This window comes from Lissotriton vulgaris, chromosome 11, assembly GCF_964263255.1.
Source record: "Lissotriton vulgaris chromosome 11, aLisVul1.2, whole genome shotgun sequence".
In the NCBI taxonomy this organism is placed as follows: Eukaryota; Metazoa; Chordata; class Amphibia; order Caudata; family Salamandridae; genus Lissotriton; species Lissotriton vulgaris.
In genome coordinates this window covers 914,766,493-915,054,850 of record NC_141699.1, presented here as the reverse complement: position 1 = coordinate 915,054,850, position 288,358 = coordinate 914,766,493, and the positions used below count along the sequence as shown (strand labels likewise).

At 45.6% G+C, this 288,358-nt stretch overlaps 1 protein-coding gene across 2 annotated transcripts; it reads right to left on the bottom strand.

Annotated features, from left to right (window-relative positions):
- Positions 1-73,243: 73,243 nt before the first annotated feature.
- On the bottom strand, positions 73,244-197,163 carry LOC147683683 (uncharacterized). Of its 2 annotated transcripts, XM_086944071.1 has the most exons (10): positions 197,019-197,163; positions 179,792-179,918; positions 161,490-161,609; positions 149,026-149,142; positions 139,172-139,246; positions 135,372-135,446; positions 81,572-81,667; positions 79,297-79,893; positions 78,312-78,355; positions 73,244-73,371 (listed from the first exon to the last, which is right to left on the bottom strand). In XM_086944071.1, exons 1-9 carry the CDS (start codon positions 197,040-197,042, stop codon positions 78,351-78,353), a joined length of 1,236 nt encoding a protein of 411 aa, XP_086800197.1. In that variant the 5' UTR covers positions 197,043-197,163; the 3' UTR covers positions 73,244-73,371; positions 78,312-78,350. The 2 variants fall into 2 exon arrangements, with proteins under 2 accessions (XP_086800197.1, XP_086800196.1); XM_086944070.1 differs by lacking the exon at positions 73,244-73,371 and having other exon boundaries at positions 78,224-78,355.
- Positions 197,164-288,358: the final 91,195 nt, after the last annotated feature.

Below are 288,358 nucleotides of genomic sequence, written 5' to 3'. Positions count from 1 at the left end.
CCTTGGCCCGGTCCCGGCGCGGGTGGGCGCAGACAGGCTTGCCTTTGGCGTGCCTTTCGCGAGACGGAAGGCATAGGCTTATATGCAGGGGGAGGCTAATAACTAGAGAGCTGACCTTCGTGGCAACCGGAAGTTCCCTCCACTCAAACTGAACCTTCAGCGGTGGAACGAGGAACACGCCAGGGCACAGGGCAATGGTAAGTGCAACACAAAATTAACAATAGTGACAGTTTCAATGATTAAAAAATGATTTTTTTTTTAAATTACGATGTAGGTATCAGTGCGCTAAAATCAGCTAGGAGGCTCTCATCAGTATTGCCGTCGGCGATAGAAGCGTAACACTGACTACCTAATGTTAAAGTAGGAACCTGGCTCGATCTCAGGAGGGTAAGTGTTGCGAGCACAGCACGCTCGGTTGTCTAAAATCAATCCAACTGTCTCGTTCCACATTCAGGGTTTATATGCAGGGGGAGGCTAGCAACTAGAGAGCTGACCTTTGTGGCAACCGGAAGTGGTAGGGGGGACACTTCTGCCTGTAGCGCAAGTTCCCTCCACTCAAACTGAACCTTCAGCGGTGGAACAGGGGACACGCCAGGGCACAGGGCAATGGTAAGTGCAACACAAAATTAACAATAGTGACAGTTTCAATGATTAAAAAATGAATGTTTAAAAAAACTACGATGTAGTTATCAGTGCGCTAAAATCAGCTAGGAGGCTCTCATCAGCACTGCCGTCGGTGATAGAAGCGTAACAAAGACTACCTAATGTTAAAGTAGGAACCTGACTCGATCTCAGGAGGGTAAGTGTTGTGAGCACAGCACGCTCGGTTGTCTAAAATCAATCAATCAATCAATGTAAATTACTTAAAGACTTTGAACAAGCAGCATCAAACTAGCACACCTTTGATTTCTGTCTAGAGGAATGCATGTGCACCAAATTGGTTTTGACTTCACCCAGTATCTCATCAAATGCTAACAACTTCCAGTCTAAGTGTGGATTAAACTAAACAGATAAGGATCTCTGTCTGTTTTTGGGTAACGATGAGTGGGAAAAACTTCTCCTTATTCACCTTGTCCCACGCTACAACAAATCTGACCACTGATAGTGTCAGAGGCCACAATTAAATCAATTTTTGATCAACAGATTAGGCTGCCAAATGTCTTTGTCAGTGTTCCTGAATAGAGATCTATCTTGTTCATTGTTGCAAAATTTATAGTTATTAACATCCTGTTTAGCACACTTCTGTGCTCATTATGGGTAAAATCGGGAATAACATTGCCTTCCCCATAGGTTAACCCACATTGGCTTTGACAACTTCTCACAGCTGTGAGCGTTGAAATCGCCCATCCATAGTATAGAAAAGGGCTTGGGGTGTACAGTAGAAATCTGTTCAATTTCTTTTTCAAGTGATCTGCCGCACCAAAGCCATGTTACCTGCACAATTCTAGCTATAATATTAACTATGAGCCAATTCCAATCTGCAAGATCTTTGCATAACAGAATGTGATAATATGGTGAGTCATTCCAGAACAGTAGAAATGTTATTCTTACAGTGTTTGCTATCAGGTTTAGCATTCCGTCTTTAGCTTTACCAGCCTTGGAGGAAATTGCTGGTGTTTGATATGAGCGGTAATCATAATTAAGATGGGGGTCTATTTCCCAAGTTTCTTGGAAACAAAGAATGTCGTGGCCCACCACTAGCCTTAACAAATCTGTGTTACCCCATTTCTGCTTTAAGCCTGCTGCATTCCAGAAAATCAATTTCAACGTGGATGTACCCCCTTCAGTCATCTCAACCTCATTCTGCAGCTGATTAACTTAATGCTTATTCCAATGAGCCGAAAAAAGTTAGTTTGTCAGTCAATCACAAGAGTCCAAGCCCTCCAACGGGGTGAACCGATTATTTACCCCTACTCCAAACCTTGTAGACTCTGCATTTGTCTGAGAACAAGGATGTCAGATAATGGCACTGGCCCATCTAGACTCTGTAGCTTCAGGCCTAATGGGTTTATAGAAAAATCCCAAGGGTAGGATGAAGATCTGTGAATCACATGAGGGAAAATTGGGAAGCTTTCTTGGTCAATGCTCTACAACTCTGTGGTCATTAACATCAGCGACTATACAGTCACTCCCTATTGTTTTCAAGGCTGTCCTCACCAATGCCACTCTCCTCGCCATAATAATGTGTGAGCTAGGTGTATAATCAACCCTTCCAAAACGGGTCAACCAGTGAATAGCCTTCGTCATGAGCTGCTCTGTAGATTGTGTCTGTGATCTAGTCAACTCAGGTTTTTTTCTCCAGGATAAGAACATAGGGGTATGTAGCTGGGAGAGTGCTAATTTATATAGCCTATTTGCCTCTTGTTGGCTCATCCTCTCCCAAGGATGAGCCAACCTGCTGTCAGGATTGAAACTCTCAGGGGGTCTTGGACCCACTATCCCCTGGGCTATAGACCTAGTTAATTACCCTGGCGTTGAACTCGATTTTGAGGATGAGATGATCTTATCGCTAGTCTCTGAGCCACCTCTTGGAAGGATTGTGTTTTAGCACTCTCCACCTAATAGCCTGTGGGTGATGGGTAGGAGCGTGTCTTATTTCCCCTGATCTCATCCCTATGCTCGGAGACTGCACACTGCGATTGGGGAGACAAAGTTGAGAATGTAATTCCCTCTGCCTGACCCTCACCCTATCCCTGTATGCCCCTTGTTTTCCATTTGACCCCAGAATGAATGCCACCTGTTTCATCATTGATAAGGTATAATAAGCTCCCGTCTATATTGGCCAGTCTGCTCAATACCAGTTGTATTGGTATTGTCAGTCGAATTGCTTTATTTCGATAACAAGTATCATAAAAGCATCAAACAATCCTTTGTAAAAATAGACTCTGTACAGAATTACATAACAAATACATAACATTTGGGCAATCGGGACGTGATAAAATACCATTCCACCATGATAAAAAATTTTGATATTTGATAAGAACCATAGTTAAAAATTACATTAAGAGAATCAAACCCAATGTGCCTTATATAAGTGACAGTGCATAGGTATTTGCTCAAGCAATGTTTGATTGTTTGTCTTGTGCTCTAGTGTTTTCTCCATGGAGTTTATGATACAAAATTATATCGCACTTCATAAAGCTTTATGTCTGACTGTCCAGGCGCAGCTTAGGAACTTTGCCACTCTGCACACAAAGAGGGTTCTTGCATCGGATTTTAGGATATGTAGAGCAGTGTGATGATCAAGAATACCTAGTTGCAGATTGGTGTTAACCATCTTGATATTGCAATTTCATATGCTGGCCAAGCAAACACTCTCCTTCGGTGCCTTGCAACAAGGACAGTCTTCTATTGTCTGATTTGGGGGGGGCGCTATTTGGCAGTCAGTTCGTGGACCAGGAGTGATCCAAATCTGAATTGGGTATAAGGAGCCCGGTCTCAGGATTGTCTCCAAATATGGTTCCAGGCTTCTACGTTGTTTGTTCTGGAAAAATTCTTCCGTTAGCCTTCCCACATTTGGATCGCTAAGATCCCGGGTATCAATCCAGTCCCAGTACATACGTATAAGATCTACCTTGCTCGGGGTTGTTGATTGTCCCAGGAATCCTTAAGGTCAAGAGTTGTTAATAATTGCTAGACATTAGATATCCACTTAACCCCATAGTTAACATTTGGACCCATTACTTCTGTAAGTGTATTAGTATAGTTCGTGAGCTCAGTGGTCTCCCTAAGGCGATCCCAGAAAAGCAGCAGGCGTAATTTGGCAATATCACTGAATGCACGCCTACCCTTATCGTACATCAAGGGGGTTAGTGGAACATTCTGAGGTAGCATGACCAGATCTCTTAAAAACCTATTCACTGACCCACCAATCTCATCAACGTTATCAAAACCCCATAACTCGTCGCCATAAAGTGCTAAACTAACTGCGTTTGCATCATAAACCGTGAGTGCCGGGGCAACTGGCCTACTTTGTGAATAGCGATGTTCATTGCTTAGTGCCCTGACCGCATGTTTATGGTTCAAAAGCATTTTATCAACATGGGGCCTCTATTGCATTTTTTCTGAGAGGTGAATACTGAGGTAGTCAATTGTGTTGAGTCTCTCCAAATGTGTCCCGTCTAATGTGAGATTATTTCTGAAGAATTTATGGGGGTTAAAAGTCATAAACTTGTTTTTAGAGGTGTTTATGATCAGCCCCCGGGATTTGAAGAAGGATTGGAACCTGTTCAGTAATTTCTGCAAACCGGCTGGGGTTTTAGAGATCAGCAGTGTGTCATCCGCAAACAGGAGAGTAGGTACCTTGTCACCCGTCAGGGACGGGACTTCAGCTGGAATTTCCTGTGGGAAGCTAACCACCCCGTTCAAATTAAGAAAGAACAGGGTGGGTGCCATCAAGCAGCCCTGGCATACTCCCCTGTTTACAGGTATCCTTTCCGTCAGTTGACCTTCGGACCACTATCTCACCTGTGCATAGTTGCCCTCATTTTTTTTTTTAAATATATTTTTATTCATTTTGCAAACATAACAATCAGAGGCCATTTACAAAAATGAGTACTTGAGTAATCATCAGGGAGTAGCAAATCAATCACTGGTAGTAGAACTAGACTCCAAGCTCATTTCTGATGTTGTCAGTAACAATGCAAGGGCTTGCCAAGCCCGGGCAGATTCTAGCGCTGTTTTGCTCTGCGCGCGGCTTGCTGCTTGTAATAGCGCCCTGCCCTCAATTTCAGCCCATTTGGTTAAGACCACCCTCCATCTCTGATAGCTTGGGCCCCTCTTACCCTTCCAATGTGCTGTTATCTCCTTTTTAGCCAACAGGAGTCCCAAATCCAGAAATGTACTGGTGACTTTCGTTTTGGAAGTGTGAGGAAACCAATAGTGCATAATTGCCCTCATGGAGCCTGATGAGTAGATTAAAAATTAGTGGAAGGATACCCAATTCTCCTAATATGTGCCACAACCTTTTCCTAGGGACCTGGTCAAAGGCAGTCATTAAATCAATAAAAGCAAGGTAAAGACTGCCTCTGCCAGTCACAATGACTTTCCAATAAATCGTAAGAGGCCTAAAGACCTGATCCAACGTGCTCCATTTGTCCCTAAATCCCCCTTGATATTGGAGAGGATATCTTCATCCTGAACCCAAGTTTTGATCCTTTGCAGCAGGACCCTGCCAACTACCTTCTGGATAGCATCAATCAGACTAACTGGTCTTTATTTGGCAGGGTCCTTTCTGGCTCCCTTCTTGAAGATAGGGAACACCTCCGCCCCCTTCCATGATTCTGGTACTGGGCAACCATTAGATATGGAATTAGTTAAGAGTAGAATGTAAGTGCCCAGTTTCGTGGATCTGCAAGAAACAAGTCTCCAGGTAGGCCATCTGGGCCCGGAGCTTTGTCGGGGACAATCTTACCTATGGCAGTTTCTACCTCAGCCAGCGAAAAAGGTTCGGTGTTGCTACCATCAGAGGGACTGAGGGGATAATAACATTGCCATTCCAGGCAAGCATGAAAGAATTTTGGGTAACCCAATAAACCCTTGTAAGCTTGGGCAGTGGAATGGGCGCTGGTGGTGTTACTCATCGAGGCTGCCTAGTTATATGCAACAATTCAAAAATGGATGTTTTAACTTCAAGTTTATTTAGTGATAATTTGCTTATCAATGTGATATATACATTTTAGATTGTTAAAGAACACCAATTTGGTGTTATGCACATGGTTATCCTTATTAAAATATCTATATGTTTATGATGTCATTATGCTTAGTTGGTACATCAATTGGTAATATTATCATATAGTATCCATATAGGGGGCTTCCTCTGCATTATACAATTGTCCCGATGATGGTCTTATAGACAACTGCAACAAAGACAGAAACGTCGACCTCGTCATCATCTCCAAAGCAATTTATGTTCTTAAGAGTAACTCTTGTACATTGATGGACTTAGTTATTCATTTTTGACTTATAGGAGCTGTTGTCTTGTTATGAACTGATTTGCTGATTTATCTACACATCTGTTCGTGAAATTTTTTGCCTACAATTAATCATTTGTTGTATCCCCTCGAATTGATTTCTGACATATAAAATACAATATATTTTCATATCAAAAAGGTTTTTTCGTGTGCTTCTTCTATCTTTATTGTTGTGATTTATATCAATATTTATTATCGTTAACCTATGGATACATTGGAGTTAGATTGTTGACAACGAACTCTAAAGATTCACGCTAGTAAACTAACTGAATTAGTGTACAAACAAAATCCCTAGTAGTCAATCCCTACCCTATACAATTTCATGCAAGCATCAACAAGCCCGGAATAAAGTTTCCCAAAGTGGTCAAGTCAATCATGGGATGAGAGATGGTTGGGGATTTGATCTGGATCCCTCTTGTCTGCCCGTCTAACTAGATTCCAGAAAAGGTTTGTATCCCTTGATTTGCTAGCATCCTTCAATTCCTGGCAGCAGTTCTCATCCTAGTTCAGCTTAGCCAGAAGCAAAGCCACTCTATAGTCTTTCCTTGCATTTTTAATCGCAGGGCAATTCTTTCTTCTGATTGCTGTAGCTAATGCCGGCCTCTTAAGTCTGCAATCTTTAGTGTAGCTTGTCTGCCTGGTCTTTGTTTGCGCACCAGGTTTATTATGCTTGTTAGGTATTTGGAAGTATGCACCAATCTGATTTATTGTGCTTGGGTGGATAATAGGGACATTTGCAAGCCTGTTTGTACTTGTCGTTGGCTCCTGTAGCTCTACGATATTCTTACTCAATAATTCCCTAATGCCATCTATTTTTTTATCTTGTGCGGCAACCTTGTGCCATTTGAGGAACCTTCTGCAGTTTGAGGGGACCAGCTCTTAAGTTGAAAATAACATGTGGGTACTCAGTGGAGGGCAGGGGAGGCCCCATGGAGTCTTCATGGTCGCACAAAGGGGGTTATGTTCACTGTCCATTGTATTACCCACTACCATATATATTACATTTCCCCATAGTCTTACGTCTAGTAAGATGTAGTCAATGTGGGAGGGACAGCTCGCTCTTTTATAAGTGTAGGCCCCCCTGGGTGTCTGAAATGGATCTACCATTTGCTGCCTTTAGGCCAAATTCCAGGGTAAGGGCATTAAACGGAATTGCTATCTTCGACCATCTGTTGACAAGAGGTAGACTCAGTGGGGGGACCAACCATTTTTTTTCATCTTCCTCGACTCCCCTTATGTCCTCTACACTTAGGGGCTCAAAGGTACAGTTAAAATCTCCTGCAACCACAGCTCTAGTGTGACAAGCAACTAGATAAACCTTGCTCCAATAACATAACAATAGGTGAAGGTTTGCCCCCTGGAGTCCCCCTTATGTAAACATTAAATAAATCAAGCGTTACACCCCGCCCTTGGGCCCTTGATGGAGAGCCTCATGATGTCGGGACTCGCTTTGTTGTACAGTGACTCTACAACCCAAGGCGATATTCACCCAGATGATCAACCCACCCGAGGGGTGCCCTGTAACTATGGTGATGGTTGGTGAGTGAAAACAGCTATAACTCGATTTGCGTAATGGAACCAATCTCCAACCTGAGGGAGCTAACAAGCTGGAAAATGTTATGGGAGAGTGAATTTTCCTCTTCCCTACTCTCAATTGGGGTTGTAGACTGTGACTGCAGCATCTCCACCCCAGAGGCGTAGGGCGTTTCTGCCAATGCTTGAATCCAGTTTGAGCAGATAATAGCGAGGCCAGTTTGGCTCTCACCGATGCTAATGGGGAGGTTTGTTGGTTGTGAAGAGGGGACATGGGAAGGAGAAGCATTTGCCTGTTCTACTCTATCTTCCTGTAGTGCATCTTTACTGTGTGCTGGTGTTCTTTTCCGAGTGGGCTTCCGGAACATTATGGGGATGGTGGTTGTGCGTGGAGGGCTTACGCTTTTGGGTGGCGATTGGGAGTGAGTGTGGGGGGCTATTAGTTCTGCTTCTGGAATGCCTTGGCAATCGTGGATAAGCGTTTCTATTCAGTCCATCACGCAATTACTAGCGGCATGTTTATGGGTTTTCTTTGCCTTTTTCCCCTTTCCTGCCCCCCAGTTAGGGCCATTTCCCACCCCGCTCCCGCCATCGATTTCCTTTTACCCATCTTTTATCCCCCAATAAATTAGTATGACAAAGTGCTTGCAGCATCCCCCAAAATGTTTGTACCCGCAGTACCCCAAGTCACAACTTGTTTCGAAGAGCTTGTATGCTTAGTCCAAAGCCCTGCACAAAAATTTATAATAGTAGGCTCCCCACTTGTATCCTTTAACCGCAAACAGTCCCTGATGCAACAGTTAGTACAGTACCTTGTCGAGTTGCATCACAGTTCAGGAGTTAGATGAAAGGGAGGTGGCCCTGCCCTGCCTCTTCCTGGCAATGACGGGTAAGGACAGGCCCGCTCTGGCCAGGGTACCGCCCGCACGCGTCCGCGAGCCATGGGGTACGAGGCAGCACTTTAAGCGTGTTGGTGGCACCCCCGCCCCCCTTTGAGAGCGGCGGGACGACCAGTTGCACCCTGGGACTTGGAGTCCCACCAGGGTGGAGTGCCGAATGCCAGGAATGCGGGCAGCAGAGTGGAGGTGCTCCCTGGAAATGCAGTCCCACCAGGGAAAAAGTCAAGAAAGAGAAAGATGCCCCCAGTGCTGGTCTGACGAGGGTCCCAGCAAAATAAATCACCAGCAGCACCCGCACCGCGGGGTGCGGGCCAGCGCTTTAAGCATGTTTGTGGCAACTTCCCCTTGTGAGCAGCAGGAATGGAGACCAGTTGCACCCTGGGACTTGGAGTCCCACCAGGGTGGAGTGCGGAATGCCAGGAATGCGGGCAGCAGAGTGGAGGTGCTCCCTAGGACTGCGGTCCCACCAGGGAAAAAGTCAAGATGGAGAATGATGCCCCCAGTGCTGGTATGACGAGGGTCCCAGCAAAACAAATCGCCAGCAGCAGCATCCCGCGGGGTGCGAGGCAGCGCTTTAAGCTCATTGGTGGCACCTCCCCCTTGTGAGCGGTGGGAAGGAGACCAGTTGCACTCTCGGACTTGGAGTCCCACCAAGGTGGAGTGTGGAATGTGGGCAGCAGAGTGGAGGTGCTCCCTTGGACTGGGGTCCCACCAGGGAAAAAGTCAAAATGGAGAAAGATGACCCCAATGCTGATCTGAAGAGGGTCCCAGCAAAACAAATAACCAACAGCAGCGTCCCTCGCCGCAGGGTGCGAAGCAGTGCTTTAAGCGCGTTGGTGGCACCTCCCACTTATGAGTGGCGGCAGGAAGGAGACCAGTTGCACCCTGGGACTCGGAGTCCCACCACGGTGGAGTGCAGAATGCCGGCAGCAGAGTGGAGATGCTCCCTGGGACTGCGGTCCCACCAGGGAAAAAGTCAAGATGGAGAAAGATGCCCCCAGTGCTGGTATGACGAGGGTCACAGCAAAACAAATCGCCAGCGTTTCAGTCTTTGGCACAAATCATCGATATAGCTAGATTCACTATCCTTAGAAGTAGCTTCTGAGCTCCCAATCTTATTTCCTTTAGTGGTTTTATTGTTCTTTGCTCAGCCCCTTTTCCTCATGCCAGCAGGATCTATAGGGAGAATTGAAGTGGTGCTGCAGGTACTCAAATGAAGACTGCTCAATTTGACGGGGGACCCCCCACCTAGACTTTCCGACATCTATTTGGGTAGCAACATTTACTTCCCACCAATTCTTACCTCCTCTAAAGACAGGTGTCGTTCAGTTAATTACATTTCTTTAGTTAGCACATTGGCAGCTCTCATCAGGAATGAGTCAAGGGTGTTTCGTATTTCAACCCTGTTCCAGCTGTTTCACCTTTCTTTTGCCCATAATCTTAACGACATTTAGCCAAACGAGTAAATAACCTTCAGCTTAGAGGGGGGGGGGTGCAGTCTCTTCCAGTATCCGACAGGCATGGACGGGCCTGCCCTTTCCCCAGGCATCTGCAGTGGGGGCACGTCATGCTTATGTGTGTGTGCTAGGTGGTGTGTTGGTGCAGGGACTGATGGGGCATCCAGTACCCAGGTGGTGCTGCTGTCTGCATGGCTTCCCTCTTGTTCAACACGCACAAACAGGCAGGATCCAACTGCTGCTACAACCATGACATTTTATCTACATATGGAGAACTTGGAGACCCATGACGGTGAGAATATTGAAACACATTCATGGTATTAAGAATGCTGCAATAAATGATTCAGTACCAATGCAATTTTTTGAAAAACGTGAGGACGACCCTTGTTACTTGACGTTTGCTGCGATATATATATATCTTGAATCAAGAGATGATACAGAGCTTTTTCAAAGAAGGGTTGAGGTACCGGGTTTTTAGGAACCCGTGGTGCCAGGGGAAAACACCCGAAGACCTTTTGAGTTCTTCCTGTTCTGGACCACAGAAACACGGAGTCTTCTAGGTGATGTCAAAGATCGAGTTTTATTGGCTGCAACCAAGTAACAAGCGTCCTAGAAGTACAACAGCACGGGTCGTATATTCTCAGGAGACTGTTCGTTTTTAAAGAACCAGCCTTGTCCTTTTATACAAAAATATTAGCTGCGGGCAAGAATTCTTTACTTTATGGTGTGGTCATATACATATTTCCAAAACAATGAAAAAGCGAAGTCATGATGGCAAACCCACATTTCTTATGTCCAGTTCGTGATGGATCACCCAGCCAGGCCCAGAACTCCCATCAGATATCGATGAAACCCCAATAAAATCGGGCACCTCCTCATTGTAAAACTAGTCATAAACAAGGAATAGGGACAGGTGTGTGTATGATAGAGCATGGTTTGTATGCAGTGAATGGTTTATGACATGTTGTGCCTTGATGCTATCTTACTCGGCCACTGGGCGAGGAGCCGCCCAAACAGGTTTGGCTGGAGGCAGTGGAGGCAGCTCGGCCAGGTCACGGGGAAGTCAGCCGAGGAGGACGTGTCCTTTCAGATCAAATTCGGCCTGGATCAATTGACTATGTAAGGGCAATCCACAAGATGGATGCCGCTAACAAAATGGAACCCGAGGGTTCAACACAGGAAGTGCGATTTAGGGGTGTTCGCGTCACTCAATCGTGACGCAAATGCACAGGCATAATGACCTGATCATTACCGGTCTGCCGATACCAAATTCGTCATGGTATGATGATATTTTCCGACACTGGTGTTGGACCTCGATACCATATAATAGCAGGGCCCATAATTTTCAGAACCACAGACCCTCCTTTTGCCCTTATATAGGCAATAACTCACGCTAATCTGAGTCCAAATCTGTATTCATGAAGTCATTGAGATGCTGCTGTAGCATCATCCTGTTGCTCAGTTCGACCCTGGACACAGGCTTCCTTACACATGATGTAGCACAGAGGCCACATATTACAGGAGCGCACTGTACACACAGGCAGAACAAAAACAGAATGGCTAAGATCACCCCAATGAATATCAGAATTTTCCATCCCCAGGCAGATATCAGTTCCCAGAACCACCCCGGCAAGGACCAGTCCCCTTTATCCACGTGAATAGACTCAGAGATCTTGTGCAGTTTGGAGATGGCCTGGTACACTGTCGGAGCATTTTCAGGGATGAAAATACAGCAACTGGATTGGATCACTCTACATACCCCACCACGGTCTGCAAGTATGACATCCAGGGCAACCCTATTTTGAAGAGTCATAAGGCGGTCCGACTGGAGCTCTGCAGTCAAGTTTCTAAGGGCACCAGCCGTTTCAATCACGGCGGATTCAACTACCCTCGTCAGTTGGCGAATGTTCCTGCTGTTCATCATAGGCCCCCAAAACGGCAGAAAATCTTTTGCGAAATCTCCAAACTCCTGTTCCGCGGTGTCGTCTTTACTCACAACACCCCTAACTGTCCTTGTCCGGTGGTAATCTGCCTCGGCCGTGTAGGTGGGTGGCAGCAGAAACGAGATAAAACATGTGCCCGAGAAGTCAGGGGGCAACCATGTATACGCTCTATTGTGGCAGACGAAGTAGGTGCCTTTAGCTGCTAGGAAAGAGGGGGAGGTCTGAGACGAGAAAACATAAGTCTCAGTGCAGACACTCTTCCCCAACTGAGCTCCAGAATTTTTGCCATTTCCCTGCAGACACAGGTGACCCTGATGGGGTACTATCCAGATGGGGGAGGATTTCTTCGATTTCCGACTCTCAGCCAAGGAAATTCCATATTGGGTTACATTCCATCTGCTGTAAGGCGTCAATTCATCTCTGGGAATCGTTTTATAGGTGTCGACATCCCTACTCATATTTCTAATTCCCGCCACTAGCGCCTTGTTACTTGATTTTTTTCCTGGGACATATGGTTCGAGGGCAAACAGGAACATCGCTCGAAATGCCCACATGGAACCATGGTAGCCAAATGGCAGGACAAAATACGGTATACCCTTGTCTGTCGTGTGTGGCATGAGGCCACATACCCAGCAATTTGTGGTGTTCATTACAGACTGGTGCTGGTGTAAGAGCTGGACGAATGAGTTATTTACGAATTCTAATCTTCTGGCAGACTCGTGTTCAGGCAGAGGGTGAAAGGAGTGTGGGGAAATAGTAGGAGGAGGTGTGGGCTGCGCAGTGTATGCAAATGTGACTCGAAAGGTGAACAGAACATAGCCCACCAAAAACATCATTATGCTACACAACATAAAAATGCATATTACTAAAAATTGCTTTCTTGCCATCACAGTGCATATTGTCTTTTCAAAATTCGTAGATCTAGCAGGTCTCTCCATCTTTGGAAACTCCATCCTCTATGTTGCTGCCCGCGGTGGGAGATTGATTCTGCTAAAGAGTGCTTCTGTTCAGTCCAGGGTAATTCCCTTAGACCACCCAGAACTGTTGACCTAACCGTCTCCAGCTGCACTCCCTAGACTGTGGCAACCGCGACCCTAGTAGCAGAACCGGATGGCGGTTCGAAAATCAAAAATGAGCAAGTTTCCTGGATGAGAGAGCTGCACAATCAAAAAGGAAAAAACGTTTTTATTTGTCCTTAGTTATAGGTCTTGGCCTCAAGTTATAGCGGTTTCGGCCAGGTGCTGTGTTGTCTTGAAACAGGAGTTCAGGCTCAGTAGTGTCCAATTGCACTGACGGTGGCACGGATCCTTGCAGAAGGTTATCGCTCTCCTTGTCTGTAGCAGTTCCTTTCAAACGTGCATCACTGAAAGGTAAGAAGCAAGGGACAGTCTCGGTCTCTGAGTCAGCAATTCCCTCCTGGACCCACCGGTCATAAGGGAGGGGTAACGGGACCCTTTTACAATGGGTGCCGTGCACCCAGTTCTTCTTGCCGTGGACACGTACTGCAGAGCGGGTAGCCAGCAACACCTGAAAGGGTCCGGACCAGCGAGGCTGCTCGTTCTTTGTTCACTGGAAATTCCGCACCAGGACCCAGGTGCCGGGCTCGATTGCGTGGCCCGGATCATCAGACGCTGGCGGAGAGGGACTGTGGACCTGTTGGTGTAAAACACGCAATTTAGTTGTCAATTCGTGCAAATAGTCAAGCAGTACAGGGTGCTCTATCTCACTGAGCTTCTTGGGCCTTGGCACACCCCATATGTTGGCCGGGCGGCCAAACACGATTTCGTGTGGGCTAAGTCCCAGTCTGGAATGGACAGTCATTCTGGTAGATAGGAGTGCCAAAAACAGGGCGTCTGGCCATTTAAGACCTGTGCTGGCTTGAATCTTGGCTAATTTTAACTTCAACGTGCCGTTGTAGCACTCTACTAGTCCAGCTGATTAGGGGTGATTTGCAGCGTGGAACTTTTGGTGGATGCCTAGACTCTCACACACTCTCTTCATCACTCGTCCCACGAATTCACTCCCATTATCACTCCAGACCATTCTAGGCATACCAAACCTGGGGAAGAATTCCTTGACAAGGGCTTTAGCTGTGGACAAGGCAGTATTGTCCTTAAGGGGGTATGCTTCCACCCACCTGGAGAAGGCACAAACAACAACAAGTACGTATTTCAGATTGTTGCCCCTTTCCATGTGGATGAAATCTAGCTGCAAAACCTCGAACATATACGTTGGAGGCGCAAAATGACCAGCTGGAGTTGGGGTTCCCCTACCAGGATTGTATTTCAGACACACCATACAGTTTTTGACTACATTCTCTGCACATTTTGGGATGCCACTATTCTGCCATACTGGAGGCAACAACTTACAAATCCCTTTCACGCTGATATGAGCCATTCCATGAGCCATTGTCACCACTGCAAGCACGTATGCATCGGGTAGCAACCATCTCTGATGCTCTGACAATTCGACCCAACAACCATTCGCATCCAATGTTCCCTTGCTTTCTCTCCATTCATTCACCTCTTTCTAAGTGGCCTCGGATTGTATAGACTTCACACTCTCAATTGTGTCCTCACACATTTTCACATCACCAATCCACCTTGCAGGACCTGCAACATACATTCAGCTCATCACGTTCCTTGCAGTCTCTTTCGCAACTTCGTCTGCAAATGCATTCCCACGACCAACATCATCTTGAATCTTTCTGTGTGCACTGCACTTCACAATCGCAACTTGTAGTGGCAATGTCAGTGACTCGAGAAGCTCATTCACTAGCTGACCATGTTGTATCTTCGTACCATGCGAAGTCAGGAACCCACGTTCACGCCACAATCGCCCAAAACTGTGAGCCACGCCAAAGGCGTATTGGCTGTCCGTGTACACATTCACTCGTTTTCCTTTTGCCAACACACATGCTCTTGTAAGTGCAATTAACTCTGCTGCTTGCACAGAATTGTGTGGTATACGTGCAGTTTCAACAATCGTGTGCAAAGTCGTCACAGCATATGCTGCAGTGGTATCACCATTCGGCAACTTGAAACATGAACCATCAACCCATAAAGCATCATTACATTCAGGAAGAGGAGTGTCCTATAAGTCTACTCTCCCTTTTGTCTCTTCTTCTGTCCTAAAACAGCAATCATGTCGTTCAACCTCATCTGTCTCTGCTGGAATGGGCAATAACGTGGCTGGGTTGAGGGTATCACACCTCTTTATGTGTACTTGACTCGCTAACAGTGTCAGCTCATAGCTTGACAGTCGAGCACTAGTTAAGTGCTGTGTCCTTGTTCTATTTAACAAAATGTCTACTGCATGTGGGACCATAACAACTAGTGTATTGTTCATTACTATCCCAGCAGACTGTCGAATACAGACAGCTGCTGCTGCAGTGGCCCTCAAGCAACTTGGCAATGCCTTAGCTACGGGATCTAGAGTCGTAGAAAAGTACGCGCATGGACGCTGTTTGTCCCCAAAGGATTGTGTCAGGACTGATAATGCGCAACTTTCCATCTCATGCACATATAATGTGAAAGGCTTACTGTAGTCAGGGGTGCCCAACACGGGAGCCGAACACAACGCATCACGCAACTCGTGAAAGCTTTTCTGACAATCTTCAGACCATGGAATAAGTTTCGGTGTATCCTTGCAAGTTAATGCCACCAAAGGTTTTGCCAACAATGAGAAATTTGGTATCCATTGCCTGCAATATGATGTAATGCCCAAAAACGCATGCACTTCTCTCTGTGTCCTTGGGATACCCAATTTTGCAATTGCCTGTATTCTCTCTGGGGTCAATCTCCTTCCCTCCTTCGATAAGATGTGACCTAAGTAGGTCACTTCTTGTCGACAAAATTGCAATTTTGAAAGAGAGACTTTGTGCTTCATGTCAATCAATCAATCAATCAATCAAAGACATTTATAGAGCGCACTACTTACCCGTAGGGTCTCAAGGCGCTTGGGGGGGGGGGGGGGTGCCATTACTGCTCGAACAGCCAGGTCTTGAGCTTCTTCCTGAAGGAGAGGTGGTCCTGGGTCAAGCGCAGGTCGGTCGGGAGGGAGTTCCAGGTCTTGGCGGCCAGGTAGGAGAAGGACCTTCCTCCTGTTGTCGCTCTTCGGATGCGGGGGACGGCGGCGAGAGCGTGGCTGGCTGATCGGAGGTGGCGTTTGGGAGCGTAGAAGTTGATACGGTTGTTGAGATAGCTCGGGCCTTGATCGTGTAGGGCTTTGTGTGCGTGGGTGAGGAGACGGAAGGCGATTCTTTTGTTGACGGGGAGCCACTGCAGGTCTCTCAGATGTCCGGAGATGTGGCTGTTTCGTGGGATGTCGAGGATGAGTCTGGCTGAGGATTTCTGGATCCGCTGGAGTCTCTTCTGGAGCTTGGCGGTGGTTCCGGCGTGGAGGGCGTTGCCGTAGTCCAGTCGGCTGGTTACGAGGGCCTGGGTGACAGTCTTCCTGGTCTCCGTGGGGATCCACCAGAAGATCTTCCGTAGCATGCGTAGGATGTTGAAGCACGACGAGGAGACGGCGTTGACTTGTCTGGTCATGGAGAGGGAAGAGTCCAGGATGAAGCCCAGGTTGCGTGCGTGGTCCGTCGGTTTGGGTGCGGTGCCCAGGGCGGGGGGCCACCAGGAGTCGTCCCAGGCGGAGGGCGAGGAGCCCAGGATGAGGACCTCCGTCTTGTCTAAGCTCAGTTTCAGGCGGCTGGTCATCATCCACTCGGCTACATCTTTCATCCCTTCGTGCAGGTTGGCTCTGGCGGCGGCGGGGTCGTTGGTCAGGGAGAGGATCAGCTGGGTGTCGTCGGCGTAGGAGATTATGTTGAGGTTGTGTTGGCGTGCGATGGCCGCGAGGGGGCTCATGTAGACGTTGAAGAGGGTGGGGCTCAGCGAGGATCCTTGAGGGAGGCCGCAGATGACTTCGGTGCCCTCTGACTTGTACGGTGGTAGGCGGACTCTCTGTGTTCTCCCGTCGAGGAAGGAGACGATCCATTCCAGTGCCTTCTCCTGGATTCCGACGTTGCTGAGGCGCTGCACTAGGGTGCGGTGGCAGACAGTGTCGAATGCCGCGGAGAGGTCTAGGCAGATGAGGGCCGCTGTTTCTCCGTTGTCCATCAGGGCTCGGATGTCGTCAGTGGCGGCGATGAGGGCGGTCTCGGTGCTATGGTTGGCTCGGAAGCCAGACTGTGAGGGGTCGAGGGATCCGTTTGTCTCGAGGAAGGCGGCCAGCTGTTTGTTGACGGTCTTCTCGATGACTTTGGCTGGAAACGGGAGGAGCGAGATGGGGCGGTAATTCTTGAGTTCGGTGGGGTCCGCTGTAGGTTTCTTGAGTAGAGCCCTGAGTTCGGCGTGCTTCCAGCTCTCAGGGAAGGTGGCGGTGTCGAAGGAGGTGTTGATAATGTCCCGCAGGTGGGGTGCGATGACAGCGTCGGCCTTGTTGAAGACGTGGTGAGGGCAGGGGTTGGTCGGAGATCCGGAGTGGACGGAGTTCATCATGCGGACGGTGTCTTCGGTGCTTATCGGAGTCCAGGCGTGGAGGGTGGTGGTGGGCGGCATTGCTGTGGTCATGGCGTGCGTCGGTTGAATGCTGAAGCTGTTGTGTATGTCCGCGATCTTGTTGTGGAAGTAGGAGGCGAGGGAGTTGCAGAGATCTTGCGATGGGGTGATTCACAGTAGGCCTGAGGAGCGCGTTTGAAGCGGAAACTTCGTCCTCCTAAATTGAACCCAAAAATATCTCTGCACTCCTCGGCAATAGGGATGCTGAAGAAAGCATTCTTCAGGTCAATCACCGAGAACCAAGTGGCTGAAGCTGGGACCATTGTTAATAGCGCAGTGATATCGGGAACAACTGGAAACTGTGGCACAACGACCTTGTTCACTTCTCTAAGATCAATCACGAATCTATAGACAGGTGGCTGTGAAGGGTCAGTACGCTTTAAGACAGGCAAAACAGGACTGTTACAAACGTTGCCTGTTGTCTCTTCAATGACATCCTTCTCAATCAGGTCATAAATGATAGCTAACAACGCTTTTTCACCTTCGCTAGAGATCTTGTATTGGGGAATACGTGGCAACCTAACATTGGCTTTCAATGTTATTACATATGGCGCTATCTCCAAAAGACCCACATCATTAGAACCAGTAGCCCAAAGTATATCTGGAAGAGATGACAATTCTGTTGGAATATTCTCTCTCGACAAATACATTGGAGAAACCACCTTCTTAACTAGGGTAAGTTGTACTCCCGAAGGAGAACAGTACAAAGTCGCATATAATCTCTTTAACAGATCCAATCCCAACAAATTTTCACCACAACCTGTTGTAAGAATGAGGGGTGCTTCCAATTCACATGGCCCAACAGAAAGTGACATAGGACTAGAAATCGGGTTCCTAACCGGGGTGCCAGAAAAACCTACTGAAACATTCATTTCGCCAGACAAAGGTGCGCCAGGAAGTTTCGAGTGCATAATAGAACTTTTTGTAGCACCAGTATCCAGCAGAAAAGGTTCTGACACACCTGATGTAATCACCTCAACATAAGGTCCATTCTGATCTACTGGAACTGAAACAACTCCCTCTCTTTGTCAATGGCTGTCCTAGCAATTATTACCCTCATTCTCGTTCTCTGCATAGTAGTCATCAGCATAGTACTGAGCTGTCCTAGAAGACGCATTATTCTGTTGATCAAAGCTGTTCATGGAATTTTGAGGCGGAAAAAAAGTAGCATTCTGGGGGAAATTTCCACGACCCCTGCCTCTAGGAGCCTGTTGAACACCTCGACCTCTTGCTCCAGAAACACCATTCAAACGTCGCAATAAAGCTGGACAACTATTCTTGAAATGACCCTCTTCTTTGCAATACGCACACTGATTCGGACCATACGGTAAACGCTGCTGAGAAGACTAATTTCTTTGCGAGCTTCTCGAAAACTGCTGTGGTTGCTGATAATCTTGCTGATTGTTATTACGAGGTGGATAAGCTTGCTGGAGAAGGACCTTAGTTTTCAAATCTTTAGTCTTTTTATCTGCCTTATCTAGCTCATCTTTGCGTCTATTTTCATAGTACTGGGCTGTTGCTATAATCTGTGCTGACGTGGAAACAGCCCAAGCACTCTCTGAATCTTTCAATTTATTACACAGTTCGGGAAGCAGATTATGTACGAATTTTTCTACAAACAATCTTTGGCCACCCTCGGTAGCCATATCCTGACCACTATGATCGACGAAAGTCTCTTCAAACCTCGTGAAGAAGTCAGACACATTCTCATCTTTCTTCTGCTCGCACGCAGACAACGTGTCTCAATTCACACATAATTCAGGCATTAAAGTCTTCATATATGTGATAACCCTACCAGGAAGTTCAGCTACTAAAGGCTCAGGCTTAGAGCCACCAACTTGTCTAGCATCAGTAGCAGTGATATGAGCCCATGTGTCACCTAATTCTTGGTCATGATCTGTATGACGAATCTTACTCCATAAAGGCTGTCCAGTTTTAGGGGTCGTCTTAGGCGACCCAAAGAAAGGTGAGAAAATACCAGTGACAGTGTTTGTCACTCTCTGTCGAACAGAAGGGGAAGCAGGGGGAAAGGCAGAAACGTCAGAAAAGCCAGGCTGATGGAAAGCAGAAGTCGAGGCAATAGTAGAAGAAGTATCAGGAGAAATTGTTGGAGCAGTAGGCAAAGTCGTAGGAAAAGCAAAAGGAGTATGTAGCGAAGGCGGCGGCCCTTGAGAGGGCTGCGCCGGAGGAGTAGAAACCAGCTGAAGAGGAGCCGGTTCTTGTGTAAGAACTGGTGTTCGTGCGCCGGGGCGCGGTATATTAAAACGCCGCGGGGGTGCAGTAGCATCCTGTGCATAGGGGGGTGGTGAACTCAACAAGTGGGACATTAGGGGATCGCTATCAATTTTCTCCGTTGATCCTTGTCCTCTACGTGGCAACATTGGGTAGCATTATCTACTGCTAACTTCTTGCTTCTAAGCATTTGTACACTCTCTTGCTCTTCCTCATTATCCCTGTATGCAACGGCAGCTTGTACCATTGACATACCTCTTTTATTTTTCTTTGCTAATTTCATTTCTTTCTGTTTGGCTTCTTTGCGCCATAAGCGAAAAGAGTCAAACATCGCCGGCCGGGCTTTCTTCTTGAACAATTTGACCTCGAGATTATCTAAGATTTCTGTGTCAAAGCGACCATATTGGGGCCATTTAAAAACACCATCTTTTCTGGTGTATTTTATCCACACGTCATTGTATGTGATGGGGCCTACCCCGTGCTTGATATAGAGCTCATATGTTGGAGTTCCAATCGGAGGAACCGGACACGAATCCTCTAATCGGGAGTCCTTACTACAACCAAGACAAAACAAGTTTCCAAGTCTGCTAAGACAGGCATCTTCGCTCACTAGTCTAGCTTCAAACTTCAAAGGATTATCGAATACGATATTCTCGTGAATACACGAGTCCCTCGGCTTTGGCGCTTGCAAGTTCCAAATCAAAGCGTATCACAAGGATACCAAAACTAAGAACAAAACTAAGGACTGGGAGACGCTCCACTTATACTTAACTGAAGTATTGATGATCGATGACGTCACTAGAAGACTCGTCTATCGTTTCACTCTACCAAGTATCGATGGGTCCAAAACAGGGCGATAGTCAGGGCAGCAGTCCTTCGTAGCCGTCGGGACGCGGGGAACCTCGCAGCAAAGGCCTTCGGAACCACGTCGACATACAGGGGTCGCTGAAGTGGCTGGCCGTCCTCTGGAATTTTCACACGAAGCTCCTCACGAACATCTGGCTTGGACCGACACCGCTTGATACCGCCGACGTTGGGCGCCAAACTGAGGTACCGGGTTTTTAGGAACCCGGTGGTGCCAGGGGAAAACACCCGAAGACCTCTTGAGTTCTTCCTGTTCTGGACCACAGAAACACGGAGTCTTATAGGTGATGTCAAAGATCGAGTTTTATTGGCTACAACCAAGTAACAAGCGTCCTAGATGTACAGCAGCACGGGTCGTATATTCTCAGGAGACTGTTCGTTTTTACAGAACCAGCCTTGTCCTTTTATACAAAAATATTAGCTGCGGGCAAGAATACTTTACTTTATGGTGTGGTCATATACATATTTCCAAAACAATGAAAAAGCGAAGTCATGATGGCAAACCCACATTTCGTATGTCCAGTTCGTGATGGATCACCCAGCCAGGCCCAGAACTCCCATCAGATATCGATGAAACCCCAATAAAATCGGGTACCTCCTCATTGTAAAACTATTCATAAACAAGGAATAGGGACAGGTGTGTGTATGATAGAGCATGGTTTGTATGCAGTAAATAGTTTATGACATGTTGTGCCTTGATGCTATCTTACTCGGCCACTGGGCGAGGAGCCGCCCGAACAGGCTGGAGGCAGTGGAGGCAGCTCGGCCAGGTCATGGGGAAGTCAGCCGAGGAGGACGTGTCCTTTCAGATCAAATTCGGCCTGGATCAATTGACTATGTAAGGGCAATCCACAAGATGGATGCCGCTCACAAAATGGAACCCAAGGGTTCAACACAGGAAGTGCGATTTAGGGGTGTTCGCGTCACTCAATCGTAACGCAAATGCACAGGCATAATGACCTGATCATTACCGGTCTGCCGATACCAAATTTGTCATGGTATGAAGATATTTTCTGACACGGTGTTGGACCTCGATACCATATTATAGCAGGGCCCATAATTTTCAGAACCACAGGGTGGATACCAGAAACATATTGCACCTGCAAAACAAGCACCCAGGTGGTTTGAATACAGAGAATGCATATGAAATTTATTTTTCTATTTACAAGTCTGAAACATCACTTACATAACAGAGGGAGATGAGCTTTAAGAAGTTGGTTAAACTCCTTTTTCAAGGCCTTACATTACCCATTCCTATTGCTTTAATCCCAAATCTTAACTCCAAGTTCAGGTCATCCAAGACATGAATAACTCTCACTGCTCCAAGCAGCCTATATCAAAACCTGGACCTAGAAATCAATATCCCAAAGGGACCTAGGACCTCGTAAACCCAGGAATCCATTACCTGGTTCCCCAGAAAACACTAGCAATGGTACCTTTGGGGGACCAAGAACTTGGTACCCAAGGAGGCCTAGCAGCTAATACCCCTAGAACACCTAAAAAACATTACTCCAGGGACCATGGACCCAGGAGCCCTGGGAGACCAAGCACAGTATCCTTAATGGATATGGAGCCCATTAACTGTTGGGGGCCGAAGTATTGATATACCTAGTGGACCTAGGACCTGATACCCTGATAGACCTACAGACCAGTACCCCTGGAGGATGCAGAGCCTGGTATCTGTGGGGACCTAAGGCAAATTACCTCTAGGGGAGCCAGAACCCAGTACCCTTTAAGGCCAATAACCCAGTATCCCAGGAGACAGAGGAACAAGTTCCACCGGGGGCTGAAGAGCCAGTACTTCAAGGAAACACACAACTGAGTATCTAGCAGTACAAAACTGGGTCATTAGTCAAGGGGGGGGGACTATATACCTTTTATTAATAATCTCAGTGCTTGTCAAAGTGAACCCTAAAATTCACTAAACGAGCCTGAGCTCAACACCCAGGTAGCAATGGCCCAGAGGAGGCTGGCCTAACTTAGGCAGAATGTAATGTTTTATGCAGCACCAATACAGTAATAAGGCCGAAACTCAACACAATAATAGTCCTAAACTGAATTAGAAACACAGAGTATATTATAATAAATACAATGACACCAAAACTACAAAAATCCATTAAAGGGAACCAGAAATATAAAATGTTAAAGTTTTAAGTAAAAATAGCTCCAAAATGTGTTACCCGCCAGCTTGTTGCTTTATAACGGGACCTAGGCACAATTTGAACTTGTATGCAGCTGACGACAGAGGAAATTCTTTATGATGTTATGGAATGCCTACTACTATTAGCTGTGGACAGAGTTGCTGCTCAGATGTGGCTGCTTCTCTTCTGTTAACCAAAATAAATTACTTGGACATTCATACCCCCAAATGGACATTCTTTACAAGTGACACGATGATGGGCCAAGCTGATTTTCTCAGGGAAGCAGCAGTTTTTATATAAATAGGAGGTGTCCTAGCTGACTCTAGTGGCAGTGATATACAAAGAAGTGACAGAAGAAACATTTCTACTTTCTGCATTTATCTATATACACTCTAACACATCAGACATATGTGGTAAATTGTCAGTTCATCATTCACTATTTGAACTCACCTCTGGATTCCATTTGGTTGATGAGAGTCGTATGCGAACGTTGGAGCACAGTATGAGGAAATGTTGTTTGCTAACTTCGCTCAAGCATTTCCCTCGGAACCCTGCATGTCACCTCAACCAACGCACAAGTCTATCAGTCATTTGTGGCCTACATAGAGATTACGTTATGGGACCATAAGTGGTGGCCATTTTGGTTTTTGGAAAAAATATGCTAACATTATTCATTGTTAATTCCTCCGTTTCCTGTCCCACAGACAACACATTTTGGCATTGCAAGTCTCTTAAGTACTCCTTCAGCCTCGTGCTTTAATCAGAGGAACTGCCTCATGTTCTTTACAAATTTCAACCTATTAATAACACCTTTGAAGCAATTTTACATTTTGGATTTAAGACGCTGACTTTGTTTACTCTCATATGAAAGTTTTTTTATGTCGGGATAACAATTCCAGGTTAAAAAATATTTAATATTTGGCTTTGTTTGCCTTTGGGCTGATTATTTATTGAAGTTGTGGTGAAGTGACAACAGTGAACTAGTCAAGCACCCTGCTGAAGAGTGGACACTACACAATTCCGCATTTGTGTAAACATGAGATGAGTCAACAAAGTTTTTCCCTCAGTTCTGAAGCTTTCTGATCTTGTGGTACACAATATTCCATGCGCAGGAATGAACAGAAGGTATGTTTTTTTAATTACATATCCACAAAAGATGAGCAGGCCAATATGTCAACTGAATAAAAGAAAATAATCTTATTAAATTCTTTTTTTTAAAACCTTTATTAGTTGCGGTCAACAGAGATTCATGACAGTAACAGCATCGACAATCCAATAAAGCAATACTCATGGTACATTCAGTGGAGAAGCATCAATTTTACAAGGGCTAGTACATTGCATTTAGGCTGGCCAAAAAAAACATATCCCTCAATTTCCTGCAGTGGAAGGACATCCAATAGGGAACACTCCCCCTACACAGTCAGGGGCGCAAGGAGTGGGGAGACCAACATACCCTCGCATACAGGTGTAGTGCCAAGCGAGGAGGAAAGGTATCTCAGAACCCCCCGATTCACGACTGTCTCAGTCCCTACCAGTCATTCAGCAGCGTCACCATGTGCAGTAGTGTGCCATATGTGTGTCAAAAAGAGAGCAGGGCACCGCTCGTCACCTCAGCGAATGTTCAGTGTAAGGGCAATCGGAAGGCAGTGCAGCATAAAGCGGTGCACAGTGCTCAACAATGCAAATGCCATCTCTACCGACGTGCAATCGCAGGATCTAGTGTATATGTCTGCCCCCACCGGCCTATTGTGTTAGAATATCGGGAGGGTCAGAAAGACCTGTCCCGTAAGTAGTATCACATGACCTACAAGTATCCCAGACTCCCCAACACCACTCCTTCAATAAGCCTACTACCCCACCCAACTAAGGCGGGCTAAGGTCCCACCCATCGTGTGAAATGTAATATGGCGAGTGTGGTGTAAAGCACCTATACGCTCACGGGCCTGGCAACGGCTCGTCATCTCCAGAGGAGTCACTGTGAGTCGCCTGAGACATCCCGTATACCTGTAAGGGGGACCAAAAGTCACTGGGTTTACAGCGGGCGGGTAGCAGTTCCGCATATACGCCATGCTGGTCCTGGCAGTACGTGAGGTCATCCAGCCATTCCTTAAATTTTGGTGCCCTACCCCTCCCCCATCTGCAAGCAATCCTCCTCTTAGCGAGCAGCAACGCGATATCGACAAATCTACGGTCTGACTTGGGTACATCCCTGGTATATCCCAGCAGCATCACCACCGGTTCCAGAGGAAGAGGGCCAGCAATCATGACCTGGAGCGCAGCATGTACCTGCTCCCAGTATGCCTGTATCGCTCCACACTCCCAGGCCAAATGTAGGAAACCCGCGCCTTCCGCACGGCATCGTGCGCATGGATCGTCCTCTGAGAGGTGAAAGCGCAGCTTCCTGACTGGAGTGTAATAATATCTCTGTACGAACTTGTAGTGAATGATTTTCAATCGACAGCTGGAGGAGACGTTAGCCGTGACCGAGCAGCAATACTTCCACTGCTCATCAGTGAGTTCAGCATTTAGTTCAGAGCTCCAAGCAACTCGCGCCCTAGACAGAACCGGTGGGCGTTGCTCACGAACGGCAACATACAGCTTTGACACCAAGTGCCTGCCATCCGACACGAGCAAGACATGCAATGGCAGTACTGTCCCCGGTTCCTCCGGGAACCTAGGGAGTATGTCCCGCATACCCTGACGGAGTCTAATATAATAAAACACCTCCATCGGTGTCGGGGGAGCAGTCCGAAATATCTGATCTTTGGTACGGAACATCCCATCCTGAAACAAGTCACCCATGTATTAAGGTGTACGCGTTTGCACATAGATCGAAATCCATTTTCCAATAAAAGTGATAGTTTCGGGTGGTACGCAAGGGGCATTGCCGATGAATAAAGCATGGGGGCTCCTAGCAGTTTAGTCACTCTCCTCCAAGAGTCAATAGTACAGGTAACAGTGGTAGCAGACGTCTCGACATCACCAACCAGTCCAATTAGCATGCCCCTGAGTGGGAGTGGATGCACTATCCAATCCTCAGCAGCAACCTGCGGCATAAAGGGAGCGGGCTAACCCAGTGATAGGCGTGCTGTGCCTGAGCACTGAGGTAATACACTTCCAGATCGGGTACATCAAATCCACCCCTGTCATATGGCTGCGTCAAAACAGTCCAGCTAAGGCGCGGTTGCTTACCGCCCCAAAAAAGGCGAAGCAACTCAGTTCGAAGTCTCTTAAAAAAGTAGGCACCCGGGTAGTAGGGTATGTTTTGGAATAGGTATAGGAAACGTGGGAGGATGACCATTTTTATCAGGGAGGCTCTGCCTGCCATCGAAAGTGGGAGGGCCAACCAGCGGGTCACGTTGTCAGTCAATCGTGAGATAGCCACCCCATAATTCAGCCGGATAGTGTCGTCCTTATTGAGCGATACTTCAATGCCCAAGTACCTCAAGTCAGAGCTGCACCATTCTAAGGGGTATTCTAGCGGAAAATGGGCAACTGAGGCCGTGAGGGGGAAGAATTGCGACTTCTTCCAATTGATGTGCACTCCGGATATGACACCAAACACTATAAATTCTCTCAGAAGCGGGTTGAGGTGTTCTTGTGGGTGCCGCACATACAGTGTAACGTCGTCCGCATGAAGGGAAATCCCAATCTGCCTTTGATTACAGTTAAAGGAGCTGGCCTTATGCAATTGCCGGATCCTGCAAGCCAGTGGTTCAATTGCCAGGGCAAAAAGCAGGGGCGACAGGGGGCATCCCTGCCTAGTCCCTCTCGTGATCGGCATCTGTGCCGAGAGCACACCATTAACGATGACCCTAGCGACTGGGGAAGTGTAGAGCAGTGTCACCCAAGCAATGAATATCCGGGGGAACCCCATTCTGCTCAGGATAGCCATCAGATAACCCCACTCCACCGAATCGAACGCTTTGGTGGCGTCCAGAAACACAGCAGCGACCGGCAGGTCAGGCGCAATGGTAGGTATAAGGGAGAACAGCGTGCGGAGGTTATGGGATGTGGCTCTCCCTGGGACAAAGCCAGATTGATCCGGCAGCACCAGGGTATTCATAAGCAGGGACAGCCTAGTCGCAAGCACTTTAGCAAGAATCTTCGCATCGCAATTTAGCAGCGAGAGGGGTCTATAGGCATCGGTATACACCGGGTTTTTCCCCGGTTTCAGAAGTGAAGTGATCGCCACCTCCCTCATGAAGCCCGGCAGTATCCCCACCTCTAGCGATTCTTCAAAGACCTCCTTCAGCACCGGTGCCATGATGTCGATGTAGCACGTATAGAATTCGGCTGGCAGGCCGTCCAACCCCGCAGCTTTGCTATTGCTGAGGGACATGATTGCTTCCCTAATCTCATCCAGCTCGAAAGGGCATCCCAGGAACGCCCTGTCGCCGTCACTCAGCCAGCATAGTGCTATGTCATCTAGGAAGTTCCCGAACTCCACCTCGCCTTCCTGCTGTGTGGATAATAACCGTTTGTAGTGCTGCAGGAAGGTGTCCTGAATTCTTTTAGTATCATGGTAGGTCGCGCCTTCGCCATCAGAGATTTCTAAGACATGGGTGGCGAAGCGCTGGTGCCTCGTGAGCGCCGCGAGCACCTTTCCCGGCCGATCCCCCTCACAATAGCCCCTAGCCATCCAGTATTTGCCCCGGAATTTCAGCTCTCTGGCAGCTTCCTCCTCATAAGACGATAGCTTGGCCCTGAATTCCACCGCTAGTCAGGGGAAGGATTTCTGACCATCTCTGCCTCCAGCGCTTTAAGCTCCGATTCTAGTTTAGTCAACGTGCGCACTATTTCCCTGAGTATACCACAGCTCTTAGAAATCGTGACCCCCCTCACAGTCACTTTAAAAGCTTCCCAAATCGTTTCCACCTTATCGACTGACCCCTTGTTCCCAGGGAAGAAGGCTTCTATCTCCTCACCGAGTTCATGTTTAAAGATAGGGTCAAGCAGGGCAGAGGGGAAGAGCCGCCATGGCGGACGCACTCTAGCATATCCAGGCATCTCCAGCACGGTCAGTACGGGGCAGTGGTCCGAGTAAGTACGAGGTAGATGTTTTACCTGAACGACACCTCCAGGTAGGCCCCGCGAGATAAAGCAGTAGTCAATCCTCGCCCATGAGCGCGCGTGTGCCGTGAAATGTGTGCCTTCCCTAGCTGCCGGGTGCGAGTGCCTCCAGCTATCCAATAGGCCTGCCTCCGTCAGTATACCCTGAAGTGTGTCCCGAGCTCTCGTGTTGTATTGTCCACTACCATCTGATCTATCCGCCCCAGGATGTAGCGATAGGTTGAAGTCCCCCCCCCAGATTATGTGCGTGGCGTCGGTCTCCAATACATGACCCCACAACGTTAAGAAAAAACCGGGTGTGTCAATATTAGGTGCATAACAATTTACAAGCATGATCACATCAGTGCCCAGCCTGCCCCAAAGGATCACATACCTCCCCTCACTGTCCGCCCTCACTCCCAACTTTTGGAACGGCAGCACTTTATTGATCAAAATAACCGTCCCCCTCGAGTAAGTGGAATAGGAGGAAAACTCTCTCACATTTGCCCATCTGCTTGCAAACTTAGGAACATTACGTGGGCTCAGGTGGGTTTCCTGAAGCATCGCTATCTGCACATGATGCCTATCTAAATATGCAAGTACATTTCTGCATTCCCGGGGGTCATTAAGGCCTCGAACATTCCAGGACATTATGGAGACGTTAGTTAAAGCGTTATCACCCATGCTTATCACCATATGCCTGAAATAAGCCCATGGCCAATGCTCCAGCCCTCAGTCGGAACGTACCAAGTACCAATCTCTCTGCTGTCCGGAACAGTCGCTTCACCCGACCAGCCATGCTTACACACACACTAACTCCAGCTCCCCTGCATACATGCCATGAACGTCTTCCGCAAGAATACCTCCAGTTTCAACAACGCATACTCCAACAGTCAAACACCCCCCCTCCCTCCGCGCACAGCAACCCAACCCCCACACAACAGGTCCTCCCCCCACCCACTGAAGCAACCCAAACTTGCCAGTACCATGACCCCACCCCCCGCCCCAGACCCCATACTCAAGAACCATAGAAAAACCATGTGGGGAATCCCCTCCTGGGGGCATCAGAGATACGCACCAATACACCCCAACACTCCTCTCCCGCCCCGCATATACCATACGGGGTTAGACAGAGAAGGAGGGGTGGTGCCTGGCATACATTACCCCTGCAGGCTTAAGCCCGTACACCAAACCAGCGTCTCTCGCTGCCGCCCCCCCCATTCGGAGAAGCTGCCAATTAATTCAAGTGAACCGTCCATGTATCAGCTGCTACCCACTCTCTCGTGTTGCCATCAGCCCGCTCATTCCAATAACAATCCCATCACTGGGGCACAGCGATCGAATCCATACGCCCCTCCATAGCAAGTCCACAAAGCGATGAAGCAGCCATCCATGTCCCCAAAGGCAGGGCAGGGCTGCCACGGCGGAGGTAGGCCATAGAATCCGAACCCAGCATCAGTACAACAACAGGGAGTCAGCAAACAATTGTTCAAAAGGGCACATTCAGGACTCATCATGCTCGGCTGGGTCCCCGCCTGCCTCGCCATCCTCCTCGTTTCGCCTGCCCCTTCTAGCAGTGCGGAGCTTCTTAACATAGTCCTCAGCTTGCTGTGGGTTTGTAAAAAAATTTTGTTTGCCCTGATGGGTCACCCTGAGTCGTGCCGGGTACAGAAGTGCGTAGTCCACCTGCATGTCCCTCAGCTTCCTCTTGACATCCAAGAATTACCTCCGCTGGTCCTGCACCATGGGCGTAAAATCCGGGTATAAGGAAAACTGTACTCCATCACAAGCCAGGTTCCGATTCGTCCGTGCTGCACTCAGCGGCGCGTCACGGTCACGGTAGTTGAGCAACCGGGCGATGATAGGCCGCGGTTGCGCCCCCGGCTTGGGAACCAGACCCAGAGAGCGGTGTGCCCTTTCGACAATAAATTAACTAGAGAAGGCCTCCTTACCCACTGCAGTGATTAGTATGCGCTCTACATAGTCCTCCATACGGCCAGTGTTGGTGGACTCCGGAACACCCGTGACGCGAATGTTATTGCGCCTGCTCCTCGCCTCCAACTCCTCATTCTTCGCCGCTATTACTCTCAGGATATTGTCCATTCTGGTTAGGCGCGCTTCGTGGGTTGTTGACGTGTCCTCCGAGGTAGAGATGCGTTGCTCCGCTTTCGTCAAGCGTTCCTCGTGGACCTCCAGTTTCTGCGCGACACCATCCATCCTGGAGGACAAGCGATCCACCTTATCCACTATCGTGGCGAAGCCCTGCCGCATCTCCTCCATCAGCACTCGCAACTCTGGAGCCATGGGTGTAGAGGGGGGCTCAGTGCCCGATGGTCCTTGGGCACCGCCGGCCCCGGTCGCTTTACGCAACTGTTTCTTAGTTGCCGCAGGTTGAAAAGAGAGCTTGGGATGTTTGTTATCGTTCTTGCCCATCGTGCTACGCCTGTGAACACCCAATTCCACATGCATCAGTAGCCCCCCACACAGCGGTCACGCCTGAGGCGGCGTCGTCCACGCGAGGAATAGGCCAGTAGCGTCCAAGTGATCCCCACGCCCGCCGCGTTCCGGCTCCAGTGACTGAGGCCAGCCGGCAACGTCCGCGATGGGTGGCGGGCGGCGGCGCGCTGGAGTGGAGCAAGGGGGGTCTGGGCCCGAGGTGCACCGGGGGGTGGCGGGCGGCGGGGTGAGGGGAGGCCCAACGCGCCACCAGCAGGCAGCGATACCTGCAGCACGGACACTGCCGACGTCCTCCAGCGGCCTCTTGTCGCTCCTCAGCCCCCTGCACCCAGATGTAGCAGGCTCACGGAAGGATCGGGGGTAACGGCGGCAATGCGAGGATCAAGGCCGGGGAGAAGTCCAACCCCTCGCTAGGCCCAGGCGGATGCCACCGGTCTCGTCCGCACCTCCATCAGATCCCAGGATCACCGTACAGTACCCCCACACGTCGCAGCAGCCATAGTAGGGGAGAGACTCACCACTGCCGCCGTCCGTTGAGCCTCCAGCAGACCACTCGCTCAGCAGGCCTACCTCCGCAACTCTGAGGCCTATCTGCCTCGTGTCGAGCCTCGGCCTCGCGTGACACGGCGCCCAGGTCGCCGCAGCAACTCTCCGCAGCAGTGCACCCCGGGCAAAGCTCTCAGTCGGCCAAGTCAGGCATCGGGCGTCGGATCGTCCCCAAAATCGGACAGGTGCTGCAGGACAGGGAGGTCCACCAACGCTGTAAGTTTCAGGCGTCCACCCACAGGCTGAAAGGATAAATTCAGGATGTTTCTGGCCAGGCAGCCAGAGCCTCACTAAAGTGCGGCCATTAGCTTGTGCGCCCTCTAGCGCCCCCCGAATCTTATTAAATTCTTTAGGACTATACAAAATAGAGGGAGTAGTGTTTCCTAAGAGGGAACAGAACCGCACAATCAAACCAACAAAGTCTTCCCGGTCAACAATCTTATAGATGAATCAGTATATATCAAGCAACACAATTTTTCCTGGGTGCTGCTTCGCTGTAATGCACCTACTACCTGGAGGTGCAGTAAACACAACAGTGACCTGGTGTGTAATCAAATCAATTGGAAAAAGAGCATTCATCCAGCACTCCTTTCAATGTCCCCATGTCCCACAATCAGTTTCTATTATGAGAACCAACCTGGCTACAAACCATACATAAGGTCTGTCCCTTAAACCATGATCAATTTCTGTTATTAGACCCTGGCTTTAAACTATACAAAGAGATCTGTACCGTACACCATTATACCACTGATTGACAATCAAAAGTTCCATGTTAAAACAAGATAAACAGGATCCACCATGTGTGATTTCTTTAAATCAATGTCATTTTATTTCCTTGTTGTTGAAACATCCATCATACATGATTGCCACTGTGCCAACACGTTTTTCATCTCCATTGAGACTTCATCAAGGTGATTGGCAAGACGCTCTTTGTCCTACTGTTCATTCAAGACCAAACTGCCTCATAGTCCTGGTAGTAAAAAATCCACAACTAAACTTCTATAGTGACGGCTTTCCAAATGCTTATGCTCACCACACAGACGCAGTCAAAAATAGTTCAAGACACCCCCTTTGAAGTCCTACGGTGGTGCCAGGATGGGACCAATATCTATTGAATTCAAAATTAGTTTGCTACTTCAGTAGTCCGTCATTGATCGGGACAAAGAGCGTCTTCATAATCGCCTTGATAAAGTCTCCATGGAGACGAAACACGTGTAAACAGGTGAGAAATAGAATTGACTAGGTCAAATGTGAAAGCACCGATGCCCTTATTCATTTATTCATTCATTCATAAATCTTTATTTCGGTAATTTATCACCATAAAAGATATAAAAGAAGCATTTCATAAAACTGTTAAGACATTAAAACATTAAAACATTCCAAGGTTCATCGGAGTCCATAGAAATATTTCATTAGTAGAAGGTGTCACATTTTTACTGCTAAAGTTCAGTGACCGGCCTTAAGGCACTGTCTTCTCAGGGACCACATTGCACCTAGATATTTAGCCACTGCAAAGACAATGTGATCCGACAAGTCTGTTTTCAGCACTCTAAACGCAGCCAGGCACTCTGCAAACCCCAAATTCCTGCATACAGGGACAATCCATTTCTTACGGGTCACATTATAAGCAGGGCAGAAGAAGATTATGTGTAGCTCAGATTCCTTGGCCGCTCTGCAGGCCGGACATACGCTGACTGCTGGTTCGCTCCACTTACTAGTAAGGGCTCGAAGTGGAAGAGTTCCATGCCTCCATTGCAAGCAGAGTTTCCTGAGTACGGCAGGATATATTTTATCCAAGGCTGGTTCAAAACTGTAGATATCCTTGATGCGTAAAAATGACTCCGTATATGTCCCAAGGTTTTGTTGACGACAGAGTGCCGCTAGTTTACTGTCATAGTAAATCTTTGCCAGTCTCTTTTTGGGAATTAATGGGCAGGTGGATAAAGGGTCAGACCAGAGAGTCGAAAGGCCTAGACCCTCCAACTCAGTTTTAATAAATTTAAGCCATTTAATTTTCCCCGCATTAGGCATAGCAAGCACCTCCTGGAGCCCCTGCCTATAACTAATCAATTCTGGAACTGCCCACAACCTACACCAATAAGCCAAGGGACGCAATGCCAGTTCTTCATCGAGGGATCGCATCCCCAGATCTAGCCTTAGTGGGACAAGAGGCGTGCTGGGGGGAAGTGCTACAACCCGCCTGATGAACTTGTTCTCCTCTTTCACCAGATCTGGAGAAACTGCATGACCCCAGAGCTCACAACCATACATGGCAGCCCCCTTGCATGTGCCCTATAAATCTGGAGAGGTGGACCAACAGTTTGGATGGATGACCAGTTTTTTCCCACGAGCTTCATAATCCCACCCGAGTACTGGACCAACTTGAGTAGTGCTTTCTCTTGATGTGTACACCAGGACATTTTCTCATTTAACACAACTCCAAGGTACTCAAAGGTTCGCACCCTTTCAAGTTTGCATTGACCGATGTTGGGGCTAGAGTGGAATTTTGGTGAGGGATTGAAGACCATAAATTTGGTATTTTGGGTGTTAATTTCTAAACCATATTCCCCACAGAAATCCACAAAGCCGTCAAGAACGCGCTGAATGCCCATCGCAGACTTTGAGAGCAGCAGGGTGTCATCAGCGAACATAATCGCCGGCACCCTGCAGCCTGCCAACTTAGGAGCGTCGGAATTAACAACCCCATTCAGGTGGGAGATAACCCCGTTGACGTAGAGGCAGAACAGGGTTGGTGCAAGCACACAACCCTGCCTTACCCCCCTGTCAACGGGGAACCTGTTCGACAGTGCCCCCTCCTTGCCACATCTCACCTGTGCAAAATTGGCTGTATGGAGCCAAATAATCATCTCCAACAGGCCCTTAGGGACCCCCAGTTTGGCCAACACCTCCCAGAGTTTTCTGCGGGGAACCAGGTCAAAGGCCGCCCTAAGGTCCACGAATACAGTGTAGAGGCTGCCACCCTCCAACTGTACCGTTTTCCAAAAGATGAGGGCGAGTCGGGAGACCTGGTCTATGGTGGAAACCTTCCTTCTGAACCCCGCTTGGAATGGACTCAGAATATCATATTCCGTCATCCATTCCGACAGACGATCCAGGAGTAGCCTAGTAAAAAGCTTCTGAGAAACGTCTATCAGGCTTATTGGCCTGTAGTTGGCTGGGAGCAGAGGCGAGCCCTTCTTAAATATGGGGACTATCTCTGCCCCCAGCCAAGTTGGGGGGATTGCCATGCCATTCAAGATCGCATTGAACAGCACCCTAAGGTACGCGGCCCAGATCTTAACTTTGTGCCTATAGAGATCACCTGGGAGCTTGTCCAGACCTGGCGCCTTTTCGGCAGCGAGGCCCATAATCGCCGTAGTGAGTTCCTCCATAGTAAATCCATCCATGGAGGATACACTTTCAGCGGATTTGGCCATTGCTAGTTCGGGTGGGTTCCCCAATTGGTCCAAACCAGGCGCGCTATACAAGGTTTTAAAGTGGTCCTCCCACACAACAGATGCAATATTTGCTTATATTGCCGCTATGGGTTCAGCTGAACCATACTTGACGATTTGCCAGAATTTGCGGGCATCTCGAAGTGCAAGGGCATCCGCCATTTCAGACCAGTTATCCCGGTCCCATTCCATTTTTGCATTGCGGAGAGTGGATTTGTAGGCCAGCCGCTTTTCCCTAATCTTACTTGGGGTTTCCCGAATTTTAAGGGACTCCAAAAGATCAGCCTTTGCTCTCCTGCAAGAAGCATTGAACCATGTGACTCTTTTCCCCTTGGCCTTTTCCGACCTGGCCACAGGGTTCAGAACTTCTGCTAGGTTAGAACAGAGCTCCGAATGAATGTCCCCGAGCACAATAAGCTCAGTAGGGGTGGGTGACTGAGAGATGAAATCCACAACTTTTTCAAGGGCAGGGACCACAGTCGCATATAGCTTCTGAATATTATTGGGGTGCTCCAGGAGTTTTGGCCACCTAATTCTTCGTCTGTTGCTAGCTGCAACTAAGCCAGCCGGTATTGCTAGATTTTAATCTACAATGCTAGTGGGTAAACCTTGGACCGCGAACCTCAATGTTAATACTTTATGGTCACTATCAGTCCTTGTGACTATCCCAAAATCCCTCACTTTAGCCCAATCCTTCGTTGAAACCAGGATATAATCTATCCGTGACTCATGCCCTGATCTATTAAAGGTGTATTTAGGTGGAATATCTCTCTTATGCCGCCCATTACAAGCCCTCAGTGAGTGGGAAAGAGTAAAAGATGTTATTTGGGTGGCTAGAGGTGACCATGACTTTACAGGGGGGCCCAACAAAGTGGGTATCTCCCAAAGGTCATCCTCTTCACTAATTACGCCTTCCAGATGGTCCGGGAGGGGCTCATACTGGATATTGAAGTCCCCCGAACTATAAGTGAAGGGCAGAGGGTTGCCGAATCGAGAAACAGAGCTTAATTCTCAATTGTCCCCGAGGTATCTGTTATCCCAACCGCTCTTGAATATACATTTATCAGTGCTACACTCACACCAGATGCCCACTCCAGAACAACGCACTGAAAGTCCGCTGAGTTGGTTTCAAGGTTTCTCGCCCTGCATCCAAGGTGGGAACCTACCCAAATCAACAGACCACTAGACGGTCGTCCCTTCCCGCCCCATTTTGACGCAATCTCAAAGGATGCATACCCTGAGCGGGACTGTTTTTCCCTGGCCCACGTTTCCTGGAACAAGCATATGTCATGTTCCTCAATTAATTCCGCCAACTCTGGGGAATCTAGTTTATTGGCCAACCCAGCAACATTCCAAGAAAGTATGGAAACTACGCCGGGAGCCCCCGCCTTGTCAATAGCATTAGATACCAAGGTGAACCTACTTGACCTGGAGTGACTGTGCTTGTGGCAGAACAATCCCTCTGTTGCCACCGAGCATATTACATACAGCGCCTCAGGGAGGGGGTTAACCTTACTGTTTTGACCACATGTATCTGAGTGAATATTTTTATCATTTAAGGGCTCAATTAATGTGGCGCCCGCACAGTGTTCAGAAACGTCCCCCTCTGTGTGCCTAGTCTCATCTGTGATTTGATTACGATGTCCTGGGAGATATTGTAATGATGGGGAAGCAGAGCGCCGTGAAGAGTAAGACAAAGAACAGTGTGGGTGTGACATAGACGGTGCATCAGTGACCCTCTGGGAAAGTCAGTCTACGTCCTCAAAGCACCCAAATCTGTTGTAAGTGGGCGCCCCATTCCACCCACGATGTGTATCTTGCCAGTACTTGGATAACCCTCCCTGTACACCGTTTCTCACCGGAATCCAATTCCAATTTCCCCCCGTATTGGAGTGTGAGCGCGGGGGATAAAAGTAGGTTAGGGGTCTTGATGCTGTAGGCGAATTTACACCATAGTTGCTCCATGAATGAATATGGTGTGCAGTGTTGGGGTCTTCAAAAGAAACAATGACACAGTCACCTGTGATCGACTTGTGCGAGGTGCCTATCCAAGGGACCCGTCGCACCATAAGAATTTTACTTCTCAGGTGGTTGGGTAATGGCCTGTTTACATTGAGCCAGTGGATTACCTTGTTTTTTAATGATCCAAAGTCTTCCTGCTGTTGGTATGGGATTTCCGGCACCCCCGTTAGCACAACTACATACGGTCTTACATTTGGGGGAAGATCAACATAGCCCCTATAGTGATTTTTAATAGGTTTTGTTCTCTGTGGAGTGGAGTGGTGGGTGTTGTGTACTTTGTCCCTCGGGATTGCCACAGATTTCGGGGCTGGTACAGATTGAGCCGGCAGCTGATTAATACCCTCCGCTACCCTGTTAACAGAAGTACTTGTAATGACCTTATGCCGCGGTTTCGGAATGGGTTTAACCACCGGAGCTACTCGTGGAATAGCAGCAAGCACTGACGGAGTAGTAGTTATAACTGGTGGGCTAGTTGGTTTATTGTCAGGTATGCTCAAGGTCGCTAGATTTAGGATGCCTTTTTCTGTCTCGAGCAACTGGGTTTCTATTCGAGAAAGTCTAACTTCCAAGGGAATTAAAAGTTTTTTTAACGTTTCCCAGACGATCGTTAAAAATTCCACATCCTTTCCTTCTATCGTGCAGAGTGGTACCCCACCATTTCCACTTTCTATTACGAAATTATCATCATCATATTACCCCACCAATTTTGCAGGACTAGATTCTAGCGCTGGGGGACAAGTATTTCCCATGGGAGGGGGTGCGTGGGATACATGGGGTGGTGCGTGAGAGGGTAACTGAGCCTTCACAACCTTAGCCTTTTTCCTGGAATAGGCAGAAGTGTTATTGCGCTTTCGTTTGTGGGTGGCACCCTTTTGGGGGGTAAGGGGGACCCTCCCGCTCGTTACCTTACGCTTAGTGATCGGTACCATCTCCAAAGGGGCCCCCTCAACCCTGGCCTCAACCCCAGCCGCCCCACCCAATGATGGACTAAGGATGGGGAGGGATGAATGTGGAGACCCCACCTTCGATGCTTGAAGGGATATGACTGTTGGCTGGTGGATGACTGCCTGCGTCAAAATAGGACCTGAACCCATTGGACGGTCAGGTGTTTTGGCAAAGGCAAAATGCCCTAAAGAGGATTTTTTGGCCATGGCGAGCTCCTGGGCTAACCTTCTAGCTGCATCAAGTTCAATTGAAACCCTATGCTGCATTTTATTGATCTCCTTGTCTATAGCGGAATTAGTCCTGGTGATGAAATCATCAAGTGTCCCATTTTGCAACTTCCCTTTGGCTGCCCTAGTTCTGTACTCACGCGTAGACATAGCACTTTAGCTCCCACGATGCGCCTCTTTCAGGTGGAGTTACAATAACAAAGTTGAGGCCAAGGGGAATAGCCCAGTCCAGTCTCTTCCGGTCTCGAACGGCCTCAAATGGCCCGCTCTTTGCCCGGTCTTCGCCCGCACTTCCGTCCGCGCGCGTCCCGCGTTCGCGTCAGGGGGCTGGGCTAAGTAGGAGGAGGGGGCGGGAAGAGGCACCAGGTGCGCGCGATGACCTGGTGCAAGCACCTCTGGTCCTCGCAGTCCCGCTCCCGGTAGGCGTTGTATCTCCAGGCAGTAGGACCCAGCAGGGAGTGTAACCGAGCACACGGGCTCCCAGGTTACTGGCCAAAGTTCAGATTGGTGGTGGCAGAAGCGAGCAGGGAAAACTCTTCAGCGTGTCAGATTCCCACGACTGCGAGCGGCTCCCGCGAAGCGGGGGCTGCGAGTCGTAATGAAGCCTGCGAGGAGGAGGGGCGGGAAGAGGCACCAGGTGTGCGCGATGACCTGGCGCAAGCACCTCTGGTCCTCGCAGTCCCGCTCCCGGTAGGCGTTTTATCTCCAGGCAGTAGGACCCAGCAGGGAGAGTAACCGAGCACACGGGCTCCCAGGTTACTGGCCAAAGTTCAGATTGGTGGTGGCAGAAGCGAGCAGGAAAAACTCTTCAGCGTGTCATATTCCCACGACTGCGAGCGGCTCCCGCGAAGCGGGGGCCGCGAGTCGTAATGAAGCCTGTGAGGAGGAGGGGGCGGGAAGAGGCACCAGGTGCGCGCGATGACCTGGCGCAAGCATCTCTGGTCCTCGCAGTCCCGCTCCCGGTAGGCGTGTATCTCCAGGCAGTAGGACCCAGCAGGGAGTGTAACCGAGCACACGGGCTCCCAGGTTACTGGCCAAAGTTCAGATTGGTGGTGGCAGAAGCGATCAGGGAAAACTCTTCAGCGTGTCAGATTCCCACGACTGCGAGCGGCTGCCGCGAAGCGGCGGCCGCGAGTCGTAATGAAGCCTGCGAGGAGGAGGGGGCGGGAAGAGGCACCAGGTGCGCGCGATGACCTGGCGCAAGCTCCTCTGGTCCTCGCAGTCCCGCTCCCGGTAGGCGTTGTATCTCCAGGCAGTAGGACCCAGCAGGGAGTGTAACCGAGCACACGGCTCCCAGGTTACTGGCCAAAGTTCAGATTGGTGGTGGCAGAAGCGAGCAGGGAAAACTCTTCAGCGTGTCAGATTCCCACGACTGCGAGCGGCACTTATTAGTGACAATGAGGAGATTGAGCAAGCCTTTCATAAGTATTACAGCAGGGTGTATGAAGAAGATTGTAAACCCACTGAAGACGATGTCGGAGCTTGGTTAGGTCAGGGCTCAAGTAAGACCCTACAGCTCAAAAAAACAGGAGTTTGGATCGGGAGACTAAAGCAGAGAAAATTGAACGTGCATTAAGACATGGAAAGAAAGGAAAAGCCCCAGGCCCCAATTGCTTGCCCCTTGAAGTTTATAAAGCTTTGGCAAATACATTAACACCATTTTTTTTAGAAATTTTCAATGAATTCTTTATTATTGGGGCTGAAATGCCAACCTCATGACTGAGGCAAATATCTCCCTAATTTTGAAGCCTGGCTAATGCCCAACTAACTGTGATTCGTATCAGCCAATATTGCTACTAAACTGTGATTACAAGATCTTCGAAAAGATACTGGCCGATAGGTTGAACGGATCCATAGCAGAGTTGATCCATTCGCATCAAAAAGGTTTTATACGCGGACGGTCCCTAAAGGAGCTAACTTTTTCTCTGATAGGTTCGATAGATCTGGCATCCAGTTATGAGCTTCCACTTGCGGTAATAGCTTTAGATGTCACTAAAGCTTTTGACCGAGTTAATTGGGTCTTTTTACAGTCCTTGGCAAAATCAGTGAATCTTGGCGAAATTTCTGTAGAGCATAGGAAGGCATATATAGGTCGCCAAAAGCTAGGCTACTGATTAATGGCTCCCTGATGGATCCGGTTTTTATTAGTAGAGGCACAAGGCAGGGGTCCCCTCTATCACCACTCCAGTTCAATTTACACATAGAGCCTCTGGCCAGAAAATCAGGGAAGACCCGGAGATTACACCTTTCCAATTTGAGGGTTTGAGTAGGAAATTGGGTCTTTATGCAGACGATATTCCTATTTATATAACCAACCTCCAAAACACCTTAAGTCGTTTAACGGTATTAACAACAGATTTTGGGAAAGTATTGGGATACGACATAAATAGAAGCAAGACCGAAATTATGTCCTGGAATTTAGAAGCAAGGGAAGTTGCTAAAAAGGAAGTAATGAGATACCTGGGGGTTATGATCTCACAAGATATTTCCAAACTAACAAAAATCAATTTTGAAAAGGCAAAAAAAAGAGATTAGTGGGCTCTTCTTCACCTTACTTTGTTAGGCCGATTTAATCTAATAAAAATTATGATTCTTCCCAAACTAACCTTTTTGACACCATCCCCCTCCCCTTTGAAAGTAAAACACTCAAAAAGCTGCAAGGCCAAATTAGTAGTTTTATTTGGTCGAGCAGAGGTTCAAGAATAGCCTGGAAGAAATTAAGAAGGAGGGTGGAGAAAGGGGGCCTGGCATTGGGCGACCTGCTTTTTTATTCTTGGGCTTTTTTTATTAAAAAACAGGAAAATGCTACTAAAAACATTCACATCATTGGAAATCGGGAGATTGCTGGGAGTTATGTCAAGACAGGAACTAGGAGGCAGCCAAGCTTTTATTTTCAAATACGCAGACCCTAAGTACTTCAAGAAAGTCAGACTGAAGATCTTGAGAGCTCTTGCAGAGACCTCGTATAGGGTCAGAAAAGCTCTAAAGATACCATTTTATAAGTCTATGGCTCCCATCTGGGACTCACCAGGCTGGACAATAGATGCCTTGGCTAGACCATTGAGAGAGGCAGGTCTAACAAGATGGAACCACATTGTAATGGAAACGCAATTAATAAGCTGGGAAATGTGCAATCACCTTTTGAATCAACAAATATCTAGATTTAAATATATACAAATACAGAGCTAGTTTCAAGATTCAAGCTTGGAGATAGGTAATACGAACAAACTGGAGGACAGGCTTATGGATGGGACAACTCGTAAAAAAGAGCTTGCGATGATCTACTGGCTGCTGGTTGAGCTGGAGGACGGAGTTTTTACATTGCCTACGGAATTATGGGGAAGATGCTTGCCGGAGTCTTCGCTGGAAAATAAGTGGCAAGTATCAATGTCTACGCTTTTTAAGACTGTAAAACCTGTGCACCTAAGGAGAAATCCCCATTTCTCCATCCACAGAGCCTATTGGACGCAACAGAGGTTGTCAAAGTTCGGGAGAGGAGGTGGTGTGGCCTGCCTTAAGTGCGGTAGCCTGAAAGAAGATGATGTGCATATGTTTGTGGACTGCCCTGAGAACCGGCCTTTCTGATCCGACGTGAGTAAGGCTTTGTACACTATGCTGGGCATTGACATCAAGGTAAGCGTTTTGTCGATTATTTTTGGCTGTGAAGACTCAGGAACCACAGAGAACAAGGCAAGACTGTTTTTTACTCTATGCTACTAGCACACAGAGAAATCTGTAAGCAGTGGATATCTACATCCCCTACTAGGTTTCTTGATTGGGTATCCTCTACTATATATGTGGCCAGTCTGTACATGAAGGTTTTTAAAAAGCACAATTTTTGGTCTCCCGTTTTTGAGTGGTGTGAGCAACAAACGAATGTTGATATCCAATTATTACGCCCTATCTGCCTGGTATGGCTGGTCTGGTTTTCTCTCCTTTCTTGCTTCCCAATCTGTGCTCCGGCTCATGGGGAAATACAGGGGAGTGATAGCGAGGAAGACGCGATTGGAAAACGGCGCTTCCTGTTAAACCAGGGCGGTAAAGATCTGAAGCAGGTGTCTCCTCTCTCCCTGCTTCCAGCACAAATGTACAGAAGGACAGGGTACTTTCCATTTTACTGGTGTAAGTGGAATGGTGCTTTTTTTTCAAGAGGCAAATGAGGATTATTAAACAACAAAAATAATTGAGAGTTAGTCTAAACTATCCTTCTGCCTATTTAGCAGTTGGACTATGTAATTTCTGTGGCTATTGCTGATTTGAACACCTGCTTAAATGCTTGCCACTGTTATTAAAGCTATTATATTTCTAACGAAGCTTCTTAAGCAATTGCTGATTATGATGACTTTAGCATCTTGAATACAATAATTTTTGTCTGAACCTATTAATGAGTCATGGGACGCTGTTTGTGGCTGCTGTGTGCTGGGGTTTCTTGTATCGCTGCAAAAGAACTCTGGTGGACTGTCGTCCTAGAGATGGGGACATCCCAGCTGTTGCCTGCCCGTAACCCTGCGCATTGTGCCTGCAACAACACCCATGAAAGGACCACAAGTCCCAGGGTGCATCGCATCATTTCCCCGCCACTGCTAACGAGGGGAGGAGTCACCAACCGCAAATAAAGCGCTACCTCTCCTCATGCGGCACAGGACGCGCCCGGGCCAAGGGCGGGCCCGTCATCGCCCGCAAGAGGCTGGTCTGGGCCAACCCCTAACTATTACTGCCCATGTATTTTGATTAGAAGTTTTGAGTTACATTCCGTTTTCATTTTCTTGTTTTTTCACTTTATTATCTGTGTTGGCCCCCGCTGACTTAGTACTTTGCACCCTTAAACTTTGGGAAATTGTTGTTTTATTGGCATTTTATTGCCTGTCTATTTGTGCAGTTACCATTCTCTATTACGCCACTGTTCTGCTCTCCATGGTGCTGCTCTGAGGTGTTGTCTATAATGTCAAAACGCAAGAAAGTGGTAGGCACGCTGGATGCTTTCATCGTTAGGGCGGAATCTATGCTCACCCATGAGATTGAACTAATGGAGAGGCGCCTATTGTTAGATCTCGCTTCTTTGCGCCTATCTCTGGGTTCTTCCGCTATGGGTGATGCTATTTTAATCCACTCACTCCCTATGGCCAATAGTCAGATGCAGCCTCCGCTGGAATCTGGTATATCTGCCACGGATTTGCCACTAGGATCAACGATAGCAACAAGGTCAAGGACCATTACGCCTATCAATAAGGATTCTGTGGCAATTGAGGATAAGCTGTGAGAACTCGCAAGGAAGTGAAAGAGAGGGCCGAGTATTCTAAAATCTAAACAGAAGCAGACTAGCCGTAATAACTCTGAAGCGCCACAAACTTGCTCTATTAGTACACAAACTGATGTTGCTTCTCTTGCATGTACCATTCCTGGGCATTCTGCGCTGGGTCCTGTGGGGGGGGGGGGGGGGGGGGTACTTTGGATCCTGCTTGCTCACAATTGAAAGATCTAATTGACAATTGTCTTGCTCCTTTTAGGGGTCGCCTAGACCAACTAGACTCTACTTTAAGTAAAATGACTAGTTCAAATGGGTTTTTACAGCCTGCTGGGGAAAGCTTGGGCCCTGCAGCTCCTCATACACAAGCCATAGTCCCCCTAGAACAAGTACTGGCAAGGATTACGACCATTAAAGACCTGCTAAAAAACAGATATGGAGCATGTGCCACTGGCCCTTTGCCTACTCCCTAACGAATGGGGGTACAGCAGTCTCAGTTTCTCAGATTAAGCCCCCTCTTGCATTAGATAGTGTCTATAAGACCTAAGAGCTCTATTGGTTTAACACATAATCTTGCCCCCGCTGATGCTGAGTGATGCGCAACTGGTCTGACATCTACCTTGTCTATAGCAATTAGGGACAGGGAGGAGGAGAGGCTAAGTTTGCCTCCTGAAGTCACAGACTTTGAGAAACAAGGTTCTCTGCTGGCTGGGGACTAAAACCGGACTAATAGAGGCCTTGTTTGGTGAGTTTAAAATGGATGAGAAGGGTGAGCTGGGTAGGGAGAAGGGAAAAAATACTTCCTGGGGACTGTATTGTTCTTACTTTTAAATCTTCAACCTTGGTTTACGAGATCTTACACAGACTAGGTTTCGACCAGGTATTACAAAGAGGAATAAACGTTTTGCCTTTAGTTTTTTTTTATCCCCCCCAGGAACCAACCCCACCCGGCTTTACAGCAGAGGTCTTTTGCTACTAGTATCCAACATCAGTTCAGTCTACCCTTATATAACCGATATGATGCCCTCCCATCCTTGGAAGACATAGATTGACTCATCTTTAAAGAGGGTCCTGTGGCACAAAGCAGGATAATAGAAACCAATGAGCCTAGTTTAAAATGGGCACTTATGGATTCAAAAGAGCCCACCAATATTGTTAAAAGCAGCACTGAAGTTCTAGGGGAGACTTCTATTCTTCAACATACGAGGTCACTTGGTGCACAGACAGGATCTGTAATCAATTTGTAATTGGCCCCTGTATACAACCCGACGACACCCTCCGCATTATGTCATGGAACGTGGCAGGGATTAAAGACAAAATTAGTGACGAGGAATGGATAAAAACGATAGAGGGGTGTGCTCCAAATTTAATACAGGAAACCTGGCTTACAGATCCTTTTTTATATAAATGGCTATCAAATTGTATGTACTAATGTGAGTACTTCCAGAATGGGTAGGACCAAAGGAGGTGTAGCTGCCTTAATCTCGGTTTCCTCACCGCTAATACTAAGGAAGGCTAACACTGTCAGTTTGATCAACTTTTACATTTCTCTTCAGAAGGGAAACTGTCTATTGTATTTAATTTTTATACCATTTTTGATAGTACAAGAGGTAGGGTCATTAAGTCATTAGAAGAGGACCTGGATCACTTCTTGGGGGGTTTATGTATTGTTTTAGGCAGGCGATTTTAATTGCAATAAATGTAATATCGAAGCAGGAGAACCCTGTGGATATTGACTTTTTTGGTGACCATATCCCTCACTTTTCTCATGACCCCTACGGGGAAGCGATTAATTATGCAGTCCATAAATACAATTGAGTACTTATTGATCCTACTACACCTGCTGGGGTAACTACTCCACATACGTACGAGGGGGCTAGGTCATCTTCAAATATTGATCACTTTATAGTCTTGGCAAATTGTAGAGATCTGGTGGAAAACTTTTAATCCGCAAGAGTCTTCTTAGTGATCATCACCCGTTAATTATATCCTTGAGGCCTAGCCTGATACCCAAACTAAGAGGGAAGGTAGCAGCTATAAACATTGGGACTCAGGGTAACAATGGACTTTCCATAAGATGGTCAGGGGTCGATCCCACCTCTTTTATGGAACATCTTAGGGGGAAAACAAAGAGAATTAGATATATGTTCAGTTAGCTCCTCTTCAAATTCAGCCATTGTTACTGCTTTTTAGGTTGAGGACTGCGTCGCACTACGTAGCAGTGTGGACGGAGCTCTGAGATTTTATGTTTCTTAGTTAGGGGGCTTGAACCCAACGCTCTTCTCCATTGGCTGGCTTCCTAAATGGAGGCCAGCCATTGGAGGAGAGGGGCTTCACTCGGTTCAAGCCCCGTCTTTTTTGGATTCGGGGGCGTTTTTTTAAGCTTCTTTCTTGTTTTCTTTCTCTCCTCTTCCCATTGGCTGGAATTTTACCTTCCAGCCAATGGGAAGAGGAGAGAACGAAAACCACGCCCTCGGATCTGAAAAATACTATGCTTTCTCCGAGGCATTTCTGCTTCGCCTCGGAGAAAGATGCTAGTGTCATGGCGTCTGTTCCCTCGTTGTAAGTCTGTTCCCTCCCAGGCACTGGAGTTCGTGGTTACAGACACATATTCATCTCTAAATGTTCATTTATTGTGCACATATGGATCTCCATAAAAATAAATAAATACGTTCTTTCGGACTATAGCGCATTTGGGGCCTTTTTGATCGATCTTTTGGTTATCAGTCGGCCGTAAATTGCTGCGGCTTACATCGGACCATTCTAATATTTATTTGGTCTAAGTCTGTTTTTTTGCTTTTGTATGATTAGGCTGCTTCCGAATTTTTCAACATGGCGCCGTAGGATATCTTAGCGCAGTCCTCTCTCTAACATCACGTTTTAGTCCTTGTATTAGGTGTGGTTATTTAGAGTCCGTCTTGCGCACCAACCGTTGGCCCGGGACAATTCCAAGCCACACAATGGTCTGCGACGCTAGATAAGTCCCACTTGAACGCAGCGCCGCATCCCTCACGCTCACTTGTGTCCCCCCAGGCTGTTTAGCAAGCAGCCGCTGCTCTGTCCCACGCTATCCCGAACTCACGGAGCCCCAGCTTGATCAAGCCTCCACCCTCACTGCTGTGCGAGCGCCTCGGGCAAAGGGAAAGGAAACAGGGAAGACAGGCTGCCTCCTGGCAGGGCCCTGTGCAGGGAGAGTGCTGTTACTGGGGGGAGGAGGAGCGCAGGGAGGGACACCGGGGGACACAAGTCCGCCTAGCACAATAGTCAAACAGGGGCAGAGGGATTGCTCTGAGGTTTTCATGTGTGAGTTTTCCAGGAAAGTAGGGATAGGCAAATCACTTTTGCTGTTGCTGTTTAGTCCCATAACTTTCAAAGTTGTAAACATGAACCTTTAGTAACACAGACAATTAGGCAGAGTAAAGGGAAAACGTAAATCGGTTGGATTCGCCCTTTGGCAAGAATATAACGATAAACTTTTCGGCATCTTTTAAATAGTCCTTTGTTGGGTCACGGCAGTGATAGCGCGACCTGGTCTCCTAAATATTTATCTCAGTCAATGTTCAATCACTAGTTTACCATCATCTACAGGGTTAAGCACTGGATGCTTTTAGGCTGTGGTGTGCGCGTGTTGATGCTTGGGGGCTGTGGTGTGTGCATGTGGATGCTTGGAGGCTGTTGTGTGTGCGTGTGGATGCTTGGAGGCTGTTGTCTCTGGCAATACTTTCCTCAAAGGTAAAAATATTACAGTAACTTCCTAATTTCTCACCATATCTACTTCAGGTAAGACTATCATATCCAATGCTGCATGTTCATGTGCTAGTATTTAAGTGGTAGTACTGTCATTCTGAGGCGGAAACCAAAACTACGAGAACACAAATGTAAAAAAAAAAAAAAGAAGCATGGGCAAAGTCAATGGCCTGGCATTGACGTCCATTCTTTTGGTGCAGCCATTTCTTGTTTTATTTTATCATGATCTTTTTAAAATGTTATTTGTGATCTGTGGCTGGGCCCTAACCAATATAAGAATTGGTAAAAAGCAGAAATATTGTTCTGGCCTTGTAAAGCACCCTTTCCTATTGTGGTTCCTGGTACTCAGGGGAACCCAATTTGTGTGGATGTGTTCCTTGTGGAGCGGCTGAAGGTCGCTACTCAGCCAAAGGCTGAAGTAGGCTGACCAACTGCCTAATGCTGTAGTGGGAGGAAGAACATGCAAATGCCACAACAATAGATCAAAGGATGAAGAAAACTGTATGAACTCCCCAATAAGTATATTATACAGATATAACTGTAGTAAAGCTAGACGGCACGATAGGCTAATACTAGACCTAAAAATAAGGATTTGTCAATCAATTCACATATGAAATGAGACAGCTTAAGATATGCGGGGAGAGTTTTAAACAGTAATTTAAAAATAAAGGCACTTTGATCAAAGATGTATTACTCCTAGGGTTGCCGCGCTGGGTTTGGCTCCCGCCTGTTTCCCTATCATTCTCTTTATTTTCCTTTCATTTATCTCTTTCGGGGGGCGTGCCCTCTGCGGCCGGGCTTTCATTTGCCGGCGCTAATTCTCGCCTGCCTGTTTTTCGTCCTCTCCATCACCCACGCTGAGAGCAATCTCTGTGACCACTGCGCCTCCCGGCCTGGTCACCCACACGCTCCTGGGCCTCCCGCCACCCCAGCCACCGAGGGCCGCCGAGCCCCCTGCCTCTTGCCACCCCAGCCACCGAGGGCCACCGAGCCCCCTGCCTCTCACCACCCCAGCCACCGAGGGCCGCAGAGCACCCTGCCTCTCGCCACCCCAGCCACCGACGGCCGCCGAGCCCCTGCCTCTCGCCACCCCAGCCACCGAGCCCCCTGCCTCCTGCCACCCCAGCAGCCCGAGGACCGTGCCAGATTTTCCCGCCGCCCCAGCCTGAGGCCCCGCCACCCCGCCAGCCGATTGGCTCCCGCTCCTGCCCCCCCCCCGCAGACCCTCCCTCCCGGCTCCCTTCTTATGACGTCCCTAGAGCGACCGCGCAGCGGACGCGCGCAGCGGGAGCACCGATTGAGCGGCGAAGGTGCGCCAAAGGTAAGCCCGTCTGCGCCCGTCCGCACCTGGACCGCGCCCAGCGCCAGGACCCCTGGCCCCCGCAGACCCCAGCCTACCCGCCGGACGTACGCCGCCGCAACCCTCAACACACTCAACGCCGGCCGAGTCCCGGGCTGCTACCGAGCCACCCCGAGACGCACCCACGGACCCTTCTGCTGCAACTCCTGCAAGTTCACCTGCATCCGGACCTGCACTACAACTACACCAACCAAGACGAGCAACAGCAGCAGCCACCTGAAATGCATCCTGCTCAACACCCGCTCCATCCACAGGCACGCCATCGAGGTCTGGAACCTGCTCGACACCACAGCCCCAGACGTCGCCTTCTTCACGGAAACCTGGATGAACGCCTCCTCAGCGCCTGACATCGCCATCGCCATCCCAGACGGCTACAAGATCATCCGAAGGGACCACATCAACCACACCGGAGGAGGCATCGCCATCGTCCACAGGAACACCATCCGCATCACGACCAACACCGATGACACCCTAGCAACCGCCGAGCACCTGCACTTCCAAGTCCACATCAACCCAAGACCACCCTCAGAGGCACCCTCATCTACAGACCCCCTGGACAACGCACACAATTCAGCGAAGACATCGCCGACTTCATCAGCCCACTCGCCCTCTGCTCCGCTGACTACATCCTTCTAGGGGACCTCAACTTCCACCTGGAGAACAACAACGACCGCAACACCACCACCCTGCTGGACAACCTCGCCAACCTGGGACTCAAGCAACTGGTGACCACCCCCACCCACTACGCCGGACACACACTCGACCCCGTCTTCTCATCCAGCAAGGAAATCGCCTTCAGCCACGCCACCGGACTCCACTGGACGGACCACAGCTGCGTCCACTTCAGCTTCGCAAGGACCACGATCCACCACCACCAGCAACAGGCTGCACGCAGGAACTGGAACAAGATCACAGCCGACCAGCTCGCGTCCTCCCTGAGCATGAACCCTCCCACCAGCACAACGAACCTTAGCCAGGCGGCCACCAACCTCACGAAGTGGATCAGCGACTGCGCAGACGAGCTCGCCCCCCTGAGGACCCCGCCCAGCAGACCCGGCAGCAAAAAAGCCCCATGGTTCACCGACGAACTCAAGAGCTCCACGAAAAACTGCCGAGCCCTCGAGAGAACCTGGCGCAGAGACCCAACACCGGACAACATGACTGCCCTCAAGCTCACCACCCGAAAACACCACCAACTCATCCGCGCCACCAAGAAAACTGCATTTAAGGAACGACTGGACAACAACGCACACAACAGCAAAGAACTCTTCAACATCGTCAAAGAGCTCTCCAACCCCAACGCCGGAAACAACGACATCACCCCTTCGCAAGACCTCTGCAACTCCCTCACCTCCTACTTCCACAACAAGATCGCGGACATACACAACAGCTTCAGCACTCAACCGACGAACACCACGACCGAACCACCGCCCCCCACCACCACCCTCCGCGCCTGGACTCCGATCAGCACCGAAGACACCGTCCGCACGATGAACTCCATCCACTCCGGATCTCCGACCGACCCTTGCCCTCACCACGTCTTCAACAAGGCCGACGCTATCATTGCACCCCACCTGTGGGACATCATCAACACCTCCTTCGACACCGCTACCTTCCCGGAGAGCTGGAAGCACGCCAAACTCAGCGCTCTACTCAAGAAGCCATCGGCTGACCCCACCGACCTCAAAAACTACCGCCCCATCTCGCTGCTCCTGTTTCCTGCAAAAGTCATTGAGAAGACCGTCAACAAGCAGCTGGCCGCCTTCCTCGAGACGAACGAATCCCTCGACCCCTCGCAGTCTGGCTTCCGGGCCAACCACAGCAACGAGACCGCCCTGATCGCAGTCACCGATGACATCCGAGCGCTGCTCAACAACGGAGAAACAGCGGCCCTCATCCTCCTCGACCTCTCCGTGGCCTTCGACACTGCCTGCCATCGTACCCTAGTACAACGCCTCAGCAACGTCGGAGTCCAGGAGAAGGCACTGGAGTGGATCATCTCCTTCCTCGCCGGAAGGACACAGAGAGTCCGCCTCCCTCCGTTCAGATCTGAAGCCACCGAAGTCATCTGCGGCGTCCCTCAAGGCTCCTCGCTCAGTCCAACCCTCTTCAACATCTACATGAGCCCCCTCGCAGACATCGCACGCCAGCACAACCTCAACATCATCTCCTACGCCGACGACACCCAGCTGATCCTCTCCTTTACCAACGACCCCGCCACCGCCAGAGCTAACCTTCACGAAGGGATGAAAGAGGTAGCCGAATGGATGAAGAACAGCTGCCTGAAACTGAACTCAGATAAGACGGAAGTCCTCATCCTGGGTTCCTCACCCGCCGCTTGGGACGACTCCTGGTGGCCCCCCGCCCTAGGCAGCGCACCCAAATCAACAGACCACGCACGCAACCTGGGCTTCATCCTGGACTCCTCCCTCTCCATGACCAGACAAGTCAACGCCGTCTCCTCGTCGTGCTTCAACATCCTGCGCATGCTACGTAAGATCTTCCGGTGGATCCCCAACGAGACCAGGAAGACGGTCACCCAGGCCCTCGTCACCAGCCGTCTGGACTACGGCAACACCCTCTACGCCGGAACCACCGCCAAACTCCAGAAGAGACTCCAGCGGATCCAGAACGCCTCAGCACGACTCATCCTGGACATCCCCCGTCGCAGCCACATCTCCGGACACCTGAGAGATCTGCATTGGCTCCCGGTCAACAAAAGAGTCACTTTCCGTCTCCTCACCCACGCACACAAAGCCCTACACCCAAGGCCCAGGATACCTCAACAGCCGTCTCAACTTCTACGCTCCCAAACGCCAGCTTCGATCGACCAGCCACGCCCTCGCCGCCGTCCCCCGCATCCGTAGAGCCACCACAGGGGGACGGTCCTTCTCCTACCTCGCCGCCAAGACATGGAACTCCCTCCCCACCCACCTCCGCCTGACCCAGGACCACCTCGCCTTCAGGAAGAAACTCAAGACCTGGTTGTTCGAGCAGTAGCAGATCCCCCCCCCCCCAGCGCCTTGAGACCCTTTGGGTAAGTAGTGCGCTATATAAATGCAATGATTGATTGATTGATTGTGCAACAATTTTGAGTCATGTTGTTGTCTCTGTACATAGAACTTTGTCTTGCATTTTTCTGGTCTGATTTGTCGTAGGATTGTCTTTTCAAGAATATGACCTTTGCACAACATCTCGAAGCTTGTCCAAGGTACCCCATTTTAAGATGGCCGCTCCGCTTCTGTTTTGTACTCCCGTCGACCCTTATCAGCCCAGGAGCGTATTGAAGTTCCTTTGTCTCATTAATATATTGCTTGGTCTAAATACCCCTTTACAAGCTGGCCGCCACGATTTTCATCTGAATTTTGAGTCTTGGCTAGATACCCCTTTACGAGATGGCCGCCACGATTTTAATCTGAATTTTGAGGGGCTGTCAAATATGTCTGACCACCTGGTAAATTGTTCTGGCGACTTATCTCTTGCGTTATAAAGCATTTTCTTCGTATTATACTTATACTTACTTAATTTATGTTTAGATAGTAAATCATGTAGGGGCTATATACAAACACATAGTAAATTATTTTATGCCAGTCAATTCCTTCGGGTGTCTTTATTGAACTAGATATGCCCTGGGAATTCTGGATTTGACTATTGTATGAGACTCCGTTTTTCATCAATTGTTCGCTATAGGATGACATTGCTATTACAAAATGGCCACCATGAAGTGCAGCCAAGTTAGAATGTCGAACGGAGACATTTTGTGTTGGCACACTGAGGTTCTGTAAATTACGAATTCGTTCGTGCTAAGCCTCAATTTTGTTATCGCTGCCATTTTACGTTGCCCTCACTCAGGCAGCTCGGCGAACACGATGTTTTTGTCGTTTCTGCCTTTCCGTGTCAGGTGGCTTCTTTGCTTATGTTTAGTAACGAGTGTCAGGGTCTGGCCGAGTACACTATTCCCTGTCTGAGCTGATTAATCCCCGTCCGGGCTACATGTTGGCAGTGTATGTGACTCATGCTTAGTGACAAAGGAAATATGCCTAAATGGAATTAAACATAAGATAAATACCCTGAATAACTGCAGAAGCAAAAACTTGATATACCTGATCCTATGCCCCTGTGGCCAAGGATATATAGGCGAAACAGGAAGAGAACTTAGGGTGCGAATAGGAAAGCACAAATCAGCCATCAGACTGAATAAAGATAATGCTCCTCTGGTAAACCACTGGAAAGACAAGAAGCATAATGAGACAGATATAAAATGGATAATACTGGAAAAAATTAAAGAATAAACAAGAATGGGCAACAGCTTGAAAAGACGTAAACAACAAGAACAGTGGTACATAATAAAATTCGATACCATTAAAAAAGGCTTGACCACCAGAGAGGACTGGGACTCCTTGATCTAAGAAACAAGCATGCGTATAATATTACTGTACATGGAATTGCCCATAGCAATACAAACCCTGCTTCTAAAAACAGCCGGTTTTCATTTAACACCTTATCCAGCAAGGGGGAGGCATTCCTAGGACCTTTTATACACACATGGTGTATATCCTTACACTGTGCTTAAAACCTTGAATATGAGGGACTATACCAGGATAGGAGAAAGTGAAAAAATATATATAAATAGTTATTATGTTATGGAACAAGATTACAATAAAAATTAGGAACCAACATGTAATCTAAATTATAAAAATATAAATAAAGGTAGGACATCCAGACCAATGAAATCAAGGTGCAACCGGTGGATATATTTCTATGCTCAACATCCGGAGGTGCTCAAAATAATCCCTAATAAATGTCTGCTATATTTACGAACGATAATACCTCACTTTAACAATGCCCAAGCAAGATAATTTATGGAAATAAAAACCAGTGTTGCTGGATATGATCAGAAGGGTGGGTCTTAAGAGGAATATGTATTTTTTAAATTACTTTCCTACGGTATTAGCCCTTATAAGAATGATTCGCGTTTTGCAAAATGCACCACTAAAAAATGGCGCCTACACTAATGGGAGAAGAACATCTACACGCATGCACGGCTAATGTCTGTCACTGTATCAGCAGGTAAAAACATGAAAACTAAAATTAATCAGCAGAGAGAATACGAGACCGGACGTACCCGTGGCTGCACCTGTTTTCAAGATAAAAAAGGTAAGCGGGAGGGAATAGAAGCCCCGTCTAAGCTAAGGTTTATTTTAATATTATACCCCGCCAAGCTAAGGTTTAAGTTTAATATTACACAGAGACTTTGGAACGAACATAACAATATAGACGTACGGAGTGGGAGGCCATAGGTGCCTTAGTATTCCAACTTCGCAGGAATAAGAGCATGTAGTAGTGGCCCAAATGCCCAAGTAGTTTAAAGAGAGGCAAAAGTAAAACGTGGGACAGAATAAATTGGTTGAAGAGACAGAGAAAGCGATCAATACAATATGCATATAGTAGATTTATAATTAAAGTGCACAATAGCAGTGAGGTAAGCAAATGTGAAAGGAAATGACACTTGGCCAACATTAAGAAAAGATAAAATCAGCCATATAATAAATAGAAAATAGGGAGAAGAAAGGGTCGCGATGCTAAATAACCTAAAAAAAAAGTATATATAACAACAAAGTTGTCCCCCAGGATAGACATATAGAATAGGGCTGAACTACTTAGTATCATAATGAGAAATCCCGTAAATCAAGGCATTACAAAACAGTTGATTGATGACTCCGATATAGGGTAAAACAAACATACGGAGAGGGCAAAAAATATGTAACTTACTTTCCCCACAGATCTATTAGAGTACCTACAACCCACTACCCGTTATCAAGAGGCGAGTGGAAGCTAAGTAAAAGAAGGAAAACCACGGGGAAGGGAACACCCTATGTATCTGAAGGTATGTACACGACTGACCCAACAGTTAGGGCACATAGAAACCTGAAACATCGAATATTTCTTTAACGATGTCTATCCATATTATTCCCTATAGGGGTTCCACGAATGTAACTGAACGAGGATACAACCAGAAGTCCCATATCCGGAAGGCATTTTCCGATATTTAAGGGCGAACGAACACCCCTATCGGTAATATAAAATTGCTGTAACTTTGAATAGATACACATGTATGAAAATTAAGAAACACGAGGTCTGTGATCTAGTGATACATATTTCTGTATACTTTATCACCAGATCTATTACAGTATTTTCCGACAGACCGAGCCCATGGTCTAGCTGTGTGAGGAAATTGTCCAAATCCCAATACAAGAGATTCAGAACCCCATCTTAAGGTCAGTAAACTTGAGCGAGTGGTATGACTGAGTAAATAGATCTAGTCATCAACTACGTTATAACGGAGGGAGCGGTAATCTGGCCAAAGACTAAGTCATGGGGGGAAATCACTGGAATAAGTTGTGCAATATCATGAATACAATGTTTTTCTGAATGCTGATATGCCCTCAACAAATGGTTATAAACTTGTGTTTGGATTAACATTAGCTCAAGTGAGAAAATGACATTGAATCACAAAAGTTACCATACTCTCATTGATCCTTTTCTAATACACAGGAAGGATACTTGTTATAACCCCAAACGATTCTGAACTGTCCTGATGAAGGTGTGACCATATCCAAGGGCCGATACACCGAAACGCGTCAACGCTTTTTTCTCATAGAATTCAAGCCTAGGAGATGCTCGATATTTTGCACATTGCAATACGGGAAACCTGTTTAAAGTAATGTATAGGCTGGTGAATCTTACAATCCGTAGCAAGAAGAGGTGTTTGTTTTAGAGTGAAGGTTTCATTTCATTTCATCTTAGAAAGAATTGTCTTTTTTTGTCTTCCTTAATAATGTTTTCTATAATCAATGATAGGATTATGTTGACAATTTAGAATCTGTATTCTCTTTTCCTGCTTGATACACTATAAAAATTAATATGTTTTAACATTCTTTTTAACTTATTGTACAATATGAAATGTTTTTACTTTACATGTTTTCAGTATTATTGAATTGATTTTGCACTGAATTTTTAATCTATATGTTTTTTAATAAATGTAAATGTAAATGTAAATGTACATGTATTTATATAGCGCAAATCGCCCACATCGCAGGCATCTATGCGCTTGCTTAGGGAACCCGTCCTGGTATTCCCCTGTGAGATACCCCGGCAGGGTATCCACAAGGTGAAAGCCAGGCATCCCGCCGTGAGGGGCCGTTGTGGAGATTAAGCAAGCTATTGCCCAGAGTAGCAGAGTGTGAACCCGTGAGTCGAGTAGGCACCGGAGCGAGAATTATCGAGTCCGTGGAATAAAAAGACTGTGAACGGTATAAACTAGTTTGTGACCAGTGACTTAAATATCATCTGTAGTACTTAGTGTGAGTGAGTGAGATAACTTCCCGTAAAACTATCTTTTCCAGGGATAGTCCTTTGACTTTTCATTACATGTTGGTTCACACCATTGTTTCCTTTTAGTTATCTTATCTGCTGTCCTTCGCTACACGTCTCGTGCATTCTCCTGTTTCACGACTGTCCTTTTACAACACGCAGCTGTGTTTTCTCTACTTGTAAAATTGAATTGTGTGGATTCATTTGTGATTTACTTAAGGGGTCGAGTGACAAACAGAACCGGGAACTTGAGTTGCTTTGGTCTTAAAACATTGTCTATAACGTTTGCCTATAGCTCATGCTTTTGTGTGATTGCATTTTGTATTGTATTGTATAGTATATAAACCTGTGCGTCACGGAGTTAAGTGGCAGTCTCTTTTGAACCTCGTTGTACTGACGACTTCTAAGACCACTGTACTAGCTGCAGCTAATAAATACCATCTTCTACGCCAGACGAAGAGTCTGTGTCTCTGTTTTCGACAAGGCAGGTGAATCTCGGGAATTTCAGGCGTACCCTGCGCCGCCGGGCCTTAAGGCTGCGGTTCTCCAACTGGCGCCCAATGTGGGGCGACTTCAGCGGTAGCGGTTGAGCCCGAGGGTCGTGAGCAGCCCCGTAAGAAAATTCCGGAGGAAGCCCACCACGTGATCTACCCCTGTATGTCGGAAGTGGACCGAAGGTCTTTGACAGCGCGGCTAGTCCACTCCAACGGCTGCTGACGACTGCTTCCCTGACTGTCGCCCTGCCTTGGACCCTTCTGATGACGTTTGGTAAAGCGAGACGATAGACGGACCTTCGCTGGTGTAGAACGATCCTTAGTTAAGTATTTGGTGGGTCGCTCCCACAGACCTTTGTTTTGTCTTATTTTGGGGTTTTTATTCAGGTATTGCAATAGCTGAAGCCAAGGGGTAAGTACGATTGTACTGTTTCACTGATCTATACCACTTGTTGTTTGTGATCAGTCTAGAGAAGTGACGATGCCTGGGGTGAATAAGTTTAAAAGATTTTGTTGTTTGGGTTGTACAAGGGATTCCCAGTTGGAGGAATCATGCCTGATCCCTCCAGTTGGAACTCCCACTTATGAGTTCTATTCGAAACACAGTATTGGTCCCATTACCTTTAACGAGACATGGGTCCGATATACGAAAATAGTGGAGTTTTGAGATGGCCACAGAATGGTAGCTTTGACCCCGCTATACTGGATAATTTGGAATCAATTCTGTTTAGGAGAAAAGCCCGGCCGGCTATGTTTGACTCCTTTCGCCTTTGGCATAAAGAAGCCAAACAGAAAGAAATCAAACAAGCAAAAAAGGATAAGAAAGCACAAGACATGTCGATTTTACAGGCTGCCCAACAGTTTAAAGACAACGAAGTAGATGGTACGAAGGAGGTATTAGAGAGACAACATTGTATACCGGTAGATAGATGCTATCCGATGTTGCCTACTTCCTCTTCAGATAAAAATAAGGAATTAGAAGACTCCCTAATGTCTTGTTTATTGAATTCACCTCCGCCCTATGTCCTGAATGCTAATGCACCTCCGTTACCCCCTCCCGATGGCCAACAAGTGGTTGCTCAAGTGCCGATTGTCCAACAACCGGCTCGGCCTCTTAGTGCTGCTTTGCCTGCTTCTGCTCCATCCTCACAGTCTGTAATTCAGCCCCCACCTTCTCCCGCTCCTACTCTTCAGTCTGCTACGTTTCAGTCTTCGTTGCCTTCTACATCTGAAATGCTTCCTATCCTCGTGAGGGATTCTCCTACTTCACAGAGGAGGATAGCAGACGCTGTTTCAAGTTTCTTTTCTCCTTTTGTTAGGTCTTTAAATCTGTCCCCAGCTTTTCTAAACGACAATCTCGGTGTCACTTTCCCCTTACGGACGAGAAAGTAGTTTTGGGTTCTCTCGCTCGTAAATGGATTGAGCATGGACTGCAATATAGTGAAGATATCATGAGTCGCTTCTATCAATGGGGAGAGCCCACGCAGAGATATGTTTTCAATGTTATGTGTCAAACCCTTATTAGAGGTTGGGAAGATATGGAGTCAGATACAGTTCCTTCGGAACTACTGAAATTACAAGCTGTTTTTTATAAAGGTTTTATTGTAGGACATCGAGTTGAAGAGGCAGTGAATAGACTCATTGCGTTTCGAACAATGTTTTTGTCCCTGTCCTTTTCTGAGGTTGATCCTGTTAATAAACAAGGTAGTAAGAATTATCCAATGCGTTAAGTTCCTCCTGTATGGAGAGAAGAGGTGATTGGTCCACCTCAAGTCCCTGCTCATTTCCAGCGTATATGGGTCCACGAACCCTGGAAACTCTTCCAGACCCTCGTAAAAATCCTGCTGGATATTACAAAGAATTGTCCCAAACAGTTGACGCCTGTATTATGAATTTGGCCGACATTGATATGCTATTTGGTAATGTTGTTCCGCAAGGTATATGGGCACGGATTTGTAGGGAAAATCATGTGGCTGAATTGGGCGGTGATTGGGCTGCTATCAGTGCTACGGATGCGAATCAGGTGGGTGGTGCGAAACCCGAGGATTTGATTACGCCTCTTACAGGTAGAATAATTGAATTGATGAAGACAATGATGCCTGCGGTGCGAGTAAATTGGGATAAGCAGGCCGCATGTAAGCAGAAGAAAGATGAAAGTGTCTCTGATTTCTTCACCCGCTTTAAAGAGACGTTTATTGACCACAGCGGTCAGGATTTGAGTGTATAGGGGGGTCAGCGATTGTTTGTGGACAAGTTCGTATATAATTTGCTTCCAGAGTTATCGAACAAATTAAAGAGTTCCGAAAGTGCATGGGCTGCCTCTTCTCCTGCTAAAATATTGGCTGCTGCACAGTATTATGAGAATAGGGATAAGGAGGAGAAGGAGAAACAGGAAAAGAAAAACAGAGATTTGAAAACAAAGGTTATTTTACAGCAGGCGTATCCGCCTCGCTCAAACCAGCACCAGCAAAATTCCCAGACTCCAGTTTCAGAGATTGTTGCAGAAGCCAGAGTATTTTACGCTGCGACCTTTGTTAGGTCCTAATCAATGTGCATATTGTAGGGAAGAAGGACATTTCAAGAATAATTGCCCGATTTTATTAGAGCGTAATAATGGGATGTCCGCTCCCCGAGGTCGTGGTAATTTTCGGACAGGATCTAGAGGTAGAGGACGAGGTGCGTCCTCTCAGGAGCAGCGTTCTTTTCCTCCCTCTACCTCGAATTACTTTGACCAACAGACAGCTCCGTCTACACAATATTACAATGATGATTATCATGTTGAAGATAGGGCTGACGATTTTCAGATTGAATAGGACAGCCATGGACAAAGTAAGGGAGTTGTGTTGATTCCAGTAGTTCAAAAAGGGCCATATGTTATCGTCAATACTATGGGTGTTTCAGAACCGTCTCTTTTGGATACTGGTACAATGAGAAGTTCTATCATACATTCGAAACTCCCTGGGGCACCTTTGTCTGGCTTAATGAATTTCTCTGGAATTTTCTGGCGCTCCTGTCCGTAATCCGGTTTCTTGCCCTTTACCTGTCTCGATTGGTCCCTGTGATTTGGAAGCTCCACTTATTCTGACAACCGGTTGTGGTGAGAATTTGCTGGGTTTGGATCTGTTGAAAAGGCTGCATGCAACATTGTATTGTTCCCCTTCTGGTGTGCATCTTACGTTGGGAAAGGGATTGATGTCCCCTATGTATTTGTCCCGGGACCAGTTTCCACCGAGTTGCTTTCTCTCCCAGAAAGGCTTAGGGCCACGGGCCCGAATGACGTGGGTCGTCTTGCCAGCCCACCGTATGTTGTCACAGTTAAAGATAACGTTAGAAAGCCACGCATTCCCCAATATCGTATTCCAAGTGATGGAGAAAGAGCACTACTGGGTATTGTTGATGATTTTATTCAGAAAGATGTGGTCGAAGAGACCAGAGGCTATATCTGTAACAGCCCTGTTATTCCGATCCTTAAGAGGACGGATTCTTCACAGCCTCCTGTCTATCGATTTGTTATTGACCTGAGGGAAGTCAATAAAATAGTGGTACCACAGTTACCTGTTGTTCCGGATATTACAGCTTTATTGACAATGATTCCTGCTTCGGCAGCTTGGTTTTCGGTGATAGACCTCAAGAACGCTTTTTTTAGTATTCCTATTGCTGAAGAAAGTAGGGATATCTTTGGTTTCTCTCTGGGTGGCCGGAGTTTTCGATTTAAAAGAGCTCCTCAAGGCTAGTGTTTACAAAATCGATTTTGGAAAAGAGGGTATACTCAGACGTGAGTCCCTTGCTCATTGCACCATCAGGATTCAAGCAAGCCGGGCCGACGAAGGCTGAAATGCCAGAAACTGGTCCCCGGAAGCTTGTTTCCTTCCCAGTATAAGAATTGGCTTGGTAGTTTGGTTTGCCCTGTTCCCATCATGCACTGGGACAGGAACAGACTAATTTGCATGTAGCCAGGTTCTGAGCTGGGATGGTGCAGTGAGCAAAAAAACGGTGAAGGATCAAGCCCTGATCTATTGACTGGGTAAGAGTATTCTGCATCATTCAGAAACTCTGTCCATCACCACCCCCTTTTCCAAAATCAATTTTGTCCACACTAAGTGTGGGAGGGTATACTCAGACGTGAGTCCCTTGCTCATTGCACCATCAGGATTCAAGCAAGCCGGGCCGACGACGGCTGAAATGCCAGAAACTGGTCCCCGGAAGCTTGTTTCCTTCCCAGTATAAGAATTGGCTTGGTAGTTTGGTTTGCCCTGTTCCCATCATGCACTGGGACAGGAACAGACTAATTTGCATGTAGCCAGGTTCTGAGCTGGGATGGTGCAGTGAGCTAAAAAACGGTGATGGATCAAGCCCCGATCTATTGACTGGGTAAGAGTATTCTGCATCATTCAGAAACTCTGTCCATCACCACCCCCTTTTCTAAAATCCACATTAAAAGATGTAACACGTTAAATCCAGCTACACTGTTGCCGCTCCCAGATGAGAAAGACGATCAGGAAAAGCATGATTGTTTTCTCCGAACAGAAGAAACGAAGGGTAGGATTGATTTAAAGGACACTCCGCTCAAGGACCCGGACCGGATCCTATGGGTGGAGGGTTCTTGTTTTAAGCTTCCAAATGGAGAAACTTCTTCTGCCTATGCCGTTACCACCTTATGCACAATTGTTGAGACGGCACGTATTGGACATAATTCAGCCCAAGCGGCTGAGTTGATAGCCTTGACTAGAGCATGTGTGCTGTCAAAGGGAAAGAGAGTGAATGTGTATACAGATAGCCAGTACGCTTTCGTGGTTGCGCATAGTTTTGGAAAGTTGTGGAGGGAGAGAGGATTCTTTACCTCCCACGGGACAAAGATTCAGCATGGTCAGTTAGTGACTGATCTTCTTGAGTCACTTACCTCATCTGCACATATAGCGATCATAAAGTGCAGCGCACACAAGAAAGTTATAGATGATGTGGGTCGTGGAAATGCGTTTACAGACGAGGTAGCGAAAACTACAGCTAGAAACACCACTAGTCGAATGTATGTGGCAGGTCCTGCAAACTGGGTGAGGGAAATTGGAATGTGTGAAGACATGATTGAGAGTGTGAAAACGATTCAGGGAGAGGCTACTGAGAAGGAATTGGGTACGTGGAAAGAAAGTACGGGAAGGTTAGATTCAATGGGTTGTTGGACAGAGTTGTCGGAACATCAGCGATGGGTGTTACCGGACGCTTATGTGTTGCCGGTCATAACTATGGCTCATGGTCCAGCTCACATTAGTGCAAAAGGCATATGCAAGCTCTTGGCTCCGATATGGAATCCCGAAATGTGCAGAGAATGTGGTTAAGCATTGTATTGTTTGTCTAATGCATAACCCAGGAAAGGGTACCCCAACTCCGTCAGGTCATTTTGCTCCCCCGTAATACCCTTTTGAAGTGCTGCAGATTGATTACATTCACATGGATCGCTGCAACAACCTCAAGTATGTTCTGGTGGTGGTATGGGCCTTTTCTCGTTGGATAGAGGCCTACCCCTTGAAGGATAACACTGCTTTGTCGACTGCAAAAGTGTTGATTAATGAGTTTTTCCCCAGATTTGGTTTGCCGCGCATTGTCTGGAGTGACAATGGAAGTGAATTTGTGGGCCAGATTATGCAGAAAGTATGTTCTGGTCTTGGTATTAGACAAAAATTCCATGCGGCAATCCATCCACAGTCAGCGGGTTTGGTTGAGTGCTACAATGGTACACTCAAGCTTAAGCTAGCCAAGATTCAAGCCAGTACAGGTCTTGCTTGGCCTGATGCGTTGCCCCTAGCTCTTTTGTCAACCAGAACTACTGTGCACTCTTGTATGGGACTTAGCCCATATGAAGTGATATTTGGACGCCCAGCTAATGTTTGGGGCGTCCCCCACCCCAAAAGTTACTCAGACATACCATATCCTTTGTTAATTGATTATTTGCATGATTTGACTACTAAATTAAGTGTTATTCGCCAACAGGTACAAAGTGTTTTGCCGGAGGCCTCCACAGACCCAGGTCACACCATCCTGCCTGGTGACTGGGTCTCTGTGAAGAACTTTCAACGGACTAAGAATTTGGAGCCTCGCTGGTCTACGCCTACGCAGGTTTTGCTCGTTACCCGCACGGCGGTGAAAGTGGTCGGCAAGCGTAACTGGGTACATGGAGTGCACTGTAAAAAGGTGCCACTACCATTACCCTTCGACCAGTGGATTCGCAGTGGTGTAAGGGAATCGGACACTGCAGCGGTTCCTTGTTTTGTTCCTTTCAGTGATGCTCAAATTTATGGGACTCAGTCTGAAAAAGCAGATGATGATATTCTTCAAGCCGCTGTGCCTGTGCATCGTCGAATAGACCCTACCAATCCAGAAATATTGTTCAAGGATCAGACTGTGCCGTACAAAACTTAAGACCAAGAGCCAACAAAGAGAACTGAATATTTTTTCCTGAACACTTCTTTTTATTATTTAAAGACATTCCTTTTTGCTTTTTCTTTTTGGTGTAATATTAGTATTAGATGTGCCATCTGTCTCCGTCGCAGGGTCACGGTAGGAGACTCAGACTGTAACCTGATTTTGTTCTTTCAGTAAGTGGCTAGTGCCTCAGGATTTACAGAAGTGGCTAGCTGAGTGATTAAGGAAGAGTGCTGAGAGCGACTTTTTTTGAGATAAAGATGGTTGGTACAGCAATCGTAGGTAGGGAAAATAGGAAGCAGGAAATGAGATCAAAATATTGTGAATTATTGCGTAGTCGATTTGGCGTAACTTTGTGTGTTCTTCTGTTTTTGTGTATTTTATTAGCTTGCACAGGATGGATTATACATGTGTTGTAATCAAGAAATGTTGCTAATTCTACGACTTCTTCGCCTTTTCGTCTTTCTGTCCTTTCACACAAAATGCATACTCTACCCCCTCATGAACAGATAGGGAGAGCCGAGTATATGAATACTACGTTTATTCAGTTGTTGCATCAACATCAGTTGGCCAATAATATGACTGATTGTTGGGTGTGCGGACTCATGCCACACAATACACAAAAGCGAATGCCATATTTGGTTCTCCCTTTCTCATACGAAGGTTCAGCTTGGGCCTATTTGACAATGTTTTCAGCCGCATACCACAAAAGACTTAGAAACCCTGTGAGAACTTCTGGGAATGGACTAGATTTTAGTCACAGCTCCTTGATTAAAGGTATAGTGGTAATGGCCAAGATTATAGAAAAGAGTAAGATTCCATTAGATGAAAAGAGAGCTTATGATGGATGGAATGTTACCCACTATGTCTCTATTCTTGGTGACAAAGTTAGAAAGGGTGAGTCTTCTTCAGTGTGGATTGTGCCCCATCAAGGTAATTTTCGTCTCCAAGTCAACAGCAAGAAAGTTGACGTCAATCAGAAATGTTCGTACACATATATTTTTTCGTCCCTTGATTTCCCTCCTTTAGTTCCGTTTCAAGGAACATATTTAGTCTGTAACGACCGAGCTTATACTTGGCTACCTTCCAACTTTTCTGGAACCTGTTACATAGCTTTCCTCCTTCCCCCTACATATACGGCTCCGTCAGACCATCACAGAGTTAGAAATAGCAGAGGTGTATTTGATGCCAAAGACACAGCAGAACAAGAGGGAGGAGATTGCCTTAAAGGATTCCTTCCCTTTTGGGGCCCAATGGTCAACAGCAGACACATCAGGCAACTTGTTCGAGTGGTTGAGACCACTATTAATGTTACTGCAAGTGCGATAGGTAACATTACAGCAGAGCTTCAGGCTGACCGTCTTATGACGTTACAAAATAGAATTGCGTTAGATGTGATCTTAACAGACCGAGGAGGTGTCTGTAGATTGATCGGATCTAGTTGCTGCATTTATATTCCAGATGACGCCCCGGCAGTATACCAAGCCATTTCCAAATTGCACACGATCTCCGAGTCGATCCATCAGGACGAAGGAGATTGGTCTTTTATGGGATAGTTTTGGGGAATATTTTCAACTTGGGGATAGAAGATCTTAACGTTCTTTGGAGCAATTTTGGCCATCATATTCTCCTGTTGCCTATGCGTCCAATGTGGTCCTGCAGTCTGTGACCTATTGGCTACTTTATGTGTTCCAAAATCCGGTACTCAGAAGACAGAGAATATTAGAATGATGGTGCAGCAACAGCTTGAGGATCTTATGAACATCAGTGTTGATTCTGACTCAGATAAACATGAGTTGGTTTGTTTTTGCCTGAGAAATGGCAAAAGGAGGGTCTGAGGTTCTGTAAATTACGAATTTGTTCGTGCTCAGCCTCCATTTTGTGATCGCCGCCATTTTATGTTGCCCTCACTCAGGCAGCTCGGCGAACACAATATTTTTGTCGTTTCTACCTTTCCAGGTCAGGTGGCTTCTTTGCTTATGTTTACTAACAAGTGTCAGGGTCTGGCCGAGTACACCAATTCCTGTCTGAGCTGAATAATCCCCGTCCGGGCTACATGTTGGTTCACACCATTGTTTCCTTTTAGTTATCTTATCTGCTGTCCTTCGCTACACGTCTCGTGCATTCTCCTGTTTCACGACTGTCCGTTTACAACACGCAGCTGTGTTTTCTCTACTTGTAAAATTGAATTGTGTGTATTCATTTGTGATTTACTTAAGGGGTCGAGTGTCAAACAAACCTGGGAACTTAAGTTGCTTTGGTCTTAAAACATTGTCTATAACGTTTGCCTATAGCTCATGCTCTTGTGTGATTGCATTTTGTATTGTATTGTATCGTATATTAACCTGTGCGCCACGGAGTTAAGTGGCAGTCTCTTTTGAACCTCGTTGTACTGACGACTTCTAAGACCACTGTACTAGCTGCAGCTAATAAATGCCATCTTCCACGCCAGACAAAGAGTCTGTGTCTCTGTTTTTGACAAAGCAGGTGAATCCCGGGGATTTCAGGCGTACCCTGCGCCGCCGGGCCTTAAGGCTACGGTTATCCAACACAACTACTCGCATTTTCATTTCATCAGCCGGGAGTATTTAAACTGGCCCGGTGAAGCTATTCGTCCCCCATCCTTCCTGCCGTGACGTCTTGGCTCTTGCAGACCTGCTGACAGTCTTATACCGGTAAGTCTACTTAGGGAACATGTTGCTTTGTTTTGCTTGATGCCTGGATTTTCTAGTCTTTGATGAATTGTGTCGGGTATAATGTCTTTTGCCTGAACGGCTACCATGTGTATGTATTTCCAAGGGGGAGATGGGCTATACTTTAACTCAGGAACACTGCCTTGATTTCATACTTGAGGGGTGAGACTCGAGGCTTAATGAGGAGTGCCTAGCCATATGGTCATTACATCAGTGATGGCATTATGCCTTTAGTTAGCAGAAGCTTTGATCATAAGTGGCTCTGTGTGTGTGAGTGTGGCTCTGTGTGTGTGTGTGGCTTTGTGTGTGTGTGGCTCTGTGTGTGTCTGTGTGGCTCTGTGTGTGGCTCTGTGTGGATAGCTTTTTTTGTAGGTTGCTCTGTGTGGGTGGCTCTGTCTGTGTGAGCGTGGCTCTGTGTAGGTGGCTCTATGTGCATGACTGTGTGTAGGTGGCTCTGTATGTGTGTGTGGGTGGCTTTGTGTGTGTGGCTCTGTGTGGGTGTAAATGCAATAAGTCATGCATTTGCAAGCGACAATGCCATTTATTTAACGATTAAGCTATTGGCAATGCAAATGACAATGCCATTTATTTAAGATTTAAAAAAAAAAAAAATGTCATGAGCAATGCCAATAGCTCTACCTTTAATAATGCAGAGGCCATAGCATTTTAAATGCTTGTTTTAATATAACTACTGAAATAGCAGGTGAATTAACTACTAAGAAGAGAAAGAATGTTTGTGATTTTAACCCTAAAATAGTTTAATCAGGTGTGCTCAAGGCTAAATAGGGACCTAAAAAAGGCTCTGAAAGAAAGACCTAGGGATAGCGGAAGGATTACCTTCTTGCGGAAATCCTATGAAAATGCTTTGAAAGAAAGGAAAATGGTGATCCGTGAGGAGGCCTCAAAGAAATTAACTCAGGCTGCTGAAACACATGACGCGGTCCTCTTCTGGAAAACAATTAATTATCCACTTTTTAATGACACTTTTTAATGAGAATCCTGCAGTAAAAATCAATACCGTTGTCCCCCCAGAGGACTGGATATTGCATTTTGAGAGTATCTTTAATCCGGATACTGTGAAAGCAAATAAGCATATTAATGGCAGTATTATTTTAGTGGAGCCTTTAGAATCGTCCCCAATAACCCCAGAGGAAATTACATCCGCCTTTCAAAGTAGCGCTAATTGAAACGCTTCTGGCCCAGATGGGTTCTCAATTGATGTTTTTAAACAGAATATGGATTTTTTGATCCCAATTTCTTTTTTTTTCCAAAATATTTTTATTGAAAAGTTGCATGACAGACAAAACAGTCATTTTGACACAAAACACTTACAAGTTACATTTAGCACCGCACTTAGGAGCAAGGCTGAAATAACACATGTATTAAACATTTGGTTCCCTGTCTCTTCGTCTTCGTATTTCCAATTCCACCACAGGTGATACACATATCTCCCACCTATAGGAATTCCACCGGGGCCATTTCCTATCCCACTTCTTCGGGCACCCCCTATCTATAAACACTTCTTTCTCAGCCACTATACATCTGTCAAGCTCTTTCTGCCATACCGCCACTGCCGGCGGTTTGGATCCCAAGTTTATTAAAAGCTTTCACTGCTACATTAGGGGGAATATTGCCTGCATCCTGGGTGGAATGTGTTATTGTACCAATTTTTAAAAAAAGGTGATGAGGGGAAGGCCAATTGCTACCGCCCCATATCCCTTCTGGATTCCACTTCCAAACTAATGGGGAGAATAATGTTGTGGAGGTTAGAAAAATGGGCCAACGAAAATTACATCTTAACTGAGGACCAATATGGATTCAGAAGGGGTATTGGGACAGTGGAACAATGTGTGAACCTGGAGCTACTGATAGGTAAATATACCTTAGCTAAGGAAGGGCTCGTACATCTCTGTTTTGTCAACCTTACCAGCGCCTTCGATCTTGTTAATCACGCCAAATTATGGCAGACCTGGAGGGCGCTAGGGGATATAATGGTTTACCTATCCTAGATGTATACCTTCTTAACTTCCAGAGTACGATTTGGTCCATCTGGGGAATGCACCCCAGATTTTAATTTAATGCGCCAAATCTAACAAGGATGCGTATTACCACCTCTTTTAATTTCTTTAAATATTAATAATGTAGATGCCTTTTTACAAATCCAAATTGCAGACGCACCAAAGGTCGGGGCGCATTTGACCCCTGTACTCTTATATGCAAACAACGCTTGTCCTGATATCAAGGACAGCGAATGGTCTGCAAAACCTACTTGACAATTTTGCACTGCATATGTCTGAAAAAGACTTACAGAAAATTAAAAAAAACACCTTTGTTATGACTAGATAGAGAATTAGGTCTAAGAACAGATAACATCATGTGGGAGGGGTAGTTATAAATAGAGTTGCAACTTTTTCTTACCTGGGTCTGCTATTTAATGGGAGTGGTACCTGGAACACCAATATAGAACTGTGTAACCTGAAATTTTAAAAGATCTAATGAAGAGATTTTTAGATTTGCTACAAAAATAGGTAATAAACCTATAGGGAAATCCTAGCTTTATATCAAAGTAAGTGTGTTAGAGGAGTTTGTTATGGAGCCGCAGTATGGGGTAGAGCTAACATTGCCTCGCTTCAAATACAAGAAAATAAATTATGAAAAGATTGTTGGCAGTGTCTAGTTCTACCACGAATTACTTAGTACATAGAGAATTATCTGTACCTTCCCTTAGTGACCTAATAAATAGGTCAGCTCTCACCTTCTGGCAAGGTATATGGAGCAAAGACGAGCCCAAATTTAAGAAGGATTTAATTTTGGACTGTCAGGCTCTTGATTATAGTAGACAAATCCCCTGGTTGGAGCATATTTATACTCTTTTGAAATGTTGTAAGATAGATATTGGTAGAAAAAACCCTGCAGCTATCCGTGATTTTAGTAAAAGAGACCTAAAGTTAAGATACATGAACACTAGGGAATGTGTAAGGGATGTTGAAGTTAGCCAAATGCATAGTTTTATTTCTTACTGTGAAACTACACCTTCAAGGGGTACAGAAATGTATTTAATACAGGTCAGAAATATTCAACATAGATTCTATCAAACACGACTTAGGTTTGGCATACTCCACTATTTAACAGCTTTCCCCAAAAGGGAAAAGTGGTGCCATAAACTCCTGAATTGCCCATGTGATGGTAAGACACCTCAATCCACGTTGCATTTTCTTCTTTTTAGTAGTTTCTTATAAGTACATACGAAAATACATTTTAAAACCTCTGTTTTTATCTAATATGCTTTTCCACTATAAACATGCTTTTAACTTTATATGTAGCTTGGGCAATGAAAAAGGTATTAATGCCGTTATCTTGTTTGTACAATTGGCAATAAGGAGAAGAAAGGCTTATGCACACCTGGATGCTCTGTTATATGAAAATCCTGATGATTAAACGTAGTTTGTTATATACTTTGTTTTTGTATGTTTAATAGCACTATGCACTTTATTTATCTGTATGAAACAGGTTATTTCATTTTTATCCTGTCAGGATTCTGCACTTTAACATTTATCTGATATATTTGCGTTTTGCATTTTATGCATTCACTGGTCATGTTGTTTATGCATTATATAAAAGTGTACTGTGTAGTGTTATATTGAATGGTCATGAAATGTGTTTTTTAGTTTTTTTATCGTTTAATTTTGATAATTAACTGCAATTTTTAACTGTTTCCCTCTGATTAGGATGCTTTTATGGTGATACATTCTCACCGAATAAAGCTGTTTTTGACTTTGAGTCATGGTGATTCACTATTTGTTCATGATTAATAGTTTAAATGTGTTGTAGAAAGAATCATCAGGACAGAACATCAGGTGTTCCTTCTCTCATTTTGTGTGGTAACAGCGGAGTTGTTGGTTTGTATAATCCTTACTCGTCTTAACTTCTTTAAGAGGTTGGGACTACCAGTTGCTAGTCTTTATATTTACAGTATAGTCTTGAGAGTACTACATCTGAATTTGGTTTCTAACTAGTGAGTTGGCTGTCATTTAATGATCCTCATTGGAGAGCTAACAGAGAAATGTAGTCTTCCTAATTTTCACCCCTACTAACGGTGGAGAAAGATTAACCAGAGGACCATTGCCTTTGCGGTGAATTAAATTGAATTGATTTGTCTAAAAATAAACGTCCTAGGCCGATTTAAGGAGAAATACAAGTGTAGATTACGTAAACATACAAAATATGAAATACAATTTTAGTAAGTACACATCCATGTAATTAACATATCCTGGGTTTGCAGAAGCTGAATGGCAAGTATCACATTGTGCAGGATTTGCGCAAGGTAAATGTCATTGTTGTTCCATGTTGTCCTGTGGTACAAGTCCAGCTGGGATTTTATTTCATATTCCATGCAGGGCTGAATGTTTTTTAGTCATTAATTTGGGTCAGGCCTTCTTTTCAATTCCATTGCATGAAGATAGTCAATGTTTATTTTTTGGCATGGTGCCAAGTTCTATAAGGGTATACGGAAAACCCCTCAATATTTAACCAGATACCTGAAACTCTCAGCATGCCTAATCATTCCATGGTAGTTTAGCATATTGTCAACCTACTACAAGAGAGGAATGCAAGACCAATACTACGGCTTTATTGAATCATTTGGCAGAGAATGGACATAAAGTATTTCCGACTAAGATAAAGTTTTGCAAAACTGAAATTCAGTACAAAGACATCATATTGGGAAGGGAGTTAGGAAAGTTTTGCAGGAAAGAATATCAGCAATTCTTAACATGAATCTACCAACTACCCGAAAAAAAGTACACATGTTCTTAGGAATAGTAGGCTATTGCAACAGTAGATTCTGAGTTTTTCTTTGACTACAACGTCTCTTAAGAGGTTGATACACAAAGACAAGTCAGATCATGTACCCGGGGATGACAATTGCATGACTGCCTTCACAGAACTGTGAAAAAGCCTTTGCAGGGCACCAGATTTGGGAATGCCAGATTACATTAAATAGTTTGTGCTATTTTGCAATGAAAGGAAAAGTTGCACTCTTTCAGTGTTGACACAAATGCATGGACGTAATTGCAGGCCTTGCCTACACTTCAGAAACTTTTGATTCTGTTGCAGCTGCTTTGCCTGGATGCCTGATAGCAATTGCTTCTACATGTGTGTCTTGAACAGGTTTAAAGTATTGTGAAGGTTCAACCACTAACATTATTTGTGACCATTTCCGTGGTTATACTGTTGATGTGCACACAGCATTAGACCAACAGCTGTCTGACAAAGTTTGAACAAGTTTTATAGGGTACAGAGATTGTGATCATGAAAAGATGTACGGGGCTAAATCCATCTACCTTAATGCCTTTGCCTGGAAATGAGAATGTGATGGATGATGCTGAACATGATTTTTCAGACGTGACCGAGTTTCACACGAAACCCTACCTGGATATTTCTGATGAACCACTGCCTTAATCTGATCAGAAAATGTTCATTGACGGTTCCTGTTTGAGAGACAATGAAGGACATCTGACAGCTGTGAATGCTGTGTGTACAGTTAGAGTTGTGGTGGAAGCATCATGGATGCAATGAGTGTTTTTTGCACAAGCTGTAGGGCTTATAGCTTTGTCATGTGCATGCACCCTTTCAGAACAGCACCGAGTTCCAATTTACACTAATAGTCGGTACGGCTTTAGAGGCTTACATGACTTTCGGCAACTGTGGTCACAGTGTGGGTTCATGACATCTTCTGGTTCGTCTATTAGGAATGGAGAGTGCGTGAGGAACCTTTTGCAGTCACTACAATTGCCTACCCAGATTGTTGTAGTGAAGTGTGCTGCTAATCGTCAAGGTACTGACTATGTTACAGTTGGTAACTGGTATGCAGATGAGATGGCAAGATATTGTGCGTTCAATGCACACACATAAAATGAAGAGATTCTGAAAAATACACCTGATGTTACCAATTGTACCTTGATGTTAACAGAGTAAGACACATGGGAGGAGGTTAGAAAGCTGCAGGATGAGGTGACAGAAGCAGAACGACAAGGTTGGGAGCGAGCAGGTTGTACCAAAAGAGAGGATGATGCTTGGATTTCCATAGATAAAGCAAAACTAAAGGGGATGATGAACAGAGTGTTGAACAATGCAAGCACTCACCACCAGTCAACTGATCTGGGTTTAATCAGTCATCATTCTTTAACTCACTCCACCACCCCAGTTCAGACATGGCCATATGCAAATCAGTCTGACCCTTGCCTCATGGGAATAGTCCAGCCCGAACTGCCAAGCCATGTCTTCCCTGGACTGGAAACAAGCATCCTGGGACCGGTTTCGGCTAATCATCCGGCATCAGCCAGGCTAGATTAAATCCAGTGGCAAAGTGAGCAAAGGACCCACGTCTGGACATACCCTGCCAACTTAGGGCGAACAAAGCAAAACCAAAGATGATGATGGACGGAGTGTTGAACAATGCAAGCACTCACCCCCAGTCAACTGATCTGGGTTTAATCCATCATCATTCTTTAGCTCACTCCGCCACCCCAGTTCAGACATGAAAATGTCCAGCCTGACCTGCCAAGCAATGACTTCCCTGGACCGGAAACAAGCATCCTGGGACCGGTTTCTGGCTAATCAACTGTCATCAGCCAGGCTAGCATGAATTCAGTGGCAAAGTGAGCAAGGGACCCACGTCTGGGCATACCCTGCCAACTTAGGGCAAACTTAGCAAAAACCAAAGGGGATAGACGGCAGACCAGTACTACCTGACAGTTTATGATCACGTTTCGGGAGTGAGGCTATGATACACCTCTTTCAACAGGTGTGGTACAAGCCCAGATTTAGAGCAACTGTAGGGACCTTGTGTCACCAATGTGTAATATATATAAATATGAAGTGGCCAATTCCCCTAGGCAACCTGGACAGAACATGCACAACTATTTGATATATGTCATGTTAAACAAAATATTCAAATTTAGTGCGCTCTTTCAAAGAAATTTACTTTCATCTCTCAATAATTTTATCATAGCACAAGTTTGCATTTTTTTCAAACCAAAATTCAAATTACAAACAGTAATGTACAATTATCACAAATACATTTTTGTGAAACAAACAATAATGCCCAATGCATAAGGTAAAATTATTTAGAGTGCGATAACTAGAAGATGCTATGTGTGATGGAGGTCTGTTGGCACTAACTCTACAACTGGAGCATGGGAATTTTAAAAAAGTCGGGCACAATAGAAGTTTGCTGGTACTAGCTGTGGTGTGGAGAAAAGCTAGTAAACTGTGAGGTGCATGGAAGTCTGCTGGAATGAGTTCTGACATTAGTGTATGGGAGATTTAGAGGATATTAGGTGTGACTGAGCTTTGATGGCACTAATTTATACGCTGCTGAATGATAACGCTAAATGATACTAGAGGTGTATTCAATCTACTGGAACTAGATGTGATAGTGATATGCAAGGTAAGCAGAATGTGTTAGGTGTTATGAAGTCTGCTGGTGCCAACTCTAGTGTTAGTATGAGGAAGATCTAGAAGATGTTATGTGCAAATGGGGCCCACTGGCACTAGCTTTGGTGCCGGTGTGTGGGGGAACTAGAAGATAGGTATAACAGAGGCCCACTGGTATCAGCTCTGGTACTGGTGTGTGGGAAAGCTGCAAAAATGCCAGATAAAGCTTGCTGACACTAGCTTTGATGACGGTTTTTGGGAAGGCAGAGGATCTATAGGAGGCCCAAACCCTGCTAATGATGCCAGTGTTGGTGAAGGTTGCAGACCTTGCCAATGTTAGTGAAGCTTTAGACTGAATGTCGAGTAAATGTGAAAGAGCCAGAGACTTAAAGATGAGTTAGTGGTATTGTCAATGGCACTACTTATTTCAATGGTGATGACTTTGAAGAGACTAGGACAGATCATGCATGGGCGGTCCCTAGTGTATACACTGAGGCCTTGTGCAAGAAAGTCAGGGATGAGAAGAAGGGAAGGAAGCCAAGTAAACAAAGGAGTCACTATAAATGATTTGGTAGCGTGAGCTAGTGGTAAATAACTGTTCTGCACAGCAAGAACAGGTGCTAGTATTGCTAGCAAGATGTCCCTGAGCAAAGGTCTCAACTATGGGTAAACTCCAAATGTAGATAAGTATTCAAAAGCAGTGAGAAGACATGTAAATAAATAAATATATCAAGGCTAATTAACAACCGGACTTGTTTGTCAAATATCACCATTATGGGGTCCATTATATTTACATTACTTGGTTTGAATTTGAGAAATAAATACTTACAAACACAGAGTAGAAAAGATATGCATGAAAAAGTTTAACAAATATACATTGCAAATTCCCTATACAGTCTAATACGTAAAAGGGGAATTCTGATAACCTTAAATTAAAATACAAAATCAAACCCCTGTCCAACAGTGTACAATGGTGCTACGCTTTATAACTTAACCTTTATAATTCCATTTTAAGAATAACTGCCTGGTTGAAAACAATTCTGTCTCAAAACTAGCACCAAGGTAAATGACTGACTGGAGAAAGAACCGAAGGGAAGATGACACTGCGTAAAATACAACAATATCAAGCACATTAAAATATATTCTTCCTCAATTGAGTAGCAACAGAAGCGCAATGCAAGTGGTCTCCAACAAAATAAAGTTACAGGTTTTCCAAGGGTATAACATTCCATTTGGAGGTATGGCCAGCATGGGAGAGTGCCTCATCTGAGCCTGCACAAGCAACACATATTTCTCTGTAGTCTCTGAAATATTAAAAAAGAGGAATAAGCACTCTCTAAATTCACTAGGTGTGGAAGCACAGTTCATACCCACCTGGGCCTTGCTTGTGGATGCCGAGGTGGGACCACCCTCAGGACTATAAATATATCACTGAATTCCCATGCATAAATCTTGAATGGATAAATATAACTTAGTTGGGTAGGAAAGGCACGTTTGGAACTCACCAACATTGAGATTTAAATGGAAACAAAATGTGGTGACTGGTTTTAATTTGTAATGTAATAAAATGAGTAATCAATCAATCAATCAAAGACATTTATAGAGCGCACTACATACCCGTAGGGTCTCAAGGCGCTGGGGGTGGGGGGGTGCCGCTACTGCTCGAACAGCCAGGTCTTCAGCTTCTTCCTGAAGGAGAGGTGGTCTTGGGTCAGGCGCAGGTCGGTTGGGAGGGAGTTCCAGGTCTTGGCGGCCAGGTAGGAGAAGGACCTTCCTCCTGTAGTCGCTCTTCGGATGCGGGGGACGGCGGCGAGGGCGTGGTTGGCTGATCGGAGGGTTGCGTTTGGGAGCGTAGAAGTTGATTCGGCTGTTGAGGTAGCTCGGGCCTTGGTCGTGTAGGGCTTTGTGTGCGTGGGTGAGGAGGCGGAAGGTGATTCTTTTGTTGACGGGGAGCCAGTGTAGGTCTCTCAGATGTCCGGAGATGTGGCTAGTTCGTGGGATGTCGAGGATGAGTCTGGCTGAGGCGTTCTGGATCCGCTGGAGTCTCTTCTGGAGCTTGGCGGTGGTACCGGCGTAGAGGGCGTTGCCGTAGTCCAGTCGGCTAGTGACGAGGGCCTGGGTGACGGTCTTCCTGGTCTCGGTGGGGATCCACCAGAAGATCTTCCGTAGCATGCGTAGGATGTTGAAGCACGCCGAGGAGACGTTGTTGACTTGCCTGGTCATGGAGAGGGAGGAGTCCAGGATGAAGCCCAGGTTGCGTGCATGGTCTGTCGGTTTGGGTGCGGTGCCCAGGGCGGGAGGCCACCAGGAGTCGTCCCAGGCGGAGGGTGAAGAGCCCAGGATGAGGACCTCCGTCTTGTCTGAGTTCAGTTTCAGGCGGCTGGTCGTCATCCACTCGGCTACCTCTTTCATCCCTTCGTGCAGGTTGGCTCTGGCGGCGGCCGGGTCGTTGGTCAGGGAGAGAATCAGCTGGGTGTCGTCGGCGTAGGAGATTATGCTGAGGTTGTGTTGGCGTGCGATGGCCGCAAGGGGGCTCATGTAGACGTTGAAGAGGGTGGGGCTCAGTGAGGATCCTTGAGGGACGCCGCAGATGACTTCGGTGGCCTCTGACTTGTATGGTGGTAGGCGGACTCTCTGTGTTCTTCCGTCGAGGAAGGAGATGATCCATTCCAGAGCCTTGTCCTGGATTCCGACGTTGCTGAGGCGCTGTACTAGGGTGCGGTGGCAGACAGTGTCGAATGCCGCGGAGAGGTCTAGGAGGATGAGAGCCGCTGTTTCTCCGTTGTCCATCAGGGCTCGGATGTCATCGGTGGCGGCGATGAGGGCGGTCTCGGTGCTGTGGTTGGCTCGGAAGCCAGACTGTGAGGGGTCGAGGGATCCATTCGTCTCGAGGAAGGCGGCCAGCTGCTTGTTGACGGTCTTCTCGATGACTTTGGCTGGAAACGGGAGGAGCGAGATGGGGCGGTAATTCTTGAGTTCGGTGGGGTCCGCTGTGGGTTTCTTGAGTAGAGCGCTGAGTTCGGCGTGCTTCCAGCTCTCAGGGAAGGTGGCGGTGTCGAAGGATGTGTTGATGATGTCTCGCAGGTGGGGTGCGATGACAGCATCGGCCTTGTTGAAGACGTGGTGAGGGCAGGGGTCGGTCAGCGATCCGGAGTGGATGGAGTTCATCGTGCGGATGGTGTCCTCGGTGCTGATCGGGGTCTAGGCGTGGAGGGTGGTGGTGGGGGGTAGTTGTTCGGTCGTGGTGTGCGTTGGTTGGTTGTTGAAGCTGTTGTGTATGTCCACGATCTTGTTGTGGAAGTATGAGGCGAGGGAGTTGCAGAGGTCTTGCGATGGGGTGATGTTGTTTCCTGCGCTGGGGTTGGATAGCTCTTTCACGATGTTGAAGAGTTCCTTGCAGTTGTGTGCGTTGTTGTCCAGCCGGTCCTTGAATGCAGTTTTCTTGGCGGCGCGGATCAGCTGGTGGTGTTTCCGAGTGGCCAGCTTGAAGGTGGTCCTGTTGTCTGGTGTAGGTTCCCTTCTCCAGACTTTCTCGAGGGCTCGGCAGTTCTTCTTGGAGCTCTTGAGTTCGTCGGTGAACCATGGGGCTTTCTTGCTGCCGGGTCTGCTGGGCGGGGTCCTCAGCGGGGCGAGCTCGTCCGCGCAGTTGCTGATCCACTTCGTGAGGTTGTCGGCGGCCTGGCTGGGGTTCGCTGAGCTGGCAGGAGGGTGCTGGCTCAGGGAGGTGGCGAGTTGGTCTGCTGTGATCTTGTTCCAGCTTCTGCGGGCAGCCTGTTGCTGGTGGTGGTGGGTCGTCGTTCTTTTGAAGGTGAAGTGGACGCAGCTGTGGTCCGTCCATTGAAGCTCTGTGGCGTGGCTGAAGTCGATGTCTGTGCTGGATGAGAAGACTGCGTCGAGTGTGTTTCCGGCGAGGTGGGTGGGGGTGGACACCAGCTGCTTGAGTCCAAGATTGGCGATGTTGTCGAGCAGGGTGCTGGTGTTGCGGTCGTTGTTGTTCTCCAGGTGGAAGTTGAGGTCCCCCAGGAGGATGTAGTCAGCGGAGGGGAGGGCATGCGGGCTGACGAAGTCGGCGATGTCCTCGCTGAATTGGGTGCGTGGTCCCGGAGGTCGGTAGATCAGGGTGCCTCTGAGGGTGGTCTTCGGGTCGGTGTGGATCTGGAAATGCAGGTGTTCGGCGGTGGTCAGGGTGTTGTCGGTGCTGGTCGTGAGACGGATGGTGTTCCTGTGGATGATGGCGATGCCTCCTCCCATCTGGTTGGCGGTGCGATCCCTCCGGGTGATCTTGTAGCCCTCTGGGATGGCGATGGCGATGTCGGGAGCTGAGGATGCGTTCATCCAGGTCTCCGTGAGGAAGGCAACGTCAGGGGCTGTGGCGTCTAGGAGGTTCCAGAGTTCGATGGCGTGTCTGTGGACGGAGCGGGTGTTGAGCAGGATGCACTTGAGGTGGGTGCTGCTGGTGTTCGACTTGGCGGGTGCTGGTGCGAGGCAGGTCCGGATGCAGGTGAACTTGCAGGCGTTGCAGCTGAAGGGTCCGTGGGTGCGTCGTGGTGTGGCTTGGTAGCATCCAGGGAATCGGCCGGTGTTGAGTGCGATGAGGGTGGCGGCGGTGTACGTCAGGCGGGTCGGTCGGGGTCTTCGTGGGCCAGGGGTCATGGCGCTGGGCGCGATCCGGTCGCGGACGGGCGCAGACGGGCTTACCTTTGGCGCGCCTTCGGCGCACAATCGGCGCGCCCGCTGCGCGTTCGCACGGTCGCCATATATGGCGAAGTGCGCGGGTGGGCGGAGCAGCTGGGAGGCGGGAGCGGGGAGGGAAAGAAGGCAAAAGGGGCGGGGTCAACGGGGTGGCGGGAAGCGGGGAGCGGGGAGGGCGGCAACAGGCGGAAAAATACAATCAATACGGCGGAAAAGCACAAATGAGCACAAATACGGTACAACAGGCAATACGGCGGAAATACTAACAATAAGCACAAGTAGACACAAATGCAAGACTACACAGTGAACCAGGGGCACAGGGAGAGGAGCGCTGATCACGGACCACGCCGCTCGAAGGAGGGGGCGTGGTCACGAGCCGGCAGTCGGACAGCGAGGCACAAGGAAGGGGGAGCACACGCAGCAGCTGGTGGCCGTGCGGCGCGGGGGTGTCCTAAAAACTAGGTCACACTCACCTGCGTCGCACGGTCGCCATATATGGCCAAGTGCGCGGGTGGGCGGAGCAGCTGGGAGGCGGGAGCGGAGAGGGAACAGAAGGCAAAAGGGGCGGGGTCAACGGGGTGGCGGGAAGCGGGGAGCGGGGAGGGCGGCAACAGGCGGGAAAATACAATCAATACGGCGGAAAAGCACAAATGAGCACAAATACGGTACAACAGGCAATACGGCGAGTAAAATTAATTTTATGAAGACCTGCTTGGTCATCTTTGGAGCTACTACACATGAAAAGAGAAAATAATGAACTATTCATTTATGAAAAACGAGGTTGTTCCAATATATGACTTGAATAGATGTAAAATTCCATGAGATGCAACATTACATGTTTAAATGCAAACCAGAAACTGTGCATTGTGGCAGCTAGTGCAATGCAAAGTTGGTGGGTGCTCCTCTAAGGATGGATATGGTTATAAACATATGTAAGTTCCAGGATACAGCCAATATCCACAATACTTTAAAATTATCCAGAATATATGCTGCTCTATGTTCGCCAACAGCAACACAACTGGCATAGTTTCATAGATGGTTCCCAGCAAGCTGCCACAGCAAGCAACTGGGCCTTTCGTAGGCTCTTCAAGTCTTTTATGAGCCATAGACCTACCTGTCTTTGGTTTGCCCCATGCCTGTGCTTTCCCTTAATGCTTACCAATCTCATGCAGATCAGCAAAGGGGGGTAAAAAGGGTGCTGGGCCAAATATGGTAATATCAGAACAAGCAGGATAAAAGCAGTCAACCACAAAAAACGAGCTGCAGACTGATACGATCTGTAGCAATATGGCGGGATGTTAAAAATGATATACTTAGCCATTTTGGGATGGGCAGAGAAATAAGACACAGGGCATAAAAAGAGCTGCCTGCCACAAGCTACTGTTCAGAATAATAAAACGGTATGTTACATGTATACAACATATATTCTCAATCCTAAAGACATGGACATCTGCGGTTGTTTAAAAATCCCCAACTACCATGAGTTTATTGGCTACAGCTGTAGTTTTGTTCAGTTCCATATTGATGGGTAGGTCACGCCAAACCTTCATACCATGGCCAATTTCTTATGGCGAAGCAGATGGACTCAATCCTAACCTGCAAAACAAAATGTTCTAAAAATGTCAATGGCAATGTCATGTTTTACAGATTAATACACGATTAAAAGCAATGCCACCAAGGGAAATATTTCAGATAGAGATACATGTTTCAGCTGCAATTCTAGAGACTAACAAAGCCTTGTATTTTTACAAGAACTTATAACTTTGTCCCTAAAAACAAACTCTCAAAGTTTTAGAGCCATGAGGATTGGTAAGATCCCATACTGTTCCTGTTACTTAACACAGATTGAGTGTAATCACTGAAACAAAGGAGAACATAGGCTGAGATAACAAACATACATACATCTGGAACAATCACACTTACTTTATGAAGAATACTCATCATGCAGTGTGACACACAATGCATACTTCATGGAACCTCACATTGCAAAGCTTGAATCATGCCAAGAGATATTTAATCTAGAGCGAGTCATTCAAAGTTGTGTAACTAATTACACCTCAAGAGACACACCAGTGCAAGGCCTATAATGAATGCTTACTAACGAGTAGATTGAAGGGGAAAATATCTGTAGTTCAACTTCCACTCTTATTTGTTTATTTTTTTTAAAAATAGGACGTTTTTACAACAGTGTAAGCTTGTATACAAATGTTGGGTATAAGAACTATGAAGTAAACTAAACAAATAGTGATATTTAATTAAAAGGAGGCACTAAAATGGCTTTGAACCTATGTGCATTATCTGGTGATGTTTTAAAGTTATGAATTAGTTAAAAATCTTCTCACACTGATTGCAAGTAAAGATCTTCTCTCCTTTGTGGATGTTCTGGTGATATTGAAGAGCTGCCTTTTGTGTAAAGCACTTCCCACACTTGGTGGAGGGAAAGGATTTCTCACCGGTGTGCCTTCTCTAGTGACGTGAAAAATCTGATTTAAATGCAAAGCTCTTCTCACATACAGTGCACTGAATGGGTTTCTCACCTGTGTGCATCCTCTGGTGATGTAGAAAATCTGACTTTTGCAAAAAGCTCTCCTTGCACTCAGTACAGGAAAAAGATTTCTCATCATTGTGGATTCTTTGGTGACGATGAAGAGTTGACATGAGAGTAAAGCTCTTCTCACATACAGTGCACTTATACATTTTCTCCGGCTTGTGGATCCTCTGGTGACGTTCAAAATCTGACCTATACACAAAGCTCTTTTCACATTCAGTGCAGGGAAAAGGTTTCTCACCACTGTGGAATCTCTGGTGACGTTTAAGTCCTGGCTGCTGAGTAAACCTCTTCTCACACTGATTGCAGGAATATGGCTTTTCACCTGTGTGAATTCTCATATGACGATGAAGATCTGACTTCTGAGCAAAGCTCTTCCAACAATCACTGCAAGTAAAGGTCTTCTTTCTTGAACAATATCTCTGGTTGCGTAGATATTTTTTTTCTCTTTTAAATGTATTTTTACCATAAGTGAGCTTCTCAATTTGGACTACTTGGCACTGGTCTATGATCGATGGACAAACAGAGTTCTTCGGGCTTTCATAACATGTAGAGGACTCTTTCATAAACATACTTCGAGAGTCTTCTAGACAAGAAAAAGAATGAATAAAATTAAATACATTAGGAAGAACTGTACTTGGTTTGTTCGACAAAATACAACTGTACATTTCCATTTATAAAAGGCTGCCAGTCAAGCTACAGTCATGCTAGGATTTATAATCAGTTATTAGATATCAGTCTTCCGTTTGATGGGCAAGTGCTACAATGTGCACTGAATGAGAAATGTTTATCAGCTCTATTGTTCACAAGAGTAAAGCAGTTCACCTAAAGGCAAATGTTAGATATCTTAAGTGATAGGTACATACTGATCAGTCCAGCAAGTGAGAAGAGCTCAGTGGTTTATTAATTGGCAAAAATGTAGGAAACGTAGAGACACAAACAAGCCTGTTTATTGTAACTAATAGAAGTACTTCGGTCATTCAGATGCTTCCAAATGAATAACAGTCTTCATAGTTATTATGGAAAAGTAACTAAGTTGTAGATTTCTGTTAGGTGTTTTGCTGCACATTATGCTATTACATGCATTTTCTAACAACATGCACCACTATGCTGATTCACAGGTGTACAGAAACTATGTTACTTGCACACATACTTAAATCGTTATCAATTATTTTTACAAACCGCAAGTAAAAAAAAAGTAACAATAGACAGTTGCCTGTACAAGTTACCATTGGCACTTTTTGAAGCTGGCATAACTAAGCAAAAAAATGCAGATTTGGTTAAGTCAGCTTTTACCATAGCCTGTTTTTTAATTTTTTTAAAGGCCTTCTCACATTCTTCCCACAAGAAGATATCTAGGCACCTTCTTGTTAGTGTATATCTGGAATTTCTGTTTGATCATATGATATGTTCACCGCTTATTGCATTGGGTACAAGTATATAAAAGTATTGGAAAAATGTATCATATTTAGCATTATGTGCTCGAGAAGATTAGATGGTGAAGCACTCGTCGTTGAAATGGCAAATTATACTTAGAATATTTTTGATGCATACCAGCTATTTTGACATAAAACGTGTTAGATTTCAATGAGCTTTCCCAAGTGTCTGAATTCTTTTACAACAGTCATGCTTTTGATATTGCAAGAGTGCAAGTTTTCAAATGTATGTATCAAACGTCCCAAGTAAAAAGGTGGTGTGGGCATGTACACATTTGAGGGACCAATATATTGCAAATTTCTGTAGAGTATTCTCATTATCATACAGTTACAGTCAGTTTGATTTTGCAGGGACTACGAAAGAGGTCTTGTCAAGAACATGAACAGCACCTGGGAACTCCATGTAATCACACACATCTCTGTAGAGTACCACTTACATTTTCTTGCTGGGTAAAGAAACTCATTAGATTTCCTGATCAATGTTCAATCCTTACTCATAGAAGTGCCTGTTCAAATAGAGTGTGGGTTTAATTTGCATTTTTTTGAGGGACAGATCGAGCATGGGAGACATAGTTAAGTCTTATCAGCCATATTGTTTAATTTATGTAGGACTTTCATTCAGCACCACACCAGTCTGAAGTCCCATAGAATAGTTAAGTCCTGCTCCGAAAAGCTTTCATATGAATTCTGCCTTGACAGTGAAATTCACCTCTTTCGCCAGCAGGTCAGAAATGCTCCTAAGTTCACACAAAAATGTATAGAGAATCAATATTAGTGAGAGACTGTGAGAAAATCCACCATCTTGTAATTAAACCATTTTGTGCTGACCTGAAGTTCCTTTTACAGCTTCTGTCTTCTCTTGAGCACAAGTTTCCTCCTCTGGATTGGTGCTTAGTGAAAACACAGCAGTAATAAGTGGAATCCCTGAAAAAAGGGGACAGATTATGTATTACGCTCCATGTATTACAGCATGTTTGAGGGAGAAATCCATGCTTTATAACAAATTACCAAATATCCGCAGGAAGGTCTTCCAATGTCAATTGCAGAGTAGAATACACTGGTGGACGAGACACACCAATGTGTGAGTGTGGAGCAGAGAAATCCAACACTCACAATCATACAGACAGCATCCCAATCGCTTGAGTCCTCATGACAGCAACATCACCTATACATGTTTCTCATGAAATCCACTATGTTTTCCAAAAAGGTATAAAATAAATAACTAAACTAAATTTAATTTACACTAAGTGAGGTATCAATAAAATTGTATTATACTGTCTCTGAATATATGAATCCAATTATCGGAGGCAAAGTTATTAGCAATGCAAATGTTCAATCTAGGGTGTGGAAAGCAGAACAGATGTTTGGACAACCAAATGAAGGAGGACGTATTGTTTAAAAAGTCAATTAGGAATGATTTAAATATTTTATGCATCACTTTCAGTTACCTGCGGACTCCAGGGCCCACAAACAAATAAGGCATACATTTCCTGTTTGTACCATGGCACATCTTTGAGCATGTCAAGAGGCGCAAACGGGGAAACTACGCTAAGTTTTTTTAAGTAAGTAAGTAATGTTTATTGATTGATTATTTAAAATCTTTACCAAAAGAGAATGCACAATATAACATTTCATTTATAGAATACAGTAAAAGGGCGATAATTTTAAAAATAAGCGATAATTTCATAATGTTAAAAATTCAGAAATATAAACAGTATAATAATTAATATTTTAAAAATTCCAGTTTTCTCCATGCACTTGTTAGGAATTTTGAGAGAGCAGAGTTAATATGTATATCTTCCAAGCAAAGACACTGGATTAGTGCTTGTCTACATGTCCTTATTGATCTTTTGTTAAAGTGCCTTTTTAATAGTGTTAATCTTTCATTTTTTAGTTCTGGGCAGAGGCATAATAGATGTATGATATTTTCTTCTCCTGTATTACACAGCCGACATGATATATTGTTTTCAAGCTTTTTCCATGGCAGTGCATGAGATTCTCCAGGCAGGATTCCGAACCGGGCTTTCATGAATATATTTTTATATTTCCAGGTCCAAGCTGTATTCAAATATTGTTGCGGAATCTTTTTTTTATAGCTATTTATTATAGACCAAGCATGTTTCCTTTTGACCAGGGACTCTTTGTCACTTATTATAGATAGAATATCAATTGTCTTATTTACAATTTTTTTAAAAGATTCCTGAGGAATAGTGGTCATCCAAATTTCCTTCAGCCCAAATTCATCCAAAGCCTTCTCAAGATACTTCCAAACAGATAGTTTATTATTGCCCTCTACTTCTTTCCATAAAAGCTCTGAGATTAAATTGTCCTTGTCATTTTTTACCCTATACCATACTTTAATTGTGTTACCCATCCGAGCATGTAGTTGGTTATTCAAGCCAAATTCTAGTCTAATTTGGGACTGTGAGGCATTTTTTGGTAAACAGAAAAGAGATCGAAATGTTTTCGAGATTTCTTTGTTTAATGTTATTGCGTCCTTTCCGTTCAATGCTTCACTGCCGTAGGTTAGAGAAGGTAACAATTTTGCAGATATGACCTTGAGTAGCGGCTGGTAGGTTAAGTTACTGGTGGATTTTTTTATCATACCAAATGCACCTGTTAGGGAGTTCGCCTTCCGGGTAATGTCCAATATCTGGGGTTTGAAGCTACCATTGTCATCAAAAACCAGTCCTAGGTATCTATAGATTTTTGTTTGCTCCAATTTTTCTTTACCTAAGAACCATTTCATATTGTATTTCCTTCTTAGATTTTTTGAGACAACCATAACTTTAGATTTGGATTCGTTTATTACCATTTTATTTTTTATTGCGTACTCCTGTATACGTGTAATTAACCTTTGCAAGCCTACCTTCGTTCTACTTAAAAGAATAACATCATCTGCATATAGCAAGTTTGATATGTGCTTATCTGCAAGTTTAGGTGGATGGGCATTTATCTTATTCAGTGTTTCAGTTAAATCAGTTAAAAACAAATTAAATAATAACGGTGCCAATACGCAGCCTTGCTTCACGCCGCCAAGAGTTGGTATTTCCTTAGTTAATGATCTGCCGTTCCCAATACGAACTTTGGCCCAAGTTTTTGTATACAAGAGACTGATCAAATATATTAAAGGCTGAGGAATCCCATGTGCTTGTAACTTTTTCCATAAAAGATCTCGGTCGACACAGTCAAAAGCTGATTTAAAATCAACAAAACATAGAAACAGTGATTCGCCCTTTAAGATTGCCTTTTCCATTAAAATAGATAGTGCCAGGATATTGGAGGTAGTACCAAGTCCTTTAATGAAGCCGGTTTGATTTGGCGGGAGGATGTTGTTCTTTTTCACCAAGTCAGATAAGATTGTTAGCAGATAGGCTGCAAAAAGTTTTGCATCAGTGTCCTGTAGCGTTATTAAACGGTAGTTTTCAGGAAGCGCCCAGTCTCCTTTTTTATAAATTGGGGATATTAAGGAGCCTCTCCAGCTTTCAGGTATCTCCCCTTTACTAATTATTTCTTTAAAGACCTTTACAAGTACTTCGGCCCATGTTTCCGGATCATCTTTGTATATAGAAAAGGGTATCCCGTTCGGTCCTGGTGCTCCATTTTTCTGCTTCTTTATTATTTTAACAATCTGCTCCTGTGTTATCTCCATGACTTGTTCTTGATTTGTTATTGCGGTTTCATTCCATGGGCTATGGTCTTCAATTGCCTGTACTGCTGGATGGGGATTTAGATGATGGCTTAGAAAGTGTACCCATTCTGTTTCAGTCAATACTGATGAGACTATTGCTTTATCCGGCCTATTTAGGGTATTAACCATCTTCCAGAACTCCCTCGAATTTCCTAGGTTACTAGCATAAAATATACGAGTCCAAAGAGCGTTATTGGCTTCAGTTTTTTCATTCCATATTATCTTCTTTAAATTTTTGTTTGCCACTTTCAGGGCAGTTCTAGCTTCTTCTTTATCTGGGAATTTAGTCAGCTCTTTCCTTAATCTATTTCTGGTTCGTTTCATTTTCTGCACTGCGCGTGTGAGATTAATATTGGTTACCCTCTTTATTACCTGAGTCATTTGGCCATCTCTAATGATATTGGAATTACCTTTACTAGTAGGCAGTCTGGCAGTGAAACTGGCCCATTGTTCGATTACTGATGCAAATGATAGCTCTTCGCTGCATTCTCGTAGCCGTTTTAGTGCCAGATCACTTGTCAGTAGGTTGTTTCGAGATTCTGTTTCCCAAGTTAACTTTTTATAATTAGTGGTTCCAATTTGACCTTCAGTTGTTAGATAGATTTGGTGATTTTTATTTTTGAATGTTGTAGTAATGATTTGCTGACAATGATCACTCTCCAAGACTTGCTTTAAATGGTATGATGTACAGTTGCCAAAGATATTTAGTGATACCATAGTATAATCTATGCGTGATTTAGTACTTTGGGTGTAGTAGGACCATGCTGATGGTGAGTCTGTTAAAAATCTTCCATTGAGTGTTCGTAGCCCCAAGGCTTCCATATCCTTTATAAAATTTATACCCAATTGTTGAGGACCTTGTTTGTTCAAAGGGTCTGTTACCTGAACCGGGATTGACCATTGCTGGTCTTGCGATTGCGTTACTTCGTCCCTTGTAAATGGTATTAAAAGATTGAGATTGAAGTCTCCTGAAATAATAAAATCCATAAAGGGATCCTCAATCCTTTGCTCAAGGAGGTACGTGGACAGTGCTGCACACATGGTTTTCCTAGAGATGAGTGTAGGAGGGATATATATGTTAACCAGCTTAGTTGTGATGAATGCGCTGCACTTAGGACAGCTCCGAACTTGCGTTGCCCTGGAGGTAGTGCATTCAATGGAATACAGAGCAACTGTTTCGAAGTCACTCCTTGTTTCTTGGTGCAGGCAGCAACCCACCTGCACTTTGAAGGGGGAGATAAATCCCCGAGCAGGCGGGTGCAATGAGTGATACATCTGACTGTAGATGGATCCATGAGACTCTCTCCCCCCCTACAGAGTGCTGTGTCAGAAGCAGGTGCGAACAGCACATGTAACAGCAGTGTGGCAGGGCAGGGCAGGAGGAAGTCGACAGATGATGGGATAGGGAAAGTAAAAATATATATTTTTTAAACTTCTTACCCCGCCCCACAGCTATTACCTGTGCTGGCGGCGCCTGGTCAGAAGGCTACACTCCAATGCAAATGAAGAATGCCCTCTCATGATAGTGCGGTGCACAAGCGTCTGCAGCAGCTTCTGTTATATCACTGAGTCATGGAGGTGCACAAAGCAGGCACACACGCATGCGGTGCCCCCTGGGCACAATTTATATTATGGCCCCAACCAGGTATATCTTATTAGTGGAACATACTTAGGCGTGCAGACTCCATCAGGGATGCATCAATTTGACATTAACAGACTGGTCCCGTTCTACCACACATTCATTTACCAGCTGACCCTTGGCTTAAGGACAGCTCCCAAGACTTTGCTGACCTCAGCAGATCACCCATTGGCTCTCTAGGACCACAGTTGCTGTCTGAGGCCCCCTTCTCTGCACCTACAACCTGTGAGGATCATCTACATTAAAGATTCTTCACTATATAAATTTACTTTCAGTAATTGTTTGCATAAGCTACTATCAAATGAAAGGTTGGCATTTCAGAACCAATAAGAACTCCAGCACGAAATTATAGATGAACAACCCAATATATGCTAATAAACTTGGCTTACCCAAACTAGTAGTACGGCTTTCACTGACTTTATAATCCCTCAACTCCCCCAGGCATCAGATACTCCAAAAGGAACACGCTAAAAATTACAAGGATAACAGACTTTCAATTGGTCTATGTAAACTTCCGCCTCTCTGTACAGTGTACTAAAATGAACTACATTGTGTACAGAGTGGGTGAAATCTCCAGAGGAAGACAGAGGCAACAAGTACATAATACTCTTTTTGTGGTAGTGTGGGTGAGAAGTTAGGCTTATCAGAGGACAGTGTTAAGCCTTTGTTGTTCCCACAGAGGCAATAAATGAGATACACACTCAAGAATAAATCTGAAACCAATGTTGTATAAAAATACCAATTATCTGTATAAATATTTTGAGAAGCAAGACTTCAAATTGGCAAAATACTTTATACAGTTCGAAACTTGAATAAATACTTTGTAGAGTTTTAATTACGGAGAGAAAATGCAGTAGAATTCAAAGTATGCAGTACTTTCAGTATCCAGGCCCTCTGCGGTCGATACTATCAGATATTTACCATTGCAGTCATTGGAGAAAGCAATGGAAGCGTATGGCTTGAATGGAGATCAGTAGACCACCAACACAGTTACTGCAGCGGTCGACAACAACAGGACATTGTAAGTCAATGGACGCAGAACACCACCAACCCGGTGGTTGTGGTTGCTGGACGGCTGGTGTAGATTTGGATATCCAATTACCGCCGATCCAGATACTCTTGCGGTCAATGGAAGGATGACTCCGCCAAGGAGTTTCGAAGTTCATAGGCAGTGGACAGTCCACAGGTGTTATGCAGAGCAGATAGTCACTGAGTAGGCGGTCATGCCCACGTTGCTGCAGTACGCCGTTGAAGTCACCGGCAAGAGGGTATGGGCTTTCAGAGACAGGGTTGTTTACAGTAGTTGTCATTATGCTGAGAGGATCCCTCAAGGTGATGGAGGCGTGCAGCAGTCGAATCCACTGGACTGGTGAACCAAAAGGCCTGGGAAGCTGCAACGTTTCTTTTCAGTTGTGAGTCGCTTTGACACGAAGTGTGCTGGTCCTCAACCTTGGCGCTTTCTTTACCGGATGACACTGGTGACAAGAGCATATAGTCTAAAGGGAGTTTCTGTGGGGGCTCTGAGGTTTCTTGGAGACCTTGCAGGGTTCAGGAAGGACATCAGGTCCCATTTGTCTAATCTGGTTGCAGTTGGCAGGGTTTGCGCCGGTTTCTTCTACAGCAGGATTCAGTTCCTGGTCTGCCAGTGGTCTTCTTCCATCATCTTCTTTAGGTCCTTCGAATCTGAAGACAGGTTCTCTGGAAGCCACGCCACATAAACACTGAATTTAGGTGTGCTTTTTAGGGGTAACCAGGCAGTAGCCAATGGGCTGTCTACCTGTAGGGTGTCTACTCCCTTTTTATGCTCACCCCAAGTGGGGGGTAAGCCATCCATGACTTCTAATTGGCTACCATCCCCATCCTCAAGATGGCAGATAGTGAAAAGTTGGGTCTGCCTCATCTGCCCCACCTGAGGGGTGGTACAGGGGGAGATAGACCCATCTCCTACTTCACTTAATTTTCTCGAAAGTACTCCTGCCAAAAGTGCAGAAGGACAGGGGGTCGCCATTTGCTTTTAACAGCATAGGCTGGGCTCAGGGTTCAAAGGCAGCACGTCCTTTGAAGTTCCCACTTTTGCCGAGACAGATCCTGCAGGGGGAAGGTGTGACCACCTCTGCTCAGAGCAGGGATTGTTTATGGATCCAGAGAGCTCTGGCTCTCTACCCAGGCCTCTGGAAACATGCCTGGTGATGGCAGGGTGGCTCAAACTAGACAGGGACCACACCAGTGGTTGTAAGGTTTCAGGGATCCTCTAAAATGTCTCCTGTGTGAATTTATTAATAAATCTTTACTGATATCAGCAAAGGATTTATTAAGACAAGACGTTTGGTACCAAACATCTTAGAAATCAGTGAAGCCATAATGGAGCTAGGACACTCGTGTTGATGAGTATCCAGCCCATGTATTTGTTATGGCGTCCCTTTTCCACTTACAGCACACAGAATGGACTGGATATCTTAAGGACCCATCTGCTCATGCTGATAGGTCCTCACATAGGATATAGTGCACCCTGCCTTAGGGCTAATGGTCTGCAGTAGGGGTGGCTTACCTGTATCTTTTGCAGTGTGGGGTTGACATGGCTGTGTGCCATATCAACTCTTCGGTTTGTTCTACAACTTGATATGCGGCCTTAGGCCTAAGGGACCTCCTTCTAGCCCCATGCCCTGGGAACCAGTGATACCATTTACTGGGGTTTACAGGGGCTACAGAAGTGCCAATCATGGTACAGTTTTAGGGAAAGGAGATCTGGCACTGGGAACCTAGTTAGCAGGGACTCAGTACACTTACAGTACAAAATCACATCAGACATCAGGCACAAAGTAGGGGGCTAACCATGTCATAAAGCGGCACTTTCCTACATGATGCCCAAACGAACAAGAATGAGATTACCCTTCCCCTAGTGAGTCTTCATCATCTGAGTGGAAGCCTTGGAAAGTCCATCTGCATTGGCATGGGCAGTTCTAGGTCGGTGTTCCACTTCAAAGTCCATTCCTTGTAGGGATATGGACCACCTGAGTAGTTTGGGGTTCTCGCCTTTCATTGGCATTAAAAATCTGAGAGGCCTGTGGTAGGTTTGACCAATGAAGTGAGAGCCAAACAGGTATGGACTCAGCTTCTTCAGGGACCAGACCACAGCAGGCTTCCCTCTCAATGGCACGCCAACGCAGTTACCTGGGGCATATACTTCTACTGATGAAAGTCAGAGGCTAGTCTTGACCTCCTTCATTTATTTGGCAAAGGACAGCTCCTATCCTAAGTTAGGGGCATCACTCTACACGATAAATTGATTGCCATGATCTGGAGCTTTCAGAACAGGTGCAAAGCACATTACTTCCTTCAGAGCATAAAAACCCTTTTGACAGGTCACTGTCCGGTACAGCCTTTTTGGGCATTCGTTTGGAGGTCAGTTCTGTGAGTGGTGCCACAATGGTACCCTAATCCTTCACAAGCCTCCGATAGTACCCAGTCAAGCCAAGTAAGGCCCTGACTTGATTCTGGGTTGTTGAAGCCACCCAATCCAGGATAGTTTGGATCTTGGGTTGCAAGGGTTGAACCTGGTCTCCTCCCACAAAGTGGCCCAGGTATACAAGCCTTCACTGCCCTACCTGGCATTTGCTTACCTTGATAGTGAGCCCTGCTTTGCACAGAGCTTCTAATACTTTCACAAGGTGGGTAAGGTGATCTGTCCCAGTGGTGCTAAAGACAGCAATATTGTCAAGATAAGCTGCACCATAGGACTGCCAGCCAAGACTTTATTCATCAACCTCCGGATAGAGGCAGATGTATTATTCAAACCAAAAGACACTACAGTAAACTGATATTGTGCGTCTGGTGTTGAAAATGAAGATTTCTCGTTGGCTCCTGGAGTCAGACCCATTTGTCAGTATCCTGATGTAAGATCAAAAGTATGCAGATATAAGGCTGCTCCTAACATTTCAATCAATTTGTCTGCCCTAGGAATTGGGTGTGCATTAGTCTTGGTCATGGTATTGAGGTCCTATAGTCCACACAGAACCTCATTTCTTTCTTACCACCCTGGGAATGAGGTTAGTGGACTAAGACGACTGGGCTGGCCCATGGGCTCTGAGATAATTCTATGACTCCCAATTCCAGCAACTTGCTTACTTCAGCTTCAATGCTCTCCTTCACGTGATCAGACTGCCTGTAAATTTCGTTTTTGACAGGAAGGCTTACACCAGTGTCCAAGTCATAGGTACACCTGCTAGTCTGACCAGGGTCTGACCAGGGTTCAAAGAGAAGGACTTGCCTGCAATCAGTCTGCTGTTGAGTGGTGTGGGTGTCTGAAAAGGCCACTCCTTGAACTGATCCATCCATGGATTATTTGACAGGAGGTGAGGGAGAGGTTATTATATACTTCATATTCAGTCCACGGGGAGGAAGCTTGGGCACTGTAGTCCCGTTGCTATGCTGACAATATTTGTATTATGCATTATTAGGCTAGTAGTGGCATGTATACTGCATTTTAGAGCACGTTAGTTGAAATAAATATTTTAAACTAATTCAGCGACTGTCAGATCTTATTGTGAACGGGTACGAGAGAAGTGAGTGAAAGGGGTTTCTTGTTACAGCGATTCCTGAGAGATCCGGGATTGTTGTGTTCTGGGTTATCTAATCATTTGTTTCTCCATTTGTGAGTGGGAGAGCGAGTGAGACACAATAGCTAGTCGGTCCTAGGCTCATGGGTACTAAGGAGGTAGGAAAGCATAGGCCCTATACACTGAGGTTCCATAATCCTGTGCACAGTTCTGTGTATATGTAGAATCCCTACAACATGGCACCACCAATGTTTGGTCTGGTACTTATTCATGAGACCCCTGAGTAGCGCTTGTGCTTCTCCACAATACACTCCCACCAGTATCGGAGACGTCCATGGAGCAAGGGACAAACCTCCTGTATTTGAGATTTATAGGTTTTTCAAGCTTGAATTTTAAAAGGTTCTAAATACAACCTAGCGTTGTGCTACCGTTTGGCTTATGGTATTAGTCTAATGTGTTATGATTGAAAGAAAGATATTTAGTCCAGAGGTATAGTTCAGGATCATAGCTTTATTCTTCAGATCAGATCCATATTACAGGCCCCACCAGGAGCAGCCACATTGCTGCTCAGCCCTTCACACCATCTGATTCCTTCTTATAATCAAACCCTCTCAACATTCCCATGACATCATGTAGACCAAGCAGTAGAGCAGGGGGCATCCATAGAGAGGGTGCAAAAACACATGCTAGATTACAACATATTACAGCACCGAACCGCGCAGCTGTTACAGCACATTTGACCCAAAACAGAGTGCACGTTGCAGGGGCGGACTTTATTTTTGTCGTAGAGGCAAATGCTGCCGATCGCTTCGAGGATTTTTACACCTGGGTTAAAGTTCCAGTTGTGGACGGTAATGATCAATTCTTTCATGAGTATGAGCTAGGTGTAGTCCCGGCGAGATACCGTCCCTACAATTTGCTTGAAGTTCTGTTGTCGGCTTGGCAACACACTATCTGGTTTAATGGTGCCCTGCCTCACCCGTTACGTCGGTCTGTCTCGGCCCAATGTCGGAAGCAGTACTCCACATCCTAATAATTGGAATCTTATCATAGCAGAGCTGAGAGTATTACATACAAATTGGATTCATATTCACCAAAGTCACACCCACTGGGTCAAGGAGGCGTAATAATTAGTCCTCTCATGGTTAATTCTGTGATGGGGAAGAGCCCTCAGAATAGAGATGAATTTCTGTTTTGGTTAGCTAAAATATTTGAACAACTCCATGCTGTTTTTACACACACGTCTCCTGTAGATAAACACAGGATATTGACAATGAGTATGCTGAAAGGCTTAGTTCCCAATGGGCTCAATGTAACGCCTGGTGAGGAGTGTTAGCTGCGGTGTATTCCCTGTGTTTTGGTAGCCCCTCCATGACGGTGTTTCTGATGGTTATAAAGAAAGTTCAGGATGAACAAGGTGCGGAAGCAGTGCTGGAGTTGGGTATGAGACTGGTGGGGGCATTCCCTGTCATTTCTGATATGATCCTAGCGAATCTAAATGGGGAAGTAGTGAGCTTACAGGTGAGTCAGCGCTTAGAGGCGGTTCCTGACGTGGATAAACCATGGGAATTGCCGAAAAATATAGCTAAGGCATATATAAAGCCTTGGGCCATAATAATTTGGGAGTTAAAGTTTTCACTCAAGCTCAACAACCAACTAAGCTCCAACCTGAAAAGGAGGGGGCAACAATTCTTTCCTAAAAAGAATTGGAGTAAGAATAAGTGCCAGCAACAACAAGCAGGATTCGAGTGCTGGTTCATGGACTGCTGACACTATTGACCGTAAATATGTTTTGCGTGACCGCACTAAACTAAGGACCCCGGAACGATTTCAATTTCCTGATCCTAGTTCTCCTGATTCCTTTCAGGACTCATAAGACTGGCAGTTCGGTAGAGGGGAGCATCAGGATTGAAGACAAGGCGAGTCCAGTCAACCAAGATAGGATCAGCCGAGATAATTTGAAGTTAAACCAAGGACGGAGGGACAACATCCTAGTCGTGCTCCATTTCAGAAAAAGAAAGTTGCAGCTTTGACAGAGAAATATGCCTCAGATGGTGAGAACCCTACTCCTGGATTGGAGATGGGCTGTGACTCTCCTAGACAGCGCAGTGGTAGTTTCCATAGTGTGGGAGGCACGGCATCCTTGTCTGGAGGTGACAGACACTGATACTTTGTTAACGATAGAAACAGCAGATACACAAGTTGCACCACCTGATAGATTATGTGAAGTCACCCTCCAAATTGATGTTGATATCAGGAGGAAAGTTAAGGCAAACTTTTGGGAACACCTAACTTACTAATATGACATTTTGCTTGCAGAGGCAGATTGTCCTCCCCGTTCGTGTTAGCATCTTCACGGGGGAGGACGTAATATTACCAAGCTTTTCCTGTCACGTCTTGAGAATGGGCGCTTGCTTTGGCGCCGGCTGTGTATTCTAATCAGGTGGGCTGGGACAAATTTTCTCTGCCACATGAGATACCTTTACGTTCTATGCCTCAGCCACAAACTCAATATCCCATCAAACGCGTGGCCAAAGCTGCTGTTAACAAAATATACAACAATTGGAATATCAGGGTGTGATTAAACCCTGTTTCAACAATGAATAATCCTCTTTTCCCAATAGTGAAACCGGATGGCTCTTATCGTATAGTTTTGGATTACAGAAATTTGAATGGTCATGTGCGCACATTTGCAGTACAAAACGCACATAGTTCTGCTTTGGTCAATAACATATTACGCAAAAGATATAAGACGACCCTAGATATTTCCAATGGTTTTTACAGTCACAATCTGGCTCCAGAGAGCCGTGACTTGATCGGATTCACTGGAATCGGCAGCCCAAAAAGATTTTCAAGCTTGCCTATGGTGTATAAGAACAGTCAATGGGCTTTTGCAGGGTCTGTGGCCTCACTGTTACACAATATAGATCTAGATGCTTTCTCTTACGTAGATGACATATATTTACCAGATGATGAGGTGATTCCACATCTGGTCCGTGTTAACATAACATAACATGTGTATTTGTAAAGCGCACGTTCACCTCTACGGGTATCTTGGTGCTGAATAACAGGTGATTGTTGTTACCCAAATCAATGGTACTCATTTCATCGACCTTAGATGGATGAAAGGCTGAGTGGACCCGCCGGGATTTGAACCTTTGACCATGAGGTCAAACACAGGGCCCTGCAGTAGACACATTAGTCCACTGAGCCACCAGACCTGGCTCATTTGATCGCTTCATGTCTTTTGCCGACCTAGGGTACAAATTACATTTTTTATAAAACGCGCATTGCCTGTTTGAAAGTCATCTTTTTGGGTTATCAACTCAACAATGAAGGTAAGGGCTTGGCCCCTCATTTCTTGAAGAAATGTGCTCAATTGCAGCCTCCACCTTCTCTGAAAAAGTTACAATCTTTGTTGGGGTTCTCTAATTACGGTAATACTTATATACCTGATTATGCCCAGCGTATCAAACCAATCTATGCTTTGATACAACCAACCTTTTATTCTGCCAGCTGGCTTCTGGAACATACAGTGATTCTTCGATCTTTGCAAGCAGATATGCTTGCGGCAAAATTTCTGTTGACTCATGACATTACAACAAATTTAGTCACACGAAACGTTCCAGATACAGTCAGTTACAAGTACTTGACATTCAAAGAAGGGGATACAATCACCATTGCATACAAATCACACTTGTACTCGTTAGCCGAGATGCAAATTTCTCCAACTGAATAATCCTTACCGCAGTACAGATGGCGATTCTAAAAGAACGCTCTCTTGCACAAGGTAAATGTATTCTTATGGTTTCGCCTATGCCAACTCTAGAAGCGGTGACCAAGGCAAGTTTTCCAAATTCTAAGGTTTTACACTCTTGTTGGATTCAATTGGCAAGTTCATTGACATTGGCTGATGTCACCTTTATCTTTGACCTATCTTTGCAGACACAAGAGTTTTTGCAATAGAAAGAGGTTCATGAACCTCCGTCAATGCTTTCTATTGAAAGGTACGAGTGTATAACTTACACCAATGGGCTTGTTCATCCAGCCGTAGGCTCAAAGCATGCCTATTCGGCTGCCTGCCCGGTAGTCGCAGGTACAATTGTTGACAGTGAGTTCCAATCTTCTGTGGTACAAACACAGTCTTGAGGAGACTATACAGCTAAATTCGCTGAGCTGCGTGCTTTGGTGTTGGCTCTAGAATTTGCGGATCCAACAATCCGCACTCTTATAGTGTGCGATTCCTTATATTGAGTGCAATCATACAATGACAATTTTGATCTTCTGGTCACAGAATGATTTACGCGAAAGGTAGCACAATTAAACATAAAACGCTTTGGGTTCAAGTGGCGACTCTCCAGGAAAGCCTGCCACTCACACATGTTATACATACTCTAGGCCATCAGCGTGTGGGAGCACATGCTGTGGGCAATTCCTTGGCTGATGAAGCAGCCAAATCTGCAGTTACCACGTGTTCAGTAGCAGCAATTACAAGGTCCATGACAAAAACTGATAATGCCATTCTTGCCAACATAGTGGCTACTAGGGATGGGATGAAGTTCCCTCAAGGGTTCCCGTCCAAATATTCTTATTATTTGTCCCCGGAACAAGTTCCAATAGCTACAATACCATCTGTTGGGATCGGCTGATTCCTAACGAGGACCGCAGAATTCCTTTGATAACAGCAGGGCATGAGGGCATGGCTTTAGCACATGCTAGAGTTTCTGCTATAGTGTCTCTCTTGCAGCAGCGTTTCTGGTGGCGTGGCTTGTACGGACAGACCCACAATTACGCTCAGTTCTGTGACATTTGTCAACAAATAAAACCATTGACTGTCACATGCCCGCTGCATACGCAGCTATACATATCGAACCATCTGGTTGGTTGTATATATCTTGATCACTGCGGCCCTTTTTCGTCAGACACTGCTTATAAATACATCTTTGTTGCAGTGGATTCGTGCACGAGATTCCTTTGGGTTTGGCCACTACATAGTGCTGACGCTCTAAATGTCATGACAAACTTGCGTGTCTTTGTCGGAACATTTTCATGTGGCACTTTCCATTCGGATCAAGGGCCTGCGTTTGCCTCTAAGGCTTACAAGGACACAATGATGTTGTTGGGGGTACTGCTGCAATTTTTGTCTCCATACAGGCCTCAGGCAATTCCGTAGTGGAGCAAATAAACCGTGACTTAAAGCAGTCTTTGGCAGCTAGAGTTTTAGGTACTGGTCGGGGTTGGCTGCATCGCTAGTATGATGTCCAACATGCACTAAATAATCTCCCAAGAAGATCTCTGGGTGGGCGGACCCCATATGAAATGCTCTTTGGCATTAAACAGTTTGTGCCAGACCTTGATGATCTAGACATTGCGGCGGCTGCCACGATGTTTGACGTAGAAAATCATTGTACTATGTTGCAGGCTCTACCAAAGACACAAGATACTCTTGCAACAGCTCAGTTGCCCTCATTCACCGACACTAGAGTGCTGATTCTTGTCACAGGTTGGTTTCTGAAAGTGGGTGATATGGTCCGGGAGAAGATAGAGAACATAAAAAAAATGTTATCCCTCCTACCGTGCACCAGTTCCAGTCCTTGGATTGAAGGGTACTCATGTAGTGATTTTGCCTCCGTTGCCTGGCACAAGGCGAACCTATACATTTCTATTGAACATGCCAAACTACACCAGTTGGCCAATTCTGAATAATGTGCCTAGGAACACTCCAGAAAGAGATGTTTCCCTTACTAGAATGCATTGCCCACCCGGATTATGTCTTGCCAACACTGGAGCCCTCAGAGTCCGTTCCTGGTGCTGCACAACAGTCATCCTTCAATCCTGATCAACCCCGATGTTTCACCTAGGTTTGAGAGGTTATTATAGGGACAGAGATGTATTTTCCTGATCTTCTTCTTCAGATTTCCACGGTGAAAGATCCCCCAAGCAGAATGTGCATTTTCTTTTCTTGGTTTCGAAAAGTGTACCTGGTGCCTCCTTGGACTTACGATGGCACTTACAATGATTTTTCTCCTTATGTGGATTGGCTTTGGACTGTCTTTTTTCTTTCGCTAAATGGCCATTATTTACCTGAACGCTCTGCGGTCCATTTGGTAGATGGAGTTCTTGCCCTCACACTTCATCGCAGATGTAACACATGTTAATATTTCTGCTTTTCCCATTGTTGATGGCATTGTTTGGGACAAGGTAGCTTACGAGATTTATGGTCCGACTGAGACCACCAGGGTGCCAAACATCTTTTGGGTGTCTCTAGGTGACATCATCACACCCGGATGCATTCCATGGGATTATTTAAATACAACTGCCCTGTTTTTGCCTTTCAACTTCACAGATAAACAGAAACTAATGTGCATGAATGATTCCACATACACTATGTTGCACACTGAGAAATTAGAACAATTGTCGTTTTTTATAGCGATAACGGATTCCTCTGTATGGCTCATATACAGGGTTATTTATTTGCTTATATCTCTCTTTCAATTCAGTGCATGCATGAAACATTACACAATCATTAGATTTGAACCCCTCTGTAGAAATGTCATTCACCAATTGTGGTCTTTACCTTTCAATCACCGCTGTTTATGTGAGGATAAGGAGGTTTTCCTTACTGAGGAGGACTGTGATTCTTCAGTGGGACATGCTTTAGTTTGCCATCAAGTTAAATTCCATGGCTCTTGTAACTTTTCAGCACCTAATTTGCCCTGTTTTCTAAAAGAACAACAGTCCCTTCTATAATTCCCACATTCACGCTGCTTTCTAACGGACGTTATCTCATCCTTAATACCCACAACTACTGTGGCTTCTGGGCAGGCATACCATACATAGTGACCGTTTCCGAATGAGTTACTTGTTGCAGCAATGTTATTTTTCCGCCCGCACATGGGGTTGTAGATAAGCCACTGTGGCCTTCATTTCTACTTTGAAAACAGATTTCAATAAACTACGCAGACTCAAAGCGCTATTATTCCAACAAGAAGTGACTCACTTCGGCTCAAGAGACCTTTGATTTGCACGTGGCCAGGACTTCTAGTAAAATCCAGTCACTGTTAAACATGAATCTCCCACTACATTTTGGAGAACTGATTCATCATATAGTTAATACTTCTGATACTGAAGGCCTTGCACATTTTTTTTTAACTGGTGGGCTCTGACCTTGTTTCATCTTTTCTGACAATATTTGGTGTAATACCCGCGTTCATATATTCTATTTTCCAGCGCATTTGGTGGTCTACCTTCAATCCTATTGCTTACTGGTGCAGTCCTGGTGCTTCTACTACTACTTCGCAATGGCTGCCTGTCATTTGGTGCTCGACCATCCGGTCTAGTTACAGCTGTACCATAGACGGATGCAGGACATTTTTGGGTGCTTGCTTCTGGCTGTAATAAGTGCTGCTTAAGGACTCGCCTTTCATTACGCCTACTTTCTTGCATCCAACCTGTATTCTGGTGCAGAAAGTGCTCATTCACATGGGTTGTGGATCTATGCCTTTCCAACACAGTGTGGCCTGATCCGGATTATGAACTGTTAAGGGGTCCTTTGTTGGCTCATGGCCAGGCCTGTTCCAATGAGGACCGCATGCTGATTGCTGCCGTAAATGGAGTGCTGGCATGCTGGAATACATGTGAATCCACCAGGTGCTGGTGTAGAAGCTGGTTTTGACAATTACTAAGGATCTGCTCCCTCATAATCAAATTATACAATCCTGTAAAGTCCTGTACTTTGCTGCCCATTAACCAGCCCTCCAGAGCCTTAGCAGCACAATCTACAAAATCAGTCCAGTCCTGAGTCTGTGTCTTCTGGGTATCCCTGAACAACAACCTATATTGCTCAGTGGTTAAGCCAAGTCCATCAATCAGAGCACTCTTCAGGGCGGAGTAGTTTTTAGCATCCTCATCACTAACTGTGAGGAGCTTACCTCTACCTTTTTCTGAAAAGGAGAGCTACAAGATTGCGCCCAGTGACTTTGGGGTACCTGCTGTACTTTGCAAGCCCTCTCCAAAGCAGTTATCCATTTGTGGATGTCATTCCCATCTTTGTAGGGGGCACAATCTTACTTAGGTTTCTATCTTTATCCTTAGGGATATTGCTGCCACCAGTGGACTCCAGTCCACTTAACTTTTGCTCTCTTGCAAGAGTAAGTCTCTCTTAAGCGAGGGCAAGTTCCTCTCTCTCAATCCTGAGATTGACTTCCCTCATCCTAACAAGGTGCTCTCTTCTCTGAGGAGAAGTCATTCCCCTCTGAGCAGAGTTCTGAGAACCCCTTGAAGCATTAGAGTGGATAGATTCCCTAGAGTGGGATCTTTCCCTCCTATACCTCTGGTTAAGTCTACTTATAGGTCTGTATGGGGCTTGCCCAACTCCAGCCCCATCTAGGCTTAGGTTAGCCTGTATAAGTCTTCTGACTGGGACCTGGCTGTCTACCTCTTCCCCAGAATCATCCTCCTCTACCTCTTCCTCATCTTTTATGACAGTAGGGTCAGGGGCATCATCTGTTGAGGGTAGGCCCTCCTCTGTAGTACCTGGGGGGCCTGAGTCAGAGGCCTTCTGAACATCATATCCTTCTAGGAGTTCTATCAGGTGCTGGAGGGTAGGGCTAGAACCCTGTTTCAACTTCCTTGTGGTACACAAGTGTCTCAGCTCATGGAAGTTGAGTGCTTCATATCTAGAGGGTGCCTTTGGAGGGTCGCCTCCCACAGGAAGAGACACACTAGGCTCTGCTGTGGTAGACATGATCTAGTGAGGTGTGGTGTGTGCACCTACCTACACTAAGTGTTTCGTACTAGAACCTCTCTAGGAGTTGTAGTCAGGGTGTGCTAGGCCCTTTAATCTACAACAACTAAGTTCAGTAGAACTTAAGTATTATAAGTCTTGTTATATGTACCTATAGGTACCTAATGTGATCTTTCAAATGATATCTAAGATTACAATTGGTAAAACAACAGCAAGCTCTTATCCCAACCGCTGCACACCAATGTGAGAAGTTGACCTGATATGTGATGTCCACTATTGTAGTGGGCACCCTGTATCAGTCCAAACAACCGTCATGGTGATGGTTGTAAAGTCAACCTTATAGACCAGCTATCCTAGTGGTAGCATGGACAAAGCAGTCTTAGGCTAAAACTTCAGAGAGCATGTGAAGCCAGCTGTTTTACCATATGTAACCCCTTGAATACCAAATGAAAGGACTCCACACAGGTTATATATAAAATATATATGTATTTATTACTAACACAGCCCCTCTGAACTCTTTATGAGGTCAGAGGCACAAGCACATAACAAGATACTTAATTATAATACAATAAGTTGCACAAAATACAGTCGGAACCTAGGTGCACGCAAAACCATATACTAAAATAGTGGTATAAGAACCACGTCACGAACAAAGAATAGGCCTAGAGCCTAGGGGATCGCTGGGGCTACGCTGTACTACCAAAGGTTAGGAAGCTGGAGCCCCACGGGATGCGTGTGCAGTGTCTAAATACACACGCGAGTTACCATAGGGATACAATGGGAACGAAAGAAATGGAAACTAGTTCTTTTAGGACACTTCCGGATGGACTAGGAGAAAGCTACTGAAAACAAGCACACTCTGATAGGCAATACCCATTGGAGTACTCCCGTTACCTCCCCCACAGGAGCCGGGCGCATAGGTGTCAAAGTCTGTTGGGTTTCGTCGCTGAATCCTATGGAGACCTGTGAAAAGATGCTGCAGGCGACCAGGAAAGAGGTGTCCGGTTGGATCCAAGTGCGGATCGAGGATGAAGAGTACCTGAAAGCAGAGGGGACAGAGTCTGGGACCAGGAAGGAACCAGGCGATGTCGTGAAGCAATCAGGTGATGTCGTGAAGCTTGTCTCTGCAGCCACTTGGACCAGGAGGTGTTGACGACGACCAGGAGCTGGATACGGACTGTCCCACAAAGGCTCTCGCTGTCAGCGATGTCGGCACCCGGATTGGAGTCAACAAGCCATGGCAAAGGCCACCCACGCAGGAATCGAAGATGGCTTCTGTCGCAGACCAGGACGGTCTGGGGGGCTTCTCCTTTTCAGGGAAGCAATGGCCAGTCTGGAGCAACCAGGCCAGCGGTGTAGATTCAAAGGTTCGTCGTCACGGTGGCCACTAGCTAACGGGCAAGTGACCGGACAGACGCATAGAGCACAAAAATACTAGCAGGCCCCACGCGGCACTCGTGGAGTGTGGAGGGCTGTGCTTCGGTGTAGAAGGTGCTCAGGCTGGGGCTTCTCAATCCCCAATGCACAACTTCGAGGGTGCCTCGGAAGCTGCATAAGTAGCAAGTTGCAGGTTTTTCAAGAAGGCCGGTCCCACGTCTCTCGTTGCCTCCACGGGTCTCAGCTTTGCTGGGACTGTGGATCGGGCTCAGGGAAGTCTGGTTTTTGTCAGGCTCTGTGCTCTGGCTCCGGCAGGAGCGTCGACAAAGGAAACCGCCGATCGCTGGATGTTGCCTGTTTGCACAGGGTGGTCACTCCTTGACCACAAGGGAGATTCTTCAGCCTTCTAGTTGCAGTAGAATGTCGAAGGTCCAGAGTTTCGTTTCAAGTTTCAGTTCGGGATTCATCTAAAGTCTCTAGACTCAGCTCCTAGCTTTATACGAATTGAAGGGGCTGGATTACCTGCTAGGTCCCTCCTATGGGTGGAACCAGGGAAGGGGGTGGTTACACTCCTTTCCCTTTGTCCAGTTTCGCGCCAGAGCTGGGGCTGGAGTGTCCCAGCAACTGGTTTCAACCTGACTATGCATGGAGCACCTTGTGTGCCCCAGGCAGTGTCTCATTTCATTCAGCCCTCCCTGCCCCAATACACTATGGCCTGTCTGGGGTGGTGCTAGCACCTCCCAAGACAGGAAACCTATTGTCCAAGCCTCCCTCGCTGGAAGGACTCCCAGCAGCAGGAGGTCAGACTTGTGTCCGTGGCAGCAGCATCCATTTTGTGATGCTGAGGCTCTGGTTAATTTTAACCGGGTTTAACAGGAACAACATTTCTTCTCCCTGTAGAAGGGTGGAATGCTACCCCCATCGCCAGAATTGGTGAGGGGGTAGTATTCCAAAGCGTATGACACCTTACACAACATGTTTTGATAAAGCCAAACCAAACCGCGAGGATTATAATGCACTTAAGAGTATATGGTATGGCTATATCATAGAACAGCTCTAAGGACATGGTTCCGAAAGCTGCAGATAGGCTCAGCTCATGCTAAAGCACCATCTCACATAAAACCAAGCACTCTGCCTCCAGGATTGTTAAGGCCTGCCGTAGGAGTGACTTATAGGTATATATGTGTATATATGTAATGGTAGGTATAGGGATACTATACCTAAGGAAGGGGTGATTACACGACCTTGCCCCAGCTGAGTGATCAGCCAGTTGTGTCAATGTGGATGGCCAGCCAGGGGTGGCATAATACATGCTGCAGCCCCTGGCAGGCCATGGAAGCACCTATGCCCTGGGTACCTATGGTACACTGTACAGGGGCTCATAAGGTGACCCAATACCCAATTGGATATGTACCTAAAGTACATGGAGTCCATTTTACAGTGAGAGCAGATAGCCTGGAGCCCCGATTAGCAGAATCCCAGGCCAACTAAGTCGAAAACCAGCTAAACACCAGGAAAAAAATCTGGGGTAACCATAGTCAGGTATCCATCTTCCTACAGCGCCTCTTGCAAAAAAGTTAAATAGGAAGCAAGTTGCCCGGATATGCCCTTGGATGCTACAGATTATGACAAGCACTTCAGCTCCTTGGATCTGCTCAACTGGATGTCGTCGTCTAGTGAATTGGTACAATATTCAGACGCATCTTAAACATGGTTTTATATATATATATATATATATATATATATATATATATATATATATATATATATATATATATATCACAGAAAAAACCATAGGTTTTACACACGTTATAGTTAGGAAGTAGCATTTAAAAAACCTATGAAATTCACTGAAAAAACCATAGGTTTGACACATGTTATAGTTATCTGGAAATTTTACTGATATAAAACCAATGAAATTCCACGTTATAGTTAGTTGGACTCACTATAACTTGCGCGTGCAATGCACTGCTGATGACGTCACATATTACATCACTCATGACATGGTCAGTGACATCACTCATGACATCACTGATAACACCATCCAGTGAATATGTGTCTTTCTGAAAAATAAATATTAGTGAGTAATGTTTAAATATTTAAATATATATATTAGTGTTTCACTTTGTGTATAAGTGGCTACATGTGTTGGTAAGTAGCTACATGCGTATGTATATGGGTTATTAGATGTTTCTCTTAGTATCAGTATGAGTGTCTATATGGTTTGGTGGGGGTATTACTTAGCACATAGATGCATGAGTGACTGACTCTCTGTTTGTATGTGTTTTGAAGACAGCATATGTGCAGGACTGTATGGGTGGATGAGTGTGTATATGTGTTTGTTAGTGAGTGAATGACTGTCTCACTAGTGTCTTTATCAGTAACTACATATGTTTTAATCTAGTATATGTGAATATTGATGTATATAAGTGAGTATATGTGAGAGTAAGAGATTGTAAGAGTTCCTGTTTAAATAAGTATGTGTTTCTATAAGTGATTGTTTAAGAGAATAAATATGTGTAATTTTCAATAGAAGTAAGGTGGAAGTGTGTGTATAACTCTATATTCAAATAAATGGATGTTCAATAGTTTATTTGCACGTGCGAGTATGTGTGTGAGTAACTTTTGGATGACTGTCGGTGTGTAACAGGATGTATAGGTGTATCACTTCATATGATGAGTGAGTATATGTATGAGTGACTATATAGAACTGTTGGTGAATGAGTGGATGTGTATATAGATGGTGGAATTACTGAATTGCTTGTTGTAACTGATATGGGTATCTCCATTTTTTTTTAAATTTCAGTTTCCATTTTTGAATATGTGTTTCAAGGGTTACATTACAGTGAAAGGAGGTCTGTCACTATGTCACAAGGATGGTGTCATCAGTGATGTCATGAGTGATGTCACTGACCATGTCATGAGTGATGTAATATGTGACGTCATCAGCAGTGCATTGCACGCGCAAGTTATAGTGAGTCCAACTAACTATAACGTGGAATTTCATTGGTTTTATATCAGTAAAATTTCCAGATAACTATAACATGTGTCAAACCTATGGTTTTTTCAGTGAATTTCATAGGTTTTTTAAATGCTACTTCCTAACTATAACGTGTGTAAAACCTATGGTTTTTTTCTGTGAATTTCATTGGTTTTTAAAATGCTAATTCAGAAATATGTCGTGTATGCAACCTATACTTTTGTCAATAAAGTTCTGGCAATATTTTTTTCGAAAACAAGCCGTTTTCTTCACTGTTCAAGTTGCATAGAGACTCCTTGTAAAGCGATACAGAATTCGAAAGTCTGTACCTTGCCTTTTTTTAAACACATTAAAATTTGTCTGTAAATAAAAATAGCCTTACTAAACTTTCGTGCGCGACCCGGTGTGCGCACTCTCGGCAACAGTTGTCAATAAAATGGATATCGCATTTCCAGGCTTCCGTGCGCGACCGAATGCGCGCACCTGCCTATATATTTCGTGAAAACTTTGCAATTTGAACTTATTGAATTTCTTCATACACCCCTCAAAGAACTTATAGTACGTCAAAGAGACTGTACCTAGACTTCTTTTTTATTCTTATGAAACTTTTCAGTATATGGAGCCGAATGTCTTTTTAAACTTTCGTGCGTTACCGGATGTACACACCTTGGTATTTTTTTTAGAAATATAAAACGTTTCATACTTTAACAATTGTGTGCTTAAATCCAGCTCAGAAGATATACAAAATCAGGATGGTAGTTGGTTCAACCCGGACCGTTTATTAGAGGTAGATCGTCTGACTCCACCGGAGGACACCCCTAATAAAAAGGACATATATATAAAATGCGGACTAGCCGCTGTATCGTGCTAGCAAACTATAACATATAAATCGTTAGAAAAAACAAAAGGAATCGAGCAAAATCAGTAGGCCACTGATGGGATCTCTTTTTGACCTCGCTAAAATAGAAAAATTAGGAACAACCCCTCATGAGAAATATGAAACTAGTGAGAGGAACCGAGCTCGACGCCATGATGGCTGCAAGACAGCTCGGCTCCGCCGCCCACCCCACCCAAAATAACGACAAATATTATAAAGATATACAACACACCAGCAAAGTAACAGGGTAAAACGTTTTATTAAATAACTATTTACATGGCAGCCTGCTGTAACATGAAAACAACACTTTCAATTGGTTCTTAATAGTTTCAATTCTGGAATTTACACGCAGCACTCCACCCACTTCCCTCACTATCTTTTCTACTCTCAAGAGAGAACAACGTCCTACATCTTTCGGAAGACTTTAGTGAAATGGCTACCGTATCTCATTCATCTTCCGAATCTGACCAAAATGATCGACTACCTTTAATAAGAAAAAATAAATCTTTCATCTGGCAATTTTTCACTTATCCTGAAGATCAAAAGAAAGTGAATGCACCAAAAGTAACCTGCACGATATGTGACTTGGTTCTCTCAAGAAGAAATCCAGCAAAAAAATATTCCTTTTCCATACATACCATGGTGCGGCATGTCAAACAAGTGCACCCTGTGCAATTTGCAGAGGCAACGACAAGAGCCCTGGCCACGCTATTACCATTAGAGGTGGCCAGCACATCTTCTGATCGACGACCTGTATCTCCATCGAGTGCAGAGATGGACTTCAGATATTTAACTATATATGGTCTATAACCTATGGTTTTTTCAGTGATTTTCTTTGGTTTTTTAATAGCAAATATCAAAAGCTTTTTTGTGGAAAATGACTAAAATTAGGTATACATAAGCGGCGTTCATTTATGTTCACCACAGCCACTGTTAAAAGTAAAGTGAAAGTCGCGAAAGAGTGGCCACGCCATCTAGTCCCTTTTAGGCCCCATCATGCACGTAAGTAACAGCCATTTTCTGTGTCATGGCCTCTCTGCCCACTGCCAATAGCCTATGATTGTTCAAAATTGGTTCTCTTTGGGTCATTCTCTGTTCACAAATAAGCACAGAGTCGCAATACTCTGTTTAGTTTTTGCAGATAGTGAAGGATAGGTAGTGCACACTTTTGTCCCCTTTGTAACCCGTCATGCCTATCTCTGCCCCGTTTGTTGGTAGTTGGTTCAACCCGGACCGTTTATTAGAGGTAGATCGTCCAACTCCACCGGAGGACCCCCCTAATAAAAAGGACATATATATAAAATGCGGACTATCCGCTGTATCGTGCTAGCAAACTATAACATATAAATCGTTAGAAAAAACATGAAACTAGTGAGAGGAACCGAGCTCGAAGCCATGATGGCTGCAAGACAGCTCGGCTCCGCCGCCCACCCCGCCCAAAATAACGACAAACACTATGCAAATATTATAAATATATACAACACACCAGCAAAGTAACAGGGTAAAACATTTCATTAAATAACTATTTACATGGCAGCCTGCTGCAACATGAAAACAACACTTCTAATTGCTTCTTAGTAGTTTCAATTCTGAAATTGAACACCCAGTACATCCAGAGGTGATGTCCGACAAGTTGTGTGGGGGGATGCCTTGCTAATGCCGCCACCCCCACCACCTTCTGTAGGAAGGACTCTGGATATGCTTGGTCCCTGAGAGGCTTCGATGTCCCTGCCTTGCACAAATGTCATAAGTTCTGGATGTTGAGTGCCATACTTCAGGGTCAAAGAAACGGGGACTCGGAGGGGGCGCTTGGCTCCTGCCCCCTCCCCAAGTCTTGTTCCCCTGGTATGGCCTGAGATCGCCCCCGACATAGGCGGCCGGCTCCCGGGGTCAGGCGGAACTTGTTGCCTTTTGATGCCTCTTCCATTCTGGACCTTGTCCCACAATCCGTTTGACCTGAAGACACGTCCTGCGGTGCCCTGGTCCGACCATCACATATACCTGCGCCAGGAGACGGCGTGGGGTGCACTGGAAGGGAGAGGCGGCGCGAACGAGCCTCTCCCACCTCACCAGGTGGAGGTTTCTTAGCTACACCCCAGCGCTTCACTCGGCCAGCTGAGTTGCGCCTGCTCCTGCGGCACAGTGCCTCGCTCGGCCAGCTGAATTACGCCTGCTCTTGCTATTACAGCGTCTCACCCGCCATCCGGCTGAATTGCACCCACTCTTCCGATACAGCAACAGGCGGCTGCCACGGAGCTCAGGAAATGGCGGTCGGCTCCACAGACTTGGGCCTGGCCTGCAAGGATGGCTCTGGGCAACCCTGGAACTCAGACGCTTGACTGCTAGGGCATGAGCCCCATTCCCAAAAGCGTCCCCTCAGCCTTGAAGATTCTACAAGAGTCACCGAGGCCCCCGACTCCTGCAGACTTCCGGTGGGGAGCGACTGCCATGATTGCTCGCGGAATGGCCACGACGTAGCCACGGGGTGCTCTCATGCTGACGCCAGCTTCAGTCTGAAACATCCAGAAACACTGTAGACTACCAATTCGATCAGTTCCGGTGGAGCCCCAACGACGTATCGCGTTGTTGCGTAATCCGTCATATGACGCGCCGCGTTAGCGCACCCGGAAGTGCTCCGGTGCGCGAGGCGCGAAGCGCAGCTTCCCGGAAGCAATCCAGGGCGCGGCGCGGAGCGCGTAACGTAAGCATTTACATTTCAGTTGGTTCTCCCTCACAATATTTTCAATGTCACATAAAAGTCACCCATCACCCACTGCCATCTCTGGCTGTTTCCACGGTAACACCTCATTCTGCACCTGGCTGAAGGCACAGGTCAAAAGTTCATATCTCAACGTTCTACAGCAAAGTAACAACACTGTTTTCCCTCCAGAAATACCTGCCTATCCACATCTCTGTTACATGTCATTTTTTTCACACCCAATAGTACTTTTAGTTTTACATAACATTAACATGCAACATAGTCTTCAATCTTCACGTATTAGAATCAACCAATCATTTTTTGTTTTTCAACCACACCAAGCCTCATCCATTTTTTTATCCTGACTTTCAGCTTCTAACTACCATTCCACTTCCAGAACCCATCGGAGTACGAGTGCATCTGCCTTGAAAATGAAGGTTTGGCTTTTAGGACACAGCTATATTCACTGGACTGGAAAATATGCAGCAAGCAGACGAATTTCCAACCTTCATTTACCAAATGTGCAAATAACGTGGATTGGCCAAAGAGGATTGAGATGTCACCAATTAATCCCATTGGTGAAAACTTTTAAGCATCTCCCAGAACCACACCTTATAATTGTGCACTGTGGTGGGAACGATCTAGGCACATTGACTGAGGTAGGTCTGGAAATGCTTCTAAAAGTCACCTTTCAACAATTGATGACACTTTTTCCTCGAACTGCCTTGGTATATTCCAATATATGCTAAAGACAGAAATGGAATTGGTCCTATCAACATTGTGCACAAATTGAGAAAGCAAGGAGACATGTAAATAAATCTGTTTCTGCATTCCTCAGAGATTATAGCATGGGTTCTATTTACCACAACGACTTGCGTTACCACATGCAAGACATCTATAGGAGAGATGGTGTTCATTTCACGGATGAGGGAAACAGAATCTTCCTCTGCAACATCAGGCTCTGCATCGGTACTTACTTATAAATGCAGAAAAAACTCAATTAACACAAGGGCTCTTTTCAGAGCCACCTTATATCAAAGCACTCAAACTTCTGATTTATCTCCATTTTCACACTCTTGTAAATAGGTGTGCGCGACCAAGTGCGCGCACCACGCAACTTAAAAAAAAAAATATATATACATATATTTTCGCCTTTAAGGGCCTTACTGCACACCCTGAGAAAACCTACGCAGCAAAACAATCTCTACCTTCTCCCCTTTCCATGTTCCAACGCTTTGAAATCAACAATATATTTACTCGCAATGACAAAATGGCGGTCAACACTTCCTGATTTCCTTCGAATCGAACGTTAACAGACGTCACGCAGCAAAATTCCGCTCGCGCGCGCAGCCGCTTGAGTGCGCGCACCCGTCCGCGCGTATAGATATATAATTGACTTTAACTTTAATTTCCTCAGCAACTACTGAACGGATTTACACCATTCCAAAAAAAGCGTAATATGCGAGCCGGACTGTACAGTTTTGCCAAATTTCTTATAAATCCATTCAGCCGTTCGACCTGTAGCCGAGTCTAAAGGTCCTATGGAAAATAACATGGAGAAAACACGTTTTGGGACCCCCCTTTTATCTCAGCCCCCACTTGACCAATCCCCCCCAAACTTTTAGGAAAGGAGCGCAGCGGACCGAGCCATCTTCTTTGAGAAATTCGCTAAGATTCTTCAACCAGGGCCAAAGTTATTCCAAATAGAATGTTGAGGATTTCCTATGGAAACTAGGTCCGAACTATAACTACCTACTGGCGACCGCCAGTAGGTAATATATATATATATATATATATATATATATATATATATATATATATATATATATATATATATATATATATATATATATATATATATATATATATATATATATATATATATATATATATATATATATATATATATATATATATATATATATATATATATATATATATATATATATATATATATATATATATATATATATATATATATATATATATATATATATATATATTACCTACTGGCGGACGCCAGTAGGTAGTTATAGTTAGGATTGTTTTCTATAGGAAATCCGCAACATTCTATTGGGAATAACTTTGGCGCCGGTTGAGGAATCTGCCTGTAATTTTCCTTAAATTTGCCTCGCTGCGCTCCGCTCCTTCCCTGAAAGTTTGGGGGAGATTCGTCAAGCGGGGGCCGAGATAAAAGGGGGGTCCCAAAACGTGTTTTCCCCATGTTAATTTCCATAGGGCGGTTGGACTCACTTTTTGCCCGAACGTCTGAATGGATTATTTCCACAAAACTTGGCAAAATTGTAGGGACTGGGAGCCCGATGTGCCTTTGCTATGTCTCAAGATATGTGCTCCAGTGGATTTTGAGTAATTTAGGTTAAAAAAAATATATATATCTGGGCGGAGCCTAACCACACATCTGATCTGATTGGCTGTCAGCACATCATCCAAGAAGTGTTGGCAGCCATCTTGGGACCAATATACATGATAGCACCTCATTAAAAAGCATTGTAGTTAATAGAGGGTTTTAGGACTTTAGTTACATTATAAATCATTTGTTGATGGTACCATACTCATTTTAGGAATTGTGGTGTGTTCTAGGGTGATTTTACCATGTGAAAAAGCCTTCTGCTGTGATATCATGAATCTTGTTTGAAAGAAAATTAATATCTCATGATTTTCCCCACAGTGGTTTGGAAGGGGATCTATAAGCTAAACTGAAAGCATATTTTCTGTAAATTCACATTATCTTTCTCAGTCATGTGAGAATGAAGTCTGACATTCTCAGTAAAACATGTACATCCAACAAGGACAGAGACTGTCAGTTGATTCCTTTGTGTTCTACTGCAGCCTCCTAGAGTGTTCTAAAGAACAACTAGAGTGCTAACAGTCCTACTTATTACAAAGGTATAGCACACCTGAAGCCATTATGATGGGAATAAAGTGGTAACTCTTAAAACATTTAATTTAAAAGGAGGGAGTATATTATGCCATAGAAAGTATTATTACTGGTGCAAAAAGAAAAATTAGGGCACATTTTGAGTGACTTCTCAAATCCTCTTCTATTTCATTAAAAAATTCTGACATGCAGTCTCCCAAGATCGCCACCAGAGACAAAAGAGCCCAAATGAAGCCCAAATATCACCCAGATGTAGCCCATGTATAGCCCAATGACAGAATGTCCCAGAGTGTTCTAAAGAACAACTAGAGTGCTGACAGTCCTGCTTATTACAAAGGTATGGCACACCTGAAGCCATCTTGATTGGAATAAAGTGGTAACTCTTAAAACATTTAATTTAAAAAGGAACAAAATGAAGGGGTATATTTTGCCATAGAAAGTATGATTAGTGCTGCAGAAAGAAAAATTAGGGCACATTTTGAGTGACTTCTCAAATCTTCTTCAATTTCATTAAAACATTCTGACATACAGTCTCCCAAGATGGCCACCAGAGACAAAAGAGTCTAAATATAGCCCAAATATCACCCAGATGTAGCCCAAGTATAGCCCAATGACAGAATGTCCCAGAGTGTTCTAAAGAACAACTAGAGCGCTAACAGTCTTACTCATGACAAAAGTATGGCACACCAGAAGCCATCTTGATTGGAATGAAGTGGTAAGTCTGAAAACATTTAATTTAAAAAGGAACAAAATGAGGGGGTTCATTTTGCCATAGAAAGTATGATTAGTGCTTCAGTAAGAAAAATTAGGGCACATTTTGAGTGACTTCTCAAATCCTCTTCTATTTCATTAAAAAAATTCTGACATGCAGACTGAAACATGCACTTTGAATACCATCAGCAGACTTCTCTGGTGAGCAGTAGCTTTACTACAGTGATCTAATGAGCAACTAGAGTGCTAACATTCAGAATTTATGGCAAATGTGTGACACATCTGAATGCCTTCTTGATGGAACCAAAGTAAACAAGCATTGAAAATGCAATAGATATCGACCTCGTTTAAGTTAAAGCCATTCTGTTTGTAATGAGGTGGCTTTTTAGCTTTGCTTTTATTAGTGTTTTTTAAACTTTCATGTAAATAACATGCATCTGTATGCATATATGTATATGTATGAATGCATTTATATTTGTATTTATATAGATATACCGATTATATATGTTTATATATGTATGTATATATATATATATATATATATATATATATATATATATATATATATATATATATATATATATATATTGCTGCACGTTTTCTGCATCCATGCGGTTTCCAGAAAAAGAAAAGGCTGGCGCACTGGTATCCGATTTCAAGAATTTAATCACCAGAACCCCTCTCACCCCTTACAGACGCGTTTCGCCTTGGCAGGCTTCGTCAGTGTAACGTTTGTGTCAAATTGAAATCACCATTTTAAAGCCATTGGTTAATCACATACAATTGATATAGAAGAGGGACATTTCCTCCACAATATTTTGGGCGCCATCTTGTAACGTGCAAATACCCATAGTACAATGACTCTAAAAAAGGTGGTAACGTGAAAGTGCATAGTGCTCATTAAAAACAGGTAACGTTATTACACATTTCATATTTTTCATCATTTACATATTCACAGTATGAAAAAATAATAAGCGAACAAATGAGGTATTTACATTAGCTCGTTTAAAGTTCATACCGAAAAAAAAAAAAAATATATATATATATATATACATACACATACATATATATAAATGCATATGCATATATATGCATATAAATATGTGTATATGTGGGCGTGCAGAGAGAGGTAGAGAGTTAGAGGTGTGGAGGTAGAGAGGTAGAGGTAGAGAGGTAGCGGTAGAGAGGTAGAGACTAGTAGAGAGAGAAGTAGAGAGAGGTAGAGAGGTAGAGAGTAGAGAGTGAGTAATAGAGAGTAGAGAGTGAGTAGTAGAGAGTAGTAGAGAGTAGTAGAGAGCAGTAGAGAGAATAGCAGAGTGAGTAGTAGAGGGTAGTAGAGTGAATAGTAGAGTGAGTAGTAGAGTAGTAGAGAGTGAGTAGTAGAGAGTAGTAGAGAGTAAGTAGTAGCGTGAGTAGTAGAGAGCAGTAGAGTGAGTAGTAGAGAGTAGTAAAGAGTGAGTAGTAGAGAGTATTTAGTAGAGTGAGTAGTAGAGAGTAGTAGAGAGTGAGTAGCAGAGAGAGAGAATAGTAGAGAGTAGTAGAGAGTGAGTAGTAGAGACTAGTAGAGAGTGAGTAGTAGAGAGTAGTAGAGAGTGAAAAGTAGAGAGTGAGTAGTAGAGAGTAGTAGAGAGTGAGTAGTAAAGAGTGAGTAGTAGAGAGAGAGTAGTAGAGAGAGTAGTGGAGAGTAGTAGATAGTGAGTAGTAGGGAGTGAGTAGTAGAGTAGTAGAGAGAGAGTAGTAGAGTAGTAGAGAATGAGTAGTAGAGAGTGAGTATTTGAGAGTAGTGGAGTAGGAGAGAGTAAGTAGTAGAGAGTAGTGGAGAATATTCCAAAGTTTGGCACAGCACCACTTGCACAATAAGTCCAATCAAATCATATCACTTAGAGTCCTTATTGAAGCGCTGAATTTTGGTGTATATTCAAATGCTTTTATTTTCCTTAAGTTTATGTACCACAGCCAGCCGAAACGTTTCGTTCTGTACAACAGAACTTCTTCAGGGCGCTCTTATTTCCTTCAAGTTATGTCGGTATCCTGTTGTCATATAACTAGATATTTCTTTCAAATGTTAGACGAGACGTAAGTACATTCTTATTCAAAGTGACTAGGTATCAATTTTACCCACACAATTCGGGCAGACTTGAGTAATTTATAGCATTCTCAAAGTCAGTCTTTCAAAAATTCCAAAGTATAGGACATGAAAATCCAAATCCAAATGTTTCTCAAGAAAAGTCATTTTCAATCGTTCGGAATATCGGTGTTTGGGCAGATATGACCCAGGGACCCCCAGTATGCAAGGGGAATTAGTCCCCCCTCTGCAAACGCGCCAGTGGCCTGCGTTGCAGAGAGGTGTAAAAAGGGGCATAGCCTCATTACACCTCAGTGCAATGCAGCCCCCTGGCGCATACTGGAGGTTCCAGGTGGGCTAGTTGGCCCCCAGGGACCCCTAGTAGGCAAGGGGAATTAGTTCCCCCTCTTCAAACATGCACAGGGGCTGCATTGCAGAGAGGTGTAAAAAAGGGTGTGGCCTCCTTACACCTCTCTGCAATGCAGCCCCCTGGCGCATACTGGAGGCTCCTGGTGGGCTAGTTGGCCCCCAGGGACCCCCAGTATGCAAAGGGAATTAGTTCCCCCTCTTCAAACATGCACGGGGGCTGCGTTGCAGAGAGGTGTAAAAAGAGGCGTGGCTTCATTACACCGCTCTGCAATGCAGTCCCCTGGCGCATACTGGAGATTCCTGGTGGGCTTTCAGGTCTTCTATAGTTAGGAATTAGCATTAAAAAAACCTTTGAAATTCACTGAAAAAAACATAGGTTTCAGGCCTTATATAGTTAGGAATTAGCATTTAAAAAACCTTGCAAATTCACTGGAAAAACCATAGGTTTCAGGCCTTATATAGTTAGGAATTAGCATTTTAAAAACCTTTAAAATTCACTCAAAAAACTATACGTTTTAGGGGTGTTATAGTTATCTGGACATTTCACTCATACAAAGCCATTGGAATTGCTCCTATATAGTTAGTTGTACTAACTATATTTCGCGCACCCGCAATCCACTGCGGATGATGTCACATATTACACCATTCATGACAAGGTCAGTGACATCACTGATGACATCTCAAATGACATCACTGATGACATCACTGATGACATCATCCACGTGACAATCACATACACCTTTTCATGCACTAGCAAAATCTTTCATCACTCTTTGTAAAATACAGAGTATATTAGAATCCATTGTTACAGCAATACAAGTATATAAAAACCCACTCAGCGATTCATAGATGTATACACACATCTAGGGCCCGATGTAGGTACCAAACCGGTCGGAAACGGCCGATTTCGGTCGTTTCCGACCGGTATTTGGCCTACTGAGATGTAGGGGACCTTTTTTTGTCCGATTTGGTATTTTACCGATTCAGTAAAATTACCGAATCACAAAAATACCGAATCGGTAATTTTACCGATTTTTTAAATTTGGGATGTAGGTGGGACTACTTTCAGTCCCACAGGCCCTTCAGATTCGGTATTTTAACACCCAATCCAATTGGGTGTTAAAATACCGAATCCAGGTGTGCATGCACATGTGTGCATGCATACCTATGCCATGTGACAGACAGACATGCCCATAGGGCATGTCTGTGTGCCACATGGCTCACATGCCTTTTTTTGGGGTGCTGGAGGGTGTCAAAGTGACACCCCCTGCACCCTTGCACAAATCGGTAATTACCGAATCGGTAATTACCGATTCGGAAATGCCAATTGATTTCTATGGGCTTCAAGGCCCATAGGAAGCAATGGGGGATACAGATTCGGTATTTACCGAATCTGAAATACCTACATCTCCCCCCCTCTAATTTACCACTTCATAAATACCGATTCGGTATGATTCGGTATTTATGAAGTGGTAAATGTAGATTTACCTACATCGGGCCCCTAATCACTTACCTGTAGATTCACTCATACATGCTGTCAATGAACCATAGAACACTATCAAAAATACTTATACACCTAAATCGACATTACACACCAGCACACATCCTATTCACATATGAAGTCATCCTACTCACTTATGCAAACAATGGATAATACTTACATATTTACTTAGCTACACACTTATACAAACACAACTTCATCTATTCATTTAGATAGTAAGTCATACTTAGTGAATTATAAAATCATTATTACAAGTATAAAGTTATCCATACAGTCACTCACACAATCATTGAGTCTTATGCATACTTATTTATATACAACAACTGACACATACACTGCCTTTTATTTTTCTAGTTTGTTGGACATGTACCATTGAGAAATATATTTGCTCATCACCACACCCATAAAGATATTCCCTCACCCAAACAACTGATAGAACATGTAGTTTTAACTTCATATATCTACTGAATCAACTATTCACACATCTTTGGGCAGTCACACACCCCCCACCCAACCACACACACATTCACTCTCCCATACAAATACTCAGTTAACTAATCAATAACTAAAGACTTTCACATAGCTCGTAACCAACTGGAGAACCTGTTTACACAACAACTGACAAAGTGATACAGATATACACACAGTTTAGTCACTATCCACTATATTTAGTGAGACACTATAAATTGGTCAAGTAAACAGTCAATTACACTGCTACTAAATCCTCCTTCCAAATATTGATTTTAATATATCCACTCATTCTTCAATGCAAATTGCTATATATATAATGCATATTTAAATAACAATGCAAACCACATTCACTGGATGATGTCATCAGTGATGTTATCAGTGTTGTTATTTGAGATGTCATCAGTGATGTCACTGACCATGTCATGAATGATTCACAACTTCAGATAGGGAGTAGTGCACAGCTCAAACATTTGTTATAGACACTACTGTTTTTGTTATGGGTGCTCCGTAGGTGGCGACCACGTCCCTGGGCGCCTGAATGAATCACAACAAGTGTCTTTAGTGGGACACTAAAGACATCCCTATGGGCACACCTTTTCTCCTCTATGTACACAAAGAGGATTCCAAACACTTATTCTTATTGCTGTATGCTTTCTTTTATTATTGTTATTCTTCTTTCATTTATCCTTTTGGTACATTTGTCATTATGATATTTGTAATCAGTTTATCATATTCATATCAGCGACACAATTGTGATTTAAATCCAATGCATTTCGGGTGTGTTTATCCCGCCCTTCGTCAGGGAATCAACGCTACAAACAAAAGATGAAAACCATGAGTAAATGTACTGTGTATGCCTCCAGTGAAAACAAAACAGAGTCCAATACGACACCAGGAACGAGAAACTAAGCCTGTATGTGTGTTACCGATATCACCAAAAGAAAACCTTATACGCCCGTGTCAACACAAACCGAGTTTTGTCTCAATGACAAGCACTTACGTGTCGCGCTTGTGCCTGTGCTTAGCTCATGTACAGATCTTAATCCATGTTAAGAACGCTAAAAAGAAAAAAACAATGTGCCCTGTAAGATTCCTTGTTAGATATGGAATCACATCTTCCAAGCGCAACGCTAACTCTGCGCTCGCTCAAAAGTGGTGAAACTAAACTTAGCTGCGATGTAGCAGCGTCTTAGTCGCCTTCTTCCCGCCAAACTTCCAACGCCCTTCTGTTTATGCCGTTCCCCATATAAACAACCGACAACCTCCACCATAGGTTAACCCCTTCCAGGCTCATGACGAGCTGGGCTCGTCATGAAGTAGCCTCCTGCCAGGCTGATGACGAGCCCAGCTCGTCATGAACAATGGACTTTTGAAAATTACAGCACAGGAGCAAAATATCACTAGCAGCGATGGTGTTAATGCTCCGATCACGTGACTATGAAACTCGACAAAATACTGCCTACTCAAAGACCGTGTTTCCAATCTAGTATTAGAGGCGTGTTCCGACCGGTTTTATCAGTCCTACTGTTAGGTGCAAAAACGAAGAACAAAAGATTAAATGAGCGTTGTGAAAAATGAAAAACGGTATTCGGGGGGGGTCGAACCCCCTCGTGGCATGGTGCCTAAAGCGATCACCAGCCTGATGTGCTGTCTCCGTGGAGAGAGAAGACTGTGGGTGATGGAGTAGTTTCAGTCCTGTAACTCCAGTTCTGTAGTAGGGGTATCTCTGTTATAGTCATAATCTAGTGAATAGTCCCGCCCATGTGCGTGGACCCCGGCAATCAAAAATAATCTCTTAAGGTGTCAAAATAATGCAGAAACTGCAAAGACACTTAAGAGAGAATTTAAAGACAAATAAGGCAGCCTATATCCACAGGCTACACTGTCCAGTACTTCAACTAGAAATTCCACCACAAAAACACCAACATAATACAGCCTGCCCAGTTTCCACCATAGAGAAACTTGCCTCCCCCAGCAAAAGACACTGGAATGATAGAGAGGAAGGTAGGGACAGACAAGCCCCATAGGCTGCCATTATGTGGCTTAAATAGGATACTGTGCCTTTAAGAGAACTTTCCAGAACTTCTCCTAGTATCCCAGAATGCACAGCAGGTCCCTCTACTTTCAGTTCTTTTTGAAGGCGAAGTACGCCAGACCTGTCGCATTCCTTACATGACGAAATATCTCCACCGGGGAGGAGGGCGGGCGCTTATGACTATAACAGAGATACCCCTACTACAGAACTGAGTTACAGGACAGAAAGTACTCCTTCTGTAGTAGGGGATCTCTGTGTATAGTCATAATCTAGTGAATAGAATGGCAAGCCCATCCCCACACCAAAGCAGCGGTGGAGAATAAATACATAATGCCACTACTGTGCGAACAAATTCCGCAGCGAAGCCTGCCTAACCTGAGCGTCTGCCCTGGCGTCAGTGTCCACACAGTAATGCTTAGCAAAGATATGAACCGACTTCCAAGTGGCTGCCTTGCAGATTTCAGCAATCAGCACGTTACGGAGCAGAGCCGTCGTGGCAGCTTTGCCCCTGGTGGAATGAGCCTTAGGCTTACCTCCTAAGGTCTTATTAGCCTTTTGGTAACATAATTGTATGCAGGACACAATCCACCTAGAGATGGACTGCTTAGAGGTCGCAAGACCCGTCCTGACCGAACCGTAATTGATGAACAACTGGTCAGGCCCACGAATATCTTTGGTTTTATCCAGATAAAATTTCAGCACCCTCCTAACATCCAGGGAATGGAGAGACCTCTCCGCTGGGGATGAAGGGTTCTGAAAAAACGTAGGCAAAGTTATGGTCTGGTTGACATGAAAGTCAGAAATAACCTTGGGAAGAAATTTAGGGTGAGTACGCATAACAACCTTAGCAGCATGAAACACAGTATAAGGTTCAGTACAACACAACGCCTGAATTTCACTCACCCTGCGGGCCGATGTAATGGCCACGAGGAACGCCGCCTTCCAGGACAGGTGCTGCAACGAAGCCTTATGAATAGGTTCAAAAGGCTCCTTCATCAATCTGGACAGCACCACATTCAATTCCCATGAAGGCGAAGGAAGCCTGAAGGGAGGGAATACTTTCTTCAAACCTTCCAGAAAGTCTTTGATCACAGGGATCTGGAAAAAGGAAGTCTGTGAAGGGCATTTCCTGTAGGCAGTCAATGCAGCAAGATGAACCTTAATGGAATGAACATTAAGGCCAGACTACGCCAAATGTAAAAGGTAAGGAAGGATGACATCTTCCTTACAGGTCGTAGGGTCATGGTTCTTAGACTGGCACCAGATACAAAACCTCTTCCACTTGTAAGCATATGAAGTCCGAGTGGAAGGTCTCTTAGACTCCTTCAGTATGTCCATGCAATCATCGGGCAGATTCAGATGGCCATATTGCACTATCTCAGGAGCCATGCCGCCAAACTCAAAGACGAGAGGTTGGGGTGTAATATCCGTCCCCCGAACTTCGTGAGAAGGTCCGGCCTGCACGGCAACCGAATGTGAGGAAGGAGAGACCGGTGAAGTAGGTCCGTGAACCACCACTGCCTGGGCCACTCCGGGGCAATGAGTATCATCCGAGCCCTGGACCGGGCCAGCTTGATGAGCACCGCCGGAATCAGGGGAATGGGAGGAAAGGCGTACAGAAAGCTGTTCGTCCAGTCTATCCATAACGCATTCCCCAGCGTCCCTTGCTGGAAGTACTTGGAGGCGAAGTCTCTGCACTTGCTGTTTTCGGCGGTGACGAACAAATCTACATCTGGAGTTCCCCACCGTGCGAAGACTTCTCCTAGTACTTCGTCGTTTATGACCCATTCATGGTTTTCCTGAACCAGCCTGCTCAGTGCGTCAGCCTGAACATTCTGCACACCTGGCAGATGGGTAGCAGTTATCGTCAATCCTCTGGCTAGGAGCCAGTGTCAGATCGCCTGCGCCTCCTGTGACAGAGTGCGTGATCTCGAGCCCCCCTGCTTGTTGAGGTAATACATCGTGGTGGTATTGTCCGTCTGTACAAGCAGAGAGTTGGTCTGGAAGGACGGAAGGAAGGCCTTCAGTGCCAAGTGAACAGCTCTGAGTTCCAGGAAATTTATGTGATACGTGGCCTCCATCGAAGACCACGTTCCCTGAATCTGTAGAGTCCCGGAGTGCGCTCCCCATCCCAGGAGAGACGCATCCGTCACGACAGTCTGGGTGGGAACGTCCTTGTGAAAGGGAACCCCTCTGAGGACATTCTCTGCCGAACACCACCACTCAGAGACTGAAGAGCATGCAGCGACAGTCGAATCTTGTCGTCCCAAGATCCTTTCCTCTGATCCTACTGGTCCTCCAAGCACTCCTGCAGCGGTCTCATGTGCAGCCGTGCGTGTGGCGTCAGGAAGATACGAGAGGCCATCGATCCCAGTAGAGAAGACACCGTCCTCACTGTTGTAGATGGAGTTGTCATAAGAGCCTGAGCCTTCCGAAGGAGAGTTAATCGTCGCTCTTCCGAAGGAGACACGCTTGCTGACAGCGTATTGATGGAGGCTCCCAAGTACTGTATGCATTGGACCGGAGTCGGGACAGACTTGGCCATGTTGATGTGCAGCTCCAGCTTGTTCAAGAGAACGCACGTCTTCTGGAAGTGTGCTCGCGCTTCCGAGAAGGAGGATGCCTTGATCAACCAATCGTCCAGGTACGGGTAGACAAACACCTTGTTCTTCCTCAGGTGTGCTGCTACCACCGCCATGCACTTCGAGAATGTTCTCTGCGCAGACTTCAGTCCGAATGGGAGTACTGTGTATTGATAGTGATTGGCGCCGACTTGGAACCGCAGGAACTTCCTGTGTTTGTGTGCAATGGGCACATGGAAGTAAGCATCCTGTAGGTCTATAGCACATAGCCAGTCTCCCTGTTGCAACTGAGGATAAATCTGATGCAACGACAGCATGCAAAACTTTTCCCTGCGAATCCATTTGTTTGCCTGTCGCAAGTCCAGAATGGGCCTGAACTCGTTCTTGTCCTTCTTGCGAACCAGAAAGAACCGGGAGTACAGACCTCTTCCTCTCTGAGACAGAGGTACGTCTTTTATCGCCCTTTTCCTCAACAGGATATCCGCTTCCGCCTGAAGCTCGCGCAGCCGAAACTGCGAGCTGACCGGTGGAATTGCTGGAGGAGGGCTGGTGAACCCAAGACTGTATCCATTGCAAACAATATTCAGCACCCACTTGTCCTGAGTAATTTTTCTCCACTCTGCCAGAAAAAATTGAATGCTTCCCCCTACCGGAGTGGGTAACAGATCCGGGGGAAGTAGGTTCCTAGGGACCTAGACCCAGTCTGGCCCTTGGGCGCCGGAGCCGACTGCTGGCCTCCTCCGCCCTTCTGGCGCTTTTGGAACGGCTTACGGAACTGTTGATGATGTTGCGACTGTCCCGAAGCCTGGCCACGTCCTCGGCCTTGCCCACCGAACCGCCGTTGGAAAGGGCGGTACGTCTTCTTGGTCTCTTTAGGCTTCTCCAGGCCCACAGCCGTGAGCGTCTCGGCCTCCGCCTTCATGCGGGCCATCTCATCGTCCGCATGCTTCCCGAAGAGGGTCTCGCCGGAGAATGGTAGGTTGGCCACCCTCTGCTGTGCGTCCGGTTTCAGGGACGTAAGCCGGAGCCATGCGTGGCGTCGTTGGTTGACTCCATGGCAAAATCCGTGAGCAGCCAACAGGGAAGAGTCCGCTGCCGCACTGATAATCTGGTTCGCCACCAGCATCCCTTCATTCAGTACTTCCAGGAAGTCCTCACGTTTCTCCCGAGGCAAGTGCTCTGCAAAACGCACGAGGGAGTGCCAGAGGGCGCGGTCGTATCGGCCCAACAGCGCCGTGGCACTCGCAGCTTTCATGGAGGTAGCGGAAGTTCCACAGACTTTCCTCCCCGCCGAATCCATCCACCTGGACTCCTTGTCCGGGGGAACTGTGGATGACGGGGTGGTAGCATGTTGCTTGCGGGCCGCCGTCATAATTACGGAGTCAGGAGGGGGTTCCGTTCTCAGAAAGGCCGGATCCGAATCAGGAGCCCGGTACTTTTTCAGCAACCTCGATGGAGCCGCCGTCGTCACCGCAGGGGTGAGAAAAAGGGCCATAGCCGGTTCTTCCAGGCCCGGCACCAGAGGCAGGAGAGGTCGAGACAGGTATTTTTGATGTAATGTCTCAAAAATGACTGAGGTTTTCGGAGTAGGCACCGTCAGGGATATGCCCAACTTCGCAGCGCCCCTTAAAAGAACGTCATGGAACGCCACCAGGTCATCAATTGGGGACACCCTAGTGTCCGGTGACCCCGACAAGGTAGGAGAATAGTTCCTGGTCCCAGAGGACCTTGTGTGTGAGCGAGATTCGCGCCTCCTATGGCGGCGTCTTGACCTCGTGGACGATCTGTGTCGCGACCTCTCCCTCTTCCCAGAGCGAGAGCGAGATCTGCCGGCCCGTGGCCGCTCCACCGGTTTTCTTGGCGGGGTCTTCCTTGGCTCCTCACGGGGTTTCGGTTTTGGGGTCCCCTTAGGAGGTACAGGCAAAGACGGCAGCGAAGTGGACCTCGGCGGAGGAACCTTCGGTAGCGGGGCGGGCCCATGCGGAGGGACTGGAGGTGGTGGTGGGTCGCCTGAAGGAAGTGGAGGTTTGGGTGGAGGATCCTCCTTAGGAACAGGGGGAGGAGTTGGAGTCCGAGGCCGAGATGGCGTGTACACCTCCGAGTACATCGAGCCCGGTGACCCCTTAGGCGAAGGGTGCGGAGATCCAGCCCCTTCAGCCGGTGATCGCTTCCTCTTGCGTCCTCCACTAGAAGCAGCGTGATTTCTGGGACTAGAATCCCTCTTGCGCCGTTTTGGAGAGACTGAATGACTTCCAGACGCCGACCGCTTTCTGCTCGACGCAGAGCGTCCCTTTTCTGGTGTCGAACGCCGCTTCCGCGACTCTGGCGTCGAACGCCGCCTCCGCGACGTCGACCTCCTCTTTCCCGACGTCGAACGCCGACCCCTCGACGTCGACCTCTTCCTCCGCGACATCGTACGCCGCCTCCGCGACGTCGAGCGCTCCGTCTTCGACGACGAACGTCGCCGTCTCTGTCGTGATGCTCTCGACGTCGAGGAGCCCCTCGACGTCGACCGGTGCTTCGACGGCGATCGACGGTGTCGCCTCGACGGCGAGCGTCGATGCTTGTCACTTCGCCTTCGGCGTCGATAGGAAGACCTTGACGTCGACGAAGACGATGACGTCGACGGTGGCTTCGACGGCGACTTCTCCATGATCTTCGACGTCGAGCCGTCACGTCGTCTCGACCCGGAGCCCCGGGGAGAAGGGGAGCACACCGCCGTCATCCCTCTCGACGTCGTCGTCGATGCAATCGACGTCGACGGAGACCGGGACCGTTTGCTGGGCTTCCTGCCCCTGGGGAGCCCCCCAGAGGCCTCAGCAGAGGCAGAGGGAACCTTCCCAGACTGCCCAGACCCAACTGCAGCCTGCAGACGCCTCTCCTCCAGGCCAGAAAGCCTGATCTTCATCCTGTCCCTCAGAGTCCGAGCAGTAAACTGCTGGCAGATGATACGGTCCTCAGGGACATGATCCTCAGGGAGGCAGACGATGCAGACATTATGGGGATCACTCTTGGCCTTCTTCCTCCCACATGCTGGGCACTTATCAAAAAGGCCAGGCATTTTAGAGCCCTAAAACGCCTGAAACAGCACACAAAAAGAGAAAGAAAACACCAAGAAAGACAACTGAAACACTTTTAGAACACAAAAGTGCCAAAAAATCCAATAAACCCTTGAAACAAGGGAGAGCTCAATGCTAGGGTCCTGTAAGCAGGAGCCGGAAAAAAGAACTGAAAGTAGAGGGACCTGCTATGCATTCTGGGAGAAGTTCTGGAAAGTTCTCTTAAAGGCACAGTATCCTATTTCAGCCACATAATGGCAGCCTATGTGGCTTGTCTGTCCCTACCTTCCTCTCTATCATTCCAGTGTCTTTTGCTGGGGGAGGCAAGTTTCTCTATGGTGGAAACTGGGCAGGCTGTATTATGTGTGGTGTTTTTGTGGTGGAATTTCTAGTTGAAGTACTGGACAGTGTAGCCTGTGGATATAGGCTGCATTATTTGTCTTTAAATTCTCTCTTAAGTGTCTTTGCAGTTTCTGCATTATTTTGACACCTTAAGAGATTATTTTTGATTGCCGGGGTCCACGCACATGGGCGGGACTATTCACTAGATTATGACTATACACAGAGATCCCCTACTACAGAAGTGAGGATACACAGTTATTGCTGTTCTTTTACTCACCAATTAGAAAATAAAAAATTACAGAATGAAATAAGAAATATACCCTCGCAGGTTACCCATTCCAGATTAAGGAACAACATAAATTCTGTTACAAATAACAAGACAGTTCCATACGTTCATTGAGCCCATTTGGACTCTGGGTACACAATTTATGAATCCAAAAATTCTCTCGGTGCAGCATGAAGTTGGTATTGTCCCTTCCTTCGGTTTTTGCCACCGTCTCCAGTATCATGTATTTTAATTGGGAGATGTTATGTTGTGCCTCCAGAAAATGTGTGGCTACTGATGATTTGGTGTTTTTCATGCCGATATTGGATTTATGTTCTGTTAACCTTGTCTTTACACTTCTTTCCGTTTTACCAATATATAGTTTTCCGCATGGACATTTCAGCGCGTAGATTACATTTTTGGTTTCGCGTATCGCATTAACTCTCACTTTGATTTCATGTCCTTTCATGGGGTGATTTACTATATTGTCTTTGATGATACTGTTGCAATTCCCACAGTTTAGACAGGGTTTCGTGCCCTTGTAGGTTCTGATTGCAGGTTGACGTTGTTTCAGGATTTCTCCCAAGTTTTGGGCTCTTGTATAAGCAAATTGCGGTATTTGGTCAAAAGATTTTCGGAAATCTGGTTCAAGCTTAAGCATCTGCCAGTGTTTGATGATGATTTCCTTGAAATTGTGACTCTGTGTCGAATATTTAGATACCGCTACTATCCGAGCTTCTTCATTTTTCGTGGTTGGTTTCAGAAGTTCCTTTCTTTCAGTGGCTTTAACCCTTCTTGTTACATTCTCTAGAACTTCTTTGGGATAACCTCTGTTCAAGAACCTTGTTGACATTTCCTCTAGTGTTGCGTCCACTTTCGTACTATCAGAGGTGATTTTTTTGACTCTTGTCATCTGTGAGTACAGTCGATGCTTTTTAAGGCTGGGTTGATGGAAACTTACGAAATGCAACATGTTATTCCTGTCTGTCTCTTTTCGATAAATGCTGGTTTCAAATCCTTTATCTGTGATAGTTATTCTGACATCCAGAAAGGTAACTGTGGTGTCTGAGATATCCCATGTGAGTTGTATCCGGCTGTCTGTGTTATTGAATTCACATAGGGCTGAATGTAACAAGTCTTTTGAGGATTTTCAGATGATGAATATATCATCAATGTATTGCACGATGAATTTGATATTGTTTTTCCATACTGCTTTGTAGAAGATTTTGGTTTCTTTGTAGTCCTGCATAAAGATGTTAGCGTATACCGGCGCCGCCGGATTTCCCATGGCTGTTCCTGTGAGTTCAACTTGAACCTTGACTTACAAACATTTCTGATGGAGCTCATGACATTTACTTTGTATCAAAGTTATTCCAAATAGAAAGACCTATGGTACCAACAACTCACAGGAACAGCCATGGGAAAACCGGCGGCGCCGGTATACGCTAACATCTTTATGCAGGACTACGAAGAAACCAATATCTTCTCCAAAGCAGTATAGAAAAACAATATCAAATTCATTGTGCGATACATTGATGATATATTCATCATCTGGAAATCCTCAAAAGACTTGTTACATTCAGCCCTATATGAATTCAATAACACAGACAGCCGGATACAACTCACATGGGATATCTCAGACACCACAGTTACCTTTCTGGATGTCAGAATAACTATCACAGATAAAGGATTTGAAACCAGCATTTATCGAAAAGAGACAGACAGGAATAACATGTTGCATTTCTTAAATTTCCATCAACCCAGCCTTAAAAAGCATCTACCGTACTCACAGATGACAAGAGTCAAAAGAATCACCTCTGATAGTACGAAAGTGGACGCAACACTAGAGGAAATGTCAACAAGGTTCTTGAACAGAGGTTATCTCAAAGAAGTTCTAGAGAATGTAAAAACAAGGGTTAAAGCCACTGAAAGAAAGGAACTTCTGAAACCAACCACGAAAAATGAAGAAGCTCGGATAGTAGCGGTATCTAAATATTCGACACAGAGTCACAATTTCAAGAAAATCATCATCAAACACTGGCAGATGCTTAAGCTTGAACCAGATTTCCGAAAATCTTTCGACCAAATACCGCAATTTGCTTATACAAGAGCCCAAAACTTGGGAGAAATCCTGAAACAACGCCAACCTGCAATCAGAACCGACAAGGGCACGAAACCCTGTCTAAACTGTGGGAATTGCAACAGTATCATCAAAGGCAATATAATAAATAACTCCATGAAAAGACATGAAATCAAAGTGAGAGTTAATGCGACATGCGAAACCAAAAATGTAATCTACGCGCTGAAATGTCCATGCAGAAAACTATATATTGGTAAAACGGAAAGAAGTGTAAAGACAAGGTTAACAGAACATAAATCCAATATCCGCATGAAAAACACCAAATCATCAGTAGCCACACATTTTCTGGAGGCGCAACATAACATCTCCCAATTAAAATACATGATACTGGAGATGGTGGCAAAAACCGAAGGAAGGGACAATACCAAATTCATGCTGCAACGAGAGAATTTTTGGATTCATAAATTGTGTACCCAGACCCAGAGTCCAAATGGGCTCAATGAACGTATGGAACTGTCTTGTTATTTGTAACAGAATTTATGTTGTTCCTTAATCTGGAATGGGTAACCAGCGAGGGTATATTTCTTATTTCATTCTGTCATTTTTTATTTTCTAATTGGCGAGTAAAAAAACAGCAATAACTGTGTATCCTCACATCACCCACACTCTTCTCTCTCCACGGAGACAGCACATCAGGCTGGTGATCGCTTTAGGCACCATGCCACGAGGGGGTTCGACCCCCCGAATACCGTTTTTCATTTTTCACAACGCTAATTTAATCTTTTGTTCTTTGTTTTTGCACCTAACAGTAGGACTGATAAAACCGGTTGGGACACGCCTCTAATACTAGATTGGAAACACGGTCTTTGAGTAGGCAGTATTTTGTCGAGTTTCATAGTCACGTGATCGGAGCATTAACCTATGGTGGAGGTTGTCGGTTGTTTATATGGGGAACGGCATAAACAGAAGGGCGTTGGAAGTTTGGCGGGAAGAAGGCGACTAAGACGCTGCTACATCGCAGCTAAGGTTAGTTTCACCACTATTGAGAGAGCTCAGAGTTAGCGTTGCGCTTGGAAGATAGGATTCCATATCTAACTAGGAATCTTACAGGGCACATTGTTTTTTTCTTTTTAGCGTTCTTAACATGGATTAAGATCTGTACATGAGCTAAGCACAGGCACAAGCGCAACACGTAAGTGCTTGTCATTGAGACAAAACTCGGTTTGTGTTGACACGGGCGTATAAGGTTTTCTTTTGGTGATATCGGTAACACACACACAGGTTTAGTTTCTCATTCCTGGTGTCGTATTGGACTCTGTTTTGTTTTCACTGGAGGCATACACAGTACATTTACACATGGTTTTCATCTTTTGTTTGTAGCGTTGATTCCCTGACGAAGGGCGGGATAAACACGCCCGAAATGCATTGGATTTAAATCACAATTGTGTCGCTGATATGAATATGATAAACTGATTACAAATATCATAATGACAAATGTATCAAAAGGATAAATGAAAGAAGAATAACAATAATAAAAGAAAGCATACAACAATAAGAATAAGTGTTTGGAATCTCTTTGTGTACATAGAGGAGAAAAGGTGTGCCCAAAGGGATGTCTTTAGTGTCCCACTAAAGACACTAGTTGTGATTCATGTCATGAATGATGTAATATATGACATCATCAGCAGTGGATTGCAGGTGCGCGAAATATAGTTAGTACAACTTACTATATAGGAGCAGTTTCAATGGTTTTGTATGAGCGAATTGTCCAGCTAACTATAACACCCCTTAAACATATAGTTTTTTGAGTGAATATATATATATATATATATATATATATATATATATATATATATATATATATATATATATATATATATATATATATATATATATATATTACCTACTGGCGGTCGCCAGCAGTAGGTAGTTATAGTTAGGATTGTTTTCCATAGGAAATCCGCAACATTCTATTGGGAATATAAAAGGTTAGAATGGTTTTTAGATGTCAATCTAATTGGGCGCACTGCCTGTATGGTAGCACTATTAACGGTGATAGGTGGTGCAACTAGGTGAGTGGACAACCATATAACCACTCAATGGAGAAGTCAGCAAGCTGAACTAATCCTAAAGCAAATAAAGAGACGTACCCAATGCACACACTCGGTAAGATTAAAGACGTTGGTCAATATATAAATACTTCCAAAATTTCATATAAATGCAGATGAACAACAATACAGCACAATGATATCAAACAGATAGTGAGAACAAGTAAAATATGATGACAAGAAAACGTCTTGATGTTCTTGTTTAATATATCAAAGCTTGACAACAACCAGCCGACACGTGTTTCCGGGTCGGAAGTATCACCGGAAGAGCGACCTATTGGTTCAAGCACAACCACTCAGAGCCCTGAAGGTTCACGAGATGCGATGAAACACGTGTCGGCTGGTTGTTGTCAAGCGTTGATATATTAAACAAGGACATCAAGACGTTTTCTTGTCATCATATTTTACTTGTTCTCACTATCTGTTTGATATCATTGTGCTGTATTGTTGTTGCTCTGCACTTATATGTAATTTTGGAAGTATTTATACATTGACCAACGTCTTTAATCTTACCGAGTGTGTGCATTGGGTACGTCTCTTTATTCTATTGGGAATAACTTTGGCGGCGGTTGAGAGATCTGCCTGTAATTTTCCTTAAATTTGCCTCACTGCGCTCCGCTCCTTCCCTGAAAGTTTGGGGGGGATTTGTCAAGCAGGGGCCGAGATAAAAGGGGGGGTCCCAAAACGTGTTTTCCCCATGTTAATTTCCAAAGGGCGGTTGGACTCACTTTTAGCCCGAACGGCTGAATGGATTTTCACAAAACTTATCAAAATTGTACGGACTGGTGGCCCGGTGTGCCTTTGCTATGTCTCAAGATATGTGCTCCAGTGGATTTTGAGTAATTTAGGTTCAAAAAAATATATATATCTATAAGCGCGCGAGTTCGCGATCGGAAAGCAGATTGACTCTCGGGTGTCTGTCAACATTCCAAACAGTCCGGAGCGGCCGCCATCTTGTGTCTCGGTAGGATCGAGACACAAGAGGTGGCAAAATCAAAGGGGGAAATGACCAAAAGGGGGTAGGGTAGACCCCCCCTGACACCCTAGGTTTGATGTGGGCGCCATAAAAGGGCCCGCGAGACAAAAAAATATATATATATTTTTTTCGATTTGCGCGGGGGGCGCCCGGTACGCGCACCGCGGAGCGTACCAAGGAGCGTACCATGGGGAAAAAAGAATGACAGTTTTTAAAAAATGTAGCATTTTTTTTATAAATTGAGGTAGTTCTAAAAAGAACTGTTTTTTTAATTCTTTTTGTTGTTTTATATTTTTTTTATTTTTTTTGGAACATTTTTTTTTGGGGCTTTTATGAACAATTTTATATTTTTTTGTAATTTTTATGGGGTCAAACAAAAAACAGGGAATTGTAAACAGCTCAACTGGAGCACAAAAAAAAAAAAACAGGAAAAAATTAAGGTTTGTTTTTGCACTTGTGGTTGTCTCCAGCACGGTTAATCAGTTTAATACTTTGCTCTCCATAGCAAATTGTAGTCCCGCAAAATTTACAAACTATTTTAAAATCTCCAAACTGGGGTTGGATATTTGGGACCATCTCCCTTGTCTCTGGACCCGATGGAGTGGGTTGTTTACTTTGGGAGGTGCTGGGAGAAGATTGGGGAGGGTTTCTGGTCAGTTCTCTGACCTCTGCCGCAGCATAGTTGTTTGGGTGCCGGCGTTGCATGTGGCGAATCATAGTATTGTTGCCAAAAGAATACTTTTTGGCAGGGTTCCCCCTGGAAACTTCAGTGCCACAGATCAGACATGTAACTTTTGGAGCATTAACTTTCTTTAGGCCCCTTGGGATTTTAAAAAACTCCCAGACAATGTGCTCCTTTGGCTTATATGGGGTATTATCTTCAGGCAGGAACCGCCTCTCCTCCTCCTCCTCTTCTTCTTCTCCACCACTGTGGTGTTGTGGTGGTCCTTGTGGTGGAGGTGGTGGTGGTCGAGATGCTCCTGCTGCTGCTGCTACTGTAGCCATTTCTCATTACAAATAGGTCTTCCTCAGTCAAAGTACAAAGTGAGAATGAGGAAAAAAGGTGGGGGCTTTCATCATTTGGGAAAAAAAACTGTTTTGAACCAATGAAAAGTGTGATTTTCAGGTCACATGACCCGACGCGCTTACGCTACGCGCCCCGGGGCGCTTACGTAGCGCGATTGTATGCGCTCGGGTGCGCTTACGCCGTGCGTATCACGCGGACGCGGCTACGCGATACGTCACAATGTTTTTGTTCGCGGCAATAGCGCAAACGGGACGCTCACCGGTACGCGCACCGGGGCACGCCGCAAGACTGCGCTTTCCGGTGCGCACACCAGTACGCGCACCGGGGAGCGCTGCAGGGCAAAAAAAATAAAAATAAATAAATGAAGAATATACATAAAAAAATAGTATTACATAAATATACAATATAGGATTCTTTATAAAAAATATTATATTTGATAGCAATAGACATTTGCTATTAAAAAACCTATTAAATTCACTGAAAAAAACCATAGGTTTCACACCAGTTATACTTAGCTGGAAATTTTACTGACATAAAACCATTGAAATTCCCAAGTTATAGTTAGTTGGACTCACTATAACTTGCGCTCCTGCAATGCACTACTGATGACGTTACATATTACATCACTCATGACATGGTCAGTGACATCACTCATGACATCACTGATGACACCATCCTTGTGACAGAGTGACAGACCTCCTTTCAGTGTAATGTAACCCTTGAAACACATATTCAAAAATATAAACTAAAATTTTCAAAAAAATAGATACCCATACCAGTTACAAAAACCAATTCAGTAATACCACCATCTACATACACATCCACTCATTCACCAACAGTTCTATATAGTCACTCATACATATATTCACTCATCATATGTAGTGAAACACCTATACATCCTGTTACACACCGACAGTCATCCAAAAGTTACTCACACACATAATCACACATGCAAATAAACTATTGAACATCCATTTATTTGCATATACAGCTATACACACACAGTACCACCTTACTTCTAAAGAAACTTACACATACTTACTCTCTTAAACAATCACTTATAGAAACACATACTTATTTAAACAAGAACTCTTTCAATCTCTCACTCTCACATATACTCACTTATATACATAAATACTCACATATAAAAGATTAAAACATATGTAGTTACTGATAAAGACACTAGTGAGACAGTCATTCACTCACTAACACACACATATACACACTCATCCACCCATACAGTCCTGCACATATGCTGTCTTCAAAACACATACAAACAGTGAGTCAGTCATTGATGCATCTATGTGCTAAGTAACACCCCCACCAAACCATACAGACACTCATACTGATACTAAAAAAACATCTAATAACCCATATACACACACATGTAGCTACTCACCAACCCATGCAGCCACTTATACACAAAGTGAAACACTGAAACAAACATTTACATATTTAAACAATACTCGCTAATATATGTATTCACTAAAATACACTTAAAAACCAGTTAACCAATCAATTAAAAAACAAACATCCATTAAGACACTTATTTAAACATTTATTCTTCCATCGACCTTTACATATACATATATAAAACATATTTATTTTTCAGAAAGACACACATTCACTGGATGGCGTCATCAGTGATGTCATGAGTGATGTCACTGACCATGTCATGAGTGATGTAATATGTGACGTCATCAGCAGTGCATTGCAGGCGCGCAAGTTATAGTGAGTCCAAGTAACTATAACGTGGGAATTTCAATGGTTTGATGTCAGTAAAATTTCCAGCTAACTATAACTGGTGTCAAACCTATGGTTTTTTCCAGTGAATATATATATATATATATATATATATATATATATATATATATATATATATATATATATATATATATATATATATATATATCATGTGATCAAGACTGTCGTTGGGCACACAGCTTCTTGTGCACTGCTGGTGGGGCGATGAGGTCCTCTTGTGTCCTGCGGACATCAGGACACAAGTGGACTTTATCCTCCGAGCAGCAGTGCTCCCTCTCCCTGTCCACTCACTCGACCGCACTTCACACTGTCCACGTGTGACTGCCTGTCTCCCTGTCCAATCACTCTACCGCACTTCACACTGTCCATGTGTGCCTGCCCGTCTCCCTGTCCACTCACTCTACCGCACACCACCCTGTCCACGAGTGCCTGCCCTGTCTCGGTATGTCTACCCTCCGTCTGCATGTCCACTTATTGTCTGCCTATCTTCCTATCCGCTCGCTGTCCATCTTCTCGTCTACTTACGGCCTATCCATTTACTGAATATCCGACATCCTGCCTGTCCAGCTTACTGCCCAGCTTACTGCCCCCTCTCAGTTCTTCCATCTCCCTGTCCGTGTACCACCTGCCCAACCTCCCGTCTGCTCACCTTCTTGGAGTCCACTTACAACCAGTCCACTTACTCTCTGTCCACCATCCTTCTCACTTACTGCCTGTCTAGCTTCCTGCCCTTTTAAGGTCTGTCCATCTTCCTGTCCACGCGCTGCCTATCCATCTTCCTATCTGCTGATTGTCCATCTTTGCGTCTACTTACAACCTGCCCACCCTTTTGGGGTCCACTTACAACCTGTCCACATCATCCTTTCCACATACTGCCTGTAGAGCTTCCTGCCCCATTAAGATCTGTTCATCTTCTTGTCCACGCGCTGCCTGTCCATCTACCTACCAGCTTCCTTTCTCTCAGTGCATCCCTGGCTCTCTCGGTCCGCTCACCTTCCCCCGGACATCAACTCTCCCTGAGCTGTACATCTTTTCCCAGCCCAAGCCCCCAACTCTTTGAACTCCTACGTTGTTTCTTCTTTCTGGAACTTTTCTTCTCAGCCCTCTCTCGTTATTCTTTTCTCCGTATTTACCTCTCCCACTCCCTCTCTCTCTCTCTCTCTCTTCTCCTCTTTCTCTTTCTCTTCCTCTCTCTCTTTCTCTCTCTCTCTCTCTCTCTCTCCCTCTTTCAAACCTCTCTCTCTCCCTCTTTCACTCACTCAGTCCCTCCCTCTCTCTCTCTCCTTCCTCTCTCTCTCTCCCTCTTTCAACCCTCTCTCCTTCTCGCTCTCCCTCCTTCTTCCTCTTTCTCTCGCTCTCCATCTCTTCCTCTTTATTTCACTCCCTCCCTCTCTCTCTTTCCACCTCCCTCTCTCTCTCCCTCTTTCACTCACTCCCTTCCTCTCTCTCTCTCCTTCCTCTTTCTCTCTCCCTCTCTTCCTCTTTCAACCCTCTCTCTTTCTCGCTCTCCCTCCTTCTTCCTCTTTCTCTCCATCCCTTTCTCTCTCAATCTCTCTTTCACTGTATCTCCCTGCCCCCTCTATTGTTCACCATTTCGTTCCCACCCTCCATGCCTCTGTTCATGACCAACTCTCGTTCTCAGCCTCTCTGTTTTTCTGTCACTCTCTCTTTCTCACACTCTGTCTCCATGCGCTCCTCTCGTACTCTCCTCATCTGTCTCACTGTCCATCAGTCCCTGTAAAGTTCTTCCTGTCTTTCCTTGTCTCACTGCTTCTTCTCTTTGTCTCTATCTTTCGATTGCCCTTTATGTCCTGTCATTCTCATTCTGTTTCTCTCTAGATCTTGCCTCTCGTTCTGTCAGGTTCTCTGTTTCTGTCTTTTGAAGCAGTTGTCACTCTATCTCTGCATGTCTGTCTGTCTGTCTTTTTCATGTCATCTCTCACCGTGCCCTCTGTCTAAGCACATCTCTGTATGCCTACGTTTCTGACTAATCATCAGCTTTCTGCCCCCTTGTCCTCCAGGCCCAGTTCTCTCACTATGCTCATTTACCTCACTCTTTTTCCTTCTCTCTCTCTTTCTCTTTCTTATTCTTTCTCTTTCTCTGGCTCTCTCTCTTCTGTCTCTGTTCTATCTCTCTTTTTATCTCTCTCTTTCTCTCTCGTTCTCTCTCACTCCCACTTTCTTTCTCTCTTTCTCGCTTTTTCTCTCTCACTCACTTTCACTCCCTCCCTCCCTTGCTCTCTTTTTTCTTTTCCCCGAACTTTACCTAACTTCCACTCCTTGGATTCCCTTCTCCATTCCACATCTGGCTCCGTTTATACCTGCCAGGAATGCACAAAGGATACTTGACAGGAGTAATTTGTTTTACTTCTACACGTGTCAGAGTTGCGTGCGTACACGTATGCAGTAGTAAACCCGTGCAAGGAGTGGGCGCACCAAGGTGCGGTTTGTTTTGAGAGTTTGTGAACGCCTCAGATAATCCCCTCCAATCCTATCCACCCAGGAAATCATTAGGGATTTACTCCATAAAAGAGCTGAAGTAAGTTCCCTTCTATGTTGAGAAGGGGAATGGAACACCCACAAGTTTTGTGGGGGTGTTTCAGAAGGAATTTGCCGATAGAAAAACAAAATGTATTTGAAAACCAGGCTTCAAAGCAGATGTTTATCCTTCTTAAAGCTGTGCAGAGGGGACAGAGCAGATGATACTTACATGGTGTTCCCAGTGGTAGAAGTGGAAAGCTGCAATGGGCCCGTTTACCAGATGTTCTACAGTAACTGTTTGTTAGCTCTCAAAAGTCATATAATGACTACAACCTTGTAGGTCGGTGGATGTAAATGTATGACCTTTCTTTGTGAATCAGCACCCCACATGTTTTCCTTTCCTTTTCTCCATTGTGCTCCCATTTACATACCTTTCCCCCCTCCATCTTACCCACCCGGCCATCTTTCTCTACCCTTGTCTTTCTTAATGTTCCTCCCTTCTTTCTCTGTCCATTTCACTTTCCACATTTGCCTTTCTTCCTGTTCTTCTGTTTCCTTGTGTTCATTTATCTGCCTCTGCCCACCTCGTCCTGCCCTCTTCATCCTCTACACCAGGGCTTTAAGTGGGATGAAAAAACTGGGGAGTCTCTTAAAGGGGCGTGGTCAATGTAATTAAGGGCGTGGCTTAAAAACATGTAAGCTCAAAATCTGTGTTAAGCACAGTGTGCTGCCCGACTTGTATTTTGTTGTTTTTTCGTCATTGCATCCAGATATATGATAAAACAAGTCACATCATACCTACAAGTCAGGACTGTTGGCTGTGCCAATGGTTGTTAGTTGCATAAGATAAATAAGCCGCAACTATGGCTTGTAAATAATATTGATCAAGGATTGGCTTAGCCAAGAGGTCTCGCCTTTGGGGCCATATAAGTGTTTAACCATGCAACAGTTAATGTTGTTGCACCAAGGATATTGTGCTACATAACTAAATACTTATAAAGTCCCAAAAGCGAGACCTATTGGCTATGCCAATGCTTGTTTATTTTTTGACAAAAGGAGGAGCAGCCGCCCCTGCCCCCACACCCACCCCCAGACTCCATGTTTGTCGATAAATCGTGCTTGTTATGCTTGCTACAAAAGGTCATACCAAACTTTTACGTCTCACCACATTCAAAGATAAACAGCTGCCACTGCATTCCGCGCATTGTTTTTTTTGTATTTCTATCTGACAGCAATTACACACACTCCGAAACAAAGGCAGACATGTAATTTCTCAGAGCTCAGTAGAGATTGGGCAATATCCAACACAATAAATGTGACAGGACTTACCCGAGTTAGCATTGGTGCTTCTTTCTTCCAAGTCCATACCAAGATGATCAATAACAATTGTAGCTGGATTATCTCCTTCCCTCAATACAAATTTCAGTGTTGGGAAAAGAAAATGAGGAATGACAAGTCAGCAACAGACATGGGTTTAAATGAATTGAGAATTCCCCAACTACAAAAATGCAATCTAAAATCATAGATATTTTCCGAAGAGAATAGAAGGGATCAGAACATTGTAATGATGAGGCTTTTTGTCTTTCAGTGACCAAAGATGCCAATAGATTATTGTGAGCAACTGGAATTATAGATAGGGAAGGACCAATAAATGAGCTACCACAAATTTATATAACATAGACCCACCAAGAAGAAAAGCTAGGTTTAAATGATACATCCTCTTACTCAATGATTTAGAATATTAATACTGAACACAATACTGCACCAGTTAATTTTCTTGGATATCCTCAAGCCAAGTTACACAAACACCAGGCCTTTGATTAAAAAGGAAGCTTATATCTGCACCACTAAATAGCACTTGTGAATTATTTTACTGCTGAGTCATTGTGAATTACTAACAAAGCATGTCTCACTTCCACAAAATATGCATCTAGGCATTGTTGGCTCCAAGGCAGCTTTATAGGTGGTTAAGCTAATGCTATAAGTAGACTAGTATCTTCTAGCCCTGCTCTCCAGTACTTCATATTTTCTGTTTAATTTTTCTGAACAAGTATGAATATTTATCTTGCTTTAATTTCTCATTGTGTTCTAACGCTATAACACATGACTCTGCTCCAGTACAGATCTCAGTGGGACAAGTCAATTCCTCATGAATTAAATCTGCTTTACCTATTAAGTGCCTCCAGTTTAGACCCTTGCTGAGCATGCAGATTTAAACTAATGCCGTTACATCTTTCAAAACAATCTTCTGTACTGTTTTAGTCCTTGAAGATTCTGAGACAGTGTCATGAGCTACATGACATGCATTATCCCTTTGAGTCCGGTCTGCTTCTCTGACACCTTAAGTGCCCTCCTTGTATTTCCTTATCTCCTATGGCTTGGTACTGTCAAGTAAGCCAGAGGAAAATACTAAAACCTAGAACTCTTAATTATATTTAGCAGTGTTGCAACGTTGTCTGCTTTTGATGCTTGTGTTTGTGTTTAGGAGACAAAATCAGACTCAGTGTATACTTTTAACCACTACTGGAGAAAGAGAGAAAGTGAAACCAGTTGTACTCTCCCACTACTAAATATTTTCATTTGCACAGGCAACTGATTAAACAGGGTTTTTTCAAAAATTATATCCAGTTCCCTCTTTGTAACAAGATGTCAGGTGTACTCTCTGCTTGATTTTTTAACTTCTAAAGGGTATCCAAAGATTTTGGAGTAGACGCCTCACTCACCTATCTAGCTATGCTTCTATATTGGTGCCTATCCACACCATGGACAGATGAAACTACCGGAGCGGACTGAACCCTAGTTGGAAATGGGAGTTCTCAGATAAAGAAAAACTGGATATGCAGGGACCCAGAAATGTGATATGTTAAAAATACCTCAAGGTATACCCTAAGTCTTTTATTAAATGGGTACCTGGGGTATAGATAAAACCATGAATATTGAAGGTTATATTGAAGGACAATTGTTCAATTGTACCCTTGTTCTTCTTCCAACATGTTTTGGCCCTCGCCAAGAGCCCAACCGGGTCTGGGGCCTTCGTCAGGGCTGTCTCATCAATGTTTCTTCCTCTTATTGTGCAGGTACTACATGCAAAAGTGTGAGGCCTAATGCTCTCACCTGTCTTTTTTTCTAGATTCTATTTTCAGAGGATTTTCTGTAGTATAGATAAAACAAGAAAAAACAAGAAAAGGGAGAGTAGATTTAGTTTTGTCATCTATCCTGACTGTATTGCTAGTATCCAAACTTTTGAGTATCAAGGACCATGTGTGTGCTATACACAAATATCATTTAGGCATTACCTCTAGTGTCTATGCGATATTTAATTTCCTGATAGAATCGGGTCTTATTTATTTTATGATCTCATAATCGTCCCAAAGTGCCCAACCGTTGCTGGACATGCTTACATGTCCAAAGAGCCAGTTCGGGATATAGTGTTTGTTTCTATGTAGTGAACAAAGTTCTAGGTCCAAATTTTTACATATATATTTGTGACAGTGAATGTGAAGTTCTCTTTGTCCTCTACAACTCATGTCATTCATACCAGTCCTTTTTATGCTTAACCCTCGAGGGTGTCTCTTTGAGGGTTATGTGGTACGTAGAGGATGGTGCCCTCTTGGAGTCCCATACTTTTGGGAAGAAGATGGGGGTAGCGAAGTATAAGTATGGTAAATAATTTGTTTGTGACAGAATGTATACATATTTTTTATATATATATATATATATATATATATATATATATATATATATATATATATATATATATATATATATATATATATATATATATTGTCTTAGCTTCTTGTGGATGGAGATGAATGTTGTCATATTAATGCCATATTCATTGAAACCACCTTTCTATTTTATGAACTTTTTAACACGTACACTTGTTGCATTAAACCCTTAAATGTACATAAGAGTTCTTGATGTTGTGCCTTTAGTAATGTGCCCTTTACTATTTTAAGTTTTGCAAGGTCTCCTCTTTAGCTAACAAGGTGGTTATAAGGTGAAACTACACTGTATTTTAAAAATATTCTTGTATCAGATATATAGAGAATGTTCAAAATGCCTCCTATTATTTGTACTACCAGATTCTACACATCCCCAAGAACAATATGCGTCTTGACTTTCAGGATACTTTATTAGTTGAACCCAAATTTACATGAGCGAAAGTTACCATCACACACCCTTATATTATGTTAACCTGATACCGGACATGACTCAAAAAGAGCTCAGAATATTATTATTGTTCAATTCATTAATTTGCTGTGACACTTGATTTCTTGAAAGTTCAACCTGCTCAATAAAACAGCTGAAGGAAATGTCCTCCAGAGACCTCTCTGTGGTTTGATGCTATGATTTTGTTTGACAAACCACACTGGACTGTTGAAGCTAAAGAGTCTGTTGGAAAGAGTTGTTCCTTCTGGAATAAAGCATTCTGCCTAAACTTACGCGGCCATTCTATGCAACAGGATGTCCCACGGACATCCATTGGTTGTTCAACACAAGAGCTGACATGTAACCCATGGTAACTCAGGAGAGATAACACACTGTACACAATAAAACTAAGCATTTTACCTATTTGAGGGGGGATAGATTGCTCCTATTAGAACAGAACGAAGATTGATAAGGCTGGTCCATATCTGAAGTAGCATAGTGGGCAAAATAAGACGGTGGACTGGCATGAGTGGCTGAAGCTAATTCAAACAGTCCACAATTCACTTTTTATTTTTACATTGGAAGTCTGAAGTTTGATGGGTACGGTAAGACGTGGCTTACACATTCACTTTGCTATTACACTCAAACCTCGCTGATTAGGGATGTATAGGATTGTTTATGACACAATATAGAGGGAAGCAGTTGTGGCAGTTAAGGTTAAACAAGTAATTTTAGAGCAGGAAAAAGTCTGATTTATGTATAGATGATCTATGGAGAGTTTTAGTGTGCCACGAATAATGCACTGTAATGTACCCAAAGTAATTTGTATTGCTTGGCATTAACTCAAGTTTTTAACTGCTTTTTTGATGTTGTATCTGAAAGTATTGCACACAGTCAACAACAAAAGGTAGATATAATTTCTCTGAGGATTGCTTGTACATTGTCATACACGAAATGTGTGACAAATCGTAACTTACCTGAATGAGCCTTTGTGCTGCTTTCTTCCACTTCTGCACCAAGATGATCAATAAAAATTGTAGCAGGATCATCTTCTTCCTCAATACAAATGTCAGTGTTGGGAAAAGAAAATTAGGAATGAGAAATCAGCAATAGCCACAGATTTAAATAAATTGCGAGTTTATCAGTTCATCGACTGCAACAATATAATGTACAACCACTGATATTTTCCTCAGACAACAGAAGGCATTAGACAATTGTAAAGGTAAGGTTTTTTTTGCAGTGACTAAAGACGTAAATAGGTTATTGTAAGGAACCGGATTAACAGCTAGGACAGTAGCAATGTATGAGCGCTACAGACTTACATTGCATAGTCCCCAAGAATCCAAATCAGGTTTCAATTATGAATCAGGATTTTTAATACTGAACAAAATACTGCATCAGTAGATTTTCTTAGATTTCCCTAGGTCATATTATAAAAACACAAAGTCTTTGGATAAAAACGTGCTTCAATCTATTCAGTAAATAGCATTTTAAATTCTCTTACTGCAGAGTTTTTGTAAATGACATAGTGAGCATGTCTCACTTCTACACAGTAAGCATCACAGTATTTTGGCTCCTAAGCAGCTTTTTAAGTGGCCTAAGTAAGTTAGAAGTAGTCTAGTATCTAGGTCTGCTCTCTAGGTCTTCTCATTTTATTTGGGCATTTCTGAAACGATGTGGATTTTTGTCCCTGTTCTCATTTCACAATGCCTTCTTAAGCAATAACACCTGATCCGGTTCCAGCATAGCTCTCAGTGAGAGAAGTCCGTTTCACAGCTATTGAATCTACTTTAGCATTAAGTGCCTTTATTCTAAGCCAATGATTTTTCTTTTCTTCCAAAAGTACATGGCCCATTTTGCGATAGGCATCAGGGAAGTGTCTGACTAACTCCTGCATTTCCTTCAAAGGATCGTCAGCTAGATTCATCAAAGATGAATGGGCTCGCAAAGGGCCAAATTCCGAGAATCTGGCCCTTTGCAAGCTCAATTTTTACATTTGGGATTCATCATCCCAAATGCAGAAATCGCTAATTGCAAAATCACGAGGATTTGCATTTAAGGAATCTCTATTTGAGATTCCTTAAATGCAATTCATTAACCATTTTTAAATTGCGAATTCGCTATTTTTGGCCGCTATTTACCGCGAAGTCAGACTTCATGGTAAATAGCGAAAACTTAGAAAAATGCACTTTTGTGCATTTTTCTAAGTTGGATGTTACACACACACACATGTCCTTTGGACATGTGTGTGCGCAACATCAGTCTACATTGACATTTCAGGGGTGCTACAGGGTGTCCTTTGGACACCCCTGGCACCCTTGAAATCGCATCCTTATTTGCAATTAGCAAATTGCTAATAGCAAATAAGGAATAACTCCCCATTCATTCCTATGGGCCATGGGCCTATAGGAATGAATGGGGAGTTATTCCTTATTTGCGATTAGCAATTTGCTAATCGCAAATAAGGAGGCTGTAGGAATCGCAATTTATTTTGCGATTTCTACATGAATCCCGATTTGCAAGTCCTTAATAGCGATTCCTTAATAATCGCTATTAAGGACTCGCAAATCGGGACATTGATGAATCTGGCTGCATGTTCCTACCTGGAGAGCTGTCTGAACTGAAGATCCTGTTTTGTGGCCGCACCCACAGCCACACACTTGTCCACCGCATTCCCCTTCTGACTGACCTGAACGGGGAAGAAGCATCCTAAGTTGCCTGAGCTGAGACTCTTCAGCTAGTATTGTGGACCACAAGTGAATCAGGCGGGATCTGGCACCTGATGTAAACCAGGTTATCTGGAGCCAGTTTGAATTTTTTATTGACTCGGAGGGGGGGGGGGGAGGGGGGTCTTAACCCCTTCCTTGCTCATGACGAGCTCAGCTCGTCATGCAGTACACTGGTCGTGTGCTTATGACGAGCTGAGCTCGCCATGAACAATGGGAAAAAAGTAGACTCAGCACATGAGGAAAATCTCCCTAGCAGCGATGGTGTTAAGCATGCTGTGGAGCAAGGGGCGAAATTAGACAGACCTTTCTATTCTTGATAGAGCGTCCACCAAGTTGTAATCTTCCTCCTGGTACTATGTTTATGGGACCAAGGTGACATGTATGGGTAATGCTGCTCGACATCCCTGGTCATGGGCTTGCTTGGTGCTGAAAAGGCCATTCCGGGTTCAGAGGTGTCAGCTACCAGAGTACCTGACCTGTAGGTCAGTGCCTTTTAGGCTTCGCTTGAGGATTGATGCCGAATTTCCTTGACAACAGAGCTCAGCTACAAACACTTGAGAATAGACCCCATTAGGTTGATCCTTGAGCACAGGAGGTGGAACAGAGGTCTTGAGGCATTTGCTCTGCTGTATTTCGAACTCTTCTTCCTTTTCCTGCATCAGCTGCATGACTGATGACCGGGTCCTGCTCTTCTGCACCGAGAATGTTCTGAAGCCCAAATCACTCAGGAACCTCGGGTGACTCCTCTTTCTAGCATTTTGTGGTGTGCCTACAGTGCTTGTGTCAGGTGCATGATCCTATTTTTACACCAAAAATGATTTGCAAGTCGAGCAGCTTGCCTCATTGTTGCCTTGGGACAATCACAGGTTGCGTACTCTATGTTGGTCTGACCAGTGAACTTTTCTGTTACACTTAGAAGAAAATTGGAAAGCTGCTCTTACCATAAAAAAACCTCTCCACGGTCATTCTTCTAATATGAGTCCTTAATGGTGCTGTGTTGATGTCCTTACAAAGTTTACCATCTCATTAGTAGTTCAGCAAAAATGCCTCATCATTGGATGAAAAGTCCTGATAGATAGTAACACAACTAGGCTGGGTCCGCAGAGGTTTTCACACCACTGGGGTTCAACTCCCAATGGCTGGCACTGAAGGTCCTGGCACAGAAACGTTGTCATTCTTGAAGTTGGCTCAAACATCCAAAGGCAGAAGGCTTGTCCCAGAGCAGAAAAGTAACCTGTGAACATCCACACTCAACACTAAATGACAAGAGTATGCAAAGCATGCATATCAACAGCCAGACAATCTACACACATAGCACTTCCTGGATGCCCAAATGCGTTTGCAAATTGCTCTCTCAGGAGCAACTGGCCAGGTGTTCCTGCACCTGACACATTGAGCTGATAAAATTCTATGCAAATCAGGCTGCAAGTGCAGCCAAGCCACTGACCTCATCCAAACCTCTCCTACACAAGGGGAACACAGAATGCTGCACCCTGCCATCCTGCCTCAAGCATACTGAACACCCACCAAAAAACCCTCCTCCTTTTATCACTGGCCCAAAATTAGTGAGGTATTAGCCACACGGGTTTGACATTTCTTGTGTATTCTGACTCAAAATACTGGGTCTACATTATTAATCCCCATTCCATAATGATTAACTCATAACTTCACAGTAGAGAAGGGATGTTTCGGCAATGTCGGTGTTTATATAGCCCTGGAGAAGGTCTCACCAATCAATTGATCACAAGTTACCATTACCTCCCAGAAACCTTCAGAGTAGCTCACAGCTTTGAGTTCATTTTGAATTAAGCACAAGGTCATATTTTTCTTTTAAAGTTAAGGGAAGGCTGTGCTCATTTTACATTATGATCATCAGGCTGCAGACAGCAGGTCCTGATTGTTAGAACTGGCTATTTCGGGTAGGCAAAGGCTGACGCCAAAGCCAGGCAGAAACCACCATTCTAGTCAGGGCAAGGAAGTCACACGCCAAGATAACCTCTGCTCACCCCCTTGGTAGCTTGGCACAAGCAGTAAGGCTAAACTCGGAGTCAATGTGTAAAGCATTTGCTCCAGCGCCCAACAGCAACAACATACTAGGCACACCACAAAAGAGACTCCACACAAGGTTATTATAAAAATAACTTTTGTATTGTAAAAACACATATCAGATAAAAATCACACATGTACATTGTGCCAACTGGCACAGCAACATTCATAAGGGATTATTTACAAGACAGGGCCACATGGGCCACTGTCAGATTCAGATATAGCACTTCTAGAATAGAGAATAATAAACATAAAATGATAATCAAAAAGATCACAACCAGTAACCACTGGTAACAGGAACCAGGACCTTACTAGGACCACCTGTACTAAAAAGGACAACCACCTAAGAATAAACACATTTAGGGGTATACCAGAACACATTAACCATGATACATGAACCACATTCAGAGGAGTAATAAAGAGAAAGAAAAGACACATGATGCAATAACACATTCAGAGGTGCATAATAAATCAATAGCGCAAAAACTCACAATAGAAATAACTATTAAAAAGCATAGAAATCACATTGCGCCAACACTACATAAGCCACTACCTGTGGCAGTCCCTGGGCCAACTGGCCTTGTGGGGCAAAGATGCCCTGAGTCCAAAGTCAGGGTGCGCTGCCATGCAGCGCCAGTCACCAGTGAAGGCCTAAACGTGGCAGCTGCCCACAAAGTGCTGGACAGATGTGGAATCATGAAAAAGAAACTGCGACAGGGTCCTCACTGACCCTTGGGTTCAACTGCCCCCACTGTGGGAGCCACACAGGCTCTAAAACACTTTGCTCGCAGGTAGGAGAGGGCGGGCACCGACAATGTGCCCCGACGCCCCCTCTCACTAGGAATGGCCAAATGCTGGAGCCAAACAGGCTCTTAAACACAATATGGCCCCTCTGAGCCACACAGGCTCTCTCACCAAACACTGTGGCCAAACGTTGGAGCCACACAGACTCTGCAGACAATGTCCCCTCGAGCCCTCTCATGGCTTTGGACAACGTTGGGGCGACCCGCTGCCAACCGGGGCCTCCCTTAACTGCACCAAAGTAAAATATGCCACTACGAGCCTCTCGGGGCTCGTGAAACAAGATGAGGCCCCTTGAGCCTCTCTGGGCTCACAAACGTTGGGGCGACCCACTGCCAACCGGGGCCACCCTGACTCTGCCTCCATTGGCACCGCCAGCAACATCACGGAGCCCCCCCAGCCTTCTTAACTCACCGGGCTTTTCTCGGCGGGTGCTCCTCTTCGCCCGGTCTCCCTCTCTGGGACCGGGTCACTTCACCGGCAACGGGCGGGGCTCTCTCTGCAGCGCGGGAGCCTCGCGGACACCACCAGCTGGCGGCCTGGATTCGCGGCGGGGGCGGGCACCGACCATGTGCCCCGCGCCCCCACCACACTGCTCCGCTCCTTCTTCTGCTCCTCCCGGGCACCTCTTCTCCCCCAGGAGTCTCGCGGGGACGCTGCCTCACTTCCTCGTTTTCCGGGGCTCCCTCAGGTCAGAGGAGCCCCGTAACGGCCGCCATGCTTCTCTTTCCTCCCGCCTCCCAGGCTGCGGGGCAGGACTTCCGGCCGGCCGCTCTGTGATTGGCCGGCCGGCCAAGCACTTCCGGGTCGCCGCGGGCAGCGCAGCGGCCCTCTCTAGACAGGCAGGTGGGCAGGCAAAGTTTCCCGAGGAGTGGGCTCCCTCGTGGAAAGTATAAAATAAAGACGCGAAGTGGGCACTCGCAAAAATAAGTAAATAATCGGGCATAAAGCAGGGTGGCAGCTGCAAAACCTCACGCAAAATGCTTGATAGCGACACGCTCGCTACGGGTGCAAAATAAAGCGCTCTCAAGGGGCATAGACAAGCCCCCAGGAACGACCCCTGAATCAAGAAGGGTCCCAGCATCACAGGTTAAGGTCTCCAGGGCAGAACAAAGTCCAGCAAAAGTCCTCAAAGATGCAGCCAGGCAGGGGGACAGCCAGGAAGAGTCCCCAGCAGTCCATCATATGTCCAGGAGCTGGGCAGGGCCCAGGGATTCCCCTGAGCCCCAGCAGCAGCATGCCCCTGGCAGATTCAAGTTAGAAACAAGAACATTTTGGAAGGGGACACAGCCCCTTCTTATGCACAAAAAAGTATTTGAAGTCCTTTGAAGTCATTTGAAGCAGGCAGTGTGAGAACCAGCCAGAACTGGTTACAGGGAAGTCCCTTCAGTATCAGGGACAGAGGTGACAGTCGCCCAGCGGGAGGTGGAGCCAGCTTTGTAGTTAGGCAGGCACAACCTTTCACTATCAGGTGCCATCTCCTCCCACTTCCCTGGCAGCAGATGCTGCCTTTCATCCATGGGCTGACTTCAGACAACCTCCAGGGCTCTCCAGCCCCTGTCATCCTCAAACCAGACAGTCAATCCACAAGCAGGCCCAGGCAATCTGGGCCAGGCTCACCAGCCAATCACACGCCAGCACCAACTTACACAAATATGCCAACTTCCAAAAGTAGTACTTCTAGACTAGACACAGTCATGCCGCATATATCATTTTGCAGCATTCATTCTCACGAGTTCATACATACCAAACTCGCCCCTGCACTCCCCACACATCAGGAACTACCATGGGCATACATATTCCCCATTCATTCCTATGGGAGGGCAGGTCACTCACCACTCATTCACAGAGAGCTCAAGCACTTTACACTGTACCACAGTGAAAAAGTGCGCAGAGGCCTAAAATCACCAACACCAGGTTCCGTAAACAGGCTAGGAAAAAGCAAAAAGTCTAGGGGTGAACCTGCCCAACGGGCCGAGTCCAACACTGATAACGAACAGCACTCAGTCAGATTTATGTCCAAGACTGTGGCTGGGTCACAGAGGTGAACAACTGAAGGATTGAGGTATTTAATTCTTAAATTAAAGTCCTTATCAACTCAGTATTGGAGCTGTGAACAAAATGATGTTTCTGAATGCTTTTAAATGAACAAATATTGAAATGGAAAGCTACCTTAATGATCAAGTTAACTTTTTGTTTCAATTTTCTCCCACTTCAAAGTGTTGCATTTACAAACAGCAGGCCCCTGCTCCCAGAAGCCAGTAGACACTGTGCCATAAGTATAATGGAAATATATAGCCATTTTATTTTTTAAAAGAGAGAAATTTAAACTGCAGACAAATGTTCCATATTAAGAACTTGTTTGCAGATTATTTTTCAGCACTTAAAATTTCTCCCATTAACAAAATAATATGCTTGTGCAATTCATGTAACGGTGCCATCTATGGCGAAAGGTATGTTCTGTGCAGCAAGTATATATCTCACAGGCTCTAAGTCATCTGAACAAATATATCCCATTCATATCCACACATGTTCATACAACCCAAAACACTGCGCTCTCATTGACACACATGGCAGCCCTTTCATAGTGCACTTAGTCATAGTATTTTGTTAAAACCATAGTATATGCCTCTAGGAGCATAAGGCTTAAAGTCAATAAAGTTGGGTATAGGGTGTCTGGTAACAATGCGCCAGTTGCTCCCAATGATTTTCACTGATCAGAAGTAGCTCCAGCTACAGAAAATGTTGGAGACCCCGCCCTATAGCAATTCTTTCAGTACTAATTCAAGACACTTCAATAAACGATTCCTAGTGTTGAAGAAACTAAGTAGCATCTACAAAATAGTTTGTAGGACGACTACCTTGTTTGCATTCACACTTGTATGCTTCACACTTGTGATAACTCATAATTTCCTTGCCTCAGTCTCTCATGTGAGGCAGTTGAATAGTCACATTTCGCCTGTCTGAAAGTTTGCAGATGTGGGCGACTACTGGCCAATTTTTGGCATCTAAGATCTTAGGTGCACAAAATCAACACTTTGCACATTTCAGTTCCAAGACATTATTCACAGAAATGTGGCACAATTCATAAGACAGACCTTCTCTATGAAATAAGAGATTATAGAAGATAATCTGAGGCTAGATTCAAAGGTTTGCCTACTAGATGCCGAAGGAGCGAATGAAGAGTACTATATTTCGTTACCCTTACTATAATTACCACCCCCTCCTGATGGCAGTGAGGATTAGTTTTATACATTATTGAAAAACGTCGACCAGCAAAGATACCTAATGGTACTCCCATTTGCCAATGAACATTTGACAAGATGCACTGCTGGTAAATAATAAAGGTATGTCGACAAGCAGCACCATTTGGACTTAATGAACCATTCTTATTATCTACTCTGAGAAGCTTATTCTCACTCCACTAAAATAGATCCCAGTTAAGATAAAACCAAACTGGTCAAACATTTGAAGACCAATAGCTCCAAATAAGTTATTGTGAAGGATCTGGAGGGTAGCTAGAGGAGAATATGTGGCCCTAAACTCACATGATTTAATTGAATAGGCCAACATAGGGAGCTATACCTTTTCAGAAAATTTTATATTTTTATCTTCATAACTTTCCAAACATTCACTAAAGGTAAGAGTAGGCAAAATATTTACTTAGCGGTAGAGTTAAGACTAATAACTGTCCAGTGGAGCAACGGCGGACCACTCGTTCCGCACCTCACGCCAGTTCCAGTTACTAAGTTCGCCACGCACGCTACCCCAACGCCAGCCGTTGCGTGACGTCACTGTGCTCCAGATCAGGTAATCGTTTCTATGTTCAATGGGAGTGCACAGCTAACAAAGTCCAGAAGTCCAATGTAGAAATCAACGCTTTATGAGGAGTTATTACACCTGTGATCACGGTGCCAGGCCCGGTGCAATACATGGAACAAGTCAAATATTAACTTAAGAATATTATCTAAAGAAATCGACGTTGTATGAGGTACGAGCTTTCATGATATTACACAGCAACACCCTGATGAAGTCCCCAGTATGGGAATGAAACGCGTTGGCTGGAGTGTCCATGTCTGATGATTTTAACACAATTTGAAATAAATAAACTATTTTCTCATTAAGACTAATAACTGTTATCCATTCTAGAAGGTTTTCAACTGTGATAAGCTGTATGAACAAGAAGCACTACTTAATTACTTAAAATTAAAAGTTTAAATCTGCAAACAATGTGGATATCAGGGGTATATCCAAGGTTTTCTTGAAAGTCACAGGTTGTCCCATTTTAAGTGGCCAGTGCGACATATCTGTCTCTTAACGGAGCTGCTACCCTTTTAGACCAGCACAGAAATCATTTTGTACAGTAAATTAAAGTTGTCATAATCACTACAGGAATCCTTTGTAGTAGAGAGTACTATTTCACCCTATCCTAACACAGCCAGCTCAGGAATCCTCTGTGGTTTAGTACTAATGGTTGATTCTTCAAGAACCAGATAGGAATCCTTTTTGGTAGAGTACAAATGTTAAATCTTTTCAGAGCCAGCACTGGGGTCCTTTGTGATGTAGCACTAATGTTTAATTCTTTCAGAACCAGATAGAAAAACCTTTTTGTATAATACAAATGTTAAATTATTTCATTGCCAGCACTGGGATGCTTTGTGGTGTAGTACAAATATTTGACTCTAACAGAACCACTGCAGAACCCTTAGGTGTATGCTGCATATACTTAATCCTTTCAGAAACACTGCAGGCATCCTTTGTAGTTTGATACAAAGTTTGAAACCTTCCAATAGGACTACTTTATCAGTTTAGGAACTACATTAAAACTACTGACATTATTTTGTACTTTTGGTATCAGAGGTGCACAGTGTCTCAGAGATAGCATTGTATGCACACTCTGGAAAGGGGTCAGAAAAGTAATATTCAAACATGTTATTGTAATTTATAAAACAAATTTACAAACTACAATTGTTACCCAAACAAATTACTTTCTTGACTAATGAGACTAGATACACACTTTCTGTCAGACTGGTCTATAAAGTTAAAGACAAAATAATAGTTTGATAAGTTAATATCACAAAGCCTTCCTGGAATTCACAGATGCATGGCACTTTACAATTATCAGTGATCTGCATTATTCTCTGTATGTGCAAACTTGTTTTGGGAACTGAAGTGGAAAGGAGGAGAAGCATTTGTGATGTATCAAGATGAAGAAAGCTACAAATTGCTCAGCAATTCCTGTATTCTTTTCTTACCTCTGTTAAGACAGTCGTGACTTTCTCTCTCCTCTCTGTCCTGTGGATTGTTGAGATGGACATTTTGCTCTCTTTTCATGTTACAGAATCGCTCACCAGGATTGGGAATTGAGTTACCTAGTGTATAAAGACACAAGATGCCATAAATTACCTGAATGACTGGGTGCTTATTAATTTTACACTCCTATTGAGGTTTACTCTTATTCCCCAGTGGTGTTTTTCTTTCTTTCTCTCTCTCTCAGAGATTTTCAAAGTTCTATGTTCATTTTGTGTCAATCTGTATTTACTAAAAGTGCTTTGCTCCATTAAATTTCTTCTTTCTCCGTCCTCCTCTACCCTCTCACCTACTCCTTTAAACCACAACCCCCACCAAAAAAAACCTCATCACCTCACCTACCCCATGGGCCCACTCCTTTCTACCCTCTGCCCAAGAACTCATCTGTATTTGTGTAGTATTAGAGGCACTCTTGTGGACTGACACCCTGTGATGACCTTTGACTACCAGTATTTTAATTGACTTTGGTATATTATATTATCCTAGCCTGAATGTACAATGTCCTGCATGCGCCTTGTTTCCTTAAAGGTTTATTTATTTTAATCTTGCTGTCTTTCAGTGGGAGCTGTCACGGAGTAGGACAGCCTTGTCAAAAACAGAACATGTGGGATGTACATTTCAAAGCATAAGAGGGAGAGAGAGGTATGGAATTTACTTTTTGGTCTCGAAGTGCAGTGTTATAAGCAATGGTGCACAAATGTGCTCTGTGTTGTACAATGAGAGATGAAGTATGTGATGCTATAACCAGTGGTGCACAAATGTGCACTGTGTTGTACACTGAGAGATGAGATATGTGATGCTATAAGCAGTGGTGCACAAATGTGCATTGTGTTGTACATTGACAAGTATTATGCAGTTCTTACTATTGGCTTTGACATGGCCTCATGTCATCCTGAGTTCTGACTCTGCCTCGCTTGAGCTTTATCTGCGTGCACAGCCACGCTTGCAAGTTGTATGGGTTAATCCCGTTCACAGATTGTTTTTGTGAGAGATTGTTTAATGTACCCTGGAAGGCTTTGTGAGCTTCAACAAGATAAAGGCTGGAACATGCAAGACTTTAGAGGGAATGTGAGAACACCATGGAATGCTTGCTTGGAAGCTGGCCAGTCCTGGTCAGATTCCCTTGGCGCTGGGGGAAGGTTTCTCGAACCTTCTAGTGCGAGTTTTGAGACAATGAAGATGGGGTTTGTTGATTGTTGAGTTTGGGTGCTCACCTACATAGTAGACGTACTGCTGTAAGACAAACAAAACTTGAGCCCCGGTTGAGAGTCCAAGCTAGCTGTGAACGGGCCCCCCAGCGACAATTGGCAAGGATGTTGAGTGAACGTTTGGCTTGCTGGATGAAATAAAGCACCTTGACTAAGCACCAACTTACGGGTCTGCTCTTTCGTCATTTGGGACTGGGCTGGGGCGGCTGCCTCGAGTCGGTTGGCGAATTACATTCATATATATATATATATATATATATATATATATATATATATATATATATATATATATGTATATATATATATCTATATGTGTATTTGAATGTTCTCCATTTGGCACTTGGGAAAGTCTTTCTATTAGAGAGCATTGTGTAAAATAAACCCCAAGCCGTATTCTAAAAAGAGTCTTTGCATTTTGTAAAATAAAACCCTTTTATAAAAGGTGTTTGTTGTTTGTCTTGTGTTATGTTTCCTGCTTCACCATGGGTTTAAGCCACTGTGTGGGAGATTCTGTATTATCTGAAAGGCGAAGCAAGATATTTGGCGTCACAAACAAGATTCAACAAGTGCAATTTCAAAATGGGAAGGTGCTCTCTAAAATGCTGATGTTTTCAGTTACAGAGTACCAGATGCCAATTGAGTTATTTGAGAGGGAGATTGCCTCTTTTAAAGAGGGAAACCAACTTGGTATTTCAGACAAATTAGTGGTGTCATTTTGAATGAATTGCTTAGCATGTATCAAAAATGTGAACATTTGAAAAAAGAATCTAGTGAACTGAAAAGAGAGTTAGCTGATGCTCAGTTTGAAAACAACGCTTTGAAAAAAAGAGTTAAACATGTACCAAGCTCCGAAGCCGTATGTTTTGCCAGGCTGTTCAGATAACCAGGGTGGTTAATTTGTGAAAAATGTGGCAGTTAATCTGCAGGTTTTACAAGAGGATTTAATTAATTCTATTGAGGACGTTCCACAGACAGAAATGAATTTGAACCGAGAAAATGTAAATGTGCAGGAAGATAAACAAACCAGCCTGTTTATTATTAGCGATCGTTGGTTGCAGTTATAAATCAGACATGTCAGTGAATGATGAACCTGCGATTTTGAAAAAAGAAATGCAGCAATGTGCTTTTGAATCTGCAAAACAGACTGTGCAGTGTGTTTTAAACATGTGGTCAATACAGAAAGGTGACATTATATTTGATGTGATACTATCAGGAGCAGTGTGCTACTTTTAGTAATTGTGAAAAACAAGGAAAGAAGAGTATGCTTTTAGACGTGTGGACTGAAACATTTTCAAATGCTGGAGAATATTTTGTTTGCACTGTGACAGACAGTGGGCAGATGACAATAAGACATAATGTGATTTTGACTTTTGAATTTTCTCAAATGCAATGGGAAGAAGCAAATGTGATTAAGTGGCACATACAGACAGAAACTGCAGTTTAGCATGAACTTTTGGTAAGGTCCCAATAGAAAGTTCAGGTGTGGTGCTTGAGGTGTCTGAGACACAGGATTCCCCAGTGAAGTGGCAGATTTTACTGCAAAGCGCAGCTACTGTGTATGCTCATGGTCCTAAACATTCACTAGACAGAACCTTTAATTCCCTTACAGATGAAAAGGCTAAAATCTTGGAGACAGAGGTGGTGACACACAATTCTGATTTGGTGTGCATGACTAAGTGCAAGTACCTAGGAGACAAAGACCATAAAAATAGGTGGGCAGAGAATGAGGGGATGCATATTACCCTATGTATGTATGTATGTATAGGCATTTATATAGCGCACTACTTACCCGGAGGGTCCCAAGGCGCTTCGACCGCTGCGAAACCCTTCCTGGCTTCCCTGAGAGATGGTCCCTTAATGGGTATCTCCAGGGTGAGACCAGGCATCCCGGCAGTCTGGTGGGGCCGTTAGTGAAGATGAGGCAAGCTAATGCCCAGAGTTGCCGAGTGTGATCGCTGATCAGAGTGGGCACCAAGGCGAGAGAATTATCGAGTCCGCTGACCCTGGTCCAGAAACCTGCCGCGCCGGGAATCGAACCCTGGTCCCGGGCCTTCCTCTGCTCTCGGGTCTGCCGCCTCTAACCAGTGAGCCACACTACTTCACCCTAGACATACTTAGAACTGTGATTCCTATGTGTCAGTATGCACAGCGCAGACCAGTCCCACAGAAGGTGGGGGGCGAGTTGAAGAAAGGAAAATAACCAGAGCAGACAGAGCAGATGGATTGCCTTGGGCTTATGCTAAAAGACAAAAGGGTGCACATATTCAGCAGTGAGAGGAAAAATATTCAGGAAGGAGCCTGCCCCAGCCTTTCTTACTGTGCAGGGAAAAGGAGAGTTTCACTCCAATACAAGACTTCAGAGGCCATAGTGAGGGAAGAATTCTCAAATAATTCCCCAGAGCCAGCAGAGAACTGTGCAGACAGAAATTATAATATTGTGCCTTCAGACCCAAAACAGAGAAAGGAAAACTTTGCCTTTTTGAAAAATAGTTTTTGCAAGAGGAGTGATGCTTGTTTTTTTTTCCAGATCATACTGCGACGTGTTGGTGTACCTGATGTTGCTGTCCTGCGAGTGGGTGCCAGTGACTGTGTGGCCCCGTGTGGGTGTGGTACCCCTTCCCTCTCCAATCCTGAAGAGATCACCGTACGGTGCAAGCTGACATCCTTTGGCTGAACAAACCAGACAAACTAACCAAGCGACTGATCATGGACTGATTACATAAACATGAAGAAAAATGTTCACAGTTATATTTTTAAATGCAAGAAGGATGTGTCCCTTTCACACAGAAGGGCATTATTTGTTCTGCAAATGCTGGTTAATTTGAAGAGAAAAAGAAAATTGTGAAATCGAAATTGAAGAAGATGTTTTTCAGTATGACGATGATGATGTTGCCTTTTTTTAGCACAAAATATATTCGTTTGGCTTCTTTAACAGTAGAAGTTCCAGAAGTAGTCATTTGTGACATTAGGAGCATTATAGAATTCATATGCTTGTTTGAATTTGTGCATTCATTTTGTGTATCCAGGTACACTTTGGAACATTGCTTTCATTGGGCAGGTACTGTCTAGTACAAAGTACCCGGCACTTTTTTATATTGAGAGAGTGTACCGGCACTTCTCAGTAACAAGCAGGTACTCTGTTACAGAGTACTTGGACTTCTATTTATCCATTTCAAGCACTGCTTTGGAATTGCAAAATATCATAAAAAGACGTCAATTACAATGTTTTTCTTTTTTGGATCCATTTCACAAGAAGAAAAGAGAGGGGGAGAACGGTTTCTGAAGTCAGGGTTATCAGTAGGAGAGAAGCTGCTAGACAAAGAGAGGGAAGAAAAGGGAGGAAGAAAGAAAGGGGGAGGGCAGTTGAAGCGACAGAGCAGACACAGTCAGTGTATTCGGTGCGCAAGAAGGAAAAGACAGTCCTTTTCCTTATCTGCGCCCCTCCCGTCCCGGGGCTGGAATCCTAATTCTTGACTTTATTTCCAGTCGAGCCTGCAAGCTGGAGAGAAGAGAAGCGATACTTTGCTTCTCTCCCTCCTCTTTCATAACTATTGTAAATATTCGAGGAAGCAGGCAGCTTATACGGCTGTAAGGTGCCGTTTCACGGGGTGACCTATGGGCGCACAGCCAATAAAATGGCATCATTTTTTCATGCCTACCGGGAGAGTGTTATTTCGCGGGCAGTTTGGTAAATATCGCGTCCGTCGTGCTTGCCAGCTGATTTCGCAATTTTTTTGTGAATCGCGAAATCGCGAAATGCTGGAGGGTCTGACTAATACATGGTCGCCATCACATGAATTGCTAAAGATGTAATATAATTCATTAAACACAGAGGTGTTGGGCAATACACAACAATGGGGATAGGTGCTGAATTCAACTATTCTGTTGCCCACAGGAACCACGCCGACGAGTGTTTCGGTGTATAGACCCGTCCGGGTCACACCTTCGTCAGGGCGACGATGAACCACGAGACCGGACTTGTCGTCGTGGATTTGGCATCTACCCACTTTGGAAGACAACGCAATTAACCAGTCCAGACTGATCATATCGACCATACTGATGGTGATCATGTATTAGTGGGAGTGTGCATGTTTGAATTTTGAAAGAATGGTTGTATGTTGTTTATAGAGTATGTGGAAGTGTGAGTATGAGAGTTATTGTGGATTGTGTGGGACTGCATATGTGATATTGAATTATAAGTGTTTTTATTAAATTGTGAGAGATGAACTCCTATTTATTTATATTTTTGTAGTACCAATACATGAAACTTTGAAATAATCTAAATGAATAATAAACTTGTATAAGAAAATGGTATGATGGACTGTTCTGATATTTGGCTCTGAATGGTGGGTGTGGCTCCATTGACTTATTAGGATCCCTCTATGGGACCTTTCTAAATTCCAAAGGCAGGGTTTCTGGTTCTGACTGTTCTGATCTAATCAGCTGTATTCAGTACATTTGCCCTGAAAGTACTCAGAGGACTGTTATGCAGCCAGAGCTGGTGTCTGCTTGATTGTCAGGTCCTTGAGATGAACGTAATATAACTTGAAGTCTTGCCTGCACAGAATAAATTGTGTCTCTAACATGAAGATCCTAGAAGTGAACCTGCCTGCTGAGAGAGGGAGGAGCTTGACAACCCTGAAGTTAGTGTGATTGTCCAGGAAGAGCTAGAACTGGATATATGATGTTACAACGCGGACTTTTACTCCGCATACTGTTACAACGCGGTTTTTACAACGCGGGTCATGTAACAACGCATGTATTTACAACGCATTTTTTTACAACGCAGGTACCTTTACAACGCAGACCATTACAACGTAAGTATTGGTAAGTATATATAAATAAAAATAATATAATAGTAACTTAATTTTAAAAGTATAATTTAATGTAATTTTAAATAATTTAATTTCCGTAAATTAAATTACATTTAAATTAATGTTACTTTATTTTTACCCTGTACCCCTGTACCCCAAAAACTCAAAACTGACCCTAAACCCCAAAAATAATGCAAATTAATTTAATTTAATTTATTTGCTATTAAATAATTTAAATTAAAATTAAATATAATTTATTTTTACCCTGTACCCCAAAAACTAAAAACTGACCCTGAACCCTAAAAATACCCCTTTACCCAAAAACCCAAAACTGACCCTGAACCCTAAAAATACCCCTTTACCCAAAAACTAAAAACTGACCCTGAACCCTAAAAATACCCCTTTACCCAAAAACCCAAAACTGACCCTGAACCCTAAAAATACCCCTTTACCCAAAAACCCAAAACTGACCCTGAACCCTAAAAATACCCCTTTACCCAAAAACCCAAAACTGACCCTGAACCCTAAAAATACCCCTTTACCCAAAAACCCAAAACTGACCCTGAACCCTAAAAATACCCCTTTACCCTAAAACCCAAAACTGACCCTGAACCCTAAAAATACCCCTTTACCCAAAAACCCAAAACTGACCCTGAACCCTAAAAATACCCCTTTACCCAAAAACCCAAAACTGACCCTGAACCCTAAAAATACCCCTTTACCAAAAAACCCAAAACTGACCCTGAACCCTAAAAATACCCCTTTACCCAAAAACCCAAAACTGACCCTGAACCCTAAAAATACCCCTTTACCCAAAAACCCAAAACTGACCCTGAACCCTAAAAATACCCCTTTACCCAAAAACCCAAAACTGACCCTGAACCCTAAAAATACCCCTTTACCCAAAAACCCAAAACTGACCCTGAACCCTAAAAATACCCCTTTACCCAAAAACCCAAAACTGACCCTGAACCCTAAAAATACCCCTTTACCCAAAAACCCAAAACTGACCCTGAACCCTAAAAATACCCCTTTACCCAAAAACCCAAAACTGACCCTGAACCCTAAAAATACCCCTTTACCCAAAAACCCAAAACTGACCCTGAACCCTAAAAATACCCCTTTACCCTAAAACCCAAAACTGACCCTGAACCCTAAAAATACCCCTTTACCCAAAAACCCAAAACTGACCCTGAACCCTAAAAATACCCCTTTACCCAAAAACCCAAAACTGACCCTGAACCCTAAAAATACCCCTTTACCAAAAAACCCAAAACTGACCCTGAACCCTAAAAATACCCCTTTACCCAAAAACCCAAAACTGACCCTGAACCCTAAAAATACCCCTTTACCCAAAAACCCAAAACTGACCCTGAACCCTAAAAATACCCCTTTACCCAAAAACCCAAAACTGACCCTGAACCCTAAAAATACCCCTTTACCCAAAAACCCAAAACTGACCCTGAACCCTAAAAATACCCCTTTACCCAAAAACCCAAAACTGACCCTGAACCCTAAAAATACCCCTTTACCCAAAAACCCAAAACTGACCCTGAACCCTAAAAATACCCCTTTACCCAAAAACTGAAAACTGACCCTGAACCCTAAAAATACCCCTTTACCCTAAAACCCAAAACTGACCCTGAACCCTAAAAATACCCCTTTACCCTAAAACCCAAAACTGACCCTAACCCCTAAAAATACCCCTTTACCCTAAAACCCAAAACTGACCCTAACCCCTAAAAATACCCCTTAACCCCAAACATATAACATTTAAAATATAACTATATACTTACCAATACTTACGTTGTAATGGTATGCGTTGTAAAGGTACCTGCGTTGTAAAAAAATGCGTTGTAAAAACATGAGTTGTAACAGTATCCGCGTTGTAATGGATGCGTTGTAAAAGTAGTGCGTTGTAAAAAATGCGTTGTAACGAGTAAACACCGCTAGAACCATCTTCATCCCCTGTGGTGTGTGGGCCGGCCAGAACAGGAAGACTGAAGATGAGCGATCTGGGTCCCAGACCACCTTGGGCCTAGTCTGCTATTATGAATGGTTCAGTACAGGAACTGCAACAACAATCTGTGCCTGAGCTGACTGTGCTGCTGTATTGAAGACCTGTCCCGGAGTGAACTAGCCGCTGCATGCACGAACTGCACCCAAATGGACCATGTCACTGCATTGGAGACACAGTGCCCTGGGCAGGAAACATTGTATCACAGGCAGCGCATGACTGCCATTGCGACCTCTGATTCCTGCTACCCAATTGTCATTTCAGTCAGTCAATAACTTTATTTCGGCCAAGGCGGCCATAGAAGTGTCACATACATACAATACCGTACAAACATAGTGTTAGACCCGTCTGCCTCTGGGAGTGTCTTTACTGTTAATTATTTATTTTGTCCCCTTTGGCCTTCCAGAGGATCCAGTTATTTATTCTTTCTTATGTCCACCAGAATTTTTCCAGTATTGTCGCAGGGACTAGGTGTTCCTGGAGCCCGCCATTTTTCTGTGGGGCCTAGTTTTTCCTCAGAACCAGATACTGCTAGAAACTGAGACCTAAGATGGTGGCTACCAACTGTCAAAACGGTCACCTCAGGTTTCCTGACCCATTGGACAACATGGGGAAAGTTCTGGAACCCTCTAGCAGGTTCTAGGGGTCCGTGGCCAGCCTATATAAGGTTGAGTTCAGGGAGGCCATTTTAGGTGAGAAGTGACCAGGACAGGCGAGAGGCGAACTGCTGGGGAGGTCAGCGCTTTCACAGGATAGATCGACCTGTGGGCCGGCTAAATTCTTGTATCGACGCTACCCCTCTGGGTCTGACCGAACCTTGACCTAGGAGCTTGACCATTAACCCTAAAGCAAGACCCCACACCTAACATCTGAAGTCTTGTATCCAGGGAAGTAACTCGAGGACTGCCTACCATCACGGAATTACAAAATCTTTGCAAAATTCTGTTGTGGAGGTTGTCCGGTAAATAATTAAGCCGCAACGTGTGCGCGGATCTCGCACTTACTGTGAGGAGAAGACGAGGTTTCACTGGCATACCAGCAGCGTGTGGAGTCCCTTCTCTGCGGGTCCGTGGCCGAAGGCTGCTGAGGAGGAGGAGGGGCTCGTCGGAGGTTCCTGGAGAGAGAGAGGGAAGCCCCGAGTGACGTCGGAAGGCGGAGCAGAGGTGGTGTTCCAAGGCAGGAAGTTGACAACGGAATCGGAGGAGGCGTACCAGCGTGAGGAGAGGCCGGACGAGGAAGGCGGAGCTTGCCACAGAAGGAAACGGCGTCGGAGGGAGGCTGGTAGAACGCGCCACTGAAGTCAGACCTGCGTGATAGAGAACCGGAACTCTGCGACCACCGGGAAGAGAGAAGCAGCTGCGGAGTCCGCTGTGGAGACCTGCCCCATCCTCCTGTCAAGTTCAGGACCAAAGCCGGAGCACGTCCGGGATTTGGGGAACATCCTCCAAACCCTCAAGTAAGTGGGGAACTGTACGCTGGCAGCAGGAAGAGAGAAAGTGGACTAGCCGTGTCCGTAAAGCGAAGGGGTGAACAGGAACCTGTTCTGGGTTGAGCTGAGCTGTGGTGTCAACGGCTGTCCTATTTGACAATCCGAGGGTTACCAGCAGGAAATAGACTTGCTAGAATAAGTACTGCTAAAGGTGAAACAGGAAGAAGGAACAAGGTTCTATGTGAACTGTCAACCAAGTCAATCTGTTAAACAACTAGGCTACTGAGCTGAACTGGTGGTGATAGAGCAGCTTAACGACAATATCCTCAAGAGTATAACAAAAGAGATAGGTCAACTTCTGTGGGAAGGGAGCTGTGGTAAGAGCATTGTAGATGTATAAGTAATTTGCCTGTCTTCTTCCTATCATACAGCCTACGGAAGCGGGTCACAAGAAGTTGTGGGGGTCAGGCTGCTGTCCTTCTGTGAACTCATGTTAAGGTTGCCTTCATGTGTCTAAGGGTAATGTACATGACAGGATTCTAATTGAATATTAACCTAGTACTGTGTCCTATTCAGGAGAAGTCATCCATGCTGTGAGGGGATAGAGTGCCATTGTTGTGGCTGAGAAGTCACAGTTAAAGTATAATTGAAAGCAAATGTATTGAAAAGTGTCCATTGAATGTAAAGACGCTTATTGTACTAAATGTATACCCTACTATGATTTGAAAGAAAAACAAAAAGGAACAAAGAGATATATTTTATAAAAGGTACTGGTATTTTTCTAAACTGGTGTGGCGTCCTTTATTTTTAGTGATAAGACATTGGGTTACTGTGAGTGGGTTTGTAAGCACTACACTAAAGACTTGGAAGTTAGCTGTTTCCACTCTGTGCCAGGCTACCCTATGTAGTCTAGGTTTCCTAGGTCTAACACATAGTAAACAAACAATTATAAAAACAGACCATTACAGAAAAGGCTTTTTCTTCTTGTGGTCCAGCTTTCCTAAGACACCAGGCATGAAGGTGTCACAAAAGTACATGTGCATAGGATATATAAATTTATGACCAAATTACACAGGGGGAACCTAGGTTTCATGAAAGTCTGCCCATCCCCCAGTTAATATATAGGAACCTTGAAAGTCCCCATGTCTAAAGTGCTTCAGGGACTAGGGTTTCAGTGCCCAATTTCCAGAGCTAGTGCGGTTCAATTATCTAGTACAATAATAGTTAAAAAAGGAAAATAATAAAACCAATTAAATTCAGAACCAGGAGGTGTAACTGCAAAAGTCTCTGACGCAAGAAATAGCAGCATGACCCGTTATGCAGTGCAATTTCAATAGTCATACAATACTTATTAAATAAAGAAAGAAATACATACATATTTAAGATCAGTTAAAAAATGGTAAAAGGCAAGTGAATTACGGCTGATGCATCGTCAAAGCATACCTTCTACTAATCCACATTTTGCCTAGGAATTGCACATACAATTAACACGCTGGAGTCAGATTTTAGGATACGTAGTGCATCGCTATGACAACATGTACCTAGCTGTTTGCAGATGGGGGCTAACCACCCGGATCTCCAATTGTGGTACCTAAGACAAGCAAAGAGTATGTGACTGATGGACTTGACTGCGAGAGCAGCCGGGACAGGTCACAGACACAGAGGGGTGCTTGGACCAGGAGACAACAAAAGTGTTAAGAGGTAGGGAAGCAAATCTAAATTGCATGAAGAGTTTTCTATCCTGGGCATTTGTGACAACCTCCAAATATTGTTCAGAAGTGGCTTCCAGTTTGAACTCCATAAAGTCGAGAGTCAAGCGGCCCCCGATTGGATGGAAGATAAGGGACTACGCCACCGAGTCCCAGTAACGTTTCTTAAGTTTGGCTTTAGTTGGTTAAGATTCTGGGGTGTTGTATCCCAAATGCCTTCCATCCCTAGAGTGGACAATAATGATTTCACCCTGTTTATCCAGCCAATTTTTTTGTGGCAATCTACCATAATGACTTCATCCAGAGCAGCAGCATGTTGATGTAACTCAGGGGTGCTTTTTATAGGTAGCAAAACGTAGCTGAGCTTTTTACACAATCATAAATCACCCCATATCACATCTCACCGGCTGCAGAGGGGTGCTCTGCAGGAGGGAGCAGAGTGATCGCACCCAAACCCAGAAGCGGGTACATAAACAGAAGACGCCTGGGTTTTCACTGGAGTCCTGCAGGCTATCAAGGATTCTGCGCGATATTCTTTGATGGTACTTGAGGAGTCTTCTGCCCGAAGTTGGGAAGAACCTCCAGCCGGCACATCGCCACCAGCAAAAAAGAGGGGTAACATGCATTCTGTAGGTGCCCACCTGCCTCATGAGGAGAATTCAGACGATTCCCGGGGGCGAGAACTGTAACATGGGTATGGTTTAAGATAACTGCGAGCACAAACTATTCAAAGGGCGAGCTTGAACCCAGAAAGGGGGGTTCCGGTTTAATTATACAAAGGAGATATACCTATGAGAGGGGGGACCAGGAGTCAAGGTGCAGTAGCCTAAGAGCAAATACTAAGTAACTGTATCTGTAGCCTGTTCGGTGAAGTATTCATTTATGAGCATTTATTAAAGTACTTTTCTTTATCAATTTAAAGTAATGGATTGGACAATCAATTATTGCACTGCAGAGTCAATGCTGAGTTCTGAGCCTACTCAGCACCACACTACCTCCTGGAGACTGCTCACCATCACTACCAAAGTGCTGAATGTGTTACAAATTTCCAGAGCAATAGTATGATGAACCCTAGGACACCAGAGGCAAATGACCTCCACCCCCACAGGTGAGGCAATTAGGCTGCACTTCACCAGTTCCCTCCAAAGGGACCTGACACAAATTAAACATACACTCACTGTGATGATTTTATCCGACATTGTCCGATTTGGGTTAAAGTGCCACTGACTTACTTATGAAGCCATTAACAAGAGGTCTTCTTTCAGACTCCTGGCTGTCCACAGACTGCATCTGCTGCATCTGCTGCTTTCCCTTTGCTCTCAATGAAAGGACAGTGCTGGTAATGAGAGGACCTGTCAATAGGAGAAAATACAAATTAATAAAAATTTCACTACACAACAGCTCAGTATGCATTAGTAAGAAGTGTCCCCTGTTATGTAATGTTAACTGTACTCAAAGTCACAAATTAAGTTCCACACAGCATGTCTGGTTAAGTAACATATACTCCTGGAGAGGAAGTGTGACGTGTGCTCTCATCCTTTAACCATTTGCATGCGGCGGCGATTCTGCGCCTGTGCGGCAAAATCGCGAGTGGGCGGATTCATGACAGCCCCCAGCCCTCATCAGCACACGAGCACCACGGTGCATGACGGACGGGGAACGTCATCAGCATGCAAGGGGTTAAGACTGAGACATATGAAGGACTTTGGGATTTCCTTCCCAAACACATAATTGGCTCAGGTGCATCACACGGTTATAAACAGCTTTAAAGTTTATTCAGTTACAGTTTTTGGGTTTATTTACTTTGCAAATCTGTTCAATGAGAACATTATCAGCGCTCGGACACCTTATAAATGTTATTAAAATTATTCAAAAAGAGTGATAAAGCGGATCACATCACGGAGAAGGTCCTGCAGAAGGTTGGGTGGGTAGGTCTTCGGGTCGGTTGTCGAAGCTGTTGTGGATCACCTGGACCTCCTCCAGCACGGTCGCTCCCTCCATGCTCCCTGATCCCAGCTCCTGTTGACGATCTGGCCGAGACTACAGAGCTGTAACTGCATTAATTTAATTAATTCCGCCTTGCACTGTGCTTATCTATTTTCACTCCGCCTCGCGCTGCTATTATTTAATTAATTCCGCCTTGCATTGTGCTTATCTATTTTCACTCCGCCTCGCGCTGCTATTATTTAATTAATTCCGCCTTGCATTGTGTTTGTTTGTTTTCATTCCGCCTTGCATTGTGCTTATCTATTTTCACTCCGCCTCGCGCTGCATTTATTTCATTAATTCCGCCTTGCATTGTGTTTGTTTGTTGATTTCAGCCTCGCGCTGTGTTGGTTTAATAAGTTGTTCCTTTAGCCCCCGGTGCCCTGTGACCCTCCATCTTGTTGTGTGTCCCCTGGCCCGCCCCTCCTCCCTGCTACCGCCTCCCAGCTGCTGCCCCTCCCACCCACGAACAGAGTGCTCCCTACCTCCTCTGACGCGCTGTGATCACCTGGACCTCCTCCAGCACGGTCGCTCCCTCCATGCTCCCTGATCCCAGCTCCTGTTGACGATCTGGCCGAGACTACAGAGCTGTAACTGCATTAATTTAATTAATTCCGCCTTGCACTGTGCTTATCTATTTTCACTCCGCCTCGCGCTGCTATTATTTAATTAATTCCGCCTTGCATTGTGCTTATCTATTTTCACTCCGCCTCGCGCTGCTATTATTTAATTAATTCCGCCTTGCATTGTGTTTGTTTGTTTTCATTCCGCCTCGCGCTGCTATTATTTAATTAATTCCGCCTTGCATTGTGCTTATCTATTTTCACTCCGCCTCGCGCTGCATTTATTTCATTAATTCCGCCTTGCATTGTGTTTGTTTGTTGATTTCAGCCTCGCGCTGTGTTGGTTTAATAAGTTGTTCCTTTAGCCCCCGGTGCCCTGTGACCCTCCATCTTGTTGTGTGTCCCCTGGCCCGCCCCTCCTCCCTGCTACCGCCTCCCAGCTGCTGCCCCTCCCACCCACGAACAGAGTGCTCCCTACCTCCTCTGACGCGCTGTGATCACCTGGACCTCCTCCAGCACGGTCGCTCCCTCCATGCTCCCTGATCCCAGCTCCTGTTGACGATCTGGCCGAGACTACAGAGCTGTAACTGCATTAATTTAATTAATTCCGCCTTGCACTGTGCTTATCTATTTTCACTCCGCCTCGCGCTGCTATTATTTAATTAATTCCGCCTTGCATTGTGCTTATCTATTTTCACTCCGCCTCGCGCTGCTATTATTTAATTAATTCCGCCTTGCATTGTGTTTGTTTGTTTTCATTCCGCCTCGCGCTGCTATTATTTAATTAATTCCGCCTTGCATTGTGCTTATCTATTTGCACTCCGCCTCGCGCTGCATTTATTTCATTAATTCCGCCTTGCATTGTGTTTGTTTGTTGATTTCAGCCTCGCGCTGTGTTGGTTTAATAAGTTGTTCCTTTAGCCCCCAGTGCCCTGTGACCCTCCATCTTGTTGTGTGTCCCCTGGCCCGCCCCTCCTCCCTGCTACCGCCTCCCAGCTGCTGCCCCTCCCACGCTCCGCCCCCTCCACCATCCATTTATGGCCAATGCCCCCACGCGCAGCGTCCACGCGCTACGGCCTCGCCGAAGGTGCGCCAAAGGTAAGCCCGTCTACGCCCGTCCGCGCCTGGACCGCGCCCAGCGCCAGACCCCCTGCCCCTCGCGCTGCCCAGCCACCCCGCATTACCTACGATGCCGCCGCCCTCCTAGCCCTTAACTCCGGTCCCGCCCCCACTTGCGTCCAAGCCGCTCCTGGACACACCCATGGACCTTTCTCCTGCTTCTCCTGCAGATTCAGCGGCACCGACAACATCTCCGCCACGACCACACCACAGATCCCCGACCCCAACCACATACAATGCATCCTCCTCAACACCCGCTCGGTCCACAGACACGCCATTGACCTATGGAATCTACTAGACACCGTCTCTCCAGACGTCGCCTTCCTAACAGAAACATGGATGAACGCTTCCTCCGCCCCTGACATCGCCATCGCTATCCCTGATGACTATAAGATCACACGCAAGGACCGCACCGACCATACAGGAGGAGGAATCGCCATCGTCCATAAGAAATCCATCCGCATTTCCACCAGCTCCGACGCCAACCTCGCTAACTCCGAACACCTTCACTTCCAGATCCACATCGATCCCAAGACAACTCTTAGAGGCACCCTCCTCTACAGACCACCAGGACCCCGCGCAAAATTCAGTGAAGACATCACAGATTTCATCACCCCACACGCGCTCCCCTCCAAAGACTACATCCTTCTGGGAGACCTCAACTTCCACCTTGAAAAGATCAACGACCGCAACACCGCCACCCTCTTAGACAACCTCGCCAACCTCGGACTTAAACAACTGGTCACTTCCCCCACCCACATCGCAGGTCACACACTTGACCCCATCTTCACCTCCAGCAACCATGTCTCCTTCAGCCACACTACGGATCTCCTCTGGACTGACCACAGCTGCGTTCACTTCACCTACAACAAGCCAAAACCCATCATCCACCTCCAACCAACTCTACAAAGAAACTGGAACAAAATCACCACGGATCAGATCTCCACATCGCTCCTTCTAACCTCCCCAGCCCTCTCTTCTAACGCCAACGAAGCCGCCTCCAACCTCACCCTTTGGCTATCCAACACCGCTGACACCTTAGCACCACTGAAAAAACGTCAACACAAACTTGGAAACAAGAAGGCCTCATGGTTCAACGATGATCTCAAGAAGTCCAAGAAACTGTGCCGCTCCCTTGAAAAGGCCTGGAAAAAAGACCCATCCGCCAGCAACAAGGACACCTTCAAAAGCGCCACCCGTACTCACCACCAACTAATCCGAAAAGCCAAGAAAACAGCATTCAAGGACCGACTTGACAACAACGCCCACAACAGCAAGGAACTTTTCAACATCGTCAAGGAATTTTCCAACCCCTCAGCCAACTCCAACGACATCACCCCCTCTCAAACCCTCTGCGACTCCCTAGCCTCTTTTTTCCACAACAAGATTGCTGACATCCACAACAGCTTTGACAACCATTCCGGAAGCCAACCCACCCTACCATCTGCTGACCATCTTCCCCCCGTAAACACCCTTAACGCCTGGAACCCAATCTCCACAGAGGACACCACCCGCCTGATGAATTCCATCCACTCTGGATCCCCCACAGACCCATGCTCTCACCACATCTTCAACAAAGCAGACTCCGTTATAGCTCCGCACCTCCGAGACGTCATCAACTGCTCCTTCAACTCCGCCACCTTCCCGGAAGACTGGAAACACGCTGAACTCACCGCCCTTCTGAAAAAACCAACAGCAGACCCCACCGAACTCAAAAACTACCGCCCCATCTCGCTTCTTCCATTCCCGGCCAAAGTCATCGAGAAAGCCGTCAACAACCAGCTCGCCGCCTTCCTCGAAGCCAACAAATCACTCGACCCCTCACAATCTGGCTTCCGAGCCAAACACAGCACTGAGACCGCCCTCATCGCAGCAACAGACGACATTCGAACACTACTGGACAACGGAGACACAGTCGCCCTCATCCTCCTCGACCTTTCTGCAGCCTTCGACACAGTCTGCCACAGCACCATTCTACAACGCCTCAGAAACATCGGAATCCAAGGAAAAGCACTGGATTGGATCACCTCGTTCCTCACCGGAAGAACCCAGAGAGTCCGCCTCCCACCATTCAAGTCAGAGGCCACTGAAGTCATCTGCGGTGTACCTCAAGGATCCTCACTCAGTCCCACCCTCTTCAACGTATACATGAGCCCCCTCGCAGCCATCGCCCGCCAACACAACCTCAACATCATCTCTTACGCGGATGACACTCAACTGATCCTTTCTCTCACCAAGGACCCCAGCACCGCCAAAACTAACTTACACGAAGGAATGAAAGAAGTCTCCGAATGGATGAAACAAAGCCGTCTGAAACTGAACTCAGACAAAACAGAAGTCCTCATCTTAGGTACATCCCCCTCTGCATGGGACGACTCCTGGTGGCCGGAAGCCCTCGGAAAAGCACCCATCCCGACAGACCACGCACGGAACCTTGGCGTCATCCTGGATTCTTCACTCTCAATGAACAGACAAGTCAGCGCCGTATCCTCTTCCTGCTTTAACATTCTTCGCATGCTCAGAAAAACATTTCGCTGGATCCCCTCCGAAACAAGGAAAACAGTCACCCACGCTCTAGTCACGAGCCGACTGGACTACGGAAACACCCTCTACGCAGGGACCACCGCTAAACTCCAGAAGAAACTACAACGAATCCAAAACGCCTCAGCCAGGCTTATATTAGACATCCCACGCAACGAACACATCTCTGGTCACCTCAAAGACCTCCACTGGCTACCCGCCAATAAGAGGATCACTTTCCGACTGCTCACCCACGCACACAAATCACTCTACGACATCGGACCAGATTGCCTCAACTCCCGACTGTCCTTCTACACCCCCTCCCGCCAACTTCGCTCTTCCAGCCAAGCCTTCGCCACTGTACCTCGCATCAACAAGACCACCATGGGAGGCAGATCCTTCTCATTCCTGGCTGCTAAAACATGGAACTCACTTCCCGCTTACCTTCGCCTCACCCAGAATCACCTAGCATTCAGAAAGCAGCTTAAAACGTGGATATTTGACAAATAATCCTCCTCCCCTTCCTAAGCGCCTTGAAACCCTCTGGGTATGTAGTGCGCTATACAAATCTCTTGACTTGACTTGACTTGACTTGGATGTCTGCAATTTTGTTGTGGAAGAAGGAGGCTAGGGAGTCGCAGAGGGCTTGAGAGGGGGTGATGTCGTTGGAGTTGGCTGATGGGTTGGTAAATTCTTTGACGATGTTGAATAACTCCTTGCTATTGTGGGCGTTGTTATCTAGTCGGTCTTTGAAGGCGGCTTTCTTGGCAGACCGGATTAGTTGGTGGTGTATGCGGGTGGAGTTTTTGAAGGCGTCTCTGGTGTTGGAGTTTGGGTCTTTTTTCCATGCTTTCTCGAGGTAGCGGCAGAGTTTCTTGTATTTCTTAAGATCATCGTTGAACCAGGAGGCCTTCTTGCTGCTTAGTTTGTTTTGATGTTTTTTCAACGGTGCTAGGATGTCGGCGCTTTTGGATAGCCATTGGGTGAAGTTAATGGCTGCTTGGTCGGGGTTTGAGGAGTGGACAGGAGGGATTTGGAGGAGCGATGAAGAGATCTGGTCGATGGTGAGTTTGTTCCAATTTCTACGCAGGGTGGGTTGAGGGTGGTAGTGGATTGTGGGCTTATTGTAGAGAAAGTGAACGCAGCTGTGGTCCGTCAAATGAAGAGCTGTGGTGTGGCTGAAGGAGACGTATTTGCTGGAGGTGAAGATAGGGTCGAGTGTGTGACCTGCAATGTGGGTGGGGGAAGTGACAAGTTGTTTAAGTCTGAGGTTTGCGAGGTTGTCCAGAAGGGTGGTGGCGCTGTTGTCATTGCTCTTTTCCAGGTGAAAATTGAGGTCTCCCAATAGGATGTAGTCCTCGGAGGGGAGGGCGTGTGGGGTGATGAAGTAAGTGATATCGTCATTGAATTGCGCCCGGGGGCCGGTATAGAAGGGTGCCTCTAAGTGTGGTTTTGGGGTCGGTGTGGATCTGGAAGTGGAGGTGCTCGGCGCTGGCAAGGTTGTCATCTGGGCTGGTTGAGATGTGAATGGAATTCTTGTGTATTCTTGACGCGGTCCTTACGGATGATCTTGTATCCTTCTGGGATGGCAATGGTGATGTCTGGGGCTGATGATGCGTTCATCCATGTTTCTGTTAGGAAGGCGACGTCTGGTGAGATGGTGTCTAGTAGATTCCAAAGGTCGATGGCATGTCTGTGGATTGAGCGGGTGTGGAGCAGGATGCATTTTAGGTGGTTGGTGTCGGGTCTCTGTGTCGCGTTGGTGGATGAGTAGTAGGTTTTGGTGCCGTCGAACTTGCAGGAGTTGCATGAGAAGGGTCCATGGGTGTGTCCAGGAGCGGCTTGGACGCAGTAGAGGGAGCGGCCGGAGTTAAGGGCTAGGAGGGAGGTGGCATCGTATGTAATGCGGGGTGGGTGGGTGGTACGAGGGGCAGGGGGTCTGGCGCTGGGCGCGGTCCAGGCGCGGACGGGCGTAGACGGGCTTACCTTTGGCGCGAATGGGGCGCGACCGCTGCGCGTGAACGCTGCACGAAAGTGCATCTGTCATATATGGGTAGTGGAGGGGGAGGGGCGAGGGCGGCTCAGCTGAGAGGCGGGGCGGGCTACAGAGGACGGGTTTCTACAACGAGCACAACAACAAATACAAACAAAATGGCAGCGGAGGGGTGAGCAATACAGAGCGCCGGGAGTTATCGCGCTATAAAAGTGAAAGTCACTGTGGCAATAATAAACGCTAACAAAGCGAAGCGGCAGCCAAGGCAGTCTACAGGCAATTATTTAAAGTAGGTTTACAATCAAATCGCAGCACAACGATACCAGATCTCGCCAGGGAGACTGGGGAGCGACCACTCAGCACACCAGCGATGAGAGGATCACAGCGCTTCCAGGTATGGGAGCGCTGTATGTAGTCAGTGGGAGGGCGGCTCAGCTGGGAGGCGGGGCGGGCTACAGAGGACGGGTTTCTACAACGAGCACAACAACAAATACAAACAAAATGGCAGCGGAGGGGTGAGCAATGCAGAGCGCCGGGAGTTATCGCGCTATAAAAGTGAAAGTCACTGTGGCAATAATAAACGCTAACAAAGCGAAGCGGCAGCCAAGGCAGTCTACAGGCAATTATTTAAAGTAGGTTTACAATCAAATCGCAGCACAACGATACCAGATCTCGCCAGGGAGACTGGGGAGCGACCACTCAGCACACCAGCGATGAGAGGAGTCTTGATCGGTCTGGAACGGGCTGAAGCGGGCCCGCCCTTGGCCCGGGCTTCGCCCGGCGCCCACCCGCGCTCGTCCCGCGTTTGCGGAAGGGGTGGGGGCTAAATAACAGAAGGTAGGGCGGGAAGAGGACCAGCTGCGGCCGATCACCAGCCGCTCAGCATGCTGGTCCTCGCAGTCCCGCAATAGGCGTAGGGTTCAAGAGGCTTAACAGTCCACAGCCTCCCTGCACGAGCGGCTCCCGCGCAGCGGGGGCCGCGAGAAGTGATGGATTTTCCAGCAGGATTCCTTGCAGTAGCTGGCTCCCCCCTTCAGCAATGAAGCAGCACAGGCTTGTAATTTAATTTCAGGTCCACAATCAGCTGGGTGCACATGCCCCGACAGGGGAAAAGGACAGAGTACAGTGAGAATCCTTCCTACTCCGCTTTTAGCCACCTATCTTGGATCTGCGGGAAGTGGAGCTTCATGCAGTGAGTTATTGGCATTGCAACTTTTTCTCCGAATCTCCGTTCGATGTCGGCCTTCTGGGGTCAAAGGTAGTTGCGTGCCTCACTAGAACAGTAGTGCCTCCTTGGTATTAACATATTGATGTCTGGTGTTCTTGACAAGGCTTTGCATAACCACGCAGTTGTTCATGTCACAATGAACTTGTTGCGATGTAGTGCTAGTGTACAGCCATTCATATGGAAATGAATGAAAAGTGCAAGCGTTGGGGGATCGCGCTTGACATTATGTTCTGGGGTTCAGTTCAGAGGTTCAGCTCCGGATTCGAGCACTGCACAGTGCCCTTCAGTGCTACTTGGGATGTAAGGAGTGTGTGTGTTTTCTCGAAAAACGCACATATTTTGTTTGAAAGGATCTGTGGTGTAGATTTAGTACTGCAATCAGGATATAGGTCATGATGAACGTGTTCTTCTGTTGAGTTTTGTGCTCTGTCCATCAGTGCGCAGCAGAACTGCCTGTGCAAAGGATCTGTGGCATAATTGGCCTCCACAGAGACTAGCCGCTTCATTGCCATTTAATGACACTTGTAATTTTTGTGGTATAGTGGGAGCAGATGCTGGAGACAGTCGTAAGGCAGGTGGTGCAGAAGAAGTGCCCCGTTGGGTACGGTTAAGCAGTGAACAGTACCCATTCCTACATGAACTATGCATTACTGGTGCTATAACGGGCAAACTGGTCCCATGTTCATGCACTGACACTCAACACTCCGAGTGCATGCTGGTGCAGACCTGGAATGTTACACTGGGGCACCGGCACAGCGCCACCTAGACAAAACTTTACTGGAAGTGTGCATAGACATTGAAGGTCCAGACATGCGGGTTAGATCTAGTAGTCTGTTTTCAATTTTCCTCATTACTCCTTTCTTTGCTTTTCAGGATGGCCAGGGTGGAGGTGACGAAGGAGTAAAACAGCAGGCAAAGGTACAGTGTGAATCCTCTGTCTCTTTGGCATGGAGTGGCGGGCAGTAAACAACTGTGTTGTGTAGACCTGGAAGTATTAGTCAGCTGAACTGTTCTGCAGAGCCAAAGTTGCTACTCTCAGTCTCCAGAGCAGCTCCTGGATGAGGCCTGTGGGGTTTCACACATTCCAGGCATTCCCAAGATGGCTGCAGAGAGCCAAACACATTCCTGGCTCCACAAACTGAAAATCAGCATCTGTCATTTTAAACCACCTAGATGTATGTGAAATATTGTTGTTCAAGGTACTTGCCTTCATGGACTCTAGCATCTAGAGCATTTGAAATACATTTTTAAAAACATGTTTTCCACAGCACTTCATACCAAACACAATTTAAGTAATATACAGTTTTGTGACAGAATACATCATTGTTGTATAGTAGTTAGGGGGGGGGTATAACTCAGCGGAATAATACAGGGTTTTTATGTTGGTCTGCTGAAATCCATGGAGTACAACTCCACAAGTCACTCCTACCGCTAAACAGCAGTTAATGTCAATTAATTTAACTAATCAGTGGTTGTGTGATACTGTGTAACTATGGTTACTATCTCTTCAATCTGGTACTTGTCCTGTAATGCAAATTTTGTTTCTCCCTGTTGACAGCAAGAGTTGTGAATCGGTATTGTTCCAAAGACTGCATCGCTTATGCTCGGTCTTTCTGACAATTCTTGGGGGCACTCTCTGCTCCAGACTGCCCGCCTAGTCTGAGCCTACATCACTGCTCTGTTCACCAGCCTCAGAGAGATGGACTAGTTTGTGACAATCCTTTGCTTTCATCTTTGCTAGCATCCAGTGCTTAAATTCCAGCCTCCCTCTGCAGGTATGGCCTTACCTTTGCTGTGCTCATTTTTCTTGCAGCAGCTGCCATATTTGATCCATATCCCTTGTACGTGGTCTTGCCAGACTAGTGGTAGGTGGATTCATGAAATATCTGGCACAAAGCACTGGTAGTAGGTGCAAATCCCAAGAACATTGGAATTCCTTGAGGCTGTTGAAGCAAGGATTCAAGCATTCTAAATAACACACATATTTCACACCAATCCAGCAGGATGTACACTTAACAATTGACATCGTCAATCCTTGATTGCTTAGCTAAGTCAGTATCTTTACCAACTGTTTGTTTGTCATTTCAGCGTTCGTGTACAAATGTGATTTGCATGCTACAGGTACCGTTTCGCCTTCATTGATGATGATGATGTAAGTGTACCTTGATTGACCCGAGACAACACAGATCACCAAGTTAGTAGTATTTACATATGTATGTAAGTGTTTGGAAGCTATTATGTCAGCTTGCACGGAACAGAGAATTTCTGTGTGCTCCTGTGTCCAATGCTGGACTGAAAAATCATGTCTGATTAGGTCGTAGAAATGTTTAACCCTTTCAGCGTAATCCAAAATGTATGTTCTGCCAACATTTTTAAATCCTAAAATGGAGTGTAAACCTGTCTGTCTCTTTTGAGGATAGAGCAGCGCACATTTTCCTAAAAAAATAGCTGCCAGGCTTTTTACTTCATTTAATAGCTCATAACCCAAAAGTGGGACATTGAGATAGGCAATTTTTGATTTGTTAAAGTTAAATTTGTAGGCCAAATTGGCAAACCCCAGAATTATGTTGTTCACCCTGTTCAAGTGTTCCAATAACTCATTGTCCGTCAGATAAATATCATCTACTTAGGACAATGCTTCCTCATCACAATTTTGAAGTAACTCTGTTAGTCCTGCTGAGAACAACCTTGGGCTATTCTTATAACCTTGGGGAGTCTACAGAATTGGCGTTAAGAGACAAGGGATGAGAATGCTGTTAAATAGAGGCATCTAGGCGCTATATTTTGGCAGAAGAAACCCATTTGAGATATCTAGGGTTGTTTTATATTTTTTCTGCACAATTTTGTTCATTAATGCAGCACCGTGTGCATTTTTTCCTGCAAATATTCATGTGTTCAAATGCCTGTAGTCTAAAACTGGACGGTATGAATTGTGGGGTTCACTACGGGAAACAAAGGATTATTCATGGAAGAGGTGTAGTTTTCCTTCACACCTTGGTATTCAAGTTGCTCTAAGATCTCCCTGACATGTTTCTTTGTGTCATGTTTTATTGGGTACTACCTATGTGGAGTAGGAGTAGATTGTAGGTGACTCAGCATCCCACCCTACATGATTGCGGTAAAGTGCGGGAACTAGCACTCCTGCGCATATGAATATTAAAGTTACTCTGGAACGAGGTTGGAGAAAGCCGGTAAAAACGACATCTTCCCCCTTTGGGCACTACTCAACGAACTCAGGCAGTTAATCTCTTTCAGCCAAAAGGATGTTGTATCCATATGTCAGATTCTTCCAAAAGAGACCTTTCACTTTACTGGGTATGTCTTCTTCCTTTTGGAGTGTAATTTGGTATAAACGATGTCGGACATTTACCGTTGTCTTCATCGTAAAACACAGCTGTCACCAGAATTTTCATCAGGTTCTGGCAAGCTATTGTTACTTTTGCTGCCTTGTCTAGCATCATCAGAGCCCATTCCCGTTCAGAAGCAGAGCCCTCAGTAGCCTGGGCATTTCTTATTTTAAGGCCAGCAACCTCCATGTTAAATTGAGGATTAGTTTTGGGTTGATCTTCTTGTTTGATAATGCAGTCTGGAGCATGACATCCTAGAGCCTTTCATTTCACACCCTTAAGTCAGCACGTTTGTCAGACAGTTCACTTTACAAAATCCTCAAACATTGCAGTTTGAGAAAGAAAAGAAAAGTAATTCTATATATCATTTGAAATATCGCCATACCTTGTGGAGCATCAGGAAAGGACTTCTGCTTGCCGGCTCTTCAGCCCTTCGTCAACTCAGCACCTCGCCGGACCCGTTTCGCGGGTCCCGCATCGCGGATAGGACTCAGCGGGAGTGTGCAGCCTCAGGGGTCGTGTGCCACAGAACTATCCAGGGGAGAACTGTTTTAGCAGCAGGGCTGCGAGCGCTGTCGCAGGGACTCTATGTCCCAGGAGTCCCTGCTTGACTAACCCTCAACACCTGGGACGCTCGCCCTGCTTGCCCCGTCCCCTCCTTGGCAGGTGAAAAACCTGTGTGCCTGACTGACCTGTGGGATACCATTTGAAATATCGCCATACCTTGTGGAGCATCAGGAAAGGACTTCTGCTTGCCGGCTCTTCAGCCCTTTTCAACTCAGCACCTCGCCAGACCCGCTTTGCGGGTCCGGCATCGCGGATTGGACTCAGCGGGAGTGTGCAGCCTCAGGGGTCGTGTGCCACAGAACTATCCAGGGGAGAACTGTTTTAGCAGCAGGGCTGCAAGCGCTGTCGCAGGAACTCCATGTCCCAGGAGTCCCTGCTTGACTAACCCTCAACACATGGGACGCTCTCCTGCTTGCCCCGCCCCCTCCTCCTCCCTATTTAGTAGGTCTACAATACCGCTGCGCGGTAGCACGCCGGAGCGCCCGGGTCGAAGCCCGGGCAAAGGGCTGGCCCATCTGTGGCCCTCCGAGGCCTGTAGAGTCTGGTCTGGGCCAGAACCCTTGGCTTTGTCAATTCCATCTTTTTGCGTAGTTATTGGGGCCCGCTATTACTGTGAGTGTTTTACCTTTTCTTGCTGCATTTGTTTTGTATTTTGAAAGCGTGTCCCTTGATTTGAGCTTGTTAGTTAGCTAGGCCCAAACCCATACTATAGGAATGTGTACCCGTGAAACACGTAGTAAGACCGCGGCTGTTGCCTCCAAATTGACGGGCACTTTAGACCACTTTATTGTACGCACTAATTCATTAATTGATGAATGCATTGCCCTTATGGAAAGAAGGCTGTTCCAGGACCTCGCACATGCGTGAAGGTCTTCCTTAAGTATTATAGCCTCTGCACGCACTCCACTAAAAATCCATCCAACCACTGAACTAAATCCAATCGTTTCATCCCCTATTTGCCATTTTACTAATAGTAGCCAACCTGCCCCATTACAATCCCCCACCCGATTCCCTCCCCCCTCTTAGCTCTGGGAGGAGGACCACTGGCAACAGCTCAAAATCGCGGCATGTGAAAAAAATTCAGTCACTTTCTGGAAATTAATTAATATTTTAGACCGTAGAGGAGTTGATCCCATTTTAAATCACATAAGTGAACAGCAATGGCATGCCCATTTTTTAAAACTATACTGTGATGATGACGCCCAAGCTCATCCAATACCATTAGCTTCGTCCCACTTAAGAATAGATTCACCCACCGAGGCAATCCCATTTACGCTCCGGCGTCCGGGTCGAAGCCCGGGCAAAGGGCTGGCCCATCTGTGGCCCTCCGAGGCCTGTAGAGTCTGGTCTGGGCCAGAACCCATTTACTGTGCAAGAGGTCCGAGATGCCATCTCCAAAATCCTTCTTGGTAAAGCAGCCGGTCCAGATGGCTTGCCTGGAGATTTGTTATCCCACGATCCCTTAATATGGGCAGACTTTATAGCATGCCTAATTAATCTAATCCAGCTAGGTCTCCCCAGATTCATGGAAAGGGGCAGAGGTAATCACGATCTATAAAAAAGGAGATAGAGAGGACCCTGCCAACTACAGACCAATTAGTTTAATTGACACAATACAAAAGGTAGTTGGCAGGGTCATTATAAGCATAATTGAGACATGGCTTATGGAAGAAGGGGTATTAACACACTTCCAGGCTGGGTTTAGGCAGAATGTCAGAGCAATGGACCAGGTGTTTCGGTTTTGTGCGGTCTATTGGAAGTCAGTATCTATTAACAAGGGCAGCCTGTATCTGGCTTTCATAGATCTCAAAACCGCATTTGATGTCATTCCACGTGTTAAACTGTGGGAGGTATTATTGGCCATGGGGCTCCCTAGCTATTTGCTGCAACTTATTATCAAGCTCCATGAGGACAATTTTGCTAGGATACGGTGGGGGAGTCAGGGGCAACTGACAAGGAGGGTACCAGTCAACAGAGGGGTGCGGCAGGGATGCGTGATGGCCCCAGCGTTGTTCTCCCTTTTTATAAATGGGGTGGTGGACCATTTAAGGGAGGACCCTGCGGACGCGCCCATCCTTGCCGGAGAGAAGACCCCCACACTCCTCTTTGCGGACGATACCCTCCTGATGTCCAAGACCCCGAAGGGCCTGCAGAAACTGCTTGACCGTTTCTCTCTCTTTTGTAAAGAGCATGGTCTATCAATAAATACCGCGAAAACAAAGCTAATGGTTTTATCTGCAAAAAGAAAGTCTAGAAAGGTACATATCTCACTTTTCGGGTCACCTCTGGAGGTGGTAAATGAATTTGACTATCTGGGGGTTAGGTTGTCCAATAACATGTCCTGGGGCCCTCACATATCTAAAATGGTACTTAATCTCAAAAGGGTGTCTGGAGCGATACTAAAAAAACAGCGCCTCTCCATCAGCAGACCGGTTGCTCCAGCCCTGGCAGTCTATGAGGGGAAGGCTGTAGCCTCGGCAGTTTACGGTTCTGAATTATGGGGTACTGAAAACATCAGGGCTCTGATGGTTGCAGAGAACAAGTTTATCAGAGATTTTGTATCACTTCCAGTGTCAACCCCCTTGTTACCATTATTTTTTGACATGGGCAAGAAATCAATTACTGATAAAGTCCATCTCAGGCCCCTGTTATTTTGGGTGTCCCTCAGAAGGACTCAAGAATTAATTGAATATGCCAGAGTGTTGGACGAACTAATCTCCCTTAATGTTAACAATAAGATAAAGTGGCTTAACAATCTTAAGCTGTTGGTAATTTCTATAGGTTTGGGAGAGTCTTGGGTCTCGCAATGTCCACCTCCTAAACAATTTGTCAAAAAGCTATATTGGAATTGGGTTGAGAATAAGGTCCATGTCAACCCCAATTTGGGATCCCTGACGACCAACTTCCTTGAACACAAACCAACGTGTAAGCTGGAACCCTTTTTGGACTTTATTCAGCTACCCAGAGACAGGACCTTGTTCTTGAAATTGAGATATAGTACTCTGCCCCTTAAGAAAATCATGGAAGGTTGGAAAGGCATGGGGGGGGCATGACTTAAATTGTCCAGGTTGTAGTTGCCCGGAGGAAACCCTGGGCCACTTCTTATTTGCATGCACAGCATATAAGCACGTCAGGAACAAATGGCGGGTGCCTGGATAATTCGATCTAGGTTGTTAGGCAATGTACCAATTTTATCTGCAACAACTGTATAGTTTTAATTTTCCTTCTTTTTAAATTGTCTGTGTTATTCTGTTGAAAATGTAGTACTTTTGGGCAGATTGTTTTTATGTACTTTGTATGTATGTTTGTACTTTAATGATAAATATTTATCGAATAAGGTATTACAACAACAATTCTATATTCAGGACTGGAAGCAAGGATTACGCTATATTCTCACTTCATTTTTATTACAGCAGCCATTAGGGGAACAGCAAAACAGACTTAATTTCCAATGAACCTTAGGGAGAAAGTCAACATTCCAATAACAATAATGTCCAATCACATAGAGGCAGGACCCCTTGCTAGTCCTCTGTTGCTGTCAGTGCCTCCTCTATCTTTGTTGCTCCAGAGCTGTGTTAAGTGCCTATGGACTCATTCCTTTTCTCTTGTTTGCATGCTTAGCATTGTACTTTCGAAGCGTTTTGCCATATTTGTATTGCCAATCATTGCACGGCCACTGGAACGCTAGTCCCTCCTCAGCAGCCGCTGTTTATGTGTGTTTTAGGGGCTGCAGCACCTGAGACCTTGTGGTGTGGTGATATGGCGGCTAGAGGGAACTATAGTCCATCCAACGCACTGAGTGCGTCTGGCACGCTCAGGCCAGAGTGTGTGCCTTATTTGCATCAGATTAGCAGCGCGTCCGGACGGTTATTCAGCAGCCCCATTCGCCTGGAGCTTGATGTCTTGAACAGGATCCGTATATCTTGAGATCCTAGCACCTACTTTTCATGCTCATGCATTTCTGGGCACTAGCCCTAGGCGTGTCCAGTACCTCCATTGACTGAAAGAGGTGTAGAGTGTCCCGCTGGGCCTAATAACCCTGCTGTTAGCCTCTGGAGCTACAAGATGACAGGCATTTACCCAGCTATTACCTCCTCATTTGAGTAGCTTGAGAACCCAGCCTGCACCTCTTTACCAGCATACTCCCTGGGTACTCATTAATACTCCCCAGCCCTGAGAGATATGGAAGAGACCTACCTGGAGGAAGAGAGTATCACATTAATGATAGTTTCTGCAAGATCGTGAATGCCTTGATACCTAAAGTTGTCCTGCAAGCGGTGGCCCCACCGTAGAGGAAATTACTGCAATATGCAGAACACGGTTTCAAACCCTTCCCTGCAATGGAAGACCCCATAGGACTGATGTCATTGCTACCTCTAGGAGGGCCCACGCCACCAGCACGGCTCCAAAAACGTAAAAGACGCCCTGCGCCTAGCGTTGATCTCGACGCCTTTGACAGATTGAAGTGGGCCTTTATGGAACACGCTCAACCCCTTGCTCTTAGACCACATGGAATCTGGACCTTCAGGTTTGCAATCTACAGGGCCCTCTTTTTCCTCCTGCCAGCCCACAACCCCACAGTGAATGATCTCCCAATCAGACTCTGAGCTCAAGATGTGCTGGCATACCATTCTCCTCAACCTTTCTCCGACATGCTAGACCCGGAGAGTTTGGTACACCATGCTCCTCCGAATGGCCCCCTGAAAAAAAGGTTGCGAAATTCTTTGCGGGACGGCTTCATATGCCACTAGACAAAGAGGTGCGCAACTGCCCCATTATGCTCTAGTGCAGGGAGCCCATGATGAACAAAAACAAATATGACACTTTACAACGCACGCGTTACAACAAATTTTTTACATCACGAAATCCATTAAACCGCATACTGTTACAACGCATATTTTTACAACGCACAATCCTTTACAACGCAATTACTATTCTAACTCTGCTGGGGCGTTACTTTGGGGAATGCGTTGTGATGGATTATGTGATGTAATGACATGCGCTGTAATGGATTTCGCGTTGTAAAACATTTGCTGTAATGACACACGATGTAACTCTTTTTGTTCCCTGAGAATGGTCACATAAATTAAGAAATATTTACCATTTGAGCTCCTGAAGACTGTGGTCATCTCTCTTGCACTGGCAAGGCTTGACTATTGCAACATCCTCTACCTCAATCTTTCGGTAAGCGCTTTGAAGAAGCTTTTGACTCTGCAAAATTCAGCGACCTGTTTTCTTTTTTCAATTCCCAAATTTGAATCAGCCAGAGAAGCCATTAGTAAACAACATTGGTTGCGAGTTAGGCAAAGTATTATTTTTAAATCTCTATGCAAAGCCTCCAAGGCCCTTCATGGGTAGGGGTCCTTCTAATTTTAAGAATAACTTTGTTTGGGTTCTGCCAAGAACTTGGTGGTTCCCTCTTTTAGAAGGATCTCCTGAGGGCGGCAGAAGTTTCCTTAGGTCCACAGCTCTTTTCTGGAAGAGTGTGCCAGTGGAACTTTAATCAGACCCCTCTCTGTCTGTTTTTAGGATATCATTGAAAACCCGGCTCTTCGTTCAGAAATAGGAATCAGAACTTCGCTTCCTTGTTCTGTTTTAGTGCTAAGACTCCTTCGGGCATTAGTTTGCGCTCAATAAATCTGGTCTTTCATTCATTCATTTCACAGGCTCTCAGTCACCGATACACACATACCCAATTCATTCCCACACTTTCAAACATTCTCACAGACCATGTACTCATTGATGCACGTGGCAGCCCCATCATAGTATCCATGTATCCCGTGTCACAGTATTTTGTTAAAAGCATAGTATCAGGCTCCATTGACATTAGGTTTACATTCAATGAAGCTGGGTGAAGGGGCGTCTGGTAAAAATGGGCAAGTTACTTGGCCTCAGTAGCTCACGACGATTTTCACACATCAAAATTAGCTCTCATTACTGAAAAGATTGGAGACCGATGGCTTAGGATGGAATAATGAGACCAGTTTATGGGTCAAGTACATTACAGTTAGGTCGAGTAGATTATTCAAATGACTAGACCTGCGCGTCTCCTGACATTTTAACGATTTTTCAAGGCCTGTATTCGATTAAAATGAAAAACCAAAGAGAGAACAGCAAAACAAAACAATCTCTCATAATTCTGCAACAATACAAAGTGTAGCATTCCTTAAACAGTGAAAAAACTGGACAACAGTCAAGAGTTCAACCTTACCCAGTGAGATCAGAGCTAGGTGAATTTCTTTCATCACGTTCCCACACAGCTCCTTCTGCCACTCCTGTAAAACCCTCCACTCATCATCGGAGAAACAGGACAAAGCATCATGGCCAAAAAACGTTGCCTGGAATAGAAAAGGTTACCTTACTTGGCATTGTATTCACTGATAAATTAGGGGTGTGGAAGTTTCGAACAATTTTTCTTGTCCAGGAGCCAAAGTGATAAAGAAACCTTCTTGTACTGTAAAGAAATCCACTAATCCCCGCTACGACCTAAATCATTTCGATGGGAGAGCACAGATGAGTTACTAGTAAGCAGCTGCCTGCTATAAACTTTTTCTGTGCGTTGGCCCTTCAGTAAAGGCAAACATACAAACACTCTCTTACATCAACCACTTTGCTTCCACATTCCTATCACAATACATCAGAGGTCTTCAAACTTTTGGATGCCGAGACCCCCCTGTCACAATTTTCAGGAGTAAGGACCCCCTCATAGCAAAAATGTCTAAACCTATAGACAGGTCTACTGGAATTATGAGGACCTAATTACGCAGCAGGTTCGACTAAATTGTGTGGTAAGAAAATGTAAATAATGCTTTGTGATGCTGCATATTTTGGTATAGTATTGCTTCATTATTTTGAATTTTTTTACACATAGTAACACTGAGGAAAGACTTCACCTTGTCAATACCAGTTTATAACCAAAATACTGCAATAAACAACAGAAAGATGTCTAGTCAAGCTTTGTGAAGGGCCTTCACTCTGCAGGTATACATGCTGCCACATTAAGAGCTCTCCTGGCCCTAGTCAGGAACAGCTAGGGTCCCTAAAGACCTGGCGGTCTTGTGCAGTGTTAAGCCGTTTACCCACGCTTCTTTCCTCCCACTCCTCCCTTCCATCCCGCTCTCCTCTTCCAATCCCGGATCCCTCTCTCACTTTGCAGGCCATTTTCTTTCACTCACCCCTGTTACTAACTTCTGAACTCTCCCTATCCAACCCCTCACTTCACGTTCAATCACCTTTTGTCATTCTGTCTTTTAACTGCCCTCATCTCCAACAGTCTCTTGTATTTCTCTCATGGCCTCTATAGTCCCTCAGCACTTCTCATTCACCTCCAGTCTCTCCCTTCAAATTTCTGTCTATTTGTATTTTACACTGCTCCAGTACCCCATTCATTTTTCACATCTCCCCTTTATTCTTTCACACCTTCTTGAAACAACTTTCCCCTGCCCTGTTACTTCAGCATGCATCCCAGTACTCCATCTCTTCCCCGATCGCTGCTGTCCCTCACCTATGTCGCATCAAATTCTCTTTTTACGTCACAGATCATCTCTCAACAATCTTCTCTCACAGTTTAACAGTAACCCTTCTCTATGCCCTCACCCTTTGCTCACACTCACCTCTACTCTTGCGTTTCTGCACATCCCTGACCTCTTAAATAGAATTCTCTTGTTCCCTTGCTGTCCTCTATCATCCAGTCTCCTCTCACCTTCTCATCTCTCCTCACCGATGATACAATATGAATCACCATGTGAAACCGAACATCGTCATAAAAGCGACTGTACGCGCTAGGCAAGCCTGACTATGAGTTAATGCAAGGGTTTTTTTGGCACAATGTGCATCACGCTTTTGTTTGCAAACAAAGTGACTCTTTTCTAGAAACAGACACATTGTGTCACCGCTATTCAAAATCCACATAGCTGAAAATATCCAATATCCAATGTCGAAATAGAAACAATACTGGCAGTGAAACAAAACAACAATATAAACAAAGCAATACGAACAATAAAACGAATATAACCATTTGTAAAGGTTTTAGTTGGCCATTTGTGAATGTATCAGATGTTATGGAGTGTATGTATATGTACCAAAAAAAACGGGCTTGGACAACTCGAAGATCCTTCTCCAGACAGAAGTCTTTTGGATCAAGAAACTCAGAACCCTAATGCCATTTGGGCTCAATGACAAAATTGAAATGAGCTGTTTTCTATAATAAGGATTGCATAGTTTCTATATCCAAAAGCTGGTCGTTCCCCCGTCAGTGGTCCCTATTTTCACAGTAGAATACATAGACATACACTGCATAACATCTGATACATTCACAAATGGCCAACTAAAACCTTTAGGAATGGTTATATTTGTTTTAATGTTCGTATTGCTTTGTTTATATTGTTATTTTGTTTACATTATTTTCATTTCTTCACTTCACAATTGTAATATTGGTGATTTTGACTGGTGTCTAATGTCTATATAACTCCACCGTGTATCTCTAGGAATGTTTACATCACTGCCAGTATTGTTTCTATTTCGACATTGGACATTTTCAGCTATGTGGATTTTGAATAGCGGTGACACAATGTGTTTGTTTCTAGAAAAGAGTCACTATGTTTGCAAACAAAAGAATGATGCACATTGTGCCAAAAAAACCCTTGCATTAACTCATAGTCAGGCTTGCCTAGCGTGTACAGTCGCTTTTATGACGATGTTCGGTTTCACTTGGTGATTCATATTGTTTGCATTAAATATTAGCTTGTTCGCGATATTATGTGAGCCTCCTGATTAAAGTTTTGGCTCTGTCAATGAAAAAACGCACTAAGCAGTGAGTCCGTCATTTGTGTTCACTTCTCACCACACTAGTAAATAGTCGCCGAGTTTCAAACGGAAGTGTATCCACCCTTCCGAAATTGAATGGTCAAGCGTTTCACGAGTAAACGGACTGCGGTATCGGTAAGCGGATTTGTAAACGCAATTGGTAGTTTGCCGTAGATAACTGTCGATAAGTATAGTTTTTGACACGTATATTCTTCGTATTTCACAGAGGCTGCTTTCCGAACTTCATCGTAGCCGTCGGTTACCGTGACTGTGTAAAAGAGGTGAGCACTCTGCTTATTACAAACTCATAGTTCGTTCTAGTCGTGTATTAGTTTGAATACAATCAATATTGTGGCCCTTTGTTTTCACTTTATTTTCCAACAGGTTAAGTACCTGTAAATCGTATGTTCATTCAATAGGTAAGCTGCACATTTATTTGTGAAAAGAGCATCGCACGTTTTTTTGCAATATTTTGAACAGCATACTCTGACCGCATATTTGTTAACATCCAGATTGCAGGCCACAGTTTCTAAAAAGATAGAAGTTGCCACAAAATCACCAGAAGTTTTTGTGTTTTTCAAGGTGAGCGATTCAATTTCATTGCTCGCGATCGTTATAATGTTGGTCGCAGAACACTGATGGTGAAAATGTTAAGTGGAGTAGTGTCATATGTTGAGCACACAAAGTCAGATAGCGCTTTGAATAATGCTGTCTTTATTTCAGTAAATTTGTGCATCGTTTTAGTTTTTTCTGTATAATGAACCTGCACAGGCATCGGATAAATAGTTTCCTTTTTCTTACAGGAACCCCTGATGAAGGGACCTTGTGTCCCGAAATGCATTGGATGCTCAAAGCTTGTGGTTTCTTTTATGTATAGTTACATCAAAAACCTCTGAAATGTAATATATATATACAATGATGTATTGTTGAAAATTGTAATTCATTTTGAAAAATGTGAAAATGTCATGATGAATATGAATTAAATATTACTGAATGATTTAAAGCATCACTGTTGTTGCGTGCTGAAGTCCTAACCACCATTTCTTGGGGTTACGATTCAGAAAAGGGGGGGGGGTGGTGATGAACAGAGTGTCTGAATTAAGCAGACCACTCTTACCCAGTCCAAAGATCAGGGCTTGATCCATCACCGTTATTTATCCCACTGCCCCATCCCAGCTCAGAACCTGGCTATATGCAAATCAGTCTGTCCCTGGCCCAGAGCATCATGGGAACAGGGCAGACTAAACTACCAAGCCAATTCTTCACCAGAAAGGAGACAAGCTACCGGGGACCGGTTTCTGGCATTTCAGCCGTCTTCGGCCCGGCTTGCTTGAATCCTGATGGAGCAGTGAGAAAGGGACTCATGTCTGAGTATACCCTGCCACACCTATAGTGGCCAAAAACGATTCAGAAAAGGGGGTGGTGATGAACAGAGTGTCTGAATTAAGCAGACCACTCTTACCCAGTCCAAAGATCAGGGCTTGATCCATCACCGTTATTTATCTCACTGCCCCATCCCAACTCAGAACCTGGCTATATGCAAATCAGTCTGTCCCTGGCCCAGTGCATCATGGGAACAGGGCAGACTAAACTACCAAGCCAATTCTTCACCAGAAAGGAGACAAGCTACCGGGGACCGGTTTCTGGCATTTCAGCCGTCTTCGGCCCGGCTTGCTTGAATCCTGATGGAGCAGTGAGAAAGGGACTCATGTCTGAGTATACCCTGCCACACCTATAGTGGCCAAAAACGTTTCAGAAAAGGGGGTGGTGATGAACAGAGTGTCTGAATTAAGCAGACCACTCTTACCCAGTCCAAAGATCAGGGCTTGATCCATCACCGTTATTTATCTCACTGCCCCATCCCAGCTCAGAACCTGGCTATATGCAAATCAGTCTGTCCCTGGCCCAGTGCATCATGGGAACAGGGCAGACTAAACTACCAAGCCAATTCTTCACCAGAAAGGAGACAAGCTACCGGGGACCGGTTTCTGGCATTTCAGCCATCTTCGGCCCGGCTTGCTTGAATCCTGATGGAGCAGTGAGAAAGGGACTCATGTCTGAGTATACCCTGCCACACCTATAGTGGCCAAAAACGATTCAGAAAAGGGGGTGGTGATGAACAGAGTGTCTGAATTAAGCAGACCACTCTTACCCAGTCCAAAGATCAGGGCTTGATCCATCACCGTTATTTATCTCACTGCCCCATCCCAGCTCAGAACCTGGCTATATGCAAATCAGTCTGTCCCTGGCCCAGTGCATCATGGGAACAGGGCAGACTAAACTACCAAGCCAATTCTTCACCAGAAAGGAGACAAGCTACCGGGGACCGGTTTCTGGCATTTCAGCCGTCTTTGGCCCGGCTTGCTTGAATCCTGATGGAGCAGTGAGAAAGGGACTCATGTCTGAGTATACCCTGCCACACCTATAGTGGTCAAAAACGATTCAGAAAAGGGGGTGGTGATGAACAGAGTGTCTGAATTAAGCAGACCACTCTTACCCAGTCCAAAGATCAGGGCTTGATCCATCACCGTTATTTATCTCACTGCCCCATCCCAGCTCAGAACCTAGCTATATGCAAATCAGTCTGTCCCTGGCCCAGTGCATCATGGGAACAGGGCAGACTAAACTACCAAGCCAATTCTTCACCAGAAAGGAGACAAGCTACCGGGGACCGGTTTCTGGCATTTCAGCCGTCTTCGGCCCGGCTTGCTTGAATCCTGATGGAGCAGTGAGAAAGGGACTCATGTCTGAGTATACCCTGCCACACCTATAGTGGCCAAAAATGATTCAGAAAAGGGGGTGGTGATGAACAGAGTGTCTGAATTAAGCAGACCACTCTTACCCAGTCCAAAGATCAGGGCTTGATCCATCACCGTTATTTATCTCACTGCCCCATCCCAGCTCAGAACCTGGCTATATGCAAATCAGTCTGTCCCTGGCCCAGTGCATCATGGGAACAGGGCAGACTAAACTACCAAGCCAATTCTTCACCAAAATGGAGCAGTGAGAGCTCATTGCACCATCAGGATTCAAGCAAGCCGGGCCGAAGACGGCTGAAATGCCAGAAACCGGTCCTCAGTAGCTTGTTTCCTTCCCAGTATAAGAATTGGCTTGGTAGTTTGGTCTGCCCTGTTCCCATGATGCACTGGGCCAGGGTCAGACTAATTTGCATATAGCCAAGTTCTGAGCTGGGATGGTGCAGTGAGCTATAAAACGGTGATGGATCAAGCCCTGATCTTTGGACTGGGTAAGAGTGGTCTGCTTAATTCAGACACTCTGTTCATCACCACCCCCTTTTCTGAATCATTTTTGTCCACCATAAGCGTGGAAGGGTATACTCAGATGTGAGTCCCTTGCTCATTGCACCATCAGGATTAAAGCAAGCCGGGCCGAAGACGGCTGAAATGCCAGAAACCGGTCCCCGGTAGCTTGTTTCCTTCCCAGTATAAGAATTGGCTTGGTAGTTTGGTCTGCCCTGTTCCCATGATGCACTGGGCCAGGGTCAGACTAATTTGCATATAGCCAAGTTCTGAGCTGGGATGGTGCAGTGAGCTAAAAAACGGTGATGGATCAAGCCCTGATCTTTGGACTGGGTAAGAGTGGTCTGCTTAATTTAGACACTCTGTTCATCACCACCCCCTTTTCTGAATCATTTTTGTCCACCATAGGCGTGGAAGGGTATACTCAGATGTGAGTCGCTTGCTCATTGCACCATCAGGATTCAAGCAAGCCGGGCCGAAGACGGCTGAAATGCCAGAAACCGGTCCCCGGTAGCTTGTTTCCTTCCCATTATAAGAATTGGCTTGGTAGTTTGGTCTGCCCTGTTCCCATGATGCACTGGGCCAGGGTCAGACTAATTTGCACATAGCCAAGTTCTGAGATGGGATGGTGCAGTGAGCTAAAAAACGGTGATGGATCAAGCCCTGATCTTTGGACTGGGTAAGAGTGGTCTGCTTAATTCAGACACTCTGTTCATCACCACCCCCTTTTCTGAATCATTTTTGTCCATCATAAGCGTGGAAGGGTATACTCAGATGTGAGTCCCTTGCTCATTGCACCATCAGGATTCAAGCAAGCCGGGCCGAAGACGGCTGAAATGCCAGAAACCGGTCCCCGGTAGCTTGTTTCCTTCCCAGTATAAGAATTGGCTTGGTATTTTGGTCTGCCCTGTTCCCATGATGCACTGGGCCAGGGTCAGACTAATTTGCATATAGCCAAGTTCTGAGCTGGGATGGTGCAGTGAGCTAAAAAACGGTGATGGATCAAGCCCTGATCTTTGGACCGGGTAAGAGTGGTCTGCTTAATTCAGACACTCTGTTCATCACCACCCCCTTTTCTGAATCATTTCTTGGGGTTAGGCCACTTACATTGTTTACATAACTATTTAGCAGGCAGTAATTCAGCACAGCACACATACCACACTAAACAGTTAATCAGTTTAACCGAGTGCGATCTCCACCCACATTCATCATTTAACGTCTCTGCTCACACGTGGAAGTCTGCACCAACTGTTTAATCGTACAAAAATGTTGTTTGAATCAATTGCAAGCATTACCGAAAACCGTGCATTTACTAAAGCGTACACTACAGAGGAAGCCAATGATATCTATAAATTGATCAAGGAAGCAAAAACGTTTGATGCCCAAAGCGGTTCTGTAACACAACAATTACGTCAATTGGAATATTTGACTAGGCGTGAACTAAATCAGAGACTTCATGCTTCAACACTTATACAATACCATCGTGTTAGGCGGATCACACGTGGGCTAAGGCTAGCAATCAGACCAATGCTATTTAGACTGAACAACAACCAGAAATTCATGGAGAAATTGTACTGTATTTTAAATAAGTGCTCTTTAGATCTTATTTTACTTCTCATTGAAGAATTGTCCAAAACTATCACAGATTTGGAGGAAGAAATCTATCATATCAAAAATGAGTTGTCCAAACACATGGAAGAGGAACCTTGGACTAAATTCTTACAAGAACTTGATGAGTGTCTTGATAAATATGGCAAAGAACTTCAGGAAACAAAACTACGGAAGTTTAAAAGAGATACAATTGATTATAAATTAAATGAAGCATATACATGGGCAGAGGTATATGCCCAGAGACGTTACACACAAAAGAAAACTCAACCTGCCTCTTCAGACGAGAGCGTCATTTCGGATAAAGATACGGATATTTCTAGACCACCAGCTAGTCAGTCATTGAAGACCAAAACAACAGGACAGGCTAAAGAAGCCACAGGAACAGGATCAAATGGAAGTTCTTCTTCTTCTTCTTCTAATTTTTTAGAGAAAGGAGTAGAACAAACCAGACCTCCGGATGCAACTACATCAAAGCAAACCGAAAGAAGACAAGAAGAGGAAAAGGAAAAAGACAAAGAGAAAAAGAAAGGGCTGAGGAGCCGAAGGAAAATCTCAAAGTCAACATCTCGCACAAAAAAACTCAGTCAATTTGAAGAAGACCTTCTCAATAAAGGCACATCATTTGTCAGTACATATCATACTACTGAACTTGAAACTAAAGTATCTTTCTTTAAATTCATGAGATTACTACGTTTAAGACATTTCTTCACGAATATCTGCCCACCACAAGTGGGAGAAGATCTGCAATCGAATTTCAAACCTAAAAGCACATTTCAGGCTCCTGTATCACACAAGACTCTCGATACATTCAAAACCTTGGTTAAAACAGATTTGCAAAAGATACAATTCAAACGCAAATAATTTGACACGAGCTGAGTACAGTGCTCTGCAACAAATGTCTCAAGATGACACTCTAATCTTCCAGAAGGCAGACAAAGGAGGAGGACTTGTGATTATGGATGCTGACTTTTACCTTCAAAAAGGCACAGAACATGTAATGGATGAAACTACATATGGATTATTGAACAACGACCCCACCACGGAAATTTCGGACACATTCAGTAAAATATTAGATCAGGCTGAAAAAGTGTTGGATAGACACTAAAACAAAAGGTTATCTGTTAGGAACATTTCCTAGGAGACCCAGGATTTATTTTTTACCTAAAATTCACAAAAATCTCACCCACCCTCCATTCAGACCAATTGTTTCAGGCTGTCAATCAATCTTTGAGCACCCGGGAGTATTCATTGATCATCACTTACAACCCTTCATTCAAAGATGGTCTACTTACAGTGAAGACACCGCAGATTTTCTAAGAAGTTTGGCCGAAATATTCATTGAACCAACAGATACCTTGATTCTATGCACAATAGACGTAATCGCTCTATACACCTCAATTTCACACGTTGCCGGGTTGGAAGCAGTTGAATGGGCTCTCTTACAAGAAAATATACCAGACTCCCTGAAAGTTTTCATCCTTCAGATACTCGATTTCTGCTTGACAAACAGTTACTTTGAATGGCAAGGCAAATTCTTCTGCCAACTCAATGGTACTTCCATGGGCTTTCCAGGAGCACCCATGTACGCAAACACGTACATGGCGAAATTTGAACATGATTTCATATTGACAGACCCGACTTGGAAAGCTGGTTTGGTATACTTCAGAGGGTACATTGACAACATTTTTTTTAATTTGGAATAACACAGAAACAGCTCTAATCAACAACATTAAAAGTCTCAACTTAGTGGGTCCAAGAATTCCATTCACTTACACTATCAGTGATAAAGCTATATCCTTTCTGGATGTATTAGTTGATCTCAAGGACAACCAAATTCAAACACAGCTGTTTAAAAAGCCAACAGACAAAAACAATGCACTACAATTTCATAGTTTTCATCCTAAAAATTTGATTCAGAATCTGCCTGTGTCTCAATTTATGCGCATTAAAAGAATATCGTCAGAAGAGGAAATTTGCAACAACACACTTTAAGAGCAAAAATTGCGGTATATTGAACGAGGATATCCAAAAACAAATCTAGACAAACAAATTTCAATAGTCAAGGCTTTACCTCGAATGACACTACTTGAAAAGAAACAAAAAAAGAGCACACAAAGAATGGTGTTTGTTTCTAAATTCTCTTCTGCATCTAGAGACATCAAGAACATAATCATAAAAAGGTGGGATGTACTAGAAGCTAAAAGCGAGTTTGGAGATCTGTTTCGTGAAAAACCCTTGTTCGCCTATAAAAGGGCGCAAAACCTGAAAGAAATATTGACTTGGCGCAAACTCAAGAAATCCAATGGAGATGAACAACCACGGGGTACACTCAAGTGTTGGAATTGCAAAAATTGCAATAATGTTATTCCAGGGAATACTTTATCGCACCCCAGAACGGGTGAGAGCATCAAATTACACCACACCACTAACTGCGACTCAGAACACTTGGTGTACATGATTAAATGCCCATGCGGCTTGTTGTATGTAGGGAAGAAAACCCGCAAAATCAAAACGCGTCTCTCTGAACATAAGAGTCGAATTTGGAACAAAAACCTCACATCATCATTGGCTCTTCACTGGATAGAACAACGTCATTCAATAGCCCAACTTAAATTTCAAATCCTTGAACAAGTACCAAAGAAACCGGGCTTGGACAACTCGAAGATCCTTCTCCAGAGAGAAGTCTTCTGGATCAAGAAACTCAGAACCCTAATGCCATTTAGGCTCAATGACAAAATTGAAATGAGCTGTTTTCTATGATAAGGATTGCATGGTTTCTATATCCAAAAGCTGGTCGTTCCCCCACCAGTGGTCCCTATTTTCACAGTAGAATATATAGACATACACTCCATAACATCTGATACATTCACAAATGGCCAACTAAAACCTTTACGAATGGTTATATTCGTTTTATTGTTCGTATTGCTTTGTTTATATTGCTATTTTGTTTACATTATTTTCATTTCTTCACTTCACAATTGTAATATTGGTGATTTTGACTGGTGTCTAATGTCTATATAACTCCACCGTGTATCTCTAGGAATGTTTACATCACTGCCAGTATTGTTTCTATTTCGACATTGGACATTTTCAGCTATGTGGATTTTGAATAGCGGTGACACAATGTGTTTGTTTCTAGAAAAGAGTCACTATGTTTGCAAACAAAAGCGTGATGGACATTGTGCCAAAAAAACCCTTGCATTAACTCATAGTCAGGCTTGCCTAGCGCGTACAGTCACTTTTATGACGATGTTCGGTTTCACTTGGTGATTCATATTGTTTGTATTAAATATTAGCTTGTTCGCGATGTTATGTTATGTTAATGTTATGTTAATGGGCATTTGTTGAGAGCACTGTCACCATGAGTTTCTTGGAGCTGTATGTGAGCCTACTGAATAAAGTTTTGGCTCTGTCAATGAAAAAACGCACTAAGCAGTGAGTCCGTCATTTGTGTTCACTTCTCACCACGCTAGTAAATAGTCGCCGAGTTTCAAACGAAAGTGTATCCACCCTTCCGAAATTGAATGGTCAAGCGTTTCACGAGTAAACAGATGGCGGTATCGGTAAGCGGATTTGTAAACGCAATTGGTAGTTTGCCGTAGATAACGGTCGATAAGTATCGTTTTTGACACGTATATTCTTCGTATTTCACAGAGGCTGCTATCCGAACTTCATCGTAGCCGTCGGTTAACGTGACTCGGTAAAAGAGGTGAGCACTCGGCTTGTTACAAACTCATTGTTCGTTCTAGTCGCGTATTAGTTTGAATACGAACAATATTGTGGCCCTTTGTTTTCACTTAATTTTCCAACAGGTTAAGTACCTGTAAATCGTCCATTCGTTCAATAGGTAAGCCGCACATTTATTTGTGAAAAGAGCATCGCACGTTTTTTTTGCAATATTTTGAACAGCATAGTCTGACCGCATATTTGTTAACATCCAGATTGCAGGCCACAGTTTATAAAAAGATAAAAGTTGCCACAAAATCACCAGAAGTTTTTGTGTTTTTCAAGGTGAGCGATTCAATTATCATTGCTCTCGATCGTTATAATGTTGGTCTCAGAACACTGATGGTGAAAATGTTAAGTGGAGTAGTGTCATATGTTGAGCACACAAAGTCAGATAGCGCTTTGAATAATGCTGTCTTTATTTCAGTAAATTTGTGCATCGTTGTAGTTTTTTCTGTATAATGAACCTGCACAGGCATCGGATAAATAGTTTCCTTTTTCTTACAGGAACCCCTGATGAAGGGACCCTGCGTCCCAAAATGCATTGGGTACTCAAAGCTTGTGGTTTCTTTTATGTATAGTTACATCAAAAACCTCTGAAATGTAATATATTTACAATGATGTATTGTTGAAAATTGTAATTAATTTTGAAAAATGTGAAAATGTCATGATGAATATGAATTAAATATTACTGAATGATTTAAAGCATCACTGTTGTTGCTTGCTGAAGTCCTAACCGCCATTTCTTGGGGTTAGGCCACTTACATAACTGTTTAGCAGGCAGTAATTCAGCACAGCACACATACCACACTAAACAGATAATCAGTTTAACCGAGTGCGATCTCCACCCACATTCATCATGGGCAGGAAGTTAGGCATCCACAGGAACAGACCATGCATCATGGTAGAAGACCTATCTTTGCAGAAAAAAGACCAGGTCATAGGAAGGTGGCAAAAACATTGTTCAGGTCTTTCAGTGGGAGAAAGCAGCATAGTCTCTGTTTTTCATGACTGCGTCCTTTGCGACACCACTCTTTGCGATTATATAGTACAAACTCAACCCAAAGGTCGTGGAAGGCTTTACATGAGCCCCAGTTACATTACACAAAGACACTTTTCCTCTACAGTACTAATTCATACATACCAACATTTTTGAAGAGCAAAGTGGGAGGTTTTAAAAAAAAAAACAGAACTGAGTAAACGTATTTAAAGCATTGACTTCCATTGAAGCAGAGGCAAATTCAGGCTCGAGACAAACGAAAGCCATTTTTGGCTTTGAAAATCAGGAGTCTCCCGCATGTCCCTACAGTAGACCCAGAGAAAGACTTTTTACAAAACTCAGCCCAAATTTTTAAATAATAAATACCAAACATCCTTTTTAGTTCAAGACTAAAATCATTTGAACATATAGATTCCTTTTTAAAAATATCACAATCACATAATTACAAATTAATTTTCTACGACTTTGTCTAGTACATTCAAAACAATTAATTTGTAAATATTATCCTTAAACATTGACATCTAAAACATTTTTTTAAATTAAATAAATTGTCATGAATCATCTAAATTTCATCCCTTTTACAGAAGGACAGTTATTTAAAAAAAGGACAGTTATTTAAAAAGGACTTATCTCAAGCCTGAGCAGCAACAAAAGAGGAAGATGGCTGCAGATTCTATGGGTTTATACATGGTCAGCGTTCTAAAAGTGTTCATGTGTTCTGATTCTAATTTTAGGGTTCGTCCTTTCCTATTCCGCAGGAATAGGAAACGAGCCCTAATGCCGTCAAACCATTTCTTAAGGACAAGGGCTCTCAGAGGATTTTGGGAAGTGCACGCCGCCTCATGCACGAGCTTGCCTGAGCCTTCTGCCTATCAGCCTGCCAGTTCTCCTCCCCTAAATATTCACTTCACTTGTGACTCCCCACATCAAAGCCTCAGCCTCCCTCCCTAGCCATTTGCTTCCTAACCATCCTGCCTCGCATGATTGCATCAGACCAGACACTTCAAAGGAATGCGCCCCGAGAGCCACTTTCACGGCCGTGCATTTCTCCCCCTCCCCACAGCAATGCCAGGAGCTTGTTCTTCACTTTTTCTTGTTTGTGAAATCTTGCGTTGTTCATAAATACATAAACAACATGCTTTAGACGTCTTCTTTTGTCCTCAACACTAACACATAAGAAACCCTGGTGCCTCGCCACGTGTCCAATTGCTCTTTTTCTGGTAACACCACGCGCACAATAATTGAGTTAGGCTGGCGCCCATTGCTACAAAAGAAGTGCTTTTAAGGAAGGCCTTCTCCTCTGCATCCGTAATGTCATTTTGTATATAAAGTTGCCTTTAACCTTTCTGCTCTATATGTTGTTAGGAGCATTTTGTGCTAAATTGCAAGCACAGCATGTGTGTGGTCTTAAAAAACACATGTGCATAATGTGCATGCAGTTAATTTGCCGTTATCACAGCATATTAAAAAACACGTGCGTAATGTGCACGCAGTTCATTTGCCGTACCAGTGCATTATAAAACTATTTACAAAAATGCTGACGCAATGATATACTAATCCAGTCCTGACGCTCAGCCACATTTCAAATTAAACGCGCAATTTTTCAGATGTACATTTTCAATGCTTAAAATTGCATTAGCTAAAGTTGCGATCTAGCTTACAATTCTCATTGTTAATAGCATTTTGCCCTTAAAATTACCTCACCCTTCAGCTTTAGCTGTTTTAAAATACATCAAGGCAGTCAATGTTGTGCATCCAGCTAGCGCCATATAGGTGATTTGTTTCTCTTTCTTAGCGCCTCAAAACATAGCACTTAAATTGCTATGGCCCGACACATTTCTAATATTTGCCCTTCTTGATAACACTCATGCAGAATGCTTATGTTAGCCTGACGCCCATTGCTACACAAAAACTGCTTCTGTGCCAGGCCTTGTGCTTTGGCATACATGCGTTATTAAGCATTTTTACAAATTTTAGTTGAAAATATATGGACGCAGACAATGTTGCACATCAATCTGTGAACGCGCACTTTTTCAGCTGTACATTTTCGATGATTAAAATTGCATTAGCTAAAGTTGCTTTTTACCTATGTAAGCTAGCTGCCGTATTTGCACTTTTCGGCTTTAACAGGTTTAAAATACATTGACTAAATTTACGATCTAGCTATGTATGCAGCTTTGCTAGCGCGTTTGCAGTCTTTAGCTTTAGTTATTTGAAATACACCAAGGCAGACAATGTGCGCATACAACTAGCGCCATATTGGTCATTTATTTCCTTCCTGATAGCACCTCAACGCTAACAGTTAAGTTACCCTGGCGCCTCGCCACATGTCCCATTTGTTCCTATCCTTGTAACACCTAGCGCACGATAATTGAGTTAGGCTGGCTTCCATTGCTACAAAAGAAGTGCTTCTATAGAACGTCTTTTTCTCTGCATCGGTAATGGCATTTTGCATATAAAGTTGCCTTTAAGCCTTCTGCTTTATATGTTGTTAAAAGCATTTTGTGCTAAATTACTAGCGCAGCATGCATGTGATATTAAAAAGCACATGTGCGTAATATACACGCAGTTCGTTTGCCGTTATTTGTGCATTATCAACCATAAAATGAATGCTGTAATGCTTATTTGTATGCCCATTATGCTGCAATAATCTACTAGTTATCCGTTTCTTAGCATTTTATATGTAGCTTTTCTGTGGTGAGCCCTATAGTTTGCATTGTTAATAGCATTTTGTCTATAAAGTTGCCTCACCCTTCAGCTTTCGCTCTTTTTAAATACATCGAGACAGTCAATGTGGCGCGTCCAGCTAGCGCCATATTGGTGATTGATTTCCCTTTACTAGCGCTTCAGTAACATTTGTATATAAAGTTGCCTTTAACCCTTTTGCTCAATATGTTAGGAGCATGTTGTGCTAAATTGCTAGCACAGCATGCGTGTGGTATTAAAAAACACATGTGCGTAATGTGCACGCAGTTCATTTGCTGTTATCACACCATATTAAAAAACACATGTGCGTAATGTGCACGCAGTTCATTTGCCGTTATCACACCATATTAAAAAACACGTGTGTAATGTGCACACAGTTCATTTGCCGTTACTAGTGCATTATAAAACTATGAAAATAAATGCCGTACTGCTTATTTGTATACCCAATATGACGCAATGATATACTAATCCAGCCCTGACGCTGAGCCACATTTCAAATTTGTTACCTTTGTGGTAACACGTCACGCACAATAATAGTTTGCCTGCGCCTATTGCTATGGAAGAAGTGCTTTTATGGCTTCACACCACCGCTCAACTCCACACCACCGCTCAACTCCTCACCACCGCTCAACTCCTCACCACCGCTCAACTCCTCACCACCGCTCAACTCCTCGCCACCGCTCAACTCCTCGCCACCGCTCAACTCCACACCACAGCTCAAGTCCACACCACAGCTCAACTCCACACCACCGCTTCATCCATCCATCCCACCTCCATCCATCCATCCCCGCACTCCATCCAACCATCCCCGCTCTACACTCCATCCCTCCCCCACCCCACACTCCATCCCTCACCCGCCCCACACTCCATCCCTCCCCCGCCCCACACTCCATCCCTCCCCCGCCCCACACTCCATCCCTTGCCCACACTCCATCCCTCGCCCACACTCCATCCCTTGCCCTGCCTCTCTCTCGCCCTCCCTCTATCTTTCGCCCTCCCTCTATCTCTCTTTTGCCCTCCCTCTATCTATCTTTCGCCCTCCCTCTATCTATCTTTCGCCCTCCCTCTATCTATCTTTCGCCCTCCCTCTATCTTTTTTGCCCTCCCTCTATTTATCTTTCGCCCTCCCTCTATCTATCTATCGCCCTCACTATCCATCGCATCACCACAGCATTACTCAGGGGCACCACAATATCACTATGCGCTACCAGAGCATCACTGAACGCCACAGCATCACTCAGAGCCACCACAGCATCAATCTATGCAACCATTCAACAACAACTGATTCAAATATGTTCTCTCAGTGTTTCAAACTTTATTACAAATGTCACAAACATTTTTTTAATATTTCACTTCTGTTCTTGTATTTTCATCACAATAAAATAAACTAAACATAATCTTCCAAAAAGTTATTTGCAAAAGTTTAAGCTATTGCCATTATAAATTACAATAACTTTTATTTAAGTATTAAATATTGAAAAAAATACAACCCATTGTTATTTTTCATATTAATACATCTAAGTCATGTAAATACAACACATAGTACATTACAAATGCTATAGGTGTCACGTTTGCAAAAGTTAACACTATTGGCATTATAAATGACAAAGTTATTAATTTAGCTATTTTCAAAACAAAAACATAAATAAAAAATGTGTCATTTACAATACTAATACCTCTAACTTTACTAATGCGAGCCCTGTTGCATTGCAAATGCTTGTTTTTGTTGCTGCTGCTTGAGTGGTAATAAAGGTGTATGCATAATATTGGCCTCCGGCCCTTGATGTAAAATCAGGAGTCGATTGGACCGTACGCTAATTCATGGACTACCAGAGTATTTGTTTTCGAGTTCTAGCAATGGAATCTATGTGCATTTAAGGATAGATAACAAAAACCTAATTAGTAGTGCCACTGGCATGTTAAAGACAACAGAACAGTTCTCCTAACGTGTGTTGGGGAGGGTGCTGAATGCTAACATTTCGAAACAATAAAGAAGGAGCTCGTTAAAAAGAAATCGTGAGACTGTATATTTCCTCTTGACATTGAACATTGAAACAGAAGCGAATTTAGCCGGGAAGATAACTACATTAAAGTCATGTTTCCTAACAAAGCAGAGACACCCGCCTGGATCGAGTCCGTTGGCATTTATATAAAATAGGAGATGAAATCGGCAGTGATGGACTGTACATGACTAAAAATATGCAAAAACTGGCATGAGTTCATCTTAATATCGGGCTGTCATCAACCAGCAGATTAAAGAGGCAGTCTCCGCCCCCACAAGTCAACGTCAGGGTGGTCACCTGACCCTGGCCTATGTACAGAACACTCACCTCATCTGTATCCAGCATCGACATTTTTTATAAACCCTCAAATGGGTCGTTCTTCCGATCTGTTTTACAGTGACCCTGGGCAGGATAACATGCAAGGTAAAAACTCTATAGTTCTCGGAGGGACATTACAACCTTCGCTCTAGTAAACGAGGTGACGTAAGCTGAGCTAACATTATAGTACGCATGCTCTAAAAGCAAGGAACTGTCAGCAGGGTGAGTAGAACCAGTGGCAGGTCTGCGATTTGAAACCTGCTGCGCATGCGTAGAACTACATGCGTTGCTTATTTAATCTATTCTGCGCATGCCCAGAAAAACAAATACTGCTCGCCATTTTATACTAGCGTTGGCGGACAGTGTTTATTCTTACAGTATAATATGGGAACTCGACCGGAAGATATTGGAGGGCTTTGCTTAAGCATCAATTTCATTTCAGACGGACACATTCAGTTTTAGGCACTGAGGGAACGATAGACTGACACATTCACATACGATACCTGCCAACTTGGAGCATAAACTGGCAAGGTTCGAGATTGCTTAATTGTGACCTTTTCATGGTGTCAGCGTACTTATGAGTGACATTCAACCACCTAAGTGCGACACTTTTACGCGAGTATAATCAAGTAATGAAATCCATGGAAACAGATAAATGTCAAAAGTTACACCTGAAATGGAAGGGCACTAATCTCTCGCTTTCATGTGTTTCATTATTTTATACTATTGTTATTTCATACTAGTGTAGGGTGTCAGAGCACTTAACATCATGCACACATTTATAGAGAGACAGTGAATCATACTTGTGTAAATCAGTCTAAAGGAAATATTACATAAAACAATGAGGATTACAAGTTGTAGAATCACATGTCATTCATACTAGTGGGTAGTATATTTTAAGAGTGTTTGGTCTGGTGAAGCACAAACTCGGGATTTAAAATATACCACAGTGGTTGACTGTCCTAAAAACAGTGTATTTTTACCCAAACTAAACCTTTTAGCAACATTAGGATAATGAAATTCTAACCTAATATGCAGTTTGACTACATGCCCTTCATTGCAGTTCATAAGTAATTGTGTTGTATTAGGATTGTAATGTATGAACTGAAAGTAACTAAAAGATCTCTGTGACAAAAGCAGTAACCCACTGAGCTACCCACATAAAATGCACTTTAGTGATCTGCATGTACACGTTCTTTGCAGCAGGCATATTAACCCTCTGTGCTATTTCAGGATGGGTGAAAACGGCCACTATTTATTTATGTATTTATTTATTTGTGCATTTTTATATAGCGCAGACTTTACCCGAAGGTGTCAGAGCGCTTCACAATAGGAACAGAACTGATACATGAGAACATTACATGTGAACAAAATACAAAAGCAAACTTTACATTAAATGAAGCAATAGTGACAGTCGTGAGCCAACAAAATACAAGAGGTAGCAAACGGTGCATTACAAAAGTGACAATCGTGAAACAACAAAATACAAGAGGTAGCAAACGGTTCATTACAGGAGGAAAAAGTGACGTGTGCAGGTTACAAAAGCGTATAAAGTCAAAGAGGTATAATACTGCAATATATGGAGGGCCCTCAAGCACACGAACAAACGTTACGTAGGCCATGGTGGCACTTGTGCAGGTATCGGAAATAAACAAATGTAAGAGGTAGGAAACAGTGTGTTACAAGAAAAAGTGACGGGTGCATGTTACACACGAGTACCAAACACAGGTAGAAAGATAATACCGCAATAAATGGTAGACTCTCAAACCACAAGAACACACTGGGAAGACACTTCCATAGTCATGTACAGTAGAATTTTTCTATAGTGGAAGGGCTTCCTTCAGAAAATAGAGAGGGCATGGATTAGATTTGGAAGTGTCTTTGAAGGAGGAGAGCTTTGAGGTTCGTTTTGAAGGTCTGGGAGGAGGTGGTGATCCGGAGCTGCGGCGGAAGGGAGTTCCAGATTCTCACCGCGTTGCCTGAAAAGGATTGTGCCATTGTTCTTTCCTTCTTGAAAGTGGGAGGTTCAAGCAGAAGCTTTTCCGCATTACGTGATGGTCTAGAGCCTCCAGAGAGTTTCAGTTTATTCGCCGGGTAGCGAGGAGAGGAGGAGTGCAAGGCTTTGTGGATGATACAAGCAGTTTTGTAGATAGCTCTAGCCTCGATTGGAAGCCAGCGGAGGGTGGATAAGATCGGTTTGATGTGGTCGCTTCTTTTGGCCCCATAAATGAAACGAGCTGCTGAATGAAAAACAGATTTAAGGGGGGACAGGTGGGATTTGGGGAAGTCCAGCAGGAACATTATTTGCGAGAGTTATCTTGGCATGATTTCAATTGTTGCCAGTAAACCCCTGGACACACAGGGAAATTGGCAGAAGGTGTTTTTTATTGGTGAAAACACCACTTGAGGGCAGAGGCGGTCCCCACATCTTGGTAGTTAAAAGGACCGATTCCTATTTCCTTCTCACTCGCAGGTGGAACCAGCAAAACAAATGGGTCGCAGTGCAGGCTGCAAGTGTCACAAATACACAGAACACACAGGCCTCTGCACTGCATGACGTAAAGTAAAAGCAAACTGAAAACACCGTCTGGAGTGGGAAACCTGGCGTATGAAACATGCAGACCGCTGCACCACAACAGCTGTAACAAACAGTACTCTAATATTAAAAAATAAATACCTACCTTAGAAGTCGAATCTGTGGTGTCTGGGCTGCCTGGGCCGTGGTAGGCCGAGCCGAGACTCTTGTGCAGGGGCAGGCTAGCGCAGCGCTGGCAATGACGGGGCCGACACAGATACACTGTCGGAAGTGACGACCCAGAGCGGCCGTCCTTTTATTTTCTCCCTGCAGGCCACGCCTGGCCTGCGGATGTAGGGGTGCGTGGGGTGGAAACGCTAGACTGCGGACATTACATCCCTATCCAACTTTGTACTTTGTTTTATCCTTAAGTGTTCCTGCGCCCCAAGGTTAAAGAAGGTACCTTAGATCTTACAGGCAGGCGTAGTCTCTCAGCCTCTGGCTTGGGGGTGGATTTGGCCGCAGGCTGTAACGTTGGGAACTTCGACGCCCTCCTCTACTGTTTGGACTGGGGCTTCTGGAGTCTACCTCCCGGGGAGGGGAGGACAGGACTTCAGGGGCCTCGCCGGCTGAGTGCTGGCTGGTTACCCGGCATCGTCTTCGGCCCCTCTAGCGGAGGACGTTCTCTGAAAGGTCCTGACGAATGCTGAGCAAATTGCATTAAACCAGCAGAAACATGTTGACCATTTTTTATATTTAAAGGACTCAGGTTCCCTAGCATAGAACCTTGGTAGTCCATCCACTTTGTTTTTAATCCAATGCAGGTTGGCCATTATTAAAGATTTTTGTAAAGGCTACAATCTTGCATTTCTTAAATTCTGCACACATAGTTATAATCACACTCGAATTTGGGCACTGTTGCACTCACCACATCCCACTCCGCTGTAATCAGGCGTTTTAGCACGCTGGGGGGGGTATTCAGCCACCCCAGCGGGGACCCAATGATGAAGCATGTCACCAACTAGTGGTGAGTGAGGGTCCTTCACAAAAAAGAAATATTTTTCCTTCCCTCCTGCGAAATACTTGGGATATTAGTTCCCTTGGGAGGTGTCCTCCTCAAAGGGGGTTTTAGTTCTTTAAGGGGAGATAGAGATAAAGTACTTCATGCTTGTGCATGTGGGTGTGTGTATGACGTTTTGTGCACACATTTATATGTACAGTATAGAGACACAAAAATAGACACCACAATATAAATTCTTTTGAGCACATTTTGTTTAAGTAGCTTTTCACGTAGTCACTCCTCTCTTGTTGTTTTTCAAGTCTGTCGGGAGGCAGGGCCTGGCACCATGGTTTAGCTGGGGAGCCGAGGGAGGGTATACATCTGTATGCCCTGAGACCCGCTAGACTCCCCTCAGTGCTAGTGACGGCTTCTGGCTTATTCATGGCCATTGTCGCTCGCTGCGGATGCCCTTCCGAAAGGGTAGGGCGCCCCCCCGGGTGACTAGGGATGGGCCACGGCATGAAGTCGGAGAGCGTTGGGCACGTTCGACCGCCCACAGCTGAGCTGCGCGTTCTCCATCAATTTTAGAATACTGGGGAAGCACGCAAGGTTGAACGAGGGGTTTGGTTGCGGTCCGTGTGGGGAGACCATCTGGCACTATACCCGCTCGGGTTGGTTTCTCCTATGCTGCCCATGACATGCATGCAATTTAAGGGGTGACTGAATACAAAATGGTTCGACGGGCGGGCCACTTTCATAAGTATGTCTAGTCTAGGGCAAGTTTTGGGAGCCGTCCAGCAGACATACGTGCGCCCATATACCCCAGGGCTTCATGCTAGCTGCTCAAGGCCCGCTTACGTCTTAAATGCATCTTTCTCTCACTACCCTCCCCCCTCCCCCCCCCCCCCCCCGGGAGGCTCTGATCTTTGAGCTCAGAAGGAGATTGGGGTTGAGCCAGCCCCGGTTATTCCTGGCATATTTATTAATTTTGGTACATTATACATTATGCGTTGGGGTCTCGTCCGCACACAGTGCTCCTGGACAAATTACTTAACTCGTTTGCCTGCGCTCCACTTCTGGGCTGCGTCCCGCTGCCAAGTTGGTGCTGGTACTAGCGTCGATCCTCGGGGTCGCGTTCGCTTTGATGTCACGGGTATGCGCTCCACACTCTGGGTGCAGTCTCGCCGTGGTACAGTGAGGGGTGGGCCCCCACTCCAGGACCAGGGCACAGTGAGGCATTGGATTAAAAATAAACCGCTATGGACTACCAACCTTCTTTGGAAAACAGGAGGGGCCCTTCTCAGTGGCAGGCATCTGAAAGCAGTCCACTTACGAAGAACGGCGCAACGCTTATTTTAGGACGATCACGTCTCCTTCCATGTGCATGCGCTGGAATGGAGGCGGGACTCTTCGCATTGGCAGGCATCTGGAAGTAGTCCATTTAACGGGAACGGCGCGGTTGTCACGTATGGTGGTCGCCACGATCAGCCTCCAGCCACCATATTTCTCCGGTCACTGGCATGCTGGTCCAGTGAGTGGGGAGAGTGGTGCTGCATTCAGGGTTATTAGTACATGGCCGTTTAGTAGGTTCCACCCTGGAACTGGTCCATCTGGTGTCTGACCGGGTCCCAGGGGACCATCCCGAAAAGGCGTCATAGTTTCCTGTGTCCAGTCAGACCAGCTGCTACGCAGGGAAGAGTTATTTTTTCTCCGTCCAAGGGGCTCGGATATGGCACGAACATGGCTAGCCCCCCCCCCCTCAGCACTATGGGGGCAGCAGTTGAGCTTCATGTTTGCTGGTGGAGACTTGCGTAAGGTGCTTCAAGGATAATTTGTGCATTGGATGCTTTTCAAATTGTGGACAATGACCCAAATTGTGTTCCCTTCCGGGTAGTGCCCTCTTCGGATGGGGTAGTCCATGGGCCACCTTGCTCACTGGTGTAGCTCACATAGGATACTAGGAACAATTCAAATATCCCTAACCCATTCGTTCCCAGGTTACAAACGCAAATGCGTCAGTCGCAACATCCCAATAGGGTTGCATGGTCTATATGCGATCCACCAAAGCTACAAGTGGGGCTTATTTATCATGTGCAAATAACAGGCCTTGACAAAGCCAGCAGAAAGAGAGGGGCTTGTGGGAGGAGTAGAGCTACTTTGTAATATATTGGATATAGGGATGCATTAACATTGCGGCAAGTATTGGGAGGAGCCAAGATGGCGACCGGAGCAGACCTGTAGGCTCCCGGCTCCACCAGCCTTTCTCCACCGCACCGATATCCTGGCATATATCCTGGTGAAATTTGACAACGGATTGAGTGCGGCGCGGCGCTGATTTCAGCGGTGCTTTCCCGGACTCTCGACCTGCCCGGCGGCCGGAGATAGCTGCGGTACTGTTTGCAGCCCTGGACCCCGCCTGCACAGTCGCTCTCTGCCGTGCCCCGGAGAACTGCTGGCGGCCAGAATACTCGATCGGCGCTGAAGACCCGAGCACCGGTGGGGTCCTCGTGAGGCACTGTCCGTGCTGCGCCGCTTGTGATGAGTCGAAGCAGGCGGTGAGAAGTGAGCGCTTGCTGCGCTGAGGCACCCTTCCGAAACGGATCCTTTGTTTGGGGCAGATGATATGCGGTGAGGGTCGCTCGGCCATGTTTTGTTGGCTACGGTTGCCTGACCCCACGTCTCACTACCCTGGTCTGCTGCGGGGCGCCTCTCCGCGACGTGTGCCTCATTGGCACTGTACTTGGTGCTATTGAAGCCTTGCCTGGACGCTCGCTTGTGCCACACTTATCCTGGCGATTGCCCCGGAATTTCGCCATAATGGCTTTGTTTGGTGCTTCGTGTTGTGGGGGAGAGCACCCGTCCCTGCCAGTGGCCTGTGCTACCCCGCCTGAGGTGGGGTCCGATTTTCAAGCACCTTCCCTGGGAAGTGAGAGGCAGGGGCTACAGCCCACACTTTCTCTCGGAACCATCCTGACTGCCCTGTGCGACTTCCGTGCTGATATGCACCAAGGCTACCAAGTACTGGGAGGGAAACTGGACGACATGGCGTCTGCGCTGCGGCAGGGATGCAACGTTCTGATCCCGCAAAGCCTCCATTCGCCTCCGCCTGCGTTCCATGGGGATACAGTGCTTCCTTCTGCCCGCTGGACAGATGTGCCCGCTTCCAATTCTATTGGCGCCCGAGACCGTCTGCCTGACAACCCCGCCTGGGATACTTTGTTTCCCCTTTCACCGGAGAGTGCTACATTATTGGATTTATGATCGCGAGTGCCTTGGGACCTATCCACGACATTGCTGGCCCTATCGACGGCTCCTGGGTTCTGTCCTCCGACTTTGTTATCGAAGAACTCATACACTCCGCATGTCTCTGAGGGACTCCCTATTACAGTCGATGGATTTTCTGGTGTCTCTCGACGGCCATTTTGTGTTTCTAAGTCACTCTCATTCTTCCTGTGGCCATATTGTCTCTTTGTTTTACAGTGGGCGGGCCTCTCTCGGGTAGCGTATTTGGGGATGTATCCACGATCGGGCCAGGGCTAGGCTGCTTTCTTTATTATCGGCTTCTTGGCTGGTTGAGCCGGGTTTGGGACTGTTTTTTGCGTCCAGTTTACTCTAACGCTGCAAATTGACATTTCACTCCTGCATCTGCATTATTGCTTGCTGGTTAATTTGTGCTTGGGGTGGAAGATGTATCTGTGGCTGGAGGGACCGGGACTGCCTAGAATTGATCCTCCTCCTGTTCTATTTGTTTTTTGAGAGTCGATGATTAGGGTGTCCTTTTCTCCCTCTCTATATCTGGATGTTACACCTTTTTCTTTTTCTTTTTCCTTTCTTTTCTTTCTCGCTATATTTCGGGTTTATTGGGCGACAGACACACTGCTGGGGGGGGGCGGGGGGGCAGGCCGTAGCCTCTGCATGCGTGTAGGGTGGGGGGTTAGAAGTTAGTTTCTAGTTATAGTTTCTATGGTGCCTTATTTTATTCCTATTGTTGATTTTCTCCTTTTTGGTCTGGGTCCATGTCTAGGTCACTAGGGGATAGGTGGCAGCGGGCAATGGGTGGGGCGTTGGGATTGTTATTTTGCTGGATGTACGACTTGCTGCCATGCTGCCTGGGTGGGACTTGACGGTTGGGTTGATTTCCTGCGTGGTGAATTGTAGCTAATGTCATGCTCCTCCCACATGGATTCTTCTTTTTTGCTTCTTCTTCTCTTATGATTCAGAAAAAGTACGATTTGATTTTAATAGTTGCATAAAAAACTTTAAAATTAACCTTCACTGGTTCTGGGACACGGTATTTGTTAGACCTGGCACCTTGGCGTGAGTTTCCCTTCCACTTTTTGCTGTTGTGCCTCAGATGTTTTGCTGGTGTCCGCTACTCAGGGCACTGCGCCACGGCCAACCCGTGCCGCAGTGCAAGTGCTCCCTACTGTAAATTGTACATGTGATTGATGTCCATGATTGGTTCATTGGATTTACTGTTAGTCCCTAGTAAAGTGCACCAGGAGTGCCAGGGCTTGTAAATGCCAATACTGCTAGTGGGCCTGCAGCGCTGATTGCGCCACCCACAGAAGCAGCCTTAAAATGTATCTAGGGTCTGCCACTGCAGAACCTGCGTGCAGTCTGGTACTGTCATGCTGGCTGGGCAAGTGCACACACTTGCCAGCCCCTAAACCTTCCCTTAACTTCATATTAGTCACCCCTATGGTAGGCCTGAGGGCAGGGTGCAGTGTAAGTGTAAGGTAGGACAAGCCCTGATGTGTGTGGCATGTCCTAGTAGTGAATTACAACCAAATTCGTTTTTCACTATTGTAAGGCTACCTGCTCCCTTTAGGCCAGAATGGGCTGCTGGAAGTTATTACACTCTATAATCCCAGCAGGCTCAGGGAACATGGTAGAGAGTCATGTTTAGTATGCCTGAACTCAGAATAATAAAATATTTCTTTTAGTAAAGTTTATTTTAATATCCTGGGTTTGCAAATGCTACTTTTAGAAAGTTAGCATTTGCTTGCTTAACCATTTCAGCCCGCCTCTGCTCTTGTGTGTATCTGACTGTCTGAGTTGTGTGAGTGACAGGGCTGGGTGTGGACAGTGGGTGAATAGCAGGATGACACCTTAGTGGGAGGTGGGAGTTTCCCTGAATGATGCATCAGGCTGTGCTCTGCCTCCACAATGCTGGCTCCGCCCCCCTGGGGAGCGACTGATGACTCAGCCTGCACCTGGACCAGGAAGGACCGAAGCTTGTCAACAAAGTGCTCAAGCTGCCCCTGTCTTCACAATGCCGGCTCCGCCCCCCTGGGGAGCGGCTGATGTGCCTGCCCTCACACTGACTGCAGAAGCAGAAGTACCCATCACAAGTGCTCAGGGACTGAGAACAGTTATGCAGAGGCCCCCCTGGCCTGTAAGAACAAAAGAAACTGGGTATAAAAGTAGGAGCCCTGCTCCTTGTAAATTAGATCCAGTTTGCGCAAAGAAGAAGCTCTGCCTGAAGAGAAGGACCCTGGAAGCTGCAAGGAGAAGTACTGACTCTGACCCCAAGAGACTGGCCTGTGGTGGGTGCCTTGCTGCTGAAGGAGAGCAGGAGAAGAAAGACTGAAAGACTTTGCTTTTATCCACCTTGTGCCAAACTTTTACCAAAGATCTCCAAGGGCTTGCTGTGAACTTGCCCCCTGACCAGCGCCCCAGGAACAGTGGGCGCTACCCTGTCCCCCTGGAAGAAGGAGCTGCTGTGAGCCATCAATCCGATCGACACAGCTGCTGAAGGAAAGAGGAGCGCGCCGTGAAAGAATCCCTGCGCCCCTCCTAAGAGGCCCTTGGCACCCCGTCCCGCCGAGCACCGCATCTGCTAACTGGCCGGCACCAGGTGACACCGTAAGGCCCAGCCTCGCTGGCCTAATCACCGTCCCTACCGCCTGCCTAACTGCGAAGCATCGCAAGAACGGACTTAGCCAAGTATCTGCTGTGACCTGAGAGGCTTGTGTGCGCCTCACGCTGCTACCCGGGGCTCTGCCCCCCTTTTCCAGGACCTGAGGTGTGTCGCCGTCTGCCCGACCCGCGCCGCAACGCCAACCTCCGAGCCAGAGCCGAGCCGCCGCTCGCTCCAACCCCGGGAGGAAGACACCGCGACGTGGACCGCCGAGCCGGCCTACACCCGACCCCTTCAAAAAGACAAAGGTACTGTTTCCCGTCCCGCGGTGCGAGCCCCTGTCCCGCCTCGCTCGCACCGCCATCTGCCTCAGCCGAGCCCCCGGAGCCGCGCAGTGAGCGCTCCCCGGGCCCCCGCTCTCTCCCCTGACAGCCGTGCAGCGCGCTCGTCAGGCTGACAGTGACTCCCCGGCCGCCGATCCCGCTAGAGGCGTGAGATTGGGCAGACCGGGTCCGATTGTTGGCGCAGAGAGGCCCTGGCTGATTGGAATTCTTGCTGGAGGAACGTACCAGGACTAGGGAAGAGTCCGCAACCCTTTTTAAAAAGCACAAGAACAATTCTTTTAACGCTGAACAAGAACTGTGGCCCATTTTCGAGAGAATAACTGGAACTGAATTTTGCCTACTTGAGACTGTATTCACCAACCTGCGTAAAGTTTATATAAAGAGATATATTTTTACAAAGAATCCAGTCTTGTGTCATTGTGTGGTGGGTTGCTGGTTTATTGTGTGTGATGCTGCAAATGTTTAACCCAATGTACTCCAGAGTTTAGCCTAGACTGCTTGCGCCACACTACCTAGAGGGGAAGCAGGGGTTATTTCTGGGAGTAATCCTTTGCCCTGACTTAGAGGAGAGGGTCCCTGCTTGTCGCAAGTACAAACCTGCGCCAACCAGAGACCCCCAATTCTAACATTGGACGCAGCGGTGAGGATCTCGAATTTACATTTGCAGTGTCCATACATTGACTAGTGACCATTGCACAGTGATTACAATCCAGTAACTGAGCCACAGATTTCTTTTTAAGTGACTTTGCTCTGCTAGAAGAAGATCCCTTTTTGTCTAAAGCCATGCCTGGCACCAACAGCGTAGAGAAAACCGTGTCTGTGACCTCTGAGGTGTTGGAGATAGAATGGGATGTGTCAAAACTGGACGAATACAAGAAAGATGAGCTAATCTTCTTTGCCAAGAGATTCAAGGTTCCACGTGCAGGGTGCAAGAACAAGACGGATTACTACAAAGCCCTGAAAGCCTGGATTGAATCTAGGAATGCACCTGAGGATCAGGAGTTACCTGATGATACTGGTGTACCTGACAGAGAAGGCAGCATCCATAGCCTTGGCAGAGGCCTGTCGCCAGAGGAGCTGGCAGACAGAAAAGAAACCAGGGATCATGAAATGAAGCTGGCAGAATTAAACTTGAAGGGCCAACCGGAGCTTGAGAGCAAAAGGATGGCTCTGGAAGAGCGAAAACTCCAAATGGAGCATGAAGTGAAAATGAGGGAGATAAATCTAAAAGAGAAAAGCTTGGATCATCCTCCCTCTGGTGGCAGCGCAACGCCGGTGCAGGTAGAGTCTAGAGTGCACATCCCCAAAGATGTAGTTAAGGAGTTCTTTAAGGGGGATGACATAGGACAGTGGTTTAGGGCATATGAGGTAGCCATGTTTTCCCACCGGGTCCCTGAAAAGGATTGGGGAGCGGGGTTGTGGGGAAGGTTCCTTAGCGAAGGGCGGGACACCCTGCTAGATTTGCCCACTGAAGAACAGAGATCCTATCCCCATATGAAAGAAGCCTTAATGACCAGGTATGGGCTTACCCCTGAAATGTATAGGCAGAAGTTTAGGGGGTGTACTAAGCGTCCTGGGAATACATATGTGGAGTATGTGACTTTTTTTTGCAGAGCACTGGATGGTTGGGTGAAGGGTAACAAAGTGAATGATTTTCAAGGTCTCTTTGATTTAATTGCATGGGAGCACTTGTCTGATCACTGTTTTCCTGAGTTACGCCAGCACCTGATTGATAGCAAGCTGTCCAACCCGAGGAAGCTTGCTGAGGAGGCGGACCGCTGGCTCAGCACCAGGGTCCACAAGGGTCCAGTGGGAGACTCCGCCAAGAGTGGGCAGGGTCCCCAGCAGAAGAGTGGGGGGGACAAGGGAAAACAGAAAGGGTTCCAAAAAGGCCCCCAAAGTAATCCCCAAGGGGACCAGCAGAAAGGTTCTCAGCCTCCCCCACCCCCAAAGCAGAACGGGGCCCCGACAGGTAGACCTGTTCCAAAGGGGCCCTTCAATTGTTTCAAATGTGGTGACCCGGGGCACATCTCCAGTGACCCCAAGTGTCGCCTGTTTGGAAAACCAGCACCCACTGGTGCTCCGCCCCGCCAAGTGACTAGTGTTCACTTAGGAGAAGAAGTGATAGTCCCGGGGGGTGGAGATCCCGTTCAGATGACCCTAGTCTCACTAGGAGACAGTGAGATGGTCCCTACAAATTACCTGCCCTCTAACACTAAAAAATATGGGCAGGTGGTTACCATCAATGGTAAGAAAGCTGAGGCTCTTAGAGATACAGGAGCCAGTGTGACTGCAGTGAGGCATCACCTGGTGTCTCAGGAGCAGGTTGTACCCCATGCCTACTGTAGGGTTGTCAATGCTGACAATTCAGAGAGTCAGTGTCCCATGGCTCAAGTTCCCTTCGAGTGGGGGGGGGTCTCTGGTACTCTGCAGGTCTGTGTGAGAGAAGCCATGCCTGTAGACTGTTTGCTAGGGAATGACTTGGAGCACTCCCCTTGGGAAAAGGTGGAGAAGACGACTCACCTAAGGATGGTGGGTCTGCCTGACTGGGCGTGCGTGACCACCCGGTCGATGGCAGCCAGTAGGGGTGATCAAGAGGTCCTGGGGCCTGAAGGAGAGGCCCAGGAACCGGCCTTAGGGAGAAGGCGCAGGGGGCGCGGGAAACCGGCCCCTGAAGTTCCCACGGTCCAGGAGGAAGCAGACCTTGAGGGGGATGCCCTGGAGCCTACTGGGGAACAGATTGCTGAACTGGGGGACCTGCCTGAGCTGACCCATTGGCAGCAAGAAGGAGGACCTTCCAGGGAGGAATTCTGCAGGGAGCAGAAAGAATGCCCTTCTCTCGTGGGTATGCGGCAGCAGGCTGCAGACCAGGCCAATGGTGTTCAGGCCAAAACACATTATGTGTACTGGGAGAACGACCTCCTGTATTCAGAGCCTAAGGCTGCTGAACCTGGGTCAGCCCGTGTGCTGGTGGTACCCCAGAAGTTCAGAGCCTTCCTACTGGGACTGGCTCACGATGTGCCTTTAGCAGGACATTTGGGGATGGACAAGACCTATGACAGGCTTGTCACCCACTTTTACTGGCCCCAAATGCACAAGAGCTCAGATGCTCATTGTAGGACCTGTCCAACTTGCCAGGCAAGTGGGAAGAGCGGAGGGAAGAACAAGGCTCCCCTCCAACCCTTCCCTGTGGTCAGTACGCCATTCCAACGAGTGGGTATTGACATTGTTGGGCCTCTGGACCCCAAGACAGCCATGGGCAACAGGTTCATCCTGGTCTTGGTGGATCATGCCACCCGGTACCCTGAAGCCATCCCTCTGAGGACAGTGACGGCTCCCGTGGTGGGGCGTGCACTGATGGGAATTTTCTCACGAGTAGGATTCCCTCTAGAGGTGGTGAGCGACAGGGGGACCAACTTCATATCCAAGTATATGAAGTCCCTTTGGCAAGAGTGTGGTGTAACCTACAAGTTCACCACACCTTACCTTCCCCAAGGTAACGGGTTGGTTGAGAGATTCAACCGAACCCTGAAAGGCATGATCATGGGCCTGGAAGGTCCAATGAGGCGTAAGTGGGACGTCCTCTTACCATGCCTGCTCTTTGCATATCGCGAGGTACCCCAGAAGTCCCTAGGGTTCAGCCCCTTTGAACTGCTGTATGGTCACCCCGTGAGAGGACCACTGAGTTTGGTAAAGGAAGGCTGGGAGCAATCTCCCAGGAAACCTCCCCAGAATGTATATAGCTACATGCTGGCCTTCAGAAACCAAACCAGGCGCTTCAGACGAGGCAAATCTGGAAGCCAGCCAGGAGGAGATGAAGCGGTGGTACGACCAGAATGCCACTCTGGTCGAGCTTCAGCCTGGACAAGAGGTGTATGTCCTGGCCCCAGTGGAACCCTGCGCCCTTCAGGATAAGTGGACAGGTCCATTTGAGGTTGTGGAGCGCAAGAGCCCAGTGACATACTTGGTGGACATGAAGACGCCCAGGAACCCTTTGAGGGTCCTACATGTCAACCGCCTCAAGCCCCACTTGAGAAGGTCCGAAGTGGGCATGTTGTTGGCCACTGATGATGGAATGGAAGAGGAGTCTGAGCCTCTTCCTGACCTCTTAGTGGCCTGTGAGAAAGATGGGTCAGTGGATGGAGTTAACCTCTCACCCACCCTGACCCCAGAGCAACAGGAAGACTGCCGCCAATTGCTGGGGCAGTTTCCAGATCTGTTCTCCCTGGTTCCTAGTGTCACAGATTGGTGCGTCCATGATGTGGACACAGGAGACAGCCTACCTGTGAAGCATAAAGCTTACAGAGTGACTGACAGGGTCAGGGCCTGCATCAAGGAGGAGGTCTCCAAGATGCTTGCTCTTGGGGTGGTTGAGTCTTCCAGCAGTCCTTGGTCCAGCCCCGTGGTCTTGGTCCCAAAGGCTGCTGCGCCGGGAGCCACACCTGAACTCCGGTTCTGTGTGGACTACAGAGGACTCAATTCAGTCACCAAGACTGACGCGCACCCCATCCCCAGAGCTGATGAGCTCATTGATCGGCTAGGGGCTGCCCGGTTCCTCAGCACGTTTGATTTAACGTCTGGGTACTGGCAGATCGCCTTGACCGATGGGGCAAAGGAGAGGTCAGCATTCTCTACACCAGATGGGCATTTCCAGTTCCGGGTAATGCCATTTGGAATGAAGAATGCCCCTGCCACCTTTCAGAGATTGGTCAACCAGGTGTTGGCTGGGCTGGATGAGTTCAGTGCCGCCTACCTGGATGACATCGCGGTTGTAGGAGAGTAGGGTCTGCTATCCTATGGTCACCCCAAATTTTTGCTTTTTGCTTCACTGGTTTCGGACTTAATGTGGCTGTGGGCCTGCTAATCAGACCCACAGCCTGCTGTTCTCTCTCTAAATTACTGCCAATGCACTCTAGGTGCATTACGAATTGGAACTGGTTCACCTTATGAGCCCCTGTATAAGTGCACCCTAGGTGCCCAGGGCATAGGTGTATCCAAGGCCTACCAGGGGCTGCAGCATGTATTATGCCACCCCTGGCCTGGCCTCCATATTTGACACAACTGGCTGATCACTCAGCTGGGGTAAGTCGGTGTAACCACCTCTTACTTATGTACAGTATGTCTGTGCCTAACCCTAAACTGGACACATATGTTCCTATCAGCCACTCCTATGGGAGGCCTCATCAATCCTGGAGGCAGAGTGCTTGGAAATATGTGAGATGGTGCTCTGGCATGAGCTGAGCCTGTCTGCAGCTGTCGGGAACCACTCCCTAAGCTGTTCCGGGATATTGCCATACCATATACTCTTAAGTGCATTATAATCCTCGCGGTTAAATGCTATCTTTGGTTTGGCTTTATCAAAACATGTCGAGTAAGGTGTCATACGAATTGGAATACTATCCCCTCGCCAATTCTGGCGACGGGGATAGCATTCCACCCTTCTAGAGGGACACGACATGTGTGTAGCCTTAACCCCGGTTAAAGTTAAACAGAGCCTCAGCTTCACAAAATGGACGCTGCCACCACAGACACAAGTCTGGCCTCCTGCTGCTGACCGAAACTCGGCAGATGGTGGCCTGGACAAAGGGTTTCCTGCCTTGGGAGGTGCGAGCACCACCCCAGACAGGATTTTGTGTATTGGGTAGGACAGGGCTGAATAGAATCAGACATGCCCGGGGCACACAAGGTGTCCCCGTGCATAGGCCAGCCCAAACCGGTTCTGGGGCCTTCCAGCCCCAGTCCTGGCGCGGAGCTGGACAAAGGAAAGGGGGTGTAACCGCCCCCCTTCCTGGTTCCTCCCAGAGGAGGGACCTAGTAGGTGATCCACCCCCTAGATTGGGAATAAGAGGGGGAGCAGTGCCATTGCACAGCAGATCATCCCGAAATCAACTTTGAACAAGAAGAAGACTGGACTTCGACATTCTGCTGCACAGAAGACTGAAGAGAATCTCCCTTGTGGCCAAGGAGTGACCACCCTGTGAACACAGGTACCAACCAGCAACTCGACGTCTGCTTTGCCGCCGCCTCCCGCCGGAGACCGAGCCCAGAGCCCGACAAGAACCAGACTCCCAGACCTCTCAGAGCCCGATCCACAGTCCCTGCAAAGAAGGGACCCGTGGAGGCACCGAGTGACGTGGGACCGGACCTCTTGAAAGACACCCGAAAAGCTGACTGCGCAGCTTCTGAGGCATCCTCGACGTTGTGCTTTGGGGATTGAGAACCCCCACCACCGAGCAGCCCTTGCACCGAAGATCAGCCCTCCAGCATCTCCACGATCTGCGTGGGGCCCTTTTGCATTGTGCCACTCGACGTGCCATCCCGGCCACTAGCCACGTGGTCAGCGGCCATCTTGGCGACGAACCCGAAGATTTAAACAGCAGGTCTGGTTGCTCCAGACCTACCCAAGCTCCTGTGAAAAGGAGCACCCGCTCTGACCTTGCTGGTCCGAGTGAACAGCATCTTTCAACTTCTGCGTGGCTTGCATTTGCCAAGGCCTGTTTGCTCCGATCAGGTCGCCGACACCGCCAACAGCGAGAAGCCTACGTGCGACAGCTCGTGACCGACTCCTGGACGTCCTCGACCCCGGGTATCCACGTGGCTGCAGAAAGAAGCTACCCGACAACGCCTGTTTGCACCCGACATCGCCTGGTTCCAATCTGGTTCCACGGTAGTCACTGGCTAGTGACTTTGAACACTGTCCCCTCTGCTTTCAGGTCTTCACATCTTCAGATCCACCCTTGGATCCACCGGAACTCTTCTCATCGAGCCGCCTGCAGCATCTTCAGCTCCAAGCACCATCGACCAGCGTGACGAAACCCGACACAACTTCGACCCTGTGCACCCGCTTCCTGTGGGTGAGGTAACTCAGCTCCGCCGGTGCTCCTGCACTGGTACACATCCCAAGGGCCTGTGTTTTAAGTTTCAGCTCCGTAGGTCACTCGGAAGGTTCCTAACTTTCTAACTTTGTACTTTTTACGCACCATAGACTTTGTATTGGAAAGTGCGTGCACTTTGAACACTGCACCCGAGTCCCGTGGGCCTCTCCCGACTTAGTTAACTCCAGTCTCGAATAGCTCCAGCGATTCCCAAGGCCCTAGGCCTCTTCACTTTCCTCCTGGTATCTCTTATACCACTTTCTTAGTATATGGTTTAGGTGGCCCCTAGGGCTCATCCATATTGTGCAACTTTTGTGTATTTTAAACTGTCTTGTGATTTAACGCTTGTGCTTCTGTGCTCATAAAGAGTCCAGGGGATTTTATAGTTAATAAATCAATATATATTTTCAATATATATCTGTGTGGTGTCCCTTTCATTTGGTATTCAAGGGGGTTGTGTATGGTATAACAGCTGGCTTCACATGCCTTTCAGAGTTTAGCCTAAGACTGCTTTGTCCACGTTACCACTAGGATAACTGGTCTACAAGGTTGAATTACAACCATCATCATAAGGGTTGCTTGGCATGGTACAAAGTGATCACTAGAATTAGTGAGCATTATATACCAGGCCAACTTCTCACATTGGTGAGCAGCGGATTGGGATCTGAGCTTGCTGTTGTTTTACCATTACAATCTTTGAGATTATCATCTGAAAGATCACACAGGTACCTGCTAGGTACATATAAAACAAGACTAGTATACTTAAGTTCTACTGAACTTAGTTGTTGTAGAGCAAAGGGAGTAGCACACCCTAGCTACAACTACTAGATAGGTTTAGTAGGTAAACACCAGTGTAGGTAGATTGCAACACATCCACCCACACTAGAGCAATGTCTGGAACAGAGGGGTCCAGTGGACTTACTCCTGTTGAGAGTGACCCTCCAAGGGCACCATCCCAGTTTGCTATTTTTCCTTTTAAGGAATTAAGACAGCTTTGTGTCTTAAGGGGTCTGAAGACAGGGCCTTCCCCTACTACAGACCACCTAAGAGAGCTCTTGGATCAGTCTGAGGCTCTAAAGACCTCTAAAGCAAACCCCACAGGGAATGCTGAAGGAGGCCATCCTTCAGAAGATGATACTGTAGACACCCCTGCCCCTATCATCCTGGTAGATGAGGATGCCTCCACCACTGGAGCTCCTCAAGTAGATGTAGAGGAAGAGGAAGAAGAAGAGGAGGAGGAGGTGGAAAGCAGTGAGTCAGATGATGACAGAAATAGTCAGGTGCTGGTCAGTAGACTGAACCAGGCTAACTTAAGTCAACTTGGGAATGAATCAGGTAACAACCCATTCAGACCCTCAGGTGGACTTAACCAGGAGCCTAGGAGGAGAAGGATTCACTCAGGTGACTCTGACAACTCCTATGCTTCTAGAGGTTCTCATGGTCACTCCAGAAGGAGGATGACTAGCCCTCAGAGAAGGGAACATGAGACCAAATTGAGAGAATCTCAAATTAGAGAGGCTGAATTGAGGGTCCAGAGACAAGAGTTAGAGATTGCCCTGGCCCAAGAGAAACTTGCTAGAGCAAGACAGCCTAGAGAGAGTGGGGTAATAGAACCCACTGGTGGCAGCAATATCCACAAGGATAAAGACAGGTCTTTTGATAATAGAAACCTGAGTAAGATTGTGCCCCCCTACAAAGCTGGGGATGATATCCATAAATGGATTACTGCAATGGAGAGAGCCTGCAGAGTACAGCAGATCCCTCAGGAGCAGTGGGCAGCAATCTTGTGGCTCTCCTTTGAAGGTAGAGGCCGAGACAGACTCCTCACAGTTAGTGATGGGGATTCTAGAAACTACCTGGTCCTGAAGAGTGCTCTGATTGATGGGTTAGGCTTAACCACTGAACAGTACAGGTTAATGTTCAGAGATACCCAGAAGACACAGACTCAGGACTGGTCTGAATTTGTTGAGTGTGCCACTAAGGCTCTGGAGGGATGGTTGCTGGGAAGCAAGGTTACAGACTATGAAGGATTGTATAATTTGCTGATGAGAGAACAAATTTTAAATAATTGTCAGAACCAGCAGTTGCATCAACATTTGGTTGACTCAGATTTGACCTCTCCCCAAGAATTGGGAAAGAGGGCAGATAAATGGGTAAGAACCAGAGTTAAGCAAAAGAACCAGAACCAGAACCAGGGTGGTGACCAGAAGAAAACAGACCAGAAGGGTGGGGAGCAGAAAGCTAAAGACCAGAAGTCTTCAACAGGGCCCCAAACTGAGACAGAGGGTGGGTCCCAAACTTCCAAGAAGAAGAAGAAAGAAGGTCAGAAGAAACCCTGGTGTAAAACTTGTAAGAACACCTCTCACTGGACAAGTGAGTGTAAAAAGGGTAGAGCCCCCAGCACTGCAGCCCCTAAGGCACCTGCACCCACTAGTACAGTTAGCAGTGCTGGTCCTCAAGCCAAGGGTTTAGTGGGAATCACTTTGGGAACTGGAGGAGATTCTGACCTAGTCAGAACTCTTACACAGGCTGTTCTGGTTTGTGAAGGGGACCTGGATTTGGTCCCTGACATAAGTCCCAGTAATCTGGGCAAATACAGACAGACGCCTTTGATTAACAACAAAGTGGCTCAAGCTTACAGGGACACATGTGCCAGTGTCACTATGGTGACACCTAACTTTGTGGACCCTGGACAATACATGCCAGGCGATGATTACCTGGTGACCAATGCCAGCAATGTCACTACTACACATAGTGTGGCACTTGTTAACTTTTCCTGGGGAGGGGTAACTGGCCTAAAGAAAGTTGTGGTTAGTGCTGATCTCCCAGTAGAATGTTTGTTGGGCAATGACCTGGAGAACTCTCTATGGTCAGAAGTTGAGTACAGGACTCATGCAGAGATGTTAGGGATATCATCACATGTCCTTGCTGTGACCAGGTCACAGGCCAAAAAGTGCCTCTCTGAACCTCAGGTCTTGGATCCTGGAACAATGGACCAAGTACCTCCCAAGAAGAAGAACAGGAGGGTTAAGGCTGCGCCTTCCCAACTGCCTACAAGTGAGGATCAGGCTTCACAGGAAACTGATCTTGAGACCCCTGAAGGAACTGTCCCTGAAGAACTTGAACCTGATCAGGTTGAGTTTCTGGGGACAGGGGGACCTTCTAGGGCAGACTTGGGGCAGGCTCAGTTAACCTGTCCTTCTCTTGAACCCCTCAGACAGCAGGCTGCTGCTGAGGCTGCTGGGAATGCTCAAGGTGCCCATAAAGTATATTGGGACGATGGACTCCTTTATTCAGAGGCTAGAGACCCCAAGCCTGGTGCTACCAGGAGGTTGGTTATACCTCTGCAATTTAGGGGCTTCCTACTCACCTTGGCCCATGATATTCCTTTAGCAGGACACCTAGGCCAGAACAAGACTTGGGACAGGCTTGTCCCTCACTTTCACTGGCCTCACATGTCTGAAGACACCAAGGAGTTTTGTCGCTCCTGTGAAACCTGCCAAGCCAGTGGTAAAGCAGGTGGAACAACAAAGGCCCCCCTGATACCACTACCTGTGGTGGGGGTTCCCTTTGAGAGAGTGGGGATTGATATTGTTGGTCCAATGGATCCCCCTACAGCATCTGGGCACAGATTCATACTGGTGGTAGTGGATCATGCCACCAGGTACCCAGAGGCAATTCCCCTTAGGACCACAACAGCTCCTGTTGTGGCCAGGGCCTTACTTGGAGTTTTCTCCAGAGTGGGGTTTCCTAAGGAGGTAATATCAGATAGAGGTACCAACTTCATGTCTGGATATTTGACAGCTATGTGGAAGGAATGTGGTGTCAACTACAAGTTCACCACTCCTTATCACCCACAATGCAATGGGCTTGTTGAAAGATTTAACAAGACCCTAAAGGGCATGATTAAAGGATTACCTGAAAAGCTCAGGCGAAGATGGGACATCCTTCTGCCCTGCCTTTTGTTCGCTTACAGAGAGGTCCCTCAAAAGGGGGTTGGCTTCAGCCCCTTTGAATTGTTGTTTGGGCACCCTGTAAGAGGACCCCTGTGTCTTGTGAAGGAAGGATGGGAGTTACCTCTCAAAAAGCCTAAACAGGACATAGTGGACTATGTACTTGGTCTCCGCTCCAGGATGGCAGAGTACATGGAAAAGGCATCTAAAAACCTTGAGGCTAGCCAAGAATTACAAAAAGCTTGGCATGACCAAAAGGCTGTCCTTGTTGAATTTCAGCCTGGACAGAAGGTATGGGTGTTGGAGCCAGTGGCCCCAGCAGCACTCCAAGACAAGTGGTCTGGACCCCATACAATTCTGGAAAAGAAGGGAGAGGTTACCTACTTGGTGGACCTAGGAACTCCCAGGAGCCCCCACAGGGTGCTCCATGTGAACAGATTGAAGGCATATGTCAGCAGGGCAGACATGGGCTTGCTCATGGCTACAGATGAGGGACAGGAGGAAGAGAGTGACCCTCTCCCAGACCTGCTCACTCAGAACCCTGAGGATGGCTCAGTTGATGGTGTGGCCTTAGGTGGCAGCCTCACTGAACATCAGCAACATGACTGCAGACAAGTTCTACAGGCATACAGGCATATGTTCTCATTGACACCCAGTCAGACTAACTGGTGTACACATGTGGTGGACACTGGTGACAGTCTTCCTGTAAAAAGCAAAATTTACAGGCAACCTGACCACGTCAGGGACTGTATAAAGACTGAGGTGCAAAAGATGCTGGAATTAGGTGTCATTGAGCCTTCAGAGAGCCCCTGGGCTAGCCCAGTGGTTCTGGTCCCCAAACCTCACACCAAAGATGGCAAGAGAGAGATGAGGTTCTGTGTGGATTACAGAGGACTCAATGCTGTCACCAGGACAGATGCACACCCTATTCCAAGGGCAGATGAGCTCATTGACAAGTTGGCTTCTGCCAAATATTTGAGCACATTTGACTTGACAGCTGGCTACTGGCAAATCAGGTTAGCTGAGGAGTCTAAAGCCAAAACAGCATTTTCTACCCCTAGTGGGCATTATCAGTTTGTGGTGATGCCCTTTGGTTTGAAAAATGCACCTGCCACCTTCCAAAGGTTGGTTAACCAAGTCCTCACTGGGTTGGATGACTTTTGTGCTGCTTATCTGGACGATATTGCTGTCTTTAGCTCCACCTGGGAGGATCACCTGATCCACCTGAAGGAAGTGCTTGAGGCTCTGCAGAAGGCAGGCCTCACTATCAAGGCAACAAAGTGCCAGATAGGGCAGAGCAAGGTTGTATACCTGGGCCACCTTGTAGGTGGAGGCCAAGTTCAACCACTGGAGAGTAAGATCCAGACCATCAAGGACTGGTCCCCTCCAACTACCCAGACTCAGGTCAGAGCTTTCTTGGGCCTGACTGGGTACTACAGGAAGTTTGTTAAGAACTATGGGTCCATTGTGACTCCTCTTAATGATCAGACATCCAAGAAGATGCCCAAAAAGGTTCAGTGGACAGAAATCTGTCAAAAGGCATTTGATGACCTGAAGAAGGCCATGTGCTCTGCACCTATCCTGAAGAGTCCTGACTACTCAAGAGAGTTCATTGTCCAAACAGATGCTTCTGAGTTGGGAGTGGGAGCAGTGCTTTCACAGCTTAATGTAGATGGCCAGGACCAGCCCATTGCTTTCATTAGCAGAAGGCTGACCCCCAGAGAGAAACGTTGGTCAGCTATAGAGAGGGAGGCCTTTGCTGTGGTGTGGGCCCTGAAGAAGTTGAGGCCATACTTATTTGGTACTCACTTCAAGATTCAGACCGACCATAAGCCCCTCCTATGGCTGAATCAGATGAAGGGTGAAAACCCCAAACTACTCAGGTGGTCCATTTCCCTACAGGGGATGGACTTTACAGTGGAGCACCGCCCAGGGACTGACCATGGCAACGCAGATGGTCTCTCCAGGTACTTCCACTTAGAACATGAAGACACAACTGGTCAAGGTTAGTCTAATGTCCCTGCGTTTGGGGGGGGGTTATGTAGGAGAGTAGGGTCTGCTATCCTATGGTCACCCCAAATTTTTGCTTTTTGCTTCACTGGTTTCTGACTTAATGTGGCTGTGGGCCTGCTAATCAGACCCACAGCCTGCTGTTCTCTCTCTAAATTACTGCCAATGCACTCTAGGTGCATTACGAATTGGAACTGGTTCACCTTATGAGCCCCTGTATAAGTGCACCCTAGGTGCCCAGGGCATAGGTGTATCCAAGGCCTACCAGGGGCTGCAGCATGTATTATGCCACCCCTGGCTTGGCCTCCATATTTGACACAACTGGCTGATCACTCAGCTGGGGTAAGTCGGTGTAACCACCTCTTACTTAGGTACAGTATGTCTGTGCCTAACCCTAAACTGGACACATATGTTCCTATCAGCCACTCCTATGGGAGGCCTCATCAATCCTGGAGGCAGAGTGCTTGGAAATATGTGAGATGGTGCTCTGGCATGAGCTGAGCCTGTCTGCAGCTGTCGGGAACCACTCCCTAAGCTGTTCCGGGATATTGCCATACCATATACTCTTAAGTGCATTATAATCCTCGCGGTTAAATGCTATCTTTGGTTTGGCTTTATCAAAACATGTCGAGTAAGGTGTCATACGAATTGGAATACTATCCCCTCGCCAATTCTGGCGACGGGGATAGCATTCCACCCTTCTAGAGGGACACGACATGTGTGTAGCCTTAACCCCGGTTAAAGTTAAACAGAGCCTCAGCTTCACAAAATGGACGCTGCCACCACAGACACAAGTCTGGCCTCCTGCTGCTGACCGAAACTCGGCAGATGGTGGCCTGGACAAAGGGTTTCCTGCCTTGGGAGGTGCGAGCACCACCCCAGACAGGATTTTGTGTATTGGGTAGGACAGGGCTGAATAGAATCAGACATGCCCGGGGCACACAAGGTGTCCCCGTGCATAGGCCAGCCCAAACCGGTTCTGGGGCCTTCCAGCCCCAGTCCTGGCGCGGAGCTGGACAAAGGAAAGGGGGTGTAACCGCCCCCCTTCCTGGTTCCTCCCAGAGGAGGGACCTAGTAGGTGATCCACCCCCTAGATTGGGAATAAGAGGGGGAGCAGTGCCATTGCACAGCAGATCATCCCGAAATCAACTTTGAACAAGAAGAAGACTGGACTTCGACATTCTGCTGCACAGAAGACTGAAGAGAATCTCCCTTGTGGCCAAGGAGTGACCACCCTGTGAACACAGGTACCAACCAGCAACTGGACGTCTGCTTTGCCGCCGCCTCACAGCGGTGTTCAGTGGTACCTGGCCAGAACACCTGCGACACCTCTGGGAAGTGTTGATGGCCCTGCGCAAAGCAGGCCTCACAATCAAGGCAAGCAAGTGCCAGATTGGGCAGGGTTCAGTGGTGTACCTGGGACACCAAGTGGGGAGTGGCAAGGTGGCACCCTTGCAACCCAAAATTGAGACCATCCTGGCTTGGGAACCCCCCAAGACCCAGACTGCAGTGAGAGCCTTCCTGGGGCTCACTGGGTATTACAGGAGGTTTGTCAAGGGCTATGGCACTATTGCGACCCCCTTGACAGAGCTGACTTCTAAGAAGCAGCCCAGGAATGTGATTTGGACTGACACCTGTCAGAAGGCTTTTGACACCCTGAAGACTGCCATGTGCACGGCGCCCGTGCTCCTGGCTCCTGATTTCTCCAAGGAATTCATAGTGCAAACAGACGCTTCAGAGCATGGTGTAGGGGCTGTTCTCTCACAGATGACTGAGGAGGGCTGGGACCAACCTGTAGCCTTCATCAGTAGGAGGTTACTTCCACGGGAAAGTAGGTGGAGTGCAATTGAGCGAGAAGCATTTGCTGTGGTCTGGGCACTGAAGAAGCTAAGGCCCTACTTGTTTGGGTCTCACTTCCGGGTTCAGACAGACCACAGGCCCCTCAGATGGTTGATGCAAATGAGGGGTGAGAACCCAAAACTGTTGAGGTGGTCCATCTCCCTACAGGGTATGGACTTTACGGTGGAACACCGCCCTGGCACAGATCACACCAACGCTGATGGTCTGTCCAGATTTTTCCGCCTTAGTGATGTGGAACTCCCTGGGGAAGGGTAGTTCCCCCCACATTTCAGCTGGAGGGGACACGTGTTAGACCTGGCACCTTGGCGTGAGTTTCCCTTCCACTTTTTGCTGTTGTGCCTCAGATGTTTTGCTGGTGTCCGCTACTCAGGGCACTGCGCCACGGCCAACCCGTGCCGCAGTGCAAGTGCTCCCTACTGTAAATTGTACATGTGATTGATGTCCATGATTGGTTCATTGGATTTACTGTTAGTCCCTAGTAAAGTGCACCAGGAGTGCCAGGGCTTGTAAATGCCAATACTGCTAGTGGGCCTGCAGCGCTGATTGCGCCACCCACAGAAGCAGCCTTAAAATGTATCTAGGGTCTGCCACTGCAGAACCTGCGTGCAGTCTGGTACTGTCATGCTGGCTGGGCAAGTGCACACACTTGCCAGCCCCTTAACTTCATATTAGTCACCCCTATGGTAGGCCTGAGGGCAGGGTGCAGTGTAAGTGTAAGGTAGGACAAGCCCTGATGTGTGTGGCATGTCCTAGTAGTGAATTACAACCAAATTCGTTTTTCACTATTGTAAGGCTACCTGCTCCCTTTAGGCCAGAATGGGCTGCTGGAAGTTATTACACTCTATAATCCCAGCAGGCTCAGGGAACATGGTAGAGAGTCATGTTTAGTATGCCTGAACTCAGAATAATAAAATATTTCTTTTAGTAAAGTTTATTTTAATATCCTGGGTTTGCAAATGCTACTTTTAGAAAGTTAGCATTTGCTTGCTTAACCATTTCAGCCCGCCTCTGCTCTTGTGTGTATCTGACTGTCTGAGTTGTGTGAGTGACAGGGCTGGGTGTGGACAGTGGGTGAATAGCAGGATGACACCTTAGTGGGAGGTGGGAGTTTCCCTGAATGATGCATCAGGCTGTGCTCTGCCTCCACAATGCTGGCTCCGCCCCCCTGGGGAGCGACTGATGACTCAGCCTGCACCTGGACCAGGAAGGACCGAAGCTTGTCAACAAAGTGCTCAAGCTGCCCCTGTCTTCACAATGCCGGCTCCGCCCCCCTGGGGAGCGGCTGATGTGCCTGCCCTCACACTGACTGCAGAAGCAGAAGTACCCATCACAAGTGCTCAGGGACTGAGAACAGTTATGCAGAGGCCCCCCTGGCCTGTAAGAACAAAAGAAACTGGGTATAAAAGTAGGAGCCCTGCTCCTTGTAAATTAGATCCAGTTTGCGCAAAGAAGAAGCTCTGCCTGAAGAGAAGGACCCTGGAAGCTGCAAGGAGAAGTACTGACTCTGACCCCAAGAGACTGGCCTGTGGTGGGTGCCTTGCTGCTGAAGGAGAGCAGGAGAAGAAAGACTGAAAGACTTTGCTTTTATCCACCTTGTGCCAAACTTTTACCAAAGATCTCCAAGGGCTTGCTGTGAACTTGCCCCCTGACCAGCGCCCCAGGAACAGTGGGCGCTACCCTGTCCCCCTGGAAGAAGGAGCTGCTGTGAGCCATCAATCCGATCGACACAGCTGCTGAAGGAAAGAGGAGCGCGCCGTGAAAGAATCCCTGCGCCCCTCCTAAGAGGCCCTTGGCACCCCGTCCCGCCGAGCACCGCATCTGCTAACTGGCCGGCACCAGGTGACACCGTAAGGCCCAGCCTCGCTGGCCTAATCACCGTCCCTACCGCCTGCCTAACTGCGAAGCATCGCAAGAACGGACTTAGCCAAGTATCTGCTGTGACCTGAGAGGCTTGTGTGCGCCTCACGCTGCTACCCGGGGCTCTGCCCCCCTTTTCCAGGACCTGAGGTGTGTCGCCGTCTGCCCGACCCGCGCCGCAACGCCAACCTCCGAGCCAGAGCCGAGCCGCCGCTCGCTCCAACCCCGGGAGGAAGACACCGCGACGTGGACCGCCGAGCCGGCCTACACCCGACCCCTTCAACCTGTTTCCCGTCCCGCGGTGCGAGCCCCTGTCCCGCCTCGCTCGCACCGCCATCTGCCTCAGCCGAGCCCCCGGAGCCGCGCAGTGAGCGCTCCCCGGGCCCCCGCTCTCTCCCCTGACAGCCGTGCAGCGCGCTCGTCAGGCTGACAGTGACTCCCCGGCCGCCGATCCCGCTAGAGGCGTGAGATTGGGCAGACCGGGTCCGATTGTTGGCGCAGAGAGGCCCTGGCTGATTGGAATTCTTGCTGGAGGAACGTACCAGGACTAGGGAAGAGTCCGCAACCCTTTTTAAAAAGCACAAGAACAATTCTTTTAACGCTGAACAAGAACTGTGGCCCATTTTCGAGAGAATAACTGGAACTGAATTTTGCCTACTTGAGACTGTATTCACCAACCTGCGTAAAGTTTATATAAAGAGATATATTTTTACAAAGAATCCAGTCTTGTGTCATTGTGTGGTGGGTTGCTGGTTTATTGTGTGTGATGCTGCAAATGTTTAACCCAATGTACTCCAGAGTTTAGCCTAGACTGCTTGCGCCACACTACCTAGAGGGGAAGCAGGGGTTATTTCTGGGAGTAATCCTTTGCCCTGACTTAGAGGAGAGGGTCCCTGCTTGTCGCAAGTACAAACCTGCGCCAACCAGAGACCCCCAATTCTAACAGTATTACAGCAATTATTGTGTAACTCTTCAATGCTTGACTAGGATGATGGGGTATTACTGTGTCGCCGTATTGCTTGCATTGGTGCTCCATATGTTTTGTGGCCGGCCAGATGGTTGTAGGCCCGTATTTGTTCTTCTTTGATGCACAATAAAGGTTTTCAAAAAAAAAAAAACATTGCGGCAAGTACCAGGCAACAGCAAGGCACTGTCTCCTTCAGGATGCATGGGGGGGATCTGACCAACCGTGTTAAGAGTCTGGCATGGTCAGATTTAGGGCCAGAAGTTCTTCAGGAATCATAGCTATTACTTTAAGGAATATTGGCCAGCTTAAGCACAGAAACGCTCCCAACACCTAGATGCAGCCAGGTCCTACGGGCTTGCCACCACGACCACTGGCGCAAGTTAGGCAAATGTTGTTTTAAAAGGGGCATAGGTTGGGTGATGGACAAGCGAACCTGTGCAGTTCAGTTGTGCAACCTAGATGACCTCAGTAGAGAGAGCACAGAACAGCACTGGAGTGACGGAAATAGGAAACGCTTTCCCAAATCTGGAACCATGATACCAAGTAGTCAGTGCCACCTGGTTTGTTGGGTGACTTAGGTAGGCGAAGACTTACAGCCAGATTCATCATCAAAAATTGCGATCGCAATAGCTGCAAAGAAAAGCAATTCATCATTGAAATAAGTACAAAATTGCGCATTCGCAAATAAAATTTTGCGAAATCGCAAAATAATTAGCAGATTCCAGGAGGAACACCTATAGCGAATCGGAAATAGCGAAAATCCATGGATTCTGCGAAATATTTTGCGAACTCGCTAATTAATCGCCAACGCAATTCATGAAAAATCGCAAATTGCTAAAAATCAGAAAATTGCTATTTGCGACGCGCAATTTAAGGAGAACCAAAACCAGGTGGTACCCATGAAGAAATTGAAATAAAAACAATTTAAAAAACTAGCCACAGGTGCAGGCCTGCCCAAACACACTTAAGGACACACAGCAGGAGCATTAGGACTCACACAATGCCAGGACTCTAAATGGTGGTCAGGCGGCGAAGGCTCCAGGCTGCAGAAAGGAACAGGCGCAGAATCCAGAAGCGAATATCCCACCAGCGGATCACCCTTCTTGGCCAAACTGCGGAGCAAATCTACTCCAAGTACCGCCTGAATGGGGCAATGATCACTAAGCTGATCCGTGACCTAGACCCCCTGATGCAGCACCCAACAAGGAGGACCAATGCCATGCCCACCCATGTTCAGGTTTTGTGCAGCCTGCACCTCCTGGCCTCCGGAAGCTTCCAGGGGGTAGTTGCCGTTGCAGGGGGGATCTGCCAGAGCACCATGTCCCGGCTACACCATTACATCACATTCCCGACCACCCAACAGGACTTGAATCAAACCAAGCTTCAGTTTTACAACATTGCGCAATTCCCACATGTAATAGGATGCATTGACTGTACCCACATCCACATCTGCCCACCTGCACAAACAGAATACATGTACCGGAACCGCAAGTCCTACCACTCCCTGAATATCCAGATGGTGTGCAACGCTAAGACAATCATCACGGACATAGTGGCACAATACCCGGGGAGCACACATGACTCCTTCATATTCTGGCACAGCGGAATGCACACAAGACTGGCTCGGGGAATCTTTGGCAAAGGACACCTACTAGGTAAATACACATGCCACCAAATCCTACATTGTGACCATGTATCTGCGCATAACAGGCACTCACCCTGTGTTCCTTTCATTCAGGTGACAGCGCCTACGGTCTCCGTGAGTACCACCTCACCTCATACCTCAGCCCTGCCACACCACAGCAACAGCGTTACAATGCTGCACACATACGCACAATAAATTGTATTGAGAGGACATTTGGCCTTCTGAAGAGTTGATTGCTCAAACTACATAAGACTGGTGGGGCCCTCAAATACGAGCCTGAGGTTTGCTGCCGCATTGTGGCCGTGTGTGCAATACTCCACAACATTGCTACCAAGCGCAGGATACCTGTAGAGATCTCTGGCAGTGAGTCGTGAGGGGACAACCGCCAACCTGCACATGTGCGTCATGTTTTCGGGGAGAATCCTGCTGAAGGACACAGGCGCCGCAACCACATCACAATTAACTGTTTCTAGAGCACCCACTCCCCTCACCCGACACTTCACGCATGCATGACAATTGAAATAATGACATGAGTCAGATGAACTGGTATTGAAAATATATTATTGTTTTCTTCACAATAATGTGGCATTGTTTCTTACAGTGACATGAGAGCCCTATTGAGTCATACAACCCCATGTATGTGAGGAGGGCATGCTTGTGTCATCAACAAGGCCCTGCATGGTAGAAAATGAATTGTCAATGGCGCCTCCGGGCGGACGTTCCAAGTCGCCTTTCCACCTCTTCCTCAGCATTTGCCCGTGAAGCAGCAGTGAGCCTGGTGCTGCGGCGGGGTACTGTCACCAGTGGCAAAGATTGGCTGCTGTGGCTTGAATTGGCCTCACTTGTGTCATCACCCACACCTGCCTGGCCATGGCCAGTCGACTGCAGACCCTGAACTGCAGTGGTGACTTGCTCCAGTGCCCTAGCGACATCCTGACAGCATTGCACCATTTGAATTTGCATGGCCAACGAGCGTCTTGAGAGTTGGGAGGTGGCATTCCCTATGATGTGGTTAGACCGCGTGTACGCAGACAGGCGTGTCAGCAGCTGGCGGTGGCGCCGCCGGTTGACGTCCCGTTGGGTCAACATGGCCTCTGTGTTTGCCTCCACTTCAGCGGTCATCCTCTCCATTCTGTCCGACAGCTGTCCAACATTGCTTGCAGTCTTGTGCAGCTGCAGGTGAATGGCTGCAAGATGACGGACCTGCTTCTGGTGTATGCAGAGCATATGCCCCTCTATTGACATGCCAGGTACATGCACATTCACCCCCTGCCTGCGCGTGGTGTTGTGTTGCGCGCCTCCCTCACCAGTCTGCTGGACTGTGTTCTCACAGTGGCTGTGCGCCGTGTTTGTTTCCGTGCTGCAGCTGTTGTTGGCAGTGCCACTAGTGTGGGTGTCACACGGTGTGGTTGTTGTGCGCCTGTTGTTGCTGAGGTGGCCCAGTCCACAGGGGCAGGTGGTGGTAGTACTGATGGTGCTGCTGTTTGCCCTGATGGTCCTGGTTGAGGGGCAGGATGGACATCTCCCTCGGTGTCCTCAGGATTGTCATCTATGTTCAGGGCCTCACTATCAGTGCTGGGTTCTTCAGCGCCACCTGTGATGTAAAGTGGACGTTGATTAATGACATGTATCTTGCACATGTAAGGTTGCTACATGCATACAGGCTAGCATTCCCTGACTGGCTGTAGGATTGACTCTCACTGGACCGGTCTGGCTGTATGGGGCTAGATGTAAATTGTGGTCATACTACATGTCCCACAATGCAATAGGGCTTTTCTGGTGTGCATGGACTGCATGACTGGGGTTTCTAATGGGTAGCTCTGAGGTCATGGCCATTGTTAGGGGACAGGGTCGCAGTCGTATGGCACTTACCTTGGGATTCTTGGGTGGGTCGTGAGGAGTCCAGCCGGGTCACCCCCACGCATGCCTTGGGATTCAGGGTGTCCTCCACGAGGTCCTCCAGTGGGGTGTTGGGTGGTACAGTGGGATCTCCTCCTCCTGTTGCAACACGCTCCCCCAGCCTCTCTGCAATCCTCTCCTAGGCACACCCTCTGAGGTTGTACCACCTCCTCTTTAAATCATCTTTGGAGCGCTGGGTCACTCCCATGGAATTTACTTTTGCGCGGATGCGCAGCCTAATCTTTCTTTTGTCCGCCTCAGGCACCCTCCTTGAGTCCTTCTCAAAGAGCCGGTTGTGGTCTTTGCTCACTCCCTCAATGAGCTATTCCAATTCTTGCTCAGAAAACTTTATTTTTCGTTTCCTTCCTGAGGAACTGCCCCCTGCTGCTTCCTGGGGCATTTTCTGCAGTGGGGTGTCTCCTGATTTTGAGCTGGAGGTGGTATGAAGTGGAGCTCTGGACAGTGCTGCTTCCACTTCAGGCTCAGTATGCAGAATGAGGGTGGGAACTGCCTGCTTCCTGGCTGTGCCGTCATCACTGTGCTCGAAATGCGATTTCCCGTTTTTGCGATCTTGCAATTAGCGAGATCGCAATTTGCGATTTCGGTAATTGCGAGATCGCAATTTCAACACGGAAAACGGCAGATTGTGCGAATTTTCTGCGATTTTGGGGAAATCGCAATCGGCAATTGCGGCCGATTGCGATTAGCTTTTTTTACTCTCTGTTCATCATGAAACCCATTCTGCGATTTCTAAATTGCGATTCGGTATTTCTCGCAATTTAGAAATCGCAGATCTTGGGTTTGATGAATCTGGGGGTTAGTACGTTGCTTGCACAACCTGTCACTCCAGAATTGAAGCGTTGCCTTAGGTATCCCTGGGCCTACTCCTGATAATGGTACAGGATTTTGGTTTGGCTCTAGGAAACCAGGATTTTATGCCTGGGTTTTTATGTCCAGATTACAGTAGGCAGGGGCAGGGGCAGGGTAAGGTCCAGCCTTGGGCACTGTCCCCCCCCCCCCTCCGAGGGCGAAGGAGTACAGCACAGTGCTGGGTCATTTACACCGTAACCCAGTCAGTCAGTCAGTCAGTAATTCTTTATTCGATGATTAAAACAACATCATAAAAGTACAAATATATTTACAAAGTTAAAATATAGAATTAAATTACATCTAATGATCATTTCGAATTACTCGTACAAACAGCTAAAAATTCATACTTAAAAAACCACATGGTTAACTGACTCCTCTTGTGTTTCCTAATCTTACAGCAAGCCTCAAAAAGTTCATAATACAGCAGAGTGTCCAGGGGTCATTATCTCTTTGTAGGTGAAGTAACGCCGGTTTGGCATGCCCGAATTTTTCTTTTTTTTAAATTTCCACCAGGTATTTACGCCGGGGGTACTTAAAAAAAGGGCACAAAAGTACAAAATGAAGGGTGTCCTGCGGAGACCTATTGTCGCAGCCGCAGGCACCCTTCTGCGCAATTGTCAGAGTGAAACCTACGGGATCCGCCAATAAATGTGGGAATAGGTTAAACCTGAGGCAGGTCATTAGGAATCTGTCCTGTGCATTATATACCAGATACAAGTATGGATCCATGCCCTCGTTTTTTATAAGACTGAGGGCACCTTCGGATTGTTTGATCATTTCCCCTTCTGCTCTACGCTTCACGAGCTGCTCGGATAACAGTCTTTTAATTCTTAATTTATCCGAGGGTAAAATAGAATTAGGGTAAATGAACAAATCCTTACGGTCAATGCCCTCCAAGGTGGTCTTAACATAGTTTAACCAAGGTATGTGTAACCCTTTGTCCCTGTGCAAGCAATCTTCCAATATGTGTCTACTTAGAGCTGCCTCGGGATTTGACCAGATTTTCAACCAAGCCATGATAGGTCTTAGCTTAATCTGGTCCTCTATGAATGGGCTCCCCAGTTCACTATGTACCACTGCATCTGAGGTAGACTGAGGGACTTTTACGATCCTACGCATATGTTTTCCTCAACTTGCAGTTTCCCCACATTCACATAGCCCCACACTTCTGACCCATACATTACTCTCGCGCAACCTATTGATCTGTAAAGGTTCACAACCTGTTCTGGGGACCATCGACCCAACCTACGTCCATAATTTGCTATAGCACCATTTGTGGAAATTAGTTTTGAGCATCGGTCCTCCACTAAGGGTCTGAATTGTAGTGCCCCATCGAACAATAACCCTAGATAAGAGAAAGACTTCACCTGTTCTAATGTGTGGTTCCCTATCTAATATTAGAACCTCTTGCACGGTTTAGTACCCGCCAGCATCACGACTTGCTCATGTTCACCAACAGGTCCAGAGTCCCCATAAACTTTACGAAGCCATCGATTAAACATTGCAGGCCTCTCGGGGTGCGAGCGAGCAGTACTGTGTCATCCGCGTATAAGAGCACCGGGATGTGACGCGGTCCTACTCTTGGGCAGTCTGAGTTTAAAGCCAGCAACGCCTGCTTTAAATTATTAATATAGAGCGAGAACAGAAAGGGTGCTAGAATGCAGCCCTGTCGTACTCCACTTGTGCAGAAAAATGGTTTCGCATTCTCCCTCTCCATATTGTACCGTATCCTAGCTGTTGTCTCCTGGTGCAGCTCTCTCAAGATGTTAATCAAACCAGGGTCAATTCCCATGTCCCTCATCAGGCACCATAACGTGTTCCTATTTACATGATCAAAGGCTGCTGCTAGACCCATGAAGCTAAAATACATAGCCTCATTGCTGGCTTTAGTATATTTAGCAACCAGCATATAAAGATTCAGGCATTGATCGCTTGTGGACCTCCCTGTTCTAAAGCCGTACTGAATGTCCGTAATTAGGTGGTGTTCTTCAGTCCAGTCCATGAGCCTTTGCAAGATTACTCGACCCAGAATTTTGGCTGAAACATCAATAAGGGAAATTGGTCTATAACACTACGGGTTGTCCCTATTGCACTTCTTAAAGATGGGGAAAAGGATTGCTGTAGACCAAGAGCAGGGTAAACCAAGGTGAACAGCCGTGCTCAATAGTCTGGTAAGGATGGGAGCCCAAAGATCTACTTTGCTCAGGTACAAATCTAGTATGGAACCATTAGGGTCAGGGGCCTTATTACGTGTAAGGCCTTGAATCCCTGCTCTTAATTCTGCCAGGGAAAACTCGATATCTGGACCCAATGAAGCATCCCCCACATCCCTATCTGTATCCTGTTTATGATTGTACAATCCCTCAAAAGGTGAGACCCATTGTTCTGGTAAAATCCTTGACCCGATCCCGGGGATGTTACTGTCCTGGAAACATGGATTATTGAGAATCCTCCAGAATTGGGTCATATCCCTTCTTTCTCCAGCCTCTCTTAGGTCTGCCCAAGCTTCCGTTTGGAGAGTCGTCTTTCTTTGTTTCAATGCATTTTTATACATGTATCTGCACTGAGTTATTCTGTAGCTGCCTCTGAGCTTGGATTTTAAACTACAGTTCCTCAAGGCTCGTGAACACCTGCTGTCGAACCACCTCGGCTGCAGGCTATTCCTCTTGGGGGCTTTTGTATTTAATAGACCGTCTACCAGCTGGGTCACTGAGCTGAATGCCCTAAGCAGATTACTCCCCTCTATCGTGGGGTCTAGACATTCCTCAATCTGAGCCTTTCCTTGTACCATTAGCTCTTTATAAAATGCTTCCCCATCAATTTTTGCCCATGGAAGCCGCCTTCCTTGATCGGTTACCTTGAACACATTGTCCACAGGGTGGCTGAGCTTGGAGCGACCGCACTTTTTGAGTGTTAAAGTTAGGGGGTTGTGATCGCTAAATGCTCTCCTTTCAATCTCCACTGTGCTGATTGATCTTTTTACTTGCCTGGACACTAGAATATAATCTATATAGGTGAAACATCATCTCCCTTTAAAAGTTGGGGTGAGGGACCCATCCTCTTCTAGGCTGACTAAATCTATTGTGTGTTCCAGGTCATTCGTCTTTAAAAAGTTATTAAGAACTAAACCTTCTGGGGAGTGTTCAAAATGTGGGCCCTTCTCCATGGGACATCGGGACCAGTCTACATTCAAGGAGAACAGAGTTGGGCACATGTGTCAGTTAAAATCACCCATAACTACTATGGATTTTTCTCTAGCCCCTTTTCTGTGGTCTAACTCCTGATGGAGTCTGTGGTCTAATTCCTGTAATATGGGGTTATTTCCTTTTGCAGTCCCCGTATTATATACAGGGACTGCAAAACACTGTAACACTAATGGGGATTCGGGCGGGAGGCTTGTAGCTCAGAACACACTTTGCCTCTGCCACCGAAGCGGAAGCGGCATGGCGGGTGTCGCTTCGGTTATCTTGCGCCCCAACTCTGGAACTCACTCCCATGGGAGATCCGTTCCTGTCCCGATCTGCTTCAATTTAGAAAGCAGCTCAAGACATGGCTGTTCATACAGGCACATGAGTAAACCAGTCCCATTGCAGTCAACTCAGAACAGCTCGAAATAGCGCCATGAAACCTTGGTCGAAGTGCGCTTTACAAATAGGTTATAACATAACATAACATAACCGATAACAAAAAACAAAACTTCGAACACTCACGCAGGGCGATCTGGAAGCAAATGGGTACAGAAGGGTACCTCTGCACGGCACATAGGGGTGCCAGAACCAGAGCCCAGGAGCCTCATGGGAGGTTCCTGGAAAACGTGTCGGCGCCCCGTTTCTCCTTCGGGCGGTTGTTGGCCTGAACAACTGGAGGCTTGCCTTGCTACGCTCCACCCTGAAAAGGGCGTGAGTAATAAGTGTCACGTGATCCGGTATGAGGATCACCAGAAGGGGCAGCATAAATGGGGTTCGCCCCAGTGTTGCTCGGTTCATCAGGCGGGCAGGTGGCGAGAATGCCGCCTGCCCTTGGATCGCCCGTAAGATAACTCACCATATTACATAACGTTGTATGTAATAAACCTGTAGCAGTTTTTTCCCAATAACTATTTGTGTCGTGTGTATTTATTGCATGCATGCTTGGTGCTTTGGGGTGGGGAGTGTCGCCATGATGGTACTATGATTGCCCATCCCTGTAGGCCCAAAGCGGGTTAAAATTGGCAATTGTAAGGGCCAGTAGCCTCATGTATGTGATTTGATTACAGGACTGACGCGGTAGGGGATATTTGAAATATGATTGACCTTTCCCCTTTATGTAAGAATCATCCAGACTCTAAGAGAGATTTGTGTTGAAGTGTTTCAAAGTCCCTTTGCCTTTTCTTCACGTTGGCAGGGAAATGCTTTGGTTGGGCAAATTTCTTGTTGCGATCTTCAGAATGCTAACGGCTTGTAGCAGTTGTAGATGCCAAGGGGAATGCACATCTACAAATATAGTGTGTAGTTGGACTTTCAGGAATAGTGGTAGGGCACTCAGTGTGAGGCTCTCCTGAGTTTTCCACAGAGGAAAATTGGACGGAACGAATGCTAGGTCCAACTTCCCTCACCCACCTCCTCTGCACAACAAATTCAAAGCCTAAGATGGAAGGTGGGGAAGAAGGGGAAACAAAACAAGGATAGGAAGAAAGAGTAGATTCCACTGATCTGTCCGATGCAATGTTACCAGGATTCCTAATGGAATAACACACACGTAAAAGTATGACTCTCTTAGGGATCGGCTGTATACATATCTGGCTATTCTAGTGTTCTACCTGTTGCAGGTTCGGCAGTTGTATGTAGGAAATATCTAACAAGTAGAGTGTGAGACTCACAGAATGTATCTAGAAAATAAACACACACTTATTATTCACAAGGACTGCAGAATATAAGCTGTAAACAATGATAAATGTGATACATACCAAAGTTAACAAAAACCACCGTAGAGAATCAACAAACTCAAAAAAATGATATATGCATTTATATCACTGGAAAACTAGAAAATAAACAAAAAACGTATTTTCCTAGTCAGGAGCAATAAGAAAGGGAAGAAAATTATGGAACAAAAAAGGTGCAGGGTCAAAAGGCGTAGTGAGGTAAAAGTGGTTAAATGGCAATCTCTCTTTTTATTGCAGTGAGAGATATAAAGCAGTCGTGGAAGTTCAAGACTGGAAGCACCTTCCATAACGAATGAAGAAGGACCTAATCAGATAAGTATCATATGCCACTACATACTTTAAATAACATGCAACCTACCTTAGTCCAGAACTAGAACTCCTTTTAAATATCTCTTTTATTTTCAAAATATGCAGGTACCAGGATTTACAGCGTGGGTAATGCTGCATTCATGAGGGACACAATCTGGCTGGCCGACAAGGGAAATTCAAGGTAGCACTATGCCCCGGAAGAAGAAGCGGTAACCCAGAAGAAACAAAGCACAGAAAGACGCTGGGAGAGAAATACCCAGGACGTCTCTATTCTCCAGCGCTGAAAGGAATAAGCAGGTAAGGACAGCGGGGAAAATCAAGTGAGGCCTGGCGAGGTCCGTGATGGAATGCAGAATGCATTTCCCTTGCGGACCCCTCCCTTTTGACTAACCTCAAGCGCTGCCTTCAGCAGCTGACTCGAGTTGGCAGGCGTGGCTTGCGTAGGAGGCTGCGGGCAGGGGACATATGCAAAAGAAAGAATTGATGGACGGAATGCTGGACAATACAAACATCCACCCCCAACCATATGCAAATCAGTCTTGACCCTGTGGAAATAGTCAAGGCCGAACTGCAAAGCCACGTCCTCCTTGGACTGGAAAAAGCATCCTGGGACAGATTTCAGGGCCTCACCCTTCATCAGCTAGGCTAGCTTGAATCCAGTGGTGTAGTGAGCACGGGACCCTTGTTTGGGCATCCCCTTCCCTCCTAGGGCGATATATGCAAAAGAAACAATTGGTGGACGGAATGCTGGACAATGCAAACATTCACCCCCAGTCACAAGGATCTGGGTTTAATCCATCATTCTTTTGCTCACCACACCACCCCATTTTGGACCCAGCCATATGCAAATCAGTCTTCACCCTGTTCCTTGTGGGAACATTCCAGCCCGAACTGCCAAGCCAGGTTCTCCCTGGACCGGAAACAAGCATCCTAGGACCAGTTTCAGGGCATCACCCTTCATCGGCCAGGCTAGCTTGAATCCAGTGGTGTAGTGAGTACGGGACCCACATCTTGGCATACCCTTCCCACTTAGGGTAACATATGCAAAAGAAACAATTTATGGACGAAATGCTGGACAATGCCAAATTTCACCCCCAGTCACAAGAATCTTGGTTTAATCCATCATTCTTTTGCTCACCACACCACCCTAGTTTGGACCCAGCCATATGCATATCAGTCTTGACCCTGTTCCTTGTAGGAACAGTCCAGCCCGAATTGCCAAGCCAGGTCTTCCTTGGACCGGAAACAAGCATCCTGGGACCGGTTTCAGGGCATCACCCTTCATCAGCCATGCTACCTTGAATCTAGTGGTGTAGCGAACACGGGACCGACGTCTGGCATACCCTTACCGCTTAGGGTGACATATGCCAAAGAAACAATTGATGGACTGAATGCTTGACAATGCAAACATTCACCCCAATCACAAGTATCTGGGTTTTATCCATCATTCTTTTGCTCACCACACCACCCCAGTTTGGACTCAGCCATATGCAAATCAGTCTTGACCCTGTTCCTTGTGGGAACAGTCCAGCCCCAACTGCCATGCCAGGTCCTCCCTTGACCGGAAACAAGCATCCTAGGACCGGTTTCAGGGCATCACCCTTCATCGGCCAGGCTAGCTTGAATCCAGTGGTGTAGTGAGTACGGGACCCACATCTTGGCATACCCTTCCCACTTAGGGTAACATATGCAAAAGAAACAATTGATGGACGAAATGCTGGACAATGCCAAATTTCACCCCGTCACTAGAATCTTGGTTTAATCCATCATTCTTTTGCTCACCACACCACCCTGGTTTGGACCCAGCCATATGCATATCAGTCTTGACCCTGTTCCTTGTAGGAACAGTCCAGCCCGAATTGCCAAGCCAGGTCTTCCTTGGACCAGAAACAAGCATCCTGGGACCGGTTTCAGGGCATCACCCTTCATCAGCCAGGCTACCTTGAATCTAGTGGTGTAGCGAACACGGGACCGACGTCTGGCATACCCTTACCGCTTAGGGTGACATATGCCAAAGAAACAATTGATGGACTGAATGCTTGACAATGCAAACATTCACCCCAATCACAAGTATCTGGGTTTTATCCATCATTCTTTTGCTCACCACACCACCCCAGTTTGGACTCAGCCATATGCAAATCAGTCTTGACCCTGTTCCTTGTGGGAACAGTCCAGCCCCAACTGCCATGCCAGGTCCTCCCTAAACCGGAAACAAGTATCCTGGGACCGGTTTCAGGGCATCACCCTTCATCAGCCAGGCTAGCTTGAAGCCAGTGGTGTAGTGAGCACGGGACCCATGTCTGAGTATACCCTTCCCACTTAGGGCAACATATGCAAAAGAAACAATTGATGGACTGAATGCTGGACAATGCAAACATTCACCCCCAGTCACAAGAATCTTGGTTTAACCCATCATTCTTTTGCTCACCACACCACCCTAGTTTGGACCCAGCCATATGCAAATCAGTCTTGACCCTGTTCCTTGAGGGAACAGCTCAGCCCGAACTACCAAGCCAGGTCCTCCTTGGACCAGAAACAAGCATCCTGGGACCGGTTTCAGGGCATCACCCTTCATCAGCCAGGCTAGCTTGAAGCCAGTGGTGTAGTGAGCACGGAACCCATGTCTGGGTATACCCTTTCCACTTAGGGCGACATATGCAAAAGAAACAATTGATTAACGGAATGCTGGACAATGCAAACATTCACCCCCAGTCACAAGGATCTGGGTTTAATCCAACATTATTTTGCTTACCACACCACTGCTGTGGGCAGCGCTGGTGGCAAGGCATGACACTCAGAGTTCAGATGTAATATTTAATTAAGTCTCCCAGGCCGTGGAGGTCTGGATTGCCAGGCCCAGCTCCAGACTCATCCTAGCCCATCTAGCGTGCAGAAGATAAACAAATATTTTGTTTGATGCCTTTGGTAATTCCTGAGACACCAACCCAATTTCCCTGGGATGGCTAGGTGACTGTATGACAAAGCAGGCACCAGCATGGCTCGTAGAACGTTTAGTATTGTCTCGGCTGTTGGATTATGTAGTTGCCGTTTAAGCTTCTCAGGCTATGTACATAGCCTGCTTCTACACACTGCCTGTTTTGAAAGACTTTCAGATGGATCCCCACAGAATGCAGAGACACTGTCACCCATGCACTCATCACCAGCAGACTCGACTACGGCAATGCACTATATGCCGGTGTCACCCAGAAACAGCTCAAGAAACTACAGAATGTTCATAACGCCGCTGCCAGACTGGTCCTCGACATCCACTGCCGCAGCCGCATCACGCAGCACATCAGACAACTTCACTGGCTCCCGATATACAAGATAATCACCTTCAAGCACCTCGCACAGGCCTACAAAGTTCTCCGCAGCATACCTGAACCACCGCCTCCCATTCCACCTACCTGCCAGAGAACTCCGTTCCACCCAACCCGCCCTAGCCTCCGTCCCCAGTAGTCACAAGACATGAACCGGAGGAAGTTCATTCTCCTACCTTTCCTAGCTCACCCTGCACCTCCACCTCAGGCAATCTGCAGTGCTGACCCATTTCAAGAAGGACCTCAAGACCTGGCTCTTCGAATGAGCCTCCATACCCAGAGGGACCAACCACCCCCCCAAACGCCTTGAGACCCTCACAGGTATGTAATCACGCTTTATAAACCCTTGATTGATTGATCGATTGACCCCAGCTCCCTTAGACCTGAGGTGTTTAAAGTGGGACCCTTGGTTTTTTCCCTTTCGTTAAACGAGACGCCCAGATAGTTGTAGCTGGTACAGGAGGATATTCGCTGTTCGCCTATTTGCCAATGCACAGATTTGTTTCAGGTGTGTTTGCCAAAGATCATTACCTTGGTTTTAGGCTGGTTCACCCGATTTGTTCACCAAAGCACTCTCCTCTGCAAGACTGCACTCTCAGCCACTCAACTTTACACTGCTGCACTGTTTGCCACTGCACACTCTGCCATTGCACTCTTTGTCATTGCACGCTACGCCACTCTACACCATTGCACTTTGTCACTGCACTCTATGCCCCTCTATTCTACTCAGCGCCAATACTCTCTGCACCACTCTACTGTGCACCATTATACTGTATGCCACTAAACTCTGCAGCACTTCATGGCACTTCATGGCACTCTAATCTATTCTGAGGCTCTGCACTCCACACCACTGCACACTACTCTACACCTCTGCACAGTACCCTGCACCACTTTCCTCCATGCTTCTTCACTCTAGTCTGAAACAATCTACTGCATTGTACTCTATGCCACTGCACTCTACTCTGCACCACTCTACTCAACGCCACTGCACTTTACGCCACTCTACTCTGCAAAATTACACTCTCGGCCACTGACTCCAATGCCACTCTACTATGCACCACTGCACGCTACGCCACTGTACACCATTGCACTCTGTCACTGCACTCTAGACCACTCTGTTCTACTCTGCACCACTGCACTCAACAACTCTCTACTCTGCAAAACTGTACTCTCTGCCACTGAACTTAACACCACTCTATTCAGTACCACTGCACTCTACACCATTGCGCTCAATGTCACTGCATTTTACGCCACTCTATTCTACTTTGCACCACTGTCCTCTACACCACTGCTCTCTGCATCACTCTGTAGTGTAGTTCCTATAGTACCCCTGCAGGGCCTGCGCTTTTGGATAACATACACTGTGGGTCTGGTGGTAGACTGATTCTGTGCACCCCCACAATGTATGTTAGCCTTGTTTGCATTAGCTAGCTCACAGTGCCACTAGAATCTCCTTTTATCAGAGAGATTAGTTTTTGTCACTCGTGCTTGCTCATTTGGTCTCAGAGAGTTACATAGAAGACACAGTTGAGCGTGTTTACAATAAAAACGTATTGCACTGTTGTCCTTCTAGTGTAAAATATATGTGCTGCTACAACTGTTACACAGTAGCAGAGATATAGGATCAGCAGTACAGTAAATATAAAGGAATAGTACGGTTCTACCATTTTGCAATAGTCATGAACATATACATGAAAATAAAATACATTTATAAAATAACGCTTATACTCCTACAATGCCTGTCTAGACAGATTTACCTAAGTGTACCTAGCATGTAAGTAGGTGTGAAAGAGCTAATGAGCCTAGGAGCCAAGAACACTGCTAGGATTTAGTAGAACCCCATTACCTGAATATTGAGAGTGTGGGACTTCGTCCTGGTCTAGAGTTGGACACCTCGCAAGGGATGGTTAGACCACTATCAGCTGGAGCGACTGCATGTAGGAGCCTCAGCATCTCTGATCAGTGTGTTGGCCTTTAAGGCTTGGTTCCCTCCAACTACTGATAGCAAAAGGTGCTGAATTTATTCAGAGTCCCTTTGTCCCTTCTGCATGTGTTAGCCATTGTTTAGTATGGGGATGACATATGGGATAAACCTTGTGCGTAGATAGGAGGAAGATGAAGTATACCCCCTCGGTAGTGAAGAACCGCGATAACCCACTTACTGGGCTTGGCGGCGGGGGGGCCGCCCAAGTCTTCCATACCTTCCATACTTAGTAAAAAGAGACACAGGAGCCTTCGTCTGCAGGAGGAACCCAGATTTATTTCAATAGCCCAGGCTATGGAACAGAGTCCCAAGCTAGTCAGATACAAGACAGAGGAGGCTGCTACTTCACTGTGTAGCTTACAAGCCTTTTATACATGTTTCATCCCAGTCTTTTGGTTGTTAGTCCATTGTTCAATCAGGGCAGTGTTTGCAGTTGATAACCAGATCCAGACGATGATTGTAGTTAGTGACCTGGTCAAGGCTTGGTACACAGATCATTGTTCACTCGGCTTGATCAAAGCCGTTCTTTCAAGTCATTGTTTAATCTAAGCATGGGCGAAAAATCCGTTCCGCTTGCGGATTTTGCGTTTTTTTGTCAAATTCGCAATCCGCGAGATTCGCAAATTTCCCGTAAAATCCGCGAGCGGAACGGATTGGGTCAAAAGTTGAAGCTGACTTTTGTAACTATTTTAGAATGGCGCCGGCAAGCTGCCAGCAAGCTGCCAGAGCCATTCTAAAATAGTTACAAAAGTCAGCTACAGGAATCACTAATAGATAAAGTAAAGCAGGTGCTCGAGTTGAAGCTCAAATTCAGTTACACAATCATTAATCACCCCAAACTTGGGGTGATTAATGATTGTGTAACTTAATTTGACCTTCAACTCGAGCACCTGCTTTACTTTATCTATTAGTGCTTCCTGTTGAAGCTGACTTTGTAGCTATTTTAGAATGGCGCAGGCAGCTTGCCGGCGACATTCTAAGTGGGGCTGAGGGCAGAAGGGCACAAAGTGGGACAGAGGGCAGAAGGGGACAAAAAAGAGTGGGGCAGAGGGCAGAAGGGCACAGAAATGAGTGGGGCAGAGGGCAGAAGGGGACAAAAACGAGTGGGGCAGAGGGCAGAATAGCACAAAAACGAGTGGGACAGAGGGCAGAAACGAGTGGGGCAGAGGGCAGAAGACCACAAAAACGAGTTAGGCAGAGGGCAGAAGAGCACAAAAACGAGTGGGGCAGAGGGCAAAAGTGCACAAACACGAGTGGGGCAGAGAAAATAAAAAAATCCACAAATTCGCACAAATGCACGAATTTCGCGGATCGCGAATTTGCAAATTCGCGAATCGCAAATTCGCAAAATTCGCCCATGCTTAGTTTAATCAGCCTGCTCAGGGCCCAACAGTCAGACCATTGTCCAGATAACCTGATCACTGTGTCAAGGATGTTTACCAGGCTGGGAGCAGGAGATGGAAAACAAGCTTGTTTACACAGGGCGTGGGTGTCTCATGGCTTTCTGTTGAACTGCAACAAACAGGGGGTTGGGTGTGCGACAATTCCTGGGCAGAAATGCAGGGTGCAAGATGGTCTCTGTCGTGTCAGTTTAGATTTTCCTCAGGTATCAGCAGAAACGACCAGGTGAGTCGTGTGGAAGTGTTTGACATGAGATGGCAATGAAAAAACAATGGAGTCCTGGTACAAATGATGCCGATCAGAAAAACACTTTTCCTCAGACCCTCCTTTTGCCATTGAGTGGCAAATACTCTAAGAAATGTCAATGTTCATAAGACCATCTGTTTCTTGTTGGAGCATCATCATCATATTGTTGTTCTGAATGTTAGAGGGTGGAAGCTTGATGGTCTGCACACACATTGTACAGAGCACTGGCAGGTACTGAAAGCACAAGCAGCAGGAGACCAGGACAGCTACTCCCAAGGCAAGGAAGAAGACGACCCTCCAACCCCACTGGGAAAGAAGACCCCCAGATCCAGCCTGTGAGGGACCAGTTGACTTCATCCTCATGCAGATGAATTTCAGAAGAAAGGCGATGCAGACGTTGGATGGCATCGTACACTGTAGGTGCGTTGTCTGGGATGTACACGCAGCAGCTGGAGCCGATCAATTTACACACACCACCACGATCAGCAAGGATGACGTCGAGGACCATGCGGTTTTAGAGCGTTATAAGGTGGTCCGCCTGTAGCTCTGCAGTGATGTTGGAGAGGGCACCAGCTGTTACTGTGATGGTGGCCTCAAGGACCCTGGTCAGTCTTCGTACAGCTCGACTGTTTGCAATGGGGCCCCAGAATGGAAGGAAACCTTTAAAGAAGTCCCCGGCTTCCTGGCCCGCTGTTTCCTCGGCTGATATGACGCCTCTACGTGAGCGGCGCAGGGCGCTCTTCATTGACAGGTGGTAACCTCCATGGGTGAAATAGGTTGGTGGAAGGAGGAAGGCCAGATAGCGGGTAGCAGACCAGTTACAGGGGAGCCAAGTGTAGGCGGCAGTGCCACAGATAAAATGGGTGTTGGGGATGCCACCAGCTTCAGAGGAGATGTAGAGTTTAGGGCTTTAGTGATATCACACGTACTGGTACCAACTTTCATAGTCCCTAGGCCATGATGCAGACACAGCCTTGCACATTTATGACATTCAGAGTGTTTAGTTCATCAGGCAGTATCCTTCTGGTGCAGAATCTAGAAAATGTTCGTCGAGTGGTTGAGTTGAATGCTACCATCTCACCGAGTTCATCTGGTGGTAGTAGCAATGTGGAAGAGCTGGTTGGGCAAAAAGGAGCATTGGTATTGCCAGATCTGTTCCACCAGAAGTCATCGCGGAATGTCCCAAGGACAGAATTGGCAGTACCATTGGCAGTGTAGGCCTCCTGCATCAACATCCACGATGCAAGACAGGACCCAGAGATGGAAAATGGGTAAGGAAAGAATGGGACAGGGTGTATCATGGAATGCAGTATCAGTCCACACACCTAGCAGTTGGAAGTGTTCATGATCAGCTGGTGATGATGCAACATTTGGATGAAGGTGTTGTTGAAAAATTCTGCGCGGCGGGGTAATTCGTGGGCTGGTAGCATGTAGTACTGGTGTTCTGCAGGAGTCGGGGTAGGAGTCGGTGGAGTAACAGGATGGTAGATCAGTAACAGCTAACCAAGGATAGACAGGATGAGGGAGACAAACAACGTCACCAAGGTGACCATGAAGCATCTACTATGTCGGAGGCTGACATCTTGTTTTTGAATTCAGGTGTTTTGGACGCCGGCCATTGTGCTAAGCCAGGGACCTCTAGTGGCTGTCTGTGATTGGTGGTTGCTTCACTGGGTACAGGTGCCAAGGAGCCCTATGGCATACCTTAGTTTGACACACCAGCACTACTCTCATCTGAGAAGATCACAGCCCTACAGCCTATCGGTACTTGGCGAAGTCAAGGGCAAGCCTTCCCTCGGGGGCGCAAGTAATATCGGTCGGGAGTAGGGACAGTATGGTCGGGAAACAATTGTTCTTGGTGTTGAGCAGAGTTAAGGGAAGGTTCAACCCTTCCTTTCAGTATGCTGTCACTCTCTGCTTCCGTAGATGTAGAATGCAGTCTGGCATCGCTGAATAGGACCAACATTGGAACTGTTTCTGTTTCTGAGTCTCCTAGTCGTTCCCTCAACCACTGATCATAGGGGAGAGGAAAAGGCACACGCCGGCTTTGAGACAAATGAACACATTTCTTCCGACCTTCTACTTTCACAGCGGTGCGGGTGGCCAGTAACACCTGACGAACTGTGTCCAGCGGGGCTCGAGGCTCTTAGTCTGTTGAAAGTTCCTCACTAGGACTCAATCGCCAGGTTGGATAACGTGTCCTGGGCCCTTGCTTTTGTCAGGTATGGCCTTGTGCACCTGGTGATAAAGAGTACGAAAGATATTAGTTAGACTGTACAGATAATCAGTTAATACAGGGTATTCAACGTCAGACAGTTTCTTAGGTCGTGGGACACCCCAGACATTGGCAGACCTCCTGAACACAACTTCGTGGGGAGATAACCTTATCCTGGTGTGGGCCATCAACTCAAGTGACACTACCTCAGCTACTATTTCGGCCATTTTGGTTTTTAGGATGCCATTGTATACCTCCACTAGACCTGCTGACTGGGGGTAGTTAGCTGCATGAAATTATTGTTTTATACCGAATGCTGTACAGACATATTCCATAATTTGAGCCGTAAAGTGTGTCCCGTTGTCACTCCAGACCAAGCGGGGCAAACCGAATCTTGGGAGGTACTCTTTTAGTAGCACTTCAGCGGTAGTGATAGCGGTGCAGTCTTTGACGGGGTAGGCTTCCACCCATCGGCTGAATGTACAGACCACCACTAGGACATATTTCAAATTGTTACAGCTGTCCATCTGGATGTAATCCATTTGGAGGACTTCAAAAGGGAAGGTAGGAGGAGAGAATCCTCCCTTAGGAGTAACGGTGCCTTTTCCTGGGTTATACAGTCGGCAAATCATGCATGTTTTAACCAGCTTTTCAGCATATGCTGGTATCTTAGAGTTGTACCATGTAGGTTCCAACAGTTTACAAATCCCTTTTGCTCTAATGTGGGCAGTACCATGGGCCATCGTAACTACTGCTAGCACATGACTGTCAGGTAACATCCATTGTCTTTCCATAGTCGTACGGACCCAGCAACCATCAATTCCCTTCTTTGCTAATTGATCCTTCCACACCCTTAGTTCCTCAGGAGTAGTATGGGACTGAATATCAAGCACACTCTGTACTGTGTTTTCAACCATGCCCTCGTCTGCCACCCACCTAGCGGGACCTCCTACATACATTCCTTCCCTTTTCCTAAGAGCTGTTTGTCTGGCCATCTGGTCAGCCAGAGCACTGCCTTTCCCAACATCATCTGTCACTTTCTTATGGGCCTTACATTTTATAATGGCCACCTTTCTGGGGAGTGTCAGGGAGTCTAACAGTCAGTGAATTAGGGGGCCATGTTGAATCTTGGTCCTTTCTTTCCACAACCTCCCGAAGTTGTGGGCCACTCCAAAGGCATACTGACTGTCAGTATAGATATTTACTGTTATTCCCTTGCTTAACTCACAGGCTCTAGTGAGGGCCACTAATTCTGCTGCCTGAGCAGAGCACTGCAGAATCTGAGTTTTTTCTACTACTTGCCCAAATGTTGTGAGGGCGTAGGCGGCTGAGGTGTTACCATCTGGCCGTCTTGAGACATGATCCATGTCCATACCGTGTACCTTCTGGTTCTGCTATCGTGGTATCCTGTAAATCAACCCTTACCCTTCGTCTCCTCCTCTGTCCTCAATATACAGTCATGTGGGTCTAAGCGGGCATCCTGATTATCCAGTGGGAGTAATGTGGCGGGGTTTAGTGCAGTGCATCTTTTGATGTTAATGTGGCTGGCAAAGAGTGTCAGTTCATATCCTGTAAGTCGTGCGCTAGTGAGGTACTGTGTCTTGATGTTCTGAAGGAGGGTATCTACAGAATGGGGGACCATCAGACTCAGGTGGGAGTTCATGACGATTCCCGCACTCTGACGGACCATGAGGGCGGCCGCAGCTGTCTCCTGTAGGCATCCTGGGAGAACTCTTGCAACAGGATCTAAGGTGGCTGAAAAATAGGCACATGGCCGTTGGTGACCACTAAACATCTGGGTCAGGACAGCGCATGCACAGCCATCTGTCTCATGTACAAAAAGAAAAAATTGTTTGCTATAGTCAGGAGTACCGAGGACTGGAGCAGTACACAGGGCCCTCTTCAAATCTTGGAAGGCCTGTGCATGCTCTGTAGCCCATGGAAAGGAACTGTCTGATATATCTTTAGTGGTGAGGGCAAGAAGAGGTTTGACCATGGCCGAAAAATTGGAAATCCACTGTCTACAGTATGAGGTGAGGCCTATGAAGGCTTGCACCTCCTTTTGTGTTCGCGGGCCGTTATAGCATTGATAATGGCTACACGTTCAGCGGTGAGCTGCCTTCCCTCCTTCAAGAGGAGATGACCTAAGTAGGTCACTTCTTGACAAAACTGAAGCTTTTTCAAAGAGACTTTGTGGTTATGGAGGGCATGGTGGTGTAACAGACAAAGAGTAGCTTCTTTACATGTTGGGGCAGAATTTGCAGCAATGAGGAGGTCCTCTACCTATTGTAATAGTGTGGAATTATCAGGGAGTTCCAAGGAATCTAGTTGACTTTTTAGGGCTTGACTATAGATACTGGGGCTCTCGGTGAAACCTTGAGGGGCTCGGCAGAATCTAAAGCTCCTCCCTCCAAGGGAGAAACTAAAAAATGTCTGCTGTCAGGATGTATAGGAATGCTGAAAAAAGAATTCTTCAGGTCTATGACAGAGAAGTGCGTGGCGTCAGAAGGGACCATCGTTAAGAGGGCAGTAATGTCGGGGACAACAGAATATTGGGAGATTGTTTTTTTGTTAAGGGCTCTCAGGTCGATCACAAATCGGTATATTTTAGGGGAGAGAGCATTTCCATTTGTCTTTTTAAGACTATGAATAATTGTACTGTTACAGATATTGCCTCATGTTTCCTCCACTACGCCCTTGTCCATCAATTCAGATATTATTGTCAACAGGGCCGTTTCTCCTTCCACATGTAGTCGATACTGCCAGAAGCGGGGGAGAAGTGCACCTGGCTGGATGCGTACCACATGAGGGGGTATGTTGAGACACCCTAAATCAGTGTCTGATGATGCCCAGAGGGAGGAAGGTAAAGACTGCAACTCTGGTGGGAGGGGACCAGACAGATACATGTAGGAAGCTGCGGTGGGAGAAATAGTTTGGGATACACCTTGGGGACTACATGATATGGTTGCATACATAGCTTTCAGTAAATCCATGCCTATCAAGTTTTCACTGCAACCTGTAGTAAGGACCAAGGGACGTCAACATGTGCAGGGCCAATATCGAGAGGGAGGGGTTCAGAGACAGGACTGGTCACGGGTGTCCCTGCAAAACCCACAGAGACATTCATATTGCCAGAAAGGGGTGCCTCCGGGACTGACAGACGTGCAATAGAAGACCAAGTGACCCCAGTATCCAAAAGAAAATTCTTATCGTTCCCCACAACTGACATTTGAGCATACGGGCCCCTTTGATCTACTGGAATTTGCACTCTGGTAATATCCCTTTCCTGGCTGTCCTATGCTTGGTAGGATCCTGTCTCATCAATTTCGTCATAATCATCATTGTAATAAATGCGTGTTGCTTCATACCCATCAAACCTATTGGCCGGGCGTGGCCGGATGGGAGCGTCATCCCTGGGCCTACGTACTTTAGCCTGTGGATGGGGCGGGCCATGGTCCCTAGTCGGCCTCGCTTCCCTAGGAGCGCGAGGCTGAGTGTTCCCTGTTCTTATGTTTTCAGCTAACACTGGAGACTCATCTATCCAATGGCCGTACCCCTTACAATAAGCACACTGATCTGTTTGGAGGGCTCCCGTACATTGAGGGCTGGAGGGGGTAGACTGGCGAGCCCTTGGAAGGGGTTGGGGTTGAGGACTAAAATTTCTGCGGGCATCGGGACCTCGGGAAGGGTAAGCCTGCTGCAAAAGTGCCTTAGTCTTAAGATCCCCAACCTTCTTACTGTCCCTGTCTCTATCTTCATTCTCCCTATTCTCGTAATATTGTGCCATAGCCAAGATACCAGTCATAGTTTGGGCAGACCACGTACTTTCAACTTTCTTAAGCCGCGCGGAGATCTCAGGAAGCAAGTTGCTGACAAACTTATCGACAAACACTGGGCCAGAACCTGGGGTCCGGGGATCCAAACCACTATGTCCCTTGTATTCCGTCTCAAAACGGGTAAAGAAGTCAGCCACATTCTCATCTTTTCGCTGCCTACAGGCGTTTATTTTATCCCATTTAATGACAGTTTCCGGCAAAAGTGTTTTCATAAACGTCATTATTTTACTGGGCAAAGTCAGGATGGCAGCTTCTGGTTTAGTCCCTCCTACTCTTGCTTCTTTCATAGCCTCTAGGTCAGCCCATTTACCTCCCAATGCCACTTCATGGTCAGTGTGCCGAATCTTGTCCCAAATTTCAGGGGGGGCAACCGTACCAAAAAGTAAATCTATATCCTCAAGAACGAGAGTACTTGCGGATATAATCTGACCTAATTCTCTGTAAAAGGTAGCCTGATTCTTCTGGGGGTCTGGAAATTGTCTTTTTCACTGCATTACTTCTGACCTTTTCCAAGGATCATGAACCCAAAGCCTGCACCAGTGTGCTTCAACAGCCCCTCGGCCATTATTTTGGGCTTCGGAAAATGCGTTAACAAAGACAGGGGCCGCCTCTCTCGTTGGCATAGCTGTTTCTAGAGGGGCGTTGGAAAAAGCGGCCATATCACGGTAAGCCATTAAAACAGATAAAGCTCAAACATCCCCTCACCTTGTATATCGCCTCTTTTTATTTGCGATCTAAGGTCCATCAATCCGGTGGGTATCTGCATAAGCGCATTTTCAAATTTGTGCATGACCAAAGTACACATGTATTCAGTCCAGGTGGTCTGTTCTATAATCGTCCCCTGAGAGAAGGTGGACCATATTTCTTTAAAGGTGTAAATATTCCCGTTATTTATCCAACATTCACACTGTTGCCTCTGTAGTTCATTTTCTCAAAGGGACGAAAAGCTGTCTTCAGAGCGCAAGGAGGCCAGTCGGGGGGAATTCAACAATTTATATAAATCTTGCTTAACTGTAGACCACGGGGAAGTAGGAAAAGGGCGGGTAGGGGTAAAGCCGCAGGGGTTGGGCGGATGGAGACTTGTTGTAATTCCCTTAGAGATAACAGGGTTAACGGGCATGGTTGGTGTCATAGGAAAAGTCGGGAGGGTCGATGTGACAGGGAGAGCAGTAGGAGGGGCAGTGGGGGCAGGAGTGGGTGGTGGTGGGGGGACATGCGGTGTGTGAGGCGTCAGGGCAGGGTACATTGGGGCATATGCAGGAGAGCTTTCTAGCATGGTATCTAGCAAGGAATCACTTTCTTCTCCCCATTCCATATGGCCCTTTCCTTTCTCCTCACGGGCTGGATAACATTTTTGTACCCGGGCACCATGCTCCCTATCGGCTATTTCTACTGATTTTGTAAATTTTCTCTGGCGTGATCGGTCATTGACATACGTTCCTGTTTTCTTTCTTGAGCTTTCTGTTTTCTAGCTCTTTGCTATATCTCTTTCCTCCAAAATCAAACATAGATGGGAGCGTTTTTCTTTTTATTAATTGTTCCTCTAATTTGGCGAGAACTTGGGAATTAAAGGAGCCATAAAGTGGCCACTGTAATTCAGCGTTACTTTTTTGTATATTTTACCCAGAATGAGGAAAATATTATGGCAGAAGGGCCATGTTTAACATAAATCGTATGGCCAGGGGTCCCTTCTGGAGGAAGCGGACAGGCCGCCTCCAGCTGGGTGTCCTGCGTACACATACAACAACATAATCTCTTAAACTTACTACTAACTGGCATGCCTAAAAACAGATAACAGACACCAGCGGGTTTCTAAAACTCACCTCACTTGCTTCGCTTATGCAAAAGTCAATAATAGCAGAATCCTACAGAACAGACACCAGCAGGTTTTTAAAACTTCACCTTGTTTGCTTGGCTTTGGCAAAAGTCAATAACAACTTGGCTTTTGCGAAAGTCAATAACAGAATCATACAGACTTGGTGGATGATCAGTCCACCCTTACCTTACAGGGGTAGTTCTCTTCTGCAGACGTAGGGCTGTGTCCTGTTCCAGAAATTATTTGCTAGGGGACTCCAGCGAGGACGCCGTCATGTGGCCCAGACCGGGTGGGGAGGGACAGCGGGCGAATCGTTCGGTCTCCAGGAATTCAAGAATCCCTTGGGTAGGGCGCCTCCGTCGGAGTCTCTCCGTGCACCTCCTCACATCCACCGGGCCTGACCTTCGTGCACGTGGAGTCCCTGTTCAGGCCCCATTTGAAGAACCGCGATAACCCACTTACTGGGTCTCGGCGGCGGGGGGACCGCCCAAGTCTTCCATACTTATTAAAAAGAGACACAGGAGCCTTCGTCTGCAGGAGGAACCCAGATTTATTTCAGTATCCCGGGCTATGGAACAGAGTCCCAAGCTAGTCAGAGACAAGACAGAGGAGGCTGCTACTTCACTCTGTAGCTTACAACCCTTTTTATACATTTTTCATCTCAGTCTTTTGGTTGTTAGTCCATTGTTCAATCAGGCCTGTGTTTGCAGTTGATAACCAGATCCAGACGATGTTTGTAGTTGGTGACCTGGTCAAGGCTTGGTACACAGATCATTGTTCACTCGGCTTGATCAAAGCCGTTCTTTCAAGTCATTGTTTAATCAGCCTGATCAGGGCCCAACAGTCAGACGATTGTCCAGATAACCTGATCACGGTGTCAAGGATGTTTACCAGGCTGGGAGCAGGAGATGGAAAACAAGCTTGTTTACACGGGGCGTGGGTGTCTCATGGCTTTTTGTTGAACTGCAATGAACAGGGGATTGGGTGTGCGACAGTTCCTGGGCAGAAATGCAGGCTGCAAGATGGTCTCTGTCGTGTCAGTTTAGATTTTCCTTAGGTATCAGCAGAAACGACCAGGTGGGTCGTGTGGAAGTGTTTGGCACAAGATGGCAATGAAAAAACAATGGAGTCCTGGTACAAATGATGCCGATCAGAAAAACACTTTTTCTCAGAGGTATCCTCATAAATTATTCATATGTGCTATGGAAGACGTCCAAGCAGTATTGATTGGGAAAAAACCCTACCTCTCCATGGAACTAGGTGAAAGGTTTAGTCCATAAAAGGCGTTCAATCCTTATAAGGCATTCCGTCCTTATAACGTGTTCTGTCCTAATTTGGTGTTTTTGTCCTTATAAGGCGTATGTCCCTAAAAGGCTTGTTCATGTGAAATGTAGGGGAAATGATTTAGGAGAAAGGGTATGATGTTCCCTGGAACTATATTCAAGACCCTATGTGAAACATAACACCCACTGCTCCTAATATTCAACAATAATAATACACAATTTAGATACACGTTTAACTAGGTGTCAGTGCATAAAATTATCAATGAGCCATTTGAAATGTTTCTAAAAACATTAAAATCATTTAAAAACAGTTTAAAAAACAAGGAGAGAAAAAAAATTCTTTGGAAATATGACTTTTGTTTTAAAGTTCCACAAATCACAGTCCTAAATGAGTTCGATCATACATATTGAACTACTACACGTGTACTCAGAAGGCCATGATTTGTTATTGAAAGTGTCAGTTTAAGGAATTTTGTTGAATAAAAGGGAAAAATCAAAATTCTTTCCCAGCACATGATGAGCAAGATTTAGATTAAATGTCCTGGCTGGAAGACGCAACATCATTGCTGCCTGCTGCCGTAGGGGACAAACATTGTAATACCTCGCATAGCACGTCAAGGGTGCATAGGTAAAATTCAGGGCAGCCAACAGCTGGTGGAGATGCAGCCGGTGCTGTAGTTGATACCTCAGTGCCAATGGTGGAGTTGAAGTACAGCTCAATTGAAACGGGCACCTGCGGATCCTCGAGGAATGCATTTGTCAAGATGGGAATACGCTGAGGCCATAGTCAAGCATGGGACTGCAGTGGTTCCAGCCTGGAGTCTAAGTCCGCTGGCGTCTCCATTTCATGTGTCAGACAAATGTCCAACTCGCATTCTCCTCCGCAAAACAGGCATCGGAAAACAGGTACGAGGCAGTCCTCAAAGACAGGTCTGAACAATAGGAACCATGAAGCACTTAGTTCTCGAAGGCGAGGTGCACCCAGATGTACCATGCGCTCACGGTAATACCTCTCCAGAAGAGCTTTTGCCATTTCGATGGTGGTTATGCCGTCCATTGTGTAGCAGGTAAACGACAATCAGGATTCCAGCTATTGCGAGCAGGATCAGAGGTAGACCCCCGAAAATGCTTCCAAATATGGAGTGTATAAAGTTTGGAATAATTCCAAGGATTGTCTGGAAAGTGCTAAGGAATCCTGACCCTAGGGTCTTAAAAATGTGTGCAATACCACTCATAGCTGACATTTTAAAGATACGACCCACCATTTCTACGAAATGTAAGGGACAGTTTGTACGTATAAGCACCTGTATCTCTGTCGAGGTTCTTGCGACTTGAAGTTCAGAGGTTTCTCGAGCAAAGGTTAAGGGTACGGTCTGCTACAAAAGCATGGCTTTCATTCTGCTCAAAGCATCAAACTGTATAAAAGAAACATTCAGTGATGGCCATAGTGGCGCTTCCCTGACTGTATTTGTCGGAGGAAACAATACTTGCATATAGCAAGTAACCCTGGTGTTCACAGTAACCAGATAGGCAATGCCCGGAAGCATACCACAGCAACCTTGATCATTCAGCATCAAGTAACTCCTATTCGAGAGTAACTCGAACACCGGTGTAATCACGGCAACTGGAGTTCCTTTCATGTGGCAAGACAGATTCGCCATTGAACCATTACATGCTCCATGCAAAATAATATCTTGGCACATGAGAGAACCGCTTAAAGTGTTCTTGCAGTTTGTATCACTAAGAAACACTTCTCGTTTCCCACTCCAGCATCGAAATCTATATGATAAATCCCAGGAATCATTAATGTATTCTTTACCCAAAATATTTTATCGAGCACTCAAAAGTCCAAACAAATAATCAGTAGTCTGTTATCTTGCAACAATTTTAATCTTGAATCTTTCCAATTATCATCTTCATTGGATACATCCTTCAGTATTGAACATTCTTCATTCTATACGTAGCCACGCAGTCTTGCAGCCAACACGTGTTTCGTCTGGTCTTTTAAGACCAAGAGACTTCCTCAGGGCTATATTTCTCCACGTAACTAAGTATTGGATATCTGGTCCTATTCTTGTCAGGTTTGATTCTATTATTTTAACGCACTCGCTTATCTCTAGGGTCTACACAGTTCAGAATTCAGGTGTCCGTGTCCGTCACCTCCTATACAGCGTTTTAACGCGTTTCTCTGTTCTGGCGTCCAGATATCCAATACTTAGTTACGTGTAGAAATATAGCCCAGAGGAAGTCTCTTGGTCTTAAAAGACCAGACGAAACATGTGTTGGCTGCAAGACTGCGTGGCTACATATAGAATGAAGAATGTTCAATACTGAAGGATGTATCCAATGAAGATGATAATTGGAAAGATTCAAGATTAAAATTGTTGCAAGATAATAGACTACTGATTATTTGTTTGGACTTTTGAGTGCTCGATAAAATATTTTGGTTTTGATTGAGCTAATTTGTTAGCACATTTATAGGTCGTGGTAACCGACCAACTTTTGTCTTGAGCACCAAACTCACTGTGTATGTTGTATATTCCTTTACCTGCAGCGCGCTCTTGTCTTAACAGTTACCAAACCGCTAGTATTCTTTACCCAATTTTTCATATCTGTCTGCCTGCCTGCCTTTGCTCAAGGCAATAGTGAAATTGAAAGGTTGTGACAGGGAGAGTGATTTGGCCGTAAAGTAGCCATTCTGTTGATGGTAATTCCGCCACTGTGAATGGTAGCCTATTCAGTTTTTCAATTTGCAGCATTGTATATTTAGCTTCTCTTTGTGTCATTTCTCTATGTGTATCTGTTAACTTGTATTCTGAAAACAGAGACATACTGTTTATAAAACGCCAAGGCACAAATCCTGCACCCAAAGATTGCAGCTTCCAGATTAATAACATAATAGAATGTAACTGAGATTGGCCGTGTTGTAATATGGCTAAATCCTGTTCCAGTATGTCAATAGCAGAAGATACAATGTTGCCCAATGAATATATCCTGGAGGTCAAAGTTGTTCACCCATTATCTACCACAGCTAAAGCTTTTTCTAGGTTTATACGGTCTATTTCCCGTATTCTGTCTGCGGCCTCCTGTTGGGAAATCTTCCAGTTTCCTTATAGGCAGCATAAATGCCTGCATATATAAACGTTTTTGATATTGATTCCTAGGTCCTGGTAAAAAGTCCCTAAGATCCATGTTGTGTGAGAGTAAAGATAAGTGTTGTTTCACTTCAGCAAGTGTTGAGGTTTCTAGCCAATCGAGGCACACCTTTCCAACACTATAGGATGTCACTACCCCTTGATGTTCTCTCTGTACATTACGTGGGTCTGGCCTATGGATACTTCGGTGATGTTCAGGAATCTTTCATGACATATGTTCGTGTCTAACGGCCAAACCACCCACTCCTTCAAATTTGGGTCTGTTCTATTGGACTTTAGTATGTCATTTACTGTCCCCTTCTTTTATAGTTGAATTCTGCCACCACTGTGTTGGTGTTGGAAACCTAGGAGTGTTCAGGTCCTTGTTTTTAGCCAGACCAAACCAGGATGTCTGTTACACAGTATCATTTAACAAGCATTTGCAATGCTATAGGTCTCGCATTAGGAAAGTTTGAGCTGTTGGTATTGTAAATGGCACATTTTGTATTTATGTGTTGTTTTTGAAAATAGCTAAATCAATAGCTTTGTCATTTACAATGCCCAAAGTTTTAGCTTTCGTAAATGTGACACCTATAGCATTTGTAATGCAATATGTGTTGCAATTACGTGACTTAGATGTATTGATATTACAAATAACAATGGCTTTTATTTTTTTAATAATTAATACTTAAATAAAAGTTATTGTAATTTATAATGGCAATAGCTTAAACTTTTGTAAATAACTTTTGTGAAGATTATGTTCAGTGTATTTTATTGTGACGAAAATCCAAGAACAGAAGTGAAATAATAACATTTTTGTGTGACATTTGTAATAAAGCTTGAAACATTGACAGAACATATTTGAACCAGTTGTTGTTGAATGGTTGCACAGATTGATGCTGTGGTGGTGCTGAGTGATGTTGTGGTGGCGACGAGTGATGCTGTGGCGTTCAGTGATGCTGTGGTAGCGCATAGTGATGTAGCGGTGCCCCTGAGTGATGCTGTGGTGGTGCTGAGTGATGCTGTGGTGATGCAATAGATAGAGTGAGTGCGATAGATAAAGGGAGGGAGGGCAATAGATAGAGGGAGGGCGATAGATAGATAGAGGGAAGGCGATTGATAGAGTAAGGGAGGGCGATAGATAGAGTGAGGGCGATAGATAGATAGAGAAATAGATAGATAGATAGATAGATAGATAGATAGATAGATAGATAGATAGATAGATAGATAGATGGAGTGAGGGTGATAGATAGACAGATAGAGTGAGGGCGATAGATAGATATTTTATTTTTGTATAAAGTTTTATGTAGCGCGAACTGGGCGATGGATAGAGTGAGGGCGACAGATAGATAGTGAGGGCAATAGATAGATAGAGTGAGGGTAATAAATAGATAGAGTGAGGGCGGTAGATAGATAGATAGATAGCTAGATAGATAGATAGATAGATAGATAGATAGATAGATAGATAGATAGATAGATAGATAGATAGATAGATAGATAGATAGATAGAGTGAGGGCGATAGATAGAGTGAGGGCGATAGATAGATAGAGTGAGGGCGATAGTGTAGTGAAGAAGCCGGAATCAAGGTAGTTGAAATGTAGGTTTATTCATAACAGGTGCTGCGCAGCAGCTCAACATCAAGCCAGATAGTCAACTGTGAAAAGTACATTCAAAATACATTCTAAATAGAACTAAAAGGACAAGGGAAAAAACAGGCAAAGAGAAGAGTTCTAGAAAGACTAGAGCGAAACATTAGCGAAACATTACATCATCCTCTCTCCTACAAAACAGAGAAAAGAAGTAAAGAGAAACTGAAAAAGAAGCGAGCAACAAGAAGGGAAAACAGGAAAAGAGCAAGTGAAGGAAGGAAAGAACAAAACAAGGAAAGAGAAGCATCAACGATATCTTGCGGGAACAAAACGAGTACGAACACTCCTGCGAGGTTCAACAGGAACAAGAGAAGTAGAAGGCAAAACAGAACTACCTTCAGAAGAAAGGCGATTTACAATGGAATCACCCACTTTGACAACTCTGGCAGCATTCCACCAATGCTTCATATTCACTCTCACAGAATTACCACAAACTTTGTCAATGACAAAAGGTTCAGAAAACTTAGACTACCTTTAGTGGTGTGAAACGGTAATTTTACACGAATTTTCTCACCCACCTTGAATGGTTGAGAAATAACTTTCTTCCTAGAGTCAAAATCATTTTTCTGCTTAGACTGGGCATACATCACATTAGACCTAGCAACCTCATCCAGATTGTCAAGGGAGTTCAGCTTAACCCAACGTGACATCCACCCAGGACAAACTTTGGAACATGGTTTTCTCCCACGCAACAACTCAAAGGGTGACACTTTGGTAGAGGAATGGGGTGTGGTGCGATAGAACCACAACATAGATCTAACCGTGTTGGGTACATGACAGTGCTGGGCAATAGCCCACTGAATGCAATTGTTGAGGACTCTGTTCATACGCTCAACAAGACCGTTCGTTTGAGGGTGATAAAGAGCACTCCTCAAATGATCAATACCACTTTGGCACACAAAAGAGTTAAACTCCTGACTGATAAATTGGAAACCATTATCACTTACAATGGAGGAAGGAAAACCTTCACGTAAAAACAGGTCCTTCAGAAAATCAATCACATTCTTGGAATTGGCCTCACTAACAAAACGGACCTCTGGCCACTTAAAGTAATAGTCGACAGCAACTATAGCAAACCTGGAAGAAGAAGGAAGTAAATAGAAAGGACCCACTAAATCGATACCTACTTTTTCCCAAGGCCTGTCAGGGAAAGAAATGGGTTGCAAAGGAGGAGAACGTATCTTCAAACATTTCTCGGCACTTGAACAAACAACACATTCCTCAACAACAGTATCAATTTCTTGATCCATTATGGGCCACCAGAAGTGTTCTCTAACCCTTCTCTTATTTAATGTCTTACCCAGATGACCCTCGTGTGCACCTTTAACAATCCTGATTCTGAGGTCACTAGGAGGAATGAGTCTATCGCCACGCATGAGTAAACCTCCCTCAATAGTGAGTTCCTCAGAAACTTTAACAAAAGTTTGAAGAGAAAAATGAACATTCTTCTCTCTGGGCCACCCATCTTTGACATATCTAACTACCTCATTGAGAAGGATGTCATTAGACAAATGCTCCCTCCATTCTGCCTCACTGATGGAACGCATATCATCCATGCCAACAAAAGCAACAAAACAATCCTCCTCATCGTAATCCTCCTCCCAATCTCCTTCACAGTCGACGTCAATGGGATTCCTTGAAAAATAATCCGCTCTAGTGTTTTTGCTACCAGGTATATAGCTAATCTCAAAGTCATATTGGAGTAGTTTAGTAGAAAGTCTCACAATTCTTGGGGAGTGTTCCTTGAACGGACACCAGTCAGAATAGAAACTAAAGGACTGTGATCGGTCCTCAAACGGAAATGCTTACCCCAGATGTAAGGATTACATTTTCTTATTGCCCACCAGCAGGCTAAGAGTTCCTTTTCAATCACCGCAAAATTGGACTCAGCTTCACAGAGAACTCTTGAAGCATAACCCAGGGTCTGCTCTACACCACCAACTTCCTGAGTGAGAACGGCCCCCAAACCAAACCCACTAGCATCTACGGTGAGGGTACACATAGCATTAGGATTGAAAGGTTTCAAAACTTTAGAACTGACCAATTCTTGTTTGATCCAGGCAAATACTCTTTCACAACTGGCATCCCACAAAAAAGGAACTTCTCTTTTAAGCATGTTGGACAAAGGTTGTACCCTAGAGGAAAAAACAGGCTAAGAGAAGAGTTCTAGAAAGACTAGAGCGAAACGTTATCGAAACATTACAGATAGATAGATAGATAGATAGATAGATAGATAGATAGATAGATAGATAGATAGATAGATAGATAGATAGATAGATAGATAGATAGATAGATAGAGTGAGGGCGATAGAGTAAGGGAGATAGATAGATAGAGTGAGGGCGATAGATAGATAGATAGAGTAAGGGCGATAGATAGATAGAGTGAGGGCGATAAATAGAGTGAGAGCGATAAATAGAGTGAGGGCGATAGATAGATAGAGTAAGGGCGATAGATAGATAGAGTGAGGGCGATAGGTAGATAGAGTGAAGGCGATAGATAGATAGATAGATAGATAGATAGATAGATAGATAGATAGATAGATAGATAGATAGATAGATAGATAGATAGATAGATGGATGGAGTGGAGAAGTGTGGCTCACTGGTTAGAGCAGGCAGACCTGGAAGCAGAGGTCAGCCCGGGACAAGGGTTCAATTCCCGGCTCGGCTGTTCGTGAGTCCTAAAATGTCCATGGACTCGACAATTCTCGCTCCGGTGCCTACTCAATGCATGGGTTCACACTCTGCGACTCTGGGCAATAGCTTGCTTAATCTCCACAACGGCCCCTCGCGGCGGGATGCCTGGCTTTCACCTTGGAGATACCCTGCCGGGGTTATCTCACAGGGGAATACCAGGACGGGTTCCCTAAGCAAGCGCTTAGAAACTAGTGGTGATTTGCGCTATATAAATTCCTGTACATTTACATTTACTTTCACATAGATAGAGTGAGGGCGATAGAGTAAGGGAGATAGATAGATAGAGTGAGGGCGATAGATAGATAGAGTGAGGGCGATAGATAGATAGAGTGAGGGCGATAAATAGAGTGAGGGCGATAAATAGAGTGAGGGCGATAGATAGATAGAGTGAGGGCAATAGATAGATAGAGGGAGGGCGATAAATAGAGTGAGGGCGATAAATAGAGTAAGGGCGATAGATAGAGTAAGGGCGATAGATAGATAGAGTGAGGGCGATAGATAGATAGATAGATAGAGTAGATAGAGTGAGGGCGATAGAGTAAGGGAGATAGATAGAGTGAGGGCGATAGATAGATAGAGTGAGGGCGATAGATAGATAGAGTGAGGGCGATAAATAGAGTGAGGGCGATAAATAGAGTGAGGGCGATAGATAGATAGAGTAAGGGCGATAGATAGATAGAGTGAGGGCGATAGATAGATAGAGTGAGGGCGATAGATAGATAGAGTGAGGGCAATAGATAGATAGATAGAAAGATAGATAGATAGATAGATAGATAGATAGATAGATAGATAGATAGATAGATAGATAGATAGATAGATAGATAGATAGATAGAGTGAGGGTGATAGAGTGAGGTGATAGATAGGTAGATAGATTGAGGGCGATAGATAGATAGATAGATAGATAGATAGATAGATAGATAGATAGATAGATAGATAGATAGATAGATAGATATTATATTTATTTATAACGTTTTATATAGCGCGAACTAGCGCGAACTGGGTGATGGATAGAGTGAGGGTGATAGATAGAGTGAGGGCGATAGATATAGTGAGGGCAATAGATAGAGTGAGGGCAATAGATAGATAGAGTGCGGGCGATAGATAGATCGAGATACATAGATAGATAGATAGATAGATAGATAGATAGATAGATAGATAGTTAGAAAGATAGATAGATAGAGTGAGGGCGATAGATAGATAGATAGATAGATAGATAGATAGATAGATAGATAGATAGATAGATAGATAGATAGATAGATAGATAGATAGATAGAGTGAGGGCGATAGATAGATAAAGTGAGGGCGATAGATAGATAGAGTGAGGGCGATAGATAGAGTGAGGGGGATATATAGAGTGAGGGCGCTAAATAGAGTGAGGGCGATAGATAGATAGAGGTGTAGAGAGAGAGGTAGAGAGGGGGGTGTGTAGAGAGAGAGGTGTAGCGAGAGAAAGGGGTGAGGAGAGAGAGGGATGTAGAGAGAGGGGGGTACAGAGAGAGTCGGGTGCATAGAGAGTGGGGTGCAGAGAGAGTGGGGTGCAGAGAGAGTGGGGTGCAGAGAGAGGGGTCCAGAGAGAGGTTGAAGAGAGAGCAGTACAGAGAGAGGGGTGCAGAGAGGGGGTTGCAGAGAGAGAGGGGTGTAGAGAGGTGGTGTAGTGAGAGGGGTGTAGAGAGAGAGGGATGTAGAGAGAGAGGGATGTAGAGAGAAAGGGGTGTAGATAAAGGGGTCTAGAGAGAGAAGGGTATAGAGAGAGGGGTGTAGAGAGAAAGGGGTGTATAGAGAGGGGGGCAGACAGAGGGGGTAGTGAGAGAGGAGGTGTAGAGAGAGAGGGGTGTAGAGAGAGGGGTGTAGAGAGAGAGAGAGAGGAGAGTGTATAGAGAGGGGTGTAGAGAGAGAGGTATAGAGAGAGAGAGGGAGTAGAGAGAGGGGTGTAGAGAGCTGGGCTCCTGGGGGTCAATTTGATGCTAAGAAGGGTGCTAACGGTGGGTCATGGGGTGGGGGGGCATACAAAGGTTATGGAGCAGACACAAGGGAACAAATCTCATACAGTGGGTCCTGTGGGTCAATGTGGCACTAAGAAGGGTGCTAACGGTGAGACCTGGGGGTCAATGACACGATAAATATGAACCCAGGATGTTCAGGTTGCACACTGATTTCAGTAGTGAGCTCTTAACTCGCTGAGCTAGATTCTGAGCCATTGGGCTTCCCTGCTCCATCATTTGAAGTGACTTGTCCTGGATGCTTTCTATGTTATGTGCGTATGAGTAGATTTGCACCGCCTGTAACTACTGGATGAATAGGGATTCTGCTCGTCCCTTTCAAGCTGCTTGAACTCGTTTTAAACACTTTAAGTTTGTATGAGCTGATTTGCACGGTCCGTATCTTTCGTCCGCCCTATAAATGAAAAAAAGCAGGTATGACATTACGTGTCCAAACATGCAGAAATAATGAATGCGTGCAATAATAGCACATTAAAGGTAAACGGTTGGCTTTGCCGACAAAGAGAAGCACTGTCACGCTGTTCCCATCCCAACTCCCAGTGGCTGTCGAGTTAAGAGGCGAAGGGGAGGAGGAGGGCATTGACTAATGGCAGCAACGGGTGAGGAAACAGTGGAAATGACAAGGAGACGAGGGGAGGAATGCCAGACGGGTGTGAGGGGACATGGAGAGATATGCCAGACGGGTGCAAGGGACGCGGCCAACAGCGAAGAGAAAGAGACGTGCTGCAATAAGCGCTCTGACACCTTCGGGTAAAGTCCGCGCTATATAAAAACGCATAAAATAAATACATAAAAGTAAGGTAGTGATTCCTAATGGTGAGTGTAGGAGGGTGCCTTGTGGCAGATGTTGAGAGCCTTAAAAAGCTGAATTGATATGGGTAAGCAAAGATTTGAGTGGAAACGTATTCAAGAGTATGTGTGGGAGGGAATGGTATAACAAGCTCTCGGCATTGCTGAGGCGGGGGGCGAGGGAGCTGCAGCCTTTGAAGTCTGATGCCTAGGCACAGACAAATGGCGGTGTGCAATGTGCACGCAGGGGGGGAAGCGGCAGCCTTTGAAGTCTGATGTCTTGAGGCACAGACAAATGGTGGTGTGTGAAGTGGCTGGCGTGCCCGCGCCTGTCTCACATGAACTGTATGGGATCTGCGCCGTTTTGGTAGACTTTTCTTTACTCTTATTATAAATCTCACCAGCAATGCGCAAGCGCATTGGCAGACGAGACCTAAAAAGATCATCTGCAGTGGAATGAGGCATGCTCTAAATAGTGCCTCTGGACTTGCCAGTCCCTCAAACCTAAGCATGGGCGAATTTTGCGAATCTGGCGTTCACGAATTTTGCGAATTTGCGAACTCGCAACCCGCAAAATCCGCAAAATCCGCAAATTCTCGCAAATTTGCGGATTTTTTTTTGTGTTCGCAAGGGTTTCTGCCAGTTCGCGAGGATTTTGTACTAGTTCGCGATTGCGAACTTACTTGTCGGCACGCAACGGTCGCGACTATGTTGTTTCTACGTCTTGTTCATCATCACAGGTTCACAGCACCCTTTGTTTCAACACTGCCACCCTCTGTTTCACCCATGCCACCCTCTGGGACATCAATGCCACCCTCTGGTTCATCATCATCACTGTAGATTATGGGGGGAAAAAGCAAGCACACCTGCCCTGCTTCAACTGACATGAATTAATTTGGGGTTGATTTATTAATGTGTCACTGTTTTAAAATTCCAGTCTGCACCTGCTTCCTTATCTGTAATTTGCTTTCTGTTGCAGTGCAATTTTTTTTCCAGGACCTTTGTGGCCTACTTGTAGCTATTCTATGATCCGGCTGTGAGGGTCAGAGCATGGTCATACAATTGTTGCAACTAGCAACTGAACTCTGGAGGGGCCCCAGTCAGGAAGCACTACAGGGAATGGTTATTAATGATGAATTTGAACTTTTGCACCTGCTGCTGAGTGCTTTCAGTTTAGCAAAACTCGTTTTTCTGCAGAACAGCAAATGTAAAGCCAACAAACTTACTTGTGAAAGTTTATTTCTAATCCAAAAGTGATCCAAAGAAAGTCAAAAGGCCTCAAATCCAAAAAAGGGCAGGCAAATGTCAACCTGAGGAGTTATTCTGATAAAAATCATCATTTTCAGAAGGTCTATGCTGCTTGCTAGTGGATTTCTTGTGCAGAATTGCAAATTTTGTAATTTCGCGAGTGCGAGATTGTTGCTGCCCGCCGCACCTACATGTTCGCAATTGCGAACTTACACCGCACGCCGCAAAATTGTATCACCAAGAAAAAAAAATCCGCTGCGTGCGAATTTGCGGATTTTCGGTAAATACGCGAGCGTTCAGGGATTGCGAATTTACCGAAAATCCGCAAAATCCATGAGCGGAACGGATTTTCCGCCCATGCTCGAGTCAATTTCGTCTTTCCAAAGGTTAAAATCCTGTTGATACAACCTTATAGTAATACGAGACTGGATCTGTTGGGTTAAACCCTGAAAAGTATGAACATTTCTGGGCAAACACTTGTGAACTGCTATTTGGTGGTGTTGGGCAATGTACCCACTGATGGTACTCAAAAACATTCCTAGCTGAAATGGATTTGTGCAGGAAATGATTACCATAATGTTGGTAACAGTACAATGTGTCATAATCTTAAGAAACCTCTAACATTTCATTAGTAGAAAATGCAGCAGTTTTCTCTAAATCAGACAACATGTTATTGATTGTTTCAGTGTCCCAATCATCAGAAAATGTGCTTGAGGTAATGATAACACTGTGAGAAAGTGGCTCTATATATACTCGACCAGAATAAGGTACAGTGTGTATAGAGTCCACCAACCCCAGAGGTATAACAGAGGTTAAAGCCAGGTGTGACCTTACTCTCTAAAGTGGTAGCTTTGTCGAGCAGTAAGGCAGTACCATAGGACAGTGTAAATATTTTGTTGTACACACTTAGTTAGCAAAAGGTTTCACGCACTCAAAGACTGAACTCCAGGCCAATAGTTTTTTTTAATCAAAGATATAGTTGTTTTATTTCTAGAACCAACATGTATCAAAATATACTGTTCTCAATGTGAGAGGTCTCAGGTGAGTACTTTGCAGAAAGGCAATAAACTTTGTAAACACAATAGGTACAGGGGTTGCAGTAGGCAACACAATTCTACACACAATTTAGAATTGAACTCAATGGATTTTCTTATATAAACACAGTTAATTACGTTGTAGATTACTTTGGTAATTCCAGGACTGGCTCCTAGATTCAGTCCTGGGGTTAAAGCTGAAAACAGTTTAGCGAAAACGTTTTAGGTATTGCAGTGATTTTTCTGGAATAAAAAAGCTATTTTAAAAGTTCACACAAAAACTTTTCAACTGAAATCTGGCAATGTTATCCAATGGGAGAATATTCAGGTTGCAGGTAAAGTACGATTTTGTTACTTTTGTAATCCAGTACTGGGCTCCTGGGGCCAGCACTGGGGTCTCAACCTAAAACAGGTAAATAATTACTTTTCAGTACTTCGTAGACAGAAGAAATTTCATAGAAAAGAAGACAATGGATTCCTATGGAGAAAATACAAGTTACTAGTAAACCCTTAGGGGTTACTTTTGCGGTTCAGTACTGGGGTACAGGGTACACTACTGGCTTCTCTCCTGATCACAGGTGAGTATTTTGGAATTCGGATGATTTTATATGAATTTTTTAAGTTTTCAAAAGTGCACAGAAGATTTTTCGAGTCAAACCAGTCAATGTTATTCAATGGCAGGTAAGTGAGTTATCGGTTTCCTGGTGAGTACTCGAGTGGTGAATTTGTGGTTCTGGGCATAGACTCAGGTGGTCCCCAGTGTCAGGTAGGTACAGTTAGTTAACCCTCAGCGGCGCAGCGGCGGCCAGGTGCAGAGGTAGTTAGGCCCAATGTTATCCAATGGGGGACAGGGGACCTCCGGTTGGTGGCTGCTGGCTAGCAGGCCACGCGGCTGTGGGAGCTGGGCTCCTGGTCAGTTGCTCAGGACAAAGGGGGAAGCAGGATAGGACAAAGGTGGTACAGCCAGTGGTACTCGGGCGGCTGGGTGCAGAGTGCTTTTGAGCCTTCGGGCGCTCAATGCTATCCAATGGAAAAGGTAAAAAGGGAACAAAGGCTGCAGTCTCAGGGCAGAGTCTCTCCAGGGGCGACCAGCACGTCTAGAGGTAAGTTGGGATCTTGGAGCACAGGTAGGTACCCCAAAGGGAGGCACAAGGGGCTGCCTTGCACTGGGTGCAGGGGTGTCTTTGGGTGTCGGAAAAGCTTACCCTCAGCTGGTCGCGGTTGGGGGGGGCCCTGGTTCTGAGTCTGCAGGTGCCGTCTGGTTCGTCGTGGAGGGTCTTTGGGCACTGGACTTCGGGTTCCAGTTGCCGGGGTAACGTCATTGTGGTCTTGGATCACTCGGGCACGGGCCGGGCTCGGCGGGTGCAGAGTGGGCTAGTCCGGAGCTTCCTTGCTGGCACCAGGGGTGTTGTTGCAGCAGAGCCTCTGCTGATGGGAGTCTCAATCTTCAAGAGGGTCAAGGCAGGCAGGTCCTCTGGGTGTCCCAAGGTTGCTGTCCGCTGGAGTCGCCAGGGTTTAGGCAGGAGCATATTCTAGGATCGACAGGCCGGTAGGGCTGGGGTCAAGTCAGTTGTTGTCGTCCTGTTGTTAGCAGCTGCACGGCGGGTCTTCTTCTTCTTGATATTCTTTCTTCTTTACTTATCCGGATCTGAGGAAGGAAGGTTCATGGAGCCCCTAAATACTGAATTTAGGGGCGTTACAGGTAGGGCGAGGGCAGAGACCAATAGGTCCCTGTCCTGGGGTGGGTACACCCCCTAGCGTGCTCCGCTCCTGTGGGAGGGGGGCAGGGGCCTAGCTGTGATTGGGCAGGGCTCCCCATCTTCAAGATGGCCAGGGCCCCGGGTCGTGCTTCACCTCGTCTCCCCTACCTGAGGGTTGGGGTTGGCACAGGCTGCCACCCCCCCTTCCTGATGTAGTTTTTCCCCAGTCTTCCCGCCAGAGTGGGCGTCAGTTGCTGGGTACAGCAAATGGTCTGGAGAAGCTCACAGAGGTGGCATGCCTTTGAAGCTTCCCGCCGCCCATCCTGGGGGAGGAGACCAAGCACCTCGCCCAGGATGTGCATTGTTGCAGGCCCAGGAGAGCGCGGGCTCTCCACCCAGGGGTCCAGCAACATGTCTGCTGTGTGGCAGCCTCTGCAGCCACTCGCCCAGACGTGGATCATAGGTTAGGTTTTCAGGGGGCATCTCTAAGATGCCCTCTGGTGCATTTTACATTAAATCCCACACTGGCATCAGTGCGGGTTTAATGTGCTGAGAAGTTTGGTACCAAACTTGTCAGTCTTCAGTGTAGCCATTATGGTGCTGTGGGGTTCGTAATGACAACCTCCCAGCACCATATACTCTTAATGACATCACTACACTTGCAGGGCCCAGGAATGACCCTGGGCACTGTAGGGGCACAGGGCTCATGCACCTGTGCCCACACCTCTGGCATGGGGCACCCAGCTAGAGGGGTGACTGAAGTATGCTAGGGCAGTGGGTTCTGTGGGCATGACACAAAGGGAGGTGTCCAATGTCGACTCTTTGTTAAGTTCTGTACTTAGACACTCAGCCTGCAAAGGCAGTGTGTGGGCGTCAGGGTACAGGGCCCCTGTGGGTGGCACAATAAGTGCTGCAGTCCTCAGGCGTCTTCTCTGGTCACCATGCCCTGTGTACCTAGGGTATCATTTACTAGTGGCTGATAGGTGGCCAGAGATGCCAATTGGGTTTTAGTTTCAAAACAGTTTCTAGGGAAGGAAGACAGGCCCTGGGTACCTGGTTGGCAGGAACCCAGGGCACACTCAGTCAAAGTACATCAGCAGTTCAGAAAAAAAGTGAGGGCATACCAGTGCAAGAAAGATGGCACTTTCTCACAAACACTTAATGACATTTTAAATACATGATTAATTTTTAAAAGTGTGGTTGTTCCAAATATGTTAAAATCAACCTTGTCCCATACTATACCATCCGGTATAGGAACTGCTGTAATGTTCACTGATGACAAGTCTCTTTGTGATGTGATGATGGATGTGGCTTCAGTAAGATGTTGACCTTTTGGGCTCTGGAACTTTTTTGAAGATAGTGTCCATTAATAAGCATACTAAAAGTTAGTACTAAGCCTAGCCAGAAAAGAAAAAACAATATCCCAGAAATTACAAAGAGTTCAATCCAAGGTGATACCAGGTATGTCTTTTGAAGAAAGAGAAGACATTTCTTAAATTGTTGCTTGAACGGTGTTTCGGCTGGCGTTTTTTCTGGCTCACTTGGATCCAGAGATAACTTATCAAAGTTCATGAAATAGCCAGAAGCAGTTCGATCAATTGTAGGAATTTAATTGGGGTTAGTTGAAATATTATTTTCCTCTCGATGAGGCATGTTGATGTAGATATCTGTATTAGGTCTAATTGCAACTTGCGAATTCCTTCCATGGCCTCTTTGTAAGCCCGACAGCTAAACGCAGGGCCGCGGTCAGAATGTAACGTGCTAACTTTGTATGTGCCTATAAAAACTCGCAAATCTTTAATACCAGTTTGAACGTCGCCGAGCGCTTAGGCCATACCTATAGGAATCTCGAGCAGGGATCCACTGCAACCATGATATACTTGTAATCCACATCTGTTTGTAAGGGGCCACAGTGGTCCAAATACACACATGCAAGATGTTAGACTGATTTTAATAATGGCGTCTGCCCAGGGTTTGCTACTGTGGAACCTTTCATCTGCTGGGAGATGTCGCACTTCAAGACATAGTCTTTAGTTTGCTTAGTTAAACCTGGCTACCAATAGCGCTATTTCAGTAAAGAAATAGTCACTGTAACCCGTGTATGCGCAGAGCCTAAACCCTTGTGTGCAGCTAGTATTAAACCGTGCCTACGATCCATATCTGGTATTACTCTATCCCCTATTCCAGGAATTTGAGCATATGGATTGTTTTGTGCATTTAACTTGTCGGAGTATTTGAGTGGAAACTTTTTAGGTACTGCTGTGCTGCTTTTGCTTGAAGCGATGACATGTGTAAATGTAAATGTATTTGAGCTTATATAGCGCACAGCTACCCACAAAGGGTTTCCCGGCGCTTGCTTAGGGAACCCGTCCTGGTATTCCCCTGTGAGATAACCCCGGCAGGGTATCCACAAGGTGAAAGCCAGGCATCCCGCCGCGAGGGGCCGTTGTGGAGATTAAGCAAGCTATTGCCCAGAGTCGCAGAGTGTGAACCCGTGAGTCGAGAAGGCACCGGAGCGAGAATTATCGAGTCCGTGGAATTTTTGAGCCCAAGACCCGTCGAGGCGGGGAATTGAACCCTGGTCCAGGGCTGATCTCAGCTTCCGGGTCTGCCGCCTCCAACCCCTGAGCCACACTTCTCCATAATATCTCCGTCTATTCTTGTTTTTGAACGAGTGAGTGCAGCTACGGAAGCCGTGCGAATAGCCCCCTTTGCGGCTTCATCAGCCAATGAATTCCCCTCAACGTGAACACCATCACGTTGATGACTCAGTGTATGAATCATGTGAGTCCTTGGTACCTCGGTTTTCAACTCTGCTACCTGTTTCCATAACATTTTATGCTTAATTGTGCCACCTTTCGCATCCTTAAACCCGTTTTTTTCCCAATGATGTAAATACTCATTGTACGACATACACAGTAAAAGGAATCACACATGATTAGTGTGGGGCATTCGTGATCCGTACTTACAAGTGCCAGTGTTAGTGCTTTTAACTCTGCCAACTGAGTAGTGCAGTCTCCTAGAGATTCCGTTTTTGTGCAACTAGGATGGAACTTGCCATCACACATGCGATCTTTAGCGATAGCACACGCCAAGCTGTATTGCTGCTTACTTCCTATGGCCGGTTGCGCAGATCAGTCAGTATGAATAATACATTCATACTGATCGATAGGCAATAATCCAATTGGTAGAAGATATTATTGTTCGTATTGCAGGAATGATTGTGTTTTTAAACTTGGATCAAATCTGTATTCAACGTCTGTTGCAGTAAGAGAATTAGCGCATTGTATCCATCTTGGATGTAATGCTTTCGCATTTAGAATGCTGGCCTTTTTAACAGCTTCTAATGCCGGTACCAGGATACGACAATATTGCGTTTCCCCTGAGCCAGTGCTCTTACTCTTGCTACAGCAGTCTGAACAGCTGTCAGGATTTTTTCTGTTGAAGTGAAACGCATTTCTGCATTTGTGTACAGGTGTGATTTGTATGCTATTGGTACTGTTTCTCCTTCATTGACTGTGAAGTAAGTGTACCCGCACTGACCCGCAATTATATGGATCACCAAGTGGCGTACATTTACGTGTGTTTGTAAGTGCTTGTAGTCAAGTCAAGTCAAAATTTGTATAGCCCACTACTCACCCGGAGGGTCTCAAGGCGCTTGGGGGGGGGGGGGGGTTGTTACTTATCAAATAGCCAAGTTATGATTTTTTTCTGAAGGAGAGGTGGTTCTGTGTAAGGCGTGAACAAAGAATATTAGTATGTCCAATTTCTGGCTGAAAAGTCAGGTTTTATGAAGTTGTAGAAAGGCTTTACCCTTTGTGCATAATCTAAAATGTATGTTCTTCCAAAATTTAGGAATCTCAATTTTGATTGTTAATTTTTTAATGATTTTGAAGGCTGGAACAGCGCACACTTTTCTAAAACGTTTGCAGCTAGACTTTTCCCTTCACTTGACAGCTCATATCCCAAAATAGGACATTGAGGTGGGATATTTTTGAATTGTTATAGTTAAATTTGTAGCCCTCAGTGGCAAATCCCATAATAATGGTGCTTATCCTGGTCAAGTGCATCTCTTAAGTCGTCGTCCGTCAGATAAATATCATCCACATAGGAAACGCTTCATCTAATTTTTGAAGTAACTCTGTTACCCTTGCTGAAAATATACCAGGGCTATTCTTATACCCTTGGGCTAGTTGACAAAATTGTTGCTGGGACCCTAACACACTGAATGCGATCAGATACCTGCTTTCAGGCGCTATATTTAGGCAGACAAATCTATTTGAGAAATCAAGTGTTGTTTTGTATTTTCTGCGCACAATGTTATTTATTAATGCGGCACTAGGTGCATTTTGGACAGCAAATGTCTTTGTGCATGAGTTTAAAGGTCTGTAATCTAAAACTAGACAATATGTATTGTTGGGTTTAGAGATGGGAAACAAAGGATTGTTCATATTCAAGTTGATCTAAGATCTCCCTGACCTGCTTTTTAGCTTCTTGCTTTATTTAATATTATCTCTGAGCATTTTGTGGATTTTTTAACGGGATCACCTGGTAGGTTGAATTCTCATCCCACCCAGCGTGATTTTTGTACAATGCTGGAGCTTGGGCTACTGCCCACTCCTGTGCATATGTATGTTTAAGGTGAACGGGAACATAATCGGAAAATGCAGGAAAAAGTATACTTTCTTCCCTGGGAGACTCCATTACGAATGCTGGCGGCCAATTTTGTTCTGCTAACAGTATGTCATAACCAGATTATAAGTTCTTCCAAAAAAGACCTTTTACTTTCTTGGGCTTGTCCCCCTCCATCCGGAGTGTTATTTTGTGTAACTTATGTGGGACGCTCACCCTGGTATCTGGTGTTTCTACAGTGATTGAATCATTCAATCCCACTGTCACCAGAATTTCCTTCAGGTTCTGGCGAGCTATTGTTACTTTTGCCCCACTGTCTAGCATCGCCAGAGCCCATTCCCCGTTCGGAAGTTGTGACCTCAGAATTCTGGGCATGTCTGATTTTCAGACCAGCAACTTTCTTTTTCGTAAAATTGAGGTTTTGATTTTGGCTTATCTTCTTTTTTATATGTAAAGTGTTGAGCGCACTGATTGTCTCTGGACTGTGTGCGCTCCTCTCTATGTTGTGACCGTTCTACTCTTTTGGAGATTTTCTTCGAGCCTTGAAAGGAACAAGAGGAATGTGCATCAGTATCCTGATACCTGTCAGGTTTCCTAATATTATCCCTATTCCTAAGGTTGGACCGCTTTTTACAGGGCTCCTGTAGAGGATCCCTACGTCGGTACTGAGATCTCTTGTCTTTAAAATTTTGTTTTTTATCATCCCACTTCTTTATAGAAGAAGTAGGTATCTGCTTAGCAGTGTCCTTTTCTGGACTTCCCAGTAGTTGAGGTTTTAAAGCATTTCCCCCCAAACTATCCCTGCCTAATTCTACATGCGCAGTTTCAATTATTTTGAGTAGTTCATTCTCCTGTTCTAATGGAGAGAACTCCTGTAGGTGTTGGTGGATTGCAGTGATGCTGCTTCCCCTTTAATGTTAGCTAGTATTATGGCTGATACCTGGTCGTAGTTATTTAATAACTTCATCCCTAAGTTTAGAGCATGCTCTTATCCGTACTAATGTTATATTTGTTTTAATCCATCAGGTATCACTGCTAATGAAAGAATATCATGAGGTCTGGTATATATGGCAGCAAAGACTGTACCCCAAGATGTAGAGTCCTCTAATTGTGGTGTAATCCCCATTGGCAAGCAGATTGTTAACATTCTGTGTTTTTTCAAATGGTGTTGGATTTGGGAAAACTGCTTCTAACTGGGCTATTTTCTGAGTACCCAGAAAGGAATTTGTTCACGTTTTTGGGCAATTTACCCATTACCACATTTGTCAAATGTCAAATGTCAGAGTTTCTTATATAGTGCAGCTTATCACCGTGAGGTCTCAAGGCGCTTGCAGCATAAGGAACCGGAAAGAAGATGACAGACAGAATGAAAAAAAAGAGATTAGACAGCACAGGGGGTCCTACTTGGGAAAAGCCAGGTTTTCAGTGCTTTACGAAATTTCTGGTGCTCCACGATGAAAAGTAGGTGAGTAGGCAGTTTGTTCCAGAGTGTGGGGGCAAGGTAGGAGAACGAGCGTTGGCCGTACCTGGAGGAACGCACACGGGGTTGTGTCAGCAGGAACTTATCGCTAGGCCTTAAAGGTCTTATCGGAACATACCAAGTACGTTTTTTTTAAGGTAGCGAGGCCCTTTACTGTATAGTGCGTTGTGGGCCAAGATCAAGATCTTAAATTGGCTTCTTTGCTTGACAGGGAGCCAGTGCAATTTTTCCAGACACGTTGAAGACGCCATCCTAGGTGGCATGTCCAACACTAGTCTGGCGGCAGTATTCTGCAGAATTTGCAGCTTTGCCAGTAACTCCCCATTCAGGCCATGGTACAGGGCATTACCATAGTCAAGACGACTGATGATAAGGCCCTGCACCAAAGGTTTTCTTGCCTCGATTGGGAGCCACCTAAAGATTTTCCTGAGGCGACACATTATTCCATAGCAGGTGCCCGTCATCTTGGCTACATGATTTTTCATAGACTGAGTGCTGTCAATATTTATTCCCAGGTTGCGGACAGCCGTCTTGGGGGTGGGACATATCCCCAATTCGGCGGGCCACCATTCCTGGGTCCAGCACTTCTCAGCCTTGCGAAACAGGATGATTTCTGTCTTATCAACGTTTAGTTGGAGCTTGTTATCTCGCATCCAGCTGCTGATCTCACCCATGCAGTTTTTAAAGTGAGTGCAGGTGTCTTTTGAATCTGCACCGCACGTGATCAGCAGCTGGGTGTCATCAGCATATGACACGGTTTTAAAGCCAAATGATTTAATGATTTTAGCCAGAGGAGTCAGGTATAGGTTGAAGAGCAGCGGGCTTAAAATCGACCCTTGGGGCACCCCCACAGTCACAGGGCGACTGCCGGAGACCAGGGAATCGACTCGAACGGTGGTGAGGCGATCGGTAAGGTAGTCCTCAATCCACCCCAAGGCCCCCCCTCTGACACCTATCTCCCACAGCCGTTGTTTCAAAATGCAGTGGGAAATGGTGTCAAAGGCTGCGGAGAGATCCAGGAGGATGAGGATGGCCGAATCGCCCCCATCCACCGCAAGTCTGATGTTGTCCACTATCTCAACGACAGCCATCTCAGTACTATGGGCGGCCCGAAAACCGGACTGAGAAGGGTCAAGAGCACCACACACCTCTATATAGGCCATCAGTCGGTTGTTGATAAGAAGCTCCAACACTTTGCCAAAGAAAGGTAACAGCGATATTGGCCGATAATGGGACGGTAGAGTGGGATCATCCGAGGGTTTCTTCAAAATGGGCTTTACTTGGGCGTGCTTCCATTTAGTGGGGACGTGCGCTTGCTCAAGCGAAGCATTGAATATGGCTGTAAGGGGTTCTGCAAGCAGGGGCATTATTTTTGTACCACGGTGGGGAGGGAATGGGTCCATAGGCGATCCTGACTTTATTTTACTTAAACCTTTCAGGGTTTCATCAACGGTGATGGAGGCAAATTCAGTTAAACGGAAAGCTTGGCTACAAGCCTCCTCCGGCGAGGACGTTACCGGATTCCTATGTAACGAGGGTTGATTCGAGTCTGAAATAGGAAATACAGAATATATTTTTTGATTTTATTCTCGAAGAAATTAGCCATTGACTCAACCCATTCTATGAAAGGGCTAAACGAAGATTTCTCAACGCGGGGGACGTAAATTCCTTTAATATCTTATATAGCTCCTTACTAGAACTCGCCGCAGTGTTTATTCGCTGCGTCAGGTAATTCTTCTTCGCCATTTTTATATTTCTCATATAGCTAAGATGGAGCCGCTTGTACTTAGCTTTGTCCGTTTCCATTCTAGAAGTCCTCCAGTGTTGTTCAGCAGCTCTACTAGCCAGTTTTTCGTTTTTTAAACTGGCCGTAAGCCATGGAGATGCTGTCGATTTTACTTTAACGGTAGTTTCCGGAATGGCTTGGTCTAAAGCTAGTAGAATAGAGAACTCCAAATTAGTTACCATTTGCTCTAAAGAAGAAAAAGGACAATCTTCAGGTTTAAAATGGGCTTGGAATACATGCGATGTAAGTTTATGCCATGGACGAATCCGCACTCTGTCATTGTTCACGGGGGGAATTAAAATATTATGTGAAAAGCTAAACTTTAAAAGATAATGGTCCGTCCAGATCATGGGGAAGGGATCTTCCATATGAATTTTAGGACTACTAGTAAAGATTAGGTCAAGAGAGTGGCCTGCACGATGAGTGGGGCCCCTGACTCTTTGTGTGAGACCCAAACTTTCCATTGTGCCAATTAGGAGACCAGTCTCTGGATCTCCAGAGAGTTCCCCATGATAATTAAAGTCACCCAATAGGATGAAATTCTCGGAGGCCAGAGCATGGGCCACTATTGTTTCAAGTATTAGACCACCAACCCCTAATGTTGGTGGAGTCATTTTAGTAGCTGTGCTCTGTGTAGGAGCTGCATTTGGTGTAGTTACCGTTGGTTGGACCGCTAGTGTCCTCATGACAAATTGTGTCATGTTTCTGTAAGGTTTTATCAACTCCTTGTGTTGAACAAGCAAATCATCACTTGGCATTGTGTCAATGTCAGGATGTGGTACATAGGTTGCTAATTTAGGCCATGTTACTCCTGGTCTTCCTAAATGACCAAGTCTAGTTCTATTTCTTGGGTGGGGTAGGGCGCCATTAAACCAGAAAATATGTTTCTGATAGGTTAGCGGAATTTCAACCTCCTCAAACGGAGTGCAGACCTCTGGGACTTCTTCATGTGTGCAATAATGAAAAGTTTTTGTTACAGCATTTGCTGCTGGGAATGTAACCTATGAATAGAACACCTCTGTTTGGAAATCTTCGTGTGCCTCTATCACGAATATTACTACACCTCCTTTGGGAAGGAACCCATGTTTAAAAAGTTTAACTGTTAATGTGTGTCTTATATTGGCTGCAATATGTATTGCATCGGCATCTTCCTCATCTTCTGACTGAGTAAGTGCCTGTGCCAGTGGGTCTAAATCTCCAGTTTCGGTAGTCATTGTGTTTAAGACACAGAATAACTATCAAAGGAAATTAAGATAAGGTGTTTTGCACAATTTTGGGTAAAGTGTACTTCAAGCATGATTAACCGACAGCCATTAAATAGGATATCTTGCCTACTCAGCTGCGGCGGAGTTTTTGTGCCCACCCACTCCAGACGCCTCTGGTATTTGTGAGTAAGGGTCTCTGAGAATAAGCACAACTGAGCTACTCAGATTCTACTGTTAAATAGGTACCAAATCAAATGTTGGTGGCGCCATGTAGTGTAGTTCCGATAGTACCCCTGCAGGACCTGTACATTTGGATAACATACACTGTGGGTTTGGTGGTAGACGGATTCTGTGCTCCCCCACCGCATTTGTTAACCTTGTTTGCATTAGCTAGCTCATAGTGCCACTAGAATCTCCTTTTATCAGAGAGATTAATTTTTGGCAACCTCGGAACATAACAACCTTGATTCCTCAGACTCATGCAAACAATATACTACTTTTCACCCAGTCACTCGTGCTTGCTCATTTGGTCTCAGATAGTTACACAGAATAAACAGTTGAGCGTGGTTACAATAAGAATTTATTGCACTATTGTTCTTCTAGTGTAAAATATATGTGCTGCTACAACTGTTACACAGTAGCAAAGAAATAGGATCAGCAGTACAGTGAAAAAAAGGAATATTACAGTTCTACCATTTTGCAATAGACATGAACATATACATGAATATGAAATGCATTCATTAATTAAAACGCATACTCCTATGATGCCTGTCTAGATGTACCTGAGTGTACCTAGCATGTGAGTAAGTGCAAACGTGCGAATAAGCTTAGGAGCCAGGAATCCCACTAGGATTTAGTCGAACCCCATTACCTGAATAAGGAGAGTGTGGGACTTTGTCCTGGTCTCGAGTTGGATGCCCCGCAAGTGATGTTTAGACTACTGTCAGCTGGAGCGGCTGCATGCAGGAGCATCAGCATCTCTGGTCAGTGTGTCGGCCTTGAAGTCTCGGTTCCCTCCAACTACTGATAACAAGAGGTGCTGTATTTATACAGAGTCCCTTTGTCCTTTGTGTGTGTGTTAGCCATTGTTTAGTATGAGGATGACATGTGGGATAAACCTTGTGCGTAGATAGGAGGAAGGTGAAGTATACCCCCTGGATAGTATCCTCATAAATTAGTCATATGTGCAAAGGATGACGTCCGAGCAGTATTGATTGGGAAAAATCCCTGCATGGAACTAGGTGAAAGGTTTAGTTCATAAAAGGCATTCAATCCTTATAAGGCGTTCTGTCCTTATAAAGCATTCTATCCTTATTAGGTGTTCTTGTCCTAATAAGACGTTATGTCTCTAAAAGGCTTGTTCGTGTGAAATGTAGGGGAGATGAGGTAGTTTAAAGGGTACGATGTTCCCAAGACCTATATTTGAGTACCTATAGGAAACATAACAACTCTACTCTATGCCACTACACTCTTCTCTACACCACTCACGTCTACTGCAATCTACACCACTACACTCTGCATTACTCCAGGCCACTCTAATCCAATCTGCACCACTTACTCCACACCACTGTACTCTACTCCACACCTCTGCAGTCTACCCTGCACCACTCCACACCATTTCACCATAGTCAGAAACAGTCAACTCTATGCCATTGTACTCTACGCCACTGAATTCCACTCTGCACCACTTTACTCTACTCCATTCCACGTCAATGAACTCTACACCACTTTACTCAAAACCAATGCACTCTACACCAATCTACTCTACAATACTATACTTTATGCCACTTCACTCTAGGCCTCTCTACAACACTCCTCCCTGGGATGCTCCATTATGTTAATTTCTGTGACAATGTACTCCACTCTGAAACTCTACGCCACTCTACAACACTACAACACTCTACACAACTCCCTCTATACCACTTTACTCTACTCTATTCTTCGAAACACTACTCCACTCTATGCTCTGTCAATACACTCCACTCCTCGTGAATCTACAACACTCAACGCCACTCTATGCCATTACACTATCCTACACTGGTCCACGTCACTCCACGGCAATCTACTTCTACTCCATTCTTGGCAACAACTTCTGCACTGCTCCACTCTGCTCTAAACCAATCCAATCCATGACTGCGCCACTCCACAACACTCTACTCCTCTTTGACACTCCACGCCACTCAACTCCACTCTATGCCCTTCCACTCCACGACATTCCATTCTCTCCATGCCACTCCACTCTACTCCACTTTATGACACTGCACTCCATGGCGCTCTTCTTTCCCCCACTAACTTTTAGCCATCCCGAACAGCAGCCACACTGGTGTGTGACATGGCTAAAACTTATTGGCAAGGCCAATTGCTCTTCTACAAGCGCGATCTGTTGACTTCGTCAATTCTTGTTTTATTTGGGGCAGCCCAAGAACCAGTTATTTGTGGGTTGTGTGTTTTTTTTGTGGCAATGATCTGCGAAGACAAAAGTAAAACAAAAAAAAGTTGTATTCTTACCTTCCACAGTATGTCAAACAAGGTTTACCCATTTCTACTCCAGATCATTTTAGAGAAATACTTCCCCCTCTTGAAATCATCATGAAGTATTACAGTCAGATTAATTCTTGGAGTAATACATCCCCATCATGAAGTCATCATCAACTAATACAATCCCATTCTAAAGTTATCCTGGGATCATCCTTGACTAACTGAGCCTTGTTTTGATATCTTCACAAGGTCATTCTATAATAATACGTCCCTAATCCTCAAATACTTCTAGATTCATCCTTGAGTAACCTTGCCTAATCCTGAAATCATCCTGCATTATTAATAGATCATCACCTGTTTTCCACTGAAGTAGTGAGGAACCCATCCTGGCATAATCCTCCTAATCCTGAAATCGTCACGGGATCATCCTGCAGTAGTACAAGATCATCACATGTTTTCCCCTGAAGTAATCAGGAGCCCATCCAGGAGTAGTTTCTGGGATGACTCTAGAGTCATCTATTTAAATATTTTTCCCTATTCACATGCTTTCGGATGGCTTGGGATGACTTCCCCAGTTAATTTTGAGGAATAGCCCAGCTGAAGTCGTCAGATGACTTCAGAATGACTCCAGGATAATCTGCCTATTTGACTTTGCTGTGCAGCAGGGGAGGACGTAATTATGCAGCAGGATTGAGTAAATGTTATGGCTAAATAAACCAAAATATGTATCCTAATGCCGCACATTTCTGTGATGCTATTAGTTAATAATGAGGTCTTTAGTCACATGTTAACGCTGTCTAGCAGAAGTTTCACCTCATTAGTATCAATAAACAACTGACATATGGCCAGTCAACCTTTGCAAGAACCTTCCACAGTGCTTCAGCGTGGGCCACCGCTGTTTCAGTAACTTCAGAATCCAGACCTAAAAACAATTTTTTTGTTAAAATCTGCAGATTATACAGCAGATGTTGACTTATGTGGAAAGTGCAGCGTATCCATATTTAGGTGGAAAACGATGTGGCTGCAGGATCGAATGATTCTAGTGGCCTTGGAAGTAATATAACACAACACACTTGTTGTGAGCAATCATTGCCTAAAAGTCTGAGCTTCCTGTTGTTCAAGACCAAATGTTGCTTTTTTTGGTGCAATGTTCTACCCATATCAGCTAAAATGCCATGGAGTTTACTTCATACCTGCCAGGTTTCCCTGCTTAACGAGTGACTAGTTATTCTAGTTCCTTTTTTCCTTAGAACTGTGGGGCTCATAATCTTAGTTTAATGCTGGGTTAAATAATACTACAAGTCCCAGAACTTTAAGGAAAACACAGGACTGGCCTAATTAATCATGCATGGACCTACGAAACTCAACACCTATGGCACATTCAGTGTTTACGGGCAAATCATAAAATGTTTCAATACTTCATGGTTGCCATCATAGACTAATGATTTTGATCAGTGCAGCAAGTAATATCTGTGTCCTGGGAAGGTTTGTTTGGGTTGCAATGTTTTCTCTCTTCTGCAGTTGCAGTTGTATTATCTCATTAATAGAGAAGGGTTCATAGCGTATGAGAGATAGTGACGATTACATTTGGCAAGGAAGAGAAGCCTTATCGAACAAAAGGTGGACTATGTTTGTGCGGAAATGACAGACAGAAGGAATCCAAGGACGTTCTGGTGTGCGTACCAGAGGAAAGGAGCTCCAAGTGTAGTTGCCAAGTTTTACCATGTGAAGGTGGAAAGTAATGAGACACGTGATGTTCTTTTGTGAGTGTTAATTGGTGATCACACTTCAGCTTTATTCAGATTTCCTCTAGACTCAGAAGGGTACAGACCTGTTTGCTATTTCTCATTTGTGTGGCTTCATGCTAAGCAATATTACTTATATAGGAGATCTTAGACAGAAGTCCCTGTAATGAAGACACCTTCCTGGTTTACTGGATCTAATTAGGGTTTAGTGCTACATAGAGTAGGGGCAGTTTAGGTAATTTAGATTACCTCATGCCTCGTCAAGAGGAACACAAATCATATTCTGATCATCACATTCTGTATCTAATTTTCTGCATTGTCATTACTGAGATTATTGTGTTCTCTGTTGCTGAGACTTAATTTTGTTAGATGATTTAATCTGCCAGTGGTGATGATATACTTCTACAATGTATTTTGGAGATTACTGTTTATCAGTTTGGATATGAATTTATCATAAATCCATACTTAATCTTATATACCGACTTTGGGTCCTCACTGTATAGCCAAAATTGGTTAGACTATAAATTTAACCTGTGGATGATGTTAACTCTCTTTTATTCCTTGGGCTCCTAGAAGGTCCGTTTTCAGAGAAAGTTGAGCAAAGGGTTCCCATAATGGCACACAGCACAACCATCACAAATTAAAACAACATATTTTCACCATCACAATATGAAGAAACATCAGGCCGATCCACCATAATCAAATAGCAAAACATTTTTCATCTGTATAGACAGCAGCAGCCCTCAGGACCTTGGAATTACATTTTTAACAGAAATTGACAAACCTGTCAGTGTGTAGCACCACTAGGTACCTATGAACCCAGGCATGTTATCCCATTCACCTTCACTCTTTTTCCAAGTTTCTACACCTAGCTTAATAGATTTATGTAGCCAAAGCAAAGTTCTAAGTCAACCGCAACAAGAGGAAAGGTGCCTAGCCAAACCTTTATTCCCAAGCCACACTCCAGTGGTAATACAAGCTTCACCCTGCTGCTTAGAGAGGATCCATAATCTCTAAAATGACTGGAAGAAGTGAATGTGCTTCCACCTTTATTCCAGAGGTAGTGGAGCCGATTGAGGAGGAGCTCTGAAGCATAATCCTTAGCCATGTGAGGCTCCAACAGCAAGGGATTAAAGAATATAAGCTTCGCCATCTTGGAGAATGTCATCACGTGTTGCACTACCATTAGCATTGGGGCCGGGCTAGGCGGGGCGGGTGGATGTGGGAGTGGACAGACAGGATGGGGAAAGTAGGATACAAAATGTATAAAACCACTCACCCTGTGCTAGCCGCATTGCCAACTTGGCTATGCGGTGAGTGCAAGTTAAGTGGTTTTATATATTTTTTTATTTTACTTTCCCTAACCCGTCATCTGTCCACTCCCACCCTGCCACACCCCACCATCTCATCGCTGTTACCTGTGCTGGCCGCGCCTGACTTCCATTGGAGTTACCACCAGTATTGACCAAGGGTTCTATAAGCGCTGAAAGGACCTCCAGCACAGTGCCAGGATCAGGGCTTGTTCTTATCACATGCTACACTGTACATGTTGGCACACTGGAGGCTGGTATTAGAAGAGTATGTCTTGATTGGAATTGTGCTATGCCATTATGGACTGCAATCCTTGTAATAGTTGTTTGCTAGTATGTTTATCAACAATCACACAAAAGTATGTCCACATATAAAGAACAATGACACCAAAGTTATGTCAATGTGTAAGGCACTTATCACGCAGAGTTTTCTTCAAATAACCCTCCCTCACCAGGGTTTCCCCTTGGTGGCATGCTTCATCATTAGGTTCTACCCACTCCGCTGCGGAACGTGACATGCTACAACCTACGAGTTATGTGGGAGCACTTTTCGATGTATACTATGAAGGATGAAGAGAGAAATAGGAGTGGGAGAAGCTATACGTGGAAAAATTAAAAATACCTGGCTAGTAGTAAAATAATTGTATTCGGGCTTCTATCCGGTAAGATAAAAAATTGGTGAAAGTCGAAACTCATGGACTTATGTTCCTGAGTTTATGTGGTATCAATGTTTCAACCCCCGCCCCAAGACTTTTCTTCAGGACCAATGAATGCTCCCTGATACCACTCCTGTCAATACCTAATTTTAAATGCACTTTATTCTAGAGGAAATCAAAAAAAAAACATATACAAACAGTATATGAAGGAAGAGATTAGTCTGTCATGGCTATGGCCACATAACATTATTATGGATATATAAAAAACACATCACCACAGCGAAACACGTGAAATATTTTTCTAGATAACTTGAGCACTGCTATTGCTACCAAGGTGTTTTTGAACAGTTTAGAAACTTTAAAAACATTAACACTGGACAAATGAAGACATACACACATGAGGCAGCTTCCTCTAGAGAGCTGGTAGAGGAAAGCACATGTAAAAAGACAAAATAAAGCTTCATGAGTCCAATCAAGTGGAAGGGATGCCTTTAGTCACACTCTGTTTGAAAATGCAAGAAGGAGAAATGCACCAAAATACAGTTGGTATTTAAGCACTTTAAAAATCGCCTGTCTAAATATGGAAGTATCGGCTATGCCGTACTTACTACACCAAGGCTACTCCATTGCTTTGGGAAATAGCCCGCCAGTGGCTCCGAGGTTCCAGGCGTTTGGAGCCTGCTCTGTTTGTGCACTCAGGAATAGGGGTTTGTGGGCACTGATGGTGGATGTTGACCACCAGTTGCCTGAGGTGCATAATTCCGCCCTGAAGCTTGGGATTGGCGCTGCGAGCTAGCACCTTTTTGAGATGCATGATCTTGGCATGCCACCTTGTATCCTCCACCCAAAACAACAGAAGATGGTCCTGGCACAAGCCAAGGAGCTCTAGGTTCTCTAAGACCCAGCTCTATGTATCCACCATGGCGGATACTGGTGGGCGGTATCAATGTTTTCTCTGGTTGATGGACATCGTGCACATTCTTCCCGGTTCACAATGTTGAAGAACCTTTCCTTCCAGATGGCAGCCCAAGCCAACCCTGTACGAATGCACTGACCATTTTACGCTGCCATCTATTTGGCTTCCATGTTGAGAGCTAATACCTGGATGGGTGCAAGGCGGAGGCTGATGAAAAGGTTATACTCCTATCACACCTAGAGTTCCTCTCTATGATAAAACAGGGCACTCAATGTTGGTACCTGTACAATGGTTTGTAGATGGAAATGAGTCCTGCAGAGCTGTGGCTAGCATCAGTAGGCTTGATTATTGTGCTTAGGAACTTGCAATCAAAGAAACTGGCCACTGAGGGTGACTACTAACTGATAAGCAGTCAGCTTGTGAGCTGGTATCTTGCATGGGACCCCCAATCACCTCACTTCATGTATTGTTTAGGGCTGCTAGATATAGGCCTGCTTGGGCAAGGGATTTGCTTCCGGCAATGCATGCTATCCTCCACGCATCGATAGATGACACCATTATAAGATGCATCGTCCATACATGCTGGAAAAGAAGAAAAACATTGTATGCCTTAGAAGTTTGTGAGTGTGCAGAAGCTACTGCTTAGAACAGCCCTTTACTTTGATGGCACACATGACATATTAATTTAGAAGAGATAGGACATGGCAGTGGTGCACATATGGGTAGCAGCTTTTTGAAAGTATCCTGTGCACATCAGATAGAGTTGAGTCTTACCTGTCACAGATGTTTCTGGTCTGTACAGCTGCTAAGCAACTTTGCCTGCAGGTGAAATTTTGTAGGAAATTGGATTATTATTTGAGATGGGCAACTGCCCACCCCTATGAATAATCACAACCCTTGTCGTGGTGAACCCTAAAAGTCACAAAATTAACCTGAGCAAAAGCCTCTGGTTGCTATGGCACAGAGCAGACAGGCTTAACTTATGGCAATGTGTAAAGTATTTATGGTGCACCAAAACAGTAATAAAGTTGAAACACCTTTTCATAAAACTCCAACATCAATTTAGAAAATTAGAGTACGATTTAATAAACACAATTATATTCAAACACCAAAAATCCTATAAAGGGAACCGGAGATATGCATGTTTAAAGTTTTAAGTAGAAATTGCAACAATAATGGTAGCCAATGGTTGGGACCAGATGCAGTGGAAGGGCATCCGTGATGGAGCCCTGGTTGGATACAACAATTAGATTGATCTCAGTCAAAGTCTGTAAGTCAAGTTGAAAGCATTTATTTCGGCTATAGCCATAAAAAGATAAACCACATAATTGTCAATAAAATCCAACAATAAAAAAACATTTAAAATACAATGACAATTTAAAATATAAATATATATGTGTGTGTATGTATGTATGTATATATATATATATATATATATATATATGTTGTTAATGTTAATGTTAGTGGTGTTTTGTATAGCGCTCGGCTACTCCTGGAGAGTGTCCCGGCGCTTTATGACCTATAACAGAAACAAAGGGGCAGGTGAGAAAGAGGTATAATATAATAACCTCACAAGCATAAATACATTATGCTGTAAACTCCTAAGCAGAAATCTCAGATTAGGGAATGACCTCCTAAACATAAAAACCAGAGGCATAAATCGCAGTGCATAAATCACATTTCCTAGCACCACTTAAATCCCATTAGGGCCCTGTGCCCTACAAACCTCACACTGTCCCCCTGGCCAACTGGTCTTTTCAGAGGGCTCAAATGCCCAAAGTTCAAAATGTCAGGGCTGGCTGCCAATACAGCAGAATCCCAAAGTGCGCAAATGCGCCGGCCTAAATGTTGCAGCTGACACTAATTGCTGTGCAGCTTTGATGAACTTTAGGCATGGGCACTCACTGTGCCCTCTGGGTGGGTCCCCACTGGGACACTCTAAAATAGATTTGAAAAACATTGCAGCTGCTCGTGCTGGTGCGGCGCCGCTGTGAATCAGCTACGAGGCACGGGCACCACTGTGCCCTTTGGGCCCTCACTGGGGCTCTATCCACAAATCTGCCAACGTTGCAGCTGCCCACTGTCAGGCGGGGCAGCTGTGACACTATCACAAACAGGCTCGGCACCACTGGGCCTTCTGGATCCCCCAAAGGCTCTAATTAAAATAATTGTGGCCCCCGTTGGAGCGGGCCGCTACCTGCGGGACCGCTCAGTCACCGACAATGTGCCTCGGAATGCACCCCAGCCCCAATCCGGGACTTGGTAAAAACAAATGGCCCCCATAGTAGGAGCAGCCTGCTCTCTGGCGGTGCCGCTCAGGAACTCAGTACTCTCAAAGTGCCTTGGTCTCACTCACCGGTCTCCTCCTAGACTCGGGGCAGGCGCTGGGGATCCTCCTCACGGAGCGCTGAAGGCGGGCCAGCACACCTCCCGGGTAGGCCCCGATCCCAGGACCTCTTCTGGCGCCCTTCCACTTTGGGAGCCCTTTTCACTTTGCCCAGTCCCCCTTCCTGGAACTGGGACTTCGGCCTTAAGTCCGTGAGGCTCCGGATGTGTGTAGGGGCGTAGGCCCCGCCCACAACCAGAATTACTCAAAATCCACTGGAGCACATATCTTGAGACATAGCAAAGGCACATCGGGCTACCAGTCCCTACAATTTTGCCAAGTTTGATGGAAATCCATTCAGCCGTTCGAGCTAAAAGTGAAATCGACCGCCCTATGGAAAGTAACATGGGGAAAACGCGTTTTGGGACCCCCCTTTTATCTCGGCCCCCGCTTGACATATCCCCCCCTAACTTTCAAGGAAGAACCGGAGCTCGACGAGGCCATTTTCAGGAAATTTTCAGGCAGATTCGTCAACCGGTGCCAAAGTTATTCCAAATAGAACTTTGAGATTTAACATTGAAAAAAATCCTAACTATAACTACCTACTGGCGACCGCCAGTAGGTGATATATATATATATATATGTATATATATATACATACATACATGCGAGCAGAGGTGTTATACTTCACTTAATATTCTTCAATTGGTATCTTAATCCTATTCTCCCACCAGAGTTGACGACCTTGAAGCTGGTGAAACAGGTTGTAGTTTCTACGTCTGCTCAAAATCCTGTAAATCGGGGCAAATCACGTCATCTCCCCGTGCCTACCAAAAATGAATATGTCCTTGTGTAACGTAACTGGTACTCGGGTAAAGAGCTCCAATACTTCGTGTCAAATTCGCGCAATGTAAACCTGCAAAAAAAGGAAATCATTACCACTCAACCCAAATCTCGTCTCTCACTGCCTCCTCCCGATGCTTGCTCCTCGGCTCTCCAGCTTCTATTTCACAATTGTCCTTGACCCTCGATCCAAAGTTCCTCCTATGCACCCCTCTTCCCTGCTCAAAGAGAGTCAAAGCAGGCACAGATATGGAGCGTGGCCTCACTTTGATATCACCATGAGTACGTGAAATGCACTTCATAAGAAAGTAAAGTTAGGCCGTGCCCCTGCAGTGAGTAGTAAGCCTCCGCTGCCCCTCACCCACCCTCAACCCCTCACTCACCCTCAACCCCTCACTCACCCTCACCCTCACTCACCCTCACCCACCCTCACTCAGCGCAACCACAGCATCTTCACTAAATATATTTAATAAACTTTAAGCTATTGGCAATATAAAATAAAATCCATTTTATTTACGTATTAATTATTAATTGTTTTTTAAAGCCATTGATTTTTTTTATATCAATACATATAAGTCACATATAAGTCCCGTTAATACAAAACATGTTGCTTTACAAATGCTAGAGGTGTCACATTTACAAAAATTATAACTATTGGCTTTGTAAAGAAGAAAGCTATTAATTTAGCTATTTAGAAAAAACAACACATAAATAAAAAACAAAAAAATAAATAACACCTATAGCTCAAACTTTACTACTGCGAGACCTATTGCATTTCAAATGCTTGTTTAACTATTATTGTACTAGATAATTGAACCGCACTAGCTCTGGAAATTGGGCACTGAAACCCTAGTCCCTGAAGCACTTTAGGCATGGGGACTTTCAAGGTTCCTATATATTAACTGGGGGATGGGCAGACTTTCATGAAACCTAGGTTCCCCCTGTGTAATTTGGTGATAAATCTATATATCCTATGCACATGTACTTTTGTGACACCTTCATGCCTGGTGTCTTAGGAAAGCTGGACCACAAGAAGAAAAAGCCTTTTCTGTAATGGTCTGTTTTTATAATTGTTTGTTTACTATGTGTTAGACCTAGGAAACCTAGACTACATAGGGTAGCCTGGCACAGAGTGGAAACAGCTAACTTCCATGTCTTTAGTGTAGTGCTTACAAACCCACTCACAGTAACCCAATGTCTTATCACTAAAAATAAAGGACGCCACACCAGTTTAGAAAAATACCAGTACCTTTTATAAAATATATCTCTTTGTTCCTTTTTGTTTTTCTTTCAAATCATAGTAGGGTATACATTTAGTACAATAAGCGTCTTTACATTCAATGGACACTGTTCAATACATTTGCTTTCAATTATACTTTAACTGTGACTTCTCAGCCACAACAATGGCACTCTATCCCCTCACAGCATGCGTCGTTATTACCAAGCTTTTTGCGGGGGAACACCCCCTCTGCATGCATTATACCTGACGCTATTTTTAAAAAGTGACGCATCTAGGTACATGGGTCACTCTATCCCCTCACAGCATGCGTCGTTATTACCAAGCTTTTTGCGGGGGAACACCCCCTCTGCATGCATTATACCTGATGCTATTTTTAAAAAGTGACGCATCTAGGTACATGGGTCACTTTTTAAAACTCTGCGCCACATTATATCTGCGTCAGGTATAATGTATGCAGAGGGGGCATTCCCCCGCAAAAAGCTTGGTAATAACGACGTACTGAAATCTATGAGATTTCTCTGCGTCACTTTTAGGATGCTGTTGCGTCAAAATCTTGCGCCTGCCTCGCGTCACTTTTATGTTTACAGATATGTCAGAAATACTGACGTATCTGTAACTCCTTGCAACATGATTCGTCATACATTAAATATGACACATCTGGAATGTCATAAGGAGTGCGCACAGAAAAGTGACGCATCGCACCAGCAGTGTAAAAAAAATGTGCCTCGTTGCACTATATTTAAAAAGTGACGCATCTAGATAGATGCGTCACTTTTTAAATATAGCGTAACAAAGCGCATTTTTTTACACCGCTGGTGCGTCACAAAAATTGACGCACAGGCGGCGCAAAACTGGCAGCGCAAGGCCTTCATAAATATGGTCCTGGATTTTCCCCGTTCTTCGCTTCCCGGAGCGCGTACCATGCGCTTCCCCTGCGCAAAACGAAAAAAAAAAAAAAAATGTAATGCCCCGCAGGACCCTATTTTAGCCCCCACATCAAACCTAGGGGGTCAGAGAGGGTCTACTCTTCCCCCTTATGGTCATTTGCCCCTTTTTTTTTCAAACCCCTTGTGTCTCGATTTTACCGAGACACAAGATGGCGGCCGCTCCAGACTGTTTAGAATGTTTACAGACACCCAAGAGCCCAGCAGCTTTCTGCGCACAAGTCGCGTGTCGCGCCAGGAGCGCACTCCGGTGCGCGCACCAGAGAGCGCCTATAGATATATATATTTTTTTGAACCTAGCAAGGCCGCCTGGCTCTCGGGTCACGCTTAGCAGCGGCCGGAGATGATTTTTTTCAGCTCCTTCATCAGCTTGGAAAATACTCACATAAGCGGAATGGGTACCCGCCAACATTGCCATCAGCCGGGTGGGCACCCGTTAGAAACCAAAAACAACAATTTGTTTGCTGTAACTCGAAAGAAACCGCCAAAATGCTGGGTGGGCACCTGCCACAATAAATGCATTACGGGGGAATCCATATGACTGGAATTCCCTCTAAAACAATGGCAGCTCAGCGCTGCTCAGCCCACGCTCTACTCTTCTCTGGGAAAATTAGAATCTAGCGTTCACAGGGTGCAAGGGTAACAAAAAGTCCTCAGAGATGAAGGGGGCATGGCTGGGCCCAGGGAGGCAAGTCCTCATGGCGGTTCCTCCTGGGCCCCAGCAGCAGCACGCCCCAGCAAGGTCAGGAACAGCAACAGCACATAGAATCACAGCCCCTATACTTATACTCCTTTTCTCCTTTGTCTGCAGTGCAGGGCTTGGGGGAACCAGATGCAACTGGTTCAGGGGGGAATTGGAGCACTTTGTTTACCAGGATCCTCTTGCCCTTGGTAAGGTGGGGTCTAGGTGATCAGACACACCACAGGGGGCTGAGCCAGCATTGTACAGGGCAGGCACACTCCTATTCAGGGACAGGGGACTACTCCTCCCACCACTCAAAATGTAGATGTCCTATTCAGCCTAGTGCTAACTCACCCTGCCCCTCCCGGAGCCACACACACCTCCCAGCCCCTGTCACTCAAAAGCCAGACATGCAATTCATGTCAGGCAGGTAGACACATAGCACACAGAAATGCCAACTCCTACAAGTGGCCTTTCCAAAATAGTTACAATAAATCTGCGCACACCCCTGTGCAGCATTTATTATTACAATTCGAAATATACTAAACTTGACCTTGCTGCTCTTCTCATATCAGGAATTATCACTTCAAACATTATTAGGGAATCCCCAATGCATTCCTATGGGAGGGCAGGCCAATCTTACCAAATGTACACAGAGATCGCACGCACTTTACACTGGAAAGCAGTGCTAACGTGCCCAGAGGCCTAAAACCGCCAATACCATGTCAGAGAAAAGGCTAGGAGAAAGGCAAACAGTTTAGGGATGATCCTGCAAAAAGGGCCAAGTCCAACAACAAGTATGCAAAATTTCCATGCGCTGGAGTTATAAAAGACCTAACTTGTATGGTGTAAAATGATTTACTTTTAATAGAAGTCAGAAAAGTTTCTACTGGGAATATTATAAAGATTACAAAAAATGGGTGGTGGATTGTAATGAAACATGGTTACAAGGACAACAAAAATATCCTGAGCATTCAGAAAGTCAATCATCAATTTTGAAGTAGTCTTCACTGATAGAAACAAGCTACATATAGTCATGAACAGGATAATCAACACGTGTTTCTTCTTACGGCATATTCACCTTTGACCTACTCAGGGATGCAAAATGTTATCACATGAAGAGGTTTAAGATGTTCCAGTATGCCATTCATAAGTAGGTTAAGAATTAGAACCAGCAGTCTTCTGTCGTACAAACCACAGAATATAGTAGTATGTTTAGTCAGATGTACCAGTTCCAATTCACGATTAGTATCCTTATATAAGCAAAAATCATGTTGGAGAGTACTCCAAACAAACAGCAATGGCATGAATTCTTACTGGTACATTTCAAAGAGGTGCCTATAAGCCTGCCCTACTCATCAGGTCCCATAATGTACCTCTATCTACTAAGACAAAGGTGCAGGAGAGGTCCATAAAGGACATATGAAGAGATCCTCTCCTGGCCACAACATATTTCCTGGCTATTAGGAAAAGGTTTAATGATTGTTCTGCTGTATCTAGGCCAAGGAGGAAACCATTCTGCACATCTGAAAAAATGTGTTCGTTTCTGCCCAATCTTCTAACATTTGGAGAATGACCCTCCCAGTATTTTGGCAGATGAATCCAAAAGGGATATGGGGATGATAGCAGGATGGGAAAAAACTTGGGATGACCAATGTCGGCCAAGAAGTCACAGACAAATCTGAGCCATGGGATTTTGAAAGCAGACAAAGATCTAAGACAGTCCTCTATGATGTAACAGTTTAACACTGTGTATTCAGAGAACCAGATCTTATGCCAGAGCAAGACTGGCTGGATCTTTATCACGTCTGCTAAATGGGGAACCTCCAATTCAGAGTGGCAGACAAAGGTTGAACAACTTTTTGA

Coding starts and splice junctions, on each gene's coding strand:
- LOC147683683 (XM_086944071.1), bottom strand. CDS start 197,042: ATGTCGATGCTGGATACAGATGAG. Junction 139,247..149,025: donor TCACGACTGTCTTAACAGAG/GTAAGAAAAGAA, acceptor GTATTGAGGAAG/AAGATGATCCTGCTACAATT. Junction 81,668..135,371: donor AAGCACCAATGCTAACTCGG/GTAAGTCCTGTC, acceptor CCCTTTTTTCAG/GGATTCCACTTATTACTGCT.